The 288,358-nt window shown below is 45.2% G+C and overlaps 2 protein-coding genes across 3 annotated transcripts; both read right to left on the minus strand.

The window, feature by feature from the left end:
* Positions 1-2,461: 2,461 nt before the first annotated feature.
* Positions 2,462-37,054, minus strand: LOC147447828 (5'-3' exonuclease family protein). Of its 2 annotated transcripts, none has more exons than XM_086523555.1 (5): positions 36,631-37,054; positions 4,116-4,298; positions 3,804-4,038; positions 3,226-3,448; positions 2,462-3,114 (listed from the first exon to the last, which is right to left on the minus strand). In XM_086523555.1, exons 1-5 carry the CDS (start codon positions 36,973-36,975, stop codon positions 2,928-2,930), a joined length of 1,173 nt encoding a protein of 390 aa, XP_086379681.1. In that variant the 5' UTR covers positions 36,976-37,054; the 3' UTR covers positions 2,462-2,927. The 2 variants fall into 2 exon arrangements, with proteins under 2 accessions (XP_086379681.1, XP_086379682.1); XM_086523556.1 differs by having other exon boundaries at positions 4,116-4,306; positions 36,631-37,019.
* A 10,231-nt stretch (positions 37,055-47,285) lies between these two features.
* On the minus strand, positions 47,286-221,841 carry LOC147447829 (5'-3' exoribonuclease 4-like). Its single transcript, XM_086523576.1, has 23 exons — positions 221,402-221,841; positions 207,244-207,346; positions 207,050-207,126; positions 206,776-206,967; positions 206,575-206,694; positions 206,369-206,431; positions 173,931-174,080; positions 173,480-173,644; positions 173,323-173,400; positions 144,283-144,369; positions 142,967-143,056; positions 142,794-142,889; positions 111,911-111,981; positions 67,826-67,954; positions 67,665-67,741; positions 67,544-67,584; positions 67,185-67,259; positions 66,944-67,089; positions 48,813-48,917; positions 48,487-48,562; positions 48,341-48,414; positions 47,796-48,261; positions 47,286-47,697 (listed from the first exon to the last, which is right to left on the minus strand). Exons 1-23 carry the CDS (start codon positions 221,591-221,593, stop codon positions 47,659-47,661), a joined length of 2,712 nt encoding a protein of 903 aa, XP_086379702.1. The 5' UTR covers positions 221,594-221,841; the 3' UTR covers positions 47,286-47,658.
* Positions 221,842-288,358: the final 66,517 nt, after the last annotated feature.

Consider the following 288,358-nt stretch of genomic DNA (forward strand, 5'->3'; position numbering starts at 1 on the left):
TTTCAATGCATGGAGACTTACTTTAAATGTTTATTTCACTTTCATTTCATATCCTGACATGTCTTGATTTTTTTTGCATTCTATTGTTTTAGAATGTTAAAGTCAAACTTCACTTGCATAATTCTAGTAACTTCTATGGATACACACACACACACACACACACACACACACACATATATATATAATATATATATATATATATATATATATATATATGAGTTTTTTTCATTTCATAGCTCACATGGCTTGACTTTTCTTACATTCTATAACTTAATTCTAGTCGATATTTAGGAAAGTCTCTTTTATTAAGTGACCGTCAACTGAATTTCCTTCCTACAAAGAAGCGAACCGAAAATTCTAGCATAAATTTAAAATTGCAAGATTTTCAAATTATTTTCTCACATATTTCACCAGTGTTTCTTCCCTTTACCATGGTTTGCAACCAAGTAGTCTCCGTTTTCAACCGGCTCAAGGCTAAGTTGAAGCAATCCTTTTTTGAACACTAATTCTACTTAAACTCAACCTAATGATCTTATCACGTTCTAATTATTTTAGAAAGCCATCATGATTCTCTCACTTGTTTAATAGTACCCCATAAGCATCTTTGGCCTCATGTTGTAGGAATGATAAGAAGGAGCCAATTCCATAACTGGGGAGTCATCCTAGCAATAAAGGCGACGAGCTTTAAGCACGCCCACTATATTCAACCTCTGCGACATGTGGATCCAAGTGGCATGTGGGCACAATCCTGCAATCCCATAAAACTAGCTTTAAGGGCTTTTGGCTTCTTTTGCACTCATGTGACCTCGTATTAGAATTTTTACAGAACTTGGGCCAAAGCTTGCCCCCCTACAAAATAAGTAATAAAATTATATTTGCCTATCTACTCTCACTTTTATTCATTTCTTGCGAGATGCCTCCGAATCCCATACTCGGCTTCCAAGGACTACCCTACAATACTCCTGCCTTGCTTCGCACAGTACTTGCATGTCGCTCCTCTAAATCTTCGCGAGCATCTGAGTTATTTTACAATTAAACACCAGCTGGTACCCCATACCTCAAAGCTTTCTTAACTTTTACATGGATCAACAACACATTGAAACACATTTAACATTTTGAACATTCTTGAAAATGGACAACTTCATAGAACTGACAAAATAATATACTTTGTTAGCATGTGAACCATCTTTGTTAGCATGTGGCTGTACTTGCATGCTCTATGCTCCGTCTTGCTACTTATCTACTACTTTCCTATCCAAAACACAAGAAATTCCACAAATAAATTTAGCTGTAGCAAAAATCATCATGGTTCAAAGTAACATACCTAGTCACCCCATCCGAACACCATTCCTTACAAGTATAAAGGTGCCAGCCAATCAACTGCAGACAGCAATCCTCATTATCAGAGCAACAACATGCCATACTCTTCTTGCAAGTCAAATTATCCTTTTGAGGAATATGCCACTAACATTGAATTTAAACCTTTATGAACCATCTCTAGCACCTTAACCACTAGTATAATCACATTGGTCTTACATTAGCTGACCCAATGAGAGCTAAATATGCAGGCTATGCTGCTCAAAGTAAATTTCTCCCATTTTGAGCCCCACTTTGCTGCTTCACTGTAAGGTCTGCCAGCTTGCATGCCAGCCACTTCCATGTGGCAACGACTAAAAAGCGGCTTTTGTCATGAGGCTAAACAAATGACTTACCACTCCACAACTCTGTGCACAAACCGCTGTTACTTCGTCGCATGCTGCCAATAGTGGCATTCTAATCTCCTCCCATGCAGCTCCCGTAAGTAGAACTCCTTGTCTAAACTAATGGGACCCCTTACCAAGCATGCCGTACATGTGGCTCCTAGCCGGGCAAGCTCCTAGCCGGCCTTGCCCTTACAAGACCCTTGTCCTGACAATTGCAATGCATGGACATTTTTCCACGACGTGTACTGCTATGTCTTGCCTCCCATGCATGCTGATTCAGATGCCAACATGAACATCTGTACCAGACGTGACCGACGGACGAGTTATCAAATCATGGGCATGCACTGCCACAGAGGGTAGAAGAAGCCATGCAGTCTACCTCAAATCCTCGCATAAGATGGTGACCATTACAGGGAAAAAAAGGGGCACACGATAGGAACACTCTAGTCCACAATACTCGAGCGAGAGATGGGACTGGATTTTAGCTGTTTTGCTTTCCCTTTGAACAGCCATCTCTGCCTCCTCCACTCCACAAGGATCCACAATGACACACGTCAGGATCTCTATTGGCTTCGGTTACAGCAAGAACTCAATCAACCTCTGGCATCATTGCCAGTGACAAACTGATGAGCTTTTTTTCCACAACTATTGCATATTTGAACGCATTAAGCTGTTCCTTTCAGGTCTAGGTAAATATCGTAACCCGCACACAAAACGAGTATGTAGAATACACATGGCGATATGCCAAATAAAAAAACTGAGGCAAATAATCAGACTATCATTAAGAGCCACAATAGTACAAACAATCCAGGGTGTCTCAAAGAAACAAACAAAACCCAGCTTCAAAACCTTTGTTACCTTCTATCGAATTTGCACCTCCTCAAAAGATGCGAGTAAAAGCCCCATAAAAAGGGGAGTTTCCATATACCTACTCTCTGAAAGGAGAAAGAGAATCCCTACGCACCCCCCTTCCTGACAGAGGGGAAGGATCTGACCATCCCACTAAAGATCCAAAGGTAATTCATTGTCTAGCATAAAAAAGGTGATCTCCTATGTCTGGACCATATCAGAACAGGACCTTGAAGCTCCAGCCCAGCACCGAAGTGCGCAAGTTAAATCAAGGCAGGACAATTATTCCTGTGATACAAAAGAAGCCATTGACAATGCACTTGATACATATTGACTTTCCTTCATTCCCGAAGAAAACCAAACTGACTACCAACATCAATTAACTATCACTTGAGTCCGGACAACAAAACGTTTAGCAACGCTTCTTGTCCTCACTCCATCCTTCTGAGCACGTTGGACTTGTAGAGCCTTTAGATGCTTCTCCAACTCAGAGAAGGCCTTTTCATCATTTGTGCTCTTCCTTGCGACACACCAATCTTCAACGAGACGAACAGGAAGATCTCTGCAAATTAAATAAACATAAACCATGAGATTCAATGCCACAAAACAGACAATTGTGCACGTGCCTTGATGAACTGCTACGGCAATCCTTGAAATGCCCCATGCAACTGACCTTCGCAGACGTAAGACTTCAAGGTTTTTCCAAAGAACTGCTGCATGCTGAGTCAAGGCATCTTGCACTAAGGGTTTCCCAACTGTTCTTGATGAAGCCTCATGCAGCAGACGCTCTAAAGAGCCATGTTTCTTCAGTAGTTTCAAAGCAGTCTTCCTCCCAAAACCAGGGGCAAACTCTGCCAGCCCAGGGATGCAATCAACTTTGTCACCAAGCAGACAGCCTATTTACACAAGGAGAAGATAAGCTATTCAGCTTAGCAACTATCAAATAGGCCCATCAACAAAGACATCTTCATTCCATAATGTCAAGAGCAGTCTAATCTAGCACGTGCTTGCATTCAAAAACCTAAAAGCACCCCCAAGTCAATCACCCAAAACCAGGCAACGCAGAGTATTATGACCACTTCTCTGTGGCATGAGCTTGCATATTTAAAGAGTGCATGTGCTCCTGGTCATGCAACTTGCCAACAATCCCGAACAAGCACACTTGTGCACGCACTCCACTTGTGAGCGAAACTGAACAATGCACAACCACTCAACACAAAAATATTTCCATGCACTGGTAAAGAAACTCACGGAGACTAAGCTCAACTTCTGGATTACAGCCATGCTGTTCAACGTAGAGTTTTTCCGTATAGAACGACCACCGGTGAAGATCTGTAAGGGGAACCACTAATTGCACATTTTCACAAAGGAGCTGCTTGAAATCTTTATCGGGTGATGCAATGGTTACCCGGAAGCCCTTGTGAACTGCCTCTTCTGTTAAAGAGGCTACAACATCATCAGCTTCAGCATCTTTGAGGCTTACAACCTGCCCCAAGAATACATGAAACATTATTTTTGGATTGTCCAGAACCACCAGCTTTGTTATTTCATGAAGATACATACAGGAATGTCACAACTTTTCAGGAATGACTTGATGAGAGGGAATGCCTCACGCAGATCTGCATCATCTCCCTTCCAAGTTTCCCTGAGTTTCCACTTTGATAGAGGGACAAAAGTATTTCTATTGCTCTTGTAAGCAGGTAATAGTTGCTTTCTATAATCATTTCCCCGTTCACCATCCATAACCTGGTCAGCTGAAACAAACCAATGTTTCTATTTTGTACTTCCTGAACAAGTAAAACACTCTCTCTCTCTCTCTCTCTCTCTCTCTCTCTCTCTCTCTCTCTCTCTCTCTCTAAGCTCAGCTCATACTCACACCCACAGTACTCTCATTGACCGAGCTTTGGAGCTACGGAGATCGAGATGCCCACAATTGAGGAGAGGAGCTTCACAGCATCGACAGAGACTACAACAGAGGATTCGAGCCATACTATCTCAACATCCAGAGTACAGATGAGGATGGATTCATCATACTCTTCAGACAGGGGCTCCACAGTAGACTACAGATTGTTGCCCGAGACCCGCAGGCCCGCTACATGTGGATTCACCTCAAGCTCTCACGAGACAGGACCATCTACATTGCCCTATGCTACTTTGCACCCACAGGCTCCAGATTCGCCTCCACTGAGCAGGAGTCATCATCAGTAGAGGTCTCACCTTATACATGCCTCTCGGAGGAGATTATGGAGTACTCCACACTTGGTGAAGTCTTCTCATGGGAGACTTGAATGCTCGCACCCGCAGGGAGCAGTGTGAGGGATACGACCACGAGGACCCAGAGGCACTACACACTCGATATAAGGAGGCTACTATGAGAGAGACAGCAGACAGAGCTTCAGTCACGGCCTACGGACAACACCTACTTCGACTTGGCTCCCAGCATCGTCTCGTTATCTATAACGGGATGGCCCAATGGCCCACCTCAAGGGGCCTGACTTGTATGCCACATGGAGTTGCAGAGGGAGGGGGGAGTACAGTTAACTATATTCTAGGACCCAGAGAGGCCACTCATCTTATCACATCCCTCACCATTCCACCCATACCCATCGGAGCCAACCACACATATCTCTCCTTCTCTATTATTGGAGATACCATTCCACATAGCTCCACGGCACACACTCCACATACCACCATCCATTTCACACATGAGTTAGCTACTATCTACTCAGCCGAGGTTGAGCATGGTCTATGCCTCCTCGATCCATCCACACACTCCCAGTTCTCACATCACATATCTCTTCCATCCTCCACACCTCAGCCATTAGCTCTTTCCCACACACCACTCACACAAGACGTACCCCCCCTCCTGGGACTATGCCTCAGAACTGATGGTATGATGATGAGTGCACAGAGCTATACCGACGCCTCCGTGCTCGACGAGCTTTTGGAGAGATCACAGAGAGGGAGGCCAGACAACAGATGAAGGCAGTGACATGCCGCTTCGCATTTGAGGAGGCACAGGAGCTTGAGCTATATCGCCTTTTCATGAGCATGGATAGCGCGACGGTGAGACGAACGCAGGGAGTGGATCTCCCGGCTACACGGACCACCTACAGACGCGCGTCGGACAAACCACCCGACCATATCCACCGTCCGGCAGCTCCCCCGTGCTCGGGCCAACGTCCGAGGACGTAGGCGTGCACCTATAGACCGAGCGTCCCATACCACCCAGCCTCACCTCCTCGAGGTGACCTCGCGCACTCCTAGCTTCGCGGGCTACCCACTGGAACTGCCAATGGGGGTCGATAACTCCAAATGAGGCCTTGGCCTCACTTTTATAATAATGGCCAACCACACTGACCGTGTTCACACTATGTCCGCCCGGACACTGGATGCCCATCCCGACGGCGTCTGGGCTAGATCCCCTCTCCTAAGAGCGGGACATAACAGACGGCATGGCACACCCTCTGCGAGCCACGCCCCACTACACCTATTGAGGATTCACAGATATGGCATGACCATGCAGAGAGACTATATGAGGTGCCAGGGCAGCCCCCCATCCCAAAGCCACTTGAGCCACGACCCACGCGCTCCTCCTCCTTCACAGCAGCGATGGTAGAGAGGGCCATACACCGCATGCAGCACAGACGATCTGCTGACCATACTGGATTACAGAGTGAGCACATCATCTATGCGGCCTCCACTATAGCCCCGTTGATTGCACATGTCTTCAACAAGGCTATAGGGGAAGGCTGCCCAGAGGAGTGGATATAGCACACCATAGTGCCTATCCACAAATCTGGCGACACCTTGGACCCAAGGAACAACAGGACTATCATGATTGTCACACGATGGCCAAGCTATATGGAGCAGTACTTGAGGCAGAGCTCAGCTCATATGCTGAGAGCAAGAGTTAACGAGCCCCAGGTCAAGCAAGTTTGAGACGAGCCTTTTCCACCATTGATCACATCTTCGTTCTACGCTGCCTCATTGATGGGACAAAAGCGCGGAAGAAGAGGCTTTATTGCTGCTTTGTGGAATTCTGCAAGGCTTTTGATACAGTCCCAAGCGAGAGACTCTTCCAGCGCCTTCAGAGTCTTGGGGTACCAACACAGATGATTTGGGCCATATATGCTCTCTACGAGAGGGTGACAGGTCGAGTCCGATGCCCAGGTGGTCTATTAGAGACCATTGCTAGCACCATTGGTGTTAAGCAAGGATGCCCACTCTCCCCGACACTCTTCGGGGTCTACATCGATGAGATCTCCGACTACATACTGCGAGCAGGAGGAGAGGGGAGCGATTTGGCAGGTACTCTAGTCCACATCATGTTATATGCTAATGATATCGTGTTGATTTCAGAGTCACCCGAGGGCTTGCAACGCCATCTTGGGGCCCTGGACAATTTTTGCACACACAGGGGATTGACTGTGAACCTTGGCAAAACCAAGGTTATGATCTTTCACACATCTAGTGCAGTGAGGAGCGCTGCCACCTTCACAGCATCACGAGGACAGGTTGATGTGGTCACCTCACACGTATACCTTGGAGTCACATTTATGAGCTTACTAGGACCCTTCACTATGAGGCAGGCAGCTACCAACAGGCTCACCTGAGGATATGCAACCCTGGCCATGCTAGAGCGGAGATGCCACTAGGCACACTTTCAGGAGCCCCGCACGAAGGGGTGGCTCTTTGACACCCTAGTCACCCTGGCCTTGATGTACTCAGCGACAGTATGGGCACCTGGATTGACAGCTGACCAGTGGGCACAGACTGAGAGGCCACAGATATGTATGATCTCACGCTTGTTCCGCAGCAAGCGGACAGTGCCACATGACATTATTAGAGCAGAGCTCGCCACACGACCTATGGTAGTAGAGGCACTATTCCAGACAGCCTGCTTCATCCGGAAGATAAAAGAGCTACCCCAAGACAGACTTACCCGTCGAGCATTTGAGGCAGCTATACAGTTATCAGAGAGTGGACATGAGAGAGCAGGGTACTCATAAGTCAAAGCATGGTTTGAGGCAGACGGCCTTGACATGGAGCGCTTACAACCCTTCCAGTACGACCCTAACTCACCCTATGTTCACCTCTCTTGAAGCGAGATGAACTTGGTTTTGAGGCAAGACCTTTGCAGTTATACATCAGGCGAGTGTGGGAGTCATAGGACTTGGGGACGAGGATGTCAGACTACAGAGACCAGTTCCTCACTATACTGCCGGACGGTTTCATACAGAGACCACGCTACATGGACACATACATGCCACATAAGCTCAAGGGTGGCGATTCGTCAGCTGGAGGTGGCATCACACAGGCTAGAGATTGAGACCGGGAGACATACTGGTGTTCCTAGGAAGGAGCGAGTCTGCAGAGCATGTACAAAGGAGGTGGAGAGTGAGGAGCATTTTGTATGTCGATGCAAAGCATGAAAGCGTGAAGCAGAAGGTACCAGTAGGTGCACGTCGCGATGTAGTGCAGGATTGAAGCAAGAAGCAGGAGGCGGAGTGCAGCAGAGAAGAAGCGCTAGCAATCGAAAGCACAGAGAGAGAGAGAGAGAGAGAGAGAGAGAGAGAGAGAGAGAGAGCTTACGTTTTCTAGGAAAAACTCAATAAGTGAGTTTTGGGTTTTCCCACTTTTATTATAAGTGACTTTAAAAAAAATGTGTCCAGGTTCACAAAGTATAAAAATGTACAAAAAGAGGTTATTTAGGCCTTAAACCCAACAACCTCCCACTTAAAGGCATAAATGACGCCTTTAAGTTAACTAACTCCCACCAGTTGTATGCAATGCTCATGTTGAGCCTTAGCAAGACTCTTGGTGAGAACATCTGCAGGGTTATCCTGTGTATGGATCTTAGTCAAGGTGACTACACCATCCTCCAGTACCTGACGTATGAAGTGGTACTGCACATCTATGTGTTTGGTACGCGCATGAAACATGGCATTTTTGGCTAAATAGACAACACTTTGGCTATCACAACCCAACACGGGTGTATGAGCAGGCATGCCAAGTTCTTTTGCAAGTCTGCCCAACCAAATGGCCTCCTTTGAAGCCTCTGTGGCTGAAATATATTCAACCTCAGTAGTACTCAATGCCACAATTTTTTGCAACCTAGAACACCAAGAGACTGCACCACCAGCAATGGCAAATACATATCCACTGGTAGATTTCATGGTATCCATGTCACCTGCCATGTCTACATCACAATATCCCTGCAACTTTAAGTCACTTTTTCCATAACAAATACACTTTGATTGTGTATCTTTCAAATATCTCAAAATGCATTTGACAGCTTCCCAATGCGGTTTGCCAGGATTCGACATGTATTGACTAACAACTCCCACTGCATAAGCAATGTTGGGACGAGTGGCAACCATAGCATACATAAGAGAACCACAAGCTGATGCTTATGGGATTCCCTTCATTGCTTTCAATGCCACCTCATCCTTTGGGCAATCTGCTTTGCTAAGCTTAGTGTATGGAGGTAAAGGTACTCCAAGAGGCTTAGCATCAGCCATATTAAACCTGTCAAGTACTTTTGCAATGTACCTTTCTTGAGATAAAAACAACAATTTCAGCTTTCTATCTCTTTTTTAATACGCATGCCCAAAATATGCTCTGCATCACCCAAATCCTTCATAGCAAATGCTGAATTTAGCTTACGTTTCAGAGCATCAAGACTAGTTTTATGTTTCCCGGCAAGCAGCATGTCATCAACATAGAGAACAAGAATGATGGGACTAACATCTTCATCCCTTTTCGTATACAAACAATGATCTGCATGGCTGCATTTAAAGCCTTGAGACAGCATAAAAGTGTCAAACTTCTTATAGCACTGCCGTGATAATTGTCTCAAACCATACAGAGTCCTTTTCAGTTTGCATATAAGTTCCTCGCGTGTAGGAACTACCAAGGTAGTTTTCGTACGACGTACGTAACGTCTCGTTCCGTACTGCCGGTCACGTACCGTCCCGTTCGTTTAGTACGTTTTGTACGTTATTTATTTATTTATTTACATTACATGATCCAAAGAGAGATTAAATCTCTGCGGTTGCCTTCTCAAACGAGTTAACCTGCGTACCCAATGATCTACATTCTCATGCAACGATTCTACATCATAAGGCAACTCATTTTCAACTCTATCATGCTGCTGAAAATCATTTTCAGCCAATTCAAGTGGCTGTCCATCCTCATTAGGAGGATCAAAATCATGTCCTACCTCTTCTGGCTCAAGGTTAACCGGCTGATTATCAATTTCAGCTTGCGGTAATGCATCATGAGGCTCTTTTTCAACATCAATGGGTGGCACGGAAGGCTGAAATCTGACTGTTTTCTTGTCAGCATCAGATTTTGTAGCATTCTTAAGCAATTTTGCCTCATTGAACACTATATCTCGACTGCGTATTACCTTTCTAAACTATGGTAACCACACTTTATAGCCCATTTCACCGTCTTCTCCATAACCTAGGAATACTCCTTTAATGTACTTCATATCAAGCTTTGTTCTCAAGTCATTCAAATGATCATAAGAGGCAGGTTTGCTAGACCAAACCTCCTCTGGAGTGTCATTTTTCAACGTACTATTAGGAGAGCGATTGCAAATATGAATTGCAGTTTTCAATGCCTCCCTCCCAAAACTCTTGGAAAAGATTAGCGACGGACAACATGCAACACACCCTCTCGCATAAAGTACGATTATACCTCTCAGCCACACCATTAGAAGACGGATTATAAGGGGTTGTCAACTCCCTTTTAATCCCATTTTCATCACAAAAACGCTTAAATTCAGCAGATACATACTCTCCTCCATTATCAGACTTGAGACATTTAATCTTAGTACTCTTTTGCGTAGTGACAAAAGCATGAAACTTATGAAAAGCATTAAAAGTCTCACTTTTACTTTTCAACAAATGCACCCATCCTTTCCTAGTACAGTCATCAAGGAATGTAACAAAATACAATGCACCACCAAAAGACTTAACAGACATAGTGCATACATCGGAGTGAATAAGATCAAGAGGATTAGCTTTGCGAGAGACAACAGAGTAATAAGAAGATTTCTTTTGCTTTCCATAGAGACAATCGTTACAAAAATCCAGTTTTTGTCTTTTACATCAACCCTCTTCAGAGAGGAAAGCACATCAATACCCTTTTGGCTCATATGGCCAAGTCTCTTATGCAACAATTCCGTGTGTGAAGCAATTTCAAGCACCTGTACTCAACTTTTCACTCAATTTGTCGCGACAAACATCAATACATGTGATCCCACAACTTTGGTACACCTACGTATTGCTGTTTTGACCTGTAATTTACCTGTTTTGACCTAAAAACAGCTTGTTTTGGACTGTTTTGACAGTTTTGGTGACCTTTCCGACCCTGGAAGCAAGGGACTTCACGATGGAAGCGAAATTGCTGTCCAACAGACTGCACAGGGCTGTTTTGAAACCCTAGGGCTCTGATTCCAGTTGAAAGCGTGAAGGAGAAGGTACCGGTAGATGCGCCTCGCGATGTAGTGCAGAATTGGGGCAAGAAGTAGGAGGCGGAGTGCAGCAGAGAAGAAGCGCTAGCAATTGAAAGAAGATAGAGAGAGGGCTCACGTTTTTGGGAAAAAAACTCAATAAGTGAGTTTTGGGTTTTCCAACTTTTATTATAAGTGACTTTAAAGAAAATGTGTCCAGGTTCACATTGAACCTGGACAAAGTATAAAAATATACAAAAAGGGGTTATTTAGGCCTTTAACCCAACAGAGCATATACTGAGATCAAAGGCAGATATGAGGCCTTATTCAGAGGACAGCCCACTCTCCGAGAGATCATGGACTCTCGAGATCAAAGACAGTTAGAGCTCTTCTTATTAGAGATACAAAGCCACCGGGATACAATACACAGTCACACAGACAGAGGGGAAACAGTCGCAGCTCATAGACTTCTTTCAGAGGACAACAGGTCCCTCCCTCATCCGACACTCAGAGAGGAGTGACACTCCCACATGCATAGACGAGCCGAGCTAGACGGCGACCACGAGTCACAGGCCCCAAGGGTGTGAGCCTCCACCATCGATAGATCGAGGAGATTCAGGCCCGGGAGCACCGTGCCACTAAGGAGCGAGTGGCTCACATGAGGGCCGACCCTGCAGCTTTCATCCGGGCAGCCCTGGCACCAGAACCGCCCATGTACCACATATTACACCCCTCCATTAGTACAGGATGGAGCTAGATAGCTTGATGCACTCTCATGATTATACTACCCTGAGCATATACCCATGCATATACCCCTAGATAGAGCTCCATCCCTCCTTACCACGGATATATCACCACCACCATCTCTAGCACACCACTAGTTATTTTCAGTTCAATTCAGTTTGTATCAGTTTTATTTCATTTGTCTTTCCGATAGACGGATGACATACATACCATGTATATTTGATTTGTCTCATAGGCCGATTTCGGCTTGACATAGACTAAAAAAATCTCTCTCTCTCTCTCTCTCTCTCTCTCTCTCTCTCTCTCTCTCTTTGTGTATGTGTATGTGTGTGTGTGTGTGTGTGTGTGTGTGTGTGTGTGTGTGTGTGTGTGTGTGTGTGGTGCAACCAAAGTGTTCGATGGTGATAGCTCAGAAGAGTGCTCAGTACATACACAAGGTTCCTCTGTGTGTGTGTGTGTGTGTGTGTGTGTGTGTGTGTGTGTGTGTGTGTGTGGTGTGCAGACGAAGTGTTCGATGGTGATAGCTCAGAATGAGTGCTCAGAACATACACAAGGTTCCTCTGTGTGTGTGTGTGTGTGTGTGTGTGTGTGTGTGTGGTGCAGCTGAAGTGATCAATAGTGATAGCTCAGGATGAGTGCTTAGTACATACACAAGGTTCCTTTCACTTTAAATAAGAGAGATGAGCAATAGACAAGAGAGAGAGAAGAGAGAACGCTATTGTGAGTGAAGGTTCTGTGAGTGAGAGAGAGAGAGAAAGAAGACTTGACACCATATACGGTAAACCCCCTCCAAGGGCCCCCTCTCTATTGCTAGAGAGGTATTTGGTTTAGATTGCACAAATGTTGATACAATGGATCTAGATGCTCAGATGTTGATGAGACCTTGCGGCAAATGCTTTCATCTGAGAGGCTAAAGACTGACTGAAAACGAAAATGCTCGTGGATTGGGTCTGAATCTGCAACTTGATGAGGCTATGGGCTGCCCTGCTAATGCCAACGTCGAGGGTGCTGATGATGGGCTGAAATCTGAAAACGCTGGTGAGGATGATGGATCCAAGGGCTGAATTTGCTAGCGCTGGGTCTGACTTGGTACTGCGAGGCCGATCTGCTACTGTAGGGTGATACTGCTGAAAAATGCTGATGATTGTGGCTGGCTGAAAATGCAAATGGCTGATCTGCAGTTGCTTGGTGCTTGGTGGTAAAAAGGCCAGGATGTTGTGGGAGAAAACACTAGGGTGTTGGGTTTGCAGGGTACTGACTACCCCTGACCCAAGGGGCCTCCTTTATAGCTTGGCAAGGTGGGGTCAAGCAAATGCCAAATAAATCCCCATGACTTCTAATTACGCATGTCACTTATTGATAAATGTAGCATCATTAATAAGAGGTGATTCATATGCAAATAACTACCTAGGTCAGATACCAACGCTAGGGTCCTATAATGTGAACACTCCCCAATGCCTACACCTAGTAGACACTGGTGGTGCTCATGTGCAATCAAAGGGTATGCAACTAATCTAAGGTGCCTGGACATGCACGTCCTGCGAACATGCTCACAAAGGTGCGAGAACACTTCCTAGGCTGTCCTAAACCCTAAAAGTAGGAGCTACAACTTGTCCACATACACATATGATTAGAACTTAGATGTGCACGTGACATCCCCCCCTTCTCAAGGTGAGGTAAAATCGGCATCGGCTCCATGACTTCAGTTTCATCTGCGATCTTGAGTTCATCCCCTTCAAGAATCTCCTTTTGGGGATTTCCCTGAAATCACTCTAACCAAGAAACATAGAAAACGTTGTGCATTGACCATAAATTAGAAAACCGCAATTTCATAGTCACATCGTTTATCTTTTTAATGACTAGAAATGGACCATACATCCTAAACGACACTTCTTTCTTACTTGTTTAAGCAAAGGCTGAATGATTCTAAGATAGACCAATTGTGGATGAAATGCAGGTGAAAAATTTAACTTAGTGCCAAAATTTTCAAAGAGTGCTTGACAAAAATGTGACATAAACTAGGCATCTCTATCTAAAACAATCGACTTTGGCAAACCACAGAGGGAATACAATGCTTAATGAACAAATGTGTGACATCTTGTGCTTTGACTATGGCCTCCCAAGGAATGAGCATGCAAAACTTGTCAAAGGTGGCACCGAGAGAGAGAGAGAGAGAGAGAGAGAGAGAGAGAGAGAGAGAGAGAGAGATCTGGGGAAGGCTCTCCATGCTGATAACAATCTGCTCCTACAAGTGACCAAGGGTGGTCCGGCATAGATGTCACAAGACGGGCACCACGTGCCAATAGAAAAGAACAGACTGAACAGACTTTTAGCACTTCATTAACAATTGAACTGAGAGAGAGAGAGAGAGGGAGAGAGAGAGACGACACGTGACACGGAGTGGTGGAATTCCACCCCAAAGAGTATTGGCCCCAAACCTTGGCGCCCCTTTCGGTATTTCTTTATATTGCATCAAGCATCAACACAGTACAAGCCAGTACTCCAGACTCTGCACCTTCTCCAAGAAGCATGCCAAAGAATGAGCCCTAACCTCATATATAAAGGCCCTTGGCTTGAAAAGCACTTACAATGAAAAGCCTTCAAAACTCAAAATCCAAAAAGCAAAGCCAAAAGCTGCCAACGTAATTTACGAAAATCCGTACAGCCTGCCACGTCATCAGCCAGCGCAAAACGCGAAAATCTGTACAACCTGCCACGTCATCATGCCAACACAATTTTTTGAAATTTGCCACGTCATCAATTTTTTTCGTGTGTGTGTGGGTCCTGCTTTATTTTAATCCTTTATGTCACTTGGGGCCCCATCGGACGGGGTCCCCATAAGTTGGTAGGACTTCTTCTGTTACTTGTTCTCTTAGGGTTTAGGCCCTCGGCCAGCATTTGCAAGTTGGCTCCATTCTTTAGGCTTTGACACGTCAGCAGTTTGTGACATCTCCCCTTCTTGAACGAGAGTAATCGTCCACGATTACAGCATATCTGCAAAACAACTGAAGTTAGCTCAAAAATTTCCGAGGGACATTTCGAGGGACAATCAGTTTGCTCTTTTTGTTAAGGAGTTAGCTTCTCCTTTTGGCTGATTTGATCAAGGAGTTAGCTTCTCCTTTCTGCTCTTTTGATCAAGGAGTTAGCTTCTCCTCTCGTTTAGATCGGAACTATTGATATTCCGGCATAGTAAAATTAGCCATCACACCCATACTGTACTGATCTTCCACGGGTGTCTTGATGCACTAAAATTACAAACCTAGGCAATCTCATCCAATTAGGAATATTTAGTGGTTGATGAAACCGGACTGTTCAATCCAAAGAGGGCGGTAGACTTTACTTCAAACCTTGATTTAGCTTTCACCCATTATTAGTCGTCTATTTTACCTGTAATTTCAAGACACAACAAAGGGGAGAGGGATACAGGCTGCTAGATTGCACCTGTATGAGTAGACCGACACCAGATTGGCCCCTAACTTAGGCGCCCCTTTCGTTATTTCTTTATTGTTCAAAAGAGGGAATAAATGCTGTGGATCCCTACAAGCTGCCCCACACAAACTCGGCTGAATTTCCACTGTTCCAACCCGATTTCGGCAACATAACTATACTAGAACCCTTCACAGTCAGTATTCCCACGCATTGGCCGACTTTCCCGACGCATCCGGGCACTTTGCAAAACCTGGCGAGAATCTGCAGCACGCTGAATTCTCTGTTTTCAGCCCTGAAAATGCGCCAGATCGCCTGTACAGCGGCCCCCTTGCATCCCCGAACCTCCTGGAGGTATTAGGGTCCGTTTAGGGCCAAAACCCTAAACCTGCAAAAATACACAGCAGGCTGTAATTTACTGTTTCGGGCTCCGTTTCGCGTGCCGGTCGCATCCGTAGCAAGTCCTCGAGCTCCCGCACCTGTAGGGCTACTTGCCCTTTGAATCGGACGAGATTTCTGGCGTGAAACCTCTCCGAATTCACCTGTACCTGCGGGGGAATTAGCCGCTAACTAATCCAGTACCTGTGCAAGAGGCTCTTGCCTCGGCAATCGCGCATGAACCCACACAACTGTACATTGGTCAAATGAAAAGCCCACTAGAGGGGCATAACATACTGCCAAAGGGGAGAGAGAGGGCAGTGCGTAGCGTGCAGGGCATCACTCCTGGCACCGCACTGTGCATAAGAGGGAAAGCAAGCACTCCATAGCTCTTAACCTGTGACAAAAGCTGCAAATGAGCCTCTCCCAGCTTAAAATTCAGCGCCAACTCTCTCTTGCATTAGAAACTACACCAGAATGTGCCACTTGGCACATTTATAAGCATTTTCCCGTCTCGGGGTTGCCGTCTAAAAATATCCCAACCGGTTGCCCAGTTGACTTCACGGCAGAGTAAGAAAATGTTCCCTTTGTCATTCCGGAGATAATGACGTCAACACATTTTCAGGTCCCAAAATAGCAGTTCCCTAAATTTTAGGAGATGCTGCCATTGTATCTTTCTAGGTCATCCGACCCTCTTTGTACACTGCGGCCACATCCAGAACTGAAATGTAGCCTCTGTAACAAAGGATTCCACTTTGGATAGTCAATGACCCCACTTGGCTAACCATAGTCCTTGTCCAACCTTAGTGCTCTCTTGCCCTTAGGCCTGGACTCCCTCTGGACAGTTCCACACTAGCTATGCAATGCAGGGCAGTTAGATTTCCCGAGGGGTGTTTCCAAAAAGTGAAAGTAAATAGATAATAAGAAAGAAATCAACAAAAAGGATAGATAGTAGTCACACGCTGGTGACAGTTGACACATCACAATGGAACACAAATGCTCACATATGCATGTTACAAGACATAGAAACATAAAGCCGCCAATGAACACTCCTCCCGCATAACCTAACAAGGTCCGGGCCGGGAGATATTCAACGACTCCCTCATCATTCCTCCCGCATAACCTAAACAGGTCCGGGCCGGGAGATATAGAGGCCTTTTACAACCAAACGCCCCCCAGACCGCAGCCTGCATCGTTTGGAGGTGCTGAGAGTAACCACTGCTCAAACTTCTTAATACTCCTCCCGCATAACCATCCAGGTCCGAGCCAGGAGTTACAACAACAATACTCCCCCCGTAAATAACCACAAGGGTCCGGGCCCGGAGTAAAAACAACACTTTTCAATCAGTCAATACTCCCCCCGCAAATAACCACAAGGGTCCGGGCCATGAGTATGAACACGCATTCTCAAACATTATTTCTCACTACTCCACCCGGGAGTAAAATCACCAATCATTGAACCGGTATTAAAACCAGAGTCAAACAATTCAAATTGGCACCAAGACAGGTTCAAAACAGATACCATTCATTTCAAACAAATTCCAAACAGGATCACCAAACAAGTTTTCAAACAGATTTCAAACTTAAAAAGCAATCTCGACATCGATCGAGCTCGAAAAGTCGGTTGACTTTTCTTCCAGGAACCTGCACCAAAAATTAGGGTTAGATTTCTTCCATAAGGTCGTAGCCGAGCACAGCATGGTCCATCAGCTTTTGGACAAACAGTGTTTTCATTGGCGGCGATGGTAGTCCCAAGATAGCAATCGCACTGGATCTCCAAGGTCATCTGCTCGTGAAGAGACATCTACTAAGAGGTGTCGAGAAATTGCAAGTTATAATCTGCTCGGGTTTCCATGGCAAGCATTTCAGGATACCCCACTCTGCCAGAAGTTGCATTCCGAAGAAAGATGTCACAAACCATATAACTTCGGACAATTTTTTTCTTGAAAGCTTGCCAAGTCCTTGGAAGTGTGCGGCTTGGTAGCTATAGACATCTGCATGGTACTGTCTCTGAGAAAAACAGCTGCTCGAAACAAATCTTGAATCCTTCTCTTGCAAGTGATCTTAATGGCTTATGCCCTGTAATAGATGAGCGGTGAAGACGGGAGCGCGCTCGATGCGCGATGAAGTAAGGGTGAGAGTGGCTAGCAACGTCACCATGAAACTCGTTTCAACAGGTCGGGAGAGGCGAAACGTTTTGGCCTTGAAACATTTCGCTCTGCAAGTGAAACACAAGCCGTTTCACTAATAGCAAGTTACCGTAGGTTTAGTTTCAAAATCGCTAAACACACTTTTCAGTCTCACGTTTCACTATGCTCTAACTTTGGATTGAAACATTTCGTGGTGAAAAACCACGTTTCAAGGTGAAACGTTTCGGCCTTGAAACGTTTCGCGGATACGCTGGTGGCTAGTAAGTCCGGGTTGGAGGGCGAAGATCTCTCTCTCTCTCTCTCTCTCTCTCTCTCTCTCTCTCTCTCTCTCTCTCTCTCTCTCTCTCTCTCTTATTTATTTTATTACGAATTTTATTTAAGGTATCTTCGCCCTCCAGCTCGGACCTATTAGCCACCCTTACTTCATTGTGCATTGGGCGCGCTCCCGTCTTCACCGCAGTGTCTTACAGGGCATAAGCCAATTAAGAACCCAATACTTGGAATTCATGGATTCAGTAGAATATTTGCAGTTCCTCCTCAACGAACTCCATGACATTCTTTCGCGGCATCCTCAACAGAATCTTTCGATGCTGCAAAGTTTTCAACAATTTTTGAACTACATGTTACACCCTCTGATGCCCCAGGTGGTACCTCCTCCTCCGGCACCAGAAAGTACGAGAGCTTCCAACCGGCAACCTTCTCAGCCGTCTGTTCCAATTGAGGGAGTCTTCAGGAATATGGTGCAGCCATCTGACCCTGATCCAGTGCAACTTCCATTGCCCCCACCTCCACCACCACCGCCACCAAGGTATAATGGTTGGAGCCCATATGGATACCCTTATTATCCATACCCGAGATATGCGCCTAACCAATCCAAAGATTTCAAAGATGGCGGCACGACAGTCAAATTTTTCATTTTTTCCGAGGTGAAAGATCGCAAGAAAGCATTGCAGTTCCTACCGCAATTCGACAACATCTATGCTTTGGGGAACTATACAAAAGAATCCAAGATTTCTCGAGTAGCGGGATTTCTTAAAGATAATGCTATGCAATGGTGGAGTTCAATCGCGACACAACAACATGCTCCAAGGACCTGGCAAGCCTTCAAGACAGTTTTTGCACGTAGTTACATGACTTCGATGTTTGAAGTCCGGATTTTGGCAGAGTGGGGCAACTTGAAAATGCTTGCCACTGAAACCATGGACGAATATAACCAAAGGTTTCTCGACGTGTACCTTCCGGTGTCTTTTTTTAGATTTGTTCCCTTGGAGGCCCAGTGCGAGCGATACACCATTCGTCTACCATCACCATTGCAGGAATATTGTCTATCCAAGCAAGTCTATACCATGCAAGAACTTATGGACCATGTCGCGGTCGGCTACAAACTGATGAAGGGAAAGCTAGAGTTTACCACAGAAGAATCTCCGGCCACTAACCACAACTCTCGGCAATAACGAACAAATTCTCGAGAGTCTCGTGAAAGTCAACCACAAAGGCCTCATTTGACACCTCAACAACGAGACATCTTACTACAAGAAGGCCGATATTTTGGATGCTTTCAAACAAGACATAACTATTTTGGTTGTCCCCAACGCACTGACAGACCTGCGGAGCCGACTCCCGCGTCGATGGTTGACAGAAACCTAGGACCATCTCCAACCAAACGAGCTAAACCTGCCATTGGATTAGTACCTGACATCTATGGCATACGCCTTGAAAGTACAAATGAATTGTGTCGAGCATATGGCAAAGTCAACGGTTTGAAAGCCCTAATTTTCTTTGACCTAGGAGCTACAGAGAACTTCATCCATCCACAATTCTTGAAACAGATAGACTTTGATTATGATGCAGAGGGTGGAGAAATTGAAGCTGACCTAGCCACAGGGCAAACTCAGAAAGTGGTACCACTCATTGGTGCTCTTCCAGTGACTATCCATGATTATCATGGAAAAGCCGATTTCCACATTATGAAGTTGGGCAATTGTGACGTTCTATTAGGCATGCCTTGGCATGACAAGAACGATGCGACTCTCCAAGTTCGGAACCGAACCATCACCGTGATGCAGAAGGGCAAGCCAATCGTCCTCAAAGTTCGGTTGTCCGAACAAAACCCTGAATGAACTCTCTAGTTGTTCTATGTTAGATACTTTTGAGCTTTGTTTGAGAAAGTATTGTTTGAAGCTTTGTTTGAAATGGATGGTATCTGTTTTGAACCTGTCTTGGTGCTCATTTGAATTGTTTGACTTTGGTTTTAATATTGGTTGCAATGATTGGTGATTTTACTCCCGGGTGGAGTAGTGAGAAAAGATGTTTGAGAATGGTTGTTCAGACTCATGGCCCGGACCCTTGTGGTTATTTGCGGGGGGAGTATTGAATGATTGAAAAGTGTTGGTTTTACTCATGGCCCGGACCCTTGTGGTTATTTACGGGGGGAGTATTGTTGTTGTTACTCATGGCCCGGACCTGCATGGTTATTTACGGGGGGAGTATTAAGAAGTCTGAGCAGTGGTTACTCTCAGCACCTCCAAACGACGCAGGCTGTGGTCTGGGGGGCGTTTGGTTGTAAAAGGCCTCTATATCTCATGGCCCACACCTTTTTAGGTTATTTGTGGGAGGAGTGATCAAGGAGTCGTTGAACAGCTCATGGGCCGGACCTGGATGGTTATTTGCGGGGGGAGTGTTCATTGGCGGCTTTATGTTTCTATGCCTTGTAACATGCATATGTGAGCATTTGTGTTGCATTGTGATGTGCCAATTACTGAATATTCCTAATTGGATGAGATTGCCTGGGTATGTAATTTTTTAGTGCATCAAGACACCCGTGGAAGATCAGTACGGTTTGGGTGTGATGGCTAATTTTACTACGTCGGAATATCGAGAGTTCCGATCTGGACGAAAGGAGAAGCTAACTCCTTGATCAAAAGAGCAGAAAGGAGAAGCTAACTCCTTGATCAAAACAGCCGAAAGGAGAAGCTAACTCCTTGATTAAAAGAGCAGAAAGGAGAAGCTAACTCCTTAATAAAAAGAGCAAATTGATTGTCCCTCAGAATGACCATCTGGATTTTTTTTATTTTTATTTTTTTTGAGCTAACTTGAGTTGTTTTGCAAATATGCTGTAATCGCGGACGATTACTCTCTTTCAAGAAGGGGAGATGTAACAAACTGGCAACTGCTGACGTGGCAAAACCCTAAAGAATGGAGCCAACTTACATATGCCGGCCGAGGGGCCTAAACCCTAAGAAGAACAAGTAATAGAAGAAGAAGTCCTATTAACTTATGGGGACCCCGTCCGATGGGGCCCCAAGTGACAAAGGATTAAAATAAAGCAAGATCCAAACACGCGAAAACTGATGACGTGGCAATTTTTTGAAAATTGCACTGTCATGATGACGTGGCAGACTGTAGCATTTCCGCGTTTTGCGCTGGTTGATGACGTGGTAGGTTGTATGGATTTCCGTAAATTGCGCTAGCAGCTTTTGGTATTGCTTTTTGGACCAGAAGCTTTTGAGTTTTGAAAGCTTTTCACTGTAACTACTTTTCAGGCCAAGGGCCTTTAAATATTAGGCTAGGGCTCATTCTCTGGCATGCTTCTTGGCGAAGGTGCAGAGTCTGGAGTACCGGCTTGTACTGTGTTGATCCAATATAAAGAAATACCGAAAGGGCCGCCAAGGTTTGGGGCCAATATTCTCTGGGGTGAAATTCCGCCACTCCATGTCGCATGTCGGCTCTCTCTCTCTCTCTCTCTCTCTCTCTCTCTCTCTCTCTCTCTCTCTCTCTCTCTCTCTCTCTCTCTCTCTCTCTCTCTCTCTCTCTCTCAATTCAGTTATTGAAGTGCTAAAAGTCTGTCCAGTCTATTCTTTTCTATTGGCACGTGGTACCTGTCTTGTGACAGGGCCCCATCGGACGGGGTCCCCATAAGTTGGTAGGACTTCTTCTGTTACTTGTTCTCTTAGGGTTTAGGCCCCTCGGCCAGCATCTGCAAGTTGGCTCCATTCTTTAGGCTTTGACACGTCAACAGTTTGTGACAATAGATATGACATGCCAATTGGATAGACTCAAGGTACACACCATAGTAACAGGAAACGAATGGAATGGACCCTAAACGTTCTGAAACTGCATTCCAAACGGGTCCGGCTCCGAAATGGAGCCGGGGACGGAACGCTGTTCTGGAACAGGAACGTTGACCCGGAACAGGGGGAACGGGGCGGAACGGCACTCGGAACGGGAACCCGGAATGGTCAACCAAAAAAGTCAATGTTTATTAAACTAGCCATTTGGGGGCATGTTTAAGGCTGTTTGGGGGCAGATTTGGGGATGTTTGGGGGCTATTTGGAGGACTGATTTGGAGTTATTTGGAGGCTCGTCTCACCTCCTCCTCAAGCTCTCAACATCTCTATAGAGCTACTCTCCTTGCTAAAGCTTTAAGCGTGGACATGGAGCTCTAGCTTCTACTTGTTCTTTTTTGGTGGGCAGCACAACACCCTCAAAGAACAAATGTGGCTTCTCTCTCTCTCTCTCTCTCTCTCTCTCTCTCTCTCTCTCTCTCTCTCTCTCTCTCTCTCTCTCTCTCTCTCTCTCTCTCTCTCGTCAAACTCCATCCTTGTCTCGAGCTCCGTCATCGTAAAACATATCTAAATATGGCTCTAATTAGGATGGTCAAATTCAAAAGCTTAGCTTATAGTTTTTCATTTACATATGAGCCTATAATACATATAATATATATAGTTTCTTTGGTCTACCTTTTGGGCCCCCCTCCTCCCCCCCGTTCCCCTCCCATTCCGCACCCTCCCATTCTCGTTCCAAGTAACTATGGTACACACGACTGTGATTGCTACTGACATTGTCAACGCTCTTGCACACGAGACCACTGTCATGGTCTCCACATGGACTGGGCTCCCCAACACAGATCCACCTCCTTGCAAAGTAAGCACTAGAGAGAGAGAGAGAGAGAGAGAGAGAGAGAGAGAGAGAGAGAGAGAGAGAGAGAAGAAGAAGAAGAAGAAGATTGTTTTAACGTCGTAGGAAACTATCCCAAGAGACCTTAAAGATCTATTCGACGAAGAGAGAGAGAGAGAGGCCTCAAGGCTGTCGGTGTGGTTGCCCTCTAGAGAAAGTAGGGATCTCTACTCTCCTCGGTCTCTGATTGCAATTCCCACCGAATGGACTGCCCTGAGGAGAAATGTGGAAGGGAAGGTCTGTAGCCCATCACCCCCAACTTAGAAGCATCAACCATAGTAACAAGGAACGGACAGAACGGACCCTCAATGTTCCGAAGCGACGTTCCGGACAGGTCCGACTCCTGAAACGGAGTCGGGAACAGAACGCCGTTCCCGAAGGGGGTGTAACCAGAACGGTGACCCGAAACGGGGCGGAACGGGAATTCAAAACGGTCAAACCAAAAGTCAACTTTTTTTTACTATCCTTTTAGGGGCATGTTTGGAGGACTATTTGGGGACAGGTTTGGGGCTACTTGGAGGGCTGATTTGGGGCTATTTGGAGGGCTGATTTGCGGTTGTTTGAAGGCTCGTCTCACCTCCTCCTCAAGCTCTCAACATCTCTACTGAGCTACTCTCCTTGCTAAAGCTTTACGCTTGGACATAGAGTTGTAACTTCTACCTGTTCTGTTTTGGCGGAAAGCACAACACCCTCAAAGAACAAATGTGGCTTCTACCTCTCTTTCTCAAGCTCCATCCCTCCCTCTCGTGTCTCAAGCTCCATTCCTCTCTCTCTCTCTCTCTCTCTCTCTCTCTCTCTCTCTCTCTCTCTCTCTCTCTCTCTCTCTCTCTCTCTCTCTCTCTCTCTCTCTCTCTCTCTCTCTCGTCAAACTCCATCCTCGTCTCAAGCTCCGTCATCGTAAACATACCTAAATATGGCTCTAATTAGAATGCTCGAATTCAAAAGCTTAGCTTATAGTTTTTACTAACATATGAGCCTATAATACATAATATATATAGTTTCTTTGGTCTACCGTTCCGGCCCCCCTCCTCCCTCCCGTTCCCGTCCCGTTCCGCACCCTCTCATTCCCATTCCGGGTAACTATGGCATCAACATATGCTGCCCACCACTACCAGCAAGGCTCTCCTCGGCTAGCCTCCAAAAACGTTGGGAAGCTGCCTATAAAAACGCCAGGGTGTCACAAACTGTTGACGTGTCAACCCACTGAAGAACCCAGCAACTGTACGGATCTCCGCAATCTACACTGGTCTGATGACGTGGCAACTGTACCGAAAACCCGGATTTTGTGCTGACATGATGATGTGACAGACTATACGGATTTTCGCGTTTTGCGCTGACTGCTGACTGCTGATGTGGTAGTTGTACGGATTTTCGTGATTTACACTGACCGCTTTTGGACATCCTTTTCGACCAGATGCTTTTGAGTTTGAAGGCTTTTCATGTAAATTGCTTTTGGGCCTAGGGCCTTTAATTATGAGGCCATGGGCTCATTCTCTGGCGTGCTTCTAGATGAAGGTGTACAGTATGGAGTACTGACTTGTACCAAATCAACCCTTGCGTTAGCAGTTCGCAGATCCACACCAGCGTTTTTGCTACAGTTCTTCTGGCGTTTTCAATTGGAGACTTGACCTAGCCGACACAGTGTAAGAATTCAGCAGTTAGCAGATTTCAGATTTCAGCCCGTCCTCATCGTCGTCGTCGTCGTCGTCGACATTGTCGGCAAGTCCATTGCATCTAGACCATTGTACCAGATTTGTGCAATCAATAGCATAGACCTCTCTCACCATAGAGAGGGGGGCCCTTGGAGGAGGGTTTGAGAACCATCTGGTGTCGTATTCTTCTCTCTCTCTCTCTCTCTCTCTCTCTCTCTCTCTCTCAGCACCTTCATTCACAATGTCATTCACTTTGTTTGTGATCATTGCACTCTCTCACTAAAGGAACGGAAGGCTCTCCCTTCCGTAAGTAAAAGGAACCCTTGAGCACAGTTCGGAGCACTCATCTTGAGCAAAGTTCAACATTCACTTCCGCTGCACCTTACACTCCTCGTGCTAATTTGCAGTTTAGGTGCGAAACCCTAAACCTGCAGAGAAACACAACAGGCTGTAATTCTTTGTTTTGAATTGTCTTTAGCGAAGCGAACACGTCTACGCTTACCCCAAGGGCTCCTGCACGCAATGGGACACTTCCCATTCGAATCGGACGAGTTTTCACGCAAGAAAACTCTCCGTTTTCTCGAGAAAAGATCCTTCCATTACTTAATCAAACTACACATAGGGCTACAAACCCACCTCTACTATAGAGGGCTACATCAAGAAAATGGGGACTCTCTCCCAATGAGTAAACCAATATGTACAATGGGGGCTAAATCAAGAGATGGGAGGAGGAAAGAGCCATGGTAGTGCCATCTGGGTGCACCCTGGACCATGGTACAAAAAGGCCCTAGGTGCCAGAGTCGTAGGAAAGCCTCTCTGCGCTCTCGCATGCGATCGGAGTTGCCTTTGAATCTCTCGAATTGGCCCCTGAGAGTGTGAACCATCTCCAACCAAAAATCACCAACAATCTCTGCCGGAGGGATAGGGCAAGCCTCTAAGATTCGAAAACAGCGGGCCCGCCAAATGAACCAAAGGGTAAGGCCACAAACGAGCTCCGCTCCCAACACACCTCTCTAGCTGCACCACTCCTAGGGGTAAGCTCTGTGGCAAGCTTAAGTGTAGGTCAACCCCCCTGAATCACTATCATCCTGCCCGTGGAAGCCAACTCAAAATGAAGCGCAGGGCCCGTGAGGGTGGACCAGGCTGCAGCACCCCAAGTGTAATGTCTAGCTGGGGAAAGAGCAAACATTAGCCAAAGAACGCGAAGCCAAACCTGTTGTGCCATGGGGTAGTCCCACAGACAGTGTCGCTGACTCTCCAAAGGATGGCCACAAGCTGCACAGGCTGGCAAAAAACCACTCTGTACTAGCCAGCTCCCAACTGCTGTAGCTCTGTGTGCAACAAGCCACTGGAACAAAGTGACTCCTCGGTTGTCTAGAGTCCCACAACCGCTCCCAGAAACCTAATAAGAACTCAAGTGTGAGACCCTCCTCCTACCAATGAAGTGCTGCAGCAGAGGCGAGCCTCCCTCCGTGTTGCCAATATGTGACGCCCTAGTCAAACTGAGTACTGAAAGAATGGGATCCCAAGGTGATTGGCTGCAAAGAATGGGTCTCTCCAGAACCCCTGAAACCGGCCCGTAGGGCGGTAGGCGTTGGCTTTCACCCAAAATTCTTTACTTTAGACACACACACAGAGCACTTTGCAAAGGAGACCTGTTACGGGAATTAACACTTAATCACACACACGGCTCGGAAGCTAGAATGCTCCGAGCAAACGCCGACAACCTTTAGGCCCCAAAATTGGCGCCCCTTTTGGTATTTCTTTATTCAGTAGGAGGGTAAAGTACAAAGAAGAGTCCTGGGAATCCTTTGACTGTATCCCACTACATACCGCCTGTTTTGGACAAATTTCGGCAGCATAACAACCCCTAAACTTGCGCGAAACCAATTCCCCTGCTGGAACTCGCTTCTACTGGCGTATACCCTCTGATTCCTGCCCAAAAACAGTAAATTCAGCACACTGTATTTACTGGTTTTTGCCCTGTTTTCAGCCCCAAACAGTCCCCTAACTGTCCTCTGCCAGTGGGGCACGATTCCCAAAGGTTCTCGCGTCCGTATGGCTGAAAAACAGTAAAATTACAACGCATACACAGCGCTGATTTTGCACCTGTATGGTGAGGTTATGACCCTCACCAGTGCCTGCTTTGGAGTAGCAGCTAGCTACCCCTGTTCCTGCTCAAGGAGGCTCTTGCCTCAGCACAAAAGCATGAACCCACACAGCTGTACATCAGTCAAATGAGGAGCCCTCTTGTGGGGCATCACATAACTGCACGTAGGGGAGAGAGAGAGCAGTATTTTGTAGTGTGTAGGGCATCACTCCTAGCACCACACTGTACATGAGAGGGAAAGGAAGCACTCCATAGCTCTTAACCTGTGACAAATTGCAAATGAAGGCCTCTCCCAGCTTAAAAATCAGCACCCATTTTTCTGTAGGAGGAAAGTTCATGAAAATGTGACACTTGGCGCATTTACAAGCATTTCCCCGTTTCGGGTTCGCCGCTTAAAAATATCCTAACCGGTTACCCAGTTGACTTCGCGACAGAGTTGTAAAATGTTCCCCTAGTCATACCGGAGGTAATGACGCGAACACATTTCACGGCCCAAAATAGCAATTCCCTAAATTTTAGGAGATGCTTCCGTTGGGCTCCCACTGGTCGTCTGACCATCTATCCTCATTGGGACCGCATCTAAAAGTCCAATGTGGCCCAACTGTCGGATACTTTTTGTTGGTAGTCCCACCTTGACTTTACGCCTTAATTGAGTTCACTTCCTAGTATCCACCAACTTGCTAAGTGCGACGGGGGGACCTATATGATCTTGCTCTGAGCCTAGACATCCTCTTACCATACGAATTCCAGTGCCGACCACTACCCATCTGCGGGTGAAACTACCGTTCACATTGGCCATGCAATGTCCAACCGTTTGCTACTTCAAGAAGAGGGTCTCAAAAATAAAACAAAACCCCTTGGAAAGAAACCAACAACTAAAGTTAGCAGTTGCCACGTCCTCGTGACATAGTTAACAATTGCCACGTCCCCGTGACATACCCCCCTCTTGAAATTGCAAACGTCCTTGATTGCATACCAAAATACACGCCAGTGATGATCTTGTGCTATTAACACTCTCTTATCATCGCATGTATCCGCAAGAAAGGTCATAACATATAGATACAAATGACTTAATAAGGCCTTCATACTTTTGTCATTTCCATCTATTACATTGAACTCATATGTACATTTGATGTACTAGCTCTATCATTACCCCTCCTTTGCACACGTTGGGTTGGGGCATAAGTAGGCTGTAACCCAAAGGCTTCAAGGTAAAGCTGCAATACATTTGGTGACTCTGACTTCACCAAATAGCGTCTTGCAACTTGTCCTTTAACTTTTATGTTCTTATGTGCCAAAACTTGCTCAGGTACCAGGATCTCATCAAGTTCCTCAACTTCTGGCCGATCCTCATCTGGCATATCTTCTGGCACATCACCCACGAAGGGTCTTAGAAGACTCACATGAAACGCATTATGAATCTTCCATGCATCAGGCAATTTCAGCCTATAAGCCACATCACTGATCTTGTCAAGCACTTGAAAAGGCCCATAGTAACGCATGCTGAGCTTAGGAAACAGCCGTTCCTTGCCCTTCATCTTCTTTAACCTTGCTTTTTCGAACCTTAACAGAACCCAATCACCAGGTGATAGTAGCAATTCACGATGGTGACGATCAGCAGCCTTTTTCTGCTTTGCCTGAGTCTTCTCCAAGGCAACTTTAATCTTCTTATACATCTCATCCATGTTCTCAACATATCGATCTGCCTCAAAGATCTTATCCTTTGTATGCAAAATGAGAGGAACCTTTTTGCCGCCTTCAACAATCTCAAAAGGTGCTTTGCCAATAGACGAATGCACCGTATTATTGTATGCATACTCAAGCATAGGCAAATACTGTTCCCACTTGCCCTTATTATCTAACACATAGCATTTCAGCAGATCTAAGACAATAGAATTAGCCTCTTCTGACTGTCCATCAGTTTGTGGATGAAACGAAGACGAAAACTTGAGCGTAGTGCCCATGTTCTCAAACAATCCTCTCCAGAACAAACTGGTCATGCGAGGATCACGATCACTGATAATCGATTGTGGCATACCATGGTACTTAAACACATTGTACATGAACAAGCGTGCCATCTGATCAGATTTTATCTTCTTCCTGACAGGGATAAAATGGCCTTTGCTGAACCTGCAGATAATGGTCCATATACCATCATTCCCTGTTGGCGTCCTTGGAAGATCAAAGATAAAGTCCATAGCAATGCTTTCCCATGGCTTATCCGGAATCGGTAGTGATTGTAACAACCCTGGTGCCTTTTGCCTGTCAAACTTGACCTTTTGGCAAACTATGCATGCTCGCACAAAGGCATCCACATCTCTCCTCAAAGTAAGCCAATAGAAGAAAGTCTCTACTGCTTTAACTGTTGCATCAATGCCACGATGCCCTGCATACGGTGGGACATGACTCTCTTCCATGACCTTATGTCGCAATGGCCTAGTGACACAAAGTCTGCCATGCATCATCATAAAACCATCTTTGAGGAGGTAGTGCTCGTGATGTTGCCCCTCTTGTAATTGTTCAAAGATCCTTGCAAAATCTTCATCAGCAGTATATTGTTCCTTCATGTCATCTAACTCATGATGATAAGGAATTGACACAGTTGAAATTTGTAGCTTTCTTGATAACGCATCAGCCACAACATTCTTCTTGCCTTCCACATGCATAATATGGAAGGGGAACATGGAAAGAATGTTTGCCCATCGCATATGCTTTTCGGATAACTTTGACTGTGTCAAGAAGTATGGCAAGGTCTGATGATCTGTTTGGACAACAAAATCAGCACCTAAGAGGTAGTGCTTCCAGCTAGAAAGCGCATGAATCACGGCCAAGAGCTCTTTCTCATAGACTTACATAGTCCTCTTTGGCCTTTGCAAAATTCGGCTTTCATAAGCTACTACCCGTCCGTCTTGCATTAGCACTGCTCGGATGCTACTGCCCAAGCGTCACACTGGACCACAAATGACTTCCTGAGATTTGGCAAAACAATAAGTGGATCTGAAGTCAACTTTTCCTTTAAGAGACTAAAAGCTGAAATCTCTTTTTGGGTCCATCTGAAAGTGACCTCTTTCTTTTGCAAAGCGTGCAGAGGCGATGCTATCTCTGCAAAATTTCTGATAAACCTTCTATAGAAGGAACACAATCCCAAGAAGCTTCTGACATCGTGCACAGTCTTCAAGTCTGGCCATGTCTTGATAGCTTCGACCTTTGCGGGATCCATTCTAACACCATCCTTTGAGACTATGTGGCCCAGAAAGTGGATGTCTTCGAGGAAGAATTCACTTTTCTTAGGATTGACAAGTAACCTGTGACTGCGCAGCTCTTCAAACACAATGGTCAAGTGACGCCTATGCTCCTCTTCATTCTTCGAATACACTACCATGTCTTCTTCATTCTTCGAAGAAGGATGGCTTCTGCTTCCTTTTCTGTTTCTTTGCCTACGCTCCAGAAGTCCCGGCCGAATCCTTGTCTTTGGTGGCCTTTTCTGACCCCTGTGACACATCAGGAGCCGTTTTCACAAAGGGCTTCTTCGCTGAATTTTTCTTTTGCAGCCCTCCTTTGTCACTGCTCGGAAATCCACTGTCCTCTCCTTTCAACAAGGCAAGACCAGTGTTCGCAACTTCCATACGCTGAGTAAGAGTAGCCACTCTGTTCTTTGTATAGTAATCGCGAAGCCCTTTAGGCAGCCCACAACAGTACTTCTCTATCTGCTCTGTCAGTGGCACAAATCTGTAGGAGGTCACTGAGAGTAACGCTTTACAAAACCTCCTATTGTACTCCAGCAAGCTCTTGCACGAAGTTGAAGTAAGCTGGTGCCAATCTGTTAGGACGTTGGCTTCAAATTCATTTGATAGCCAAGCAGATGCAAACATTTGCTTGAAGTAAACCCAAGTGGCGGGTGCCTGTCCTTGCATTAACAATGTCGTCCACCATGTAAGCGCATTGTCCTCTAAGAAACTGGCAGCTTTCCTGACCTTCGAGGCCTCTCTAAAATTCCCTTCTGCATAAGCTGTATCAAACTGCTGGAGGAAAGCGAGGGCCTTTGTCTTATCCTTGAAACCACTGAAGGTACTGAACTTTACCGCTGCACCACTTTCTTTGTAAGCCTTCGGCTTCTCTAGTGCCCCCAAGTTGTCATACGGAATGGTCTGCAACATGGGCACTGTAGTAGGCATGATCGGCACGTGTTGGCCATTCACATTTTGCGTCAGAGGTGCGATATCTGGCTGCTGTCCAGAAAAACCAGCCATGCCAAAATGACCCTGTGGCGCCCCAAACTGGCCCTGGTTGCAGTGGAAACCTTGCTGCATGCCGATACTACCATACATGGGGTTTGACATGATGCCTTGCATACCCCCGAACACTGTTTCTGGCATGTACGGCTGACTTCCAAGCGCATAACCAGCCATACTTTGGAACACTGATCCACCCCCAAAATACCCAGGATGTACCATGGGTGGTGGAAAAACTGAGTGCATAGCCTGGTATCCAGCTCCCTGTCCATTCAAGACAGCATGCTGGCTCTGAAAGGTGGCGGGCTGAACTGGCATAACCTGTGGAATAGGCGTTCTAGCCACCTGTTCAAGCACGGGAGGAACCTGCTTTGAAGCCCCCGACTCCGCAACATGCGAGTGTTCCCTTTCCTCCCGCGCCACATGAAGTACCTGGGCTTGAGCATCAACAAGCTCCGTACGCGGCGTAGGTTGCCTATTTTGCTGATGCACTGGTGGCGCTTGCAAGAATTCCATAAACCTCGGATTCTGCACCAGCTGCAAAAAGACATTCACCGCGGAAACTAACTGAGTCTTGAACGCATCATCCTCAAGTTGCCTAGTCATAAAGCCCTGTACTAGTGGAGGGCCATTCACGTTGACAGGAGGTACAGACTGACGTGGCCGTGAGCTCTCGCCAATCTCAAAACCCATTGGAATCTCATGCCTGTCCTTTGAAGAGGAACCCTCTTCCATAATTCCCTTCCCCTTGTCGGCCATAGTGTAATCCCCACGTTCCTGCACTCTTGTGTCTTTATCCCAAAAGAATCCAGGCTCACTCTTTTAAGGAAAAAGTGATTGATGTCCCGGCGACGGAACCATGAAACCGGCCCGTAGGGCGGTAGGCGTTGGCTTTCACCCGAAATTCTTTACTTTAGACACACACACAGAGCACTTTGCAAAAGAGACCTGTAACGGGAATTAACACTTAATCACACACACGGCTCGGAAGCTAGAATGCTCCGAGCAGACGCCGACAACCTGTAGGCCCTAAAATTGGCGCCCCTTTGGGTATTTCTTTATTCTTTAGGAGGGTAAAGTACAAAGAAAAGTCCTGGGAATCCTTTGACTGTATCCCACTAGATACCACCTGTTTTGGCCAAATTTCGGCAACATAACAACCCCTAAACTTGCGCGAAACCAATTCCCCTGCTGGAACTCGCTTCTACTGGCGTATACCCTCTGATTCCTGCCCAAAAACAGTAAATTCAGCACGCTGTATTTACTGGTTTTTGCCCTGTTTTCAGCCCCAAACAGTCCCCTAACTGTCCTCTGCCAGTGGGGCACGATTCCCAAAGGTTCTCGCGTCCGTATGGCTGAAAAACAGTAAAATTACAACGCATACACAGCGCTGATTTTGCACCTGTATGGTGAGGTTATGACCCTCACCAGTGCCTGCTTTGGAGTAGCAGCTAGTTACCCCTGTTCCTGCTCAAGGAGGCTCTTGCTTCAGCACAAAAGCATGAACCCACACAGCTGTACATCAGTCAAATGAGGAGCCCTCTTGTGGGGCATCACATAACTGCACGTAGGGGGAAGAGAGAGCGGTGTGTAGTGTGCAGGGCATTCTTGCCTCAGCACAAAAGCATGAACCCACACAGCTGTACATCAGTCAAATGAGGAGCCCTCTTGTGGGGCATCACATAACTGCACGTAGGGGGGAGAGAGAGCGGTGTGTAGTGTGCAGGGCATCACTCCTAGCACCACACTGTACATGAGAGGGAAAGGAAGCACTCCATAGCTCTTAACCTGTGACAAATTGCAAATGAAGGCCTCTCCCAGCTTAAAAATCAGCACCCATTTTTCTGTAGGAGGAAAGTTCATGAAAATGTGACACTTGGCGCATTTACAAGCATTTTCCCGTTTCGGGTTCGCCGCTTAAAAATATCATGACCGGTTGCCCAGTTGACTTCGCGGCAGAGTTGTAAAATGTTCCCCTAGTCATAACGGAGGTAATGACGCGAACACATTTCACGGCCCAAAATAGCAGTTCCCTAAATTTTAAGGAGATGCTTCCGTTGGGCTCCCACTAGTCGTATGACCATCTATCCTCATTGAGACCGCATCTAAAAGTGCAATGTGGCCCAACTGTCGGATACTTTTTGTTGGTAGTCCCACCTTGACTTTACGCCTTAATTGAGTTCACTTCCTAGTATCCACCAACTTGCTAAGTGCGACGGGGGGACCTAAATGATCTTGCTTTGAGCCTAGACATCCTCTTACCATACGAATTCCAGTGCCGATCACTACCCATCTGCGGGTGAAACTACCGTTCACATTGGCCATGCAATGTCCAACCGTTTGCTACTTCAAGAAGAGGGTGTCAAAAATAAAACAAAACCCCTTGGCAAGAAACCAACAACTAAAGTTAGCAGCTGCCACGTCCTCATGACATAGTTAACAATTGCCACGTCCCCGTGACAACCCCACTCTCGAGGGTCCCATGAGCCACTGCACTGGAGCCAGAGGGCAACTCTCCCAAGCCCAAAGTCGCCAGTGTCGCGTCTCAAGATCTGCAAGGTCAGGATCTATGACATAGGTCCTCCCACACATGCCCAAAACTCATATCCTCTCATAGCAACACTCTGCAACCTGCGGAGCCTTTGCAAAGACTCTGTGAAGGGGACCCTCTCCCAGGATCTCAAAGAACATGTGGGGTACGGACTCAGAGCAAGCCCGAATTGCGATAAGGACCTCCAGTCTCATGAAGGCCCCAATCCATCTAGGAGCTACCCAGGTGAGCCACTCAGCTAGTAAAGCCTCTATAATGTCCTAGCACATGCTCTGCACACCTCTAATGCCTTGTAGCTAGATGCTCTCAGCCTCCTCGAACAAACCTAAAAACTAATCCAAACAAGGGGTTGTCTCAAGCGCTCCTCTGTCCAAGTGGGCTCATGATGCTCTAGGCCACTCCTCAACTGCTCCCAAAATCTAAGCAAGCTCGCAGCAAAACGGTCCTCCATCCTCCTGCTCAAACCAACTCTATGCATCTCTGTTAAAATCCACCTAATGGAAGGGCTCCAAGGACCACCTACCCACGGCACTCGAGCTCAAGTCAGTAATGCAAGAAATCCTTCCAAGGCTCCTCCCCTGGAAGCAGTCCTCTGACCACAAATTTCCCAAGAAGGGCTCTACTCTGCTTTGCTCGATCGATGATCCAGCCCCCCCGAGAACATGGTAAGGTGATGACCTGCCAGGCTACTTTGGCTAGTGCGAGCTGGGTGTCGCGTCCTGACCAAAGAAAGTTCCTGATCAGTCTCCCCAGCTGGCTGATATAGGAGCTCGAGAAGATCCAGCATATGATGTACCAAATAGTAGCCAACAGCATCTGGTTGGCCATTACAACTCTGCCTGCCTAAGAGAGCCGTGCCAAACTCCAATACAACTTCCTCCTAATGGACAGGAGGAGGGGAGCAATCTGCTGCTCAGGGGACAAGTCTAAGCCGAACTGACAACCCAAATATCGTACTGGAGTCCCTGGGGGGTCCACTTGAAGCTCTCACCTGGCGACCAATCAAGTGTAGGAGTACTGCCAACCGAGAAAGCCATTGTCTTCCTCCGATTGATCAGTGCGCCCGATGCACAACAAAACACCTCTAGAGTCTGCTCACACCTGTGTAGATTGGCCTCCTGGGCCTCCAAGTAGAAGGCTGAGTCATCGGTAAACTCAACGTGCAGAAATCTTCATCGACCCACACTGCCTTGTAGGTTCCATAAATCCCCACGATTTCTAATTATGCATGTGGACAAGTTGTAACTCTTACTTCTAATTTCTCTCTCTTCGTTATGTCATTTCCCTCTTGAATAACAAGTCTTGAGTTCAACTCTCCTCGTCAAATAGATCTTTAAGGTCTCTTGCGATAGTTTCCTACGACATTTAAATTCTCTTCTTCTCGGGTGTGTAGGTGCGCGCTAATAAAAAGAGGAAAACGGTATAACCTTTCTATCACCCAAGTGTGGTAGATTGGTTATGCCATTTCCCTCTTAAATAATAAGTCTTGAGTTCAACTCTCCTCGTCAGATTGATCTTTAAGGTCTCCTGGGATAGTTTCCTGCGACATTGGGGACGGGGGGGGGTGCGCTAATAAAAAGAGGAAAATGGTATAACCTTTCTATCACCCAAGTGTGGTAGATTAATTATGCCATTTCCCTCTTGAATAGCAAGTCTTGAGTTTAATTCTCCTCGTCGGATAGGTCTCTTGGGATGGGTCCCTACAACATTAAAATTCTCTTCTTCTCCAGTGTGTGTGGGTTGCGTGCACGCTAATAAAAAGAGAAACAAGGTATAACCTTTCTATCACCCAAGTGTGGTAGACTGGTTATGTCATTTCCCTCTTGAATAACAAGTCTTGAGTTCAACTCTCCTTGTCGGATAGATCTTTAAGGTCTCTTGGGATAGTTTCCTACAAGGTTAAAATTCTCTTCTTCTCCAGCATGTGTGTCGATGTGTGTGCGCGCTAATAAAAAGAGGAAAATAGTATAACCTTTCTATCACTCAAGTGTAGTAGATTGGTTATGCCATTTCCCTCTAACAAGTCTCGAGTTCAACTCTCCTAGTCGGATAGATCTTTAAGGTCTCTTAGGATAGTTTCCTACGTCGTTAAAATTCTCTTCTTCTCGGGTGTGTGTGCGCGGGTGGGTGGGTGTGTGTGTGTGTCTACGCTAATAAAAAGAGGAAAATGAAATAACCTTTCATTCACCTAAGTGTGGTAGATTGGTTATGACATTTCCCACTTGAACAAGTCTTGAGTTCAACTCTCCTCGTCGGATAGATCTTTAAGTTCTCTTGGGATGATTTCCTAAGACCTTAAAATTCTCTTCTTATGTGTGTGGGTGTATGTGTGCGCTAATAAAAAGAGGAAAACGATATAACCTTTCTATGGAATATTGGTTATGCCATTTTCCTCTTGAATAACAAGTCTTGAGTTCAACTCTCCTCGTCGGATACATCTTTAAGGTCTCTTGAGATAATTTCCTACGACGTTAAAATTCTCTTCTTCTCGGGGGTGTATGTGGGCTAATAAAAAGCGGAAAACGGTATAACTTTTCTATCACCCAAGTGTGGTAGATTGATTATGTCATTTCCCTCTTGAATAAGAAGTCTTGAGTTCAACTCTCCTCGTCGGATAAATCTTTAAGGTCCTTGGGATAGTTTCCTACGAAATTAAAATTCTCTTCTTCTCGGGGGGTGTATTTAGCATTACTCTATAAGGATAAACTGTTTGCGATTGGAGTGCAGGTGATCAAGATACCAAACAATCCATTATTGAATATGTGTTCACACTAGAAACACTAGCAATCTCTTGAGGCAGTAATAAGCAGCCTTACCATAGCTCTATCCTCTACAACTAAGTACCACTGTTACTCGTAGTGCTACCTAGAAGGGAATTTAGATTACTCTTGGAGATTGGATTCAACATCACATGACAATCATTTACTCAGACAACCAAAGTGACATAGCCATTGCAAGCAGTCCTCTTTTTTATGTAAGGATCAAGTACAAGTTACACATCATCATTTTCATCCCTCTCGCTAGCAGTTATCCAATGCTCTGAATTAGGAAGCACTGGTGCAGTCAGACTTGATTCTTTGGTAAAACTCTGCCGATACCTTTGTCAGCAAGCCAAAGATAACTTAATACATGTTTTTGCACACATGAAAGCTAGAAAATCATGGAAATATCTGTTTGGATTTGAAGCAATGCAAATGTATACATATATACACCCTGGAGAAAAAAAAAAGGGACTCCATCAAAGATACAATGGCTGTCTTTAAGGTATATGTTTTGCCACCTTTCTTGGACGAGCCAGGGGCCTCCTCTCCTTTTCCACTAGTGTCGGCCCACTCCCTAATCTTATCTTGCAAGCATCTATGGCAAAAGAAACTACATCGACAATAATGCACAATTTATGATGTAGGCGACTCACTGCGATAATGGGTTGAGTAGACGTGACGTCCAAGAACAGGAGCTTTAGCCAGCTGAGGAGAGCAGAAGGAGAAGGCCTCTTGCCATGGTAACAGAGGGGAGCAACATCTAGAAAGAACAAATTTTTGCGTGGCGATTGTCTCAATGTTGCTGCCGACGACGACAATGAAGATGACGAGGACTGTGAGGATGGTGACGACGGATTGTTGTCCTCTGTGACGCTTGCGCATGCAGAAACCCTTGTTTGTTGCTTCGGTTGGCCATGAGAGGCGGAGGAGGAGGAGAAAAGAGTGCAATCGTGGACGCGAAATGGGACGGACGATGCGTACATGGAGGAAGCTTGCATCTCCCGTCGGCGCTGCGCTCGCGTTAGAGCTGAGACAGAGTACACGTCCCGCCAAGGTCGTCTATAAGTTCGACTAGTCGCTTGGGCCTGCTATATAACATCTATCTATAGAATACAATAGGACATGCAAATTGACATTCTCTCTCTCTCTCTCTCTCTCTCTCTCTCTCTCTCTCTCTCTCTCTGTGTGTGTGTGTGTGTATTGTAAGCTGCTTCGGTCAGCAATTATGTCTTCTTGCCATAGAGACAGTATACTCAAGCTCGTCACCAACATCTGTAAAAGATCTACTGATTCCTTTGACAACGATCTCATTTCAAGAGCAACAGATTTGTTTTCTGTATTGAGCGTCTACTTTTGAACTTCTATGAATCCCATGCTTTGAGCATAAAACGAGCAAAAAAAAATTCTAAAGATTCATCGATTTTGGGCCTCCAATAACCACTTTTCGCGTGCAAGGGATGCAACAGCCATCCATTAGAAACTAATATCTCTAGTCAAAACATGCAACTTGAAGGCTCTCAAGGTACGATCCCTTCAAAAGATGCAGAAGTCAGTGCTTACGACCTAATACTTCTGTTAATGATGCAATTGAGGTGGTGGCATGAAGCTTGCCAGAATTTAGCCCTTTTTTGCATACAACCAGATTCCATATGTTCAGTCCAATCGATGTCGCCGCCACCACCCCATGCTGCTAACTCTCCTTCTCAAGCCCTGGCGGCCCTCCAATCCACAGTGGCCCTCCAAGCCAATGGCTCATCAAACCATGACTTGCACTAGTGGCAATATTCCCCAATGCCTTTCCCTCAACATTGAGCTGTCTGCCCCACTAATCCCCTCACACACTTTGCTAAAAGCGCAAGCAGATAGCACTGAAGCCTCTGACTTAATTACTTGTTGACGATAACCATCATAAGCTTTGGTGTGATTGATCCTGCTAAGCATTTCTGCCCTCATGTCCACTTTGACATTTGCTCGTTCCATTTCTTCTACCTCTGTCGTCTGCATCGCCAACAACCTGATAGCATCAGTAGAAAATATATGCTGAACGGACTTGGGAAGGCAATGAGTGTTGGTGATTCAACTCCAGATTAGGCCAACTGATCATTGATTGAAATCTGATATCTTCTGTTTCAGTAGCACTAGAAAAAACCTCTGCCATGGGTTGATCACATGAAATATTTGAGTGCTCATCACGTTCGCAAGCATCCGAAGTACCCTTCAGCTTGATGATCTGCGACTCCAATGCAGGCAATGCAGAGTGCTTTTTTTATTTTATTCACCTGTAGCTTTTCACGACGGAGTATGTTTTAGAGCTTTTCCTGGCAATGATGTTTTTTTATTAAAAAAATTATAATGCCACGTGGTGGCTTCTGCGTTGAGATAGTGGAAAGAGAGCCTTGGGCTCACCAAGTAAATAGGGGAGGTCAAGGGAGGATCAAGGATGTTGGATCATCGCACCAAGTTACTCTCTATAGGTCGCCATAGGGGAAACAGATAGAGTGGTTGCCTTGGGAGTGGGGGGGGGGGGGGGGGGGGGGGGGGGGGGGGGGGGGGGGGCTCTCATCAATCAGGTCGCCCCATGGATTGACGAAGAGCCATCGGTCCCTCAATCTGCATGTGTCACTTATGGTCGAGGGCTTGCAACGTGATGGACAACAAGCTGGTGTTTATAACACCCTTTTCAACCTGTTTAACACACATCTACCTATAAGAAGCTTTCATAGCCAACAGTCTAGGCTCTAAATCAGGCTTCATAAATTGTTGTCACCCCATCATCTTCTCCTACTTAGCAAAGTGTTGCAAGTATTGCATAAATGTGGAATTCTTGTAGAGGCTACATGAGAGCTCTTTTGTAGAGAGTGTAACCCTTGTAGCGTGAGTGTGTGTGTGTGTGTGTGTGCGCGCGCGTGCGCATGCGCGTGCGTGCGCGTACGCTCTCTCCCACAAAGATCTCCATAGCTATTATGCTCTACTATGGTTCAATTTGAGCTTCATGCATCTCTGGTATCACTTTCATGTTTTAATCATGTCTAGTAAGTTGATGTATCATGATTACTTTTCATGCAATTCATTGTTAGCATTAGCTAAGCACATTTTATCCTTCAACTCAAATTAACTTGATATCATGAATGTCTTTTGAGTGTTCCAAAAACACATGGTCTATGATACTAACATAATAAAATTTGGGAGAAAGACTGCGACCATAACTTGAACATAAGAGATTCATCAACCCCCTCATAAGCTTTTGTATTACATACGCTCACACTAAAACTAAATACAATCATGACAACTTGCCCATAAGGTGGCCTTTTCATCATGTGCTAATATAATAGCCTTCTCTAATCAAGCCAATGATTTTGGCCTTCTCTGATCAGTCCTCTCTTTGAAGAAGCGCCATCTTCTTCCTCTTTCAAGATCCCTTCTTCATCTTGTAGAAGCAGCACAAAAACATACCAAGCTTTAAAAAACATATGTATGCTTGTCTTTGTAAGAGTTTTACTTATGGATGACAAATAAATTCTACATTAGCTTCTTTGGGATTGGTGAGGATAATTGACGAGTAAAGATGCTACTATAAAAACTAGTAGACAAACATGAAAGTGAAACTGATACCATAGATGCGTAGAGCTCAAAGAGATCCATGGTGGAGCATATAGCTATAAAGATTTGTGTGTGTGTGTGTGTGTGTGTGTGTGTGTGTGAGAGAGAGAGAGAGAGAGCGAGAGAGAGGAGAGTGATCCTTTTGAGAAGGAAAAGCCTTGCTCTGTAGGTTGTGGGTAGCCTCCAATTCAACAATAATTTGTGTTTTTCATCCTCTATCGCTCCTTTGTTCAAAAGTGTTCGACACAAAAGTTGTAGATCTTCTTGTTTCTAGTCCAGGGTACGCACTATTTTTGGAGAATGGCTATCTATCGTGAGATATTTTGAAAATAGTGTCATTAGGTCTTCTTTTGATACATAAACCACGTCTAGATCTTTTATGTACTTTCTTGAGAAGTATCCACCACTCCTTCTTAAGAGAGGTGTGTGCATGGATAATTAAGGGTCCTCATCTCCCTTATACTGGCATTCTTGAACACGTTTGGAGGCATCCAAGACCTGTTTTTATATCATTTTATTTCCAAATTCATTTGCTCTAGCAATTAGAAGCTAAGAGCTTTTGCTCTCGAGCCCCTTCTCTAGTTTTCTCTGTGGGAATCTATCCTTAGCAATATTGTCTTTGGAAAAGGTTGGGACACCGACTTGCTTGTAGGTGCATAAAGCTCTTTAAGAGTACTTTCTCCACACATAAAGAATGCAAATAGTGGTGCAATTGGGTGAAATTAATTTGAGGAGCAACTATGCCAAAATTAGCACATATGTACAATAAATGAGAGAATGTGTGTGTGTGTGTGTGTTTGTGTGTGTGTGTGTGTGTGTGTGTGTGTGTGTGTGTGAGAGAGAGAGAGAGAGAGAGAGAGAGAGAGCTAGTTTTACATCAATCTAGCATCGGTGGGATTGCTTAACGGAAGACCTAATTGGAATGCAATTGAGACCTATAACCCTTCATGAAACTTGACCTAGCTATGGAAGGTAGTGTCTCGATGGACTTTCACCATGAACTTTCCCATACATAGCTTAATCAACTAATTGATTGGGGAAGAGAGAGAGAGAGAGAGAGAGAGCTTCCGATCAATCTAGCATTGGAGGGATTGCTTAGTGGAAGACCTAATTGGAATGCAATTGAAACCTACAACCCTTCATGAAAGTTGACCTAGATATGGAAGGTAGTGGCTTGATGGACTTTCACCATGAACTTTCCCACACATAGCTTATCAACAAATTGATTAAAGAGTAAAGAATGAATGGATCTAATGTGATTAGAAAGGTGCTAATCACGAGCAAGCTTTGATACCAATTGGTAGGGTTAGGGAGGTACAATTAGAGTAGAATTCATGATGAGAGATTAGAGTTAGCAATCACATGCTACGGAAAGTGTAAAATAAATAGAAATAACTTGATTATGAAATGAACTAGCAACACTCGTAGAATGTATATAAGATGTGGCCACTTATATAGAAGTAGCATGGCTAGTGCAACTGGTAGTACAATGGCTAGGTGTGCCTTTCAAGGGCCAAAAGGCACCTCCCAAAGGGCCAGGGCCAACCTCCCAATGTAGCCATTAAAGGATACTTTTTTGGCTCCTTGTGCAACTCACCTACACCCACATGCTATCACATGGTCACCTGTTGACTAATTGGAAATGATACACACCAATGTGTTGTGGCACATGCCAAAGGCCACATACCCAACATATACTCACCTTCTATTGTACACATTCTTAACCACCCATCTCTTCCCCTTTTATAGAGGTGATTGGAAATTTCCAAGTTTTTGCTTTAATGTATCTCATCCTCCCTTGGCTCATTCCCTATGGAAATGTCCTAATTTTCAAGTACTCAATAATGTATTTGCTCTGTTTGGGTGTTACTATGACTTGAAACATGGTTACAAAGTCTTGTGTTGGTTCCGCATTGCATTTCTCATGCTTTTTGGCAGATTTATGAACCGGTTTTTTCATATTAGGCCAATATACACCTAGTCTTGTCAACCCTTAATATGTTTGTTCTTTCCCATTGTGAAAACTAGTGCTTAGAATATGCGCTTGAACCAGGTAGATTTGTCTTTCTCTAGGTTTAATGCATAGTCTCAATATTTGGCGGACTCCTTGCTTATAGAGATTTCCAATCAAAAGAAAAAGAGAGAAGGATTTCTCAATTACCTTTGATTGTTACTCTATCTGAACACTACCCGAGGTGAGAAGAGGAATTACAGTCTCACTCCATTTAGGTATCATTTTTATATTGAACAAATATGAACAAGGCAATTCATTGTCCACTCCATTAGGTGTTTCTCCATGGATTATTGTGGATAGATTGTCAGCCCTTTGGTGAGTTATGCCTTTTGACTACCACTGTGAAGTAAAACTAGTAATATGATAAACCATATGACAATATGTTCTATATTGCAGGCCTTGTTCATCAAATACAGCAAGGCTTGATGATCTACAAAGAAGGTGAATTGGTTTGCCAGTAAGTAGTAGTATCTAAAATTTCTAACTACATAGATCATTCTTAACCCTTCTCTCTCATTAGTGGTATAGTTCTTTTCAGCAACGTTTAATTGCCTACTAGCATAACAAACAAGAAAATCCATGTTACCCTCACTTGGTTGATCTAGTCTGCATCCTATAGCATAAGCTGATGCATCAATGTGGGCATGAAAAATCTTTCTCTACTTAAGAGCATTCAAGATTGGACATGCCATAAGGTAGTTCTTTAGATGTTGAAAATCTATTTTTTAATCCTCTATCCAATTAGAATTCATGATCAATTAATAAAGAGGTTGCAGAACAATTGATATGCGTAAATAAGTTCATGATAATATCTACAATGACCCATAAAGGCTTGTATTCCTTTCACTGTCATGGGTTTGGACAAATCTATAATCACTTGAATCTTTTTTAAATTAGTGGATATGCCATTCTTCGATACAACATGGCTCAGAATTTTGCCTTGCCTCACAAATGAACACATTTTTTAGGGTTCAAGCAGATCTTATAGGTTCCACATTTATAAAACACTTTCTTTAGATGCTCAATGTTCTCTTCTTATGGCAATGAATGAACACATAACTCATCCATATACAATTCTAAGAATACCCATGTATATCATCTAAATGCATGACTCATCAATTGTTGGAAAGTAGTTGGAGCATTGGTTAAGACGAATGGCATAACTCGAGTGGAAAAAGATGTTTTATGTTGGTCCTTGTCCCTAAATTCTCAAAGAGATCCTTCCAAAACTTACTGGTCATTCTAGGTATCTCAAAGGTATGACGGGACAATAAAGTCAATGTCCCATTTGGCAAAAGGGCGTACCCCCATCATTGGCCTTAATGGAATTTCATCTCTCCGTAGGGGTGGTTTTGGGTGTTGACATTCATCACATTGTTTGACATAGGTCTCTGCATCCCTAAACAGGGTTGGCCACCATATGCCTCAGTATAGCACTTTTGTCATTTTATATGTCCCCCTGGCAGACCTGAATGTGCATAGTAGTGTTAATTACATGGATTAATTGTTAGTCAAGTATGGTAAAAAGTAGTAGAAAACTCATACCTCGATAGTTGGTTATAGCCTAAAAATCCATCTATAAAGTTATAAAGCCTCTTTGCCTGCCACTCTTTTTAACACATGATCTGTAATGGAAAGAGGATAATTATAGCAGATGGTAGCAACGTTTACTCTTTTGAGGTTAATGCACATTTTAAATTTTTATTTTTCTTGGAAACAACCACAATGGGTGAAACCCAATTTCATAGATGAAGTCTACTTCCTTCAATTTGTGTATTTCTTGTTTAATTTTTTGAGTGAAAATCTCTTTGTATGTTTATGGGCGTTGTATCCTTGCTTTGGCATCATTGTTAAGAGGAATGGTGTGTTGACAGATGTCAAGGTCCATTCCTTAAAGATCTTTGTATGAACAAGGAAACACATCTCTATACTCTTTTGAGTGTTGTAATCAAAATTTTCCCTTCTTCAGGGCGAGGTCATCTACAATGTATGCTTATTTAAGTTTGTTTTTAAGTTTTGCTAAGTCAATTCTCTTGACTTTCTCAGGTTCATCATAGGATTTTCCTGCTTCCTTCACCTCTCTCATGGGCTATTGTATTATGATACTTATATCATGGATAATGTACCTCATAATGGAATGGAACACTAATTTGATCCAACGTGTCGACTTTGCTTTTCATGTCCGTTGTCCATCCCTCCTTCAAGGATTGTTTTAACTCTTGATATTTCTTTTTGCCTCCACTTTGGTCATTTTTGGTTCAATGTCTTTGGATGGGTCGGGTTTGGGTTTGGTCTCCTTTTTCTTTGGCTCTCTTTGTTTGTTTGCAAAGGAGCTCTTATACCGCTTGGTGATTTTATCCTTAACATCTGTTGCTCCCACAAGCATCAAGTAATGAGTTTTTCCCTTTAGTGTTGGCATGGTGTTTTGTCTTATGATTTCCTTTCGTTTTTTTGCTTTGCTTTGCATTGTGCTTGTTATTTTGGTTTTAGGTCAACAAAGTCACAAAACTCTTCCTCTTTCTCATGATTAGGTCCTTAACCTCTGATACATTAGATTTCTCATCATTTACATCCTCTTGCAATGGTGTCTGTCCATTGGAATCATAGAAGGTTTCCTATGAATTTGAGAGGTCTCATACAAAAATCTCAATTTTCACTTGCCTATATGGTATTTCATTCTCTACACACTCTGTTTTGTTGTCACTTGGACTCTCTCAGATTATTCCAATCATCTAGAGGCCAATAATGTCATATATGTCCATCACAAAACTTGGTAGGGGTAATTTTGTTTATGCATACACAATGTGGCTAGTATTTGAGTCCACTCAAGACAAAAATATCATTGGGGAAAGGCTCTAGTATATAGGTATCATCTTTGATCAACCTCTCTAATTTACAACCCTCTTTTAAGAGACTATCACAATCAAATGCTCCACACATCCAATCATGGTCAAGTCAAACTCCTTAATGATGTCTTAATCACATCTTGATAGGGATGATCTTTCATGCTTACCTTCGTTGTAGTTGGCACGTTCTTTTCAAAGTCTACTAATGTGGATGTATGTCCTTACTAAATCACACAGAATGTGACTACTACTTGATTTAGCATCCCCATAGGCTTTTCAACATAGCCACCTACTAGCTTTACTTTCATTCGCATTTTTCTTGGGGTTGGGTTTTTCCATTTTTTCCCCATATTTCTTTTGTACCTATGGCTACACCCATACCACTGTCAAGAATAGCCAATGTCTTTAGAGTCTTTGTATTCTATTGGCAGGGTGGTGCTTCCCTCTTTCCACCTTGCTTACATGCACTAGCTTTGTGTTTTTTTGTGGTGCATTTCCCATTTTCTACTAGTTCTTTTTCACTTTGGCAATTTTGTTAGCATCATTACACACTGAATAGTGGACAATAACTCTTGTAGGCTCCTAGAATTGATTTCTATTGTAAGCATACAACTCACCTTTGATTTGGCTTCATATCCTCCCATGTATGAGTATAGGATTCTCAAAATGCATGGTAGGCTACCTTTGGATGCTACATGTCCAATGTCACCATAAACGACGTAAATCTCTTAAGTTATGGTTCTCATGCTTGAGATTTATCTTAAGGATTGGGACGGATTAGTAAGTTGTGGTTTCCTCTTTTACGTTTCTAATGGATTCCCATGATTTGTTCTCAAAAAATTTGGAATAGGTGCCATTTAAATGATCTACAATCACATGTGCTTGTATGTCAAATCTTTGATTCACTAGCAATTTATGGTGATGTTTTTTACTTCCACTTCCTTTTGTGGCTCTAATTCCACTTTCTACCATTTCATTTCAAGGTACGAAATGGTATAGAAAGGTTCCATTTATAGAAAGCTCTAGTTTATATCAACTTTTTGCACATTTTTCACCTTAGATCCTCCACTGCTGAGGAGGGATAGGTCATCCATCTTTGTTCAAAGGTGTGGTCATATTTTAGGTTGGCCTCGTATGCTTGCATTGCGTCATCTAATGGCTCCAAGAGTTTGTCTATCAACACCAATCCTCTTGAATTAATTGTTGAGGTTTTGTTTGATTCTACCATAAAAGTTTCTTTTTCCTGGTGTCATTTTAATTGTTCTCAAGTTTGAGAGAGCTCTATTGCCATGGTTATAACATCTATTTTCAATGGGTTTGTCTCACTTGGTCTCTCTTCGTCACTCTTTTCATTCATGGCTTTTTGAGCTAAAACTCTTGTTACCATGTTGATAGGAGTAATTTTCTTCAAATCTAAACCACTTGAACTTGGTAGAATGCCTGCTCTATGAAAAGTGTTTTGGACAATCAAGAAAGAGATGTTTTGCCATATTTCAAACAAAATGCATATCTCCTGACCATATCTCTCTCCTGTGGGAAACTCAGAGCTTCATGGTCACCCCACTCAATCCTATTTGTTGAGGTGGTGGTGAGCGCTACCCTTGTTTAAGTTGGCTATGAACATCGAAGTCTTCTCACCCATCAAGTAATGATTTATAGATGGTTTATTGCTTGGCTTAGTGGTTTGATGGAGAATAGAATTTTCCCCCATATGGAATGTTCTACCATAAACTTCACTACCCTGAGATCAAATGAGAACACATGGTTTGTTCTGCTAATGTCAAGAAATGTTAATAGATGTGAAATGTTTCACATGGTAATGATGACCTTATCACTCTTACCTCCCAATTGATATCATATGCCTATAAGCATGCATGAGGGAGGTATGTTTATTTAAAAACCATGGTGACCTTTGATCAATGAAGTCACATAAGAACTCCTTATTCTTCTCTAAATAGGATATCCTTTGAATCGCTTATTGGCTGATTAACTATGTCTTAACAAAGTAATAGTTGCACGAATAGGTGGGTCAATGACATCCCAATCGGCCTTGCATACTCCCCCATTGTATTTTCATGTCATGGAGTACAAATACCTAGCTTGATTACTTAAGAATGACAAGCATTGTAACCTCCTCTCCAATGCTAGCATGCTCCCCTATTTGGTGGAACTTGTATTTTCATGCCATGGAGTACATATACCTAGCCTGATTACTTAAGAATGACAAGCATTGTAACCTCCTCTCCATTGCTAGCATGCTCCTGCACTTGATGCTACTTGTATTTTCAGGCCATGGAGTACAATTACCTAGCCTGATTATTTCAACTTGATGAGCATTATAACCTCCTCTCCAATGCTAACATACTCCTTGCTATTATGATTACATCACTCCTAGACATTTTTTGACCTTCTCAAGACTTATTGATACACATGCTATTTATCTAAGCAAGAAGCTTCATGTCACACCCCTCACTTGTCAAAGATCAGGAACTGATGAAATAAAGGTGTCCCCATCACTGTGCTCAAATTTTTGTATTGTGGTGGTAACAAGCGATCTGGATAGAGAGGTAATCATAAGTATACTTGTCAGCCATATAGGCTGTTAATGCTTTTGAATGGTGGGCACTAGGTTTCTAATGGGAGCATAGTACTAACTTGTTTTTGCTTGCAAGATGGTTGCAAGTAAGAGTCCTAGAGCTTACAACACTTTCTCCCCAAACTCTTACGACTCTGTTGGTTGAATGTATCTGGCAAAGGTTTATGAATTTATAGCATTATTGTGGTTCTATATGTTTAATGGTTCATGTACCCTATTCATCCCACACACTAGTTTTATTTGAAAGAGAGGGAGGGCCAAATTTGAAGACAACAGGAAGACACCCTTTCATTTCCTTAACTGAAGGCACGGCATTACAAAAATGTAATTAATGACAGTGTGACTAGCTTTCTGGATCAATGACTCTGCATTTCCAAGGTGACAAACACGCTGAAGCTGCAGTGTCCTCTCTCCCCTTTTTGGGAAGTTTTTTATAGACAGAGAAAAGTTGCCACTATGGTAGGCAGAAACACCTGAGAACCTGTTGAAATGCTAAAACACTTGAATCACAATGTGACATGGAGCTCTTCACAGGTTCAATGTAGACAGAATCTGTCGATCTCTCCCTCTTTTTCCGCATATGAGAACACTTCCCACCATTTCATTATATTTGTCATCTTTAAACCTACCAGAATATCCTTCTACACCTTGCCAAAAATTTGACCTGGAAACACCAAGGACCATATTGAATGAACTACTTTCAGGAGAAAGAAATACCTCAAATGTATAAAGATGTGATAGAATACAACCAGCACAACCCACCTGTTGTCTTGAAACCTGCTGTGGCTGATGCATACAATGGGTGTAGCCTTTAGAAGCTTCTTTAAGACGTGGGCTCTCACAAAGCCCACTTCTTTGTGACAGCACTTGCATGAAGGGCAGCATAGAAGGCGAATACTGATATCTGGGGAAGGCTTTTGAGTAAGGAGTGGCCACTTGATTTTGCAGAGAATCTTGCTGGAAACTTCTGCTGCAGTCAGCAGAAGCTACCATTTGAGCTAGATTAAAACCATGCTCATACCCTGGAGGGCCTGCGGGAAAAGGTCGAGATTTCTTTGATGATTTTGCTTTCGACTTTTTGGTGGAAATCTTCTTGGCTTGCTTCTTCAATTCTTCTTTTGTCTTTTCTAAGGTGCTGGTCCGCTCTAGTATAGGACATGCTTTTACTATCAGTTTATGTACTGCCGCTTCTAAATCTGGACCCGACATGGCATTGGGAATGGGTGCCCTGTGTTGATTACAAAATTTAAGTGAGCAAAGAAACCGACGACATTGCAAAAGGAATTAAGTGTGTGCATAAGTATCACCTGTCCAGTGGTGATTTGTGTATACATTGCTCATGCCACAAGGGCTGTGATCTCAGATCTTGCTCTTTAATGGTCTAAAACAGCACGTAAAGTAGTTAATTGTGAACTTCACTCCACTAAATTAAACACTAATAATGTTTAGTTACCTTGCCCGGCAGTGCAACCCCATCAGCAAGCTTCGAAATATGCTTATGAAAGTTAGGCAGTCTGTACGATACTGACCTGCAAGAGCCAGCCAAAGGCTAAGAACACACACAAAGCAAATGCAAAGAGATCCTACCACCCATGTGCCATGCGTACATGTACATGGCGCGCGCGCGTGCACACACACACACACACACACACACTTGCTTGCACACTCATGCACTCATACTAGGCACCAACCATCCACACTTACATATACACACTGGCATGTTGTAGAAAGTACAAATATGAAGTGCTTATGCACTTCTGAACCAATTACCGTACTTACAATACCCTGTTTTCAATAATATCTGGCAATCCGCCTACTGGAGAGACTATTGTTTGCACACAAGTTTCGTAATCGCCGAGTCTTATAAACCCATTCATGCCTTCGCTGCACGGGCATATAAAACAGAATAGAGTGGGCTTTCATTTGATGCCAATCAATTCAGCCATAAACCAAATGAACGGTACTAAACACTACTAAAAACTCCACATTTCAATATTTCTTTCAAGTTGTCTCTTCTTAAATCTTCTGTAATTGAAGTTCATCCCAAGGTAAGCTAACAGTTGCCAAAAATTTGGAAAAAAATTGGCTTTCAAAATGCAAATTACGAGCGTCCATGAAGCTTGACAATTTTTCTATTGTAAAAATCCCTTCAAAAAGAAGAATGGATACTTCATAATGCAGATCTCATTCCATTAAGGACAAACTCTAAACCACTCAGAGAGCACATCATCTCTCTCTCTCTCTTTACACTAGATACTGTACACCCAGAAGAACAAACAGAGGAGCAGCCAACGGCAGTGGAGAGGTCTACCCGCACTACTGGCATTCTCATAGACCGAGCATTGGAGCTAGGGAGATCTAGACGACCCCGAGGGAGAAGAGGAGCTACACAGTTTCGAAGGAGGCTACGGGAAAGGATTCAAGCCATACTCTTTCGTCGTCCAGAGTGCAGATGAAGATGGATCTCTACTCCCCTCCCATATTTGTCTTCACATTGTACTGCTTAGTTTAGGATCCCGCAGTATTTATATTTTGTTATCCTAGTTTAATTTATTTTGTTAATCTGACTTTGTATCAGATACACCGCATTGTAACTTTCTGGTCTCATAGGTCACTGTGGCCTTTTGCAGACGTTAATATAACATTTCATTTCTCTCTCTCTCTCTCAGCAGGCTGGTTTCAGAAGGGGTTTCTCCACACTAGATCATGTCTTTACACTCAGAGCTATCATTGAGGAGGGTCGAGCACATGGTAGACGGATATACTGCAGCTTTGTGGATTTTCGCAAAGCGTTTGACACAGTGCCGAGGGCAAGATTGATGCACCGGCTTATGGAATTGGGGGTACCCACAGAGCTGATGTGGGGGATCATGGCATTGTACAGTTCAGTGATGGGTCATGTACGCACATCAGAGGGGATATCCGACATAGTTCACTCCACCATCGGAGTGAAACAGGGATGCCCACTGTCCTCTACTTTATTTGGTATGTATGTTGATGGGGTCTCTGATTATATTGACAGAGGAGGAGATAGAGGTGCTCAGCTTGCAGGGACATGGATCCCTCTTTTATTGTATGCTGACGATATCGTGTTGATATCAGAATCGCCAGAGGGTATGCAGAGACATTTGGACGCACTGCATAGTTTTGCAGAGGATAGTGGATTGTCTGTCAACCTTGGTAAAACCAAGGTCATGGTATTTAATACCACGCCACAGTGGGTTAGGAGATCAGCACCTACTTTCACATATGGACAGGACAGTATGGAGTACACTGATGCATACACATATCTTGGGGTGGTCTTTAGTGGACCGAGGTTCACACTGAAAGTGGCAGCAGACACTAGATTGACTCGTGCCTATGCAGCCCTAGGTGGTTTAGAGAGGATTTGTTCGCAGGTTCAGTTCCAGGAACCTCGAACAAAGCTCTGGCTTTTCGATACTTTGGTCGCTTCAGTTATGCACTACGCGGTTCAGGTTTGGGGACCATCTATTGACAGTGCTGGATGGACTAATATGGAGAGACCCCTGATATCTATGATTTCTAGGCTGATTAGAGCCAAGGCCTCAGTCCCACATGACATCATACGAGCGGAGCTGGCTGCCCCACCTATGGAGGTTGAGGCACTCACCAGATCAGTATCATTTGTACACAGCTTATGGGACACCACCAGGGACAGGTATGCCAGGCTTGCTCTCGAGTCATCCAGACAGCTGGCATTACAGGGAGATACATCATGTTGGTATGCACAGATGAGCTCATGGTTTCAGAGGCATGGTTTCAGCATGGACAGGCTGCCCCCTTTCCAGTATTCTCTTGATGCACCATCCTTGGCTCTTACACGGATGGAGACTACTAGACTCATTCGGCAGGATCTTATCCAGCTTGATAGCAAGAGGACATGGATAGAACCATCACGGGAGTTGGGTACGAAGAGGGTTTTCTATAGAGAACATCTTCTTCAACTCACGACAGACGGATTTGTCACACGGCCCAGTTACATGGACACACATCTATCTCATAGGTTACGATGTGCTATTGGCCAGATTCGCACATCTTCACACCAGCTTGGGATTGAGACAGGTAGATTCAGAGGCATACCAGCAGACAGTAGGATATGTCAGTTATGCCATGCAGAGCCAGAGACAGAGTTTCACTATATATGTCGCTACACAGTCTACTATGAGATACGGGGACGCTTTCATTGTCTATTCAGAGATGGTTTTGACTCGTTAGACAGAGTCATGAGATATCAGGATCAAAGATGTCTCGGATTATTCCTACTTGAGATTCAGAGACATAGAGACGCTCTATTGAATGGGCAAAGACAGAGACAGTCCTAGAGACGCATCTCAGATTTCTTCAGTCTGAGTACCACAGAGTCAGAGGGGACACCACCACCAGAGAGCTCGGTTCCCACCCATACACACATCAGCGGTACTCTCATTGATCGAGCTACAGAGTTAGGGAGATCGAGACGACCGCGACTGAGGAGGGGAGCCACGCAGCACCGGCGGAGATTGCGGCAGAGGATCCACAGGATTCTAGCAACGACACCCAGAATGTCGATCGGGATAGGCTTCATGCTACTGCTATATTGTATCATGGTGACACTTATCCCCACTTTGTACCTTTATGGTGATACCATTGCTCAGCCTACCAGCCACCCATAGGAGTCGGTAGCACTCCTATCAGTTCTTTGTTTGTAGTTTTCTTGTTTGTACCCAGACTTGGTACTAGACTCATCATTGTAATCAGTTGGTCTCATAGGTCATTTTGGCCTCTTGTAGACGTTAATATATCATTTCATTTCATTTCTCTCTCTCTCTCTCTCTCTCTCTCTCTCTCTCTCTCTCTGGATTATGTTATGGCTCCGCCAGGACTCTTTCTTCCTTTCAGGATTTCATGGTGGGAACTGGGCCGGTTTGGGTAGCAGTCGATCATGCTATCTTGTCTTTCACTCTATCGTTCAAATTCAACACAGCTCCATTGAGAGAGGCCTCCACACATACTCGGTATACCTTCGCAAGGGAGACGGATCACATGTACATTGATGAGATATATAGGCAGCTATGCACTCAGGAGCTAGGACGACCACTAGATGAGCTAACCCATATTCTGATAGAGACGCTACATGATGTAGCATGAGAGGCATATCCCCATAGCCAGCCTACACGCGGACGATCTGGGAGCATGCCTCAGAACAATTGGTATGATGAGGAGTGTAGAGAGATGAGGATCAGATTACAAAGAGAGGTGCTCATGGGTACTACTACACATAGACAGTCACGGATTATCTTCCGCAGCCTAGTGCGACGAAAGAAGAGGGCTGACCTATCTCAATTAGAGCGTGATCTGTATTAGTTGTTTATGAGTCAGGACTCTAGTGAGGCATGGAGGCTTTTCAATGAGCACTCTCCACCGCCAACCATCACTTCCACAGAGACCTGGGGGGAATATGCTACATCTCTCTATACAGCATCGGGGCAGCCACCTTTGCCTGACCTTCCAGAGGCATGCCCAGAAACATGTACTTTGTTTACTGCTGAGAGGGTAAGGAAATCCATCGACAAGATGAAGACAGGAAGAGCACATGATCATGACGGTCTGGTAGCAGAGCACTTTATCCATGCCAGAGATATGCTTGCAGAGCCTCTTGCTATGATGTTTAATAGAGCCATGTATGAGGGGTTCCTTGAGACTTGGAGTATGTCCACTATTGTGCCTATCTTCAAGTCGCGAGATCCTATGCTTCCCGGGAATTACCGAACCATCATGGTTGGCCACACTTTGGCTAGGCTATATGCATTAATTCTTGAGCATGAGTCGAGTGGATGGGCAGAGGGAGAGAGGGCATACGGTCAACAGAACAGGCAGGGTTCAGGAGAGGTTTCTCCACCCTTGACCAGATATTGACACTCAGAGCCATTATTGAGGAGGGTAGACGCCACGGCAGGAGGATATATTGTAGCTTTGTGGATTTCCGCAAAGCCTTTGATACAGTGCCACGAGCCAGACTCATACGTAGATTGCAAGACTTGGGGGTGCCCATAGAGCTGATATGGGGGATCTTAGCTTTATACAGGACAGTGGTAGGACAGGTACGCACTATTCAGGGCATGTCCGGCATGGTTCACTCCACCATTGGGGTGAAGCAAGGTTGTCCTCTATCTCTGACTCTCTTTGGGATATAAGCAGATGAGTTTTTAGATTATGTACATATAGAGGGTGATAGAGGTGCTCAGTTTGCAGGGACATGGATTCCATTGCCATCATATGATGCTGATGATATTGTGCTGATCTCTGACTCTCTAGAGGGAATGCAGCGTCATTTGGATGCATTCCCTGTATTTGCACGGCATAGTGGATTGTCTGTGAACCTTGGTAAGACCAAGGTAATGGTGTTTAACACCACGACGCAGTGGGTAAGGAGGTCCGCCCCCACTTTTACATATGGTCGAGAGAGTGTGGAGTATGCAGATACATACACTTATCTTGGGTGGTTTTCAATGGTCCAGTATTTTCCTGGAGGCGTGCAGCAGATATGTGATTGACCAGAGCCTTTTGTTTTATTTTGTTTTCAGAGTCGGGTAGGGCACGCTCGGCCGCTCCCCTTATACACCAAAAAAGTATACAAGAACAACAACCAGGACTATGCACCCAGAAACCGAAGGCAGACGCTTTTGTCACTAGTTTCCTCTGGACTAAGAGAATCCAACATTATCTACACTCTTAGGGCCATGACTAATCCCTTGAGAGACCCACTTCGCCACCTAGATTTGGGCGTGACAGCGACCAAGTACCTCTGTTCAAAGGCCCAGGTATTGCGGGACTTGCTTCGGTCTTCCCTTTGGAGTTGCCTGCTCCAGGTCACTTATCGCTCACCTCACTAAACTGCCTTTGAAACCCGACGGTTTTCCCCTAGGCAATGCCATACCCGCTTGGAAGGGCGTCGGTTCACAGGTGGCGTCCGCTGAGGTTGGTGGTGTCTTCCGTTTGCACCTCCCAACCCCTTTTAGGTGAAGTTGACCCCCCCCCGAGGGGAATGGCACTTGGGTGCTCTTGTAGCTCATCTGGCTTCGCTTGGAGAGAATTACGTCATTTCCCTCGGAAGGGACCGGATTCAAAATAAAATCATAGGAAGGGGAGCATTATCTCCCCATCCACCTATGCAGAGCACCCAAATACCGCGGTACAACTTCACCGAGGAACTTCGCCACAGGCACGTGCCCTACGGTTCCGTCCCTCGAGTGCGGATCACGGCGTACCCAGACGGGCATTCGCTTCTTACGAGCCGCCCCACCAAGGAGGATAACGGTCCTGTCTTCAGGGTCAAACGAAGGGTCCATTACATTGAAGGTGGAGTTCAATCGGTTTAGCCAGCGCCCCCTTCCTTCATCTACCGCCGAACAACTCATCAGCAAATGCGAAAGCGAACGACCCTCTAACTAGGAGCATAGCGTGCAAATGCTGTGTCCGCGCATGTAACTATCAGCCAGTTTGAGCCCCCCTACTCTCGCGAGAGCCAGCATTCTCTCCTCCTTCCTATTCACTATAGTGCTCCTATTGAGCTGCAGCAGGTATCCACGTGTTTGTTCAAAGCAGGCCTCCTTATAGGGCTCCAATGCCAGGCACAAATGCCTCTCGTCCCACTTGTCCCATGCGTGGTAGCGAACTGAGCTAAAGCCACCGCTGGGATATACTTATTCATCCAGTTCTGGGTTCTTGTCGTCCAAGTCGACTTCTTGAACGGTTGGTTCTTAGGCTTCTTGTTTACCAAGGAGCCTATCCAAGTAGATGAAACCGAGCGGTAGTTGTCAAAAGCCCTTGCTCGTTGTCCCCCACAAAAGGCAGGTACGGATGGTATGTTAAACTCGTGATGGAGAGTTGCCGTCCCTACATAGGTTGACCTTGCTCCCTTTCCGAGTAACATTCACATCCCGGTGGCGACGAGGTGCTGCAGAGAGTGAAGGACACGCTGGTCGTGGGCCCCCATAATTTTCGCGCCATAACAAATCACTGGATACACACACGCCTTAAAAATAGTCAGTCGAGACCATATAGGGATGGCTCGGTTTGCCAGTAGGTGCTGACATGCAAATAGACTTTTCCTCCCCTTGTCCGCTCGCTCTTTGACGAAGCGTTCAATGGAAAAGGTCGAGTCTACGTCGATGCCAAGGTACTTGTACGTTTCACCCACTACAACCATCTCGCCACCCAAAATAAAGATCCTCATAGAGAGATCTTGCAGGTCTCCGTGGAACACCGTGACCATGCATTTGTCAATTCCAAAGGTCATGCCCCAGGTCTTTGCCCATTCACTTACCTTGTCAAGGCTCGTTTGTAGGTTTTCAGGAGAGTCAGCAAGTAGAACCAAGTCGTCAGCAACAAGGAGTCCTTTTATTCTCTTGAGGAGGTTAGGTACTTCCAGGCCCCATGTTTCCCCATCTGCGTCTAAAATATCGTTGATGTATATATTGAATAGACAGGGCGATCCCGGGCATCCTTGGCGGACTTCCTGCTGCACCGGAATCGAATCCGACAGTTGTTCCATGTGTCGGAGTTTAGCAGAGGTGGACCTGTAGAGCGCTTGAAAGAATCTAAGTGCTCGACCTTGCAAGCCTGCCGCAGCGAGCTTTAGGAACAACGCCTCGTGCGGTACTATGTCGTATGCCTTCTTGAAATCAATGTAGGCCGCATAAGTTGGTTTCCCATCCTTGTGATGGAGTTTCACGATCTCTTTCAGACATGCGACTTGCCCTATGCATTCCTCATTAGTACGGAATCCTGCTTGGCCGAGATTGAAGAAATTCCTCTTCTCAAGTATCTTAGTGATCCGCCTAATCACAACCGTAGTGAGGACTTTTATGGCAACGGAGATTAACGCGATCCCGCGATAGTTATCAGTGTTGGTCAAATCGCCCTTCTTGGGGATTCACACGATCATTGCGTCGCTAGCGCCGACCGGGATGTCTTCGGTATCATTTATGCCCTCATTCATGTGGTAAGCCTTGCCCATCTCCAATCGTGGCTTACGCGGATCCGACCTAAGCCCCTTATCTTTCACAAGCAACTTAAAGAATTCGGGTGGTAAACCATCGCCACCCGCTGCCTTGTGTCTCTTTAACCGCCGATAGGTCTCCCGTACTTCGTACCAATTCAACGGGTCACATACTTTAAGCATACCAAGCCAGATGCGCGCGTGTTTGTCATACCATGCAAGAGGATCCTTGCTGGTACTGCCCGTATCGGCGAATACCTTGGAGTAGTGACCCTCCCATACTTGTAATTGCCTCTTTGGTTCCAATACTAGCTCCCCATTTGCGTTCAAAGGTTGATTGGCAATAGTTCCTTGCCCCTTCCCAACTATTTTCTTGAGGTGGGTAAAGAATTTCTTCATTTGACTCTCCCTCAGGAGCTCATTCCCTTTTTCCACGAAGCGCTCGAAGAATCTTTGGTTACTGTCACGGACAGCGGCCTTCGCACGAAGTGCTATTGCCTTGTACTCCCTAACCACTTGCCGGCCAGCCCTAGTGTTCGTAGCCTTGTTCCTCACCTTATTCCAGGCTTTCCGGCGCGCATTAATGAGTCTCCGAGCCCGAGGTTCGAGTCGACAACCTGACCTTGGCCTCGGCGGGGGCTTCGTGGAAAGAGCTCCTGCCTCTTTGGCAATTGATGTAGCAACGGAAACAAACTTGTCATAACATTGTTGGGTCGCACGTCCGTCCTCGTGCTCGAGGTGCAATAGAGTATTCCATTGATTGTCATCGAGGAACAGCCTGCAATTCACATCCATCTTACATGCATCCAATTTGGGTACGGAAGGCAAAGTAGCTTTGGCTGCTACTCCCAAATCCACAGAGTTATCAGTACGGGCCCCGGTCTCGGTACGGTCTCGACAGTCTACATCGCCATCTGCTGAAGCACTGTTCTGCAACTAGCTTACCTACGAGCGCTTCAGCTGCGCTAAGAGAGTGGGTATAGAGATCAAAGCGTACATTCCTACAGTTCATGCTGGTAACTTTGCTAACTTTGATCACACTAGCTCCCACTCTCGCAACCTCTAACTGCCTCCAAAAGCTGCGGACACTATGATTGTCCGCTCCCCAAACACATGCTAAACCGAATTCACCAAAGGCTACTCCACGTTTCAACGATGCCAGTGTCAGACGTGTCATGCACACTCTTTCCATTTGTCTGATGTCACTGGCTCGGGCCTCGCGGGGTGGTCTATCCACCTCAAGCGTGGGGGGTCCAATCCCCCCACTCGAAGCAGCCTCAACGGAGGCTAAGGTAAATTCCCCCACCCTATGCAGTGATTCGTTCCCCCTGCTTGAGGTGCTTCGCAAGGTAAATTCCCCCACCCCGCGGGGTGGTCTATCCACCCCGGCGGAGAGGGTCCAATCCCTCTGCTTGAGGTGCTTTGCAAGGTAAGAGCTGGCGCACCTGATTGTTCCCGAGGTTCGTGCCTCCCTGGTATATTCCTCCCAGTAGGCATTGTCCGTGTTTGCCGCTGGAGTTCGTTCCTTCCAGTAGAGGTGTGCAGTGTGCTCATAGAACTCATTGAACACAAGTTCGTCTCATCGCTTTAAGAGAATAGATAGCTTTGAGAATAGGAGAATTTGAAAGAATGAGCGCTAGAAAGCAAGAGCGTTCATATATATGGTTGTACTTTTCATTAGGGGCCCCTAAATACTCTCTCCTGTGGGGACTGGGAGAGAGACCACTTGGCTCCCATCCCCACGTGGTGCAAGGGTGGGCACCAATTATTTCCCCTCATCCCCTTGCTTGGCGGGCAAGGGGGAGGTTTACACAACATACCCCACTTCCGTACATCGAAAAGTGGAGTTTGGATCTCACCATAAGGTGAGTCCTACTTTTTTTGTTCACAACACACCCACCCTTTCGCACTCGATTCGGGTTACCGCTTGAGACTCATCCCTCCGTAGCTCAAGGGGAGCCACCACTCCTTTCTCCCCCTCCCGTGGCCCAATAGGGGGAGCGGAGCGCCTCTGACCCAAGTCTGGGGGGAGAAAGGCTTTTACACCTCCCTCCCAAGCACCCCGTGGGGTGGGCCCGAGATGTCCAACCCCCCCCCCCCCTTCATGGGGCTCTTCGCCAACTTCAGGAAGGTGAGTTACCCCACCCTCCTGAAGTCCTCAAGAGACTTACCTTTAGCCCAAGCACAAGGCGTAATGCGTTCAATACCCATAGGACAAACTTCGGGTGTAATGCGTTCAAATGCCACAAGGGGTGAGCTACCTTATCCACTTGGAAGCTAGACCTTCGCAGGTTGGGAATCACCCCATCCGGTGGAAGATCCCTACCTTTAGGCCAGGTATAAGGCGTAATGCGTTCAATACCCTTGGGAAAACACTTGGGTGTAGTGCGTTCAAAAACCCACAAGGGACGAGTTACCTCATCCACTTGGAAGCTAGATCTTCGCGGGTTGGGAATCACCCCATCCGCTAGAAGATCCCTAAGAGGCAATGGAGAGTTCTCAGTTAGAATACAGTCCCGCCGCGTGGAGGCGACTCTCCGTAGGGACCAGAGCCTATGCAACATTGGGGAGGCTTGAGACGATATGTTCGCACGTTCAGTTCCAAGAACCTCGAACAAAGCTTTGGCTCTTTGACACTTTGGTCACTTCGGCCATGCTGTACGGAGTGGAGATATGGGGCCCCTCCGTTGATCATCATAGGAGAGCTGGCAGTACCGATGGATGGAGATGTATGAAGAAGCCCTTGGTGTCTATGATTTCTCGGATGATTAGGGCCAAGGCCTCAGTACCACATGACATTGTTAGGGCCGAGCTCGCTACTCCTCCATTGGTAGTGGAGGCACTCACTCGATCAGTTTCATTTATGCATAGCACTTGGACTCTCCCTAGAGACAAATATGCTCGATTAGCACTAGAGTATTCGTGACAACTGGCATTGCAGGGAGATAGATCATGTTGGTATGTAGAGATGCCATCTTTGTTTCAGTTACATGGCTTTGGTATGGACCGGCTACTCCCATTTTAGTACTCTTTGGATGCACCCTCCATCTCCCTCACTAGGGCAGAGATTACCAAGCTCATCAGACAGGACTTGATTCAGTTGGATACAAAGAGGACATGGATATAACCTACACATGAGCTAGGTACGAAGATGACTTTCTATAGAGAGCATCTTCTCAACTCACAAAGGATGGTTTTGTGATCAGACCAGGATACATGGATACTCATCTATCCCACGAGATATGATGTGCTATTGGTCAGATACGCACATCCTCACATCAGCTAGAGATCGAAACGAGCAGATTTAGAGGAGTACCCGCTGAGTCCAGAATTTGTCAGGTGTGCCAAATAGAGCCAAAGATAGAGCTACATCACATATGTCACTGCCCAATATACTATGAGATACGAGGCAGCTTTCACTATCTATTCAGAGAGGGTTTTGGGCCACTTTGTAGAGTCACGAGATACTAGGATCACAGATGCTTCAGATTATACTTATTGGAGATTCGCAAACACAGAGAGGACCTCTTGAGGAGGGGCACAATGAGAGAGATCCAGCGACAATTGAAGATTACAGATTTTTGTCAGTCATAGACTGAGGAGTTCGAGCAGCCCCCATAGCATAGCAGAGTTGGGGCGGTCCGTCACACACGGATGAGGGGACCCTCTTGATATCAACGCAGACTGTGACAGAGTATCCATACCATATTGGCGCAACATAGGAGCCGTCCCACATGCTGATGTATATGTATATGATGCCTCGACTGTCAGAGAGCTCCATTGCATTATATCAGCCCACCCTTTGTACTTCCTATTTCCTTCGTATCAGCTTTCACCCCACCCCTACCGACTATTTTCTTTTCAATTCTTTGTACTTTTTGTACCCAGACCTGGTATTAGATTCACCACATGTAACCTTTTGGTCTCATAGGTCATTTTGGCATTTTGAAGACGTTAATAATACATTTCATTTCATCATCCATCTCTCTCTCTCTCCACACCACATTGTAACTTTCTAGTCTCATAGGTCACTTTGGCCTTTTGAAGACGTTAATATAACATTTCATTTCAGTTTCATTTCTCTCTCGTCAATCGTGTCATGTGTGAGGGTCTACCTCAGACTTGCACACTATCTACTATTGCGCCTATCTTCAAGGCAGGTGATCCTACGGAGCCTAGAAACTACCGTACTATTATGATTGGACACACATTGGCATGGTTGTATGCATCTATCCTTGAGCAGCAGTTGAGCAGATGGGAAGAAAGTGAAGGCATACGAGCAACGCGACAGGACGATTTTAGGAGAGGCTTCTCCACTCTTGACCATATTCTGACACCCACAGCCATCATTAAGGAGGGTAGGGCACATGGGAGACGGATTTATTGTAGCTTTGTGGATTTCTGCAAAGCATTTGACATGGTGCCCAGAGCCAAATTAATGCACAAACTACAAGAGATGGGAGTGCCCATTGAGTTGATTTGGGGGATCATGGCTCTATACAGATCAGTGGTGGGACATGTACGCACTCTAACGCGGATATCTAATTTAATTCACTCCATTATTGGAGTGAAACAAGGCTGTCCATTGTCTCCTCCTCTATTTGGTATGTATATAGATGAGGTTTCTGATTACATTGAACGAGAGGGTGACAGAGGTGCGGAGCTGGCAGGTACATGAATTCCATTGTTGTTATATGTTGATGATATTGTGTTAATCTCTAACTCACCGCCAGAGAGTATGCAACGACACTTGGATGCATTACATAGCTTTGTGGAGAATAGTGGATTGTGTGTAAACCTTGGTAAAACCAAGGTTATGGTGTTTACACATCGCAATGGATCAGGAGATCAACCCCTACATTCACTTATGGTTAGGAGACTGTGGACACAGATGCATATACTTATTTTGGGGTAGTCTTCACTGGGCCAAAGTTTTCTTTGGAGAGAGCAGCAGAGACTAGACTGACTAGAGCGTATGCGGCCTTGGGAGGATGTGTTCATGTGTTCTAGGAACCCCGAACAAAGATCTAGCTCTTTAATACCTTGGTAGCTTCAGCTATGCTCTATGGGGTTCAGGTTTGGGACCCTCTGTGGGTCAGGATCGGTGGAGAGGCCCTTGGTATCTATGATCTCTTGATTGATTAGAGCCAAGGCCTCCGTGCCCTCTGTGGGTCAGCATGGGTGGAGAGGCCCTTGGTATCTATGATCTCTCGACAGAGCCAAGGCCTCCGTGCCCCCCCCCCCCCCCCCCCCCATGGAGATAGAGGAGCTTGCCAGATCAATCTCCTTTATGCACAGCTTATGGGATATGCCAAATTGGTCCTTGAGGCCGAATACCAGCATACAAGCATGATGTGTCCCCTTGTAAAGCTAATTGACTGGAGGAATCAAGGGCCAATCTGGTATATCTGTCTCTAGTAGTATCCCATAAGCAGTGCATACGGGAGACTAATCTGGTAAGCGCCCCTATCTCCATAGGGGGGTGCTAACTCCCCTCTAATGATCTCATGTAGCAAGGAGGCCTTGGCTCTTATCAATCGAGAGATCATAGATACCAAGGACCTCTCCGTACCTCTCCACCATACCTCACCCACAAAGGATCCCCAAAACCTGAACCCCAAAGACCATAGTTGAAGCTACAAAGGTATCAAAGAGACAGAGCTTCGTTCGGGGTTCCTGGAACTGAACCTGCGAACACATCCTCTCCAATCCTCCCAAAGCCGCATACGCACTGGTTAGTCTAGTCTCTGCTACTCTCTTCAAAGAAAACTTTGGCCCAGTGAAGACTACCGCAAGATAAGTGTATGCATCTGTGTACCCCGCAGTCTCATGAGGTGTTGATCTCTTGATGAGAGATTTGATTTGATTTGGTATTAACGTCCGCAGGGGCTAGAAATGACCCATGGGACCTCAAAGTGATACATAGTCTCCCCTCACGGGGGTGTATGGTGTGGTGTGTGTTATTCTCTTTTTGTGTTCCTATGAGTGTCTTTTGATGCTCAAGTATGCAGGTGAGGTATGTTCCGAGAGCTATAGGGGAGGGGTCTGTCTTGGATAATAGGTCCGCAAAGGTAGAGCAACCGCTTAGAAGTGGTTGAAAATTAGCCCGGATGTGAGAGTACTCTGGGCATTCCAATGTCACATGTGCTTCATCTTCGGGAGCTTGCATTCTACATGATGTGCATTTCCGTTTAGAAGCATCAATTTTCAGCCAGCCCTCTGTTTCTATTTTGAGCATATGTGACCTTGTGCGCATCAAAGAGATGGCTCTTCGTGCCATGTGGGGCATGGGTGTTCGTATGTGGGCCTGGGCTTCCATTGGGTTTGTGCTATAGCCTTCCCAATACTTTGTGTTGACATGCTTGCAATAGTATTCAAATTTCGAGCGGTGTTGCGCTGTCTTCCACTTGGTGTGGAGGCTATTTAGTAATGCTATTTCAAAATTCAGCATATGTTCTCCCTCCTTGCCCTCCTCAATAGGCATGTCCACATATGCCTCTACATTCCATTTAGCGAACCATTTCTTAATGTCATGTATGAGGCTCGATGACAGAAATTTGCTTTTTTTTTTTGTCTTTTGCGGCGCACATCCCGTTTCCCATGCAATGCGGGGGATTCGAGTAGTAGGCATCACTTTGACCTTCATGATATACGTGTACATTTTTTGCAATGCTTTCATTTCTAGTGGTCTCTTGCCTGTCTCCAAGAGTAGCACAGAGTATGGTGTCGTCTTTTTGACCCCCATGTGTCGACATAGAAACTTTTTCTGAATTTTTTCAATTTCATTCCATGTGTGGGCTGAAATGCTTGCTCCCCACATTTCCACTCTGTAGAGGATGGCTTGCACTACGCATGTCTCAAAAATGGTCGCTTTTATCTCCCATCTTTTTATGCTCCTTTGTGTGCACATGTTTTCAAATTGATAGTACTTGGCATGGCCGATGTCAATTCTATTATGTGCGAGCATAGTTGCACGGGATGTCAATCCCCAAGTACTTGAAACTGTCGACTTTCTCAATTTGTTTCCCTTGATACATGAGGGGGGCGTGGATATCCATCTTACGTTTACAATCATGAACTTTGTTTTGTCTACATTGATTGATAGACCCACAAAGAGAGAGAGAGAGAGAGAGAGAGAGAGAGAGAGAGAGAGAGAGAGAGAGAGAGAGAGAGAGAGAGAGAGAGAGAGAGAGAGAGATGAACACCTATGAGAACAAAGAGTTAAATCATGGTGAATTTGATACAAGGTCTAGATAAAAAGAAAGAAACTAACTAAACAGAAACACTACTAGAGTTGTAAAAGGTGGGTATCAAGAGCCCGAGGGGTACATATACAAAAGGTGGGTGTGTCTCAGAGAATGTATGCAAAATGGTGGATATGTGTGTATCAAAATCCGGAGATGGTTGGCATTGATCCGTGGATGATACTGTCGATGTCCTCCATGGTAAGTCTCCATAGGGCATCTCCCATGTATGACCAATAGAGATCTGATCCTCTGCTGCAACCTCATCAGGCAATGGGAGCACCTCCTCATTCTAGGCCTCCGGCGATCTCCCTAGCTCTGCTACTCGATCACTCAATATACCTTTGCTAGTGATATGCCTTGTAATTCCTCCTCTTTCGCTGCTCTCGTCTCTTCTCAATCTCTGGACACTGAATCTCCAGTAGATAGTGTCAAAGAACAGGAACCAAGAACGGGGTCGGGACGACATAAGTTAGGGAATGTCGTCGATGCCCAAAACAACAAAAATAAAAATCATTTTTATTTTTTTGAGCTACACATATGTTCCATAGAGCTAATAACCAAGCCTCATGGCAATGAATTATGAGAGTAGAGAGGGATAGTGATCCTCAAACAATGAAGCTTGAGGAGGCCAAGCTCAAGGCCCTCTTTTTGTAAGCTATGGGGGCCTCCAAAAGTGGCTCTGAAGGAGCCCAAAAGCCATGGTGAAATTGGCCCTAAATATGTGATAAGATATTTTCTAAAAATCTGCCCAGTTTTTCAAAAAGAAAAATGTTGGCCATTCCTTGTCTCGTTCCGGACAACCGTCCATTCCGAACGCCATTTGGAACATGGTCCCCTGTGACCCCACCATTCAAGCATCCGGCCATCAATTCCCTTCCATTGCAATTTGGAACAGTTGTTCCCCATTCCAAAGCCTCCATTCCCCATTTCCTTGTTTCTATGGCTGGCACAGCTTGGCCTCACCTGAGATGCCTCGAAATCTTCCAATCTCGATCTCCAATTGATGTGATGATGTCCAAATCTATCCAATAGCACATCGTAAGCCGTGGAACAAGTGAATGTCTATATAGGCAGGCTTAGATAAGAAACCATCCTCTATAAATTCTCTTTGTATGTAGTCATCTTTGTGCCCAGCCCATGTATAGGCTGCCTCCATGTCCTCTAGGTATCCAACTAAAACAGATCTTGTCATATATAGGTATGGTGACCTCCCTTTGTGTCAAAGAGAGAGAAGGAGGTGCATGTAAAAAATATTGAAAGGGGGGGCGCTTGCCCATAGAGAAACCATGTAGCTCAAACCATGCTGCCATTTGTGCATACCAACATGATGTATCTCTCTGAGCTCTCAAGTGCTGTGAGGACTCCAAATCCAGCTAAGCATAACAATCTTGTGGGAGCTCCCATAAGCTGTGTATGAATGTCACTAATCTCGTAAGAGCCTCCACTACCAGAGGAGGGGCAACCAGCTTTGCTCGGATGATCACATGGGGAGCCAAGGCCTTAGCCTTGATCATCCTAGAGATCATGGAGATAAGTGGCCTCTCCATGTCTCGCCACCCATCTGTAAATCCATGCTAACGACTATGATGATCTACTGAGGGTCCCCATATCTCCACTCCAGCCTGTCGAGCTAGTGGTCACGAGGAACAACCTATAGCATAGCTGAGGCAACTAGTGTATCAGAAAGCCATAGCTTGGGGCGAGGCTCTTGGAACTCAACCTGTAAACACATCCTCTCCAAACCTCCCAAAGCTGCGTATGCTCTAGTAAGGCCTCTGCCGCTCTGCTCATGGAGAAAATCGGGCCACTAAAAACCACTCCAAGGTAACTGTACATATCAGCATACTCCACTCAGTCTTGTCCATAAGAAAAATTGGGTGCTGATCGCCTGCCCCATTGCACTGTAGTATTGAATACCATAACCTTGGTCTTTCCAAGGTTAACAAATATACCACTATCCTACACAAAGGTGTGTAAAGCATCAAGATGGTGCTGCATTCCAATATGAGATAAGCACAATATCATCCCCATACAACAATTGGGATATCCATGTCCCTGCTAACTACACTCCTCTGTCACCCTCCCTCTCTATGTCGTCTGAAGCCTCATCCACATAGATGCCAACAAGGGAATGTTCTCTTAGCATCCCCGGAGCTGTACAGGCACTCCCAGCTCCTGCAATCTGCACATCAATCTGCCCCTCAGAACTGTATCAAAAGCTTTGCGATAATCCCAAAAGCTACAATAAGTCCTACCATGAAATCTGGCCTCCTCATTGATAGCTCGTAGTGTGAGAATGTGATGTAGGGTAGCGAAACCCCTCCTGAAACCAACCCGGCTTGGCGCTCGGATGCCCTCTCTCTTTGCCCATCTGCTCAACTCATGCTCAATGATGGATGCATATAATCTGGCTAGTGTGTGTCTAATCATGATAGTGCGGTAATGCCCAGGCAAACTAGGGTCTCCAGATTTGGAAATAGGTACATTTATGGACATGCTCCAAGTATTAGGGAAACCTCACACATAGCTCTAAATACATGAATGCAAGAAGATCAGACAAAAGATCCTTCGCATTTATAAAATGCTCAGCTACCAAGCCATTAGGATCATATGCTCTCCTATCCTATCAATAGCCTTCTTTACCATCTCTGCAGTAAAGAAAGTGCCAGGGCATGCCTTGGTGGATCTGGCAATGACTGCCGGTTCGGGACCATGTAGAGATAAGTAGCATACTCACCCCATATGTCTGTACATGTAATAGCTGGTGCTGGGGAGTGCTCACGAAACAATATCCATACACCTGAGCTAGGTAAGCTCTCTTCCTTTGTTGCACAAGATGCCGAAAGGGTATCTGCAACTATCTGTGAGTGATGACACCCATGAACACCTCCCTTTTTAGTCTGACTCTCGTCCCTTTGCACTCCTCATCATACCATTTGTTCAGGGGCATCTTCCCAAGACAAGGTCTCTCTGAAGGGTGGCTATATGGGAAGGCATGTGTTGCTGCATCATGTAATGTCTCTGTCAGAACTTCAGTGAGTTCACAATAAGGGCACCTTGGTTCCTCCACGCAGAGGTGCATGTATATCTCATCAATATAGACAGAGTCTTTCTCCCTCGTAAACATATAGCTAGTGGGCCTGGGTGCCTGTGCCGGTGCAGCTACACTGTAAGAGAATATAAGCATAAAAGTCAGGACATTGAGAAGGGCCCATCACACCAAAAGCAGGGGCTGGATAATGTCATGATGTCTTATTAGCAGACAAAGTAACAACCTAAACACGGACATGTGACAACTTAGAAGAATGCTTCTCAAGCAGCAGATCGCTCAGGTTAATAAGCTATAATGGCTCAAAACTCATGATCAAAAGGCACACGTGTAGTTTGACTCTACTTAGGGTGACTCCTAGACATGGAGGTACACCTTAAGCTAGGCCTGCAGACAATCGATACAGGCTACTAAGGTTAATATACCATGACTTAAAAAACCTGGAAGGGCTCCCATTTAGGCAGCAATTACCCAGCCTGTACGCCCATGCCTGTCCTGGTTCTCAAGTGTGTTTGAGCTCAAATATGTTAAAACCCTGGGAACCCCGGATACTCAAACCTACTGTTAAGAGTTAAATACCAAAATAAAAAGACAACAAGAAATTGCATCGAACCTAATAAAAGGATTCAAAGGTTCTAGTTGTAGATTCTCTCTTTGCACAAGTTTATTTTGGAGAATACGAATGCATCCTCCAAGAGGATGACCACTTTCCACAGCAAGTATATCTGGTCTTTCACTGTTTCTGTAACGTTCGGTCTCCTGTCAATGATTGTACATCCAGTCAGCAACCAAAAACAACCTTCAATGATGGGCAAAGCAGCTATTAACTTTCTTACAGCAGCAGCAAAACTAACCGTCAAAGATCCTTCTAGCTTGCTCGTTTGCGCAAGAAGCCGGTCTTCCTCAATAAATGGTAATTTCGCAACCCCCTGTTTCAAAAGGAGACACACCTTCAGGATGTCATAAAGCCTCCCGTTATGAGTCCAAAGTTAGTGCGATTGTTCAACTGCACAAGCTATATATTTTATATTTTCTAAAAGTGAGGTTTGCAAAAATATAAGGGAAACAAAAGACCATTCACACCCAGTGAAGCTGTCAGGATAAAAGCCCTAAACCCTAAACACTACAGCAAAGGACTACATATGAGGTTAACTACTGATTGACCACAACAGCCTAAGGACTCACTCGATTTAAAACTTTTATAAAGCTATACCTGCCAAGAAAGTCGTTTCCCATTCATGTCAATTTCAAAGCCTGCATTGAGGGGGGGGAAATGCTCAATTTAGTCAAAAGAATAGTATACTAAAGCTCAAAAGTGCTGCTCAGTTTCTTACTTGTAGGATAAAAGTCAATAATAGGTGAGTCCGGATCAGTCATGAGTAACCTATATTTCTCTGGAAGGGCAGCTGCACTGTGATGAAAGTAAGAGATCCACTTTGAGTGTCCCACGACAGTTGAAAAACTTCAGCTGAATTTGAATGTTACTCTACTTCACCTTGCAGAAGGCAGAACTCCCATTAGTTGATCAAACGGCTTGAAAGGTTTTCCCAAAGAAAACTGAATACTCAATTGAGTCAGGTTCGTGAGGTCAGAAGCGAATGGGGCATAATGATAAGGAAAAAACCTGCAAAGGGCACATAATGAAACGGGAAAATCTCAATCTCTCTCTCTCTCTCTCTCTCTCTCTAGAGCAGACACTGGACACCCGGAGGAGTTACTACCATAGCAGAGCTCGCCGCCTCACGCCAGAGGCACACTGATCGATCGGGCGACCGAGCTGGGGAGATCCAGACGCCTGCGACTACGGAGGACTACACAACACCGACGGAGGCTGCATCAGAGGATTCGGATCACTTTGGCCCGACATGCACGACGCCCGGTCAGACTACTGACCATGGAGGAGATTGATGAGATCCGCCAGCGACCGATGCTGGATCTCTTGTGATTTTAGCTATCCCAGCTAGCTGATTAGTTCACACCTTGGAGTTTAGGATTCCATAGTAGTCATTTTGTCATATTGTCATTGTCATTTTCATTTCATTTTGTTACTTTTGTTACTCGGACTTTGTATCAGATCCATCACATTGTAACTTTTAGGTCTCATGGGTAACTTTGGCCTTTTGAAGACGTTAATATAACATTTCATTTCATTTCTCTCTCTCGTGCGCGTGCGGATGAGGGGGCCTGCTCGACATCGACGTAGATCGCGATAGAGGATCCATACCATACTGGCGCGACATAGGAGCCGTCCCAACAGAGTGCTTACCTTGGAGGACATTGAACCTCTATAGCCTTTTGGATATCGATGTATATGTATATGATGCCTCGAATGTCAGAGAGCTCCATCGTATCAGCTCACCCTTTGTATTCCCCTTGTATCAGCTTTCACCCCACCCCTACCCACTATTTCTTTTCAGTTCTTTGTACTTTTTGTACCCAGATCTGGTATTAAATTCACCACATGTAACCTTTTGGTCTCATAGCTCACTTTGGCCTTTTGAAGACGTTAATATTACATTTCATGTCATCATCTCTCTCTCTCTCTCTCTCTCTCTCTCTCTCTCTCTCTCTCTCTCTCTCTCTCCAACTCCTGGCGACGAGGGGTCCCTCAACCTCCAATTCTCCTCCGAAGAGGCAAGAACATCTTTCATTAGGAAACGATGATTCTACAAGAACTCACGGGTCCCCCATCTACCTAGAAGACGACGAATACGAGTAGAACATAAACACCCTTGCATGCCTAGGGTTCTTAAAGTACGTGAAGAAAGGAAGACGTGTCACGTGACACATCCAACCCTATGTGTCCGTGGAGAAGCTACAGCATGATCAGGGTTCAGTCAATCCAGTCAAGTCTAGATTAGAAGTGATCTGGCACTTTTGTGAGTCTATTCGAAGACCGTGCATGCCCAGTCACTTAGTGTAGATGCATATCCTCTGGTTGCACACAGCATGATCATCAGTATTCCCTTCAAAATCCATCAGATTCCATCGGGGAATTTTCCAATGCATTTAGCCTATTTTTGGTATTTTTCCCTTATTATTTTTAAGCGACTTTCCAGCAAAAGTTGGTAGGGCAATTTTGCTAAGTTAATATATAAGCAAACCCAAGTTAGCACTTTCTCGCAGAAGAGGCAGCAGAAGCTTCCCGCTCAACAGGAACCTTCTCAACAGGAACCTTCTCAACAGGAACCCCCAGCGTTTTTGGTCCTCTTCATCGCCAAGACCTCATTCAGCCTAGCGTTTTCAGTTTCCCCCATCAACCATAGCCCGGCGGTTGCAGATTTGCTTCATCGCCAATCTCCCCATGACCTTGGCGTTTTCAGCCTTGCAACATCGCCAACAATCCCAGATGGTCCAGCGTTTTCACTAACGCTAGCAATCAGCCCAGCGTTTTTGGTTTTCAGCCCTATTGTAGCAGATGAGCAGTGTTTTCAGTAGTTAAGATTAGCAGCAGATTCAGCCCTAGTTGGTTGCAAAAGATAGCCATTTTCAGCCCTCGAAAACGCAACCAAAACAGTCATTTTCAGCCACCCAAAACAGCCCAAAGATTAGCAGAAATTCAGCAGTTAGAAGACCACAGATTTCAGCCCTAAAGTTGTCGTCGTCATCCCCGTCGTCATCATCGGCATAGTCCCCACTTGCATCAGTCCATTGCATCGTCATTGTACCACTTTGTGCAATCATAAGTAGACTACTCTCGCCGACGAGAGTGGGGCCTTCGGAGAAGGGTTTTACAACGTCTCTGGTGTCGTATCTCTCTTCTCTCTTCTCTCTATCTCTCAGTCTCATACACTTGCACGCACAGTGTCCATTCACTTTGTTTGTGATCATAGCACTTTCCATTAAGAACGGAAGGCTCTCCCTTCCATAAGAACTAAAAGGAACCTTGAGCACAGTTCGGAGCACTCATCTTGAGCAAAGCGCAAACAATCATTCCGCTGCACCTAACATTGGTATCAGAGCTTTGGCAGTGTTGTGTATTACTCAAGGAAAGAACCACAAGAACCACACGAATTTTTTTTGCTTGTTGAGGTCGCACGAACCCAAGTTCGCTTGGGTGTGTCGATTCCTAATCGTGTTTTGTTGAAGAGTGACAGGAATCCCACGAAAGAAGGGCTTGTCCAGCCTCCCCTTGTGTCTCTTTTCACTCATTGAGAGCGGACCGTGCACTTAGTGGCCGGCCAATCGACGTGAGGTGGAAAAAAGCAACCTTGGTGTGAGCGCAAGGTTGCCAAGGGGTGCGCCCGCGGAAAGGAGTAGAACTCGGGTGAAGAAAAGATCCTTCTCAAACACGGTTTGCAAGCTAAAGAAAACCTCAAGAATCCCAAGATCCTCAAGAACCCAAGTTCCTCGTGAACTTAAGAACCAAAGATCATAGTGCATGGTCGTCACCCGAAGCGGAATGGATACTTCGCATACTGGTGATGAGCATGAGAGAGGCGGCGAAGATTTTTCCCCACTAGGAGTCTTTTTCGACCCTCCCCCTTTGCCATCTACGCCACCAAGTGTATTGCACCCTATGGAGGAAATGGTCAAGCAGATGATGGCCATGATGGACAAACAAGAAGCAAATCGCCTTGCTAAGGACCGCGAGCAAGAAGCAAATCGCCTTGCTTTAGAACGCGAGCGCAACGAACGCAAAGAAAGAAAACAACAAAGAAAGGCGGAAGAGGTAGCACAAAACGCGGTCTTCGAGGCCAAGCGTACAGCTCAAAGATTGGCTTTGGAGATCGAGCGTGAGGCTATACAAGCACTACGCACTCAAGAATTGCTTCGACAAGTACTTGCCTCGAAGACCGAACCACCCAAAGATTGTGGAAGTTCCTCAAGTGGTGCAAGCCACGATGCGGATTCCAACCATCCAGTCACAGAGAAGTCGACTTTCAGTACGTATGATGGTAAGATGGATGCTACGGTTATTCATTCTTGGTTGCATCAATTTAATGCTTATTTTGCAACAACTAAGAAGACAAGAAATAGCAAAGTTTTGACCGAAGCTATGTACCTTGCCGGTGATGCCATTAATTGGTACCACGCATGGCAAGAGGCACAGTTAACCGCGCACCTAGAGGCGCGGTTTATGCCACCTTAGTATCTCGCACGATTGAAGGACGATTGGCGTGCTCTCAAGGAAAATGGCATACCAGTCATGTCTTTTTCTAATCGTGTTTTGCAACTAGGCACTCAATTTCGAAATCGGATGATAAGCACAAAGAGGCTTTTCTCTTTGGATTGGATGAGTATATCAAGTACGATGTCGAGGTGCTCGATCCAATCGATCTCAACAAGGCGATAGCGATTGCTCTCGCACAAGAGATGAAACACAACAAGGGAAAGCCTAAGGAGAACAAGACGTCCACATGTACCTCGTAGACTTCTCAGAACCCTCAAAACGGTAAGATTGGTATGACTGGTAACTCTTATAACCAATCCTCCAACAGTCTCTTAGAAAAGAATTCTTCCAATGAATCTAAGGGTAAGCCTAACACAATTGCTAAACCTAAGCTTACTCCATATGAAAAGATAGCACAAGGAATTGTAGGAGGATACATCACGTCCGAAGAGCAAAGCACCTATTCTACGGAAGGTCGTTGTTTTCATTGTCACATTAAGGGTTACATAAAAAGAACATGTCCTAAGCTTGAATCGAATGAATCTAAAGAATCCACACAACCCACTTTCTCTGTCAATGCAATTAATGATAACACGAGTGTGTCCCAAGTTTCTCATGACCCTCCCATTGATGATTCTCTCATTAAATGTTATGGTCGTACGTCGGGGCAACGTTTTGTCATATTGTTTGACCCAGGTAGTATGCATGATGTGATCAGTCCCTCTCTTGTTGAGAGAGCCCGCCTCGAAGTTAGTCCAAGATCTCCTATGGAGGTCTCTGGTTTTCTTCCCGGTATGGACGCTCTCATCACAGAGGAATGCCTTGATGTGTTCTTTGCAATTCAAAAAGCTGCCTTCACTAGAAGATTTGTTGTTTCTCCTCTCTCAGGATGTGATATGATTTTGGGCATTCGATGGTTTCGTGAAAATAACCCTCTCATGGATTTTTCGGCTAACACAACTCTCAATGCCACAAGTGATTCTCCTACTGTCATTCATGGAGAGGACATTGTTCATTCTCCATCTCTCATTGCTAATATGCAGGACAAGATTGAACAGATTCATGCAACGGAGACTCTCTCAGTCTCTTTTTCTCCAAAGCATGACACACAGGATTTGCATGATTATGAGAAGCATGATGATTTGATTGATAATGACAAGCATGATGATTTGGATGACAAAGACAAGCATGATGATTTGCATGATCAAGATGTGATTTCTCACAAGCATGATGAATTGCATGAAGATGATGTGATTGTTCACATGGATGATGTGTTAGTGCATGCTTTTTCTAGCGAAGCTAACCTCGTTGCAGACTCGATCAATCACGAAGGATAGATCTTGGCTCTCGAGCCTAGATCCAAAGAACCCTCACAGCAAGTATTATGTGTTCGCATGATTGATACGCACACATTGTTCAAATTAGCTTTCGTGATCGTTTCCTGTATTTTTAGTCAGCATCCTTCTGTGAACCCTTTTCCTAGGCATGCCATATTGTATGTTGAGCACGTTTCTCTCATGGATGAGCACGAACATATGCGGATTTTTCATGAAAAGCTGAAAAGTATGTATGTAAGGAAGTCACATTCCATGTCTCTTCCTTGGCATGACACAGTTTCCAAACGAGCACAAGAAAGTATGAGCACCAAGCATGGGCATTTCTGTTGTGAATTGCCACAGTTGATTGCTTTAGATCAGAAGAGCAAGATTCGATCTCATTGTTTGCATGTGTGTGGTGAACGGTTTAGTACTCCGTCTCTTTGTTCATCTACATTGCATGCACAGTCTTTGAGGAAGACAAGATTTTTTCCAGTCGCTTTACATGAAATAGGTATGTTCATGGTTTTGTGTTAGAAATGGTTTTAGGAATTTTCAGCCATGGAGATTCTTGAAGAAGAAAGAAGCATGAGATGAAGTTGAAGCATCGAAGGAGCCACAGAAGACTTTGTGTCGCTTTCGGCGCGGCCCAGAGAAGCAAGCATTGCAGACCTTTATGAAGTTCAAGTACCGCACGACCCACAGAGTCCCTTCCAAGATTCCGAATGGTTTTGGCGATCTCCCTTCACGTCATACAGTTCGGTACCAGTACCTCACTTTGAAAAGGAAGGGATGTCACGTGACACATCCAACCCTATGTGTCCGTGGTCAAGCTATAGCGTGATCAGGGTTCAGTCAGCCCAGTCAAGTCTAGATTAGAAGTGATCTGGCACTTTTGTGAGTCTATTCGTAGACCGTGCATGCCCAGTCACTTAGTGTAGATGCATATCCTCTGGTTGCACACAACATGATCATTAGTATTCCCTTCAGAATCCATCAGATTCCATCAGGGGAATTTTCCAGTGCATTTAGCCTATTTTCCCTATTTTTGGTATTTTTCACTTATTATTTTTAAGTGACTTTCCAACAAAAGTAGGTAGGGCAATTTTGCTAAGTTAATACATAAGCAAACCCAAGTTAGCACTTTCTCACAGAAGAGGAAGCAGGAGCTTCCCGCTCAACATGCAGCTTCTCAACAGGAGCCCCCATTAGTACCCCCAGCGTTTTTGGTCCTCTTCGTCGCCAAGACCTCACTCAGCCTAGCGTTTTCAGTTTCCCCCATCAACCATAGCCCGGCGGTTGCAGATTTGCTTCATCGCCAATCTCCCCATAACCTTGGCGTTTTCAGCCTTGCAACATCGCCAACAATCCTAGATGGTCCAACGTTTTCACTAACGCTAGCAGTCAGCCCAGCGTTTTTGGTTTCAGCCCTTATCGCAACAGATGAGCAACGTTTCAGCAGTTAAGATTAGCAACAGATTCAGCCCTAGTTGGTTGCAAAAGATAGCCATTTTCAGCCCTCGAAAACGCAGCCAAAACAGTCATTTTCAGCCACCCAAAACAGCCCAAAGATTAGCAGAAATTCAACAATTAGAAAACCACAGATTTCAGCCCTAAAGTTGTCGTCGTCATCCCCGTCATCGTCATCGGCATAGTCCCCGGTTGCATCAGTCCATTGCATCGTCATTGTACCACTTTGTGCAATCATAAGTAGACCACTCTTGCCGACGAGAGTGGGGCCTTCGGAGGAGGGTTTTACAACGTGTCTCGTGTCGTATCTCTCTTCTCTCTATCTCTCAGTCTCATACACTTGCACACACAGTGTCCATTCACTTTGTTTGTGATCATAGCACTTTCCATTAAGAACGGAAGGCTCTCCCTTCCATAAGAACTAAAAGGAACCTTGAGCACAGTTTGGAGCACTCATCTTGAGCAAAGCGCAAACAATCATTCCGTTGCACCTAACAAGACGGCATCATACAACAATGGCCGGGTCTTCATTGATGGCTAGGTCATTGCATAGGGACTCGCAACCTATGGGACACAGCATGAGCAGATTAACCTTGCTCTTCAGAACTGCAATGTGAACTATGGACCTAGAGCGACTAGAGGAGGTGATGAATTTTCCAGTCATTGTCCAAGTCATTGAGACACACGAGACCCCATAGAGTGCCTACCAAAAGTCCATGGATTCCAATGGGAGTCTACCCATCGGAAGTGTACACGCCAGAACACTTCTCGAGGGGGAGTGGCCGTACTCTTCGGACAAGAGTGACAGAGCGGGATACGGATTGTAGTACAACATCCAGAGGTCCATTTCTTTTGAATCCGCTTAAGGATTACACAGGAGCAAATTATATACATTGCCCTATGTTACTTTGCACCCGCATGCTCCATATTTGCTACCACTAACCAAGGGGAGTGTGGTGGGGGGGAGTCACCATACACATGCTTGATGGAGGAGATCTACACACAAGGAAGTTTTCCTCATGGGAGACTTCAATGCCCAGAAATGCAGCCAGCGATAAGAGACCTATGCTTTGAAGCCTGGAGGACCAAAAAAACTGCATCTATAAAGGAGGAGGACCTCATTCGATTCTACTAGACACAACCCATCCCACTGCCTATGGATGCCATTTATTCAGATTGGGCTCCCAACACCGTCTCATTATATAAAAAAGGATAGCACTTTGGCCTACGTATGGAGGTCTGACATGCATGCCACATGGAGTCATAGACTGGGGAGGAGGGAGTACAGTGGACTATATTACAGCAGCACGGGAGGCTACACTTCTCATTAGCTCTTTCACCATCACACCCATCCCCATCAAAGCCGACCATGCCTACCCATCTCGAGCCACCATCTCCCACGCACTTGCTACACCACACTCTACCATCCACTTCAAATGGGAACTAGCCCTTGTATAGTCAGCAGAGGTTCATGCGGGCCTTTGTTGGCTCGACCCATTTGCATCATTGCTCACACGTGCCTCCCAGAGCGCATCCGTCTACACATATCAGCCCTCAACTCGTTTCCATCCACTACTGACGCTGATCTCATTAGCTCTTTCACAATCCCACCCATCCCCATAGGAGCCAACCATGCCTACCTCTCTTTTTCTTTCGTTAAAGCCACCATCTCCCACGCACCTGCTACACCTACTCCACACTCTACCATCCACTTAAAACGGGAACTAGCCCCTATATACTCAACAGAGATTCACATGGACCTTTGTTGGCTACGAGCACAGAGTACAGAGCAGGAGGCTAGAAGACACATGAAGACTATGACCTACCGCAAGCGGCGAGCCTTCGAGGAGGCAAAGTAGCTTGACCTTTCCACCTATGCATGAGCATTGAATAGTGCGACTGCACGGCCAAGACTTTAAGAGCCCCACCCAAACAATGATTATGCAAAGAGGTGGTATGACTGAAACCGGCCCGTAGGGCCGTAGACATAGGCTTTCACCCGAAACTTTAGTTCAGACTCTAGGACACAGAGAAACTTTGCAAATAAAAACCTGTAACGGGAATTGATACTTCAAATACACACAGCTTGGAAGCTAGAGCGCTACCAAGCAGATGCCGACACCTGTTGGCCCCAGAGACTGGCGCCCCTTTCGGTATTTCTTTATTATATTCAACGAGGGAATAAAACCTGTGATTTCTTACAAGCTGCCCCACATAATCCAGGCTGAAAATGACCTGTTCTGGCTCGATTTTGGTAGCATAACCGTACTAGGACACTTCACAGACAATATCTCCTTGCAAAAAGTGACTTTCCCGACGCATATGGACACTTTGCAAAACCTGGCGAGAATCTGCAGCACGCTGAATTCTCTGTTTTCTGCCTTGAAAATGCACTCGCACAACGGTCCACTCGGGTCCCCGGACCTCCTTGGGGTATTACGGACCGTTAAGGGCTGAAACCCTAAACCTGCAGAAATACACAGCATGCTGTATTTCCCTGTTTTGGGCTCCGTTTTGCGAGCCGGTCGCATCCGTAGCAAGTCCTCGAGCTCTGCATCTGCAAGGCTACTTGCCCTTTGGATCGGACAAGATTTCTCATGTGAAATCTCCCTGATATCAACTGTACCTGCGGGGGATTGCAACTAGCTAATCAAGTGCCTGTGCAAGAGGCTCTTGCCCCGACAATCGAGCATGAACCCACACAATTGTACAAAGGTCAAATGAAGAGCCCTCTCGTGGGGCATCACATAATTGTACGAAGGGGGGAGAGAGTGCAGTGAATTCTGTGCAAGGCTTCAATTCTTGCACGTCACTGTACATAGAGGGTAGGCAAGCACACAATAGCTTTCGTACCTGTAACAATCCATCATACGGCTAAAAATGCAGCCCCACGTAAAATTTCAACGCCTCTCTCTCTCAAGCTGGAAATTGCCCAAAAATTTGCCAAATGACACTCATGCATGGTTTTCCCATTTTGCACCTTCCGACTCATGAGGTCCTTGGGCAACCTCTAGTCCTAGAGCCACTCAAGCCACAGCCTACCATCTCCACCTTCTTTACCACATATATGTTAACATGAGCCATATGTCAACTATAGCACCGCAAATCCACTGACCACATTGGACTACAAAGTGAGCACCTCATTTACACAACAAACACGATAGCCCCGTTAAGCTACCTCATTGATGGGGCAAAAGCGTGGAAGAAGAGACTACACTGCTGCTTTGTGGATTTCTGCAAAGCATATGATATAGTTCCATGTGAGAGGCTCTTTTAGCGCCTCTAGAGGTTGGGTGTATCTTCATAGATGACCTGGGCTATATATGCTTTATCTGAGCATGTAGCAGGGAGATGCCCCAAAGCCTTATCATGCCCTATTACTAGCCTTGTAGGTGTGAAGCAAGGATGCCCGCTCTCTTAGATCCTCTTCGGAATCTACATTGATGAGATCTTAAATTACATAATGTGATCTGTTGGCGAGGGTGCAGACCTTGGAGGTATCCCAATACACATCATGCTTTATGTGACAACATTATTTTGATCTTTGAAGCACAGGAGGGCTTACATCGACACCTTGAAGCTCTTGACGACTTTTGTACACAGAGAATTGATAGTGAACCTTGGGAAAACGTGGGTCATGATCTTTTGGACTTCAAGGACAATCAAGAGTGCACCCGTTTTTACGGCAACATGTGGATATGTATACTTGCAAGCCACATTTGCGAGCCGACGCAAGCACTTCACCATGGCAAAGGCGGCTACGGACACTCTCACCAGAGGATCTGCAGCTTTGGCCACGCTAGAGAGGAGATGTCATCAGACACACTTTCAAGAGCCCCGCACCAAGGAGCAATATGAGCTCCATCGCATACAAATCTGGGAGATCTAGGCCTAAAGAGATTTGCTCATATGTATGCCTGCTAGATCTCCCCTCCCCCCTTACCACATGACCACATTTTGTTACTTTGTACTTTTGTGCTTTCTCAATAGATGGAGGACACAAACATGTATATTTGATTTGTCTCATAGGCCGACTTCAGCCTCTACGACAGGTGAAAAGATGTCTCTCTCTCTCTCTCAAGAGTTGAGCGAGTCCATCAGCATGATCAACTGCCACCTCCTAGGTACTATCAACATACTCGACGCGCGTGTGCAACACAGGAAAGCACGATACATACATTCGAGGATCGTGTGAAGGCCCAAGATGAGGAAATCGCACTACTCAAGAAAGAGCTTGCAGAGGTGCGATCGTAGAATGTCCTCGAAGAGGGAGAGCTTCAACCCTCAGTAATTGAAGAGCTTAACACGATTAAGAAACAAGTGCGGGCCATCAAAGAAAGTAGGGAGCAACATAAAGAAATAACGACCTCGTGGATAGATGTCATCACAAAGACCCAACAAAAAGCAGAAAAGGCCGAAAAATGGATCGCGATTGTCAAGAAAGGGAAAGGCAAGGAAATAACCCCCACCCCCACACCAACCATCATCAACTTGACACTAGCAGAGGAGCAAAGGACACGTGTGCGGGCCTTACACGTAAGGATATGTTGCCTCAAAGACCAAGATAATGTGGAGGCAGAGGTGAAAGAACTCATGACTCCGGTGGGGGTCAACGAGTAGACGCATAAGACGGCCTGGAGAGTGGGCACAAAGAAAAGCGGGAGCAACGGAGCAACCTCGAAGGAAAGGGCACTCATTCTCCGCTTCCCCTCCATGGAAGCGAAGAAGGACCCTAAAGAAGACCGGCATCTTTCTTGGAGATGACCTCACCCCCTCGCACATTGCGCATATGCAAGAAGTAATACCGGAAATTAGAGCAGCAAGGGAAAAGGGGAAGATTGCTTTTTACAGAGATGGAAAGGTGGTGATATTGGAGCGACGTCCCACATGACGGTGAGAGACCTATGGGACCACAAAAAAGATGGCAACCTGGAATTGTAACGGGTCACTTTGTCTTGATGTAGGGACCTTTGAGGATAGCTTCACAGGGGGAGAGATCATCTTCTACTCTGAGACGCATTAAGTCCCTGGGCAATCCATGCCACAGGTGAGCGGGTATATATGGGAGACAGCCTACAGATAAGAGACCAGATCGAAGAACCGAGGACGACGCTCAAGGGGAGTGGCGGTTCTATTCAGGGAGGAGTTGCAACCATTGATATATATAGCGCGCAAGGATGAGCATGCTAGGTACATGTGGGTGAGGCTCAGGGCAGAGACGGGTAGATACCTCTACATTGCTATCTGTTACTTTCCTCCTAGTACGTCAGTATATGCATCCCTTTGCTATTTTGGATAATGACATATGGGAGTTTTCTAAGGATGGTGACATTATCATCCTAGAGGATTTCAATGCTAGGACTGCCCACCACCAGACAATATTTTATGATACTTTCGAGGAAATGCTTAGGGTGTTGGATGTTACAGGTTGGGTCTATCCAGATTATCACAAGATGAGGAATACATAGAATATGGTAGACACTTGAGAACCGCACATAGATTGGCCATTTTGAATGGCCTACAAAGATTTTCGACAGCTGGAGGTTTTACTTGCTTTCCACACCGACATGGTGCCAGCACACTGGATTATGTTATGGCCCAGCGAGGTCTCATTCCATTCTTTCAAGATTTCATGGTGGGCACTAGGCCAGTTGGAGTGGCAGTTGACATGCTATCTTGTCCTTCACCCTAACGTTTCAGTTCAGCACAGCTCCATTGGGAGACGTCCCTACACACATCCGGTAAACGTTCATGAGGGAGACGGACTCTGTGTATATGGATGAGATATACAGGAAGCTATGGACCGAGGAGCCAAGACGACCACTAGATGAACTCACTCAGATACTGACAGAGATGCTCCATGATGCAGAATCAGAAGCATACCCCCACAACCAGACTACACGGAGACGATCTGGAAAAATGCCCGAGAACAATTGGTATGATGAGGAGTGTATAGAGATGAGGATCAAGTTACTGAGGGAAGTGCTCATGGGTATTACCAAACATAGACAGTCACCGATTATCTTTCGCCACCTAGTGCAACGAAAGAAAGGGGCTTATTTATCCCTGCTAGAGCAAGATCTGTATCAGTTATTTATAAGTCAGGACTCAGGCGAAGCATGGAGGCTATTCCACGAACATTCACCACCACCAACGGTCACCTCCACTGAGACATGGGGGGAATATGCCACATCTCTCCACACAGTATCAGAACAACCACCTCTGCCAGACCCACTAGAGACATGCCCGGAGACATGTTCTTTCTTTACTGTCGAGAGGATAAGGAAAGCTATTGACAAGATGAAGACAAGGAGAGCACAAGATCATGATGGTCTGGTAGCAGAGCACTTCATCCATGCCAGAGATATGCTTGCAGAGCTCCTGGCTATGATGTTTAATCGAGCCATGTATGAAGGCTTCCCCGAGACTTGGAGTATGTCCACGATTGTGCCTATTTTTGAGTCAGGAGATCCCCTGATTCCCGAAAATTATCGCACCATCATGGTTGGTGACACATTAGCTAGGCTATATGCATCCATTCTTGAACAGGAGCTGAGTAGATGGGCAAAGCGAGAGGGCATAAGAGCACCAGGGCAAGCAGGTTTCAGGAGAGGTTTCTCCACTCTTGACCAGATTCTGACACTCAGAGCTATTATTGAGGGTAGACACCATGGCAAGAGGATCTATTGTAGCTTTGTGGATGTCCGCAAAGCTTTCGACATAGTGCCGAGAGCCAGACTTATACGCAGATTACAAGACATGGGTGTGCCTACAGAGCTGATTTGGGGGATTCTGGCTCTATACAGGACAGTGATGGGGCGGGTACGCACCCCCGAGGGAATGTCTCACATGGTCCTCTCCACTATTGGAGTAAAGCAGGGATGTCCTCTATCCCCGACTCTTTTTGCGATGTGTGTGGATGATTTTCCGGACTATGTAGAGCGTCAGGGGGACAGGGGGGGCTCAGCTAGCAGGGACATGGATTCCGCTGTTACTATATGCTGATGATATTGTCATTTGGATGCTCTGCATACATTTGCTCGTGACAGTGGATTGTCTGTCAATCTGGGGAAAACCAAGGTTATGGTGTTCAAAACCACACCACAGTGGGTTAGGAGGTCAGCACCCACATTTATGTATGGCCAGGAGACTCTGGAGTACACAGATGCATATACTTATCTTGGGGTAGTCTTCGGTGGACCGGTGTTTTCACTAAGGAGAGCATCAGAGACTAGAATGACGAGACCATATGCAGCTTTGGGAGGACTGGAGAGGATGTGTTCGCAGGTTCAGTTTCGAACAAAGCTTTGGCTCTTTAACACTCTAGTGTCTCCAGCTATGCTCTATGGAGTTCAGGTATCGGGACCCTCAGTAGACCACCATGGGAGATCTCGCAACACAAATGGATGGAGATGTATGGAGAGGCCTCTGGTCTCTATGATCGCTCGGATGATTCGGGCTAAGGCCTCAGTACCACATGAGATTATCAGAGCCGAGCTAGCCGCCCCCTCCCTCGTGGTGGAGGCATTGACGAGATCAGTTTCCTTTATGCACGGTCTATGGGATCTCTTCAAGGACAGATACGCTCGGCTTGCCCTCGAGTCATCTCGACAACTAGCTCTACAATGCGATACAACATGTTGGTATGGACAGATGACAGCATGGTTTCAGTCGCATCGTCTCAACATGGATAGATTACCTCCGCTTCAATACTCCCTCGATGCACCCTCCCTGTCTCTCACACGGACAGAGATCCCTCCCTGTCTCTCACACGGACAGAGATCACCAGACTCATACGTCAGGATCTGATTCAGCTAAATACCAGGAGCACATGGATACAACCGACACAGGAGTTAGGCACGAAGATGGCCTTCTACAGAGAGCATCTTCTCCAACTCACGGAGGACGGCTTTGTGACTAGGCCTGCATACATGGACACACACTTATCTCATGGGATAAGATGCGCTATTGGACAGATACGCACATCCTCACATCAGCTCCAAATCGAGACTAGCCGATTTCGAGGGGTGCCGACAAGAGCTAGGATATGTCACCTATGTAACTTAGAGCCAGTGACAAAGCTGCACTACACATGTCACTGCCCGGCATACTATGAGATATCCGGCCGCTTCCACTGTCTGTTCAAAGCAGGGTTCTGATCTTTTTCTAGAGTCATGAGATACAAGGATCAGAGGTGTCTCGGATTGTTCCCACTACTGACGAAGGCAACAACAGAAGATACAAATCACTCTAGCTCGAATGCAAGACGCCCAACTAGAGTACTAACCATGAACGAGGTCGATGAGATCTGATAGCGACCGATGAGAGATTTCATCTGAACCCAGAAACACCCCCCCCCCCCCCCCCCCCCCCCCCCCCCCCTATTTCCTTTCTCCTTGGTGTTTTATAGTGCTAGTTCTTTGTAACTTTGTAATTTCCGTACTCAGACATGGTATCAGATTCACCAATTGTAACTTTTTGGTCTCATAGGTCATTTTGGCCTTTTGAAGACGTTAATATAACATTTCATTTCATTTCTCTCTCTCTCTCTCTCTCTCTCTCTCTCTCTCTCTCTCTCTCTCTCTCTCTCTCTCTCTCTCTCTCTCTCTCTCTCGCTCGTTATCCTTCTATAAATAATCGAACTCTCTATCCTATTTACCATAATGAAACCCTCGGGTATACTTTAACCCTTGGCAATTATTGACTTTCAAAATCTACCAACTGTATGTAGTATACCTTGCTCTCCTAATAAAAATTGCTATCTACTGTATGCTCCACCACATGGGTTACATGCATGAACTGCTACTTAGATAAAAGAGCCTTGTGGTTACTTTTTTCATAATTGGTTTGTACAAAAGAATATAACCAATATTATGTGACTTTGGTCGACATGAGTGCCTTGATTATTCTGACGATCTGGACGTGGGTGGATGCATTTTCTTTTCCCCCCTTTCTGACGCGCTCTATTTTGGGATGGTGGAAGCATGGACGCCACTCTGTACTTGGGGGAATCGGTGGTGATTAAAGACACTGCTGCTGCCGTGTGATCCTTTCCCGGCTATAGGCCTGGCTAAGCAGGATTCGAGGAGATTGTAGTGCTATATTAGGTGAGCTACAAGCTCACTTGGTTTTCATTCTGTAAGTGTGCGTGTGTTCTCTCATTGTGTGTATACTCTATATTGGTTTGATCATCGTACAAAGCTACACTTGAGGTTCTACAAAGCATGGCCCCTAGCAAGAAAAACGTGGTGTATACTACTGAGGTAAGCAGGAATTTTTTTTTTTGCTTCAAACATTTTTTAAACTGTTTCGGGTAAGGCATGATATGTTCCCCAAGGGGAGGGAATTTGGACTTATTGCTACAACAAGTGCTGGTGGTATTGAAAATGAATTTAATGAAGCTTCTAAGTTTAGGAATTGAGTGGGTTATTCTGGTACTACTGCTCTTTGGGTTCTTTTCTGATAAAAAGTGTTGCATGAATTCGTTTGGTTGGGGTTTTGGCTTGCCAACCGATCTGATACCAACTACTGTTTGCATAGCTAACTGGCTATTGCTTTATGCAGCCCTATGTAGGGAAGATACTAAGAGTTAGTATCCGCTAGCTTGCATACTATGTATACGGGTGTTATGATTGCCTTTAGTATCCGCTAGCTTGTATACTATATATACAGGTGTTATGATTGTTATGCATACAGGTGTTATGATTGCATACTATGTATCCACGTAGTTCTAGATGTATTAAGACATCTAGTAATGGTAGTAATGATCGGCAACAGCTTCTCTTACTGCTCCTGTTTTTGAGGTTTTAGTTAAGGCTTGACTTGCTGGTCAACGCATTGACAAATGACGATTGAAACTCTTAATAATTCTCTTCTGGTACTGGTCTTCTTAGACATTTGAAGGTAAGTATTCTAGTTGGTCTCTGGCGGCAGCTAGCTTGCATAATATGATTATTATTTTTGAACCATTTGGCTTGCCTGTATCTTGATGGGATAGTCTCCCCCACCTTCTTTGCTGGGAAGATGGAAACATAATACTATACCTGCTCTCGAGGAGATTTTATGAACTGGAGTATTGGGGTAAGGCCTTTTTTGCCTAGCTATGGATATATAGGATACATGTTTCATATGTGAACAAGTACTCGTTCTGGTCTTTTTCGGCCATTGGAAGGTAAGTGTATTTGCTGGTCTCGGGTGGCAGCTAGCTTTCAGAATTGGAGTATTTTTTTCGAATCGGATTGCTTGCATATCTCTTGATATGGTGGTGTTGTTCCCCCACCTTCTTTGCTGGGATGAGTAAACATGATACTATACCTGCTCATAAGTGCATTCTACAAGCGAGAATATTGGGGGTATATTTTCTTGGCCCGGCTATAGATAGATTAGCTAGATGTTTCAGATAAACACATGTTTGCATTTCAAAACATTGGTTCCAAATGGTGGCACCAATTATTGACCCGGATCAAGGTGGATTTTTGGTATGAATATAGGGCAATGAAATATGGGAAACTGTTTGTACGTGATGGTTTCTTACAGTTGCTGTTGTTTTTACCAGAATCAAACATTTTTAGCTGTAGCTTCATTTGAAAATAATGTTGCATCTGGGACTGTGATATAGTATTCGGCCTGAATTTTGGTCAGGTTCGACCATATAACCAGTCATTTTGGGAGGCTATTAATCGCCTATGTGCAGTCTCTTCTCCTCTTTATGGTATATAGGAGCTGTTGTTATTGATTCTGCTTCACACTTACTTCTCCTTTATATGGTATATATAATGTAATTGTTCGCGAGTGGGAGTTGTTTATTGCAGTTACTCTTACCTATTGCTTGGTTTACCAGCAACTAAACTATCCAGCTGGTGCTTCATATGTGGGTGATGCTACAGCTCGGACTATTGTATTATATTCATCTCGGTCTTAGGTATGGTTACTAGAGATAGAATTTCTACTTTTTTGTTGAGAAAAATAGTTATGATGCATGTATACATTTGGTCGAGGCTTGCCTTGCCGTTGCTAGATACCAGCGGGAATCTCTTACTGATGCTCCTCTAGTTCTGGCTTTTTCGGTCATGCAGAGTTTGACTACAAACTGGAGTATTTGGGAAAATACGTCTGGCTTGGAGGTGAGTATTACAGTTTCTCTTACATGTTACTCGGTTTACCAGCAGCAATTATGTAGAGCTGGGATTTATTTTGTCAATGATGCTCTATCTGGGACTGATATACAGTTTTCAGGCCCCGAATTTGTTTGGGTGTGACCATATATACGGTCATTATGTGTTAGTATAAACCACCTATGGGCTTTCTCTTATCCTCTGTATGGTATATACGAATATTGTAAAGTATTCGGCCCAGGATATAGTGTGGGTTGACCTTATATATAGTCTTTTTTGCTGGTATTAACTGGCTTTCCACTTCTCCTCTGTATAGTTTGTATAAACCTTTTATCTACTTGGATATGGTTGGGAAGCTGATGGGCTTTCCACTGGTTTATCTGGCATGGAATAATGAGTGATTGGTTCTAATGGTGTTTGCAGAACAGGTGGGTAATGGGCTCACACTATTGATCGGAAAAGTATCTCTTCTAGTGCTTGTCCTTGAAATATTCTCTAAATTCCGTTTGCTTTTATGTTCGCTCTTCATCTGGGTTGTATGGGCTCCTTTATCGGCCTAGACTTGGATCTCACATAAATTTAACCCAATTGGCTATTCGGTGGTAATTACATGGAGGAAGATATAACTAAAAAACTCTTTTATTCTGCAAAACAATGAAAGGTTTACATAGAAGTTTAGAACTTTGACTTCAATAAATACATTGTGTTAATTTTCTAAAGAAAGTCTTCTGGAAACTGATGGAGTTCAGGAAGTATGAGCTTCTTTTAGCTGATTATGTATGTCAATTAAGGAAATTTTCAAGCTCTATTTCACATTTGAATTTTGGTATTAAAATTTGAATTGGAAGGAATACTGTACATTTCGAAAAATTTAACCTAACACTTTGATAATTTGTTTCTAGAAATCACGGCCTTTAAGAAGGCTATTACACATCATTTTCATTTAAACAACATAGTTTTTTTCTTAAGTTAATACCAAGGTGACATGGATGACAACTAGGTCACCCCAGTTACGTGTTATGCAGTTTGAAAACTAACGAATAGTTTGATTTTTTACTGTGGATGCAGGTAAGGGTGTCCTTTCCTTGGCTACTGTTTGAGAAGTTGGAATGCTGTTCACTTATACTGTCACACTAATCAGGACCTTCTTACCCTATTATGGCCTGATACTGAGATGTATTTGTTTGGATTTTCAGTCGAAAGGAATACATGATGTGATACTTTGAACCGTAGACCTTGGTCTTTGTAGTTTTTCCCATGTGTTATGTATATTGATAATAGTTTAAACTCTCTCTCTCTCTCTCTCTCTCTCTCTCTCTCTCTCTCTCTCTCTCTCTCTCTCTCTCTCTCTCTCTCTCTCTCTCTCTGTTGTTTGAATTGATCAAACCAAGGTGAGAAAAAGAAAGCTATTTTACCGCTTTGTGGATTTCCACAAAGCCTTTCACATAGTGCCACGAAAAAGGCTTTTCCAATGCCAACAGCCAGTTGATTTACCATCAGATATGACATGGGGCATTTATGCATAATATGAGCAGGTATTTGACAAAGTTCGATGCCCAGGAGGTATGTCACAGACCATTGGTAGCACTATTGGCATATAGCAAGGACGCCCACTCTCTCCCACATTTTTCGGATTATACATAGATGAGACAACCAACTTCATTACCCACGGGGAGACCATGGAGTCAACACAGCAGGTACTCCAGTCCATATTATGTAGTATGCTGATACTATATTGATTTCTCAGTCTCTAGGAGGATTACAGCAGAACCTCAATGCATTAGCTGGCTTTTGTACATAGGGAGGCCTAATGAAAACCTTGGAAAGACCAAAGTCATGATCTTTCACACCTTGAGACAGGGTATAGGCCAAGCTACATTCCCTCTTGCAGCCAATGAGAATCATGAATACCCAGTCTAATCAGCAAACAACAAACCGCCCTCCACATTGGCTGAGCATTTGCACAAACCCAGATATGCTGCAAAGTCCATCTCTAGCAAGTGGGATCATGACCAGTAATCGCAACCCAAGTGCCAACAGGAAATCCTGCATGCACAACCATCCACATGAAATAGCATATCCTGCAATTACATGACCCAAACTATCGCCAAAAAGCTGGAGAATGCAATGATCCTGGGCATTGTTTCCTCAAGATAATCCTCCTCCGAGTGGATACAGTATACTTGGAAAATGAACGAGGGGCCCCATCAGCCTCTAAAGGAGGCCACTGCCACTCACTTGGATCCTAGTCCAACTCCACCAGTGGTGGTCCATGCCATATCCACCTCTAAAGTGGTGTCTTCTTCGTAGTGAAAGTAGTATCAGCACGAGCGCCTCCCCATAGGGTCCACCACTCAAACAGGCTGCCAATGAGCATCCAGCCGTTGATCAAGAGCCACCTCACCCTGAGAAACCAATCTGATGTGATAGCCATGATGGCCAGTCTATGCAATGCCAAACACTAGAGTCAATTGCTGCATAGCATTTGGATCTCTAGAGTTAGGGTCAAAAAACACCCACCAATCCTGATGAGAAGGTAAAACGATTTGTATCCCAATGTAGCCATCCTAGTCAGCAAGAATAGCCTTATCAATCTCTCTCATATGGGCAGCAATCCCTCTGCAGATCCCATAGGTAGCAGCGATGACCACACCAACCAAGGAAGCATCCTACCAGTGATGTAAAGATGCCGCCAGATCATCATCCGTCTAGCCCAATGAATGTGCGTCCTCTCGCCTAGCTGACGGCCCTCTGAATCTCTCACATATGCATTCAAAACAAGTGGCCAAGTGGCTGCCTCTCTACCTTTTCCACACAAGAAGGTGGATGCCGAATCAAAGAGGTGCAAACCCATCCAAATCCTCAACAAGCTGCACATGAAGGGTGACAAATGAGACATATCCAAAGGAGCATCTATAAAGATGAATCTGATGAGGACGAGCGCCAAGCTTTGTCAGTACCCATAGATCAAAACCGAGGAGAGGCCCGTGACAAAGCATGGTAAAGAAATTGCTTCTAACGCTCAGCTGCAAGAAACAAACCACGTACTATGAACTTGGCAAGCAATGCGTTGCTCTGCATATCTCAATCAATAATACCCAAGCCTCTCTCCTCTCTAGGCAAGATAACTCTGTGCCAATGAACTCGTGGCCGTGTGTCAAAAGATCCATCTGAACCACTCCACAGAACGTTAAGCACTAGGCGACACAGATGTACTATTACTCCAGAGAGAAGAGTGAATGTAGTAAACCAGCAACAAGCACCTGATTCACAACAAGGGCTCTGCCGACCAATGACAAATGCAAGGAAGATCAATAGAAAATCTTCCTCCTGATGGACTATAAGCTGCCTCAAATTGTTGCTCATAAGACACATCAATGCCAACATGGTATCTGCAAGTGTGTCCCCTAAGCAACCTTATTGGCGTGACAGAGGATCCATACCATATTGGCACGACATAGGAGCCGTCCCGGATACTGATGTATATGTATATGATGCCTCGACTGTCAAAGAGCTCCATTGCATTGTATCAGCCCACCTTTTGTACTTCCTATTTCCTTTGTATCAGCTTTCACCCCACCCCTACCCACTATTTTCTTTTCAGTTCTTTGTACTTTTTGTACCCAGACCTGGTATTAGATTCACCACATGTAACCTTTTGGTCTCATACGTCATTTTGGCCTTTTGAGGACGTTAATATTACATTTCGTTTCATTTCATCCTCTCTCTCTCTCTCTCTCTCTCTCTCTCTCTCTCTCTCTCTCTCTCTCTCTCTCTCTCTCTCTCTCTCTGGGTGTGTGTGTGGGTGCTAAAAAAAAGAGGAAAATGGTATAACCTTTCTATCACCCAAGTGTGGTAGATTGGTTATGCCATTTCCCTCTTGAATAACAAGTCTTGCGTTCAACTCTCCTCGTCGGATATATCTTTGAGGTCTCTTGGGATGGTTTCCTATGACGTTAAAACAGTAGCAGAGAATCACGAGGAGCAGCAAAATTGTTTAGGGAGGAGATACAACCTATCATCTAAGTGGTTCACAAAGTGAGTGCACTATATGTGGGTTAGAGTTAGAGCAGAGGAGGGCAGAGCTCTCTACATTGCCATGTGTTACTTCCCTTCGAGCACATCTCATTATGCTTCGCCTAAAAGACAATCACCTGTAAGAGTTATGGCATCTCTCTAGATTTGTGTAGTCGGTGCTGATATCTCCAAGGGAGAGGTGACAAGGAATGAGGGCTGTTTTGTGGCTGTGCCCAGCCGGAGTAAGGTAGTTTTCTCATGTCAAGATGGGGAGCACTTACTGGCATTTTTCAATAGCATCTCCTAGCATTTCTCATGCAGCCCAGAGTTTTTCTTCACCAGCAACACGGCAAAACCGACCACACATGTGATAGGCAGCAAGTGATCTCCCTTGCATTTTTAATTCTCAAGGAAAATTCATGCACGCACTATGATCATGCAGATGCACAGCACCTTCATCTTGTGCACGCATAAGGGAGGAGATCCATGATCGCATGGGGGCAACCACACCATGGGAGGCCCTGATCCAGTTTTTTCTCCCTCTAGATCAGTGCTCTTGCCGGAGAAGTCCAACCATAGCCTTGCTTGCATAGGAGGCTAGGGTAGGCCATGTTGAGGCTGTGTCAGTGGTTTCGTGTGAAGGAACAGTTGGCAGTAGCAATTATGTGTACCTCTGGTCTCTCCATTGAGGCATGTCAGATCTATGCCAGAAACCCCCCCCCCCCCCCCCCCCCCCCCCCCCCCCCCCCCTCTCTCTCTCTCTCTCTCTCTCTCTCTCTCTCTCTCTCTCTCTCTCTCTCTCTCTCTCTCTCAGACTAACCTTAGGAGCAAAGCACCTACACATAGAGGATCCATACAGAGCCAAATCACTACTTTTAACAGAGGGACTACGCACAACAGGTTACCCAATCGCACCCTCATCGTGGCATTCTTCTTTATCGAGCCATCCAGCTTGGCCGCGAGAGAGAGAGAGAGAGAGAGGGGGGGGGGGGGGGGGGCTGATTTTTCAAAAGCATCATTCCACACACACTCACACAAGCTCATGTGTGAAGCAAGAAGACTCTCTCTCTCCTTCTCAAGCTTTAATGGAAAGCTCATCATCTACTCCAAGCTTGTGAGAAGGGAGGCCTACACCAACAACTCTTGGCTTTGTGATGCAAATCCAACCAAGAGCCAAGCTTCAATGCATGCTCATCTCCTCTACCTTGCTAATTACTAAGCTATGCTATGCTAATATGAGTGATTATGTGAGGATGTACTTCTTTCTCATAAGACTACTCCTTCCTGTCAATCTACTCTCATACCCCGCTAGCTCTCACCATCTTCAAAGGTGCGTGAGGTCTTGGGTCTGAGACCATGAGGGAATCGATGTTGTGTTTTATAAGCAGTATTCGGGTCTCCCGAAGCACTGGTAGCCTCTCCTGTAGACCTCCTCTACGGTGTTTAAGGCATTAACAAGGCATTAACACACACAATCTCATGTGTGAAGCAAAGAAGACTCTCTCTCCTTCTCAAGCTTTAATGCAAAGCTTACCACCTACTCCAAGCTTGTGAGAAGGGAGGCCTACACCAACAACTCTTGGCTTTGTGATGCAAATCCAACCAAGAGCCAAGCTTCAATGCATGATCATCTCCTCTACCATGCTAATTACTAAGCTAAGCTATGCTAATATGAGTGATTATGTGAGGAGATGTACATCTTTCTCGTAAGAATACTCCTTCCTCTATATCTACTCTCATACCCCGCTAGCTCTCACCATCTTCAAAGGTGTGTGAGGTCTTGGGCCTGAGACCGTGGGGGTATTGATGTTGTGTTTGATAAGTGTTTTGCTTAGTGCATGAAGTTTCCATCTTCATTGCACTAGCTAGTATTGAAGGAACACACAGAATTGTATTGTAAAATGTCTCTCTCTTGATGGGAGAAACCATAATACAAAGCCTTTTGGAGGGGGGACCGGCTCCATGCAAATCCAGTCCTCAACTGTTGTCAATTACTTAATTGCTCTCTCTTTCAAGTATTGTTCATGCTATCTAACTAGGTGTTATACTTTTTCTTGCTCTCTCCACCCCAGCACTCTTGATATTCTCATTAGGAAGCTATTCTAATGAAATGCTCACTATGTTCATGCTATTTTCCGCTACACACAACTTAATAGACCATTAAATGTTACAGTGTTGATTAGGAAAGACTTACACCCTATCATCCAGGTGGTTTGTAGAGACCAGAGTCCCTACTTAGTGCTATATGTGGGTTAGAGTTAGAGCGGAGAAGGCCAGGGCTCTCTACATCGCCATATGTTACTTCCATCCTGGCACATCTCATTACCCTAAGGGGAAGTCACGATCCATGATGCTAGATTAGGATATTTGGGAGTTCTCGAGGGATGGAGATGTAATCCTACTTGGGGATTTCAATGCTACGACAACATGTCATGTTAGGTGCAACGGAAGTGTGTAAGAATTTAGCTCGGATCTAGTACTCCACACAAACACGAGGTTACTTTACTTCACTTGAAAAGAGAAACTTAACTGAACACAATGAACGAGAGACACATAGAGAGAGAAAAGAGACGACACGGCATGTCGGGTCCCAACCACCATCAAGGGCCCCCTTGCTTTGTTGCCAGAGCAAGTACTTGCTTTATTACTTACACAAATGTTGAAACAATGACTAAATACTGAGATGCTAATGGGAACTTGATGCCACCGATGCTCGATACTGATGAGGTACTGAAGGGTACTGCGGTAAATACTCACAGATACTTCAGTACTGCTGGTGAAACCGGCCCGTGGGGCGGTAGGCTTTGGCTTTCACCCGAAATTCTTTACTTTAGACACACACACAGAGCACTTTGGAAAGGTAACATGCGATGGGTCGGAAGCTAGAATGCTCCGGGCAGACGCCGACAACCTAGAGGCCCCAAAATTGGCGCCCCTTTCCGTATTTCTTTATTCTTTAAGAGGGTAACTTACAAGAAGAGTCCTGGAAATTCTTTACCTGTATCCAGCTAGATACCACCTGTTTTGGCAAAATTTCGACAGCATTACGCCAAAACTTGCCCGAAACCAATTCCCCTGCTAGAACTCACTTCCACTCACATAAACCCTCTGATTCTGCCCAAAAACAGTAAATTCAGCACGCTGTTTTTACTGGTTTTTGCCCTGTTTGCAGCCCTAAACAATCCCTGAACTGTCCTCTAACAATGGGGCACTGTTCCCAATGGTTTTGGCATTTGTATGGCTGACAAACAGTCCTAATTTAGCGCATAACCAGCGCTGAAAACGCACCTGTACGGTGGGGTTATCACCCTCACCGGTGCTTGCTTTTGGAGCAACATTTCGCTAGTCATGTTTCTGCTCAAAGAGACTGTTGCCTCAGCAAAAACGCATAAGACCTCACAGCTGTACATGAGTCAAATGAAGAGCCCTCTTGTGGGGCATCACATTACTGCACGTACGAAAGAGAGAGAGAGAGAAAGAGCAGTGTGAGGTGTGCAGAACATGACTTCTTGCACCACACTGTACATGAGACGGAAAGCTTGCAATCAATAGCTCTTAACCTATGACAACTTGCAAATGAAGCCCCCCTCAGCTAGAAATGGAGCGCCCCTTGTTCTGCATGAGGAAAGTGAACCAGAAGGTGCCACTTGGCACATTTACAAGCATCTTCCCCTCTCGGGGTTGCCGCTTAAAAATCTCCTGACTGGTTGCCCAGTTGACTTTGTAGCAGAGTTCTAAAATGTTCTCCTTGTCATTCCGGAGGTAATGACGCGAAGATTTCATGGCCCAAAATAGCAGTTCCCTAATTTTTAGGAGATGCTTCCGTTGGGCTCCCACTGATCTTCTGACCATCTATCCCCATTGGGACCGCATCCAAAAATGCAATGTGACCCAACTATTGGATACTTTCCTTTGGTGACCCCACCTTGGCTTTGTGCCTTTATTGAGTACACTTCCTAGTATCCACCAACTTGCTAAGTGCGATAGGGCGGACCTACATGATCTTAAGCTGAGCCTAGACATCCTCTTACTATACAAATTCCAATGCTGACCCACTTCCCGTCTACGACTGAAACTACCGTTCACATTGGCCATACAATGTCCGATCATTTGAACCTTCAAAAAGAGGGTCTCAAAAATAAAACAAAAATCATTGGAAGGAAACCAACAACTAAGGTTAGTAGTTGCTACAGACTCGTGACATAAATAACCGTTGCCACATCCTCGTGACAACTGCTACCTGGTACTTGGTACTGCAGGGTACTTTGGGTACTGAAGGTACTTGGGTGCTAAGGACACGGAGGTCCTAATCATCCCTACACAAAGCTAGGCAGCAGCCAAGCGTCAAGACAAAACGCAAGGGGAACTACATGTTGGGGGTCTGCGTTGACGACGACGATGAGGGGTGCTTGTGTTATGGTGCTAATGAGTATTGCTGGAGATGCTTGGTACTGCAATGACAACGACGATGATGGCAACGATGAGGTTGTGGGCTGATCTGCTATCGCCGGGGACGAGGATGGGGTGAAAACTCAAACGCTGGTGATGACAGCTGGAATCTGAAGACGCTGGTCTTTAGGGCTGAAATCCATCAACGCTTGGCTGATCTGGATGCTGAAAGGTGGAAACGCTAATCCTTGAAATCGCTAGAGGTAATAGACACTCTGAGCGGCCAGGACATGCCAACCCTACCTCTACTATGTACCCAATCTCTTCAGCTCGAATGCCCAGCTTCGTAGCTAACTTTGGTGAGATAAAGTTTGCTTTGGCACCCGAATCAAAGAATGTCTGATCTGTTAACTTTACCCCATGCTTTGCATAACTCGCTGGCATCTATATTGGGCCTGTCACCCACCATATTTGGCTTCTTGCCTTTCTGATCCTCTTTATTATCTCCCGCAACAATACTTCTCTATCCACAACAATATTGGAGGTCACCGAGAGTAACGCTTTACAGAACCTCCAATTGTACTCCAACAAGCTTGTATATAGCCGAAGTAAGCTAGTGCCAATTTGTCATGACGTCGGCTTGAAATTCATTTGACAGCCAAGCAAATGTAAATATTTGCTTGAAGTAGACCCAAGTGGCGGGTGCATGTCCTTGCATTAAATGTCGTCCACCATGTAAGCGCATTGTCCTTCAAGAAAGTGGCAGCTTTCCTGACCTTAGAGGCCTCTGTAAATTTCCTCTTGCATAAGCTATATCAAACTGTTGGAGGAAAGTAAGAGCCTTTGCCTTATCCTCGAAGCCACTGAAAGTGTTGAACTTTACAGCTGCACCACCTTCTTTGTAATGTTTCGGCTCTTCCACTACCCCCAAATTGTCATAAGGAATAGTCTCCAACATGGGCACTGGAGTAGGCATCATCGGCACATCTTAGCCGTTAACATTTTGCATTAGAAGTGCCATATCTGGCTGTTGTCCAGAAAAACCAAGCATGCCAAAAGAGTCTGTGGCACCCCAAACTGGCCCTCGTTGCTCTGAAAACCTTGCTGCATGCCGATGCTACCATACATGGGTCATGCCTTACATACCCCCAAACACTATTCCTCGCATGTACAGCAGACTTCCAGGTGCATAACCAGCCATACTCTAGAACACAGATCCACCCCCGAAATACCCAGCATGTACTTTAGGTGGTGGAAAAACTGGGTGCATTGCCTGATAACCAGTTCCCTGTCCATTCAAGACAACATGCGGGCTTTGAAAGGTGAGGGGCGGAACTGGCATAACCTGTGGGATAGGTGTCCTAACCACCTGTTCATGGACGGGAGGAACCTGTTTTGGAGCCCCTCACTCCGCAACATGCGAGTGTTCCCTATCCTGCTGAGACGCATGAAGTACTTGGGCTTGAGCCTTAACAAGCTCTGTTCGCGGTGTAGGTTGCCTATTTTGCTCTGGCACTAGTGGCGCTTGCAAGAACTCCATAAACATTGGGTTCTGCACCAGTTGCGAAAACACATTCACCGCGGAAACTAACTGAGCCCTGAACGCATCATCCTCGAGTTCCCTAGTCATAAAGCCCTCTATTGGAGGGACATTCACATCAACAGGAGGTACAGACTGACGTGGCCGTAAGCTCTCGCCAATCTCGAACACCAAATGAATTTCCTATCTGTCCTTCGAAGAGGAGCCCTCTTCCATAATGCCCTTCCGTTTGTCGGCCATAGTGTAATCCCGCGTTCATGTACTGTGTGTCTTTACCCAAAACAACCAAGGCTCACTTCTTGAGGAAAAAGTGATTGATATCCCGGCAATGGAACCTTGAAACCGGCCCATGGGGCGGTATGCTTTGGCTTTCACCCAAAATTCTTTACTTTACACACACATAGAGAGCACTCTGCAAAGATAACCTGCGACGCGAAAGAACACTTTAAGTACACACACGGCTCGGAAGCTAGAATTCTCCATGCCGACGTCGACAACCTGTTTTGAAGCCCCTTTCGGTATTTCTTTATTCTTTAAGAGGGTATTTACAAAGAAGAGCCCTGGGAATTCTATGTCTGTATCCACCTAGATACCACCTGTTCTCGCAAATTCTCGGTAACATATTAGCCCCCAAACTTTCCCGAAACCAATTCCACTGCTCGAACTCACTTCCACTGGTATAAACACTCTGATTTCTGCCCAAAAACAGTAAATTCAGCTTACTGTATTTACTGGTTTTTGCCCTATTTTCAGCCCTAAACAGTCCCCGAACTGTCCTCTATCAATGGGGCATTGTTCCCAATGGTTCTGGCGTCCATATGGCTGAAAAACAGTCCAAATTCAGCGCCTAACCAGTGCTGAAATCGCACCTGTACGGTGAAGTTATCACCCTCACCGATGCCTGCTTTTGGAGTAGCAGTTAGGTACTCCTGTTCCTATTTAGAGAAGCTCTTGCCTCAGCAAAAACACATGTAACCTCACAGCTATACATGAGTCAAATGAAGAGCCCTCTTGTGGGGCATCACATTACTACACGTAGAGAAGAGAGAGCAGTGTGAGGTGTGCAAGACATGACTTCTTGCACCACACTCTGCATGAGAGGGAAATCTTGCAGTCAATAGCTCTTAACCTGTGGTGGCAGGCTGCAAATGAAGTCTCTCCCAGCTAGAAAATGAGCGCCCCCTCTTCTGCATGAGGCAAGTCCACCAAAGAGTGCTACTTGACACATTCACAAGGCATTTCCTGTTTCGTGCTTGCTGCTTAAAAATCTTCCGGCTGGTTGCGCAGTTGACTTTGCAGCAGAGTTCTAAAATGTTTCCCTTGTCATTCCGAAGGTAATGTTGCCAACAGATAGCGCAGAGACTGGACACCACGAGCTCGCTGCTGCTAGCGCTCATCCACCCGCCATCGCATCCCCTCCCCCCGTGCAGCTCGCGAGGCCTTGCTCTAACCCCTGCGCGTTGCCCAGTGCCCAGTGCTCCAACCCCTGCGCGTTGCCCAGTGCCCCTATCTTTTCAGCAGCAGACACATAATGCCGGCCTCTGCTCCACCTCAGAGGGACTCCACAGAAGCCCCCTCGCTTGACACCGCGGAGCTGACCCTTCGACTTGCTCTTTCGCCAGAAGAGCAAGCGAGCTTGATGGCCGAAGTGGAGCGCTTGCAAGCCACTTCGGTTATCTGTAAAATCATTGGCACTCGACCCAATCAGGGCGAAGTTCGGGATATACTGGAGGCCCGTCTTCTCTCCGATGTGGGCAAGATTACAGATGTCCAAATCCTCGGGAGACGGTACTACCAGGTCGAGATCGAGTCTGCACATATGGCGACCAAAGTAATTTTGATGAGCCCGCTCGACATCAGAGCAGCTTGAGCTTACTTCCGAAGTTGGCAGCACGGTTTCGACCCTACTACAGATGTGCTCGAGGAGGAGGCAAACTAGCCGATTTCGGTTTGCTTTCCAAGCCTGAGGCAAAAGCACCATCCCCTCCTACCCAGGATTGGTTCCAAGTTCACGACAGTTTTGGAGTCTCCACGCATGACAGCTTCAGTTGTGGCCAAGGCTGCAAGTCTACCTACAGTTCGGGACACACACTCCCTCCCCAAGGTGGTACTGCTGACAAGGGTGAGTGGGGGATGGATTAGACACAGTGTGGAGTATTCGGGTCTCCCGAAGCAGTGTTTCATTTGCAGAGAGATTGGCCATATGGCAAAGGCCTGTCCTTGCAGGAGACCTCGACCCATAGCGCATGCGCAACCGCCCACGGCTGAGCATGCCAACAGCCAGGTACACAGGATACACATGCTGGTACTTCGACAGAGACTAGTGACCAGCCAGCTGATGGTTGGCAGCAGGTGCTTGGCCGCCGTCAAGGGAGAGCTCACCCCACTGCTCCTCCTGGTGGCCGACCTGCTGCTGCAGCTCAGCAGCACTGGGTTCCGACACGGAACGGTTTCGACCCCCTTCAGCAGGACCTGCCTGAGGAGGCTTCGTCCACTTCTGTTCCTCCACCACCGCCTCCTCCCTCAGCCGCTGCCGCCCCGCATCCCTCCCCCTCCCCCACCTTCACCTTCGCCCCCCGCTCCTCCCCTCACATCAATGGGACCCACAACCTTGTCTCCGGACCCCTCCGCCACTCCTCCTCAGACACAGGGTACTGGCCACGCTTCTGCCGCGAGGCGTTCTCTTGGTAGTGCTTTCGCTACGAGCCGTGTGGCTCGTGAGGGACAACCCCACTTGAGGCCGCCTTTTCTGGTGCTCACTTCTTCCTTTGCAGCGATCCCCAGAGTTCTGACCAGCTTCGACATTCGCAGACGTTGGGGATTTCTTCGATTACAGCTTCACTCGGTTTTCGGGTGATTCCTCTTCCGACTTGGAGGAGGCTAGCTTCTTGCATTTAGAGGAATGGAGGCCCAGGACACAGCGGTGGGTTTCTCCTTTCAGTTGTGTGGTAGGGATACCACGGAGTGGACCTAGCACACAGTCCTGGACTGGCTCCAGACAAGGGCTATTGAGTTCTCACATCACACACGGGACATAGCAATGATAGATCTGGTGCAGACACTTTGGCCTCTTGCCAAGTTCAGCGTGACACCTCCAGATGCAGTAGGTTGCAGGCACATTGTGATACACTTGTTTGCATTAGGATTCTTGGACAGAGGATGTAGCCCTTCGGGCTGCACGCTCGGCTTGGGCCTCGGCGGGACAGTCACTTCTTACGCGCTTGTCCAGAGGTCAGAGATCCGGATTTTTTTTTTCGGAGAAAAAGATCCTTCTATTAGTTAATGAAAACTGCCCATACGGCTACAACCACCTCTGCAAGAGAGGGCTACAACAAGCATCATGGGGAGATTCTCCCAATGAAAAAACAGCATATATACAATAAGGCTAAATCAAGAGATGGGAGGAGGGAAGAGCCACACAGGTAGACTATAGTGTAGAAAGGCCCAGGGCGCCAGAGTCGAAGGAAAGCCTCGCGGCGCCCCCGCATGCGGTCGGAGCTGCCCTGTAGTCCCTTAAGCTGTCCTCTAAGAGTATGGATCAGCTCTAGCCAAAAGTCACGAACAGTCTCAGCTGGTGGCACAAGGCGAGCCTCAAAGATGCGGAAACAACGGGCCCGCCAGATGAACCAAAGTGTCAGGCCACTGATGAGCTCCCAACACTCCTCTCTCTCACTGTACCACTCCTGTGGAGTAAGCTCTGTAGCAGGCTCGAGTGTAGGTCGCCCCCCCCTGCATCACTATCATCTTGCTGGTGGAAGATAGCTCAAACTGAAGTGCCGGGCCTGTGAGGGTGGACCAAGCGACTGTCCCCCAAGTGTACAGTCGAGCCGTGGAGAGAGCAGGCATCAGCCAAAGAACTCGTAGCCACACCTGCTAGGCCGAGGGACAGTCCCAAAGACAATGACGCTGACTCTCCACCAACTGGTCACAGGCTACACATGCGACCGAGAGACCACTATGCACAAGCCAGCTCCCTACTGTTGTGGCTCTGTATGCAACCAGCCACTGAAACAGAGTGACGCGCCATGGCTGTCTGTAGTCCCACAGCCTCTGCCAAAAGGCTGCCAAGAACTCGACTGTGAGGCCCTCCTCCTGCCATGACGTGCTGCAGCGGGGCGGGCCTCTCTCTGTGCTGTAAGTATATGACATCCAAGCCAAACAGTGTACTGAAAGAAGGGGACTCCTGGGTGGTCTGCCACTCACCAGGATCCCACTGTACTCGCGCCAGTAGACAACACTCCCAAGCCCATAGCCTCCAGTGTCCAGTCTCAAGAGCTGCCAGGTCAGGGTCTTTGACGCAAATCCTCCCACAGATGCCCACACCTCGGATCCTCTGGAAACAGCACTCTGCTACCTGCGGGGCCTCTACTGCAACTCGCTGTAATCGTCTCCCACCCTCAAGCTCGAAGAACAGGGCTAGAACAGTCTCTGAGCAGGCCCTGACTGAAATGAGAACCTCCAGTCGTGTGAAGGCTCCCATCCACAGGGGTGCTACTGGCTCGAGAGGCGTGAGCCACTCAGCTGGAACTGACTCTGAGATGTACTGACACATGCTTTGAACCCCTCTCATGCCCTAAGGCTGGAAACCTTGCAACTCCTCTGACAAGCCTGAAAACTCTAACCAGTCACCTAGAGAGCGCGTTGGACCTGCTGCCATGGGACCCCAAGAAACATGAGGTCGACTCCCAACCAAGTGGCCTCTCTGAGTGCTAACCATGGGGTTCCAGACGAGGGGCTTCCGTAGGCGCTCCTCCGTGCACGTCGACTATCTTTGCTCTAGGCCACGCCGTAAGAGCTCCCAAGATCGAAGCAAACTCACAGCGAAGCGGTCCTCCAGTCTCCTACTCAAACCAACTCGGCGAAGCTCTGTAAAGATCCATATGGTCGAAGGTTGCCAAGGGCCTCCTGACTGAGGCACCCTGGCACGAAGCCTCTGCAGCAAGAACTCCTTCCAGGGCTCCTCCCCTGGAAGAAGTCCTCTGACTACGAACTTCCTAAGAAGGGCTCTGCTCTGCTGTGCTGGATCAATGATCCCAAGCCCTCCCTGAGAACAAGGAAGTGTGATGACCGACCAAGCCACCTTGGCTCGGGCAATCTGAGTGTCACGACCTGACCAAAGGAAGTTCCTGATCAGCCTCTCTACCTGGCTGATACAAGAACTCGAGAAGATCTAGCAAGAAGTGATGTACCACATAGTCGCCAACAACACGTGGTTGGCAACTAGTACTCTACCAGCCAGTGAAAGTCGTGCTGAGCTCCAATGTAACAGCTTTCTCCTGATGGACACGAGAAGAGGAGCAATCTGCTGCTCGGGGGACAAGTCCAAACCAACCTGACAACCCAAGTACCGAACTGCAATCCCTGGGGTAATCCACCTGAAACCCTCTCTTGGCATCCAATCTGGCAGAGGAGCACTGCCAACCGAGAAAGCCATTGTCTTTCTCCAGTTGATCAGTGTGCCCGATGCATAACAGAAGGTCTCTAAAGCCTGCTGACATCTCTGTAGATTGGCCTCCTGGCCCTCTAAGTACAAGGCTGAGTCATCGGCAAACTCAGCGTCCAGTAGCTCATCTCCCCGAATAGGGAGTGCTAAGCCCCTCAGACCAACCTGCTGTGACACCAAAAATCTGCTCATCGCCTCCGCATAGAACAGAAAGAGAAAGGGGGCAAGAGGACAACCCTGTCTGACCGAACATGTGAGCATGAAGCGCTCACCTCTACCTCCTGCCAAAAGCACCTGACTGTGAGCCTGTCTGTACAAAGCTGACACCCCTCTGATCCAAGCATCTGAGAAGCCCATCCTGCGTAGAGTGCCCTCTAGAAGGTCCCAGTCAACTCTGTCGTATGCCTTCTCAAAATCGAGAAGAAGAATCACAAGGTCCTCCCCACGGAGCCATGCCAGGGCAGAAGCCTCCCAGAAAGTGAAGATGTTGTCAAGGATACTGCGTTCCTTGACAAAACCTGTCTGAGTCCCATGTATAAGGCTCTCCGAAAGTGGCTGACTCCTCAAACTCAGAGCCTTGGCAAGAATTTTGTAGGTTGAGTTGAGGATGGTGATGGGGCGCCACTGTCGAATCTCATCCAAGGAGCCACCCTCCTTTGGAATGAGGTAAATCAGGCCCTCACTCATGCTATCCGGCATCACTCCTATGAGCAAAATGTACTGAAAGGCACTACAAATATCTGGGCCAAGCAGGTCCCAGTACTCCAAGAAGAAGCTGGGAGTCAGCCCATCCTCACCTAGACAACTACCACGAGGGACGGCCCTAAGAGCCGTGTGCAGCTCCTCAAGCTGCAGTGGCATCTCGAGCCTCTGGCGCATCTCCTCAGTCACAAGACAAGGCATCTGTGCCCAAACCTGCTCCCTGCATGCATCCTGCCGCTCTTACTGGGGCTCAGTCGGCAGTAACTCACGGTAAAAGTCAGTAGCAACTGCACGCATATCCTCGAGCTCACAAACAACTGACCCATCGGGTCTCCTCAACTGATTGACCTTGGCATGCGAGTGCCAAGGTCCCACTGTCTCAAAAAAAGCACCTGTCACTCTGTCACCCACCTGAGTCCACTGAGATGCCTGTCGGTCAAAGGCGAACTCATGACGCCTCTCCTCTGTGCTAGCAAGCTCCTGTCGAGCCTGCTATAACTGCTCCTCCAACCATGGACTGTCTGGATGCTGCTCCTGCATCCTCTGTAGTGAAGCAATGCCTCGTCTGAGACGCTGCTCCTCCTCTCTCGCAGTAGCCCGGCGAGCCAGAGACTCCCCATCCAAACCGGCCTCAAAGATAGCGAGGTTGGCTGCTGTTGCAACATCTGTTTTCTCTCATTGACTCCATGAGGATCATCTCATGGAATGTGCAGGGATTAGGAGGACCCCAGTTTCAGTGACAGAGGGGTCGGCTGCGTCAAGAGCTGGAGGGATGCTTTGTGGGTGGTGAGATTGACATTCTTATGCTGCAGGAGCATCGTCATTGTGAAAGCCGCATTCGGCGTGTGGTCAGATTTTGCATGGTCGCTATGAGACTTTTTAGTCAACTGGTTTTGGACATGGAGGCATCCAGGGTGGGGTATGTATGACTATTGCGGAGTCTCTACAGCAGGCCATTGTGGGCAGAGGGATTATTGTGCCAGGCAGGGTTCAGTGGATCACTATGCAGGTTCAGGGTTGCCTTGTGGGCTTCCTAAACATATATGTGCCCAATGTGGCGAGTGCACGAGCAGAATTTTGGTCAGAGATTGTTGAGTCTCTGCCGCAAGCAAAGCAGTGGTGCATTGGGGGTGACTTCAACATGTTGGAGGACCCTTCTGACAGGATTGGTGGTAGCCACACTATTGAGCAGGGAGTTGAGCTGGCAGCTTGGGAGAGGTTTTGTATGACTGAGGGTTTCGGATGTGTCGCAGCACTCTAGTTTTGTGAGGCCTCCAGACAGCCTGGCCTTCTCTCGTTCAGAACGCAGAGTGGGAGGAGTGAATCTATCGTGGATAGATCGCTTCTACACTAGTGACGTTTTCAGTGACTTGGGGGGGACAGTTGGCATCCTGGTAGGGACTTCCTTCTCGGACCATGCACCAGTGATCCTCACAGTGACAGATAGGCAGAGGCGGGGGAGCACGATGCTACGCATTCCTGAGAGGGTCTTGCTGGACTCTGCACTCAGAGAGCGAGTAGAGGCTCTTTGGACAGAGAGCTTGGACATGCAGGATTCTCCTGCTGACAGAGTCGCCTCATGACTAGCTTAGCTTAAAATTTCTTTCTCTAGGAGTCCTTGACTCGCCTGACTGCAGCAAGAGAGGAGGAGCAGGGTCTCAGACGGGGCGTTGCTTCCTTGCAGAGGATGCAGGAGCAACATCCAGACAGTCCTTGGTTGGACGAGCAGTTACAGCAGGCTCACCAGGAGCTTGGTAGCATAGAGGAGCGGCGCCATGAGTTTGCTTTTCACCGACAGGCATCTTAGTGGACGCAGGTGGGTGACAGAGTGATTGGTGCTTTCTTCGAGGCAATGGGACCTCGCCATACGTATGCCAAGGTCAGCCAGTTGAGGAGGCCCAACGAGTCAGTTGCTTCTGAGCTAGAGGACATGTGTGCAGTTGCTCTGACTTTTACCGTGAGTTACTATCTGCAGAGTCTCAGTGAGAGAGTCAGGATGTATGCAGGGAGCAGGTGTGGGCACAGATGCCTTGCCTTGTGACTGAGGAGATGCGCCAGAGACTTGAGTTTCCATTTCAGCTTGAGGAGTTGCACACGGCTCTTAGTGCACTCCCCGGTGGTAGCTGTCCAAGTGAGGATGGCTTGACTCCTAGTTTTTTCTTGGAGTACTGGGACTTGCTTGGCCCTGATCTCTGTAGTGCTTTCTAGTACATCTTGCACACTGGAGAGATGCCTGACAGCATGAGTGAGGGTCTCGTCTACCTCATTCCCAAGGAGGGTGGCTCCTTGGATGGGATTCGACAGTGGCACCGCATCACCATCCTCAACTCAGCCTACAAAACTCTTGCCAAGGCTCTGAGTTTGAGGATCCAACCACTTCTAGAGAGCCTTATACATGGCACCCAAACTGGTTTTGTCAAGGAGCATAGTATCCTTGACAACATATTTACTTTTTGGGAGGCTTCTGCCCTAGCGAGGCTTCGTGGTGAGGATCTGGTGATTCTTCTTCTTGATTTTGAGAAGGCCTACGACAGAGTTGATTGGGACTTTCTACAGGGCACTCTACGCAGGATGGGCTTCTCAGATGCTTGGATCAGAGGGGTGTTAGCTTTGTACAGACGAGCACAAAGCTGACAGTCAGGTACTTTTGTCATGAGGTAGAGGCGATCGTTTCATGCTCACACATTCGGTCAGACAGGGCTGCCCTCTTGCCCCCTGCCTCTTTCTTTTCTATGCTAAGGCGATGAGCAGGTTCTTAGTGTCGTAGCAGGCTGGTTTGCGGGGCTTAGCACTTCCTATACGGAGAGATGAGCTACTGGAGGCTGAGTTTGCTGACGACTCAGCCTTGTACTTGGATGGCCAGGAGGCCAACCTTCAGAGGTGTGAGCACGCTCTTGAGATCTTTTGTTGTGCATCTGGCGCACTGATCAACTCGCGAAAGACAGTGGCTTTCTCGGTTGGTAATGCTCATGTGCCCGATTGGATGCCAGGTGAGGGTTTTAGGTGGATTCCCCCAGGGACTGCAATTCGGTACTTGGGCTGTCAAGTTGGTCTGGACTTGTCTCCTGAGCAGCAGATTGCTCCCCTCCTCATGTCTATCAGGAGAAAGTTGTTACACTGGAGCTCAGCACGACTTTCTTTGGCTGGCAGAGTAGTAGTGGCCAACCACGTGTTGTTGGCGACTACGTGGTATATCACTTCTTGTTGGATCTTCTCGAGTTCTTGTAGAGAGGCTGATCAACAACTTCCTTTGGTCAGGACGTGACACTCAGATAGCCCGAGGCAAAGTGTCTTGGCAAGTCATCATTCTTCCTTGTTCACAGGGAGGGCTTGGGTTTATTGACCCAGCACAGCAGAGCAGAGCCCTTCTTGAGAAGTTCATAGTCAGAGGACTTCTTCCAGGTGAGGAGCTCTGGAAGGAGTTCTTGCTACAGCGGCTTTGTGCTAGGGTGCCTCAGGCTGGAGGCCCCTGGCGACCTTCGACCAGATGGATCTTCACAGAGATGCGCAGAGTTGGTTTGAGCAGGAGACTGGAGGACCGCTTCGTTGTGAGTTTGCTTCGATCTTGGGAGCACTTGCGGCGAGGCCTGGAGCAGCGACAGCCTACTTGCATGGAGGAGCGCCTACGGTAGTCCCTTGTTTGGAACCCCATGGTTAGCACTCAGAGAGGCCACTTGATTGGTAGTCGGCCTCATGTTTCCTGGGGTCCCATGGCAGCGGGTCCAGCGCGCTCTTTAGGTGACTGGTTAGAGTTTTCAGGCTTGTCAGAGGAGTTGCAAGGTTTCCAGCTACACGGCATGAGAGGGGTGCAGAGCATGTGCCAGAACATCTCAGAGGTAGTTCCAGCTGAGTGGCTCACACCTCTCGAGCCACTAGCACCCAAGTGGATGGGAGCCTTCACACGACTTGAGGTTCTCATCTCAGTCCAGGCCTGCTCAGAGACTGTTCCATCCCTTTTTTTCGAGTTACAGGTTGAGGAACACTTACAGCGAGTTGCAGTAGAGGCCCTGCAGGTGGCAAAGTGCTCTTTTCAGAGGATCCGAGTGGTGGGCATCTGCGGGAGGACTTGTGTCATCGACTTTCCTTTGGTGACCCCACCTTGGCTTTGTGCCTTTATTGAGTTCACTTCCTAGTATCCACCAACTTGCTAAGTGCGACAGGGGGGACCTACATGATCTTAAGCTGAGCCTAGACATCCTCTTACTAAACGAATTCCAGTGCCGACCCACTTCCCGTCTACAGGTGAAACTACCGTTCACATTGGCCATACAATGTCCGATCATTCGCAACTTCAAAAAGAGGGTCTCAAAAATAAGACAAAAATCATTGGAAAGAAACCAACAACTAAGGTTAGCAGTTGCTACTTTCTCGTGACATAGTTGACAATTGCCACGTCCTCGTGACATGGAGTATATATAGAAGATCTATATTGTCACGTACAAACTGCAGATGTGCCACATGGACAAGTTTCTGCTACAGTTCTAGGTCAATCTTAGCTTAGGGATCTTGCTTGGCACTATGTGAGCCTCTACCAAGACCTACATGTTCAAGCCGATCGTAGTTGCATACCCTCTCTTGCACAGTACAGTCATTTCAGCATATAAGCGTGTGAGCACTCTCTTAAGTTATTAATAAGTGACACTTTAAGCATAATTTGTGAAGGTCGTGGAGACTCTCATTTATGGTCGCTCCGGCCAGCTTTTCCTTGCTATATAGGTGACCGTGGGGGGTCACACTTGAAGGAAAGAACACGTACAGCACAAGTACCCGCAGCTCTGCAGTTTAAGGACTCAATATCCAGCGTTTTCAGCAGCACCCAGCGTTTCCATCATCAGCCATCCAGCGTTTTGGTAAGCCTCATCATTGCCAGCGTTTTCATCCCTACAAGATCAGTGCTTTTCAGCATCAGTACCATCGATTTCAGCCATCATCGCCATCACTTTGCAGATTTCAGCCCTATGAACAATCGACGTTTTTAGCATTCAACCTTAGCCTCGCAGAACCAATCATCTCTATCAAGCACTCCTTAGCATCTCACAACCTAGGATCGTTGTAACAACGTTGTACACTGGCGACAGAGCAAGAGGGCCCTTGAGGGTGGTTGGGACGTGACATGCAGTGTCGTCTCTCTCTCTCTCTCTCTCTCTCTCTCTCTCTCTCTCTCTCTCTCTCTCTCTCTCTCTCTCTCTCTCTCTCTCTCTCTCTCACACACACACACACACACACACACACACACACACACACACACACACACACACACCACACACCACACCACACCACACCACACCACAGTGGATCAAGAGATCAGCACCTACTTTCACACATGGTCAGGAGATTGTGGAGTATACAAGTGCATACAATTACCTCGGGGTAGTCTTTACTTCGCCGAGATTTTCTTTGAGAAGAGCAGCAAAGACTAGACTGACTAGAGCTTATGCGGATTTGGGAGGATTGGAAAGGATGTGTTCGCAGGTTCAGTTCCAGGAACCTAGGACAAAGTTATGGCTCTTTGATACTTTGGTTTCCTCTACTATGCTATATGGGGCGCAGGTTTGGGGACCTTGTGTAGGCCAGGATGGTTGGAGACGTATCGAGAGGCCCTTGGTATCTATCATCTCTCGGCTCATTAGAGGCAAGGCCTCCGTACCGCATGATATCATTCGAGCGGAGTTAGCTACCTCCCCTATGGAGATTGAGGCGCTTACCATTTCAGTCTCCTTTGTACATAGCCTATGGGATACTACCAGAGACAGATATGCCAGGTTGGCCCTAGAGTCCTCCAGACAGTTAGCTCTACAAGGGGATACATCATGCGGGTATGCACAGATGACATCATGGTTTCAGGCACATGGCTTCACCATGGACAGGCTACCTCCTTTTCAGTACTCTCTACAAGCACCCTTGATGTCTCTGGCACAGGTGGCGAATACTAGACTCATTGGTCACGATCTAATCCAGCTGGACATGAGGAGGACATGGATAGAGCCAGTACACGAGTTGGGCACGAAGATGGTTTTCTATAGAGAGCATCTTCTCAACATCACAAGGAATGGGTTTGTGATTCGTTTCATTGTCTATTCAGAGAGGGTTTTGGGCCTCTATCTAGGGTCATGAGTTATGAGGATCAGAGATGTCTTGGATTGTATCTACTTGAGTTACACAGGCATAGAGACACTTTAGTGAGGAGAGCTGGAGACCCCCCTAGGACGTAAATACATTATCATCATCATCTCTCTCTCTCTCTCTCTCTCTCTCTCTCTCTCTCTCTCTCTCTCTCTCTCTCTCTCTCTCTCTCTCTCTCTCTCTCTCTCTCTCTCTCTCTCTCTCTCTCTCTCTCTCTCTCTCAGCAAGAGAGAAGGAAATAAGAATGGAGAAACGAAGTGGAAGAGTGGAGAAAGGAGAGGAGCACTATTCTTCAAAGATGGACCGAAGAAAGAGATGGCATGCGTAAGAAAATCACTTCACTCCAAGGGAAAGTGGTCATCCAAGATTCCATCATCCGAAATCTACAAGCAAAAAGTGGGCAGCTCGAAGGACAAATTCAGTCATCCATGATGGAAGAATTGAATACCATGAGAGAAGAAACGGGTTATCAAGGAAGGTGAGGAGAAGAAGTCATGGGCCGCGGTCATCTCCGCAACACAAAAGAAAGTAGAGGAGGCCAAAAAAATGGAATGAGGTTGCCAAGAAAGGGAAAGGTAAGGAAGCTCCTTGTACACCCACTCTTATTTACACGACCCTCGAAGAGGAACAAAGGAGGAGGATGCGGGCTCTACATGCGAGGGTAACCGCCCTCAAGGACATAAACAATGTGGAAAAAGAGGTCACAAGCCTCACATCTATGGTGGGGTTGGACAAGCCTTCGCACACAAAGGCATGGAGAGTAGGCAAGAAGAGTGACCCCGGGAGAATCTTTAAAAGTGAGAGCTCTCATACTACACTTCCCCTCCTTGGAAGAGAAGAAGGAATTCTTGAGAAAGAGACCTACTTTGAAGAAGACAGGTATTTTCCTTCGTGATGATATCACTCTCTCACAGCTTGCACACATGAGAGAGGTAATGCCACAGATAACGGCGGCAAGGGAGACGGGAAAGATGGCCTTTTACAGGGATGGTTGGGTGGTGATTGTAGAGCGGTGCTCTACATGATGATGTGAGACCTATGGGACCACACAGAAGATGGCTACTTGATATTGTAATGGATTTATGAGGTTGGACGTTGGTGCCTTTGAGTACGGTTTCAGAGACGGGGACATTGCTTTCCTTCTCCAAGACTCATAAGGCCCCTAGACAGCTTATGCCACATGTGGTGGGATACAAATGGGAGACAGCCCACAAGAAAATCGCAAGATCTGAGCATGGGAGTAGAGCTTTCTTCTCCAAGACTCATCAGGCCCCTGGACAGCTTATGCCACATGTAGTAGGATACAGATCGCAGATAGCCCACAAGACAATCGCAAGATTTGAGCATGGGGGTAGAGGTTCAGGAGTAGTAGTAGTGCTAATTAGGGAGGAGTTACAGCCACTACTACATATTGTACAGAGAGATAATCATGCTAGATACATGTGGGTGAGGCTAAGAGCTGACACAAGCCGATTTCTATACATTGCCATATGTTACTTCCCCCGTGTACGTCAGTATATGCTGCATCTAGAGAACAGTCGCCTTTCTCTATACAAGATGATGATATATGGGAGTTTTCTAGGGGTGATGATATCATCCTCCTAGGGGACTTCAATGCCCGGGTGGGCAACTCCAGACAGTCTTCTACAACACTTCAAATGAGATGCTTAGAGAGCTGGATGTGGGTGAGTTGGGGCTTGACAGATACTCACATGACAGACAACAGACGGAGTATGGGAGATACCTCTCTTAGATGATGACTTAACATGGGTTAGCCATACTTAATGGCTTACAACGATTTCCTAGAGCAACCGGTTTCACATGCTTTCCACACAGACACGAGGTTAGTACACTAGACTACGTTATGGCACAACCGAGCTTTCTTCCTTGTATTCAGGATTTCATAATGGGAGCCAGACAAGTGGGTGTAGAAGTGGATCATGCTCTTTTGACATTGTCTGTTTCATTTCAGTATAGTACAGCCCAGACATCAGGAGGCAGGTCACATACCCGTTATACATTTACACTAGAGACTGACTCGGTTTATACAGAGGAGACGTCTATGCACAACTCGTCCTATCCTCTCAGTGGAGGAGTGTACCACTTTACTGACTGAGACAGTGCATGGTGCAGCATCAAAGGCATACCCACAAACTCAGCCGGATCGGAGGCGACATTCTTGGAGCATGCCTTAGAATAGTTGGTATGATGAGGAGTGCAGAGAGATGAGAGCCCAGCTTCAGAGAGATCTGCTTTTAGGAATCATCACTTACAGACATTCTCGGATTGCTTCTCGGTGCCTTGTGCGACAGAGGAAACGAGCTTACTTGGCCCACATGGAGCGAGACTTGTATCAACTGTTCTTGAGTAGAGGCATAGCGATTCTTTCATGAGCACTCCCCTCCCCCAGTCATTACTTCTCCTCATATGTGGGGCCAGTATGCCTCATCGTTATGAACGGTTCTTGTACAGGACCGCCTTCCAAATCCTACAGAGCCATGCCCACCTACCAACACCTTCTTTACCACTGAGATGGTAAAGAGAGCCATTGATAGGATGAGGACCAGCAGGACATATGATCATGATGGTCTAGTAGCAGAGCACTTTATACATGCTAGAGATATGTTGGTAGAGGTTCTTGCAATGTTGTTCGATCGTGCCATGTGTGAGGGATTACTTGTGACTTGGAGGTTGTCAACTATTGTGCCTATCTTCAAAGCAGGTGACCCATAGAGCATGGGGATTATTGCACTATTATGGTTGGGCACACATTGGCACGGTTGTATGCATCCATTCTTGAGCAGCAGTTGAGTAACTGGGTAGAGGTTGAGGGTGTACGAGAAAAGAGTCAAGCCAGTTTCAGAGCGGTTTCTCCACTCTTCATCATATTCTGACACTCAGAGCCATCATTAAGGAGGGCAGGTCACATGGGAGACGGATTTATTGTAGCTTTGTGGATTTCCGAAAAGCATTTGACATGGTACCAAGAGCTCGATTGATGCGCAAACTGTAGGAGATGGGGGTGCCCATAGTGTTGATTTGGGGGATTATGGCTCTATATAGATCAGTGATGGGACATGTACGCACTCCAGAGGGGATATCTGATTTAGTTCCCTCCACCATTAGGGTGAAACAGGGTTGCCCATTGTCTCCTACTCTATATGGTATGTATGTTGATGAGGTGTCTGATCACATTGACAGAGAGGGTGATAGAGGTGCCCAGCTAGCAGGGACGTGGATCCCATTGTTGTTATATGCTGATGATATTGTGTTGATCTCAGACTCACCAGAGAGTACGCAGCGAGAGGATAGTGGATTGTCTGTAAACCTTGGTGAAAGCAAGGTTATGGTGTTTAAAACCACACCACAGTGGATCAGGCGATCGGCACCGACTTTCACATATGGTCAGAAGATTGTAGAGTATACAAATGCATACACTTACCTTGGGGTTGTCTTCCCTAGGCCAAGGTTTTCCTTGGGGAGAGCAGCAGAGACTAGACTGACTAGAGCTTTTGCGGTCTTAGGAGGCTTGGAGAGGATGTGTTTGCAGGTTCACTTCCAGGAACCTCGGACAAAGTTATGGCTCTTTGATACTTTAGTAGCCTCAACCATGTTGCATCATACGGGGACCTTCTATAGGCCAGGATGGTTGGAGACGTATGGAGAGGCCCTTGGTATCTATGATCTCTCGACTGATCAGAGCGAGGGCCTCCGTACCCCACGCTATCATTCGAGCAGAGCTAGCTGCCCCTCGTATGGAGATTGAGGCGCTTACCAAACCAGTCTCCTTTGTGCACAGCTTGTGGGATACTACTAGAGACAGATATGCTAGACTGGCCCTTGGGACACTTCATGCTGGTATGCACAGATGACATCATGGTTTCAGACCATGATATTAGATTCATCATTTTGTAACAGATTGGTCTCATAGGTCATTTTGTTACTTTTGTTACTCTGACTTTGTATCAGATCCACCACATTGTAACTTTCTGGTCTCATAGGTCACTTTGGCCTTTTGAAGACGTTAATATATAACAACGTTTCTCTCTCTCTCTCAGGATAGTTTCCTACAACGTTAACACTCTCTCAGGATAGTTTCCTACAACGTTGTAACTGATTGGTCTCATAGGTCATTTTGGCCTTTTGAAGACGTTAATATAACATTTCATTTCATTTCATTTCTCTCTCTCTCTCTCTCTCTCTCTCTCTCTCTCTCTCTCTCTCTCTCTCTCTCTCTCTCTCTCTCTCTCTCTCTCTCTCTCTCTCTCTCTCTCTCTCTCTCTCTCTCTCTCTCTCTCTCTCTCTCTAACAGGTACTATATGAAGATGGTGTTGAAAGAAACTAACAGTTTACCACTGCCATGAGCACACGCCTTGATAGTAGTAATGCAAAACCCAATTGAGCCCCTCAGTGTACTTGAGAACCTGCAACAAAATGTGAGGTCATTTCTGCTGTAGTCCTTTCTAATGTCACAATTGAAAAAAAAAAAATAGCATAACTTAACTTCCTATTCCAGCATGACACAGACAGACATTTCAAAAGGAAAATGCACCCACCAAAGTGAGTTCCATCTTAAGACCCCTCTACAACCCAGCAGTTCTATCACCCTGGTTTGTGACCTGCTGATCAGGCATTTATAGCTTGATAAAACTTCTTGCACCAAAGGGTCAAAGCTGAGCCACAGTAACCTCAGAAAACATTCTATAACCAAACCAATCATGTGCATCTTGTTAGCAGAAAATGGTAACTACAAAACAGAAACCTTTGCACCGTTGTGGACAAAAACTTAGCCCAAGTGACCTCATAAACACATACTATAACCAAACCAAAAAGTTGGCATCACCAAAAGGGAAATTTTCCATGCTGCAAGAAAGAAAGGGAAACACAGAATAGAATATCTTAAAAAGAGCACAGATCTCTAGACGCAGTCAGACCAGGCCCACCTATTGTGTTATTCTGCTTGAATGTGGAGTTGACAGTTCAATTCTTGCCTATTTCATCACAGGTGTCTCTACCTCACTGACTCTCCACGCCTCCAGGATTGTGCTTCAGACACAAGTTTCCTGAGTGCCTGGAACTAGAGGCGGGCCGAGAGTACTCTCAGAGGATGGCAGTTACCGGCCAACCGGAACAATGTCTCAAATGCCACGCTTTTGGCCACTTGGCTTGTAAATGTCCCACCCAGCCTCAGCACAATCAGACCCCCCATGTTTTTGCCCAAGCCCACCGGAGCCCCCCAACAACCCCTCAAGGAACTATTAATGGTTGGCAGCCAGCTCCATGACACCATGCTCCTTATAGAAAGCAAATAAATTTCTGATTCACATGGTCACCATGAAACGCATTTCGGCGGGGTCTGGACAGGTGAAATGTTTCGCTGATCAAGTGAAACACGTGCCGTTTTGTTAACCACGTACTATAATTTCAGGTTTTAGGACCTTTCAACAACCCTCTATGCACGTTTCGGTCCCACTTATCGTTCGACTGAAATGTTTCGTGGTAAAACACCACGTTTCAAGGGTAAAATGTTTGGCCCCTGAAAAGTTTCAAGGTGATGCTTGTCAGCTATGCACCACTGCTGAAGGGACAAGGTCCTATTTCGGTTCACATTGCCAAGCACAAACTCTGAGACTTGCACAAAGGAGTTGGCCATCGCATTTGTTTATCAACACACATCCCTGTAGCAGGGAAAGTGTGCCGTGCTCTCTACAATGGGTGCTCATCAGTGCAATATGCATGAAATCTCACTCCAACAGAAAGAAAACACAGCACAACAATGAACCAGCAACTCATAAGACATAGCAAATAGACTCACAACATCATGGAACCCGACTAGCTCATAGAACCATACAAGACTCTGTCTTAGACTCTCGCAATATCTCCTCAAAGAGCCAAAATAGTGAGGTACAGTCTGCCACCGCTGAAGATCCTGCAGAGATGTCTGGTGGTATAGGACTCGCAAGTGGTAGTGTCAGGGAGCTGGTAGCATGCATAGTGGGTGTAGTTGAGATAGGTGTAGTGGTGGTAGCTGGGATAGGTACAGGGAAAGAGGTAATTGTAGGTGGGGTGTGGGAGATACTCACTACGGTAGGGACGAAGTTGCTCTGCTTGGAGAGCGTAGGAAGCTAATCTGCGGCTCTCTTCCAACATGGAGAGATGAGACAGGTTGGTAGAGGCAATCTCAGCTATGACACAAAGGCTGCCCACCCTATAGGATCCAGAGTTACATTCAAAAGGAGCAATTGCTTCGAAGCTAAAAGCCAATTGAAAGGGAGTGTGGTTGGTGGTTGCTTTGAACGCATGGGACTGGACACACATCTGCAACTAGACGATCTCTTGGTAGGGCTTTCACTACGCGTCGCATGGCTCAATAGGAACAGCCCTACCTGAGGCCGCCACTTCTGGTTCAGACCTCTCCTTTGGCAACAGTCCCTAGGTGTTTGACCAGCTTTGACATTCGTAGACGATGGGACTTCTTCGATTACAGCTTCACACGCTTCCTAGGTGATTCTTCTCCCAACCTGGAGGATGCTTGCTTTTGAGACCACATTCTCTTTCTAGTAGCCCATGGCACTGAGGCTCTGGATACAACGGTAGGTTTCTCCTTTCCGCTGGGCGGCAGGAATCCTACAGTGTGGACCCTGTACACACTTATTGACTGGCTCTAGGTCGAGGCCACAGGTTCTCACACCACAAAGGGGACGTAGGGGTGACAAATCTGGTACAAACAGTTTGGCCTTTAGCCAAGTTCAATGTGACACCGCCGGATGCAACAGGTTGCAAGCACATTGTGGTGCATTTGTTTGCTTACACTCAGAGCTCCCCTTGCTATGTATTTGTACATAAGGATTCTTGGACAGAGGATGTAACCATACGAGCTGCACACTCGACCTAAGCCTGGGTGGCGCATCCAAACCAACCTCAAAGATAGCGAGGTCGGTTGCTGCTGGAGCATCTGTTTTTTCTCACCAACTCCATGAGGATCGTCTCAAGGATGGGCCTAAGTTTCAGCGTCACAAGGGTCGGTTGCATCAGGAGCTTCAGCGATACCTTGCGGGCGTGAGATTGATATTCTTATGCTACATGAGCATCATCTGTGTGAGAGCTGCATTAGACGATGTGGTCAGATTTTGTGTGGTCGCTATGAAACATTTTGGTCAGCTGCATTTGGACTTGGAGGTATCCAGGGAGGGGTATGTATGACTATTGCACATTCTTAACAGCAGGCCATTGTAGGCAGAGGTATTATCGTGTCAGGTAGAGCTCAGTGGATTACTATGCACGTTCAAGGTTGCCTCATGGGTATCCTCAACATATATGCGCCCATTGTGGCAAGTGCACGAAGTTTTGGTCTCATGTTGTTGAGTCTTTGCCGCATGTAGAGTAGTGGTGTGTTGGGGGGGGACTTCAACATGTTGGAGGACCCCTCTGATAGGATTGGAGGTGGCCATGCTACCGTGCACGGGGCTGAGTTGGCAGCTTGGAAGCGGCTATGTATGACTATGAGGGTTTCTGATGTTTGGCAACACTCCTGCTTTGTGAAATCCCCAAATAGCCCGTCTTTCTCTCGCTCAAACTGTAGGGTAGGAGGAGTGAATCTATCTCGGATGGATTGCTTCTACGCCAGTGACCAAATCTGTGACATGGGGCAGATCTCTTTGCATCCTGGCAGGGACTACTTTTTCTAACAACACGCCAGTGATTCGCACTAAGACAGATAGGCAGAGGGAGGGAGAAGGGGGGGGGGGGGGGGGGGGGGGGGGATGCTACGCATCCTCGAGAGGATCATGCTGGATCTCGAGCTTAGAGAGCGAGTGGAGACACTTTGGACAGAGAGTCTGGACATGCAAGACACCCTTGTTGGTAGAATGGCCAATGGATTGGCAGAGCTTAGTCGCTTCTTCCTTGAAGAGTCTGCAACTCGCTTGGCTGCAGCGAGGGAGGAGGAGAAGCGTCTTCGATGAAGCATTGCTTTCTTGTAGAGGATGTAGGAGCAGCATCCAGACAGTCCTTGGTTGGAGGAGCAATTGCAGCAAACTAGGAAGGAGTTGACTAGCATTGCGGAGCGGCGTCATGAGTTTGCGTTCCATCGACACGGATCTCAGTGGACCCAGGTGGGTGACAATGTTACTCGGGAGTTTTTTTAAAACAGTGGGGCCACGCCATGCAAACACCAATGTTAGTCAGTTGAGAAGACCTCACGGATTAGTTGTTTCATAGTCTGAGAATATGCGTGCCGTAACTACTGTCTTCTACCACGATCTATTGTCAGCTAATGAAACCGGCCCGTAGGGCGGTAGACTTTAGCTTTCACCGGATTCTTTACTCGACAAACTTTACTTGACTTTACGATACAAAGGAAAACTTCACGAATAAACTTGTGACTGGAATTAACACTTCAAACAAAGCACGACTTGGGAGCTACAGTGCTTCCTAGCAGACCGTAACACCCTGTAGGCCCCAAAGACCGGCGCCCCTTTCGATATTTTTTTATTCCAGTATACAACACGATTGAATTGCCACATACTCACAACCCGGAGAGGCTCAAACTGCTGCAACGATTCACTGGCAGGAGGAGGGTCTCACGTCCGAGTTCTTGGCACGGTTTTGAGAGCGCTTGTGGGACAACAGACAGTCAAGAAGAGTCGCCATGTTCTAGTGGTTGGTTACAAATCGAGCTACTACAATTGGGAGTTGGTTTGTGTACAACGGCCTCTAGGAAGTCTGTGTTGCCTATAACCACCCTGTCACGTGACACATCCAACCCTCTATGTCCGTGGACAAGCTACAGCATGATCAAGGTTCAGTCAGTCCATTCAGTCTAGATTTAGTAGTGATCTTGCACTTTTGTGAGTCTATTCGTAGACCGTGCATGCCCAGTCACTTCGTGTAGATGCATATCCTCTGGTTGCACACAGCATGATCATCAGTATTCCCATCAGAGTCCATAAGAATCAATTAGGGGATTTTTCCAATGCATTTAGCCTATTTTCCCTATTTCACTTATTATTTTTCAGTGACTTTCCAACAAAAGTAGGTAGGGCAATTTTGCTAAGTTTGTATATAAGCAAACCCAAGTTAGCACTAAATGGCAGAAGACACAGCACGAGCACATGCTCAACAGGCACCTTCTCAACAAAACCCCAGAAGAACCCCCGAAGTGACCTAGCGTTTTTGCTCCAACTGTATCAGCCTAGTGTTTTTGGACCAGATCAGCCAACAATTTGCACTTGCAGATTCCAGCGACAGCAGGACCTCAGATCAGCCCTAAAGTTTTGCATTTGCAAAGCCACGGCGATAGAAACACAGATTTTCAGCCCTAGCGTTTTTGCATCTGCCAGCAACCTCAACGTTTTGCATATCTATCGCCACAAAATCAGCCCTAGGATCAGCGTTTTCAGTTATCAGCAGTCAGACATCGTAGATCAAGTCTCGAACATCGCAAATCTCACCTTCCTGCAACTGTTCCTTGCTGCACGGTCAGTTTCCACAAGGTTTACAGTTTCAGCCCGGAAAACGCAGATTTCAGCATCTGCGTCTTCAACGCGTCGTCATCGACATCGTCACCGACATAGAGTCAGAATTCAGCAGACAGAAGATTTGCAGATTTCAGCCCATAGCGTTTTTGGACAGCAGTAGAAAGATTGCAGATTTCAGCCCTTAGGTCGACTTCGTCATCACCGTCGTCATCGTCGACATAGCCTAGATTTGCATCGGTCACTTGCATTCATTTGTACCAGATTGTGCAATCAATAAGTAGACCACTCTCGCCGACGAGAATGGGGCCTTCGGAGGAGGGTTTTACGTCTCTGGTGTCGTATCTCTCTTCTCTCTATCTCTCAGTCTCATACACTTGCACGCACAGTGTCCATTCACTTTGTTTGTGATCATAGCACTTTCCATTAAGAACGGAAGGCTCTCACTTCCATAAGAACTAAAAGGAACCTTGAGCACAGTTCGGAGCACTCATCTTGAGCAAAGTGCAAACAATCATTTTGCTGCACCTAACATTGGTATCAGAGCTTTGGCAGTGTTCTCTATCACTCAAGGAAAGAACCACAAGAATCACAAGAATTTTTTTTGCTTGTTGCGGTCGCACGAACCCAAGTTCTCTTGGGCGTATCGATTCCTAATCGTGTTTTTGAAGAGTGACAGGAATCCCAAGAAAGAAGGGCTTGTCCAACCTCCCCTTGTGTCTCTTTTCACTCATTGAGAGCGGCACGTGCACTTAGCGGCCGGCCAATCGACGTGAGGTGGGAAAAAGGAACCTTGGTGTGAACGCAAGGACGCCAAGGGGCGTGCCCGCAGAAAAGAGTAGAACTCATGCGAAGAGAAGATCCTTCTCAAACGCGGTTTGCAACGAAAAGAAAACCTCAAGAACCTCAAGACCCTCAAGAACCCAAGTTCCTTGTGAACTTAAGAACCCAAGAGACCAAGAACCCACGACTTCAGAATGGTCATCACTCGAAGCAGAATGGATACTTCGCTTGGAGGTGATGAGCATGAGAGAGGCGAAGAAGAATTTTCCCCACCAGGAGGTTTTTCCGACCCTCGCCCTTCCCCATCTGCGTCAAGGATTGCACTAACTCCTATGGAGGAGTTGAAGCAGTTGTTTAAGGAAAGACTGTTAGAACACGAAGAAAGAAAAGCAGAAAGAGAAGCAGAAAGAAAGGCTGACGAAGAACGAAGGGCAGCCATAGAGCATGAGCACGAGCAAGCACGCTTGGAAGCCAAAGAAATACAAGCCAAATTTGATCGCAAGAACAAAGCCCTCAAAGAAAAGAGCAACCAACACATGAAAGAATTCTTGCGACTCTTTTCTCAAGTTCAGGCATAGACGCAAGAGATTCGGGAAAAGGAGACTTTCTCAGTCTCTTCTTCTGCAACGCATGATACACAGGATTTGCATGATTATGTGAAGCATGATGATTATTTGATTGACAATGATAAGCAAAATGATTTGCATGATGATAAGCATGATGATTCAGATGACAAGCATGATGATCTGGATGCCAATGAGAAGCATGATGATTTGCATGATCAAGATGTGATTTCTCACAAGCATGATGAGTTGCATGAAGATGATGTGATTGTTCACAAGGATGATGTGTTAGTGGATGCTTTTTCTAGCGAAGCTAACCTCGTTGTAGATTCGATCAATCACGAAGAAGCGATCTTGGCTCTCGAGCCTTGGTCCAAAGAACCCTCACAAGAAGTATTATGTGTTCGCAGGATTGATACGCACGAATTGTTCGAATGTTTCATTCGTGATCGTTGCCTGTATTTTAGTCAGCATCTTTATGTGATCCCTTTTCCTAGGCATGACATATTGTATGTTGAGCACGTTTCTCTCATGGATGAGCATGAATGAGCATGCGGATGAGCATGCGGATTTTTCATGAAAAGCTGAAAAGTATGTATGTAAGGAAGTCACATTCCATGTCTCCTCCTTGGCATGACACAGTTTCCGAACGAGCACATGAGAGTATGAGCACCAAGCATGGGCATTTTCATTGTGTTTTGCCACATTTAATTGCTCTAGATCATAAAAAGAAAGATTCGATCTCATTGTTTGCGTGTATGTGGTGACCGATTTGGCATTCCGTCTATTGGGTCATTTACATTGCATGCACAGTCTTTAGAGAAGACAAGATTTTTTCCACACACTTTACATGGAATAGGTATGTTCATGGTTTTGTGTTGGAAATGGTTTCAAGAATTTTCAGCCATGGAGATTCTTGAAGAAGAAGGCAGCATGACTAAAGACGAAGTTGAAGCATCGAAGGAGCCACAGAAGACTTTATGTCGCTTTCGGCGCGGCCCATAGAAGCAAGCGTTGCAAACCTTTATGAAGTTCAAGTACCGCACGACCCACACATCAGCGTGAGCCGGCGAAGAGTCTCTTCCAGGATTCCGGATGCTACTGGCGATCTCCCTCGACGCCATAAATTCGGTACCAGTACCTCACTTTGAAAAGGAGGGGATGTCACGTGACACATCCAATCCTATGTGTCCGTGGACAAGCTACAGCATGATCAAGGTTCAGTCAGTTCATTCAGTCTATAGATTTAGAAGTGATCTTGCACTTTTGTGAGTTGTGAGTCTATTCGTAGACCGTGCATGCCCAGTCACTTAGTGTAGATGCATATCCTCTGGTTGCACACAGCATGATCATCAGTATTCCCATCAAAATCCATTAGAATCAGTTAGGGGATTTTTCCAATGCATTTAGCCTATTTTCCCTATTTTTGACATTTTTCACTTATTATTTTTAAGTGACTTCCCAACAAAAGTAGGTAGGGCAATTTTGCTAAGTTTGTATATAAGCAAACCCAAGTTAGCACTAAATGGCAGAAGAGGCAGCAGGAGCACATGCTCAACAGGCACTTTCTCAGCAGAACCCCAGTAGAACCCCCCAAGTGACCTAGCGTTTTTGCTCCAACTGCAACAGCCTAGCGTTTTTGGACCAGATCAGCCAACGATTTGCACTTACAGATTCCGACGACAACTAAACCTCAGATCAGCCCTAGCGTTTTGCATTTGCAGAGCCACGGCGACAGAAACACAGATTTTCAGCCCTAGCGTTTTTGCATCTGCCAGCAACCTCAGCGTTTTGCAGATCTATCGCGACAAAATCAGCCCTAGGATCAACGTTTTCAGTTTTCAGCAGTCAGACATCGCAGATCAAGTCCCGAACCTCGCAGATCTCACCTTCCCGCAGTAGTTCCTCGCCACACGGTCAGTTTCCGCAAGGTTTACAATTTCAGCCTGGAAAACGCAGATTTTCAGCATCTGCGTTTTCAGCGCATCGTCGTCGTCGCATCGTGATTGACATAGAGTCAGAATTCAACAGATAGAAGATTTGCAGATTTCAGTCCATAGCGTTTTTGGACAGCAGTAGAAAGATTACAGATTTCAGCCGTTAGGTCGACTTCGTCGTCATCGTCGACATAGCCTAGATTTGCATCAATCACTTGCATTCATTTGTACTAGATTGTGCAATCAATAAGTAGACTACTCTCGCCGACAAGACCGGGGCCTTCGGAGGAGGCTTTTACAACGTCTCTGGTGTCGTATCTCTCTTCTCTCTATCTCTCAGTCTCATACACTTGCACGCACAATGTCCATTCACTTTGTTTGTGATCATAGCACTTTCCATTAAGAACGGAAGGCTCTCCCTTCCATAAGAACTAAAAGGAACCTTGAGCACAGTTCGGAGCACTCATCTTGAGCAAAGCGCAAACAATCATTCCGTTGCACCTAACACACCCACTTGAGACCCAGCTTCACTGTTCAAGGGACTGCCCCGTCCATGGCACAACAGATTTGACTTCGGACTATTTGGCTGTTGCTTGCACTTCCCACAGCCAGCCAATACACTTAGGGTGTTGCAGCTTGGTCCAAGCTCACAGGCCCAACACCTTGTCTTCGAATGGCTTCAGTCAGTAGGATGATTGTGATACACGAGGGCCGGCCTGCACTCCAGCCCTCGTCCCTCAAGAGTGGAGTAGCGATAGAGAGTGGTGTTGGAAGCTCATTTGCAACCTGACACTATGGTTCATCTCGCGAGCCCACTGATTTCGTATCTTCGAGGCTCGACTTGTCCCACCAGCAAAGGCTATACGCGACATTTGGCTAGAGCTGATCCATACACTTAGGAGCCAGTTTGAGAGACTTTAGGGCAGCTCCGACAACACGCGGGAGCGCGGCGAGGCCTTCTTGCGACATTGGCGCCCAAGGCCTTTCTTCACCATCGGTCATGTTGCGCCTAGATGGCAGTACCGTCCGCCAGTGTGGTTGTTTCCTCCTCCTATCTCCAGATTTAGCCATCATTCTACATATTCTTTTATTTTCACTAGGAGAGTCTTCCCACATTTTGATGTAGCCCTCTCTAGCAGGCGCCGTTTGTAGCCTATGGTAGTTTTCGTAACTAGCGAAAGGATCTTTTGCTTGCAAAAAAAAAAAAAAAACATTCGGAGACGTCTAGGATAGTTTCTGGGGATGCTTTTCTCGGTGACTAAGAGGTGAAGGCTAGAGCATCCTTGACCCATCCCAACAAGAGAAATCTGGGTTCACCTATCACATTGCAATTTCGACTTGGATTGCCGAAACAAACGGGAAATGTGCTTCCTATGGTGATTGTGGAAATTGTCACATGTTATTGATGCCTTCACGTTGACCAAGATGCGTGATTCCTTATGTGGCATTGGCAATGCCACTTGTCTAGGAGGGGATGGATTAAATTGTAAGTTCTTCTTTGAGTATTCGAATTTCATAGGTATGTTGCTATTGCAAGGCCTCCAACACACCTTTTTGATACCATTGAGATTTCTACATCTATGTCGTCTAGGCTGATTTCTCGTGTACCAAAGGGCGGTAACACCTCCATCCTTTGTCAATGGAGACAGATACTAAAACCAGCCAGTACACAATAGAGAGCAGCACTAATTCAATTACATGTTGATTTCACACAGAGGTTGAGAAGAAGAGAGTATAAACATGCGTCCAACGACTAGAATGTCATTCGCGCACACTAAGACCGACACCATGTAGGCCCCATAGACTGGCACATCTTTTGTTATTTCTTTATTCAATTGGAAACAGTCTGAACACTTACACCAAACTGTCACCAAGGTGTCCAAACCTGTCAATGGCAGAAATTACAGGTTTTCCACCCCATTTCGGCAACATAACAGCGCCAAAATCTCTGTAGGTCAAAAGTTTGAGCCTAGGACGCATTCCATTGCACTTTACAAACTTCCCAATGAGGTGTAAGTAAATTTGAGCATGCTGTAATTCCCTGTTTTGGTCACTGATAGGTGCCCAAACTCTTGTATAACCACCCGGAGGCTTCCTTGGTGTTATCTTCTTGCAGTTTAGGTGAGAAACCCTAAACTTGCATATAAACGCAGCACACTATAATTCTCTAAGTTGGATCGTTTTGAGCAGAGCAAACACGTCTATGAGTGTTTCAAGAGATCTCGCACACAACGGGACACTTCCCCTTTGATTTGGACGAGTTTTCACGCGAGAGAACTCTCCTATTTCACAATCTCTCGTGATGGAATTGTGCGTACTTGTGGGGGATTAGCAATTAACTAATCCGTGTTCAAAAGGCTCTGGCCTTGGCAAACGCGCATAAAACCCACAAGAATGTGCAGTCATATGAGGATCCCAAATTAGTGGGGCATTACCATATGTGTAAAGGGCGGGGGGGGGGGGGGGGGGGGGGGGGGGGGGGGGGGGGGGGGGGGGGGGGGGGGTTAGGGGGGGAGATGCATGAGATCCGAATCATCACGCTCCATGAGAGAAGGGAGAAGGCAAGCTTTCTGTTACAGCTGTGAACCTGAAAATCCACTCACAAAACTGGAAATCAGCCTCCACTCTCATATTTGGGCGCTCCCAACTGGGAATAGACCTTCTGGAGGTGTGTGTTGACCAGCAGGTAGCTCTCCTACTGACATGTGTCCACTATGCATATAATGTTGTCAGTGACTTACTGAGTGGCCCAAATTCATCAGAATTCAATACTAACTAGCTCGACCAGTCCCCGATAGACCGACCTAGATTCCCGCTCTGAGAAACCAGATTGGTTGCACCCATTTCACACAAGCCATGCAATGTCCACTTGCACCTTTTCAAGGGTTTCGGGAGAACAAGAAAAAAATAAAATAAATGAAAATATGTAGAGCATATTTAAAGAAGGCAACAGGAAAAATACACCTCCTGGTGACAGATACTCTCATGATTGCTACCTGGTCACACTCCTCCTAGTGAGATCTCATTCATACATCGCAATCAGGTTTTTTCTAGTACTGCTGTATCTTGAACATCATCTTTCCGTTTACGGTGTTGTTGATTGGGTGAGGCAGTCTGACCAGCCACTTGCTATTAACATACTCTCTCTCTCTCTCTCTCTCTCTCTCTCTCTCTCTCTCTCTCTCTCTCTCTCTCTCTATGGGTCTTCGTATGTCAATTATCAAGGAGCTTGGCAGGAATGAACTTCTAGATGAAGGAAATAAAGATGACACATATGCACATGATCTTGACAATTTGTGTTCGACACTTTCGGTTTTTTGTTGGCTAGTCGTAGAGCCCCCAATTGGCACAAGTCATAGTTGGCACAGAAATCCAAAAATGGGCGTCCCATGTTACTATGCCATTGGTGGATACATAGGCTGTCATTTTGGCTAATCCAGATCGGTGGGAAAGATATGTCTCTCTCTCTCTCTCTCTCTCTCTCTCTCTCTCTCTCTCTCTCTCTCTCTCTCTCTCTCTCTCTCTCTCTCCTGTGCACTGAGGAGCCAAGGCGACCTCTGGAGGAGCTTACTACTATACTGACAAAGACACTACATGATGCAACAGCAGAGGCATACCCACACACCCAGCCTGAGCAGAGACGCCGTTCACGGAGCATGCCCCAGAACAGTTGGTATGATGAGGAATGCCGGGACACTAGAGCTAGACTTCAAAGGGAGGTGCTTTTGGGGAACATCACTCATAGGCAGTCACAAATTGACTTCCGACGCCTAGTGTGGCGGAAGACGAGGGCATTTTTGGCTCGCCTAGAACATGATCTATACCAGCTATTCTTGAGTCAGGACTCACGTGAGGCATGCAGGCTCTTTCATGAGCACTCCCCCCCCCCCTCGGCCATCACTTCTACAGAGGCCTGGAGCCAGTATGCATCATCTTTGTACACAGTTCCTGAGCATCCCCCCCTTCCAGACCCCCCGATCCATGCCCGCACACATGTGGTTTTTTCACCGCTGAGATGGTGAGGAAGGCCATTGACAGGATGAAGACTGGGAAAGCATATGATCATGATGGCTTCGTAGCTGAGCATTTCATGCATGCCAGAGATTTTTTAGCAGAGCTTCCAACAGTTATGTTTAATCGTGCCATGTGCGAGGGCTTGCCTGATACGTGGAGCCTATCTACTATTGTACCTATCTTCAAGTCGGGAGACCCTATGGAGCCTAGGAACTATCGGACTATCATGATTGGACACACATTCGCACGGTTGTACCAATCTATTCTTGAGCAGCAGCTGAGTAGATGGGCAGAGAGAGAAGGGATGCGCGCAGCCGGGCAGGCAGGTTTCAGGAGGGGTTTTTCTACTCTTGACCATATCTTGACACTCAGAGCCATCATTCAGGAGGGCAGATCGCGTGGGAGATGGATCTATAGCAGCTTTGTAAATTTCCGTAAAGCTTTTGACACAGTGCCTAGAGCGAGATTGATGCGCAGATTACAGCAGAAGGGAGTACCCACAGAGACCATTTGGGGGGTCATGGCATTATACAGGTAAGTAGTGGGGCATGTATGCACCCCAGAGGGTCTATCCACACCGGTTTACTCCACGATTGGGGTGAAGCAGGGCCGTCCGCTCTCTCCTACTCTATTTGGTATGTATGTAGATGAGGTTTCTGGCTACATTGAGAGAGATGGTGATAGAGGTGCACAGCTAGCGAGGACATGGATTCCACTATTATTATATGCTCATAATACTGTTTTGATTTCTGACTCTCCGGAGGGGATGCAACGTCAACTGGATGCTTTGCATAGGTTCGCCCAAGAAAGTGGTTTGTTGGTCAACCTTGGTAAAACCAAGGTCATGGTTTTTCATAGCACCCCACAGTGGATCAGGAGCTCAACGCCCGCCTTCACATACGGACAGGAGAAGGTGGAGTATACAGATGCTTACACTTACCTTGGAGTGGTTTTCAATGGACCAGCATTTTCATTGAGGAGGGCAGCAGAGACTATATTGACCAGAGCCCATGCAGCATTGGGTAAATTGGAAAGGATGTGTTCACAGGTTCAGTTTCAGGAGCCTCGGACGAAGCTCTGGCTCTTTGACACTTTGGTGGCCTCTGTATTGCTCTATGGAGCTAAGATTTGGGGACCTTCACTGGACCATCACGGGAGGTCTGGCCGCAGTGATGGATGGGAGGACATGGAGAAGCCTCTGGTCTCTATGATCTCGCGGCTCATTAAGGCCAAGACTTCAGTACCACGTGCTATTAAACGAGCAGAGCTAGCTGCCTCCCCACTGGTGGTCGAGGCGCTCACCAGATCTGTCTCCTTCATACACCGCATGTGGGAACTTCCCAGAGACAGATATGCATGCCTTGCACTTGAGTCCTCTCGACAGTTAGCCGTGCAGGGAGATACAGCATGCTGGTATGGGGAGATGACGTGATGATTTCAGGCGCGTGGGTTCAGCATAGACAGATTGCCTCCTTTCTAGTACTCACTGGATGCGCCCTCTGTGACTCTTACACAATCCAAGATCACCAGGCTCATTCGCCAGGACTTGACTCAGCTAGACACCAAGAGGACATGGATACAACGAGTACAGGAGCTAGGCACGAAGATGGCTTTCTACAGAGAGCAGTTCCTCCAGCTTACGGAGGATGGTTTTGTGACGAGGCCCAGATACATGGCGACTCACCTGTCTCTTGGGATACGATGTGCTATTGGCCAGATACGCACATCTTTACACCAGCTGCGGATTGAAATTGGGAGATACAGCGGAATACCAGCAGAGGCCAGGACATGCCCCCTGTGTGACATCGAGCCTGAGACAGAGTTGCACTACACATGCCACTGCCCCGTCTACTACGAGATACGAGGCCGCTTCCATTGCTTGTTCAGAGAGGGCTTTGGACCATTCTCCAGAGTCATGCAGTACGAGGATCAGAGATGCTTGGGCTTGTTTTTGCTCGAGCTACGCAGACACAGAGAGAGCGTGATGAGAGGAGAGGCTAGCCAGTCCCAGAGAGTCATGCAGTATGAGGATCAGAGATGCCTGGGTTTGTTTTTGCTCAAACTACACAGACACAGAGAGAGCTTGATGAGAGGAAAGACTAGCCAATCTCAGAGACAGATCACAAACTTCTTTAGAGCTGCCATTGGACACCCGGAGGAGTTACTACCACAGCAGAGCTCGTCGCTTTACACGAGAGGCATACTAATCGACCAAGCGACTGAGCTGGGGAGATCAAGACGCCCACGACTGCGGAGGACTACACAACATCGACAGAGGCTGCAGCAGACGATCCGGGTCACTTTGGCTTGACGTGCACGATGCCCGGTCAGACTACTGACCATGGAGGAGATTGATGAGATCCACCAATGACCGATGCTTGATCTCCTGTGATCTAGTTATCCGAGCTAGCTGTTTTAGCGGCTTAGTCCACACTTAGCAGTCTAAGATTCCATAGTATTTTATTTTATTTTGTCATTTTGTCATCTCGTTACTCTTACTTTGTATCAGATCCACCACATTGTAACTTTCTGGTCTCATAGGTCACTTTGGCCTTTTGAAGACGTTAATATAACATTTCATTTCATTTCTCTCTCTCTCTCTCTCTCTCTCTCTCTCTCTCTCTCTCTCTCTCTCTCTCTCTCTCTCTCTCTCTCTCTCTCTCTCTCTCTCTCTCTCTCTCTCTCTCTCTCTCTCTCTCTCTCTCTCTCTCTCTCTCTCTCTCTGACGCGCAGTGTTTGCTGCTGACACGCAGCCACTACTACTGACGACCTGCGCCACCAAATTGCTGCTGCCTGCGCGCCAACTGCTGCTATTAACCTGCGCCACCTATTTGCTGCGGCCTGCGCGCCAACTGTTTGCTGCTGCCTGCTGCCTACGCGCCACCTGGGCTGCTGCCTGCTGTTCAGCTGGACAGCGCCCTCCCCCCCTGTTGTGACAGTGCGCCGCAACCCCAACCCCCCACCACACGGGATTACTATCATCTGAACTACACCCCACGCGCCCCACCCCCCCCCCCCCCCCCACCCCCAAAACCCGCAGGTGCATTACAGTGCAAACATTGTCAGATTTCCAGATTTCCTGCAGGGAAAGCTCAGAATCTCAGGATTTAAATAATTTGCAGCATTGACAGGAAATTGCAGGAAATTGCAAAAATTACAGAAAATGAAAAATATATGATTGATATGAGGAACACTTATGTATGCATCAAGCGGGACAAGGATGTATGTGTGATGTGGACATAGGGGGTTTGACTTGGCAGAAGTGCAAATTGTACTGTTGATTTTTAATGGACGTAATGACTACTTCGCCGGTATGTAAGCCCCATCCGAAGGCAACTTTTGTGCTCACAAACAAGCGGATTACACAAATGGAGAGGGAGATGAAAGACTGGAAAGCAGATATGGAGGGATGGTGGAAAGAGAAGGCCAACCTTCTTCAAATGTTTCTCAACGAAGGCGCGCAGTGGAAGAAAGAGAAAGAGGACCTACACGCAGAGCTACTAGCTAAGGTTTCTGACTACATTGAGAGAGATGGTGATAGAGGTGCACAGCTGGCAGGGACATGGATTCCATTATTGTTATATGCTGATGATATTGTGTTGATTTCCGACTCTCCGGAGGGGATGCAACGTCACTTGGATGGTTTGAATAGATTTGCTTAAGAAAGTGGTTAATCCGTCAACCTTGGTAAAACCAAGGTCATGGTATTTAATACCACCCCGCAGTGGATCAGGAGGTCAGCACCAGCATTCACATACAGCCAGGCGACTGTGGAGTATACAGATGCGTACACTTACCTCGGAGTGGTTTTTAGTGGGCCAACATTTTCATTGAGGAGGGCAGCAGAGACTAGACTGACCAGAACCCATGCAGCATTGGGTAGATTGGAAAGGATGTGTTCACAGGTTCAGTTTCAGGAGCCTAGGACGAAGCTCTGGCTCTTTGACACTCTGGTGGCTTCTGCATTACTTTATGGAGCAGAGATCTGGGGACCTTCATTAGATCATCACGGGAGGACAGGCCGCAGTTATGGATGGGGGGACATGGAGAAGCCTCTAGTCTCTATGATCTCGCGGCTCATTAGAGCCAAGGCCTCAGTACCACGTGCTATTGTTCGAGCAGGGCTAGTTGCCCCCCCACTAGTGGTGGAGGTGCTCACCAGATCGGTCTCCTTCATACACCGCATGTGGGAACTTCCCAGAGACAGATATGCTCGCCTTGCACTTGAGTCCTCTCAACAGTTAGCCATGCAGGGAGATACAGCATGCTGGTATGGGGAGATGACATCATGGTTTCAGGCGCATGGGTTCAGCATAGACAGATTGCCTCCCTTCCAGTACTCACTGGATGCACCCTCTCTGACTCTTACACAGTCCGAGATCACCAGGCTCATCCGCCAGGACTTGACTCAGCTAGACACCAGGAGGACATGGATACAGGCAGCACAGGAGCTGGGCACGAAGATGGCTTTCTACAGAGAGCAGTTCCTCCAGCTTACGGTTGATGGCTTTGTGACGAGGCCGAGATACATGGACACCCACTTGTCTCATGGGATACGATGTGCTATCGGCCAGATACGTACATCTTCACACCAGTTGCGGATCAAGACTGGGAGATACAGCAGAGTACCAGCAGAGGCCAGGACATGCCCCCTCTGTGACATCGAGCCTGAGACAGAGTTGCACTACACATGCCACTGCCCCGTCTATTATGAGATAAGAGGCCGCTTCCATTGCTTGTTCAGAGAGGGCTTTGGACCATTCTCCAGAGTCATGCAGTACGAGGATCAGAGATGCTTGGGCTTGTTTTTGCTCGAGCTACGCAGACACAGAGAGATCCTGATGAGAGAAGACGCTAGCCAATCCCAGAGACAGATCACAGATTTCTTTAGAGCTGTCACTGGACACCCGGAGGAGTCACTACCACAGCAGAGCTTGTCGTCTCACACCAGAGGCACACTGATCGACCGAGCGACTGAGCTTGGAAGATCCAGACGCCCACGACTGCGGAGGACTACACAGCATTGACGGAGGCTGCATCAGAGGATTCGGATCACGTTGGCCCGACATGCACGACGCCATGGAGCAGATTGATGAGATCCGCCAGTGACCGATGCTGGATCTCTTGTGATCTAGATATCCCAACTAGCTGTTGTTCACACCTAGTAGTTAAGGATTCCATAGTATAGTAGTATAGTATTTTATTGTGGCATTTGTCATTTCATTTTTGTCATTGTTGTCATCTTGTTACTTTGACTCTGACTTTGTATCAGATCCACCACATTGTAACTTTTTGGTGTCATAGGTCACTTTGGCCTTTTGAACACGTTAATATAACATTTCATTTCATTTCATTTCCCTCTCTTTTTTGGAAAAAGTCAAGGCTGTATATTACCGAGTACAATATAATCCCCAACAGATGCCAAAATAGCCTATCACGTGGGGTGTACAAGCTGAATGTAAGGAGGAGAGCCACTATAGTGACAACTCGACTAAAACAATGTCATGGTGGTCGGTGTGAAGAGTGGAGGAGAAACCACCGAGGAGGGGCATAATGCCACGTAATCTGGCCACCTGTAAGTGTGAAGAAGAGTGGGGATCGTGCCCAACGCCGAAGGAAGGAAATCGGCGAGCCTTGGCTGCTCGAGATGCACCTGAGGAAGAATCCCACTGCCAAATCAGGGTGTGAATGATGTCCATCCAAATGGCAATGAGGGTATCCTGAAGGAGCTTTGGAGCCGCACTTAGAATGTGGAGACAACGAGCTCTCCAAACATTCCATAGTGTAATACTAGTGATGACTGAAAAAACCTCATCACGTGTCTGAGAATCCCCCTGCCAAGCAATCTGTGGTAGCATAGCCAAAGTCCCTCGCCGATAACCAACAGAGGTAAGCATAAAGGCTGGATCTATGTCTGAGCCCTCGTAAAAAAGATGGGGGCCGGGCATCGATATCAACCATGAGACAGATCCCCAAGTAAGAAATCCATGTTGAACACCTGCTCTGCTAAGTAGAAAGCAAACTGCAAGCCACACTACATGGGAAGCTGAGCATGACCAATGAGCATGACCAAAGACAGTGTGCAGGTGACTCAAGGAGTCGCAAAGGACAGCGAGTACATAATGGATCATGACCCATAGTAGCTAGCCAAGTCCCAACTTGAAGTCCCGCATGTGCAATCATCCACGTGAAAAAAGAAATACGACGAACCGCATGTAAATCCCAGATGGCGGACCAAAACTGTTGCAGATAGGCATGAGAGAGGCCTGAATGTAACCAGAAACGCATACGAGTGGGCTGCTCTGGCTGTTGTCTTATCAATGCTAACCGTCCAATCTTGACAGTGTACTCAAAGAAGGATACAGGTGCACAGGTGGGGTAAGAGTGAGGCCAATGCCACTCTCCTGGGTCCCAATAAAGCTGAGATAGGGCACGACCCTCCCACACCCAAAGCCTCCAAAGTGCAACATCAGCGGAAGTGAAATGGGGGTCAACACAACGACGCTTCCCGCGGGAGCCAACTACTCTGATGGCGTCCCATCAAGCTCCGGGAAGGACAGGGTGCGGAGAGGTGGCACCATATGTCAATTTAGCATGAATCCCCTCAAACTAGTCAGCATCAACTGTGAATAGCATGGTGTCTAAACGAACTAATAAGAGAGTGCTCTGAGCAAAGAGGCCTTCCCAGCCACAATGGGAAGGCATCTGAACCGTGCCTCTCATGACTGCATCCCACAATGAAGTAACGGCGAAATCAATCTCAAGCAATCTGTCTGTCACCCCGCGACCAATGTCATAATGTTCAGCCACAAAATCAGCATCCAGCATCCGTGTCTCATGAAACAACCGCATAGAGGCAACAGGGCCAGCGTCCCAAGCAGCCCAATCAATGTGAGTCCTCTCTCCAAGCTGACGGGGTGGATCAACCAAAGAATCAAGAACTGCAGCATTCCAAATGAGAGGCTGGCGCTCAATCTCCTCACGACATGAGGGAGGTGAGCGTAAGATAGCCCGTCGCATGGAAACTAAAATCTGAAGGAGTGATCGGATGAAGGGGGAGAGGGAGGTGGTGGACAAGGGGGCATCAATAAAGAGAAAACGATACCATGTCTGCCAAGTATGACCATCTCTAGTGCCGAGTCGTGGAGTCACTGCGCAAAGAGCGGCCTGAAGAAGCATCTTCCAAGGTTCTTGTCCGGGAAAAAGACCCCGAACAATAAGCTTGGTAAGAAGGGCGCGGCTCTGTAACTCTGGATCAATAATGCCAAGGCCTCCCTCTGACCTAGGACGAATAATCGTGGACCAACGAACTCGAGCACGGGTATCAGTAGTCTCATCTGTGCCACTATATAAAAAGTTCCGCACTAGGCGGCGGAGCGGAGCTATCACACCAGAATGTAACATCCAACAAGAATCCGTATACCATATTGTAGCCAGAATGACCTGGTTGGCGACCAATGCACGGCCAGCCAACGACAGATGACTTGAAGACCAATGGCATAGCTTCCTACGAATAGACTGTAGTACGGGTGCAAACTGCTGCTGTGAGGTAACATCTAATCCAACTTGAAAGCCCAGATATCTGCATGTCTGACCCAATCGCAGCCATGTGAAACCATCAGCTACCCCCCAAGTAGGTATGTCATCACTGCCAACCAGTAACCCATAGGATTTATGCCAGTTAATGCGTGCACCACTGGCAATGCAAAAAACCACCTCCCGCATGGCATCAAGAGCAGCTAGCAAATAGCGTAACATGAGCATAGTATCATCAGCAAACTCCTGATCGATAAGGTCTGGAGCTGTAGGTACTGGCATGATCAAGCCACAAAATGCATGACTCTGAGCACAAAGAAAGTCGGACATAGTCTCTCCTACAAACAGATACAGATATGCCGCTAGAGACATCCCTGACGGACAGATCGAGAAAGCTCAAAATTGCAACTGACACGACCACCAATAGTAATAGCACTGCTGGCAGTCCTGAAGAGAGCGGAAATGCATGAGCTCTATCTTGAAGGGAAACCCATATGGCTAAAGTTCCTTCGAGAAAGTCCCACTCAACACGATCGTATGCTTTCTCGAAGTCAAGGATGAAAAAAGCGAGAGGCTCAGAAGATGATCTGGCCCACTCCATTGCCTCATAAAAAGTGAAGATATTATCCAGGATGCATCGATCCATGACAAAGCCTGTCTGAGAAGTATGAATAATATCAGGTAAAAACGGCCGCAAGCGATGGCTGGTCATTAACGCTAATATCTTATAGACCGAAGGGAGTAGGGTAATAGGTCTCCACTGTCGAAGCTGAGTGGTGTCACCCCCCTTCGGAATAAGAGATATGAGACCTGAACAAAGATCCGGATGCATATATCATGATGCAAAGATATCCTAACAACCGCGAAGCAATGGTAAATGCAATACATCCCAATATGTCAAAAAGAAAGCTCTAGTGAGGCCATCCTCTCCCGGACACGAGCATGGATCAAGACTCTCTATAGCAGCATGGAGCTCTGCAAGTGTGAAGGGTGCCAACAAGATCTGCGCCATAGTGTATGTACAACGGTGTCGCGTGTGATGCCAGATCTGCTCACGTGCAAGTAAAACCTCAATAGTGCATACATCAGCAGTAAACAATGTCTCAAAATAATCTGCAGGCATATCAAGTATAACATCAAGATGCATATGTAGTGTCCCCTGAGCATCGCACAAAGTCCGAAGGGTGGTGCCAGGAGGGCACTCTTTATGCGCAACGAAGAAGTCTTTATTCATTCGATCAGCTTTAGCTATCCAATGAGATACTAAAGCATGATGAGTGAACTCAGACTTAGCCTCCTGTACGCGACGAATCTCCTCTGTGAGCTCTCTCTGTCTAGCAGCGAGATAAGCATCCTGAGGCCACTCCTTCAAGCAAGCGCTGAGTGGAACCAAGAGGGATGTGAAGATCAGACTCGCGTACCCTCAACTGACGATGAATAATAGCGGTCTGATCACGGCAGTAAATACTAGACTGAGTAATGCAATGAGAAAGAAACTCTCCAGGGGGTCCACAATAAAAAGCATCCGTGGACCATAAGCCACAAATCTGCGGCTGCAATACTGGGGTGGTGAGAACACTGTCAGGGATGCGGCAACCTCGCCTCTGTGAAGAGGATCTAGTGAAGGAGATAAACAATGAGATGGGTAAATGATCTGAGAGGCTGGTCCCTCTCCATATGAATCCACCTAGAGCTGCTGCCCAAGGGCCAATGTAAAAACGATCAAGTCGCTCTAATAATCTCCCCCGCTGTCTCTGAAACCCCCAAGAGTAATGAAGTGTAGCAGGGTGGTGACCAAAAGAGGGTATGTGCCAAGCGTCAACACCCTGAATGGCTAGAAGAAATCGATCCCAAGCTAGCTGCTCATCGGGAGAGATGGATGATAGAACTGGAGGTGTGATGGCTCGCCAATCAGAGTCGCTCTCAACGTTGTTGAAGCCACCTCCAACAACCCAAGAGTCTACAGCAGGTAGAACAACAGCCAAAGAGGACCAAAATGTAGCCCTCTCCCGAGGAGTAGTAGGTGCATAGACTGACATAAAACCAATGATAGATTCCTGAATCCGAATAGAAACATAAACTGCTCTACCAACGACAAGGGTGCCATGCTGCTGAACTGAGGCCAAGTAACGTGGTCCCACTGAGATGCATACACAACTCTGACCATGAAGGCCCAGAGCAGGCTCCCAAAAAGTGCGGGCGCCCGAGGGCATGAGATTGCCAAAGGGAGTGGCAATCTTATGCTCCTGTACTAGCAATATATCCACAGTGCCCAGTACATGAGAGTGTAAATCTCTGCAAAGTAAAAGCTTACGGGAACCTTTTACCCGAGAAGTCTGTAAACCATTAGCATTCCAAGAAACTACGTGTAAATCCATAGACTGCATGAAAGAGTTTGAATAGCATCTAACTAACTGCGCATCTTCTTGGAGGCAACTGGGTCATCCAAGGGGTGAGCTTCAAGTGGTAGGAAAGCTACCCGCAAGCCCTCTCTAAGACATGGTGTCTCATTGCACCAAATGCGGACCTCAGCTTGTTTACATTGCATTACTGATGCTGCAGCTTTGACACCCCAAATTCGCACAGACATAGGAAGCACCACATCTGAGGATACATGAATGACCATAGGCAATGAATAGCAAGCATAAACATCACTCCACTCCATAGCACCAATACATGAAGGGTAGTGAGGAGACAAAACATCAGGAGCGGAAGTATACAACCATAAATGAAGCTGAGCCATAGTCTGTGCGTGCACAAAATGTAGAACCTGATCCTTAGACCATTCCTGAGCAGCGTGGTTGAGAGCGATTGCCTATTAAAGAGGGAACACAACCTGTCTTGTGATGCATAAGATAGAGCTGCACCCGCAATGGCCCTTCTGAGTCACCGCACATCTCAGCCCGATGAGTGCCCCAGGAAAGAGGGCAAGAGCTGAGAAAACTGCGTGAGACGTAAGTATGAGCTACTGAGGGAGGGGGAGGACCAGAAGGCGGAGGGGGGAGAGTAAGGGCGAGAGGAAGAGGAGGAAAAGGGAGAGGTTAGTAGCGGTGAATGATCCATCTGCATGGGAACAGGAACCTCGGGAAGAAGGGAACGAGCGGGCGGGAGAATTGCAGGTAAAGGAGGAGCTGGTAGCAGAGGTAAGTGATCCTGTCGCGAAGAAGAAGAATGGCGAGGAGATGCAGGGGGTAAGGGGGTGGTGGAAACCTGAGAGGGAGCAGGAGAGGTAACACTGGGAGCTGGCCGCGTTGTTGGTTGCTAATGAGGACAGAAGGAATGATTACGACCTACTGTCTGCCATGCTGCCTCAGTGTGAGTTGAAGCGGAGGGAGGAACATGGAGGGCTGGAGCTCGAGGAGTGCCTGTAGGCTCCTGAGGTGCTTGAGTAGTAGATGGGTGAGAAGGAGGAACCGGCTGTTGACGCTGACCACGTGGCTGAGCATGACTGCCGCGGGCCGGCTGTTGTTGCCGCCGATGTCGTGGCAGGGTGGGGCAATCTCGCGCCAAGTGTCCCATCTCGTGACAGCATAAGCACTGTCCTGGGCGGCCTGTGACTACCATACGGAGAGAGTAGTCTCGATCGTGCACAGCCCCCACAGTAACTCTATCTGGTAATGAAGTATCCCCAAACACCAAGACCTGAATGCAAGCTGGGCTAGATGAGAAGATGCAGGATCCTGGAACTACCATGCCAAAATGAGCAGCAATCATCTGGAGGAGATGTTCATTGACAAAATGGAGAGGCATATCCGAGAAGGAGAGCGTCAGAGGGAATCTGGGAATAAGGTGTCAATTGTCAAACTCCTCAGTGGAAAACTCGGGATACCACCTCGTCAAGTATATCATCCTGCAATCAGAGAGTATCGGAGAGCGAACCAGGAGAGCTCAGGCGGTGGCGGGATCTGAAAGACGTACCATGAATATGCCTCTGCCAAGGAGTGTAAGCTCCGAGATCCGTCCCTGAGTAGTGCCCAATGCAGTCTGACACCAATCACATATAGAAGATCGGGGTGGAGATTGTCCAATCATGCGGCCAACTAAGCCATGCTGAGCCAAGTGTTGTACTTTGGAGTCAATGCGTGACAATAGGTCGCCAGTGTAGTCCACGCGACAGGCAAGTGGTGATGGAGCGCCGTGAGGAGCACTCGAGACCAACAAAGCCGCCATGAAGAATGAGCCAGACTGGCAAATGGTAAAAGCAAGACCCAAAGTGTAGCTTGGACTCTCTCTCTCTCTCTCTCTCTCTCTCTCTCTCTCTCTCTCTCTCTCTCTCTCTCTCTCTCTCTCTCTCTCTCTCTCTCTCTCTCTCTCTCTCTCTCTCTCTCTCTCTCACCAGCGCGCGTACCTCCTGCTGCACCAGCGCGCGTACCTGCTGCTGTGCTGCTCCAAGCACATTACTGCTGTACTGCGCGCTGCTGTGTCACCCCAGCTGCTCAGCACGCCCACCCCACCTGCACAGCACCCCCAGTACCCGCATGTTGCTGCCGTTGTTATACCAACCTGCTACTGCTGCTGAACTGCCTCTCCTTGCTACACACGTACTCCCTCTCTTCCCCTCGCGCAGCCCCCCTCCAGCCTCCCCCTCATGCAGCCCCTCCTTGCTCCCCATCACGCAGCCATCTCTCTCTCTCTCTCTCTCTCTCTCTCTCTCTCTCTCTCTCTCTCTCTCTCTCTCTCTCTCTCTCTCTCTCTCTCTCTCTCTCTCTCTCACTCACACACACACACACACACGGATACATACCCACACACACACTACACACATACACGCATACACACACGTACTCCCTCTCTTCCCCTTCTCCCCTCTTCTTCACAATATGAAGAGAGGGTAGCTTCGAAGACAACCATGTCTTCCCCCATCATCAAGACGCCGACATCGAAAATGAAGACAACCTTCATGCTCACGAACAAGAGGCTTGCACAATTGGAGAAGGACATGAAAGATTGGTGGATGGAGAGAGAGATATGGAGGGAGGAGAAAGCCACCTTCATCAAGCTATGGAACGAAGAGAAGGAGGACATGAGAGCGGAAATCCAAAACCTCAAAGAGGAGAAGGAGAGAAGGGAACGGGAGAACGAGAAGGAGAGGGAGAGATGGAGGAAAGAGCAAGAAGAGATGAAGGCACAAATCGATCTCCTTCATGCTTCCATCACATCCCTCACCCCCGAGGAAGGAGAGATTAAAGAGGAGGCTAAAGAAGCCCTCAAGGAGGAGATCACCAAAGCCCTCACCGCAAGCATTGAGGACAAATTAGAGGCCACCAAAGAAGGATGGGTCGAAGTGGTCAAAAAGAATATCAAGAAGGTAGCAAGAGAGGAAGCCCAAAAAGATGAGGTACTCATCGTACACACAACCATCGAGGAGGAGAAGATGCGACAAGCTCGCCGTCTCAATGTGCGAGTGACCGGCATCAAAGAAGAAGAAGGGTCTACACCCGAGAGCGATGGGAAAGCTTTATGCAAGAAAGTGGGATACAAGGAAGAAGAGATCCCTTTCTCCAAAGTTTGGAGAGCCGGCAAAGATCCAAAGAAGAGAGCTCTCATCCTCCAATTCGCCTCCGAGGAGTCTCGAACTTCTTTCCTCCGAAAGAGGGTCATCTTGAGAGGGCTAGAAGGCCCCCCCGATTTATCTTGATGAGGACCTCACAAAGATGCAACAAGATCACCGTCGCGCGTGCATGCCTTGAGTCCACCAAGCCCGCAAAGAAGGGAAGAAGGAAGTATATCGAGATGGTAGGGTTATCATTGATGGCAAGACCATCGCATAGGGACTCGCGGCCTGTGGGACACACGAGGAGATTCATGTCACGGTTTGGAATTGCAATGGAGACCTATGGACACACCCAGAGAGACTTGAGGAGGTGATGAGAGGTCGAGACATCATTCTACTTACAGAGACACACGAGAGCCCAGAGAGAGGGTTACCACGGATACATGGATTCCAGTGGGAGTCTCTACATCGGGGATGTATGCGCCAGCACACCACTCGCGGATCAGGAGGAGTGGCCATACTCTTTAGACAGGGGCTTCACAGCGAACTACAGATTGTTGCCCGGGACCCACAAGCCCGCTACATGTGGATTCGCCTCGAGCTCTCACGAGACAGGATCGTCTACATTGCCCTTTGCTACTTTGCTCCCACAGGCTTCAGATTCGCCCCTATTGAGCAGGAGTCACCGTACGCATGCCTCACGGAGGAGATTATGGAGTACTCCACACTGGGTGAAGTCTTCCTTATGCGAGACTTCAATGCTCGTACGCACAGTGAGCAGTGTGAGGCATATGACCACGAGGAGCCAGAGGCACTACACACTCTAGATGAGGAGGCTACTATGAGAGATACAACAGACAGAGCTCCAGTCACAACCTACGGACGACATCTACTTCGACTTGGCTCCCAGCACCGTCTCGTTATTTATAACGGGATGGCCCAGTGGCCCACCTCAGGGGGCCTGACTTGTATGCCACATGGAGTTACAGAGGGAGGGGGGAGTACAGTCGACTATATTCTGGGACCCAGGGAGGCTACACACCTTATCACATCCTTCACCATTCCACCCATACCCATCGGAGACGACCACACATACCTCTCTTTCTCCATCACCGGAGATACCATCCCACACAGCTCCACAGCACACACTCCACACACCACCATCCATTTCACACATGAGCTAGCCTCTCTTTACTCGGCCGAGGTCGAGCATGGCCTATGCCTCCTCCACCCATCCACACCACTCTCAGTTCTCACATCACATATCTCTTCCGTTCTCCACACTTCAGCTATTAGCTCTTTTCCACACACCACTCACACAGGACGCACTTCCCCCCGCCGGGACTATGCCTCAGAACCGTTGGTATGATGATGAGTGCAGAGAGCTATACCAACGCCTCCGTGCACGGCGAGCCTTAGGAGAGATCACAGAGAGAGAGGCCAGACGGCATATGAAGACGCTGACACGCCAAAAGCGGCGAGCATTCGAAGAGGCACAGGAGCTTGAGCTATACCGCCTATTCATGAGCATGGATAGCGCGACGGCATGGCGCACCCTACGCGAGCCACGTCCGACTACAGCTATTGAGGATCCACAGATATGGCATGATTATGCAGAGCGACTTTATGAGGTGCCAGGGCAGCCTCCTATCCCACAGCCACACGGGCCACGCCCCACGTGCTCCTCCTTCTTTACAGTAGAGATGGTAGAGAGGGCCATACGCCGCATGCAACACAGACGATCAGCTGACCATACTGGATTACAGAGTGAGCACATCATTTATGCGGCCTCCACTATAGCCCCGTTGATTACACATGTCTTCAACCGGGCTATAGGGGAGGGCTTCCCAGAGGAGTGGACACAGCACACCATAGTGCCTATCCACAAATCTGGCGACACCCTGGACCCAGGGAACTACAGGACTATCATGATTGGCCACACGATGGCCAAGCTATATGGAGCAGTACTTGAGGCACAGCTCAGCTGCTACGCAGAGACCGAGGGTTTACGAGCTCCAGGCCAAGCAGGTTTCAGACGAGCTTTCTCCACCACTGATCACATCTTCGTTCTGCGCTGCCTCATTGATGGGGCAAAGGCGCGGAAGAAGAGGCTTTACTGCTGCTTTGTGGATTTCCGCAAGGCCTTTGACACAGTCCCACGTGAGAGACTCTTCCAGCGCCTTCACAGCATTGGGGTACCAACAGAGATGATTTGGGCCATATATACTCTCTACGAGAGGGTGACGGGTCGAGTTCGTTGCCCAGGCGGTTTTTCAGAGACCATTGCTAGCACCATTGCTGTTAAGCAAGGATGCCCACTCTCCCCGACACTCTTTGGGCTCTACATCGACGAGATCTCCGACTACATACTGCGAGCAGGGGGAGAGGGGAGCGACTTGGCAGGTACTCCGGTCCACATCATGTTATATGCTGACGATATTGTGTTGATTTCAGAGTCACCCGAGGGCTTGCAACGCCATCTTGAGGCCTTGGACGAATTCAGCACACACAGGGGGTTGACTGTGAACCTTGGCAAAACCAAGGTCATGATCTTTCACACATCCAGTGCAGTGAGGAGCGCTGCCACCTTCACAGCAGCAAGAGGACAGGTTGATGTAGTCACCTCCTATGTCTACCTTGGCATCACATTCACCAGCCTACCAGGACCCTTCACTATGAGGCAGGCTGCTGCTGACAGGCTCACCCGAGGATATGCAGCTCTGACCATGCTAGAGCGGAGATGCCACCAGGCACACTTTCAGGAGCCCCGCACGAAGGGGTGGCTTTTCGACACCTTAGTCACCCCGGCCCTTATGTACTCGGCGGCAGTATGGGCACCAGGATTGACAGCTGACCAGTGGACACAGCTTGAGAGGCCACAGGTATGTATGATCTCACGCTTGCTCCGCAGCAAGAAGACAGTGCCACATGACATTATTAGAGCCGAGCTCGCCACACCACCCATGGTGGTAGAGGCACTATTCCAGACAGTCTGCTTCATCCAGAGGATGAGAGAGCTACCTCCTGACAGACTTACTCGTAGAGCATTTGAGGCAGCTATACAGCTATCAGAGAGTGGGCATGAGAGAGCATGGTACTCACAGGTCAGAGCATGGTTTGAGGGACACGGTCTTGACATGGAGAGCCTACCACCATTCCAGTACGACCCCCACTCACCATATGTTCACCTCTCTCGCAGTGAGAGGAACTTGGTATTGAGACAGGATCTGTGGCAGCTATACACTAGGAGAGTCTGGGAGTCACCTGGCTTGGGGACAAGGATGTCAGATTACAGAGACCAGTTTCTCACCATATTGTCTGGGGGGTTCATACAGAGACCACGCTATATGGACACATATATGCCACATAGCTCACGGGTGGCGATTGGTCAGCTGAGAGTGGCTTCACACAGGTTAGAGATTGAGATCGGGAGACATACTGGTGTTCCCAGGGAGGAGCGAGTCTGCAAAGCTTGCACAGAGGAGGTGGAGAGTGAGGAGCACTTTGTATGTAGATGCAGAGCATACACTGAGATCAGAGGCAGGTATGAGGCCTTATTCAGAGGACAGCCCACTCTCCGAGAGATCATGGACTCTCGAGATCAGAGACAGCTCGGACGTTTCTTACTAGAGATACAGAGCCATCGGGACACACTACTACAGCCACACACAGCTACACAGACAGAGGGGAGACAGTCGCAGCTCACAGACTTCTTTCAGAGGATTGCCGCCCCTCCCTCACCAGACACTCAGAGGGGAGTGACACTCCCACAGGCGGAGGTGAGCCGAGCTAGACGACGACCACGAGTCACAGGCTACAGGGGCGCGAGCTCCCACCACCGACAGATCGAGGAGATCCGAGCCCGGGAGCGCCGTGCCACTGAGGAGCGAGTAGCTCAGATGAGGGCCGACCCGACAACTTTCATCCGGGTAGCCTTGGCACCAGCCCCGCCCATGTACCACATCTTACATCCCCCCATTAGTACAGGATGGAGCTAGATAGCTTGATGCATTCTCATGATTGTACTACCTTGAGCATATAGACATGCATATACCCCTAGAGATAGAGCTCCATCCCTCCTCAGATACTCCACTACCTACATTCAGTTCAGTTTTGTATCAGTTTTGTTTCATTTGTCTTTCCGATAGACGGATGACATACACACCATGTACATTTGATTTGTCTCATAGGCCGATTTCGGCCTGACATAGACGTTAAAAATCTTTCTTTCTTTTCTTTCTTTCTTTCTCTCTCTCTCTCTCACTCAGGCAGTAGGCAAATTCGCGCAGGCCACAGTTAGGGTTTCGCACAGGGAACAGATTTCGCGCAGGCAGCAGGTTCGCAGAGGCAGGAGCAGGTTCGCGCGCAGTAGCAGATTCGCGCAAGGCCACAGTTAGGGTTCGAGCGCAGGCAGCAAGCAGATTCGCGCGCAGCAGGGGCCAGAGTTAGGGTTCGCGCGCAGCAGCAGATTCCTCTCTCTCTCTCTCTCTCTCTCTCTCTCTCTCTCTCTCTCTCTCTCTCTCTCTCTCTCTCTCTCTCTCTCTCTCTCTCTCTCTCTCTCTCTCTCTCTCTCTCTCTCTCTCTCTCTCTCTCTGAGGCTCCGTCTCTCTACCTATGGGGTAGGTAGGTCTCCACCGCTAGTCTTCGCATGCCAGTTATTGAGGAGCTTGGTGGGATTGAACTTTTGAATTAAAATGAAGACGACACATTGCTTTTCTGGCATTATGATGCACATCATCTTGACACTCTGTTTTCAACACTTTCAGTTTGGTCTGTAGCTAGTGGTAGTGCCATCGATTGGCCTAGGGGCATTGTCTTTGTTGTAATATGCAGCATTACTTGGTGGATTATTTGGAAGGCTAGATGCACACATGTTCTGAGTACAGCTCCATCCTGGACGTCTTGACACATTGGTTAAGGTACAGTCAGAGTTGCTGCACATTTTGCGCACGTAGTGGGATACAGCAGCTGACATCATAATTCCATTTTGATGTGTAGATAGCTTGTGCACATTAGCTATTAAAGTATTGTACTTTCTCTGGGTAACAACCTCACGCAAGCATCCCTCGAGGTCTACTTGTACTCAATATATAACTATTTCCCACCCACCGAGAATCCCCCCCGCCCCTCCCCAAAAAAAAAAGGAAAAAGAAAAAGAAGCTAGTGGGAAGGTTAGTTTGGCTAGAATCTTTTATCTCTACATATATCCTACTAGTTTACGTTCTAGAGAATGAGTGGCAGCCTCCTTCAACAGTTTCACTTTAACTGATAACGAGGCCTGCATCCTACTTTGGTGTGGGACATGTACAGGTTATATTTTGAACGAGGTCTCACTCCCCGAAGACAGTAAACACCCTGCACTGCATCACCCTTCCCTGGCCTTGCAGTTAAAAAGAAACCGACTAGGTAACCATAGTGGACACCGAAACTCACCAGGTCGTTCTTTATTTTCTCCTGTTCTTGTTGTGTTTTAACCTGAAATTTCTCTTTGTAGTACCTTTCTTTCCACCCTGCTTCACCTAATTTCACCTGTGACAATGACAATCCCCTACTGTAATCTATAAGTATTATTGTGAACTAATTAACTTTAACGGAAAGATAATCACCTTATCCAGAGCCCATGAATAGGACTCAGTATTGACAATTTGACCTTTGCCCTCCTTCGAGGTTCCTTTGTCAAACTCCCTTTCAAAGGCCTGGAATAATCTGACAGTTTAAAAATCTGAACAGAATAATTACTAACAAAATAATGTCATCTTGCAGGGGTACAATTGCAGACCGATAGTACAGCTACTCTAGTGAGCCCTACGTGCAGAAAGCTTTACTTCTAACTCCTGGTGACAGGCTGCTTGTGAGCAGTCACAAAAATTAGTCTAGCTGTTTGTGGTAAGAACAATCCAGAAACAATTTTCCTCGACAGAGCATTTGCTCTGTAAATCTCCAACAGAGCATGTACTTTTAAAACCTCCAGAGTCTGAATGCCTTTACCTTACAATTAATCAAAAGGCAACCTCTCATAACAAAATGCATACCTTGTAGCTCAAACAAGCGTTTCCTGTTTAAAAACCTTCACAATTCATATGCATTTCTCTTCAATATATGTCTAAGCCCACATCGTAGAATCAAAATTTAAACTTCTATTCTAGGCACACTTACAAAACAAACCACACATTTTATATTATGAAACTTGAATGACCCAGCCAGTGCATAGAGATCATTTATTCGAAAGAAATAAAAAGGGACCCTTCATTTTCTTTTCCATAATGGCGAGCCTGTACCCTTGGTATTACATAAACCCCGATCACAAAACACGGCGGAGTGAAAAGCAAGATACAACCAATGGTGAAAAAAGGGACCCTTCTATCTTACTAAATCAAAGCTCCATTAGAGAAGTCTGTTTCATTAAGTACAGGGAAATTTTCCAAAATGTCCCTGAAATTTGTGGAAATTCCCCAAATACTCCTCATATTTGGCAAATGTTGTCAAATATTCCCAAAAGTTCCTTTTAAGTAACCGAAATTTGCAAAATATACATTTTCAATCTTACGAACATCTCTATTGGCAGTTTTGGCAACTTGTTGTAAGAAGGCGTTCTCCCTCAATGAAAGATAAAATAACTAGGATATTGGACTCCTCGAATGAAACAAATCACTATTTGCAGACACAAATGAAACTATTTGTGGGCATTGGTAGAATTTTCTTTGTCTAATGCATTAAAGATAGTTCTATGTTATCGAGAAAGGTAAACAATGTGAAAATTGAAGCAATCCGTCCAAAACTGGTACTAGGGTATTTTGTGAATTTTTAAAACTTCAGGGGTGTTCTGGGCATCTCCATAAAATACAGGGGTATTTTGGTAATATTCCCTTAACTAAAAGAACATGTCTGATAGGCAAAGAGGGAGAGAAATTTGCAAATGTACCTGCTGTATGCGAGCACGCTTCTGAAAAATTCGATCTTCATGAGCACCAACGGCATGAATAAATTTGTCAACATGATCCAAAACAACCTGAAAACCAACAATGCAAGCTTTCAGAACCAACACTGGGTAGAAATAACCATCCCTGCACCATATATACTATAGATTATCTCACAACCCTCCCTACTGTCTACACAAAGCCCTGGTCAGAAGATCAAACGGTTCTGCTTTGCATACAATTACTTTACACAGTTCCCTTTTGATGCAGTTTAATGGTTCATTTTTTAATGAAATGACTTCACCTTGCTAATCCTGCACCTACAAGATCCCATATTTAGAGGTCATCACTGCTTACTCAAGTTCCGATTAATTCTAAGGCTCAGTTAAACTAGCAGCTTGTAGCAAGAGTTGAACTCCACATATTAAACAGCATAGCATGCTTAATGCTAATACTCAAATAAAGATCATCCTTTTCATAATGGAAACTTGTAAATACTCTTTGAGTTTCAAGTCCCCCCCCCCCCCCCCCCCCCCCCCCCCCCCCCCCCCCCCCCCCCCCCCCTCATAGTCATTCTGGATCAGTCACGAGACATGTTTCGTCATTTTCAGGCAATTCGTTTAGTGAGTGCCAAGAGGAAATACTAGGCGAAACATAAGTTACAGGAAACATGATACCTGGGCACTAGCAGCCCACCTTACAGACATGGGAATAAAGATGAGGAAATATTAAAAAGAGGTCAATACTCAACCATATGGATAGTCCAAGCCTTCAATATTTCCAAAACAATGCAATGTCACCAGTTTTTGGAAAAATATGAAGTTTCTCCCAGAGCATTTCACCTTAGACGAAACCCCTAAGCCACGCCTCAAAAATCATCCCCATCCTAATGATGTACCCCAAAAAAGGATGCAGATCTAAAAGCACAACCATATTGTAAGAGAGGCACCCACTCGCCGTCCACCTCAAAAGCCAAGGGAAGGTACCAAGATGCACATCTCTCCGACCAAACCAATTTCCACTAAACGGACTCTCAAACAAAGCTACAAACTGTCTAATATCCATAAAGAAGTTGGCCTCAACCATTTTCTGCTCCAATATGGTATCATGCACAGCCTCCTCATCCAAAAGGAGTCTTCATGTAAAGCCTCCACTTTGAATCTGATCATGGGAGCTCTCTCTGGACCGAGCAAAATGTGACGTGTTCCTGACAACTGCGTGAAAAACATGTGGACACATAGTGGCCCACTCCTCAAGGAGACGTCTTGAAACCTCCATGGACCAAGCACAAAAGTCTGTGCAGGTAAGATCTTAGATAATGGGGCATCTGCTTGTGATGCAAAACCTTCGGAATAGTCAAACTCCTCTGCAAACTGATCTCCTCCTCCCCCTCAATAGTGCCTACTGTAACAGGCACCTGGAGGCCTATCCTTGGGCAGCTCACGCAGCACCAAAACTGTTATCAATTGCTGGTCCTCATGCCTATCTCTTTGTCCAGCTCCTCTGGGACATCCTTTTGATCCTCATCTGGTAACCTCTCCTCAAGAGGCCTGTTTGGGGGCTGCTCCGCCTCTGCCAATATCTGTCTTACTGCCCGTCTGTAAACAAGAATAGATTGTGCCTATCTCTGTCTATCTCTGTTGCTGACTCTAACCCCTTTGATCTCCATCATGCTGTCATGCAAGGTCCTGCTGCTGAGCAATAGTCTGCTAGCTTTGTTGTGACTGTGAGGGATGTCTCCTGCTGCCACCAGTCTGTTCTATTGGCATCCTCGAGGGAAATCCCTCACTAGATGCCCCATCTCATGACATCTAAGGCACCAATTCCGTCTTCCCATAATTACAATCCTTTGCGAGTGTAACACCCCTTTCCACTCATAAGTGATGGCATTTAGAAAGACTCCGGAAGGGGTGGTAGGCACCTTTATAGTGTTAAAGTTATCGCATCATCTCAATTGAACTGCCCAATGTGAGCCCCTTATTTATTTTGGCTTGTAGGTATTTATTTTACTTATTTGTCAAAGTTTGGGTAGGGTGTAGCGCGGATAATGTGTCGTGCTCTCTACAGTGTGGGTGCCCCTCAGTGCAATGTGCGTGACAATCTCACTCAAACAAATGGGAACTCTCTCAAACAGAAAGAAACACAGAAACAATGGATGACAACAGAGACACAATAGTGGACCAGAACATGTGGACTCGACTAGCTCAAAGAACCATGTACAGACTCTGGCGTGGCAGCACACTCAGCTCCAGCCCAGGACTCACAGGTACAAATGGGGTGTCGAGGCTCAGATGTGCACGGACGGTGAAGCAGTGCTCTGTGTAAGACTCGCTACCTAGACGATGAACCGATCATCCATATAAGATAATGATAATGACCCAACGGCTACTACTCATAGATACAATCATAAAGAGCCACCAACGGCCCATAAATGTCAGCCAGCTAAGTGTGACCTAGCCACATGTCCACTAGGCCACCATCCGTATCCCTGCCACGTGTCACTGCCCAGAATGTCCGTCCAGTGTGAGCAGACCAGACCAACTGTACTAACTGTAAATGTGTCCTGTGAAAGTGACACTATAGCCTGCTACAGTTTGCCCGCCACAAGACTGGTCACTGTCTCGATGAGCCAAAACTGAATGAACTGCAAAAGTAACTATATGTACAATGAAAGGTGGGGTAAGAGCACAGTCCTGTCACCCAAGGGAAAGTGTCGTCGCCACTGCTGCTCCAGGAGTATCCGGATCGGGAGGAGCCATCAGATCGATTGTGTAACTATGCGGTTGTTGCACTGTGCTCTGCATAACCTCGTTTCCTGTGGTTGTAGCAGCCATCTGCTGCACAGCGGATGGAAGCACCTACCCTGAAGTGAACTCCGGACACCTAGTAACACATCCATGGCGGTCTGCACCAGCAACACCGTCACAGCAAGGAACACTCTGGCTCTGCATGTGTGGTATCTGGACCTGAGACCCCTGCTGAGTGAAGTACTGGAACTGGGGATGTGGGTAGTGTCCCATGAACTGCTGAGAGGGCTGAGAGGGACCTGCTGGGTAGTGTCCCATGAACTGCTAAGAGGGCTGAGAGGGACCTGTTGGGGCTGCAAAGCCTGCTGGATTCTGGACCTGTATCCCTGGCCCAGTCCATCCATATCCCACAGGAGCCTGGGTAGGCCTGTTATCATACATAAGCATTTCTTGAAATCCCTGCACGTGTGCTTTTAGGTCATCAATAATCCTCGACTTTATCTTCAATGCCTGCTGTAGTGCAAAAATCGTTGCATCTCGATCTGCGATGGCACTCTCGACAACTCGCAGAGATCCCTCCATTGCTGCGTATGTGGCGGAGTGATGTTGGTGGGTTGCAGCTAGCTGCTCCACGCCTAGCTCGATGGTGGCTGTAACCGGCCTGTTCAATCCGAAAAGGGCGGTAGACTTTACTTCAAACCTTGATTTAGCTTTCACCCATTATTAGTCGTCTATTTTACCTGCGCTATAGTGACACAAGAGAGGGGAATGGGATACAGATGCTAGAATGCACCTGTATGAGAAGACCGACACCAGATTGGCCCCTAACTTAGGCGCCCCTTTCGGTATTTCTTTATTGTTCAAAAGAGGGAATAAACGCTGTGGTTCCCTACAAGCTGCCCCGCACAAACTCGGCTGAATTTCCACTGTTCCAGCCCGATTTCGGCAGCATAACTCTACTAGAACCCTTCACAGTCAGTATTCCCACGCATTGACTGACTTTCCCGACGCATACGGGCACTTTGCAAAACCTGGCGAGAATCTGCAGCACGCTGAATTCTCTGTTTTCAGCCCTGAAAATGCGCCAGATCACCTGTACAGCGGTCCCCTTGCGTCCCCGAACCTCCTGGGGGTATTAGGGTCCGTTTAGGGCCAAAACCCTAAACCTGCAAAAATACACAGCAGGCTGTAATTTACTGTTTCGGGCTCCGTTTCACGTGCCGGTCGCATCCGTAGCAAGTCCTCGAGCTCCCGCACCTGTAGGGCTACTTGCCCTTTGAATCGGACGAGATTTCTGGCGTGAAACCTCTCCGAATTCACCTGTACCTGCGGGGGGATTAACCGCTAGCTAATCCAGTACCTGTACAAGAGGCTCTTGCCTCGGCAATCGCGCATGAACCCACACAACTGTACATTGGTCAAATGAAAAGCTCACTAGAGGGGCATAACATACTGCCAAAGGGGAGAGAGAGGGCAGTGCGTAGCGTGCAGGGCATCACTCCTGGCACCGCACTGTGCATAAGAGGGAAAGCAAGCACTCCATAGCTCTTAACCTGTGACAGGCTGAAAATGAGCCTCTTTTCTCTTCAAATTCAGCGCCCCCTTCTCTTGCATGAGGAAAGTGCACCAGAAGGTGCCACTTGGCACATTTATAAGCATTTTTTCGTTTCGGGGTTGCCGTCTAAAAATATCCCAACAGGTTGCCCAGTTGACTTCACGGCAGACTAAGAAAATGTTCCCCTTGTCATTCCGAAGATAATGACATCAACACATTTTCAGGTCCCAAAATAGCAGTTCCCTAAATTTTAGGAGATGCTGCCATTGTATCTTTCTAGGTCATCCGACCCTCTTTGTACACTGCGGCCACATCCAGAACTGAAATGTAGCCTCTGTAGCAAAGGATTCCACTTTGGCTAGTCAATGACCCCACTTGGCTAACCATAGTCCTTGTCCAACTTTAGTGCTCTCTTGCCCTCAGGCCTGGACTTCCTCTGGACAGTTCCACACTACTTATGCAATGCAGGGCAGTTAGATTTCCCGAGGGGTGTTTCCAAAAAGTGAAAGTAAATAGATAATAAGAAAGAAATCAACAAAAAGGATAGATAGTAGTCACACGCTGGTGACATACCCCCCTCTTGAAATCTCAAACGTCCTCGTTTGCATCTATGTCGTTCATGCTCCTAGTCAACACTGATGTATTCAACACCTGTCGACACATGTACGACACATACATGCTCATTGTCAACCCTGGTGTATTCAACACCTCGTCGACTCATGTATTGCCTGCGTGTGAACCCTGTCCCAATGACATAGTGATAGCTTCGCACTCTGCCATTGCTTTGAGTCACTAACTTTCCAATGACAAAATGGTAGCTGTACATTTTGCCACTGTCTTATAGTACACGTTGGATCCGGTAACACTTTCGAGCATACCCAAACCGACAGTTTAAGAATGCAGTTACACATGTACTCTTCAATAGAAGCAATCACTGTATCCTTGACAAACTGACAAGAAATACTCACTTCTATAGCACTAAGCAAACTTTTGGACATTCCATAAGAGCAATTGCCAAACTGACAATCTGTACAGCTCTAACATTCATGTAACAGGTATTTGATTTGAGCTCACTTTAAATACCATGTACATCATTTGTTTCAGAAGCCATTGTCACACTGACAATCCATTTAGCTTTGAAACTCAAGGGGTCAAGGTAGGTTGCAAATCGAAGGCTTCAAGGTAAAGTGATAACACAGTTGGTGACTCTGCAAGTTCACCTTCTTCCATCCACTTAGCATCCATTGGTAGATAGTTTCTGAACTTTACCAAGTAACGCCTAGCAACCTTGCCTTTCACTTTCCTTTCTTTGTGTGCCAAAATCTGTTCAGGGACCAAGATCTCGTCAAGTTCCTCGACTTCCAGCTGATCTTCAACTGGCATATCTTCTGGCACATCACCCACATAGGGTCTGAGAAGACTCACATGAAACGCATTGTGAATCTTCCAACTGTCAGGCAATTTCAGCCTATATGCAACATCACTAATTATGTCGCATACTTGAAAAGGCCCATAGTAACGCATGCTGAGCTTTGGAAACAGTCTTTCCTTGCCCTTCATCTTCTTTAACCTTGCCTTTTCAAAGCGTAAAAGCACCCAATCACCAAGTGAATATACCACTTCACGACGGTGACGATCAACTGCTTTCTTTTGTTTTGCCTGAGTCCTTTCTAAGGCCACTTTGACCTTCTTGTACATTTCATCCATGTCTTGAACATACTTATCTGCTTCAAATATCTTGTCCTTTGTATGCAGTATGGGAGGAACTTTCTTGCCACCTTCAACTATCTCAAAGGGTGCCTTGCCATTTGATGAATGCACTGTATTATTGTATGCATACTCCACCAATGGCAAATACTGCTCCCACTTTCCTTTATGCTCTGACACATAGCACTTCAGCAGATCTAGGACAGTAGAATTTGACTCTTCTGACTGCCCATCTGTTTGAGGATGAAATGACGAAGAGAATTTGAGCGTGGTGCCCATATTCTCAAACAAGCCTCTCCAGAACAAACTTGTCATGCGTGGATCACGGTCGCTAACAATCGACTGTGGCATGCCATGATACTTGAAAATATTGCTCATAAACAAGCGTGCCATCTGATCTGGCTTTATCTTCTTCCTGACAGGAATAAAATGAGCCTGTTTGCTGAATCTACAAATAATGGTCCAAATACCATCGTTTCTTGTCTGCGTTCTCGGAAGATCAAAGATAAAATCCATAGCAATACTTTCCCATGGTTTATCTGGAATAGGTAGTGGTTGCAATAACCCTGGTGCCTTTTGCCTGTCAAACTTGACCTTTTGGCATATTAGGCATTCTCGCACAAAGGCATCCACATCCCTTCTCAATGTAGGCCAATAGAAGAATGTCTCAACCGCTTTAACTGTAGCATCGATACCACGATGCCCTGCATACGGTGGGACATGACTCTCTTCCATAACTTTGCGTCGCAATGGCTTTGTGACACACAATCTTCCATGCATCATCATGAACCCGTCTTTAAGAAGATAGTGTTCATGACGTTGTCCATCCATTAGTTGCTCGAAGACCCTTGCAAAATCTTCATCATTTGCATACTGCTCTCTCATATCATCAAGTTCATGATGATAAGGAATCGACACAGCTGAAATTTGTGGCTTCCTTGACAAGGCATCAGCCACAACGTTCTTCTTGCCTTCCACATGCACAATCTGAAAATGGAACATGGACAAAATATTTGCCCATCGCATATGCTTCTCAGATAACTTTGTCTGTGTCAAGAAGTATCGCAAGGTCTGATGGTCTGTTTGGACAACGAAATCTGCACCTAGCAGGTAGTGTTTCCAACTTAAGAGTGCATGAATCACAGCCAGTAGCTCTTTCTCATAGACCTGCATGGTCATCTCTGGCCCTTGCAAAATTCTGCTCTCATAGGCTACTACCCTGCCGCTGGCATCACACTGGACCACAAATGACTTCCTAAGATCTGGCAACACAATGACTGGATCTGAAGTCATCTTTTCCTTTAAGAGATTAAAAGCTGAAATCTCTTTTTGTGTCCATCTGAAGGTGACTGCCTTCTTTTGAAGAGCATGTAAAGGTGAAGCAATCTCAGCAAAATTTCGGATAAACCTTCTGTAATGGGAGCATAGTCCCAAAAAGCTTCGGACATTATGCATCGTCTTCAAATTTGGCCATGACCTGATCGCTTAGACTTTTGCAGGATCCATTCTGACACCATCTTTTGAGACAATGTGTCCCAGAAAGTGAATCTCTTTCAGAAAAAACTCACTTTTCTTTGCATTGATGAGCAACCTATGACTGCGTAGCTCTTTGAACACAATGGCCAAGTGATGTCTATGCTCCTCTTCATTCTTTGAGTAGACTATCATGTCATCAAAGAATGTACCAACAAACTGCTGGTGTGGACGGAAAATTCTGTCCATCATCCTATTGAACGTAGCAGAAGCATTTGTGAGACCAAAGGGCATCACTAAAAATTCGTAAAGGCCAAACGTCGTTCTAAGAGCAGTCTTGTGCACATCCTCTGATCTAATGCGAATCTGATGGTACCCACTCTTTAGATCTATCCTGCTAAACATAGCTTCTCCTTCTAATTTGTCCATAATATCATCAATTCTAGGTATAGGGAACCTATTCTTGATGGTATTCTTGTTCAGTGCACGGTAGTCGATGCACATACGCCATGAGCCATCCTTTTTCTGCACCAACAACACTGGAGAACAGAATGGAGATGAACTGGGCTGAATCAGCCCCTTTTCTAACAGCTCTTGTACTTGGCCCATTATCTCTTTCTGCTGAGCCGCACTAACCCTGTACGGAGGCTTATTTGGTGGGCTACTGCCTGGCACCAAATCTATCGCATGGTCCTCGGGTCTCTCTGGCGGTAATTGAGACGGTAATGAATCGGAAAAACAGTCACTATACTGTCGTAAAAACATTGACCTTTCTTTATCTAGCACAGATAAATTTGATTCATCACAATCTGACACTTCACGTGCAAAAACCAAGTACGCAGAAAGATGCTTTTTCATTACAGAAGTAATAGCAAAAGCTGATACAGTAGGAATAGACTCCCCTTTAAGCTTTACATCCAGAATATGAGTCTTTCCCCTGCTCTGTACAGTGATCTTTTTGTTGTAGGCATCCATGATTCCCTGTACACGAAACAACCAAGGAATACCTAACAACACATCACATCCGTCCAGTGGCATGATGTAAAATTCTTCAGCATCTACATAGGACTGGATATGTAGACGCAACTTTCCAATGATGGGTGTCACAGCCGCTGTATGGCCAGGACATGCCAAACCTGCCTCTGCTGTATACCCCATCTCTTCAGGTCTGATTCCCAACTTTGAAGCCAATTCTGGGGAAATGAAGTTGGCTTTGGCACCTGGATCAAAGAAGATAAGCATTGTTTGATCCCTGACCTTTCCCCATGCTCTGCAAAGCTCACTTGCATCTGAATTTGGCTTGTCGCCCACCATATCTGGCACTAGACCAACCATGGGCTTCTTTCCTTTCTTGTCTTCCTTGTCATCAGAATCAGCTGGCCTTTTCTTTGTAGGACAATTGTAAGCAATGTGGCCAGGCTGCTCACATATAAAGCATTTGTTCTTTGTCCTCGGGACCTTCTTTTGCTCTTCTGACTTGCGAGGAAAACGTCTTTTCCATTTCTTTGCTGGTCCTTTTTCTGATTCAGTCGTAGCTTTATCTTTCAATGCGTTGGCTGACTCCTGAGTCCCTTTAGGAGCCTCATTGGGAACATGCTTCTTGGCTGAATTTTTCTTGCCTGATCCTGCCTTGACGCCAGTGTTAAATTCACAATCTTCTCCCTTGAGCAAACCATTCCTAGTGTTTGCTACCTCGATGAGCTGCGTCAAAGTAGTGACTTTTGTCTTCGTGCAGTATTTTCTCAATCCTTTAGGTAGGCCACAACAGTATTTTTCAATCTGTTCTGTCAATGGCACAAACCTATAGGAAGTTACTGGAAGTAGAGCTTTCCAAAACTTCCGATTGTAATCATCGAGATTTCTGCAAGTGGCAGCATTTAGCTGGTGGCATTCTGCCATGACATCTGCTTCAAAGTCATCAAATAACCATGCTGCTGCAAAAATCTGCTTGAAGTAAATCCATGTGGACGGAGCTTGCCCTTGAAGCAATAAAGTTGTCCACCATTGTCCCGCATTCCCTGTCAAGAAAGTGGCTGCCTTTCGGACCTTTGAAGCCTCTGTAAAATTTCCCCCTGCATAGGCCTTGTCAAACTGCTGGAGGAATGAGAGAGCCTTCTTCCTGTCATCAAACCCTGTAAAGGTTGTGAAAGACACATCTTTGCCACCTTCTTTGTACGGAGTTGGCCTCTCCAGTGGCGTTAAATTGTCATATGGAAGTGACTGAAACATGGGAACACTATTAGGGTTCATCTGTGTTCCTTGGCCGCTATTAACTTGACCTGGAAATGCCATATTTGGCTGCTGATTTGTAATTCCAGCCATACCAAAATTTGCCTGGGGCATCCCAAATTGGCCCTGAGTGCTCTGAAACCCTGGTAGCATGCCCGTGACACCATACATGGGGTTAGGCATGATCGTTTGAGCACCCCCAAACACTGTTCCTAACGTATAAAACTGATTTCCAGGTGCATGACCAGCCATGCTCTGGGATACAGATCCACCTCCAAAATAGCCAGGGTGTACTGAAGGTGGTGGGAAGACCTGTTGCATAGCCTGTAGGTTGCTTCCCTACCCATTAGAACCAGCTATAGGCTGCTCAAAGGTGGCGGGCTGAACTGGTACAGCTTGAAAGACTGGCATCTCAACCACCTGTTTTTGCACCTTAGGCATAGGTTGTGGAGACTGCATGTTCTCCGTCAAGTGTACAGGTGTTTCCATTGACTGTGCGATATGAATCACCTGTGCTCGAGCCTTAACAGGCTTTTGAATATGATCCAGTGACCCAACTTGCTGAGACGGAACAGGAGGTTGCAGAAAGGCTAAAAACCTTGGGTTCTGCATTACTTGTGTGAACATAGCCACAGCAGTAGCCAACTCCGTCCTGAATATATCGTCATCTGTCTGTGGTGGTCTTGAGGACTCACCCACTTCATGTGTCTGTTGACCCTGTGAAGAGGAAACCTCTTCAGTCACATCATCTGGTCTGTCAGCCATAATTGCAATTCCCTGTGTCTGGTCTATGATCCCCTGTGTCTTCAAGCCCAAAACTGACCAAGGCTCACTTCTATGGGAAAAAGTGATTTAATCCCGTCGATGGAACCATGTAACCGGCCTGTTCAATCCGAAAAGGGCGGTAGACTTTACTTCAAACCTTGATTTAGCTTTCACCCATTATTAGTCGTCTATTTTACCTGCGCTATAGTGACACAAGAGAGGGGAATGGGATACAGATGCTAGAATGCACCTGTATGAGAAGACCGACACCAGATTGGCCCCTAACTTAGGCGCCCCTTTCGGTATTTCTTTATTGTTCAAAAGAGGGAATAAACGTTGTGGTTCCCTACAAGCTGCCCCGCACAAACTTGGCTGAATTTCCACTGTTCCAGCCCGATTTCGGCAGCATAACTCTACTAGAACCCTTCACAGTCAGTATTCCCACGCATTGACTGACTTTCCCGACGCATACGGGCACTTTGCAAAACCTGGCGAGAATCTGCAGCACGCTGAATTCTCTGTTTTCAGCCCTGAAAATGCGCCAGATCACCTGTACAGCGGTCCCCTTGCGTCCCCGAACCTCCTGGGGGTATTAGGGTCCGTTTAGGGCCAAAACCCTAAACCTGCAAAAATACACAGCAGGCTGTAATTTACTGTTTCGGGCTCCGTTTCACGTGCCGGTCGCATCCGTAGCAAGTCCTCGAGCTCCCGCACCTGTAGGGCTACTTGCCCTTTGAATCGGACGAGATTTCTGGCGTGAAACCTCTCCGAATTCACCTGTTCCTGCGGGGGGATTAGCCGCTAGCTGATCCAGTACCTGTACAAGAGGCTCTTGCCTCGGCAATCTCGCATGAACCCACACAACTGTACATTGGTCAAATGAAAAGCCCACTAGAGGGGCATAACATACTGCCAAAGGGGAGAGAGAGGGCAGTGCGTAGCGTGCAGGGCATCACTCCTGGCACCGCACTGTGCATAAGAGGGAAAGCAAGCACTCCATAGCTCTTAACCTGTGACAGGCTGAAAATGAGCCTCTTTTCTCTTCAAATTCAGCGCCCCCTTCTCTTGCATGAGGAAAGTGCACCAGAAGGTGCCACTTGGCACATTTATAAGCATTTTCCCGTTTCGGGGTTGCCGTCTAAAAATATCCCAACCGGTTGCCCAGTTGACTTCATGGCAGAGTAAGAAAATGTTCCCCTTGTCATTCCGAAGATAATGACATCAACACATTTTCAGGTCCCAAAATAGCAGTTCCCTAAATTTTAGGAGATGCTGCCATTGTATCTTTCTAGGTCATCCGACCCTCTTTGTACACTGCGGCCACATCCAGAACTGAAATGTAGCCTCTGTAGCAAAGGATTCCACTTTGGCTAGTCAATGACCCCACTTGGCTAACCATAGTCCTTGTCCAACTTTAGTGCTCTCTTGCCCTCAGGCGTGGACTTCCTCTGGACAGTTCCACACTAGCTATGCAATGCAGGGCCGTTAGATTTCCCGAGGGGTGTTTCCAAAAAGTGAAAGTAAATAGATAATAAGAAAGAAATCAACAAAAAGGATAGATAGTAGTCACACGCTGGTGACAGTGGCAATAGCAGCTCTGGAGTCCTGAAGTAACTTCTCTGAAAGCTGAAACAGAGAAGTGGAGTCGGTCCTACCTGAAGATCCCTCAGATGGATGTGATGCTGGAGAGCGTCCATGTGGCACAGCCGGCGAGCTAGAAGTAGGTACAGTTGGTGTAGTAGGTGTCTCGGAGATTGTTGCTGTAGGTGGAGCGAGAGCATGTTGACCGGTGTATGAGTGAAGATGGGAGAAGAAGGAAGAGGATCCTGTATGGGTGAAGTGACCATCCTATCCTAAGGAGCAGCAGTAGACACTGGTGTCTGCACAGCCGAACCAGGTGTAGAAGTATACGTATGACGCTGAAAATGTACCCTAGTTTGCTGCCTCTCAGAAACTGGCAAGGAGAGTAGAGACTTCGTTGTATCCTTCATCAATTTCGCCTTGATCTTCTTTTTCTTGGTGACTGTGGGGTCAACCTGCATGGTCATGGTTTTCCTTTTCCCTTTCGAGGTTCCGTGTTCCTCATCCACTTCCTTTATGTTAATAGGTATATTTATGACCCATGCCAAGAGAGGTGCCGCAAAACATTTAAAACTTAACTGCACAGACTGCACTTGGGCCCGAAATCTTTTAGCCCTAGATTGCAAAGATCTGAAGAGAATTTGGTGGAATCCACATGGGATAGTGTGGATTAAACAGTATAGCCCGTCGCAGTGGGAGAATGTAGTGAGAAGATCTATTTTTACCTTGTCTTCGTCGGCATCCCGAGCCAGAAAGTAATACGTGAAGATTACGAGAAGCCGTCTGTTTCGCTCATAATTTGGGTGATCCGAGCTCAATAGCTCTTGACATGCTTGAGTTGTCGCATCCTTGGACAACAAAGAGAAAGTGCGAGTAGTAGACTTCACAGCTGGAAAGTTGGTCATACCCATGGCATGGCCAAGCCTTGTAGCTGTTAGCCTGTGGCCCCGGACCTTTGGAAAGTCTTTTAACAGTTGATGTATCAGTTCTGCTGGAACCGTATCAGGTAAATTTGCATCAGCCAATGCTGTGAGGCTCAGAGTCCGTAGCTGAGCCGTCGAAAGCACCTCACTGAGAGATGGTCAAGGTTGCTGCATATGAAAATTTAATTGGAATGCTGTGCGATTTTTTGAAGAAGCAGCCCTCTTGATTTCATGAGTGATGATTTGCTGCTTTTCTTTTTTCTTAACCACTTTTGAATGTTCCTCCTGATCACTGGAAGCACCTGACTCGGAATTTACAACTGAATCATCAGATGCTGCTGAGTCTTCTTTGTAGCTCTCATCACTTCAGTCACTGGAGGTAAAGTCATCTATGTCATGGCTGCTGCTGCTTGCAGATACTTCCTCTGGTTCACTCTCTGATTCTGCAACCAGAGGTTTCCTCCTCTTCAACTCTACCTTTTTCTATCTACTTCCTTCTGGTTGTTTCTCCTGCTTGCTACCTCCTGCCATGGTGAGGTCGGATGGATGACAAACAGAGCAATTGAGTAGATAAGTGATGGAAAAGTACTCAAGTCAGATGCAGACCAAGTTGGATTCTCTGCAAAACGATTTAGGCTGGGGCGAGTTCGAACAAAATTAGGGCAAGGGCAAAGTTGGGTGTGTAGAGGGTAGGGCGAGAAGAACAAAAATAGGGCAAAGGCGAAATTGGGTGGGTAGAGGGTAGGGGCGAGAGGGGTGCTGAGAGGGTAGAGGCGAGGGTTAGAGGGTAGGGGCGAGAGGGGGTGCTGGGAGAGGGGGTAGGGGCGAGAGTTAGAAGGTAGGGGCGAGAGGGGTTGCTGGGAGAGGGTAGGGGCGAGATTAGAGGGTAGGGGCGAGGGTATAGGTAAGGGGCGAGAGGGGTGCTGGAAGAGGGTAGGGGCGAGAGTGGTAGGGTAGGGGCGAGGGGTATAGGGTAGGGGCGAGAGGGGTGTTGGGGAGGGTAGGGGCGAGGTTAGAGGGTAGGGGCGAGAGGGGGTGCTGGCAGAGGATAGGGGCGAGGGTATAGGTAAGGGGCGAGAGTGGTGTTGGGAGAGGGTAGGGGCAAGAGTGGGAGGGTAGGGGCGAGGGGTGCTGAGAGGGTAGGGGCGAGGGTTAGAGGGTAGGGGGGGCGAGAGTAGTGCAACTGGGAAAAATTTGGAAAAATTTAATAGGGGCTAATTTATTAAGGATAGGCGACTTTTACAAGGGCTGAGGCCTAGGGGCGAATCCAGGCAGAGGAGTGCAAATTTCACAGGCCCAACTATTTGCAGCCGGCAGCTATGAAGAGGGACGAATTGGGAGGGAAGGGAGCCGAAGTTGGAGAGAGCAGAAGTTGGAGAGAGCAGAGGGAACAATGCTCAGCCATTTTCGAAGAAGGTCAAGCAAGGCCAAGATTAAGAACTTACTTACCAAATTTTTACTGACAAGCTACTTATATGCGGCAGACCTTGAGAGGAGTTAGTATCCTTAAAGAAAAGATCACCAAAGAGGGCTAGGAGCTTCACTGGATAAAACTGATGATAGAACAATTAGAGAAAGAGTGACTGAATTGTAAGAAGTGGAAGACAATATCCAATTACCGAGACTGAGTGGGAAATGATACTTCAGACTGAAAGATGGAAACTTCTACAAACCTAGCAGAGATTGCAACATAACAGAACCTTCCGTTCTGGTGGTGGAAAGGGAGTTGGGATGACAGAGATGGGATATGTGAACCAACATATGGCGAAATGCTGCCGATTGCTTACTCAGAGTAATAGCACTTGATTCTGGAGCCATTTACCAGAGGCAGTGGGACACCTGCTAGAGTGACTAACCGGACTGCCCCCTGTGGTAAAATCTCTTCCACCACGAATGGCCCTTGCCAAGCTAGAACCAGCTTTTTTGCTTTTTTCAAATATTTTGCTTGATAGAGTAGCACCAATGTGCCTTGCGTTATTTTCGGCTTTCTAAGGTGGCGATCATGCCACGCTTTGCGACGAAGTTGCTCCGCTTGCAGAGCATGAGAAGCTAAACGGCGGCTTTCCTCCAATAAGGTAAGACGGGCTATAGAAGCAGCTTCCATGCCCCAACTTGCACGCAGACTCCCCACCCTAGGGGATCCGGAGTTGAACTCAAATGGAGCTATGGCTTCCAAACCGAAAGCGAGTTGAAAAGGTGTGTGATTCGTTGTTGCTTTGAAAGATGTGCGGTATGCCCAAAGAGTGCCGTGCACAACCTAAGCCCACGATGCTGGATGGAGATGACATGCTTTCCTCAGGAGTGCGATCAGAACCTTGTTGGTACTCTCGGCCTGCCCATTGGCTCTAGGGTAATAAGAGCACGACTTGCGATGAAAAATCTTGTAATTGGCCAGCAAAGTTGAGATCATGTCATTGACAAAATGACTGCCCCTATCATTGGTGATCTCTAAGGGACATCCAAATCTGCATAAAATATTTTCATATAAAAATTTGGCTACTGTATTGCCAGTGCAATCGACTATCGCCAGTACCTCTACCCACTTTGTTGCATAGTCTGTAGCCACTAGCAGATATTTGCGATTACCTGGTTGAGCCGGGGGATATATTGAACCCACAAAGTCCAAGCCCCATCTCTCAAAAGATAGCCACGCCATCGAAACCTGAAGAGGACGGTTGGATTGCTTACTTGGCTTCGGCCCACAGCGCTGGCACACATCACAAACCTTAGAATATGCTATTGCATCCTTAAAAACGTAGGGCCACCATAGACCACTCTGTAGAATCTTCTGGGCAGTGATGTGACCAGGGTAATGGCCACCAGTGGGACCATTGTGGGCATCCTCCAGAATATGCTCCACCTCATGAGGCGAGACACAACGCTTCAGAACACCATCTGGTCCCGATTTGTAGAGCTGGCCCCCAATCAGAGTGAAAGGCTTGGACTTCAACAGCGATCTCCTCTTCTGCAGTGGAGATGCTTTCTCTGGGTACAGCCCAATAGATAGAAAATATAAGACCTCGCCATACCATTCCGGTGTTGTATCGATTTTAAAAAGACTGCTATCTGGAAAGTCATCCGCAATCCCGGTAGCTTCTTCACCTATGTGAATGCGAGAGAGGTGGTCAGCCATTACATGATGCTTACCAAGACGGAGTACCACTTCAAAATCAAACTCTTGGAACAAGAGGAGCCATCGCCATACTCGACCTGCGACCTGTGGCTTATTAAGCAGATAGCGCAAGGCATGGTGATCAGTAATAATTGTGAAGTGGACCCCTAGCAAATAGTGACGAAATTTTTGTAGAGCATACACTATAGCCAAACCTTCCCTCTCTGTGGTGCTGTAGTTGCGCTCTGCTTTGGTGAGCAGACGACTTGCATAATGGACAGGGCGATCCAAGTTGAACTCTTTGCTAGGCTGAGTCAGCACAGCACCCACAGCCAGCACACTGGCATCTGTATGCACATGAAAAGGTAGGGCCCAATCCGGGGCAACAAGAATAGGCGCTTCAGTGAGGCGTTTTTTGAGGTATGCAAATGCTTCGGCCTCAGGTGTTGACCACGGGAAGGGAACAGCAGCACTGGTGAGCCGGGTCAATGGTTGAGCCACCTGTGCATACATACGTATAAACCTGCGATGATAGCCGGTGTGGCCCACAAAGCTCTGAACACCTTTGGGATTTATGGGAGGAGGTAACTTCAAGATGGCCACTATCTTCTTTGGGTCAGGTGCTAAACCTTGAGCAGAGACTACATGGCCTAACAGTGTGCCCTCTGTGACCAAAAAATGACACTTGTTCGGATTGAGCTTCAACCGGGCCTCTCTGCACCTGAGGAAGACTGCAGAGAGCTGAGCAAGATGCTCCTTTAGATTTTCTACTAGGGTCGAACATTGAGCACCCGAGAAGGTGGAAAAGTCGTCCATGAATATGCGAAGGTGATCAGTAAGCAGAGGACAAAAGATGAGATATATTATGCGATTGAAAGAAGGCGGTGCATTTTTAAGCCCAAAAGACATTCTAGTGTAGATGAAAAAACCCCAGGGAGTCACAAAAGCTGTTTTGATTTGGTCGTCAGGATGTATTCCTAACTGATTGTAGCCGTTGAACCCGTCTATAAAACTATAGAGTACATGGCCAGCGACATCTTCGAGAACTCTCTCAGTGAAAGGTGTCGGAAATCCATCAGGGATTGTGACCTTATTCAAAGCCCGGTAGTCGACGCAAACTCGAATTTTGTTGGACTGCTTCTTTGGGGCAATAACCATAGGGGACAACCATTCTAAGTGCTCTACTGGTACAATAATACCTGCTTCTTGCATTTTTTTCAACTCGATTTTGACTGCTTCTATATACTTGGGATTCAGTTTGTAAGCCCGTCCTCTGACCGGCTTAGCCCCCTCAACCAGAGGAATTGTGTGGACTCCTAGCTCTGCTGGGATTCCTTCCAAATCATGGTAAGACCAGGCAAACACATCCTTGAAAGAGCGCACGAAAGAGATTACCAGGTCGAGTAGAGCGACGTGATCCCATAACCAAGTGGCTAACAAGATGGGCTGATGGTTGTCAGGGCCGCCTAGGTTGACCTCTCTGACTGGGTCATGCCGTCCAGTGGGCGAGGCTGCGTCAGGGAGAGAAGACCTTGCCGCCTCTGTTAGCTTCTGGACATTATGAGCTGGCGTCTGATCAATGTTGAAATCAGCATACTCTTCCTGCAACCATCCTGATGGAAGCTCTGCAAATGGTAAATCCTCAGATACTTCAAAGTGCTCCGGCATGGGTGGAGAGTCACATGGGGTAGAGGCTAAGGAAGGAGCTGGGGTGTTGGCCAACTCTTGCAAGGGAGACTTTTTCCCCCTTCTATGGTGGGTTATAGGCTCACCCAGTGCGATGGTTTCCCTTAAGGGACCCTCTGAAGGATGGGCACCAGAGACCGGTCCACTTGGTTCTGGCTCACTTGGCTGATTGGGATTACTGGCTTCAGGTGTAGCTTCAGGTTTAGCTTCAGGTGTAGGATCAGGGGGAGAGGGTGAATCTGTGGGGCAAAGTGTCCGTATCCGTCGGGAAAGTCATCTATTGCATGGGGATACTGTCTGTGAAGCGTCCTAGTACAGTTATGCTGTCGGAATCGGGCCAGAAGAGGTCATTTTAAGCCCGGATTATGCGGGACAGCTCGTAGGAAATCACAGGTTTTATTCCCTCTTTGAATACAATAAAGAAATATCAAAAGGGGCGCCGGTCAATGGGGCCAACAGGTGTCGGTGTTTGCTTGGTAGCGCTCTAGCGTACAAGCCATGTGTGTTTGAAGTATCACTTCCCATTACAAGTTTTCTTTTGCAAAGTTTCTCTGTGTCCTAAAGTCGAATGTAAAGTTTCGGGTGAAAGCCTACGTCTACCACCCTATGGGTGTAGCAAGCTACAGTGTCACTTTCACAGGGGACACAGTTAGTACAGTTGGTCTGGTCTAGTTCACACTGCACGGACTCTCTGGGCTGGGCAGTGACACGTGGCAGGATACGGATGGTGGTGGTTTAGTGGACATCGTGGCCAGGTCACCACCACCACTCAGTTTGGAGATTGGTTTAGGTGGCTGACATTTATAAACCGTTGGTGGATCATCTTCTACATATATGGTCCAGCGTCGTCGTCTAGAGTAACGAGTCTATACACACAACACCGCTTCACCATCCCTGCACATCTGAGCCTCGACACCCCATTATACCTGTGAGTCCTGGGCTGGAGCTGAGAGTGCTCCCATGCCAGAGTCTGTAACAGTTCTTTGAGATAGTTGAGTCATATGTTGTGGTCTGTTGTTGTGTCTCTGTGAGCTCAGTTGTTGTCTATTTGTTCCTTTGTTTTCAGTCTGTTTTGAGTGAGATTGCCACGCACATTGCACTGAGGAGTACCCACTGTAGAGAGCACGACACACTATCTACGGTACAGGTGCTCTCATTTTGGCGATCACGGTGGGACCTCATCTGAAGTCTCACTCTCTGTTGAGAATACAAACAGTGAAGCTAGTGGTTTTTACCTAGCTTCGCCTACCTTGCCTTGCACTGTGTGGTCTGCTGGTCTGGTCTCCTCTCGCCCTAGTCCAACTGGTCTAGTCCTCTCTCGTCCTAGTCCAACAAGCCCTCGTCCCTGGTCTAGTCCTCCTCGACCCTGCTCTAGTCCTCCTCGTCCCTGGTCCAGCATGGTTCTGGTCACTTACCTGGTCTAGTAGAGTCTAGACCTGTCTTCAACCAGTTAAAGGTTTTCTTGCCCAAAGCTTGGGTCGATTGGTGGTCGCTGCATGACACATACAAGGTGGTCAGTCGAGTGTCAAAGCGCACTACTAAGTCCTCTGAAGTACTACAACAGAAGACGACCGTTGGTATCTAGTAGAAGTCCATCACCCATACCTCCATATACGACAACACTCATTCCTCCATCCGGTTCCACATCTTCCATATCACATTCCCCAACAAAGCTCTCTCCTATTCTGTTACAGCAGGCTAGTGAGCAACAGGCTCCTGAGCAAGGGGCCATGGAGGCGTTGGCTAGTGTTTTGGCCAAGGTAAACATCAAGTTCCCTACCTTCAAAGGACTCTCTTCAGAAGATGCTGACGACCATGCAAGGAGGTTTGTATCTCTTTGTAGGGGTCATGGTCTTAATAGAGAAGATGCTTATTTGGTACTCTTTCCATCACCTTGGATGGCTTAGCAGACAAATGGTACAGCCAGTTTGCAGAGAACCATTTTGCAACTTGGGCAGCCTTAAGACAACAGTTTTGTGCAGCATTCAGGCCAGGTGACTACCAGGAGAAGGTTTTGGATGAGTTGGCCAACATGGTGCTCCAGCCAGAGGAGACTTTTGCAGAACTTATGACTAAAACCAACTCTCTGGTTGCCAAGCTTCCCCAGCAACCCAATGAATTTATGGTTAAGAAGTGGGTGGAGAAGGCTCTTCCCAAAACTTCGCAGTAAAAACTCCGAGAGTCTCCGACCTGACGCCACTCTGGAGGAGTTTGTCGCGGCTGCTACTAGGATAGAGGGAGCTAGGAAGCTGTTCACCAACTCTCCTCAGGTAGAGACCCCCTCAGTGTTTTTGGAAAGTCCTTCTGATCCTTCAACTTCTTTACGCAGGGAACTGGAAGCCCTAAAGTTACAGCGAGCTCTTCAAGAGGAAAGGTCCTTCTCTCTTAGACAAGAGAAGCCTCCACATCTCGAGGCATTGGAACAGATCAAGCGCGAGCTAGAAGAGCTCAAGTCTCAGTAGGAGACTAAGGCTATGGTTTGGTGTAGCTCATGCGCTCTCCAGGGCACCCTTCACAGGAATGCCCCCTTCGGGTTTACTGCCACTTTTGTGAGAAGTCTCGACATGAGAAATAGGACTGCTACTACCTCAAGCGACTAATACAGCAAAGTCTTGGGCCTACTCTTCAGCAAGGGCCAGCACCTGCATCCAACATGGTTTTCCCTGTGGCCACAAACACCATATGCCACCTTTGTTGACAGCCCCTCCTATGCAAGATATGCAGAGTACTTTTCCCTCTCAGAGCTTTTATCATACCCATGCTCCCTCATCACCTCAAAGATTCTATGCTTCCATCTCCAACTCCATGCACAAAGAGCAAGAACAACCTCGCCCTTCGACTCGCCCATTGAATCGGCCCATTTTGTGCTACAGATGCGGGGAATATGGTCATTACCAAAGGAAATGCCATCTGCCCAAAGGGTCCACTCGCTGTCGTCATTGCCCTGAAATGAAGGATCGCTATACTAAAGATTGCCCTAAACTTCGTGCATCCACGGCTGCGAACCCAAGTCAAAGCCAAAATGAGTTTACCTTTCCCAAGCTCAATTTGATAACAGTTAGCACCACTCCTCAACCACCCCATTCTGCCCATGTGGTGTCACGTGACAAGAGAGAGAAGCTAATGAAATCCAAATCAATGTGAGAGGGAGAGGTAGAGAGACGAGCTAATGGAATCCAAAGCAATGCTCAAGGCATGTGGGAGGTGAGGGGGGGGATCCTAGGAGGGATCCTATGCCAGAAAGTCACGTAAAATCCTCACAAACAAAAGCGCAGTCAACGGTTTTAAAACCGGTCAAACGAACTTAAAATGGGCCAGACGAAACGGACGCCACTGCCGGACGGGACGAAACTGGACGGGACGGGACGGGACATTACGTCCGACGGACAAGAACAACACTACTAGTCAGAGGTATCAACTTTTTTGATTCTCACCTTTACCGCATCATAACCTCAATGTTTTCAGCCCCTCTGTAAGCAGAAGCATCAGTGTTTTGGTATTCAACCACCAGTAGCAGAGATCAGGATTAGCGTTTTTGGCAAGACAGATCCAGCCAGTGTTTTTAATTCTCAGCCCGAACCAGCATCAGACCACAGCGTTTTCAGCCTTATGCACAGTAGGAGAACCACCCCAAGACGGTTGCAGATGTTCCCCCATTTTAAGCCATAAAAACGCAGCCAAAACAGTCATTTTCAGCCACCGAAACAGTCCCAAAATTCAGCAAATAGAAGAACTCAGATTTCAACTATGATGGCTTTAGGCCTGCAGCCTACTTAACCTGCCCCTTTCACAATAACATTGGCGGACCAGAGGACAATATACCCTGTGGGCATAGTAGAAAAGGTGCCTCTGCAGGTACAAGATTTCACTTTTAGTTTGGATTTTGTTGTGGTTCGTCTTCCATAGGTAGACGGAGGATTTCCCTTGCTCATCGGCATACCATGGCTACGACACACTAAAGCACTTCATGATTGGGGAAACGATGCCATGTGGATACATACTCCTAGCTCCTTGATGCAACCAATTCGCCTAGAAGGAGGCATGGATCCCATCGTGCAACAGAGTTCTTTGTCCCTAGCAACCAGCTTCCAATTGAAACAACCTACTCCGCCTGACAGGTCAAATGACGATCTGTTGGAGTTGTTGAATGCTACCAAATCTATGCCTTGTTATGGAGTCTCTATTCACTCTTTGCTTGAAGTTACACCCTCTTCCAATGTTTCCACAGTAACTAAACCTAATGAGCCACCTGAGCCAACTCAAAGGTTGCAGGTCACAGAGAATACTCATGATGCGCCCTTGGTGGAAGCCTTTGAATTTGGTGAGCCTATGAAGAATCATAGAAGCGGAAAGAAATCCCCTCTATAGGAGTTCACCCCCCTTCACCATCAGCCCCATCAGCCCCTGTGCTTGCTTCTCCGACCGGAACAAAGCTCTCCTCTATGTCTAGCTTCCTCAAGACGGGATACAACCAAAAGGATGTCGCTTTCAAATTTTATGAATTCCCTGCTCATGATAGCTGTTTTGCTCATGATACCTCCTCATGCTCTCCATCAACTGATGCGCTCTGTAGCATCTCCTCTTTCAGCCAGCGGACCACGGAATTCATCTACAGTGGAACACGAACTCTTCCGGCTATACCTTGCATTGAAGATGAATGTTTGTTGTCTCCTATCCCCTCTTTTCTGGCTATACCTTGCATTGAATGTTGTCTCCTATCCCCTCGACCCTACCCTCCCCTTCACACTCACTCGCCCTCTGCCCACTCATCGTCGCCCCCTATCCTGCCGTCCCCCCTACCCACCCCTCGCCCCTACCTACCTAGCCCTCGCCCCTATCCTTTTCCACCTCGCCCCTACCCAACCCCTACCTACCTAGGCCTCGCCCCTACCCCCTACTCACCCCTCGCCCCTACCCAAACCCTCCCTTGCCCTCACCCCTACCCTTCCCCTCACACCCCCTCGACCCTACCCACTTACCCCTCGCCCCTACCCCTACTCACCCTCGCCCCTACCCACCCCTCTCTTGCCCTCGCCCCCTGCCCTCCCTTTACCTGCCCCTACCCACCCCCTCACATACTCTCGCCACTACCCACCCCCTACTCGTCCCTACCCACCCCCTCTCCTGCCCTCGCCCCTACCCACCCCCTCTCTTGCCCTCTCCCCTACCCACCCCCTCTCTGCCCTTGGCACTTGCCCCTACCTAGTCTCCCCTCCCCCCCAACCTCACTCCTACCTAGTGAGCATATCTCGTTGCTGTGGAGCCTCATTCTGTTGTGCCAATTAGGATTCTTGGACTATGCAATCATACTAGGTTCCCGCCTATTCAAAGGCTTTAAGCATCTGCAAGCAGTGCAGTGTTTTTAACCCCACTTTTGGCTTCCCGCCTATTCAAAGGCTTAAGGCATTTGCAAGCAGTGCAGTGTTTTTAACCCCACTTTTGAGGCATGTAAGGTCATGGCTGGGCCTCACACCTGCTTCACAAAAGATGTATGGATGCGGTGCCTAGTGGTTTTCTACCACAATTTTTCAGTATCCCTCTCACCGAGAGGTGGTTTTCTTTCACAGTTTTTCAGTATCCCTCTCACCGAGACGGTGAGCGGTCTTGTGGCGGGCAACCTGTAGCAGGCTACAGTGTCACTTTCACAGGACACATAGTACAGTTGGTCTGGTCTGGTTCACACTGGACGGACTCTCTAGGCTGTGCAGTGACACGTGGCAGGATACGGATGGTGGTGGTTTAGTGGACATCGTGGCCAGGTCACCACCACCACTCAGTTTGGAGATTGGTTTAGGTGGCTGACATTTATGAGCCATTGGTGGATCATCTTCTAGATATATGGTCCAGCGTTGTCGTCTAGAGTAGCGAGTCTATACACACAACACTGCTTCACCATCCCTGCACATCTGAGCCTCGACACCCCATTGTACCTGTGAGTCCTGGGTTGGAGCTGAGTGTGCTGCCATGCCAGAATCTGTATCAATTCTTTGAGATAGTCGAGTCATATGTTGTGGTCTGCTGTTGTGTCTCTGTGAGCTAAGTTGTTGTCTATTTGTTCCTTTGTTTTCAGTCTGTTTTGAGTGAGATTGTCACGCACATTGCACTGAGAAGCACCCACTGTAGAGAGCACGACACACTATCCGTGCTACAATGGGCCAGTTTCATGGTTCCGTTGCAAGGACAGAATCACTTTTTTCTGAAGAAGTGAGCCTCGGTTGGTTTGGTGAAGGCACAGAGTACAGGAACCGAGATTACACTATGGCCAACAAAGGGAAGGGTATAATGGCAGAGGATTTCACACACAAGAAATTCCTACAATGCTCAAGGTTGGTGAGAGTTCACGACCACGTCTGTCTATACCTCCTGTTGATGTGAATGTTCCCCAGTGCAAGGCTTTATGACTGGGCAACTTGAAGATGATGCGTTCAAGATTCAATTAGTTGCCGATGTAAACGTGTCTTCTTGACTGGTGCAAAACCCAATGCTTCTGAAGTTTTTGCAAAGCGCCATGAGTGCCATAGCAACTCACACATCCCAGTGGAGCCTTTTGAGGCTCAAGCCCAAGTACTTCATGCATCTCAGCAAGATAGAGAGTACTCGCATGTTGCCGAGTCAGGGGCTCCAAAACAGGTTCCTTCCGTCCTTCAACAGGTGGTTAGGACGCCTATTCTACGAGCTTTGCCAGTTCAGCCCGCCACCTTCCCAAGCCCGCATGTTGTGTTACATGTTGTGTTACAGGGACAGGGAACCAGTTTCCAGGCAATGCATCAAGTTTTTCCACCACCCACGATACATCCTAGGTATTTCGGAGGTGGATCTGTGTTCCAAAGTATGGCTGATTATGCGCCTGGAAACCAGCAATATATGCCAGGAGCAGTGTTTGGGGGTACGCAAGGCATGATGCCAAACCCCATGTATGGTAGCATCGGCATGCAGCAAGGCTTTCAGAGCAACCAGGGCCAATTTGGGGCGCCACATGGTAATTTTGGCATGGCTAGTTTTTCTGGACACCAACCAGATATGGCACCTATGACGCAAAATGTCAATGGCCAAGACACGCCGATGATTCCTACTACAGTGCCCAGGTTGCGCATACAATTCCTTATGACAAATTGGGTGCACTGGAAAAGCCGAAAGCTTACAAAGAAGGTGGTGCAAAGTGTAGCACTTTCAGCGGCTTTGAGGATAAGGCAAAGGCTCTTACTTTCCTCCAACAGTTTGATACAACAGGAGGGAATTTTACAGAGGCCTCTAAGATCAAGTAAGTTGCCACTTTCTTGAAAGACAATGCGCTTACATGGTCTGCGGTATGAAGCTATATAACGACTACCTCATCACTCCCCTTGCAAATAAAATAAAACATTCAAGCCATGAGTTTAGAGAATTGATACAACCAAACACTCCCCAAACCACAGCATGCATCGCTTGGAGGTTCAAGCATACAGCCAAACGCTCCCTAGACATCCCGTCTGCGTCGTTCGGAGATTTTCCAGTATATATCAAAACGCTCCTCAAACATCCCTTCTGGGTCGTTCCAAGGTTTTCAAGCACACAACGAAACGCTCTCTAGGCATTCAGCCTGCGTCGTTCAAAGGTTCAAACAAAACCAAAACAACATTTCTCACTACTCCACCCGATAGTAAATCGCCAAGCATTGAAACCATTATTAAAACTAGAGTCAAACAGTTCAAATCGCCACCAAGACAGGTTTAAAACAAATACCATCCATTTCAAACGAATTCCAAACAAGATCACCAAACAAGTTCTCAAACAGAACTCAAAAAACTGCGAAATCAAACTGAAAAAGCATTGTCGAGCTTGAAAGTCGACTTGCTTTCCATCCTGAAACCTGCACCAAAAATTAAGGTTAGGTTTGATCCAAAAATTTATAGATAACCGCATCATGGTCCATAAGCTCTTACATAGTCGAAACAGGCCTTACATAGTCGAAACAGGCCTCGACAGACCTGGTGGTGGTAGCCCCAAGACATAGCAATCGCACTAGGCCTCCAAGGTTATCGGTTCAAGAAGAGATACTTGCTGAACTGCTAGGGTTTCTAAGGCGAGCATTTCGGGATACCTCACTCAGCCACAAGGAACACTCCGAAGGAAGATGTCTAAAGGAATGTAACTTCAGGCCAAAATTTTCTTGAAAGCTTGCCAAGTCCTTGGAGTGTGCGGCTTGGAAGCTATAGACATCCACCACTTCACAACAATGCCTTTGAGAAAAATGTTGGCTCGAAAAAAAGTTTTGATCCTTCCTTATGGCTTATGCCCTGTAAGAGCCATGAAGAAGGGAGCGCGCCCGATGCGCGATGGAGTAAGAGTGGGAGTGGTTAATAAGTCAGGGGTCGAGACACAAAGCTTCTTTGAAAAAAGGTCAAGACACAAAGATTCTTTGAAAAAATTATGACAGCTTGTAAGCACCATCTTGCTATGTTTGCTCTTTGATAGATAGGTATGCTTTCAGAAAAGCACACGCCTGAAGCTTGGATACCGCTGTCACACGACGGGCACCACATGCCAATGGAAAAGAACACACTAAACAACTTTAAGCATCTTAAAAACAACAGAACAAAGAGAGATGCACGACAAATGAGACAAGGAGTGACAGAGTTTCACCCCAAGAGAGCACTAGCCCCAAACCTTGGCGCCCATTTCGTATTTTTCATATTGTTTGAACTCGGTACATCGCCAATACTCTATCCTCTCCTCTACGCGGGAGCGTGTCAGAGAATGAGCCCTTGTCTCATATTGGCAGCACAAATCACGGAAATCGGTATAGGTGTCAAATCAGTCAGCACAATCAGCGTAAAACGTGGATTTTCATACAGTCTGCGATGTCAACACGAACGAATGGCAAGCTGTCGGTATAGCTGCTGCCATGTCATCGGTTCTCCACGCAAGTCTTCAAGATGCTTTATTTTAATGCCTTTAGTCCCATCGGACGGGGTCCCATAGGTTGGTGGTAACTCTTCTTTAGAAATAGGCCTCTAGCCAAGACTTCACAAGTTGGTAAAATTTCTTATGTCGCTTCTCCTTCTTCTGTTGCTTCTTCTTAGGGTTTAGGCCCCTCGGCCGGGATCTGCAAGTTGGCTCCGTTCTTGAGTGGCTTGACACGTCACCAGCAGTTTGTGACACCAAATGCTCCACCAATCTAGCTGCCCCTCTAAATCCCCATGAATGAGTAGCAAAAAGATCCCTTAAGGTGGCCAAACGTTGGAATGTGCCAAGCATCCACAGAGTGCGTCGCTAATAGAAACCGCTCCCATGTCGGCTACTCCAAAGGTGAAATTGATGACAAAACTAGCATGCGTGTAGAACACCAATCTGCATCAAACTCAATGTTGTAAAAATCACCACCAGTAACCCAAGTATCAAGAGAAGGCAGAGAAGCAGTCAAAGCTGTCCCAAAACGAGCGCGATCATGCGGCCTATTGGGAGCATAGACCGAATGAAGTCCCACCAAAGTCTCATTAAAATGAATCTCACCCTCATGGAAATCTATAATCTCACTGTACCATGTGCGTAGCATGACCTGTTTGCAAGATAGTACACGACAAAACCTCTGTTTGCTCCAATACTCAAAAGGATGGAGGCAAAGGTGAACCAGTAGGAATGTAGAGCACCATTGGTAGATGGTAACAATCCTCGCTATCAACCCACTCCAATGGACCTGAGCATGAAGAAAACTGTCTCAAGAAAAGATGATCCACTAACCCATCAAATCACTCTGTCAACCTCTGTGATGTGTGATGATGGACAAATTGTAAAACAGCCACCTATGTCCACCCTTCCTCCTCTGTGAAAGGAAGGTAAAAGGACAAAAAGGTGGCTGACTTGCCCCCGCGCCCCCCTCCCCTCTCTCTCTCTCTCTCTCTCTCTCTCTCTCTCTCTATATATATATATATATATATATATATATATATATATATATATATATATATATATATATATATATATATATATACATATGTATACACACACACACACATATTTATTTATTTATTTGTTTGTTTTTTTTTTTTTTTCGCGATCTCTCATCTGGTGGTTTATGGTGCCATGTCATCACTTTTGTGACAGCTCAGGTATTCAAAGGATCCAAAATACGTAAAGTATCCACTTGCAGTTGACGCTTGACATCTGCTCTTGTCGAGAATTTCTACAGCTTGCTTGTTCTGATCACCTTCTCAATTCAGAAGATACCTTGCTGTTGTTGGGATTCTCATCTTCCTCCTGCAAAACCATAGGACGACTTTGTTCCTCTCTCTCGGATTCACTGCATGAACCTATGTGCCATTGTTGGGATTCTCATCTTCCTCCTGCAAAACCATAGGAGGACTTTGTTCCTCTTTGTCGGATGCACTGCTTGAACCTATGTGCGCTATAAAAAGTTCGGCCCAATCCTCCATAGAAGAAGAATATACTTAAGCTGTGATACCACTGAAACCGGCTTGGAAACCCAAGACGAGAATCTTCAATGACACACAAACAACACTGAAAGAACTTGAACACTTGAACTGCAAAACACTAGAGTAGTCAACATGAAGCAATGGAGTTCCATTTCCAGATGCACTAGCCCAAAAGTCTTAACGCCCCTTTCGGTACATCTTTTTGTAATAATATTCACAGAGCACAAATACTGGTGGAGGAGTTTGCTTTGCGATGTGTAACCAAGTCCACAAGGCACACTTATAAAGGCACTGGGTCCAAAAGCATCAGATTCAAAAGCTAGCACCCATCCAAAAGCCCTGCTAAAGATATAACGCCAAAAGCTTTGCAAATTTAACGTAGAATCTGCCACGTCGCCATCCAGGTTCATGCCACAATTTACGGATGTAACCTCAGCAAGTTTTACAGCAGGCCACGTCACCATCTACAATCTCTCAACTGGTGGTCTATTGTGCCACATCATCACCTTTGTGACAGCTAGCCTATGTCCCATAGACCCCAAATTGCTAATCCATGGACACGGTCATCTATGTAGAGTAACCTATTCCCTCCTTCCTTGCTTGCAACACCCTCGTCAAAAAAGGGAAAAGTGCGGAGGGCGGGGGGGGGGGGGGGGGGGGGGGTGGCCGCAAAAATAGCCATTATTTTGGTTTTGAAGTATTTGAGATTACATAATCTTTCAAAACAAAGAGGTAGCAAATGGTACAAAGGATAGCACATGAGCAATACGAGAAGTACTGGGCACAAAAGTAGGGGTTTTGATGATAGTGCTGGTTTTCTTTTCAGGGAAGATGAGGGTTATTAGAATCCACTACCTCACCATTGTCTGTAAGATAGCCGCCCACACTCCTGAAATGTCTCTTGTAGATGCTCATGAGAAGGTTTATTGCTCCCTACACATAAAAGAGCTCAACATCAGCAAACTTGCAACTGAAAGTCTAGGTCAAAAGCATCATACACAGTACTACTCACCTCACGAATATCGAGGGTTGGCATGTGAGGCAGAAAATCATTTCCAACAAAGAAGCACAAAAACACAAAATCGTCCACTAAACGCTCAAAATTAACCTCAAACGGAGGGTTGTGGACCTGGAAGTCAAGTGCAAGGTACTCTCGTAGCTTCCAGACATTAAGAAACTGCAACATCGGGAGAGCCACAAATTTGTCCAAAAATAAAAGACAAACCGTCAAAATTAACAACAGTTCAAAAAGTTCAAATTAAATTAACGAAGCTTCAAGCTGAACGTTCAAAACTTTCAAAACTAGATGTGTTGTAAGAATTTCAATGGCAATAGTAGAAACAACAACAGCTTTAAACAAGCAGAACTATAAAATTTAAATTCTTAATAATAAAATTCTTAGTTTCTTAGACAGACTGGAGAGTTCCGAATTTGATTGAGAATGATCCAAAGAAAAATGATACCTGAAAAGGCAGCTTTGTGGCTACAGGGTTCCCAGTTTGAGCTTGGGTAGACTCTTTTCGTTTCAGGTCAAGCTCAGGACAGTCAGGTGCCAAATGAGACATGTGCCCACAAAAAAAGCATTTTGTTTGTTGACCAGGTTGTTGTACAACCTGCAATTGACCAAAGTCAGAATTACCTACAATTACAATGAAAATTATTAAAGCAGAGATGGTAAAAGAGGAATGGCCAGACGACACAGCAACACCAGCGTCCATGCACATGTGCGCTCACACACACACAACATACATCAAAAAGAGAGCTCATCTGAGTTCATGTGCATGCACATCTTTCTTTTGAGTGGAGGTAAACAATTTGCAAAGGCCCAAGCTAGAGCTAGAGCAGGTCTGCAGACAACAAATGCTGTGTAGTGAAACAGTGTTGTTGCTCCCTTTGAAACAAAACACCATGGTTTAATGATTGGATTGGTCATATAAGCATTAGTGAATCTATCATCATCTAATTTAAGATGCCGTCAAGCTCAGTTTATACAGCATCCGAGTTTCCTCCCCTGTACATCTCTTCTACTTTTGTGTTGCTTATTTATAAATTTGCATATACTTAAGATGAGCTCTATATGTTGGGGCAAGGGTAAAACCAATGACAAAAGCATCCTCCTTAAGAGTCAAGGTCTGAGTGATTAGAATTGGATTTCGGGATCGATCCAATCTGAGATAAACTAATAACCAACAGTGAGTTACGAACTATGTACCATCATATGCCTACCACACACACACGCGCGCACACAAACCGGCTGGCCCAACTTGGCAAGTGGAGAAGTACTGCTAAGACTTGCAAACATAGAGATTGAAACTACAAAACTTGAAAATGACTTCTAAAGAAAGACACAAATCATCTGCATAGAGGGGTGGAGTTCCCCTCTAGCGAGTAATGGCCCGTAGGGTAGGGACCCAACGGTGTTTCTTTTTGTATTTACTCAAATAGTAGTGCTTGGTTACAACAAGTGCTCCCAACACATGCAAGGATCAAGTTCAATTCTGTGACTTACAAATTGAGCACAAGGCTCCCACTTATTCTCCTGAGGTTGCTTAAAGCAACTATACAAAAAGGATCTGTGGCATAATAATAGAACTGATAAACGCTATTAACGTAGGGAAAACCCTGGTGTATGGCTGATGGGGAGATTATGGCGCAAAACTGCCATGTCATCATCCACTCCAACGTCTACAAAGAAAAAGCCATAATCAGAGAATTCCACACTATAAAACCCAAGGAATGAAGATCTCCCTTTCTGCTCATGTAATGTAATGTAATGGATGTCAATTATCGTAATTGAACCTCTTGTGAGTCACAAGAGCCTTTCAAAGCCACGTTTACATAGTTAGCTTTTTAGTAGTTTCTTTAATATGCCCATGCAGCATGCTGCATAGAACTGTAAACAAAGGATATTGTTCATAGTATAGCATAAAAGGATACATCAATGGTTAAAAAACCCTTCAAGATCTATGGGAGATTGATGCTAAGCTGCAACAATTAATGCAAGAGTCCATGAAATCTCTAATCCTCATCATTTTTGCCCCCCCCCCCCCCCCCCCACCCCCCAAAAAAAAAAGAACCCTCTCCCTATTAATGTGTCCTCCTCATTGCCATACCCCCGTTTATAACATGAGATTGTATCCTACTTGCCTACCGGCTTTGTTACCTTCCTTCTCAGATTGTTTTCCCTTGATGCTTTATCTCAGATAATTGTCTCACATCTGATACGGCTCCAACGGTTTGGACTTATCTCTCTCCCTGTTATTAGGATTTCGTCACCACTTCTTTGCTGTTTTTAGGGTTTCGAAACTACTTTTTGGCACCACAAGCACTTTAATGAACCAATCTGAATCTTCACATGTTTCTGACACACATATTAATGAGTCTTTCTTTAGGGGTTGTGATCATGTGAAGGGTCATCGTTTTGTCATATTGTTTGATTCAGGCAGTATGCATGATGTGATTAGTGCCTCTCTTGTAGAGAGAGCCCGCCTAGAGGTTAGTCAGACATCTCCTCTCGAGGTGTCAGGCTTCGCTCCCGATATGGACTCTCTCATTACGCAAGAGTGTCTTGATGTGTTGTTTACAGTTCAACAAGTTGCCTTCAGTAGAAAATTTGTCGTGTCTCCTCTCTCAGGATGTTATATGCTTTTGGGCATAAGATGGTTTCTTGAGCATAACCCTCTCATTAATTGGGCAGACAATACTCTCACTCTAAATGCCAAAAGTGACTCTCCCATGATCATTCGTGGTGAGGAGGGTCTGCATTCTTTGCCTCTCATTTCTTATGTGCAGGCAAAGCGTGAATTACGACGAGGAGCACAAGCGGCATTCATCTATGCCTCTCCAGTTACCCAGAGCATTCACGCTCCAGACAGGTATTCAGCTTTGTTTACCAAGTTTAAGCATCTCTTTTTGCAGGATGATCTTCCACCCCGTCTCCCGTCCGAGCGGCCGGAGGACCATCGCATCGAACTCACAGGGGGGGCACAGCCTGTCAGTAAGGCTCCCTACCGTTTGAACAAGACTCAGGAAGAAGAATTAGAGCAGCAACTCACAGAGTTGGTGGCCAGAGGATTCATACGTCCTAGTGTAAGTCCTTTTGCTGCTCCTATTTTGTTTGTCCGCAAGAAAGATGGTTCGTCTCGTTTGTGTGTTGATTACAGGGCATTGAACAAGATGACCGTCAAGAACAAGTTTCTGATGCCTCACATTGAGTATATCCTCGATAGGCTCAATGGGGCAAAGGTTTTCAATAAGGTCGATCTAAAAAGTGGATACCATGATCCATTAGGTAAGGGTATTCAAAGGCGACATCTACAAGACCGGTAGGCCATTTTGGCGATATGGTCGGTGTATGTGTGTTCATCTTTCTTGATGATATTCTCATTTTTTCTGCGTCATGGAAACATGAAAAGGATGTAGAAAGCATATTAACCAGTTTGGATGAGTGTCAGTTGTATATTATAGCTAAAATTTTCTCACTAAGGTTACTTATCTGGGTTATATCATTTTTACAGAAGGCGTCAAGCTAGATCCCAAGAAGGTGGAACAGGTACGTAATTGGGATTTGCCCAAAACTCCATATGATGTGCGTTCTTTTCTTGGTTTATATCAAGCATATAGTTCGCACATAGAGAATTTTGCACGCATTGCCGCACCCATGACAAATGTTTTGAAAGGGGCAAAGACTCGCTGACAACGCGTGTATTTGCTTGAGGCAACCATTGAGGCTTTTGTAACTCTCAAGGTTGCGGTGACAGAAGCGTCGTGTCTTATCCTTGCCACTTGGGATGACCCCTTTGAGGTATGGACGGATGCGAGCAATGTCGCCATAGGCGCTGTGCTTCAGCGGCATGGCCGTCCAGTTGCATTCCTTAGTCGGAAGCTCAATAGTGCAAAAAAGAACTATTCAGTTTATGATAACGAACTTTTCTCTGTCATTCATTCTCTTAAGCATTGGAAGCATTTTCTCTATGGTAGAGAGTTCACAGTCCGAACAGATCACCAAGCCCTCAAGTGGCTCCAGTCTATGCCTAGTGCACATTGGAGTGATCGCCAAGCACGGTGGTCACAATTTTCTGAGCAATTTGGAGGTTTGATTGAGTATGTGCTTGGAAAAGCTAACCCTGTTGCAAATGCGTTAAGTCGCAAAGGACAGATCCTGGTTTCCACAGTTTCTCTTGAGGGTGTGTCTGTCGACAGCATGAAGAACCAGTACGCAGATTCCAAGTTTGGTAAGCAATGGTTGCAGGCTCTTGCTTCCCAAGGGCCTAGCAACTATCTCATTCATGATGGTTTGTTATATTTTCGTCACCGTCTATGTGTGTTGCCCTCTCTCAGGACAACCGTATTGCACGATGCACATGACTCTCTCACCGGTGGGCACAGGGGAATGAACACCGCTTGGAAAAAATAGAAAGATTCTTTTATTGGCCTAAAATGCGAAAGGATGTGTTTCGTTATGTCACACACTGCACTATTTGTCGAAAGGTAAAAGCCCCTCAGGTAAGCAGCAAGGTGTCTTGCTTCCGCTGCCTATTCCCGATGGACCTTTCAAGGCGGGCCTCCGCGTGCCCACTGACTAAGGAGAGAAGCTTCACAGCATCGACGGAGACTACAACAGAGGATTCGAGTCATACTTTCTCGACATCCAGAGTACAGATGAGGATGGATCCATCACCAATATCTTTCTCTTGTATTGGGCACCCATTGTATGAGTGATCACACATACCCCACACAGTTCCAACTAGTAGCACTTCCAGATTGATTTTAGTCTCTTTTTCTCACAGGATGGGGAACATACTGAGTATGAACGACAATTGATTGGATTGGTCATCTTGAATAGCCTACAGAGACTTTCCGCTGCGGGGGGTTTTACATGCTTTCCACACAGACATGGAGCCAGCACAGTGGATTATGTCATGGCACAGCCGAGTCTCATCTCTAGTATCCACGATCTCACGGTTGGACCCAGACCTGTTGGTGTGGCAGTGGATCATGCTCTTGTGTCGTTGACCATCTCTTTCCAGTTTAGTGTAGCACACAGGCCACAGGCCGCAGCCCCTACTCGTTACACCTTCACGCGGGAGACGGACTCTATATACATAGATGGGATCTCCAGACGCCTGTGTACAGAGGAGCCAGGGCGACCTCTAGAGGAGCTTACTACAATATTGACACAGGCATTTACATAATACAGCGGCAGAGGCATACCCACACACCCAGCCTGAGCAGAGACGCCGTTCTGGGAGCATGCCCCAGAACTACTGGTATGATGAGGAATGCCGCGAGACTAGAGCTAGACTTCAGCGGGATGTGCTTTTGGGGGACCACTCACAGACAGTCACAGACTGACTTCCGACGCCTAGTGCGGCGGAAGAAGAGGGCATTTTTGGCTCGCCTAGAGCAGGATCTATACCAGCTATTCTTCAGTCAGGACTCACGTGAGGCATGGCGGCTTGGGGCCAATACGCGTCATCTCTGTACACAATTCTTGCACAGCCACCCCTTTTCGACCCCACCGATCCATGCCCCCACACATGTGCTTTTTTCACGCTGAGATGGTGAGGAAGACCATTGACAGGATGAGGACTCGAAGAGGATATGATCATAATGGCTTAGTGGCTGAGCACTTCATGCATGCCAGAGATCTACTAGCAGAGCTTCTAGCAATTATGTTTAATCATGCCATGTGTGAGGGCTTGCTTGATACTTGGAGCCTATCTACTATTGTAGATATCTTCAAGTCATGAGACCCTATGGAGCCTGGGAATTATCGCACTATCATGATTGGACATACATTGGCACGGTTGTACGCATCCATTCTTGAGCAGCAGCTGAGTAGATATGCAGAGAGGGAGGCGATACACGCACCCGAGCAAGCAGGGTTCAGGAGAGGTTTTTCTACTTTTGACCATACCTTGACACTTTGAGCCATCATTGAGGAGGGCCGATCACATGGGAGACGGATCTATTGTAGCTTTGTGGACTTCCGCAAAGCATTTGACACTGTATCCAGAGCTAGATTGATGCGCAGATTACAAGAGATGGGAGAATCCACAAAGCTCATTTGGCGGATCATGGCATTATACAGGTCAGTAGTGGGGCGTGTACGCACCTCAGAGGGTCTATCTACATCGGTTCGCTCCACTATTGCGGTGAAGCAGGGTTGCCCGCTCTCTCCTACTCTATTTGGTATGTATCTGGATAAGGTTTCTGACTACATTGAGAGAGATGGTGATAGAGGTGCACAACTAGCAGGGACATGGATTCCACTATTGTTATACGTTGATAATATTGTGCTGATCTCCGACTCTCCGGAGGGGATGCAACGTCACTTGGATGCTTTGCATACGTTTGTCCATGAAGGTGGTTTGTCTATCAACCTTGGTAAAACCAAGGTCATGGCATTTAATACCACCCCACAGTGGATCAGGAGGTCAGCGCCCATTCACATACGGCCATGAGACAGTGGAGTATACAAATGCTTACACTTACCTTGGAGTGGTTTTTAGTGGACCACCGTTTTCATTGAGGAGAGCAGCAAAGACTAGATTGACCAGAGCCCATGTAGCATTGTGTAGATTGGAGAGGATGTGTTCACAGATTAAGTTTCACGAGCCTCGGACGAAGCTCTGGCTGTTTGATACTTTGGTGGCTTCTTCATTGCTCTATGGAGCTGAGATTTGGGGACCTTCATTGGATCATCACGGGAGGACAAATCGCACTGATGGATGGGGGGACATGGAGAAGCCACTAGTCTCTATGATCTCGCGGCTCATTAGAGCCAAGGCTTCAGTACCACGTGCCATTATCCGAGCAGAGCTAGCTATCCCACCACTAGTGGTTGAGGCACTCACCACATCTGTCTCCTTCATACACCGCATGTGGGAACTTCCCAGATACAGATATGCCCGCCTTGCACTTGAGTCCTCTTGACAGTTAGCCATGCAAGGAGATACAGCATGCTGGTATGGGGAGATGACATCATGGTTTCAGGCACATGGGTTCAGCATAGACAGATTGCCCCCCTTCCAGTACTCATTGGATGCTCCCGCTCTAACTCTTACACAGTCCGAGATCACCAGGCATGGATACAGCCCGCATAGGAGTTGGGCACATACATGGCTTTCTACAGAGAGCATCTTCTACAGCTTACGGAGGATGGTTTTGTGACGAGGCCCAGATATATGGACACCCACTTGTCTCATGGGATACGATGCGCAATTGGCCAGATATGCACAACTTCACACCAGCTGCGGATCGAGACTAGGAGATACAGCGGAGTACCAGCAGAGGCAAGGACATGCCTCCTGTGTGACATGGAGCTTGAGACACAGTTGCACTACACATGCCACTGCCCCGTCTACTACAAGATACGACGCCGCTTCCACTGCTTGTTCAAAGAGGGCTTTGGACCACTCTCCAAAGTCTTGTTTTTGCTCGAGCTACGCAGACACACAGAGAGCCTAATGAGGGGAGAGGCTACCTAGTCTCAGAGACGGAACACAGACTTCTTTAGAGCAGACACTAGACACCCAGAGGAGCTACTACCACAGGAAAGCTCGTCGCCACACACCAGAGGCACACTAATCGACCAAGCGATCGAGCTGGGGAGATCCAGACGCCCACGACTGCGGAGGACCACACAGCATCGACGGAAACTGCATCAGAGGATTCGGATCACTTTGGCCCGACATGCATGACGGTCGGTCAGACTATTGACCATGGAGGAGATTGATGAGATCCGCCAACGACCGATGCTGGATCTCCTGTGATTTAGCTATCCCAGCTAACTGCTTAGTTCACACCTAGCAGTTTGGGATTCCATAGTATTTATTTTGTCATTTGTCATTTTTGTTACTCTGCCTTTGTATCAGATCCACCACATTGTAACTTTCTGGTCTCATAGGTCACTTTGGCATTTTGAAGACGTTAATATACCATTTTATTCCTCTCTCTCTCTCTCTCTCTCTCTCTCTCTCTCTCTCTCTCTCTCTCTCTCTCTCTCTCTCTCATCTGCCGCAGTTAGGGTTTTGCCTGGTTTTTTAGGGTTTTGCTGCTGCAGTAGTTCAGGGTTTTGCTGCTCCTGCTCTCTCTCTCAGCGTGCCCACCAGCCTGCTGCCACGAGCTCCCTCTCAGCCCCCGCCACAGCTCTGTCCATCGCCATCTACAGCCCATGGCCCAGCGCTGCTATACCTCCATTCAGCTCCTGCATTACACATGGCTGCAAATCGCTGAATAGTGGTAAAACAGCCCACTGTGTAGCAAACCAGCCAGCCCCTCGCCACTGTATGGCCACATAGCTCTCTCTCTATCTCCCCCATTGACTATGGTGACCCCCCCTCCATCCGCAACAAAAGTTGGCAGGGGGCTCATGACAACCCCCCTCGCCCGGTGCCGCCGCCGTAACAAAGTCTCAGAGGAGCTACTTGCCTCAATCCGCCGGGAAATGGAAGGGACGCTCCAAGCGGAGATTCTGCAGACCACCAGAGTGATGCACCAATACATCACCGATTTGCGAAAGGAGAATGAAGCTCTTAGGATTGAGCTTGGGGAGACCAAGAAGGAGATAGAGCTTCTACGAGCCTCGATCATTGTGGCCCAGGAAGATGGAGAGATCTCACACGTGGAGACTATTAAAGAAGACTTGAAGAAGGAGCTACACACCGAGATGGAGGCTACCCAAGGGAAATGGGTGGAGGTGGTCCGCAAGACCATCAAGCAGGAGGTCAAGGAGGATGCCGTACGTGAGGAGCACATCAGAGTCCAAGACACCCTGGACGAGGAGAGGTTGAGTCAGGCTCGACGCCTCAACATCCGTGTGACCGGCCTAGCAGAGGGACCTTCACCAGAGAGAGATGCCGAGGAGCTGTGCAAACGGCTTGGCTTTGGAGAGACCATGCCCTTCACTCGTGCATGGAGAGCAGGACGGGACTCCTCAAGAGCACGCGCTTTGGTGCTGCAAATGCGGTCCCCGAAGGAGAGAGTTGCTTTCGACTCTCTTTCTTTCGAAAGCGAGTCCTGATCCGCACGCTTCCAAGCAGCCCCATCTACATCGACGAGGATCTGACGAGGATGCAGGTCGAGCACCGCCGTACCTGCATGCCTCAGATATTACAGGCGAGGAGAGAGGGCCGAAAGGCCTTCTACAGAGATGGTCGTATTTTTGTGGATGGGCGCCCCATGAAATAGGGGCACGCGGCCTATGGGACGCCGCTGCGACCGAAGATACTTCTCATAGGAGCAGTGTGGAACTGCAATGGGTCATTGTGGACTCGCCCCGACAGACTGGAGGAGCTTATAGAGGACCACGACTTCATTTGCATCACTGAGACCCATGAGAGCCCTGAACGGGGCTACCAGCCATTGCAGGCTTCAGATGGGAGTCAGTCTTTCGAGCTACCACTCGCCGCGGCACTTCACGAGGATCCGGTGGGGTGGCCATATTATTTCGCCGTTCCATCAGCAGTCATATACATATTGTGAGCCGAGATGAGGAGGCGCGTTTTCTATGGGTACGCCTGGAGATAGACCGCGAGCATTGGGTCTATATCGCCATTTGCTACTTTCCACCACGAGGCTCCTCATATGCGAGCATTGATGGGCACGCACGGGAGGGGGATTCCCCTTATACACCACTCTCAGATGACATACTCCGCTACTCAGCACTCGGAGAGGTCTTCCTTATGGGAGACTTCAACGGGCGCACCCAGACCAAGCAGTGCAAGCTCTATGATATGGACCACCCAGAGATCATGAGCAGTTTAGACCCAGAGGAGATGGGGATTAGCAGACTGTCAGCAGACTCAGGGCAGGATACCACCGGGTACGGCAGTCACCTATTGGAGCTTGGTAGTCGACATCATCTCGTTATTTATAACGGGATGCAGAGGTGGCCAGATTCGAGCGGGCTCACTTGCTTCCCTCACGGGGGGGGAGAGAGTACTGTCGACTACATTCTTGGGAGTCTTCTGGGAGCCCAGCTTCTCCGATCTTTCAGTGTCGGGAGACGTCCTATCGGCGCAGACCACACTTTCCTCACTTTCACACTCACCTCCCATTTATCACACACACCCACCCCACTCACACAGCCACATACCACTATTCATTAAGCCAAAGGGTTAACAAAACCAATATGGGAGGAGATGTCTTTCTTCCTCATATTGAAGAATTTGAGGCGGGACCTCAAGCAGATCTAGAGATGCACTCGTATTGGGGAGAGAAGGGATCCATAAGATCTTGGGATAGCCAACCTATAAGAACTTTGCCCTCTTATTTTACACACGAGCTCTCTCATGTCCATGCACACCATCTCCGCACACATCTCCTATCTCTCGACCCACATGCCCCCCTAGAATCACTCACATCAGATCTTACCTCCATGATTCACACATCTGCCATTCAGAGCTTCCCTCACCACACACGCACACATGCACCCCACACAAGTTCCATGCCACGGAACAACTGGTATGACGATGATTGCAGAGCATTCCGACGTCAGCTCAGAGAGGATGAGGACCGCGGGGTACTATCACCAGCGTACAAAGGGGGTCAGATGACCTAGAAAGATACAATGGCAGCATCTCCTAAAATTTAGGGAACTGCTATTTTGGGACTTGAAAATGTGTTTGCGTCATTACCTCCGGAATGACAAGGAGAACATTTTCTTACTCTGCCGTGAAGTCAATTGGGCAACCTTTTAGGAGATTTTTAGGCGGCAACCTCGAAACGGGAAAATGCTTGTAAATGTGCCAAGTGGCACAATTTTGTGCACTTTCCTCATGCAAGAGAAGGGGGCGCTGATTTTAGAGAGGAGAAGGGCTCATTTGCAGATTTTTGTCACAGGTTAAGAGCTATGGAGTGCTTGCTTTCCCTCGTGCGGTGCCAAGAGTGATGCCCTGCACGCTACGCACTGCCCTCTCTCTCCCCTATGGCAGTATGTTATGCCCCTCTAGTGAGCTTTTCATTTAACCAATGTACAGTTGTGTGGGTTCATGCGCGATTGCCGAGGCAAGAGCCTCTTGCACAGGTACTGGATTAGCTAGCGGCTAATCCCCCGCAGGTACAGGTGAATTCAGAGAGGTTTCACGCCAGAAATCTCGCCCGATTCAAAGGGCAAGTAGCCCTACAGGTGCGGGAGCTCGAGGACTTGCTACGGATGCGACCGGCACGCGAAACGGAGCCCGAAACAGTAATTACAGCCTGCTGTGTATTTTTGCAGGTTTAGGGTTTTGGCCCTAAACGGTCCCTAATAACCCCAAGATGTTCGGGGACGCGAGGGGACCGTTGTACAGGTGATCTGGCGCATTTTCGGGGCTGAAAACAGAGAATTCAGCGTGCTGCAGATTCTCGCCAGGTTTTGCAAAGTGCCTGTATGTCGGTAAGGTCATTCAATGAGTGGGAATACTGACTGTGAAGGGTCCTAGTACAGTTATGCTGCCGAAATCGGGCCGGAATAGTTGAAATTCAGCCAAGTTTGTGCGGGGCAGCCTGTAGGGAACCACAGCGTTTATTCCCTCTTTTAAACAATAAAGAAATACCGAAAGGGGCGCCTAAGTTAGGGGCCAATCTGGTGTTGGTCTACTCATACAGGTGCAATCTAGCAGCATGTATCCCTCTCCCCTTTGTTGTGTCTTGAAAGTACAGGTAGAATAGACGACTAATAATGGGTGAAAGCTAAATCAAGGTTTGAAGTAAAGTCTACCACCTTTTTTGGATTGAACAGGCCGGTTTCAGGTACTCACACACCGCCAGGCTCAATGCCAGATGCAGTCTCTCACCCGCCGTAAAAAGCGGGAATGGGAGGAGCAACAGTACTGGGACTTATATCACTTGCTCATGAGCCAAGATAGTGCATAGGCATGGCGCCGCATCCGCGAGCGCAGGCCACCGACATCGATCGAGGACCCGGACACATGGTACCGCTATGCAGAGGACCTTTACCAGATACCAGGACAGCCACCGATACCCCTGCCACGAGGACCACGCCCCACCACTTCGTCCTTCTTCACATCAGAGATTGTAGCTCGAGCCATCCGGCATCTACAGCATGGTAGAGCTCGAGACCAGACCGAGCTACAGGCCGAGTATCTGATTTATGGGAGAGAGAGACCTTGGCACCTTTCATAGCTCATCTCTTTAACTGCGCACTTGTGGAGGGATTTCCAGACTCGTGGACACAGCACATCATTGTACCTATACACAAGTCTGGAGACACCATGGATCCCAACACATACAGGACTATTATGATTGGCCACATGTTGGCCAAGCTCCATGGCGCGGTTTTAGAGGAGGAGCTTAGCACCAGAGCAGAGGCAGCAGGCATCCGAGCTGCAGGACAGGCTGGGTTCTGCCGCACATACTCTACCATCGATCATATCTTCACGCTACGCTGCTTGATCGACCAGGCACGAGTGAGGAAGAGGAGGCTTTACTGTTGCTTTGTGGACTTTCGCAAAGCATTTGATACGGTGCCACGTGAGCGACTCTTCAGGCGACTACTCTCACTTGGGCTTGAGGAGGACATGAATGGGGCATATATACACTTTATGAGCAGGTACGTGGGCGAGTACGATGTCCAGGAGGCACTACAAAGACCTTGTTTAGCACCATTGGTGTAAAACAAGGATGTCCACTCTCCCCTACACTCTTTGGGCTCTACATTGATGAGATAGTGGATTTTATTCAGCATAGAGCAGGTGATGAGGTGGAGATGGGTGGCACCACAGTCCATATACTATTATATGCCGATGATATTGTACTCATATCAAAGTTAGCAGAGGGGCTGCGTCAGCATCTACTTGGGCTTGATGACTTTTGTGTGCAACGAGGGCTCTCAGTGAACCTTGGGAAAACCAAGGTTCTCATCTTTCATACATCAGCACGAATCAGACGAGAGAGCTCTTTCACAGCAACAGGGGGCAGTATCGAGGTTGTAGGCTCATATGTCTACTTTTACCACGACACCAGGGGTCTTTTCCATGACACAGGCAGCCAGAGACAAACTGATCAGGGGGTACTCCGCACTCGCACAGATGGAGAGACAGTGCCACCAGGCACACTTTCAGGAGCCTCGTACGAAGGGGTGGTTTTTTGACACTTTGGTTACACCGGCTCTTATGTATGGGGCAGCCATATGGGGACCTGGCTTGGCAGACTCGATCTGGCCTTTGATAGAGCGCCCACAGGTACTGATGATCTCCAGGATGATCCGTAGCAAGATGTCCGTTCCACATGATATAGTCAGAGCAGAGCTAGCAGTCCCACCTATGCTAGTAGAGGCACTGTTTCAGACGGTTTGCTTGTTACATAGATTACAGAGTATGGATAGGGACCGCATTGCCTATCGAGCACTACAGGCATCACAATCTATGGCATTGGCGGGAGATGCCTCTTCTATGCACAGACCAGCAAGTGGTTCACTAGACATGGGCTTGATATAGATCGACTACCACCCCTCCAGTATGACATCCATGCACCTACTTATACTCTCACTCATCAGGAGAGGAATAGGATCATCAAGCAAGAGATTTCACATATTTACATTGAGAGGACATGGATCAGCCCCAGGTAGCCACTACCGACGAAAATGCTCCACTACCATGAGCATTTTCTCCAGATATCAGATCGGGGCTTCATAAGACACCCCTCAGTATATGCAGCATTACATGCCACATCACCTACGGGTAGCCATCGGCCAGCTCCGAGTCTCATCACACCAGCTTGAGATTGAGCGGGGCAGAGCCAGAGGCATACCACGAGAGAACCGGACTTGCCCAATGTGTCAGACAGAGGTGGAGACGGAGGAGCACTTCATGCTACGATGCCCAGCTTACTCAAAGCTTAGACAGAGATTTGGGATTGAGGGCACTCTCCAGACATGCATGAGGAGGAGAGACCAGACTCATGTGGGCCATTTCATCACAGGAGCACTCCACATACGTGAGGAGTCTACACAACCACGACCACATGACACTGGAGGTGTTCACTAGACGATCACTCAGTTTTTCCAGAGAATGACTTCAGGGGATCCCACACCGCCGACAACGACTGGGCTGACACTCGAGCAGGCAGAGGCACAGCAAGCACGACGCCGACCCCGGGAGTCAGGATACCAACGGCCCCGTCTATACCAGCAGGATATACTGAGGATCCGTACACTTCATGAGCAGCAGCTGGAGAGGACCCGCTCCACCACACATTGGAGCACCCACTTACATCGGGTTTTTCAGCCCCTCCCCCCCATGTACCACTTTTTATACCCATCACCCATTACACACTACTAGCCAGCTCTGATACGGGTATGCCTACACACTTTTACTTTCACTCAGCACGAGGTAGTCATTTTCTGCTGTGACAGAGCTACATCCACAGCCATATATTCATATGGTCAGTATCTGCGGTGCCAGAGCCATATATACCCATATCACCACACATTACCATCATACCACCACACTGCACATCCCGGTTCTAGATTAGCTTTCATTTCAGCATTTTATTTTCAGTATTTTCTTTTCCGGACACCCGGACTACCACTAGATGTACATTGATTTGTCTCATAGGCCGACTTCGGCCTTTAGAAGACGTAAATAAAGCTCTCTCTCTCTCTCTCTCTCTCTCTCTCTCTCTCTCTCTCTCTCTCTCTCTCTCTCTCTCTCTCTCTCTCTCTCTCTCTCTCTCTCTCTCTCTCTCTCTCTCTCTCTCTCTCATATATTGAACCTTGATCGAATTGCTTGGCAGGAGCAACAACTGACGCCCATGAAGGAGTAGCATATAAAGCGGAAACATTGTGGCTGCTGCGCCCAGAAAACCAGGCACGAGCAGGCCAGGCTTTCAGTCTGCGCAAACTGAACCAGGGGCAGACAGGTGTATTGGAGCAGTGCGCAGGCCAGCAGAACACGGGCAGGCAACAGAAGGGGCGTGCAAGAGGGTACAGACGATTGCGGGACGTAAAGGGTGGAGTAGGTCAAACTCTCTCCCTACTGGTCAACGCGCAAACCTGTTGGTCCGCCCATGGCCCACCATCGCCCTCTCTCTTCCCTGCGGGTGCAGCGCACTTCGGTCCCCAACAATTGGAGTCGGCTGCTACTGTTCAGCACAGTCACCTAAGGTAATGGGCTGACCCGCCCCTCCTTTTTGCACTGTACCAGGGTCAACAATAGAAACCACACCAACTTGCAAGTCTTCCCCACCAGTCACGAAGGCAACTTTCAGGATTGGACACACATTGGCACGGTTGTATGCATCTATCTTTGAGCAGCAGTTGAGCAGATGGGCAGCGAGAGAGGGCATACGAGCATCGGGACAGGCCCGTTTTAGGAGAGGCTTCTCCACTCTTGACCATATTCTGACACTCAGATCCATCATTGAGGAGGGTAGGGCACATCAGAGATGGATTTATCGTAGCTTTGTGGATTTCCGCAAAGCTTTTGATATGGTGCCCAGAGCCAGATTGATGCGCAGACTACAAGAGATGGGAGTGCCCATTGAGTTGATTTAGGGGATCATTGCTCTATACAGATCAGTAATGGGACATGTACGCACTCCAGACGGGATATTTGATTTAGTTCACTCCACCATTGGAGTGAAACAAGGTTGTCAATTGTCTCGTACTCTATTTGGTATGTATATAGATGAGATTTCTGATTAGATTGACAGAGAGTGTGACAGCTGGCAGGGACATGGATTCCATTGTTGTTATATGCTAATGATAATGTGTTGACCTCTGACTCACCGGAGGGTATGCAACGACATATGGATGCATTACATAGCTTTGCGGAGGATAGTGGATTGTTTGTACACCTTGGTAAAACCAAGGTTATGGTGTTTAACACCACACCGCAGTGGATCAGGAGATCTGCACCTACGTTCACTTATGGTCAGGAGACTGTGGAGTACACAGATGCATACACTTATCTTGGGGTTGTCTTCATTGGGCCAAAGTTTTCTTTGAAGAGAGCAGCAGAGACTAGACTGACCAGAGGGTATGCGGCCCTGGGAGGATTGGAGAGGATGTGTTCGCAGGTTCAGTTCAAGGAACCCCAAACAATGTGGAGGGTTTTGGACCCCTAGATAGAGTCATGAGGTATCAGGATCAGAGATGCCTTGGCTTATATCTACTCGAGCTACACCGACATAGAGATAGTCTGCTGAGGAGACATGGAGTACGACAGTCACAGAGACAGATCGCAGACTTTTTTGGATCGAGGGAGCCAGGAGACCAACCACCAGCACAGGGTTGTACCCACATTCATACCAGAGGCACCCTCATTGACAGGGCGACTGAGCTCGGGAGATAGAGACGACCACGACCGAGACATGGGAGCACACTCCATCGACGGAGACTCCATCAGAGGATCAGAGGCATTCTAGTACGACACCCAGAGTGTCATTAAGGGCCTATTCTACATTTTCAAATTTCACATTTCACATTTCACACTTCATTTTCAGTTTTCATTTTTACATTCAGTACTTTTTGTACTTGTACTTCAGACATTGTATTAGATTCAACACTTTGTATCTGATGGTCTCATAGGCCATTTTGGCCTTTTGAAGACGTTAATATATCATTTCATTTCATTTCATCTCTCTCTCTCTCTCTCTCTCTCTCTCTCTCTCTCTCTCTCTCTCTCTCACAGGGGGTTGACTGTGAACCTTGGCAAAACCAAGGTTATGATCTTTCACACATCCAGTGCACTGAGGAGCGCTGCCACCTTCACAGCAGCAGGAGGAAAGGTTGATGTAGTCACCTCCTACGTCTACCTTGGCATCACATTCACCAGCCTACCAGGACCCTTCACTATGAGGCAGGCTGCTGCTGACAGGCTCACCCGAGGATATGCAGCTCTGGCCATACTAGAGCGGAGATGCAACCAGGCACACTTTCAGGAACCCCGCACGAAGGGGTGGCTTTTCGACACCTTAGTCACCCCGGCCTTGATGTACTCGGCGGCAGTATGGGCACCAGGATTGACAGCTGACCAGTGGACACAGCTTGAGAGGCCACAGGTATGTATGATCTCACGCTTGCTCCGCAGCAAGAAGACAGTGCCACATGACATTATTAGAGCCGAGCTCGCCACACCACCCATGGTGGTAGAGGCACTATTCCAGACAGTCTGCTTCATCCAGAGGATGAGAGAGCTACCTCCTGACAGACTTACTCGTAGAGCATTTGAGGCAGCTATACAGCTATCAGAGAGTGGGCATGAGAGAGCATGGTACTCACAGGTCAGAGCATGGTTTGAGGGACACGGTCTTGACATGGAGAGACTACCACCATTCCAGTACGACCCCCACTCACCATATGTTCACCTCTCTCGCAGTGAGAGGAACTTGGTATTGAGACAGGATCTGTGGCAGCTATACACTAGGAGAGTCTGGGAGTCACCTGGCTTGGGGACATGGATGTCAGATTACAGAGACCAGTTTCTCACCATATTGTCCGGGGGGTTCATACAGAGACCACGCTACATGGACACATATATGCCACATAGCTCACGGGTGGCGATTGGTCAGCTGAGAGTGGCTTCACACAGGTTAGAGATTGAGATCGGGAGACATACTGGTGTTCCCAGGGAGGAGCGCGTCTGCAGAGCCTGCACAGAGGAGGTGGAGAGTGAGGAGCACTTTGTATGTAGATGCAGAGCATACACTGAGATCAGAGGCAGGTATGAGGCCCTATTCAGAGGACAGCCCACTCTCCGAGAGATCATGGACTCTCGAGATCAGAGACAGCTCGGACGGTTCTTACTAGAGATACAGAGCCATCAGGACACACTACTACAGCCACACACAGCTACACAGACAGAGGGGAGACAGTCGCAGCTCACAGACTTCTTTCAGAGGATTACCGCCCCTCCCCCACCAGACACTCAGAGGGGAGTGACACTCCCACAGGCGGAGGTGAGCCGAACTAGACGACGACCACAAGTCACAGGCTACAGGGGCGCGAGCTCCCACAACCGACACATCGAGGAGATCCGAGCCCGGGAGCGCCGTGCCACTGAGGAGCGAGTGGCTCGGATGAGGGCCGACCCGACAGCTTTCATCCGGGCAGCCTTGGCACCAGACCCGCCCATGTACCACATCTTACATCCCCCCATTAGTACAGGATGGAGCTAGATAGCTTGATGCATTCTCATGATTGTACTACCTTGAGCATATAGACATGCATATACCCCTAGAGATAGAGCTCCATCCCTCCTCAGATACCCCACTACCTACACTCAGTTCAGTTTTGTATCAGTTTTTGTTTCATTTGTCTTTCCGATAGACGGATGACATACACACCATGTACATTTGATTTGTCTCATAGGCCGATTTCGGCCTGACATAGACGTTAAAAATCTTTCTTTCTTTCTTTCTTTCTCTGTGTGTGTGTGTGTGTGTGTGTGTGTGTGTGTGTGTGTGTGTGTGTGTGTGTGTGTGTGTGTGTTATGTCCCGCTCACAGGAAAGGGGATCCAGCCTAGATGCCGTCGGGATGGGCGTCTAGTGTCCGAGCAGATGTAGTGTGAACACGGCCAGTGTGGCCGGCCATTATTATAAAAGGGAGGCCAAGGCCTCATTTTCAATTATGGACCACCCCCACTGGCAAAGTGCCAATGGTTAGCCCGCGAGGCTAGGAGTGCGCGAGGTCACCTCGAGGAGGTGAGGCCGGGTGGTATGGGACGCTCGGTCTTATAGGTGCACGCCTACGTCCTCGGACGCTGGCCTCAGCACGAGGGAGCTGCCGGATGGTGGCTATGGTCGGGTGGTTCGTCCGACGTGTATCTGTAGGCAGTCTGTGTAGCCGGGAGATCCATTCTCCTCGTTCGTTTCATGGTATCAGAGCCGGCTTGGCTACGGAATGGATTGTGTGCACACCTACAGACTGGTTTAAGTCGGATAGTCTTTATTTCATGCAATTTTTTATGATATAATTGTTTAATCAATTATTTTTTTCTCATGAGCATGTTTGCAAGTGAAAATTAAAGTTTGGTCACTGATTTTTTATAAAAATCAGCACATCAGGAGGTGAAAATGCTGAAAATCACAGTTCCTTCACTAGTTTTGCTGATTTTTTATGAAAATCAGTAAATTCTTTATTAAGTGACTGACTTTAGATTAAAATTCAGCATGCATCCTCTTTAAGCTTTCTCTGTAATCTCCTTCTCTGTGCGAAGCATAGAGAGAAATGAAATGAAATGAAATGAAATGTTATATTAACGTCTTCAAAAGGCCATAATGACCTATGAGACCCGAAAGCTACAAAGTGGTGGATCTGATACAAAGTCAGAGTAACAAAATAACCTAACAACAGTACAAAACAAAGATATATACTATGGGGTCCTAAGTTGATCGATATGAACCAAGCAAAAGACCAAGCAAAAAATGGGCGGCTTGTTGGGATAGCTGAATCACAAGAGATCTAGCATCGGTCGTTGGCGAATCTCATCAATTTCCTCCATGGTTAGTAATCTGACCGGGCGTCGTGCATGCCTGGCCAGCGTGCTTCGATTTTCTGTCGTAGCCTCCGTCGATGCTGTGTAGTTCTTCGCAGTCGTGGGCGCCTGGTTTTCCCCAGTTCAATCGCTTGGTCAATCAGTGTGCCTCTGGTATGAGACGAGGGGGAGCTCTGCTGTGGGAGTGGCTCTTGCGGCTGTCCCCTGTCTGCTCTGAAGAAGTCTGTGATCCGTCTTTGAGACTGGCTAGCCTCGCCATTCATCAGGCTATCTCTGTGTCTGCGCAGCTCGAGCAGGAACAAACCCAGACATCTCTGATCTTCGTATCCCATGACTCTTGAGAGTGGTCCAAAACCTTCTCTGAACAAGCAATGGAAGCGGCCTCGTATCTCGTAGTAGACGGGGCAACGACATGTATAGTGTAGCTCTGTCTCAGGTTCCATGTTACACAAGGGGCATGTCCTGTCCTCTGCTGGTACTCCGCTGTATCTCCCCGTCTCAATCCGCAACTGGTGAGAAGATGTGCGTAACTGGCCAATAGCACATCGTATCCCATGAGACAAGTGGGTATCCATGTATCTGGGTCTCGCCACAAAACCATCTTCCGTAAGCTGGAGAAGGTGGTCTTTGTAAAAAGCCATCTTCGTGCCCAATTCCTGTGCTGGTTGTATCCATGTCCTTCTGGTGTCTAGCTGGGTCAGGTCTTGGCGTATGAGCTTGGTGATCTCTGACTGTGTAAGGGTGAGAGATGGTGCATCCAATGAGTAATGGAATGGTGGCAGCCGGTCTATGCTGAACCAATGTGCCTGAAACCATGATGTCATCTCCCCATACCAGCATGTTGTATCTCCTTGTATGGCTAACTGTCGAGAGGCTTCAAGTGCTATGCGAGCATATCTCTACCTCTCTCTTTGCTTGGGGGTGACCAACTGCAGAACGAAGAGCCAAGGCTACGTTAATTCTCCAACGTGGAGGAGTTTGTATGCGCTGGCTCCAGGGTGGAGCTCATGACGTGTGTTGGGCACGGAAGGCCACGCACTCGGTAGTTGCTTCACCCTTTGCGCCTCTCTCTCCACGCGTCCGTATATAGAAGCAACCCGCTGATTTTTTTTAACGCAAAGCCATTGCGCTGGTCTTCTCACGCTACCAAGTTTTTTTTTAATCAATTGACCCCTTTTTATTAAGGGTGCCCAGGACACTTTGTTTTTTTTTTTTTTTAGGTTTGAAACATGTACTTCATTAAAAAACTCACTTACAGCCATTTGCAAAGCCTACAGAGAACTTATTTCTCAAGTCTTCTGCTTCTCTCTCGCGCTTCCTCTCTCTCACCTGCTCGCGCTCTCGTGCTCCCGCGCTCCCGCTATCACCTGCTCGCCTTCAGACGCTCACGCCGACGCGACGAGCTCCTCGAAGTTCAACTTTTCGCGACCGAAAAGTGTAGAAAAGGCCCAATTTCGTGTGAAAATTCCAGTTTTTCACGCACTTCGCCATGGATTCCTCCAGCTCAGATGTGCAGCGTGACGACGTGCCAGGTAACATCCAAATTCCATTCACGCATGCTCTCTACACATGGATTACAAGTACTTTCCAGGGTTTCGACCAGCGTGTTACCGCTCTGGAAAAAGCGAACGTTCAGACGAACCTTCGCTTGGCCTCTCTCGAAGGGGTCGTGCAGGGGCTCAGTTCCCGACTCTCTACTCTCGAAAATATGGCTCAGTCGACGACTGCGCGTATTTCCGAGGGCGAAACCCATCTCCAGCAATTGCGGATGCAGATTGCTGCTTTTGGGCGTTCACAAGGTGGTCCAACTACCACCATTCCGTACAAAACTACAAATTTCTCAGGTGAAGAGAAGAAGTGTACGGATAACCGGTTGCACCAGTGGACCACATATTTTGATCTCCATGGGGAGCATGATGAACGGAGGATTTAGACGATTCCTCTCTATCTACGCAGTAAGGCGCTTACCTGGTGGCGCGACATGACAGAGAAGCCTATGACATGGGCTGACTTTTGTGTGAAATTCAAGAGGGATTTCGCCAAAATGGACCCTTTGAAAGCTTATGCCAAATTGCAGAGTCTTTCGATGAAAACTCTGTCTTTTGATAAATATACGACAGCTTTCAAAGAGACGCTCACCTTCTGCAAGGTGGATTCTACGCACGCTGTGAACATGTATCTGTTGGGGACAAGGGTTTTGTTCGACCAAGTAAGTCCTCGTGGGGAGCGCCAATGTTACTTTCTCGAAAGAAGGATAACACTATGCGCTTCTGCGTGGATTACAAGGGGTTGAATAAGCTCACTATCAAGAAAAAGTATCCGCTCCCGCGCATGGACGATCTGATAGACCGGCTCCATGGAGCATTGTATTTTACGAAGATAAACCTGTGATCAGGCTATCATCAGATACGGATCAAACTGGAAGATATTCCTAAGACAGGCTTCCATACACGTTATGGTCACTACGAGTTTTTGGTCTTGCCTTTTGGTTTGACCAATGTTCCAGCTACGTTCCAGCAGATGATGAATGATCTGCTGAGACCATTTTTAGGCAACTTCGTTGTTGTATTTCTCGATGATATCTTGATCTACAGCCGAAGTTTGTCTGAGAACCTAGTGCATTTACGCACTGTTCTCGAAGTACTGAGAACTGAGAAGCTTTACGCCAAGGCTTCCAAGTGTGAATTCTTTAAGAAAGAGCTTCTGTACTTGGGTCACGTCATTACTCGCGATGGAATTCGCGTCGACTCTGAAAAATTGGATAAAGTGCGAAATTGGCCCATTCTGAAGAATGTACGCCAAGTAAAGTCCTTTTTAGGCTTTACTGGATTCTTTCGCAAGTTTATCAAGGATTACTCTAAGGTTGCTGCTCCGCTTACGCAACTTTTAAAAGGAGGGGTGAAAGGGCCGAAGACTTCGGGTCCTCATCGTAAAGGTAATCCCCCTGTTGTCTACAATGAGCGTCTCGACGAGAGCTTCACTAAAGCACTTAGTGACTACTGCGCCAATATTGCACATTGTGGATCCTAGCAAACTGTTTGTGGTTGAAACGGATGCTAGTGATTATGCTATTGGTGTGACATCATACCAGGATGGATGTCCTGTTGCGTTTGAAAGTAAGAAACTTTCTGATGCCGAGATGCGTTATCCAACGTATGAGAAGCTTTACGCCGTAGTCCACGCCTCGAGGAAATGGCCGCACTACTTGTATGGCTCTATGTTTGTTGCATGGACAGATCATCATTCCTTGCGCTATATCTGTGATCAGGGTGATCTCAGAGGTCGGAAGGCTAGATGGGTTGAACTTGTGTAAGAGTTTGACTTTGAGATCCGTTATAGAAAAGGATCCAGCAATCGAGTTGCCGATGCGCTCAGCAGGATTCCTGAGGTTAATGCCTTATCTATGGCTGAAATCTCGACGGATTTCTATCTCTCTCTCTCCGAGGGCTATGTCGTTCTGATGGCCATTTTGGCAAGATATGGAACGAGGTCAAAGCGGGACATGACTCGCATACAGGCTTGGGTGATCCAGAGACCCAAGTGAGACATGCTGGAGAGATGAGACAGCGACAATATTCCATTAGAGTGGACTATTGTTCAAAAATGGTAAAGTCTACGTGCCGGAAATCGATGAGATTCGACAAAGGATTTTGTGCGAATGCCACGATGTTCCTAGCGCTGGGCACCCAAGCATTCAGAGAACTTCGGCTTTGGTTAAGCGATATTTCTATTGGCCAAGGATGCGCTCTTACATAGAGAGCTATGTGAAGAGATGCGCTCAATGTCAGGTCAATAAGGCAGAGCGCCTTAGAAAAGCTGGCCTGCTACACCCATTGGAAATCCAAGATGCCAAGTGGCAAAGTATTTCCATGGACTTCATCGTTGGTTTGCCAAATACTAGTCGGGGCAACGACACTATTTGGTTTGTGATCGATAGACTCACAAAAATGGCGAAGTTTATACCAACGAAGTTGACAGTAAAAAGCCATGAGTTGGCAGTTTTATTTGTCGATCAGCTTTATAAGCTGTATGGTCTGCCAGAAGATATCATCAGTGATCGAGATACTAAGTTCACTGGCCGATTTTGGTGAGATGTGTTTGCTCATCTTCAGACAAAGTTGAGTATGTCGTCTTCTGACCATCCTGAGTCCGACGGACAAACTGAGAGGATGAATCAGACATTGGAGGACATGTTGAGAGCTTATGTCTCTCACAGGCAGTCTGATTGGGAAAGGTATCTTCCATAGTTAGAGTTTGACTATAATAGTAGCAAGCATTCTGCTACTGGATTTAGCCCATTCATGCTGATGTATGGATTCGAGCCTAAATCCCCGATTCCTATTGGCTTAGAGAAAGTCAAGGAACGCCACGCTCGTGATTTCCTGTATGACATGCAAGAAATGCTCGAATTGGCTAAGGATAGTATAAGAACGGCTCGTGATCGAGTCACTACTTATGCTAATCAAAAGAGGTCTCCAAGGACTCTAGATGTGGGACAATGGGTCTATCTGAAGATACCCAAGGATTCCAAGACTATGCGAACGGTTTGTGATCGAGTCACTACTTATGCTAATCAAAAGAGGTCTCCAAGGACTCTAGATGTGGGACAATGGGTCTATCTGAAGATACCCAAGGATTCCAAGACTATGCGAGCGGGAAAGCATTATAAGCTTTTAGCTAGATATTGTGGTCCGTTCTTGATCACAAAGAAAATTGGCCAGGTTGCCTACAAACTCGCTCTTCCTTCGGATGTTAGTGTACATCCAGTGTTTCATGTCAACTGCCTTAAAATGAAATTGGGCGAAGCTGACGTTGTTGTGCCTATCGAGGAAAATGTATGGCAAGATATGCAAATTGAGTATATTCCTCGAGAACTAGAAGCAGTCTTAGATCATCGTACCCGTCATTCGCGCCAAAAGGGTTATGACGAGAACTTAATTAAATGGAAGGGTCAATCTGAAAGGGTTGCTACTTGGGAACCTGTTAGAGCTTTGAAGGCTCAGTATCCCCACTTCATTGATGAGGACATCAATGGTTCTTAAGAGGGGAAGTATGTTATGTCCCGCTCACAGGAGAGGGGATCTAGCCCAGATGCCGTTGGGATGGGCGTCCAGTGTCCGAGCGGACATAGTGTGAACACGGCCAGTGTGGCCGGCCATTATTATAAAAGGGAGGCCAAGGCCTCATTTTCAGTTATCGACCCCCACTGGCAGAGTGCCAGTGGTTAGCCCGCGAGGCTAGGAGTGCGCGAGGTCACCTCGAGGAGGTGAGGCCGGGTGGTATGGGACGCTCGGTCTTACACGTGCACGCCTACGTCCTCGGACGTTGGCCTCAACACGGGGGAGCTGCCGGATGGTGGCTATGGTCGGGTGGTTCGTCCGACATGTATCTGTAGGCGGTCTGTGTAGCCGAGAGATCCATTCTCCTCGTTCGTCATACTCTCTCTCTCTCTCTCTCTCTCTCTCTCTCTCTCTCTCTCTCTCTCTCTCTCTCTCTCTCTCAACCCCTGCAAGTCTCCCTTGGGCGAGGGCACCCCTGTGGGGGGCATTAATGCCCAAGCTCTACCCATGCCCAAGACCTACTCGTCAACAACGCCGCGTTTTTTATCTGCTGCGACATACTCGTCAACAATGACCTACTCGCCTGCGCGTTTTTCTTCTGCGACACTCTTGTCTACTACTGTGGCGTCTACTGCTGTGGCGATTGCTCAACTGCTCAACTGCTGTGGCGTCTACTTATCAACTCCTCTGGTTAACTCCTCACCTTCTGCGACTACCACCGCCCCAAAGCCTTCTCAGCCCGTCGAACTGAATCCCCACCCTCTGGCTTGTCGAACCGAATCTCCACCCACTGCTCGTCGATGCCAGAGCTTGCCTTCATGCCTCCAAAAAATTTAAATCAACATAAGCCCTCGATCCCACACACCACTGAGTGCCCAACAGAAATTCCCGACTTGATGTCATCCTATGGCACCCCTACAATGCGCAAGAGCTTTCTTGCGGTGGCAGCGGCACCAAGGAAGGACCCCGGGGCCCGCCACAGTCGTTGAGGCTCATATTCAAGAGCTCGTCAAGGAGAATGAAAGACACAAAGAACATCTACGCAAGCTTGAAGATGCGAAGGAAGCAGAGAGCCAAGCTCTGCTTGAAAAAGCACATGCAGTCGAAGCCTCACTTACCGAAACTGTCATGGCAGTGCAAAAAGAATCACATGAAGCAACACATAAGAAGATTGACACCAAGATACAGGCAGCCCTACAAGAATGCCGGCTACAAGAATCTCTTGGCCTCAGGGTCGGGATTGGGGGGCTACACTCACCGTGGTGTACCACGGAGGACACCCTCGAGGAAGCAATCATCAAGCTCAATGACATTCTTCAACATGTCTACACCAAGCCCGAAACTGTTGCTTGGATCAACGATACACATAGACATGTGCCATCCGAGCATTGCATACTCACTTTCAAGGACAAAGCTGAGCGTCTGAACGTGCTATGTCAATCTCGACTTCTCAAGGGAAAAAAGCTTTGGATTGGTGAAGAATTAACCACGAATCAACTCAAGAGCAAAGCAAGCGAGCTCAAGAAGATGCATGAAGCACGTAAGCAAGGCAAATGGGCAGTCTACCGGGGTGGCAAAACGATCATCCAGGAGGTTCGAAACCCCAAACCATCCCTCCCCTCAGCCGACCCTCCTTAGGTTTTCGTTTTCTCTTTTTCTCTACTGTACCCTCTTGATGGACCCTCAGTCCTAAACTGATATGTATCATCCCGCACTGAGAAGGAATTGTTGCAATGTGTTTTTGGTCCCATGGGTCATTACACTACATATGACATTGCACCGTATACTATGAGATACGTGGGCATTTCCATTGCTTATTTAAAGAAGGCTTTGGACCCCTAAATAGAGTCATGCAATACCAAGATCAAAGGTGCTTAGGCTTGTACCTACTGGAACTACATCGGCACAGGAATAATCTAATGAGAAGACAAAGAGCACTACAGCCTCAGAGGCAGATCACAGATTTCTTCGGATCGAGAGAAGCAGGAATGGAAGGAGAAGCAAGAAGCCAGCAGCGAGCACAAAGGAGTACCCACATTCATACCAAAGGCACCCTCATTGACAGGGCGATCGAGCTTAGGAAATCGAGACGACCACGACCGAGATGCAGAAGCACACTTCACCGGAGGAGACTACAACAAAGGATTAGAAGCATTCTAGCCGGACACCCAGAATGCTCCTAAGAAGTTTATCTAATACTTTGTATTTAGTTTTTCGCATTTATTTTCACACTTTCACACTTTTCAGACATTGTAACAGATTCACCACTTTTGTATCAGTTTGGTCTCATAGGTCACTCTGGCCTTTTGAAGACACTAATACAACATTTCATTTCATTCTCTCTCTCTCTCTCTCTCTCTCTCTCTCTCTCTCTCTCTCTCTCTCTCTCTCTCTCTCTCTCTCTCTCTCTCTCTCTCTCTCCGAGCGCACAGGTGCCGGCTACACTGAGTGTACTCTCTCTCTCTCTCCGAAGGCAACCTTTGTGCTTACAAACAAGCGGATTACACAAATGGAGAGGGAGATGAAAGACTGGAAAGCAGATATGGAGGGATGGTGGAAAGAGAAGGCCAACCTTCTTCAAATGTTTCTCAACGAAGGCGCGCAGTGGAAGAAAGAGAAAGAGGACCTACACGCAGAGCTACAAGCACTTCAGGCGGACTCCAAAGCACTTGAAGAAGAGGTCTCAGCTCTCAAGCGAGAACTTGCTGATAAAGCGAGCAATGGACTAGAGGAGGGGGAATTCCAGCCTTCGGTAGTAGAGGAAATCAAGGTCATCAAAGAGCAGGTACGGATGATCAAAGAGGAGGAGAAACAAAAGATGGTAAAGACGTCTTCGTGGATGGATGTGATCACGAAGACGCAAAAGAAGGCGGATGAGGCCGAGAAGTGGATAGAAGTCACTAAGAAAGGCAAAGGGAAAGAAATCACATCTCTCCCGACTCCTACAATCATCAACATGACTCTAGACGAAGAACAACGAAGGAAAACTAGAGCTTTGCATATAAGAGTAACCGGTCTAAGAGACCGAGATGATGTGGAAGGGGAAGTTGAAGAACTTCTCCGCATGATGGGTAGTGAGGCTACTCATACAAAGGCATGGAGGGTGGGGAAGAAGACACAAGGCAATGGTGAGACTTCAAAGGGGAGAGCTCTAATCATCCGTTTCCCATCCATGGAGGCAAAGAAGGACTTCTTGAAGAAGCGTCCTACACTAAAGAAAACGGCATATTCCTTGGAGATGACCTCACTCTCACACAGCTTGCGCATATGAGAGAGGTAATGCCAGAGATTCAAGCGGCAAGGGAGAAGGGAAAGACGGCCTTCTACAGAGATGGCCGGGTTGTGATTGTAGAGCGACGCTCCACATGACGGTGCGAGACCCATGGGACCACCCTCAAAGTTGCCACGTGGAATTGTAATGGATCTATGCGACTTGATGTGCGCGCCTTTGAGGATAGTTTCAGGGGAAGAGACATCGTCTTCTACTCTGAGACACATCAGCCTGCATAGTTACCCGGAACGGGAAATCGGAACGGGGAACGGCAACATGCATGAAATGCCATTCCCTGTTTCGGATACTCACGTTTGAAACACGGAACGGGGATTCAAAACAGGAAATTGGGATGGAAACGGGGAACGGGGACTTGAAAATGGCCATTCCCTGTTACTATGACATCAGGCCCCTGGGCAGTCTATGCCTCACATTAGTGGATATAGATGGGAGACTGCCTATAGACAGGAAACAAGATCAGAGCGCAGAGGGCGGGGATCAGGAGGAGTGGCAGTGTTATTCAGGGAGGAGTTGCAACCATTGATACATATAGCCCGCAGAGATGAGCAAGCTAGGTACATGTGGGTGAGACTGAGAGAAGAGACAGACAAATATCTTTACATTGCTATTTGCTACTTTCCCCCGCGCACGTCAGTGTATGCACCACCGAGAGGACAGTCCCCTTTCTCTATTTTGGATGATGACATATGGGAGTTCTCTAGAGATGGTGACATCATCATTCTAGGGGACTTCAATGCTAGGACTGCCCATCATCAGACAGTATTTTATGATACTTCAGAGGAGATGCTGAGAGAGCTGGATGCTGCACAGACAGGCCTATCCAGACTATCACAAGATGGAGAACACACTGAGTATGGACGACACTTGATAGACATGGGGACTGCACATGGATTGGCCATCTTGAATGGCCTACAGAGATTTCCCGCTTCAGGGGGTTTTACATGCTTTCCACACAGACATGGAGCCAGCACAGTGGATTATGTCATGGCACAGCCGAGCCTCATCTCTAGTATCGAGGATCTCACGGTTGGACCCAGACCTGTTGGTGTGGCAGTGGATCATGCTCTTGTGTCAATGACCATCTCTTTTCAGTTTAGTGTAGCACACAGGCTACGGACAGCAGCCCCTACTCGCTACACCTTCACGCGGGAGACAGACTCTGTATACATAGATGGGATCTACAGACGCCTATGCACAGAGGAGCCAGGGTGACCTTTGGAGGAGCTTACTACAATATTGACACAGACACTACATGATGCAACAGCAGAGGCATACCCACATACCCAACCTGAGCAGAGGCGCCGTTCGGGGAGCATGCCCCAGAACAGTTGGTATGATGAGGAATGCCGGGACACTAGAGCTAGACTTCAGAGGGAGGTGCTTTTAGGGGACATCACTCACAGACAGTCACAGATTGACTTCCAACGCCTAGTGCGGCGGAAGAAGAGGGCATTTTTGGCTCGACTAGAGCAGGATCTACATCAACTTTTCTTGAGTCAGGACTCACGTGAGGCATGGCGGCTCTTTCAAGAGCACTCTCCCCCCCCCCCCCCCCCCGCCATCACTTCTATAGAGGACTGGGGCCAGTACGCATCATCTCTGTACACAGTTCCTGAGCAGCCCCCCCTTCCCGACCCTCCTGACCCATGCCCACACACATGTGCTTTTTTCACCGCGGAGATGGTGAGGAAGGCCATTGAGAGGATGAGGATTACGATCAGAATGGTTTAGTGGCTGAGCATTTCACGCATGCCAGAGATCTACTAGCAAAGCTTCTAGCAGTTATGTTTAACCGTGCCATGTGTGACGGCTTGCCTGATACTTGGAGCCTATCTACTATTGTACCTATCTTCAAGTCGGGAGACCCTATGGAGCCTGGGAATTATCGCACTATCATGATTGGACACACATTGGCACGGTTGTACGCATCTATTCTTGAGCAGGAGCTGAGTAGATGGGCAGAAAGGGAGGGGATACGCGCAGCCGGGTAGGCAGGGTTCAAGAGGGGATTTTCTACTCTTGACCATATCTTGACACTCAGAGCCATCATTGACGAGGGTAGATCGCGTCGGAGACGGATCTATTGTAGCTTTGTGGATTTCCGCAAAGCATTTGACACAGTGCCTAGAGCTAGATTGATGCGCAGATTACAACAGCTGGGAGTACCCACAGAGCTCATTTGGGGGGTCATGGCATTATACAGGTCAGTAGTGGGGCAGGTACGCACCTCAGAGGGTCTATCCACACCGATTCACTCCACTATAGGGGTGAAGCAGGGCTGCCCACTCTCTCCTACTCTATTTGGTATGTATGTGGATGAGGTTTCTGACTACATTGAGAGAGATGGTGATAGAGGTGCACAGCTGGCAGAGACATGGATTCCATTATTGTTATATGCTGATGATATTGTGTTGATCTCCGACTCTCCGGAGGGGATGCATCGTCATTTGGATGCTTTGAATAGGTTTGCTCAAGAAAGTGGTTTGTCCGTCAACCTTGGTAAAACCAAGGTCATGGTATTTAATACCACCGCACAGTGGATCAGGAGGTCAGCGCCAACATTCACATACGGCCAGGAGACTGTGGAGTATACAGATGTGTACACTTACCTCGGAGTGGTTTTAGTGGACCAGCATTTTCATTGAGGAGGGCAGCAGAGACTAGACTAACCAAAGCCCATGCAATATTGGGTAGATTGGAAAGGATGTGTTCACAGGTTCAGTTTCAGGAGCCTCGAACGAAGCTCTGGCTCTTTGACACTCTAGTGGCTTCTGCATTGCTTTATGGAGCTGAGATTTGGGGACATCATTAGATCATCACCGGAGGACAGGCCGCAGTGATGGATGGGGGGACATGGAGAAGCCTCTAGTCTCTATGATCTCACGGCTCATTAGAGCCAAGGCCTCAGTGCCACGTGCTATTGTGCGAGCAGAGCTAGCTGCCCCACCACTAGTGGTTGAGGCGCTCACCAGATCGGTCTCCTTCATACACCGCATGTGGGAACTTCCCAAAGACAGATATGCCCGCCTTGCACTCGAGTCCTCTCGACAGTTAGCCATGCAGGGAGATACAGCATGCTGGTACGGGGAGATGACATCATGGTTTCAGGCGCATGGGTTCAGCATAGACAGATTGCCTCCCTTCCATTACTCACTGGATGCACCCTCTCTGACTCTTACACAGTCCGAGATCACCAGGCTCATCCGCCAGGACTTGACTCAGCTAGACACCAGGAGGACATGGATACAGCCAGCACAGGAGCTGGGCACGAAGATGGCTTTCTATAGAGAGCATCTCCTCCAGCTTACGGTTGATGGTTTTGTGACGAGGCCCAGATACATGTACAGCCACTTGTCTCATGGGATACGATGTGCTATCGGCCAGATACGTACATCTTCACACCAGCTGCGGATCCAGACTGGGAGATACAGCGGAGTACCAGCAGAGGCCAGGACATGCCCCCTGTGTGACATCGAGCCTGAGACAGAGTTGCACTACACATGCCACTGCCCCGTCTACTACGAGATACGAGGCCGCTTCCATTGCTTGTTCAGAGAGGGCTTTGGACCATTCTCCAGAGTCATGCAGTACGAGGATCAGAGATGCTTGGGCTTGTTTTTGCTCGAGCTACGCAGACACAGAGAGAGCGTGATGAGAGGAGAGGCTAGCCAGTCCCAGAGACAGATCACAGATTTCTTTAGAGCTGTCACTGGACACCCGGAGGAGTTACCACCACAGCAGAGCTCGTCGTCTCACACCAGAGGCACACTGATCGACCGAGCGACTGAGCTGGGAAGATCCAGACGCCCACGACTGCGGAGGACTACACAGCATCGACGGAGGCTGCATCAGAGGATTCGGATCACTTTGGCTCGGCATGCACGACGCCCGGTCAGACTACTGACCATGGAGGAGATTGATGAGATCCGCCAGCGACCGATGTTGGATCTCTTGTGATCTAGCTATCCTAGCTAACTGCTGTTCACACCTAGTAGTTTAGGATTCCATAGTATTTTTATTGCGACATTTGTCATTTCATTTTTGTCATTGTTGTCATCTTGTTACTCTGAATCGGACTTTGTATCAGATCCACCACATTGTAACTTTCTGGTCTCATAGGTCACTTTGACCTTTTGAAGACGTTAATATAACATTTCATTTCCCCCCCCCCCTCTCTCTCTCTCTCTCTCTCTCTCTCTCTCTCTCTCTCTCTCTCTCTCTCTCTCTCTCTCTCTCTCTCTCGACCGATGCTGGATCTCTTGTGATCTAGCTATCCTAGCTAACTGCTGTTCACACCTAGTAGTTTAGGATTCCATAGTATTTTTATTGCGACATTTGTCATTTCATTTTTGTCATTGTTGTCATCTTGTTACTCTGAATCTGACTTTGTATCAGATCCACCACATTGCAACTTTCTGGTCTCATAGGTCACTTTGGCCTTTTGAAGACGTTAATATAACATTTCATCTCTCTCTCTCTCTCTCTCTCTCTCTCTCTCTCTCTCTCTCTCTCTCTCTCTCTCTCTCTCTCTCTCTCTCTCTCTCTCTCTCTCTCTCTCTCTCTCTCTCTCTCTCTACCGATGCTGGATCTCTTGTGATCTAGCTATCCCAGCTAACTGCTGTTCACACCTAGTAGTTTAGGAATCCATAGTATTTTTATTGCGACATTTGTCATTTCATTTTTGTCATTGTTGTCATCTTGTTACTCTGTATCTGACTTTGTATCAAATCCACCACATTGTAACTTTCTGGTCTCATAGGTCACTTTGGCCTTTTGAAGACGTTAATATAACATTTCATCTCTCTCTCTCTCTCTCTCTCTCTCTCTCTCTCTCTCTCTCTCTCTCTCTCTCTCTCTCTCTCTCTCTCTCTCTCTGTGTGCGTACGCCTCTGCATCGTCGACTCTGACAAACGCATCAGTAAAGATGAAACAAAGTAACACAATATCACCCGCAATTAAGACAACAACTTCACATAGTGTAATATGCACGTTTCTTAATACCACCATACACCTAAATGCATCAAGGAAAGATAATCATATTATCTTACCTAAAAGACAAGGACTACATGTAGAAGGCTAGGTGAACTGTGGTATATATGCATACCTCCCGTAATATGGAAAAGTGTGCTTCGTGGGTTGCAAGGGCCAGCATAATTAGATCAGCATCCTGCAATACTTTGCAGATGTTATCACAACAAGAGATAGTAATCATGTATTGAAACATTGGTAGTAATCGTGTATTAAAACATTGGGCAAGCTTTAAAGCATCAAAATATTAAGGCTGAAGCTGCTTATCAGAATCGAACTTACCAGTCCATACAAGCAGTGTCGGGTATTCGGATTGTAACCAGGAAGATTTCTTTGTAGTCGAATATAAGCCATAATCTTGTGCTCTCCTTCACCAGGAGAATTGGCATCAGAAAGTATTACCTAATAGGTATCACCAAATTCTGATGATTATCACCAAACTCTGTGCTTTAAGATAATTTGAAAAATATTTGCGTGCTTTACTTTTATGTTGCGCCATCCTGGATCATGATTGAGACGCAGATGGGTGTAATATCGAAGCGCTACTGCCAAACTCTCCATAAAATCTGTTCCTGGTGTAATCACGTTTGAATCAGAAACTTCTGTTTCCTGTTTTGGGGGCACAACACGACCTGCTGCCTCAAGTTCTTTGCGCAGCCTCTCTTCCTCGGCAGCCTGCAGTCATTTCAAGAATTACCCTACTACCTTCAAATAGTTTTTTGCCAGCTAGGATAATAGTTCTAAAATTGATTATTACAGCAACAGAGGCATCTTGTGCGGCACGAAAACGCCTTGATCTTTGTTGATTCATTTTTGCCCTAGGTGCCACCCCATCTACAGATCAAACCAGATAGATAAATATGACATAAGGTTGCACAATCACGTACCAAATAGAAAATTTAGACCAGCAAGACTGATAGATGACTTGAACATTAAAATTATGATCCATACCAATTGCCATGTACAATAATTTCCTGGGCCGGACCATAGCAAAGAGGCGATCTATGTAACTGAACACGCTCTTGAACACTTCATCATATGTTTTGGGTGTGGGCTGTAAAGGCACAAGAAACAAGGCACACGTTTATGTCAGTTTGAAAAGACAGAGAGAAACAGCTGAAAAGCTAACAACAAATTTTCTAGCACAAGATTGTCGCTGCAAATTGGTTTTGACTTAACCAGTTTGTTTTAGTCTTCAACAACAATGTATGAAAGGCACACTAATGACAAAATGGTAAAAAAGGCCATGAGTTATTTGATACCTAACCTATCATCGTCGATAAACGCTCTTCATGTTGGAGCTATATATGCACCATGCCTCAATATCTATCCCTAGGAAGACCAAGGTATATGTAAGTCTTTTGGGACCAATCTTCGCAATATGCTCGTCTCTAGGTAAGCTGACACGATGGTATTTGGTAGAGTTCAAGAATTATCCAACTCTGGATGCCAAGTGGATGGAGGAGGAGGACTTAGCAGATACTCCTCAGCTACTAGAGCTTTACTTTTGGGTCCTTTGGTTTAGCACCGACTATCCAAAAGCTACCGATCAATCAACAGGTTGAATATGGTGCAGTGCGGGCTGCACAAGAGAGGAGTCACTCCGTTCCTTTGTCAAAAGTTGGCTCGATGGAAATAAGGTCAATGATTTCTTTTGAGATTTCAAGGATACCGACAATATTCTGTTGAATGACTTTATGTAAAGATGTACATCTAAAATGGAATTCCTAAAATGAATATGTTACATGTGTTGTCTTATGTGTGCATTGTTTGAGTACGTGTTGCAACGATGTTTGCAGGCGTAATCAAGGGCAATTACAATTCTTTCAAGAGGGGGGTATGTCACACTCTCCGAGCTATCAGAAGGTGAAGATGAACTAGGGTCATCCGAAAAGCGTACACGCTTCTTGGATTCGTTAGCTGCCTCGAAAGTAGATTTTCGACCTAATAGTTGGGAAAGTCCGCCACACAGCTCTTCTTCCGAGAGTTGTTCATATTCTTCATTACTTCTTTGACCTCTTGCTCTACAACTGTGTCAAATTAATCTTGTGAGTATAGTTTTTGCTTATCTGCACTCGGCTTTCCTTTTCGTTTCATGGCCGACTTGAGAGGCGAGTCGCAAGTGAATCTGGTCAAGTGGATGATTCTTCAAAAACTTTGCAAACTGTGGATCTTTGGCGTACTTGAGCATTTGAAATTCCATCTTGTCAAGGTCTGTTGGCGGAACTAGGCATACTCTACTCTAGATTCCTTGGTATTTATTTATTATTACGACTCAAAACACTGGCTTGAGCTGCGATGCAAAAAAATTGATGATATGAGGGTGGGCACCCCCACTCCCCATATAGAAACCTAGCAAAGTTTCATGACCTCCCCTAACCCCACGACCAAGAAAAGAGGGGCAAAAACTAGAAAAAAACTGGAATTGGCCCATAGATGGAAAACTAGTGGTACAAGGCTCTGGGAAAAAATGCCCTAGACCTAAGGCCACCAAGAAGCAAACAAAATGACACCGCTAGCAATACAAGGTTCGCAAAACAATGGCTGAAACAAACCGAAGATAGAAAACTACCTCACATAGGCTGGGCACAGCCATAAAACAGACCTCACTCCCTTTGAATCAACTCTCACTCCCTATGAGCAGTTCTGCCAGGACCAACACGAGGGGTGATAAACTCTTAACACAGTTGACCCTACAAGATGGTGATATTCACATATTACGCTGTATAGGAGTCTTGTCGTTTGATGCCTGTCAAACTTGACCTTTTGCACACCAAGTGCAGTGGATGACATTAGTGTCTATGGTTCAAAGGAGGACCTGGTGAGGTGAAGGCTAAACTCATGTTTTCCTTCAGACATTGGTTTGCTGCATTATTTCCTTGGTTTGGAAGTAGCGCAGTCACCTAATGGCATTTGCATCTATCAAAAAAAGTATGTTCAAATTTTGTAGCAAAAGTACGGCACAGAAAATTCCTCTCTCGTCTCTTTTCCTACGAATCCATATTAATGCGTATCCAACAATGATGATACCTCTTTGGTGGATGTTGTGGAGCACATGCAACTTATTTATCTGGAGTCAATTTTCTAGTCAACCTCAAGGAAAGAGCTCATTATGGACACAAATATATTCGTGGCACCATTGACTATGATATTGGGCATTGGCGATCGTGACGGCGATATTCTTCTTGGATACAATGTTCTCGTTGGGCAGGTTGTGTTGACACATGGATATCCACTACTGATTGTTGCTTCCTCTTTGGTAATGCTCTCATACCATGGAAACATTGAAGCAAAACACCGAATACCTCTTCTTCCACTAAAGCTGAGTATTTGGCTTATCTTGACACAACCACTAAAGCTTTTATGGCTTCAACAAATTTTAGACCATCTTGCCATTGCACCTACATCTCCTACCACCATTTATTTAGATTCTCAGAGTGCACTTGCTCTAGCACATATCTCGTTGTTCGTGAACGGACTAAGCACATAGATATCCATACCACTTTGTTCAAGATTACATTTAGGATAAATTACATCAGCTTTTACAATTGTCCCCACATTGACGACAGTTTTGTGCATTTTTTACAAATTAGGCCTTGAAGATGGACATGCAAACACAACTTTTGTCCTTGCTTTATTTTCTTACTATGTTTTATTGATTGTGCATTGGGGATATTTCCCTCTCTACAAGACTAGTGTTAAGCATTTTCTTTTGTCACGTGCACATGGCTCTATGTGCCACGTGGACATGCTTCATCGACTGCTAGAGCCAATTTTCCAGTTTTGGAACCCTCTTGCATAAATGGTTACATAACACTACGGTGGGCATTTGACATGACGTGCATGCACTTCTAGGTTACAAGAATCCAATGAGCCATTCCCCCCATCGATCGGATTCCCGGGTGGGCAGATGTGCGACAGTTTCACCCAAAAACTTTACCAAAGTCAAGTTTATTTGATAAATAATTTTATGATTTATTTTTTGAATTGTCTTCTAGTTTTGCTCTACCTCAACCCAAAGGATCGAGATGTACAACATACTAATCAAGCATATCTTCAAGGTTTTGATGATGTATCGCCAGGATTGCTAATATTTGTGACGTACAAGACAACGCATCTGCCACCAAATTCTTTTTTCTCGTAACATGAACAATCTAGTAATGGAAATGAGACAAAATGTTCGCCCACCTCGTTTGCGTATCCGAAAGTTTCCTTTGGGACAAGAAGTATCTAAAACTCTGACGAGTTGTAAATGTCCGGAAATCTACTCGAAGTGTAACGGGGCTACACCACATGCCAACTAAAAAGAACAGACTGAACAGACTTTTAAGCACTTCAAAACAATTGAACTAAAAGAGAGAGAAAATCCACCCGAGACATGGAGCGGCAAAGTTCCACTCCAAGAGTGTAATGGCTAGAAATTGTGGCGCCCCTTTCGGTATTTCTTTGTATCGCTTCAACAAGGTACAACTCTATGGCTCTGCTCTGCATCTCCCACAGGACCGTGGGTAGAATGCCAAAGAGTATTTAAAGGCCCTTGGCCTCACCCAAAAGCAGTTAAATGAAAAGCACTACTTCTAAAAGCAGTAGGTCCAAAAGCGTGCGCCCAGAGGACTCTCCGTATAGCATGCCACATCAGTTGAAGGTTCCACAAAACACGAGTTATCCATATAGCATGCCACATCAGCTTTCTTTATGTAACTTGTCTGTGTGAGTGTTGTCCTACTTTATTTTAATGTTTAGGCCCTCTCGGCCAAGCTTCTATAAGTTGGTCGGGTGAGGATTTTAATCCTAACCCCTTTTTATCTTTAGGCTACTCTGTCGGGATCTGTAAGTTGGAAAGTCTTCTTCTTTTCTTCTTCTTCTCCTTCTTCTTCTTCTTCTTATGCTTCTCCTGTTAGGCTTTAGGCCCCAAACTTGGGATTTGCAAGTTGGTCCGCTTCTTAAGGGATTTCACGTCATCAATTTGTGGCATAACTCCCTTCTTCTTCTTCTCTTGTTAGGGTTTAGGCCTCTCAGTCGAGATCTGCAAGTTGGCCCGCTTCTCGAGGATTTTCCACATCATCAATTTTTGATATACCCTCCTCTTAAGAGAAGTAATTGTCCACAATTATATCTGCAAAACACAATCAGGTTAGCTCAAAGATATCTGAGGGTCAATCCTGAGGGTTTTCAGTTTTCTCATTCCATATTGGAGCTCTTGATATCATGGCATAGCAAGGAGCTCTTGATATTATGGCATCGCAAGGTTAGCCATCACACCGAGACCACGCTGATCTTTAAACGGATGTCTCGATACACTAAAGTCACATACCCAGGCAATCTCACCGAATTTGGAAATAATCAATGGTTGACACATCTTGATGCAACACATATTCTTACAGATGCATATTACAGGAGATAAAACAAACAGTCGCTGATGAACACCCCCCACAAATAACCTAAAAAGGTCCGAGCCATGAGATATAGAACCCCTTACAACCAAAGCTCTCAAGACCGCAACCTGTAACGATCAGAGATTCCAACAATATAACTAAACGCTCCCCATACTACAACGTTCAGATGTTCCAACAATACAACTAAACGCTCCCCATACCACATCCTGTAACGTTTGGAGGTTCCAACAACTAACTTGAATACTCCTCCCAGGAAAGCCCAAGCCAGAAGATACACACATTATCAAGCACACTTTTCTCTCCTCCCAAGAAAGCCCAAGCAATGAGTAAATCACAAATCATGAAACCAACATCGAAACCAAAATCAAGCAATCTCAACAGGCATCAAAACAAGCTCAAAACAAATAAAATCCATTTCAAACAAATTCCAAACAATCTCAAGCAAATGATTCTCCTCCTTGCAAAAAAGTGAGTGTCTAGCTCCATGCTCCCAAATGCTTCCCTATTACCTATTGTCTACAAAAAGCATCCAAAACATAATCTTGACCTATGCTACCAAAACTCTAATTTATTGTTGAAAACCCTAATTTTTCAAAATTGTCAGAATCAAATTGTGCTCGCGTCAATGCGTAGGGCTCGTCGAGAGGATCAACTTTGACTTCTATTGCATGTCCAAATTCTCAACCATTGAAGAGATTTTCAAAGGCCTCTGCAACACAAAAAAGCATCCAAAAGCATGTTTTTTGTGCTTTTAGGGCAAAAACGGACTTGTCAAGTGCAATGGACACAAAGCGCTGATACCAATGTCAGGTGCAACAGACACAGAGCTGCTCTGATACCAATGTCAAGTGGAGCGAACGCAAACATTGGGGGGGTGGAGCGGACATAGACATGACATTGGTATCAGAGCAACTCTGTGTCCGCTATACCTGGCATTGGTATCAAAGCTCTGTGTCCGCTGCGGAAAAATGGTTCATGCAGTAAAAATGGTTCATGCAATAAAAATGCTTATGCTGGGTTGTGCAATAAGAGAGTATGCAACTATGACCGGCCTGGACATGCGCGTCCTGCTAGAGGCTCACAATGGTGCAAGGCTAGGTCCTAAGCTAAGTCTCATGCTAGACTGTAGCAGAAGCATGTCCACATAGTGACATCCCCCCTTGTTGAAGGTGAGGCACAACTGCTATCTTTGGATTCTTTCTGTACTTTTGATGTTGAATGCTTCTAATGCTTGTGGATTCATTTCCGATGAAGATTCGTAAAGATTCCCCCAAACAGTTGGATACTGCGGATGTAGATCGGTTGCGATGTAATCACCGACCACACGAGTTACTAGGTAGCCTTACTACTGCCGCAAAATACCAGCCTTGGTGTTGACTTTGCCTTGCGAGCAAGTACTATCACTTGAATAGTGCTGTCATGAAAACATTGCGGGTGAAGCTAAAAGGTAAGGGTGCTCAGAGGTATTTCCAAGGGTTGCTTGTTGACGGAAGTGGATGCACGCTACATGCGAATGCAAATGTAGAAGAGGGTTAGGGGTCTTGTCTGCAACTCCTTCCATATCCGAATACGAGGCAAGTAGATCTTGGTACTCAAGGTCTAGGTTGTGTATCTGATGCCAATCTTCGTTCAAAGACATAGCGATGAAGATGGGAGCTAGTACTGGATGCTTGATACTGAGGGTGCTGAGAGACTAATAAGTCCAAGGTAGGGACGTGAAGCTTCTCTAAGGAAAAAAAAAACTAAGAGAGGTTCTTTTGGGTTCTTGGTTCTGCTTGGATTCTTGGTGGTTCTTCCCTTGAGTTCAGGAAGCCGAAGCACGCTCAGAGTTTTGATACGAATGTCCATTGAGTCTTCTAATCTAAAATATAAGACTTCAATAAATCCAGTACGACTAAATTTGCAATCTCAGATTGCCCATCTGTTTGCGTGTGGAAAGATGACAAGAACTGCAACCAATGTTCTTCCAAATAGCCTTCCAAAACAAACTCGTGAATCAGGGATCTCTGTCAAAGACTATTGTCTCGGGCATGCCATGTAATCTGAAAATCTGTGAAATGAACAGTCGCGCTAAATGATCCGGCTTGATTGTTTTCTTCACTAGAACGAAGTGAGCTTGCTTGCTAAATCTATCGATGACACTCCAATGCCATCATGCCCACTCTGTGTCTTCGGGAGATCAAAAATGAAATCCATAGCAATACTTTCCAAAGGGCGGGTGGGAATGGGTAAAGGCTGTAACAATCCCTGTGCTTTATGGATGTCAAACTTGACCTTCTAGCATACCAAGCAACTGCGTACAAAATCGCCCACATCCTTCTTGAGTCTTGGCCAAAAGAAGTAATGCACCACACCTTTCAAGGTGGTGTCAATGCCGCGGTGACCCGTAAAAGGTGGACAATGACATTCAGTTAAAACCTTTTCCCTCAACGGCTGTGTAACGCACATCATTTTCTTCATCAAGTAGCCATCCCGTATGGAATATCCCGCTACTACCTCCCCGTTCTGTATTCGAGTGAATACATCAGAAAAATCTAGATCTGTGGCGTACTGATCGACCATGTCCTCAAAGATTCTATCATGAATCGCGAAAATAGCCAAGACTAACGGCTTCCGGGACAAAGCATCTGCCACCTAGTTTTTGTCCCTGTACATGGACAATTTGGAAGTGAAACTGTGAAGATATTAGCCCACCACGTCTGCTTTTCCGAAAGCAGCTTCTGTGACAAGTAGCGTAAACTCTTATGATCAGTGAAGACCGTAAAATCGGCTCCGAGTAGGTAATGTCGCCACTGAGTAAGAGCATGGATAACCACCAAAAGCTCTTTCTCATAAATCTGTGTTGTCAATTCCGGCCTTGAAAACATTCGGCTCTCATAGGCAATGACATGGCCTTCTTGCATTAAGATCGCACCCAGACTACGACCACAAGCATCCCAATATACTACGAATGACTTTTTTCCGGCAAAGTCAAAACTGGTCCCGTAGTCAATTTCTCTTTCAATGTTTGAAAGACAGTCACCTCTGTGAATCCCCACGAGAAAGGGACTCCTTTCTATGTCAAAATGTGCAAAGGGGAAGCGACCTCTGCAAACTTTCGAATAAACCGCCAGTAGTAAGAATATAAGCTTAAGAAGCTTCTAACTTCATGAACATTCTTCAAATCGGGCCAATCACGTATAGTCTCAATCTTGGCAGGGTCCATCTGTACTCCTGCTGCTGAGACGATGTGTCCAGAAAGTGTATCTCCGGCAAGAAAAATTCACTCTTCTAGGCATTGATTATTAACTTGTGATCTCGCAATGCCTGAAAGACCTGTAGCAAATGGTGTCTATGTTTTGTCTCATCCTTCGAGAAGACTATAATGTCATTAGAGAAAGTGCCAAGAAATGATCTGTACTCTCTGAAAATCCTATCCATCATTCGGTTGAAAGTCGTTGGAGCATTGGTAAGGCCAAAAGGCATCACCAAAAATCGAAAAGCTGTCTTGTAGACATCTTCCGGCGCAATTCGAATCTGATGATATCCACCTTTCAAATCAATCCTGCTAAAACAAGAAGATCCTTGTAATCCGTCAAGAATATCATCAATCCTCGGAATCGAAAATCTATTCTTGATGGTGATTTTATTGAGAGCTCTATAATCAATGCACATTCTCCAAGATCCGTCTCTCTTTAAAACCAACACCACCAGAGAGCAGTAGGGTCAGGTATTGGACTGGATAAGACCCTTTTCCAAAAGGTCTTTCAATTGGTTCATAATCTCTTCATTCTGGGCTCGGCTCACACGATAAGGTGGCCGGTTCGGTGGTGTGCTTCCAGGTATCAGATCAATAGTATGATCCTCGGGACGAGATGGTGACAACTCCTCAAAAAAGCAATCGGCATGAGTGTGGAGAAAATCTTGGCGTTCTTTATCAAGTTCGACATATTTGTTCTGTGTTCATCATTTAACTCTTTCGAATAGATCGAGTAAACAAACAGACTGGATTTCATTAATTTGGAAACGGCCAAAGCCGATACAATAGGGACAGACTCGCCCTTCAGTTTCACATCAAGTACAATTTTTCGACCCTTTTCATTTGTCAAAGTCGCTTTCTTCGCCCGATAATCGACCACGGTGTTGTTCTTATGGTACCAAGGACTCCGAGGAGGACGTCACAACCTTCCAAGGACATTATGTAAAAGTCATCGTGCCCCAAATACCCCTAACAATGCAACCAAAGTTTGCCAATGACAAGTGTAATGGCTATGTCCCGTCCGGGCATAGCAGCTACCGTACGGGACAAGACGTTTTATATGCAGTGTACAATACGCGTACTAGATGTATTTTTGAGAATCGTATTTTTGAGAATCAAAAATAAAATACGTCCATTTTTTTTAGATATGATACTTTAATAAGGACAAATGACGCGGTTCATGGACCTCCTTAATATGACTTCAATATTTAACCATAGCATACATAAACAAGCACCATGAAGCTCTAAAACACAATTGATCAACTAGGAAAAGACATACGTTTTGAGCAAAAAAACGTTAAAATAGAAAACGTTATGAGACGTATTGTACGTTTCAATACGGGACGTCGTGTATTCTAAATAAAATACACATATTTTAGTTGCTATGCGTCCGAGTGCCGCTAGAACTGCCTTTGCTGGTGGTCCCATCCGATTGGGTGTAATCTCGAGCCGCACCGCCAATTTAGGTGAAATGAAGTTGGCCTTGGCTCCTCCATCAAAGAAAATCAGAGCTTCTTGATCTTTCACTTTGCCCCAAGCTCGGCAAAGTTCTGTACTTTCATCAATCATGCTTGGGTCAATATCCATGCAATCTAAAACCAATCCTGCTTTCATCTTGCCTTTTTTGCCATGTTCCTCAATTGCTCTCAAACTCTCTAGCATGTCTTCATGTTGTTCATGTTGTGCCTTTTTAGGGCACTTCGTGGAGACGTGCCCATGTTCCCCGCATCCAAAACACTTCCCTTCTTTGATGTAACTAGACCTCTCTCGAAGAGTGAGCCGGGGTCGTATATCCTTGTCTTTCTTTTTCTACTTTCATTTTGGAAGTCTGTTGGGTTCTCTGAGTCAAGATCTCATCAATGGGGTAAGTCAAATTTCCCGAATGTATCGCAAAACCCTGTTTCGCATGACCCATCAATTCTTGAATAGAATTAGACTTTTGTTCCAGGCAGTAGTCTTGGATCTCTGTAGGAAGTCCGCAACAAAACCACTCAATTTGTTCCTTAAACAAGACCTTAAATGAAGAGATTGGTAGAAAAGAGTTCCAAAATCTCTCGCAATAGGCGTCTAGAGAATCTCCCTTGCTCATCCGAAGATGATTCCAAGCGGATTGTATATCTCGTTCGTACTCCTGAGTCAACCAAGAAGACATAAAGAGCCTTTTGAATTTCAACCAATTAACTGGAGCTTCCTGCCTCAGAAGAAGAGTGGACCACCATGTTCAACATTTCCCTTGAAGAAAGATGTAGCCCTCCTAATCTTGGAGTGCTCTGAGTAATGCCCTCCAAAGAAAGCTATGTCAAACTGCTGAATGAAGGCCAAAGCCCTCAGAGCATCTTGGAATCCAGAAAAAGAGTCAAACTCAATCGACTGTCCACCTTTGAATTCTTTTACTTTCTTGTTTTTATCTTCGAGGAAGTCATACTGGTTGGCTCTGTAAAAAATGCTTCTTGTTTGCATAAAACATATGATCGTCGGAGTCCGAACTGTCTCAGGATGACTCCTTTGTAGAACTGTCAAAAACTCGGTGAAAATCTAGGATTCTTTGCCTTTTTCTTGCCCTTTCCAAAGCTTTGCTTTTTGCTTCGCTTTTTGCCTTTTTTGTCTTCTTCGCTCGAGTCAAAAGAGCTAGAAGAACTATTAGAAGAAGAAGAAGAAGAAGAACTGGGTAGTCCTTCAAATCATACACGCTTCTTCTGCTTTCTTGCCGATGCAAAAGAAGATTGACGACCCAAATAACCCCGGAAGTCAATCCCTTTCTTGTGCTTTTTCTCTCGCTTTTTCGATTTGTTGTTTGAGTCCAAACGCCGATTGATCTGTGTATGAACCACCTCTTGTAATTCTTGCTCTGTAAACATCCTCAGAGAAGGAGGTTTCTTGATTGCTGGTTTGATGGGTGGTTCCGTGGCTTTCTGTCACTGGGTGTGCACTTCTGCGATGGATTGCTGAGACAAATTTTGTAAAATTCGGATCTTTCGCAATTTTAATCATCTGCTTTGTTGCCTCGTCAACTAGCTGTCGACGTTCCATCTCTTCAATCTCGAATTGAGTAGGCCGAGGTAGGCCGTACTCTTCCTCTGTTTGATCATGAGAATCTTCTTCGTGGTCTCCTCCCGCATTCACAGATGCAGAAGAAGTCAATTTTTTCTTGTTGGAATCCATAAGTGCCGCGAGAAAAGGATCTGATTTCCCGGTAGAAGAGGAATCGGTTACGCTCTGATATCACTGTAACAAACTTGGACACCCCAAGTCAAGATTCTACCACGACACAACAATGATTCACTTCAAAACAGTTCACAAAGACACGGCCCGGCGTAGTTCCGTGCCCACAGGTATTGGCCCCAAAGACTGGTGCCCCTTTCGGTATTTCTTTTTATATTAATCTGTGTTCAAAGTACAAAGAGGGTCCGCGGATCTCACTCTCAGACTCTGCGTCCAGATGCTCTGAGAAGTGAGGGCCCATGGACCTATTTATTGTGATGCCTCAAAAAGCAGAGCCCCAAAAGCATTAATTAAAAAGCTTCTCACTCAAAAGCAGAGAGCTCAAAAGCAGAGAGCTCAAAAGCAGCCATCGCTCTTGGCGGAAGTCGGTACAGCCTGGTCAACGCTTTTTGCGCCGCAAATTGCGGAGGTTCCGTACGACAACCACATCAACAACGTGAATTGCAGATATCCGTACGGCAGCCAGTCTTTTGCTTTATTTCTCTTATTTCCTTGTGTCCACGGGGTCCCCTCGTCACTGGCCATAAGTTGGGACAACTTCTAGGGTTGCCATGTCACCACTTTGTGACACCCTCGACATATTCAATAAGTTGGAAGGGTTAGGGTTAGGTTATTAAAAACCCTAAACCTCTGTGCCATGTCAAGAACTTGTGAAGGGGGACAAGGGGCGAGGGGGGGGGGGGGGGGGGGTGCCTTTTTCACATAGAAAGCAATCTTGGCACCCATCTAATAAACATGCCATCCATATGTGCAAGTACAATCACAAGATGTATAGTAGTCAATCGTGTAGTGGGAGCAAAAGTTACTTTTGATCATGGCCTTTTGAGCAACAAGCAAAACCTTGTACTCTGTCTAAAGAACCATCAGAATGAAGCTCGATTTTGAGAAACCACTGCCCATCAATTACCTTCCTTCTAAATGGACAAGGAAGTTGAGGAACAAGCTCCTATGTATCTTTGCCCTAAATAGAAGACATCTCAACTATCATAGCTTCATGCCAATGAGTGAGGCATAGCCTCCTCTACAAGGTCTTGCACACAACCTATAACATCACAACAAATACCTATAACATCAAAGCATTTGTTGTGAACTACAAGTAACTCGACGAGAAGTCCTAGAAACCTGCTCATGAAGAGTAGAATCCAATAACCCATTATCCAATCAGAGTGCACGCCCATCTTGAAAAAACTGTAGGCTTCATATGTGTAATAGAGAATAGGGAGTAGAACTTCCGAAATCAATTGAAATAGAGGGTATAAGAGAAGCCAAAGTAGAAGGAGCCACTCAAATTCCAGGAGAGGATGGACAAGAACCAATAATAGTAGAAGGGATACCAATCGTAACAGGTTAGTAGAGGTAACACGGGGTGGAGGGGCTGCCAGAGGCTCAGCAATATCCATCTCCACATAGGGTAAAACCCCCAACTTAAGGCCACCTGAGAGAGGGAGCCTAGATCTCCGATCTCCGAGCTCAATTATACCCAATCAATAGCTCATTTGATTCGCTTCGTCGAAAGCTTTACGAAAAAATTGATCTCAACTTTTTTGATGATCGGAGCCGAAAGTTATAAATCCATTTATGCATTCCTGTGTAACAAAAATGGGTGTGAAAAAGAAGACACACCAACCCCAAAAGAAAGACATGGGTGCCAACAAGGGTTAAAGTCATCCATTGCCCAATGAAAAGGTTGCATTTCAAAAAAGATGAACGTTGAGCATTCTTTTGAATTGCACAAAGTTGGTTCAGCTTTGTCTTATTATTGGGGGTGTCATTGTCCTTTCTTTGGGGGGTGGTTTTTTATTGGCCCCTTTACCCTATAAGACTCAATCAATACCATCATAAGATGGGGAGTCATCAATAAAGTCACGACCAAAACAAGTCGAACATCGGGGGAGTAAACAATATCACCTAAAGAAGAATCCCGAAACGAAATCTTTCAGAGCCAGAGAGATAAGCATAAAAGTTCATCTCCTTGGACTTAACAATCAAGAGTCCTGCTCTTCTGTTAAGGCACATAAAGAAGAGAAACACAACCAAAAAATGAACATGAGAGATGGTAGGCTTACAATCTGTAAATACCTCCTCTCGAGTAAGACCATCCACCTCTTTAGTGATAGGAGAGGTTGAACAAACAGACCGATGTAGCCATAGCTTCAGCCCAAAATGAGGGCGGAAGAGAGGCATGATAAAAGAGTGTGTGTAATCTCCATTTCTATCATGCCCTTTAGAACTACCAAGAGAATCCACCTCCATATGTCCAACGAAATCAACGTGGACCGATAACCTTTTTCTTTTAGAAATAACCCTTTCCTTATAAACAAGGTGTCAACAGGTATGACCAAAGTGATCATGCCATAGAATACTCTCATCATCTGTGATAAGTGCCTAGGTTGTAGAAACTAACAAATGCAAATGTGAACCCTATGCGTGTAATTTAAAAGAGAAAGACTATATGCAATATAAGCCACTCTTTTTTTTTGGGCTTAGGGCATTGGGGGGGGGGGGGGGGGGGGGGGGGGGGGGGGGGGTTGGAATGGTGACGCCATATGTGTCACACATAATCTAATAATCTAATAATGGTCTGAAGTGGACCAAATTTTGCCCAACAGACTTGGAATCCTGAAGTTGCTGTCGTAACAAGTCAATTGTAAGCGTCCGGTGATCCAATTCGTTAACATACCAGCTAACCATTTCTTGTTTACATAATGGTATTGAGATCTCAGTACAATGGATACTAATAAATCAATTACTTGATACTTTGTACCCACTATCAGGAACTCCTCATATTCTATTTCATAGCTTCATACGATATGCTAAAAATGATCCCTTGACAAACCATAACAAAAACTTCTCTACTTGCTCCACTACAAGCAACAAAGAACATCATCATATATTCTATGAATAATCAAATCAGCTTCATCTCAACCTTGGTGATTGCGGCACTTGCTTAAGATGATCTCAAAAGTCATCAAGCTCATCACATGGAAAGCACTTCAATCTCTCACGAGGAAAAAGAATCAGGATAGTTAATAATGTGTCTACAAAAGGAGGATATATGCTCCTTTTATTATTCAAGCGACTTGATCATAAATGCCGGCAATGTTACTTCGATTTCAACCTCAAAATGAGAAGATAGGTTGTAAGCTTACTCAGAAATTAAAGTGTCACCTACAAAGGTCTCAACTGTGGCTCAATTACAGAAATTAAAGACACAGTCATGAGAAGAAGCTCAAAAGTTAAGAAGGTGTCATACCCCATTGTCAGGATGGAAACAAGGATGGATGATGCCATTCATGTCAAGGTAAAGGTTGTCAAATTCCACGCCATTAGGGTTGGGCTTGGTTGTATCGACTGAGACTCCTGGCAACGAATGCTCTTCAATCACGTCCACCACTATGAGAGGGTACTTGGCAGCCAGCCATTTGTAAAATGCTGGAACTCCCATGTTTCTGCCCCTCTCACAAAGCCTTCCTCTTCACAGAGCTATGAGCTAGAAGAACTGCATTCATGAGGGACAATTAAACGCAAGGAAAAAGAAGCTGTATTTTTGCGTGCGAAAGAATCCTCATAATTGTAGCTGTTTTGAACTTAACAAGACGTTTCTACTGCTGCCAAAGCAAAATGAGGAAAGCTTCTGCAGTCAAGCGTGTGCGCGGGGCGGGGCGGGGGGGGGGGGGGGGGGGGGAGACCGCCAAGATTTTGTAAAACCCACGCAAAACCCTTGTGAGCACAGCTAATGGCACCCCTATAAAACCAATGTCATCCTAAGGCAAGGCCTAGGTCAAATTGGCGTTACTCAAAAAATGGAAGTCCCTCATGTCACACGGCCACCCTCACCTATGTCTCACATGGGCAAGGAGTACATGGAATCGATGGTGGATGATTGAGCATTGTAGATCTCGGGGTACCAGAGTTTACTCCCCCCCTTTCCCACCTTGGAGGATCAAACCCACAACCTATGTAGTGAGAGCCATGTGCCATAACCTCATCGCCCGCACACGTCACTTGTGAAATGTACACGAGCAAATGTATTGAATCGGGCGAAAATATTATGCACGATTAATGTCGAGCCTTAAATAGATTGAGAACTTAGATCCCATCTCCCCATGCCCCCGTTAGATATAGGTAAGGCATGGCCACCCCTATGGAGGCCAACAAAGAGGCGAGCGTTCCCTCCTAGAGAGGAAGAGGTCTTGCCTAACAAAGGCTTCCAATAGAAGGCCAAGAATAAGGGTGGGTTCAGACAAGGGCACCGATGGCCCTCATCGAATTCTTATGCCTCCACCCTCTTAGTTCAGAAGGGGTGGCAGCTCTCTGCACCACCTCAACCTACAGTGAATCATGAAATACCTTACTAGGCGTGCGATAGGTTGTGATGGGCCTTGTCAAAGCTCAAGTTATGTCTCCATCATTCCCACTAAATAGTGATCGGAAGTCCTCATCTTCTGAGGGGAGGTGTCGCCCATTTTCCTGGTGGGGCTAGAGAACTCTCCATTTAGTTCATCCAATACTCGCGTGCTACCTCGCAACGACGCTCCTGTGTGTTGTTGCATCGCCGCCCTGTCTGAACCCACCCTAATGCTTTTTGTGCCAAGGGTAAGACTCCCTTTTGTTGGCACTAGCTTTCAACAAAAAGGGAGATGTATGTCGAGACTTGTTTCCACTAAAGAGGTTAATCGATTATCATGCCAGATTCCTTACGTCGTTGGTAATCTGGCGTCGATATATGCATTGGTATAACTGGAGGGAGTCTCAAATTGAATGAAATTCAATTTGGCGAACATCGGTATATGCATTAGTAAAACTGGAGGGAGACTCAAATTGAATAAAAATCAAATTTTAAAATACCATCGCCTATATCGACACTGATTTTGACGTGTATTTCAGTGTTTATATAGATGCCCTTCTGTAAAACAAAACCCGCAAGCTCATTTTTGTGTTTTGCACTCATTATTCTGCTCTTGTCCTCTTTGCTTCCCCATACTTGCAGATCTGTTCAGTTTGGATTCATCCAACCTTATATTAACACTCACATACCCTCTTGAAGAACAAAGGCATGGATTTTATTTTTTTTAATGTTAGATTGAAGGTATGTTTGTGTGTGTGCGTAACAAATTGGTGTGTTATTTTTTTACAAGTTTTGCTCCAATCTTAAAGGCTTTTTGTGCTCACATTGTTCAAATGTGAGTGCTTTTTAGTTTTGCCTGCATACACACACACACACACACAAACATTTACACATAAAATGATACAATCAATAATATAATTTTAAATTAAATTCGTCATTTGTTAAGTTTGACATAATTGCTTATTTAAACAAAGTAATTGAAACTTGTTTAGCATGAATATTTAGTTAAAAAAGAAAAAATTGTTGATTTGTTTATGTTTAGATTCATTTAAGAAAAAGTATTGTAGGTTTATCTTGAAGATTTGTGGTCACCAAATGTAAACTTAACTTGAAGGTTGGCCATTTGTTTTAGTCGGCTTAGAGCTAGCCGCTTAGGGTTGGCAGCTTATAGTTTAGTCTCTAAGATATGGTCGTATAAAGTTGCTTAAGGTTGCCTGCTCTAAATTGGCTTATGGCCGCATTGGTTTGGCTGTTTCAATCCGTTGAGGGCTAGCCGCTTAGGGTTATCTGCTTTTGGTTTGGTCGTTAATAGTTGTTCGTGTTTGGCCGTTTAGGGTTGGCTGTGTAAAGCCGCTTAAGTTTGGCCACTCTAAATCGGGTTAGGGTGTTGTTTGGCCATTTTAATCTGCTTAGGGCTAACTTCTTAGGGTTGAAGGCTTTTGGTTTGGCCGCTACAAAATTTAGGTTAAAGTATTAGGGTTAAAGTATTAGGGTTAAAGTATTAGGGTTTGTCCATCTAACTAGCTCGCTTAGAACTTGTTGCTTAGGGTTTGGCCAGTTGTTTCAATTGGCTTAAAGATAGATGCTTATAGTTTTAGTTCTTTTTGGTTTGGCTATTTCAATCGTCTTAGAGCTAGCCACTTAGGGTTAGCGGCTTATAATTTGGCTGCTACGAGTTGCCCGTGTAAAGTTGCTTAAGGTTGCTCGTTGTAAAGCCGCTTAGTGTTACGGTAGAGATGCAATTTTTGGCATTTTGGTTAGTTTAGGCTTACGGTAGGGTCACAATTTAGAAATAACAGAAGGCAAAGAGGTTTTGCTCACTACATGCATTGTCATGTCGACGTGGATGTGCATGTATGACGCACCCATGAATATAGGCATTGACCAATAAAGACAAGACTATAACCCAGTGTACCTGATCTTCGTGCACCTCTACACCGAGGTGTGCGAGAATTGGGTATGGCTAGGGAATGTGAGGTAGTTTACATTGTGCCAATGTAGAAGCTCTAAAAAGGACCTTTATGCTTTAAACCAGCTTAGGGTTGGCCATGTAATGTCGCTTAGGTTTGGCTGCTCTAAATCGGGTTAGGGTGGCATTGGTTTGGCCATTTCAATATGCTTAGTGTTAGCCACTTAGGGCTAGCTGCATAGGGTGAGCGGATTTTGGTTTGGCCGCTAGGAGTTGGTCGTGTAAAGGTGCTTAGGATTGGCTACGTAAAGGCGCTTGGGATTGGTGGCTTTTGGTTTGGACATTTCAATCTGCTTAGGGCTAGCCGCTTAGGGTTGGCAGCTTTTGGTTTGGCCACTAGGAGAGTGGCTGTGTAAAGAGGCTTAGGTTTGGTTGTTCTTAATTGGGTTAGGGTGGCGTTGGTTTGGCCATTTCAATCCGCTTAGGGCTAGCCACTAGGAGTTGTTGGCCACTAGGAGCTGGCCGTGTAAAGGCGCTTAGGGTTGGGCGTGTAAAGGCACTTAGGGTTGACTGTTTAAAGCTGCTTAAGGTTAGCGGCACTGGTTTGGCAATTTCAATCCGCTTAGGGTTAGCAGCTTATGGTTTGACCATTTCAATCCGCTTTTAGGGCTAGTCGTTTGTTCATTGAAATGTGTTAAATGTTATATATTGTAATAACAAACCACACTCATTATTACTTGTTGATTTGTTCTATAATCTCTATATTAATTATGAATGATAGGATGGCATGTCCTTGTGTGCTATGTAAGCATCAAATCTTTCAAAAATGAAAGATCTGTGATTAGCATATACGCAAAAACGATTCTTTTCTCGTAGAGCAGCTATAAGTTATGCGTTATCTATTTCGTGGTCAAGAGACATTAGGTCGACCCCCACTCTTAGATATTTCTCCAATCTCATTATGAACGCAACAGAGGAGGAAAATATCAAATGAACCACCACCGATGGGAGTCTACGCCACCACTCGATGCCACATTCTAGGAAGTTGAGATGGAACAAATGTTGGATGTCTTCTTTGACATGGACCCCATCACTAAATGCCACGATGGAGAAATCATTCAAGACAACACTACCTCTCAACCTCAATCATCCCATCCACATCAACGGCATGAGAATGACAATGAATAAGGAGAGATAATGCAAACTCTTGCTTGCATGTCGCTATACAATGGTGCAAAAATATATGTTCTTCATAGAGCTTTGGCAATGCTTAACTTACTATCTATTTAAGGATGGTTTGATACAAGTGTCTATGAGATTTTCAAGCAAATATATGATATATTAAGTTAGCTCAACACAAATTTATTGTTTGAATTGTTTGAATGGTATTGACAGATTGCTCAACAAGAAAATTTTGCCAGAAAGCAATCACATGCCCTCTACCCGACCTGCCGCTAAATAGCTTCTTACAAACTTGGGGATATAATAAAATCCATGCATTTCCTAATGATTGTGTACTCTTTTGAAACGAGTGTGAGCATTTGGAATAGTGTCCCAAATGTGGATCAAATATGTAAAGAGAGGACACACAATAAAAAATTATCCCTGCAAAGATTCTACGACAAGAATAAAGATGATGTTCATGTGCACGTCTATAACAACTTTGATGATCATAAATATGGAGCATTGTGGTAACATGGATGACACTTTAGAGTGCAACAAATAGACGAACAAAGGGTCACCTTCAATAGTGGTGTTAGGGCAAGTTTTGTCCAAGAAAGTCGAAGTAGTGCTAGGGATGACAACACACATATCGCCTAGCTTGAATAATGTGGCTACATCCAAGACATCTTGAAAGTTAGCTTTAGAAAGTTTGGTATTTTTATTTTTTATGTGACATGGTTCAAGGTTGTTACCAATGGTCCCAATGCAACTGTGTAGAAAGATAAGAGTGGACTAACTCAAGCGAACTCTAGGCGGGTGTGGATGGATGATCGAGATACATTTGTACTTCCGCAACATTGTGAACAGTTTGTGTTTATCACATATCCTTTATGGAATGAAGAAGATACAGATAATCTAACTAAACCGTGTTGGCTCTTTGTTGTCCAAGTTGCTCCACGGAGCAAACAAGTGTGTGAAGGATTGGAGGTTGAGGACGAAGAGACACGTGAGCGGCGTGCATGGATTGCAGATGATGTGGATGAGGATATCAAGCTTGAAGTTAGTGCTCTTGGTGAGAAAATTCCTGAACCCAAAGTTGAGCGATCAAATACTGAGATAGATGCAGAGATGGATGTAGAAGTGGAGTTTGATGACAAAGACGCAGAAATTCAGATTGAGATAGGTGTCTTTGGTGCATCAGCTCTCATAGAAGATGAGAGATTGACTAATGATTTTTGCTAAGAACTCTTTTGTAATGTCTAATTATGATTAATGGATCTTGATTATTATCCAACTGTGAATACATAGTGATTTTTGTTGCATATTCTTTCGATAGTTATTTGCATCGCTTAAGTTGCTCATTTATGGTTAAGTGAATTAACGTATTGTATATGTGTTTTCAAATTAATTTTTACAGTCGTGGCCGATGACAAGGAGCTATACTCTTCGAGCTTCAGTTTTCCAATTACTCCGGTTGGCATATCACCTGAGCAGATGTGTACATTTTTCTCACAATTTTCACATAAGCAGTATGCATATGCATAGAGTTTTTGGAGCAGTGCTCCTTCCAGACCAGACACAGTCGATCCTACATCTATGATGAGTGTGCCAATTACACCGACACATGGTGCCACGCCTACAACTAGTGTGCCAGTTACATCAACTGGTCATGCTACACCGAAGATCACGCTCTCTCTTTCTTCTTTGAGACGTAGTAGGACTCGTTCACATGGGAGTTCATATGGCGATGGTTGTTGTGGTAGCGGTGCTACCAATGCATACACACCACCGAAAGAGCCTCCAACTCTCTCTTCAGTAGAGAATATACCACTTGGCACACCATGTACACCTTGGGGATCACATGAGCATGATCCTAGCAAGGTGTACAAGACCAAGGATGGGGCTATTGTTATGGATATGGCTGGAAAGGCCATGCGATAGAGGGTTTGTCAGCTCTGTACCGTGCAGTTTGGTCACTCTATGATGGAGCATTGGGATACTCAAGATTAGGAGAGAAAGATTTGCATTATTAAGGCCATTCATTGAGAGTACATGCCGATAGATGGGTACGATCCATCTCCAATGATTGGATCCTGAGTGTGGTCATTGCGATGATGTCACACCGTCGATCAGAGGCAAGAGACATGTACAAGAATAATGAACCAAAGCTGGCATGGTTGGACATAGAGGAGTGGGTGGGGATCGTGTCAGAGACACAAGACCATCCTAACGGGTTCTAGCAGCAGCGAGATGCAGCTAGAGTACGTGTGGAGTCTATCGGATCATCACATCTTGGGAGTGGAGACTATGATACTCTTTGGCATGAGTTTGTAAGTGTCATACACTATTTGAAGGGGAGGATTTGGGAGCACAACGAAAGAGGAATACGCACACACACACACACACTCACCACCATAGCCACACACACACATGCTGAAGGGGGAGAGCCATCACGTATTGTGTGCCCCCTTTCTTTCTTCTCTATCTTATGCACTAAGGCACAATACACATTGTACTTAGTGTTAGTGGCTCACACAAGTGTATAGTTGTATACTTAGGGTTAGTAGCGGTTAGTGATGGGAAATCGGCCACATGGTCATTAAACCTAACATTCTCCCACTTGATGGCCAATGTGGGAGACCATAAGAATGGAAGAAAACCACTCTTCAACCAATCCCCATCAACTCACGAAAGTTTTGAAACTGATGGATGGAGAGACTTTTAGTGAGTGCATCCGTTGTGTTCTCTAATGTAGGATTCTTCACCAAATCAAGGCTCTTGTTTGCCAGGCATTCACGACTAAAGTGATAACACACATCAATGTGTTTTGTTTTGGAATGAAACACTAGATTGTTAGCCAAGGCAATAGCACTCTGACTGTCACAATGAAGAACTGGTGTACACTGCTCCAATCCAAGATCTCTCACTAGGTGAGCAAGCCAAATAGCTTCTTTGCATGCCTCGCTCAATGCAACATACTCTGCCTCTGTGGTAGAAATGGATGTACAGTCTTGAGAACGGATCTCCAAGAAATAGCACAACCAGCAAATGTGTAAATCCAACGACCATAGCATAACTGTCTGTCTGCAGTGCCACTAAAGTATCTGAGAATCGACTTGGCAGCATCCCAATGCTTTTTACCAGGGTTAGACATAAATCTGCTCACAACTCTCACTGCATGTGAAATGTCTTTCTTGTAGCCACCATGCCATACATGAGACTACCACAAGTTGAAGCATAAGGAACCTTAGCCATCGCAGCTTTTTCCTCAGCAGATTTGGGACAATTGTTCTTGCTAAGTTTCAAATATGCATGGAATGGAGTAGTCAAAGCCTTCCCCTTCTTCTGCATGTTGAAACGATCAAGAACCTTGTGCACATACTCTTTTTGAGAAAGGTACAACAACCTCTTCTTACGGTCACGAGTAATGCGCATGCCCAAAATGTGATTGGCTTGACCCAAATCTTTCATGTCAAATTGACTTTTTAGCTTGGTTTTCAAGTCAACGATGTCCTTCTTGGAATGACTAGCAATAAGCATGTCATCTACATAAAGGGTAAGCATAATAAGCTGTCCATTGGGTTGTCTTTTCATGTAAAGACATGGATCCTCATTACTGCGCTTATAGCCTAGGGAACACATAAATGCATCAAACTTTCGATACCATTGTCTGAATGATTGCTTCAAGCCATAGAGACTTTTCAAAAGCTTACAGACTAAATGTTCCTTGTCCTTTAGCACAAACCCTTCAGGTTGCTGTATATAAATCTTTTCCTCGATATCACCATGTAAGAAAGCTGTAATGACATCCATTTGATCACACTCCATATCTTCAGTGGCAACCAAAGCAAGCAACATTCTCAGTGTGGTCATCTTGACCATTGGAGAAAAGATTTCCTGGAAATCGACACCATATTCTTGCTTGAAACCTTTGGCCACTAAATGAGCTTTGTAATTGTCAATCTTCTTCTCATAAACCCATTTACAAGGCAATGCTTTCCTACCTTTTGGCAATGGAACAAGTTCCCATGTTTTATTCTTTGCAATACTGGACATCTCCCTCTTCATAGCATGTTCCCATTGAACCTTATCATTGGCTAGCATAGCCTCTTTGTAACAAGAAAGCTCACCACTATCTGTCAGCAAAACAAAATCCAGGCCTGGAACAAAATGTTATGGCGGATGTTTAGACTCTCTGAGACCTCCGCGGCTGATCAGAACTCGTATTAGCCTATGTAGTAAGTGGCTTGGGAGCTGTTTGGACAGGAGGTGATACATCGAAAAATGTCACTTTTCGAAATTCAACCTCTCTCACTGGCTGTCTATGCATCTTAGTCTCATTAAGGACAGCATCACTGCTATAGATCACTGATCTACTTTCTGGATCCCATAAATAATAGCCAAATTGACCATCTACACCATAGCCAATGAAGATGCATTTCTTGAACTTAGGATCTAGCTTAGCATGTAACTCCTTGGGTACATGTGCATAAGCTTCACAACCAAATGTGCAGAGTTTTTCATAAGACAATTTATATCCTGACCATAACTCCAAAGGTACACGAAACTGTAAGGAAGCATGTGGTGATCTATTGATCAAGTACATGGCTATGTATAATGCTTCAGTCCAAAACACTTGTGGTAAATTAGCTTGTGATAGCATAGACATAATCCGCTCTTGGATAGTCCTATTTATTCGTTCTGCAACACCATTTTGTGCAGGGGTATAAGGAGCTGTAAACTCACGCTTAATTTCCCTACTTGAACAGGAGTCTGTAAACTCTTTGGAGGCATATTCTCCACCATTGTCTGAGCGCAAAGCTTTCAACTTATGTTTAGACTGAGTTTCAACACTAGATAAGAACTTCTCGAAGCAAGAAAGGTCTCATCTTTAGACTTCATGGCGTAGATCCAAACATGTCGTGTTGCATCGTCAATGAATGTAACATAATAAGACGCACCACCATGGGATTTAAAAGGCATAGGCCCACATAAATCACTGTGCACAAGCTCTAAGGGTTTTCTTTCTTTGTCAAAAGAATGTGTATGACGTGTCCGTGTTTGCTTTCCATATTGCCAGTGCTCACAAAAGGGAAAATAAAAAAATGACAAAGACAGTAAGTAGCCCAAACGAGAGAGTGTCTCCATTCCCTTCTTTGACATATGTCCTAACCGGCTATGCCACAAAGCAACGGTCGGTTACAGAAAGAACACTATTTTTATCAGATACATAAAGAGGATAAAGTGAACCAACTTTAGAACCATGGGCTATAATAAGATGATCGTTCGCAACACACCAAGATTGCTGATGAAAAGTGACTTTGTAACCCAAGTCATCAAGACGTCCAACCGAAATTAGATTGCGTGTCAAGGCTGGAACATGACGCACGTTATGAATGGTAAACTTCACCCCATTTGCCATAACAATGGCAATATCACCTACGCCAACAATGTCACAAGAGTAATTGTCACCAGAGCCAATGGTTTCCTCGTATGTAGTAAACCAATGCCTATGAGGTGTGACATGCAATGAAGCACCCAAATCAAGGATCCATGTATGGGATACTTCACCACTAACAAGGAGTTCAACTGGCATAGAACTCTGCAAAGATAGAGATTCCTGTGCATCATAAAAGACATCATTATTTTTAGTCAACATATTAATGTCTGGCGCATCACTGTCATCCTGAACTATATTCAGTTCTTCAATCTTAACCAAACTCTTTGGTCTCTCCTCATTATTATCATGATCGTTATTATCATCCTCTCTTTGTCACGCTTCCAAGCAGAACAATCCTTCTTTATGTGACCAAACTTATCACAATAATGGCATTGAACATTGCAGCGACCATGAGACTTTGATCTATCCTTTGATGCATCTCTATTGCCCTCTTTCTTGGACTCAAGTTGCGAAGAACGGCACTTATGTTACTTATCATCCCTTTGCACATAATGAGCTTCGCCATAATGCGAGCTACTCATGGTCTTCTGACGCATCTCCTCTGACAAAATTGCACTAGTAACATCATTGTACTTTAGCGTATCATTAGGAGCAGAGTTGCTAACAACTGTGCAAAAGATATCCCAAGAGGGTCGAAATGAACAAAGCAAAAATATTGCTTTCATCTCATCATCAACGGTCATGCGTTGTGCATGAATCTGGGCAAAAAGAGAATCAAAATCATTGATATGATTGGCAACACTAGCTGACTCCTTTATACGAAAGCTGAAAAGTTTTCGCATAAGGAAAACCTTATTTTGCTAGCCAAATCCTTTTTGTAAGTATCGCATAATTTCTCCCAGAAAGCATGAGCAGTCTCGCATTCTAAAACTAAAAAGTACACCGACTTACCAAGGTGCAGTCTAATTGTAGACCTGCATAGCTCGTCAATCTCCTCCCACTGAAACTGTGTCATGTGCATATCTTCAGTTCTAGCCGCATAGGCAATAGGCAACTTTTGCTTCTTTTGGACAAGCGCATCATGCATTTGGTTCTTCCAAAGCTGAAAATTAGTGCCATTAAACTTCTCTATGTCATAAATGTCACGGTCTTTGCTAGTAGACATGGTGACAAAAGTACCAAAAGATTCTGGGAAAATTTTGGCAGAGTCTCCTTTGTATTTGGGACTATGTCAACCAAAATGACCAAGTGTGTCACTCACAAAGCATAAAAGAGGGCAATACATCTCAAAAGCACACTATATAGAGACCAATTGAGACGCATAGACTGTCAAACTGACCATAGACCGCCAACTCGACGTCAAAAGCACCTATACCACTCTATACATGTCCTACATGGCGAGGCCTCGTAAGGGATGCTCCAGCTATCCGTATCACCGAAGGTATCTCCACATTTGATAATACCCCAGCTCAATGAAAACCTCACGCTATCGACCCTCAATAACGTAGGTTATGTAGCAAAACATATAGCCAAGTCTCAGAAATGGCTATCTTTCGGACCAAGTCTTAGAAATGGTCGCGATTGTACTAGCCAAAAGATGGCTCCACAAAAGCGTACAATGGTAGTATCCACAAAGATGTACAAGTCGGTCAGGACGCTCAAACATGCATCAAAAGCATGTGCATGCAAGTAAACATCCCTGTGGGTAGTCAAACCGCTCTCAAAAGAGCTCAAACACTGTCAAAAGTGTCAACATATGCATGTACGCATAAACAACTGCTCCCGCTGGAACCGGAGTATCGCAAGCACTGAAACCTGTAGCTTGTGAGTTGATATCGATGCCGTAGCTGAGCCAAGATCAAGACCGAGAAGCACAGAGAAAACTAACCAAGCCGCTCTATGTATTTGTACCTGTACCTGTACCTGTACCTGTACCGGTATTTGTAGTCGAAGAAGACAATGTTGTCAAACTCCCACTCTATGTGTGTGTATGAGGCCACTCCAAAAGAGGCTACACACTCCCGAATGAGCCATGGGCTCTCATAGATGGAAGAGACTGCAACAATGGTACATGTAATTGGCTATGGAAGCTTTGTAGCACAAACTACCAAAAGAGGCACGGAAATTTCAGCTCCTAAACCGTAGCTCGAATGGGGTTTCTGATGGCTCGAATGGCTTCGAAAGGGGGGTAAAACTAGGACACTTCCCATGACACCTGATGAAATCGCTCTTGGAAAGCTGAATTGGCCAATGCCAAAATCGGAATCCTGTCTGCACTCTTGAAAGTGCGCACGTGCGGAAATGATTTTGGAAATGAAAACGCTCTGATACTAGATGAAGGGGAGGAGCTGGGAGCATAGCGGAAGAGGAATACGTGCACACACACTCACACACTCACCACCATAGCCACACACATAGGTTGAAGAGGGAGAGCCATCACGTACTGTGTGCCCCCTTTCTTTCTTCTCTATCTTATGCACTAAGGCACGATACACATTGTACTTAGCGTTAGTGGCTCACACAAGTGTATAGCTGTACACTTATGGTTAGTTGCAGTTAGTGATGGGTGGTCGACCACATGGCCATTAAACCTAACACTATTTAAACAGCGTATATGCATATGTTTTTATAATATTTATCTTATTATTAAGTGTTTATCTTATAGAAACTTGCCATGAGGCATCCTTCGATATGTCAAGAAGAAAAGTCTGGATCCAAGCATGGATTGTCAAGTCTTCAGTGCCAGCTTCAGGATGAGGGACATGCCATTGACTAGGAGGCACTACCTTGACGAGTATGGCTCATGTATATGGTTTCATTCGGTATGGCTCATGTATAGTTAGTTATGGTTATGCTTTTGGTTCATGTACACTTAGTTATGGTTATGGTTATGGTTTTTGTTCATGAATATGTTTTTATTAAGTAAGGTTCATGTATACTCAATTTTGGTTTTGGTTATGATTATGATCATTGTTATGTTTATGATTATGGTTTTGATCGTGGTCATGGTTATGGAATTGCTCTTTGGTACGGTTTTGGAATTTTGTTATGGTTATAGTTATGGCCTCGGAATCTTGTGATGATTATGGTTATGATTTTGGAATCATGTTATGGTTATGGTTATGGTTTGAAAATCTTGATATGGTTATGGTTTAGGAATCTTGTTATGATTTTGGATTCTTGTCATGGTTATGGTTTGGGAATCTTGTTATGGTTATGGCTATGGTTTTGATCATAGTTATGGTTTTGGAATCTTGTTATGGTTATGGCTATGGTTTTGAAATCTTGTCATGATTATGGTTATGGTTTTGGAATCTTGTCATGGTTATGGTTATGGCTTCAAAATCTTGTTACGGTTACGGTTATGGTTTTGGAATCTTGTGATGGTTATGATTATGGCTTTGGAATCATGTTATGGTTATGGTTATGGTTATGGTTATGGTTATGGTTGGAGAATCTTGATATGGTTATGGTTAAGGTTTGAGAATCTTGTTATGGTTATGGTTTTGGAATCTTGTTATGGTCATAGTTTGTGAATCATGTTATGGTTCTGGTTTGGGAATCATGTTATGGTTATGGTTACAATGTCGATTTGTACTCAATCTACTACCCAATTTTCAGCCAACATGTCGATGGAGTGCGATTACTTAGGCACTCTTCCTTTTGACCAGAGAGGATTGGTTTTTGGTGTTGCAGTATATGGAGCACCAATTGCCAATCCAGTCTGCTCAAAAAAAAATTACATGATTTGATGTCGGTATGGACGTCAGTACACGCGCTCGTACAACGCTTATCACAGCGTTTATTCCAACGCATATACCAAAACTAAAAATACCAATGCGTATATTGATGATACAATTTCAACATCCATATCGACGTCTTCAAATTTAAAACCTATTTATTTGCGTCGGTATAAACATCGGTTTTTACGTGACGTGTTGTAGTGTTCGGCCCGTGTACAACAAAAAATTTCCTTTTTCATGGGTGCACCGAAATAGCAAGAGTATGGTCTCCTCCACAAACTCATGTGTACTCAACAAGAGGCTATATCGAAAGGAGCAGTAGGAGGCCCTTGCATTTTAGTGACCCTTGTGATGGCAAATTTCAACCATTTAGACTTTGTTCCACTAATTGCAATAGAGTTGAAGACACTATAGAGAAGCATGCACGTATTAGCAAGTCTGTACTTGCAAAGATTACTCGATATCTAAAGGAAAAATGAACGAGGAATTTTCCAATCGGAGTCTCACCATTTCATTTGTGCTTTAGTGTTGTGTCTTGGGTTTTCTTATCTTATTCATAAAATTTTGATACTACATCGATCTCTTCATGTATGCAAAACTATGTCAAAGGCAAGGACCATTGAAATTCTCTTAGTAGGAGGGTAGTCTTCCTTCTCTTTAGTCAATGCAACCTTCTTATCGTAGGGGGGATTGTTACTACAATTGGTGAGCCATTCAGTTAAGGCTTAAGCTCTTGTTCTCCTTTTCGTTGACAAACATTGTATCCTACATTGGCCTTATGATGTTGAACTTTGCATCTTATTACAAGCTAATCGACAAGTTGAGCTCAATGCATGATGCTTTGGTAATCCCATTTCCAATTCACATGCATTCTATCAATAGTTTTCATGTCTTACATTGCATTTCCTTCACATGCATTTTGCTAGCAGTTTTAATATATCTCATATTGAGCTCAAGAAGCCATACTCTTGGCATAATTTTGACAGTTTCTTGGCTTACACGTGAAGTCAATTCATAGTTAGAATGGGAAACACATCTAGCCGGATTAGGGTTTCCAATATCAACACATAATCTTTTTGGTTGACTTTTTTGTTTAGTAGATTATGGTACCGTACAATGTTGTATCTTACATTAGCCTTATGGTGTTGTATGTTGTGTATCTTGTTTACAATTAATTAACTAGCTAAGGTCAACCCATGAATGATCATTGATCATGTGTTCTTGTATTCATATGATGGTATTTAGATCTCACGTTGGCCAAAAATTGATTCCAAGCTCACACTTTTGCAAGAACTGAGTGGTTTCTTCGTCCATAATGAACATTCATCTTGGCCATAATGGTGAGAGATTTGGGAGCTAATGGATTTTATTTATAATCCACCTCGAGGTATTCCAATAGTGAGAAATTTGATTTAATATGTAATTGTTGTCCAATGAGAAGATGTACATGCGAGGACTTATTCCCTTTCGAAGAACTTCTAATTCTACAATGAAGAGAAAAAGTCTATTCAGCTCTCATTTATCTGTTAGTTTGTAGGAAAACCCTCTTAGACCATGCAAAACTCTATTTTAAATAAATGAGTCTACTTTTTAAATAGATGTAGTAACTCTATTTTAAATAAAGGAGTCTACTTTTTACCATGGATGTAGCAAAAAGAGAAGTCTTGATGATAGTAGCGTGTTAGTGCCCCCCCCCCCCCCCTCAATCTAGCCCAAGTGTATGGGGTGCCCTTGCAAGCCCATAAGCCTCGCGACCAAGGCCACACTCAAAGGTACCAAAGACTAGTATTGGCACCATGTGCATCCCAAAAAACTTACAACAAAGGGGGCTTTGAACTAAGCACATCAAAGTAAACCACCAAGTGTTAAACCACTTGACTATTAACATTTTTTGGTTTTCTATTGCCAAAGGAAGCTTTGATAAGTTGAAAGTAAAAGAGTCAATTGCCTAAACAAAGCCTTTCCTCTTACATATGCTACATAGTTTTTAAACTACAAGCTTCTTTCTATCAAAAGCCATTTTCCATCACCCTCAACACTATACCATGGAAGATCCAAAAAACAACACTTGGGGTGATATCAACCCAGATTCTCATGAAAAAATATCACAATCACCACTTTCAAATCCACCCATTGGCAATTAGCCTTAAGATCATGATGATGAAGATCAAAGGCTTACAACAATTCTACTCACAAACTTTGAGAGTCAACAAACTATCAAAGAATTGAAGATCAATCATCACTCTTTTACATTCAAAAAATATGATGATAAGAAAAATGGTGAGAATGTTCTTGCTTGAATTAGTCAATTTGATGATTATTTCCCTAGGGAAAGAATTTTCAAACATTAAAAAATTATATGTACAATTAATCACATGATTGCGAAATATTCTTTATGGTGGAATAAGCATCAAAGCGTCACACATTGGAACAAATTTCAAAGCTCAAGTTAAGGCATAGTTTCATTTTAAAGCTCATTGTACTTGGAGTAATTTTTTTGGATTCCACGTGACACTATTTCTCGGTACATAGAGAGATTCTAATTTTTTTTGTTGAATATGCAAGTCCTTGAAAATGTTTTTTAAAATATGTTTCAACAAAAATACAAAGACGGAATCCAAAAAGGCATTTAAGATGAGTTAAATATGCTTTAACCTTTGTTTTTATATAAGGAAATTTCTTTTCCTCATGATGCTAAAAAGAAGATCCCATCTCTTGCAAAACAATTGCAAGCCTCTATAAGTCCATCTTTTTCTACCTTGGCCACCTATCCAACAACAACCCTTGGCGTTTCAATTCTTTCAACAATAGGTATAGAAATATGCAATCCAATGCACCACATGCACTCACTTGTCCCTTTGATAATGTACCTCATGCAAATTAAATGTCTACCTCTCTCGATGTAGATTTTGACCTAAACTCAATCTAGACATAATAGCACACAATCACGTCCACAAGACACCCATATTATTTGATTTAAGTGCAAGCATTGTAGACACATTACTTCCGATTGCCATTTTAAACCTCAGGTGAAGAAGCTCTCTACCAACACCATAAATCCTGTTAATTTGGTGAACTACACACAAGAAACTGTAGATACACATGAACACAGGATTCGACTGAAGATGCTCTCGTGAATGACATCAGCATTGATACACCATGTAATTCTAAAACTTGAAACTTTTTATTGCATATAACTGGTTTGATCAATAACCATAAGCTTACCATTTTATATGATGATGAAGTTCTCATGATTTTTTTCTCAACTACTTGATAAAGGATAAATCTGAGTACTTCTCCATCTGTATATAAAGTGAAAGCTGCATTTACGGCCACAACATATAACGGAACACAAGAAGTAAGAATTTCAAAATTTGACCATAGTCTTGGTAGTCAACCTCCTCATAAAGCACCTCAAAAGAAATTTAGAAACATTTGACTACTTTAGAAAGGCTAGATACACCCCTCTAGTTCCCCTTTTGGAGCCCTTGTTTGCCAAAAAGAAAAAGAAAAACTATAGGACGTGCATATACTATCGCGCTTTAAACAAAGAGACTATCAAGAACAGGTACCCCATTACCTATATTGATGATGCTTGATAAATTCAAGTGAGCCACTGTTTTTAGTAAGATTGACTTAAAATCTAAGGTTCATCAAATAAGAATGCATGCATTTGATATTTGTAAGACTCCATTTTGCACTCAATGTGGTCATTGTGAATTTCTTGCTATGCTTACACCTGCTACTTTTAGTCACAAGATGAATAGAATCTTCACTTGAAATGTTTATGAAGTTTAATCCTTCTTAGTTCTTGCTGGTTTTCAATGTAAATTTGTAAGAAAATTCTCGTTGGTGACACTTCCTCTGAAAATTCTTTCGAAAAAAACAATTACATTTCTTCGAGGTTAAAGTCAACAAAAGGATTTTGACAAACTTAAAATACATCCTTACACATGCACTTGTCTTTCAATTACATAATTTTTAATGGCCCTTCTTTTTAATTGCTACTAAAAAGAGTGGATTGAGAATAAGTGTTGTTTTAATGCAAGATGATCATCCAACCATTTAATTTTGAGAGTCATAAAACGAAACCAAATTGACAAAAGTATAGTACTTATGAAAAGAAGTTGCTCATCGTTGTTCATGCTCTTGGTCTGCAAAAACATTATCTTATGGTTTGATTTTTTAATCAAAATTGATCAATTGAGTATACAACACTTCTTGACACAACCCTTCATCTTAAATAGACACATCAAATGAGCTACTTTTGTTTAATCTTATCAACCTTTGATCTAGGATCAACTTGGTCATGAAATATTTTGACAGATACACTTAGTTGGCATCCTTTAGTCAAAATATTTGAGTCACTAACATCAGTTATTTTGACCTTATGCGTGACTCTTATCTTGATTTTGCTTCTATTTGGATTGAAATGCTGCTAAAAAATTGGATGCCAGCTAATGGCTAGTTAGATTTTTATGTTTTTCTCATTTACCATGGTAAGTTGTGTTTGATTGCACTATTTTGACATTGGTTTTATTGAAAATGCATATGTAGCCATATATGGGTCACATAGGTATTTCAACCACACTTGTGGCATGCTGGAGACAATCATATCGGCCTAACATGAAACATGATGTGCGTCATTTTGTGTCTTCTTGCATCATATATGAACGTACTCATCATGCATTGATAGTTCTCTGGGATACTACCCTAGGCTAGTTCCCTATGCCTAACACAATTGATTACGCCACGGTACACTAATAAAGTCGATGATTCTACTTGCATCTCATTGTGACTATAAAAGCCACCTCTCTTGTACATTCTGTAGTTGCCTTGGTTCACTCTCATTGAAGTCTGCTACATCTCTTGTCTTGTGCAAGTCTTCTCTCTCTTTCTCTCTTTCCCCATTCAAACACGATATCAAGGAGATAGATCATTATCTAAAGCCTTGAATATATTTGTATTTTTCTATGCTCCAATATTCTTATTGGAATTAGAGATTATCTATCTTATCTATTTCCACTTTTTCTCAAAAAGTAATGGATTATGGTTAGCTAATTCACGAGGTCATCAAAGGTTTCAAATCAAAGTCTTTTTGAAGCCATTGAAAAAAACAATGGTGTTATCTTTTTCTCTCTTCTCTATACCATATACCATCTCTCTAGAGCTCTCAAGCTCACACCACATCCTCAAGGGGGACACTACCCTCTCAAGTCTTCATCTTGCACCATCCTTGGACTCCCATAGCATTCATAACATTGCCACCTCACTATCGGCCGCCACCCCACTCTCCCCATGGCTGGCTGCTCTTAGTGATGCCTTTAGCTACCATAGATCACTGCTTACAAGCTCTCTCTTAATGGATCAAACCCAATTTTCTTGGTCTCAAATGCAAAATTTTGCTATAGTTCTTAATTTTGGCACTCACTCTTAACTTTTTGGACTATTTTGATGCTCAAGCTACCTAACTGAGCCTCTTTGTGTTAGGGCTCAGGCCAACTGGTTGGACACCCATCTTACTGATTATACTAACTTATCTCTATTCGTTGGTAATAAAGATTAATAAGGAGTAGTGAGGCACTCTTATCCTCACTAAGAGCTCCACCCAAAACTCAGTGTGTTCTTCTTCCTTGCACATCATGTTGAGCACACATGCATTTGCACACACACTCTTCCCAAGTGATATAAAAGTGGATTGGTTGCTAGCAAGCACTATTTGGAGCTAATTTTCAACCATTCTTAAGTGTTTACGGAGGAGAGTATTCAACAAAAGTGTTGTCCTTTGATTGCACACACATTGGAGTGCATTGGTGTGTGCTTACAACGTGATTTGAAGCAAGAAATTTGTAGCCATGTATGGGATTGTGGAGCTGAGATCTTCAACTTGTGTTTAGCTCATTTAGGAGCTCATCTTGTTGAGATTTGGGGACATTATGCTGTTGTTATTCAACCAACAGTGTGGCAGATTAGCAAAAAACGTTTTTGCAAGTGTATTTTTTGGCCCGATTTTTTTTTTTTTGGGTCATAATTTTCCTCATACAAATGTAGATTTGCACAACCCAAGAGTCATTTCGAGGGGTTTTACACGTAGTAAATGCAATGGTGGTGTCTATTTGACCTAATTTTGATCATATTTTTTACAAAAATGCACGACATTAATATTCTCACTTATACACACTTTGGTTTTTGGCTTCGATGACTCCAACATCTTTGAGTAGGTGAGACACTTTCGTCCAGCTGAGGTGAACGTTGGCATCAACACACCGTCATGACATCAACATCAACATTGACACATCATTTTTTCACGGCATCATCAGAGAGAGCAGTATTGACAATCATTGCTTGGCTTTTTAGTGCTCTGTTTTGCACATTTCTTGGATGTTAGTTTGCTGGACTCACAGGTCTACAAAGCTACACGTTTACATGTTTTCTTGGCAAGCTTCCCACTACGAGTCTCTTGTTTTTACACTTGAAATGTATTAGATACCATCTATGGTTCGATTTTGTAACCTAGTTGGCTACAATTGAGAGGTTTTGTTAGTGACATATTCCAAGTTTAGTGGGAGAATTCTTACTAGTGATTGCTTCTCTTCAAGAGTTTTATGCGTATGGATATTCATGATAAGCACCTTGTGCATACTTGGGCTTTGTTAAGAGCAAGTTTTTACTCCCTGAAGGGAGCTCACTTCGATCCATAATTTTTTTGCATCTCATTGGCGCTTGTTTGAGCACGTGTCTTGTGGTCTTGCAGTGACAATTTTACATTTTGGATATACGTTGTGCTATGGATACTTCCATTGTACCTCCTTATGGAGTCAATTTTGGCTTGTTTTGGCATTATTGACTGTTTCTGAGATTCAATACGGAAGAGCCCTTTCTAAGACTGTGGCTGGCTATGTGCTGGAGATCCCCATTCATGGCCTTGTCATAGGACATGTATAGATGAGTATAGGTGCTTTGACACCAAGTTGGTAGTCGTTTGATAATTTCTTTGACTAGCGTATGCTAGTTGATGCCTTGTCAGCACTCTCTGTTCAAGGTTTATGCATTGTTTTTTTCTTAGTTTTGCTTTAGATTTGATATTTGTGAGACTCTACCAAATTTTTCTCGCGAGTCCTCTAGTTTGCTTACAACACTCGTTTGCATTGATATTGTAGTAATTTTGCTCAATTTTCTACTTTATATTTTGATCTCTGAGTAGAGGAGACCCTGTTAAAATTTTGTACAAAAGTTATCATAAGTTCTTAGCGCTACTACATTAGGAAATTTATTGGCACAAATTTCACGATATGGAATTAGAGAATGCTTACTGTCCTAAACAACAAAGAACTTGTATCACCTTTGGAAGAGCACAACGAGGGTTCATACACTGATGATTAGTGGGAGGAGCTTGATGCTCATGCCATGGAAACTATTAGGTTGCATCTTGGTGAGTACATATTCTTCATGATTATGGACAAGATCAATGCTAAAGAACTGCGAGAGCCTTTATGCTTAGCATGGGATGGTAAGAGTGCATCGATGAGCAAAGTGTTTTTGATGAAGAAGCTTATGCGTCTGAACATGAAAGAAGGTAGCAGTATGAGTTCAAACTCGAAGAAGTTTAACAATCTATTTACTCAATTGACATCAAAGGGGCTTAATTTTGATGATGAATGAAAGCCATTTTTGCACTATGTTCTTTGTCTGCCATTAGTAGCTCCGCCCCTAAGGGCAAGCTTGTTTTGAGTGATGATACTAGTGCTTTACTCACGAAAGAGATTCAACGTAGGATCTTGACACTAGTGGGCATGGTGACCCATTTGAGGATATGTATTTAGAAGTCATCGTGACAAGCTTTGATATTGATTGCAGGATATGTTGGATAGATCCAGGGTTATAAAGCATGAAGTTTTTTCAAGGAATATGGAGAAATTTTACTTTCCAAAGGAGTCTCTTGGAGTGTACTTATAGAGGATATGTAGAGAAAGAGTTGGTAGCCAACAAAGCTCTAGATTATTTTCAATTCCAATCTTTACTGCTTCTTTGTATTTGTCGTTGATGTGAATTTGTAAGGCTTAGGCGTTTAGCAACTTTTGTTAACTTACATCGGCTTAATTAACAACACATTGAGGTGTTCACTATAGAGGTTTTAGAGGAAAAGTGCATCTAGCTTGTCAAGGTACATACTGATGATAACCTTGTTGACATACTCAACAAGTCCTTAGTCTCATAACTATTTGCACACTACGGATCATTGATGGGTATGGCATGCTATACTTTAGCCACTTTAAAGGCACACTACCTTTAGTGGAATATTGTTGGGTTTAGTGGAATATTGTTGGGTTAAAGGCCAATGTGTGTGACCACCCATGCATACAACCATTCTTTTATCCATATGAATAATTATACTTACACATTAGTACATTCTGTGTGTGTGAGTATTGCCTCACCTAATCTATTTATCATCTCCTTCCTCATATGCTTATTGTGTGTGCCTATTGCTTGCCATTGCTTCCATTGCCTCATTTCAAAAGAGGATCAACATGGACATTGACACTCTGATGGAAAACAAATTTCATTTAAAGGGCTTTCACAACCTCAAAATTACTCGCTTCAAGGAAAGGACGAGCCAAAAAAGCATGGAAACTATGAATGCATAATTGGAGCTATTGGAAGAAGACTCCCTCCGGCATCTTCACCCAGAAAAATTAAAAATTTTAAACTTAGGTATGCATTTTAATTAATAAATTCCAAGCCTTTTTCAACCTTGCGGTTTTCTACTTTGGTCTGTAAAAACTTCAGTAGTGTTTGTATTTCTAGGGTTATACATTGCCCATGTTATTTAGCATGTCGATAAGACCTTCTTGTACACACAACCTCTAAACCTCACACTTTTTGGTATACTTGATGCCCACCTCTCTCAGTTGTGCCACCACAATATATGCTACACAATTTGTAAGGTCTCCATATGAGGAGAAGCCAGGGTGCACATATATTCGGTGGATTTTGGCTTTGCACGTTGATGAGATCTTTATTTGTGATCGTGGATGGTATGGAGAAAATTCTAGACCAAATTTGGGCCAAAATATTCCTTTTCGTCAAAATATATTGGCCGGATGGCGGCTGGAAGACAATCGAAAAATGGCTCCATTTGGTGGCCGATGGCCGAGTTCTAGGTGGACTAGTCTACCTAAAAACAGCTACATATGGACGCATGGGAGAGTTCTACTGGGACTTGGCTATCTAAGGGCGGCTACACATGGGCGTTTAGAGGCTCCCTTACATTTATAAAAGGAGGCCTTCTCTATGAATATTTTCAACACTACACATTAGAGGTGTGCACATTAGATGCACACACACACATCCTTGTTGAAGGATTTTAGCCCTTTGTATTTCCTACTTGCTCTAATTGTCTAAATCGCCATCTAAGCTCTACCTTGAGAGCGCATGGGTGGATGGCACCATCACTTTGTAATAGTGTGTTAATATCAACTTTTTTATTTTCCACTAATCTATTTTGCATCATATCTCTCTTTACTCTCCTTGTTACTAGATCCTTATTGTATTCTGTATTTCTTACAACATTGTTATTGGAATTAAATAGTGTGCACCATACACTTATGCTAGGGCTCAACTTACACATGAGTATTGTTAAAGTATATGCATCTCAAGTGACTTCCCAATGTGAACTCATTTTTTTTTCTTATTTTACTTATTTGACATGCTATTGGTTGGGAAGAATCTTGACCCGGGGGGGGGGCTATGGATTGAGTTGGATTGCTTAAAAGCTATTCGAGAGTTGGTCTTAGAGTAATTGAATCAATGCAAATGACCAGATGACTAGATGAAAGACTTCAGATGAACAACTGGATTGAAATGAAATGGAAAATTTAGATTATAAGACACTTAATGACAACAACTTAGAGAGTAGTTCACATTCAGATTCAGATTGAGAATACAACTCGCTACAATTGGAATTAGATTTTGTATTACAGTATTCAGATGCTACAACTAATCAATATTGAATGGTGGTGAACTCTCTTAAGCTCTAGAATACAAGATACAAGAGTCAAGAAGACTAACAGTCAAGAGAGAAGAGCCAGAGAGACCAAAATAAAATTAATGGGCCCTATTTATAGGTATCAACATTGGGTTCCAACTGGTCGAAATAGTTTGACAGTGTGGAACTACCACCTCCATGTGTTATCTAGCCACTGTCAATAATTCTAGAAGCCTCAACATGTAGAATTAATCCCACCAGTGGTAGTAATTGCAAATATCCTCAACATATAGGGAGTTAGTGCCACCAATGGTAGTAGCTCTGGAAGCCTCAACCTGTAGGGAGCTAGTCCCACCAGTTCTAGAAAGCCTCAACTTATAGGGAGCTGGTCCCACCAATGGTAGTAGTTCTGGAAAGCCTCAACCTATAGGGAACTGGTCCCACAATCTACATTCCTCCTCCCCTTTCTTAAATTTTTTCATATATAAAATTTCAGACATAAAGGCTTCATTTCTTCCATTTGCGCTTTGGCTTGTCTAGAGCCTTCTTTTCTTCTAGTAGTTAAACGATCAAAGCTGGTGGTTCATCATATATGGTCACCATCCGGTTTTGGGAGTGTTGGAGGTTGCATTCTCCTTCATGATGATTCTATAGATAGCCTCCTACTCCAGTTGCTCCCTTCTTTCGATCAACATCTTGACTTGGTAGGGTGTCATCTGATGCTATTTCTTCATGTTTGGATAATGGAGAGTCTTCCGATCCCTTTATCAAACGTGCTTTGACTAGCTTGTGGACACATGGATGCAGTTGTAATCCACCCAACTGGATATGGTTGATTAACTTTAACTTTATCTTTGAACAATATTTCATGCATCTCCTTGAACTGTGGCTCATGAATGGATTGGATAACGAGTTCTTTCTCTGGGATCTTTGAGCCTCTATCAACAACTAAAGAAGATCATTTATGTATTTTATCAATTGTTCGGCCTGGTCTTTCCACTGGATTATCGCCCCTCTTAAGTTGAGCAGATCATCCTTTAGTTCTGTCATGGGACTCCTAGTACCATATCTTCATTCACGTGCTTGTCTAAAATACATTTAAATGTGTGTGGGCAAGAAAATCCATGTACAAAAAGATGTTGAGGTTGATCATGCCCAAGGTTAGAGTCAACTCTTTATGGCACACCTTCACTTTGGCTCTGCAATACTCCAAAGGTTGAGTTGTTACCTTATGCATGTGGAATATCTCACTGCGTTTATTATGGCACCTGTATTTGCTAATGCCTTGACCTTGAATGCATTCTTCAAAGTTATCATTATTCTCATGTCAAGACCATCCAACCATTCATCATCTATCTCTACCCCACCTTTTGCTAAGGCCTGACTGAAATGTAGAGCTTGCACTTGAAGCGTATTGATTGGCATGATTTTTGGGACCGATCGCATTGCCACTTTTCTCATTAGAGTTTGAATTCAAGCTTCCTCATGAGCTTCTTCAATGGCTTGTTGGCATTTGATCTTGCGTTCTTTTAATACATGCATACTTTCTAGAATATCATTGGTCTGTGCAATACTATATTTACGTAATTGACAAGCCACTTATCCAATTTTCCATGACCTTTTGTAATAGAAATTTTACCCTTACATTCTCTTTTTTGGAATTTGACTCTTCTGTGGTCATTGTTTTCTTTTCTAGCTTATTCGTAGCATCATAGCAATGCTAAGGAAAACTTTGTTGATCATCAAGCATGACACAATGGTTATTGTTTGGATAGGAACAATGTTGTAGCCTTCTTTGTCATAGAACATGGTAGGCATAGACTCATTGACACAAACGTCATGGTAGCCAAAATTTGAGTCCACTCAAACGGCTCAAACAAGTGTTCAAGAAAAGGTTCAGATACAAAATCGTCATTGTTTACTTTCGGACCTACTTCCGGACCCAAGATGCAATCTTTTTATCTTAAACTACCATTATCCAAAGCTCCACATATCCAAATAGGAGTGTCTTTGTTCAACCATGATGATACTTTAGTTTCAATTAATGTTTCTAAGTCAAACTCTTGGATAGGTGTCTTTAGGAGATCCTTGTAAGGGTGATCTTTCACGTTTACTCGTGTAATTGATCCAACTTGTTTCAAGTGTAGATAATCATTTTTCTAGTCTTGCATCAATTGTCTTTGTCTCATGAAGGGTTGCTTTAAAACTATCTCATAGTTCAATTTCTTTTTCAAAACCACAATGGAAAATGTATATTGGTAGTCAGTTCCATACGTGTTGACTATCACATTTTCTAACAATCCCATTGGTCTTTCAATGTGCCCATCTGCCAATTTCAATTTCGTTCTTGTTTGCATAATTACTAGTGTTCCCTAGGCTTTCCAGATTGCTTTTGTTGCTATGGAAATTCTTGCCACACTGTCTAGTACAACCATGGTGTTCACACTGTTATATTCCATTGGAAGAGTTGTGTTTCCTTCATTGCCTTCATAGTAATCTCCTACTTTGTTTATAGGAATGGATTTGATAAGTTTACTTTGAGATTCTTCTAGGTGCAACTCTTTGGCTTTCTCTTTTGTTAATCGTATTATCCCCACTTTTTCTAAGGTACTTTATAGATCTCTCCATAGATGTGGTATGGTCTTCAACAACTCACCTAATGTTACGGTGCATTAAATAGGTGCTGACATGATTGATTATAGGTTATCCACATCTAAAGTCTTCTTTGCCCGATTTAGTTTTGTGGTCTTGAAAACCTATGATGTTTCTTCATTATCTCCCAAATATCAGGATAAGGTTTTGAGTTGTTGGGCTTTTGAAAAGCTTGACTGCTTTGATCCCCAATCTCCATATAGAGATTTCCCATCCAATTCCATGGGTGGTTGGTCTAGCCAAACTTCTTCAATTGAAGTTGATTTCAAATTCAAGCTCACATCATTCACCTCTCTCACTCTTTTCCACAAGTGATTTAGCTAGTCCTCCTCCACGAAGGAGATTCTTTCTAGCCCATCGTCACTGTCTAGTACTATGATTTCAGGTTAGTCATTTTTAACTAAACTATCTCTCAATTCTTTAGTGTCATTTACTTCCACTAGTTTTGGTGTTGTTTCATCCTTTGCTAGATTGCCAATGGTTTTTATTTTAGGTTTTTGCACTTCCAGCGCTTTGCTTTAAGTTTTTGTAAGCTTCTAGCAGTTGTTGCTTCCATGTCAGATGTTGAGTAGTTTTTGGGTTTTGTTCTAATTGTTTGACCCACTTTCAAGCCCGCTTGGAAAGCTTCCAAGGCTGCATTAATGGGTTCATAAATCTTGTCTACCAACATGGATTCTCTTGATTTGGATTTGGTTTCTTGAACTCCATCAACATTGACTTCGTTCTTTCCTCGAACAATTTTTGAGCTTTCTCTTCAATCTCTCTCCATTGTTGCCATCTCCTAAGCCCCCATATTTGTTTCTCTTTTTTAGATTCTTTCAAAGACTTCTTATTGCTATCAAACTCACTAGCACCATTTTGTTTGTTTTTCTATACATATGCCCTCGTCACTACTTTGATTGGGACCGTAGGTTCACTCTCTGAGGAGCTAACTGACATAACATGTACTATGTTTATGGGCGTTTTTCCTTTGTTTGTAGGATTCTTGGAAAGTGTCCACCTTTTTGCCACATTGCATGAAGTAGGCCTCAATTGGCTAAGAATTCTTATCAAATTCTAGACAATTAGTTTTCCAATGATCATCAGATCCATAGTTATGGCATTTTCTTGCTCCTAGTTTTGGCATTTGCTTCACCATGAGTGGCCTATCTCCCTAGTTTGCAATGAATAAAAAAAGTTGTACCTCTGGAGGTGCCTAATAGACTAGTTCTACTATAGTAGTTTGCGGTTAAGTATGCCATTCTTCCTCTACTACCACAATCGATGAGCTAGCCTCATTATAGGGCATGATCAATACTATGGGATGCTCTTCCACTTCTTTTTTAGGATGCATGTACTCAAGTGGTACTGCAGTGTTCCCTGGCAGGGTGGTTGTTAACCTAGCATTGGCTATGGTCTCTCCATATCCATGGGTTGTTTCTACATTTGTCCCATGTTAGGTGGATATCTATACATGAGTTGTTCTTGCTATCTCAAAGGTACATATTGGGCATATCCATCGTATTTTGGTTGATAATAACACTCATTGGTCACATGGTTTGTCTATTTCCTTCAATGGCACACCACTTAGATGGACTAGCTAGTCTCATGGGTTGCCCTTGTGATGGATCTTGTCTTGGGTCTTTCTGTGTGTGTGTGTGTGTGTGTGTGTGTGTGGTGGACCTTGTCCTAGCTCTTGCATGAGCATCCTTTGCATATTGCTCATTATGTCATTCATGAACTTGAGAATATCTTCTATGGAATTCAATGGAGCTTACACAATGGATCCTACTTGTACTAACACAATAGATGTGGTTCCTTGCTTTGTATATCCTTAACAATGCTTTCTTTATAGAAGATTTTGTAGGTGTCCCCCAAGTCTATAACATTTAAAATGCATGCTTCCAAGGTGGTGTGTTTCTTGCTCTACAATATGGCATGCAACTCTTTTTTGAGTAAGCCTTCTAGAAATGATGAGACAAGTCTCTCCTGAGCAAGGAATTCCAACTCTGGACATCTGTCAATGTATTGTCTCATTCTACTTACGCAGTCTCTGACAGACTCTCCTTGTTTTTGTGTAAAGCTATAGACTTGTGCTATTGTACAATGCTTGATTCCCATCTTTGAACAAGCAATAAAAAATCTTTTAGCCAATGTATAGTCCAAGAGGTATAGTCTAAAACCATGTCAAAACCTTACCTTCTAGGGTCATTCCAAATCCCTCAAATTGAGTATGGAAGTCCGATACTATTTCTTCTCTCAACACTTAGCTGAAGGTTGCTAGGTGGCCATATGGATCCCCTGATCCACTGTATTTTTTTGACCCATTTTTGGAAATTAGCTAGTCTAATTCTACAATTACGCTTGGCACCTACCCTTCTAGCTGATGGTCCTCCATCTAGGCCTTCAAACCAATTGCTTGGTAATGGTGACTTGCTTGGCCCTCTTTTGGTCTTGGTGTCACCCATTCTTCCTCGATTTGTGGTGACTTTTGCACCTCTCACCCAATTCTTATAATTGAGGTGGATCCTTGGGCTGCATTGCCCCTTTGATTGGTCATTCTACCAAAAGATCTTTTAGGTGGTTCAAGTTTTTGATTCATATGTGAAGTCCCATATCCATGATCATATCTTTGATTGAATAGCCATGATATTTGGTTTGTTTGAGCACTTTTAGGGTCATCATAATGAAATTATTGTTATAGCGATCCCTGAAGAGGTGTACAAGAAGGTCTGCTGCATTTTTTCCCCTTATCTTGAAGATATATGTGATTTTGAAGGGTGCTAATTGCCTTGGTTTTGCAAGAGGTACCCACCTCAAATCTGCTGTGTTATTGTCCTCTCAACATTAAACTCCAAGTCTTAGGTAATTAGTTGGTATGTGTTTTAGAGATTTGACATCTACTTGATCATACCCTTCTAGGTCTAACACTAGTGGTCCTTTTGTGGCGATCAAATTTGGAATCTTGGTATCAACTTCCAAACCTTATTTGTACATAATGTCACGATGTCCAATTTTTAGATATTACACTGCGTTTTGATCCATGTGAAAGATTTTCTATTTATTGGTGCTAAACTCCTCCTTGAATTCAATAATGTGGCGATCGACTCTAATCACATACTCCTCACTAGGGTCTCGATAAATCCGAGCCCCATACTTGTTGTCTTATAAAAGGTCAATAGATGTTTAAATCTCAGTTGGGTTCTGGTACATGAGTGAGTAGAAAAGAAAGATATTACTAAAATAGAGTCGGAGTGAGTGTATGACACTTCTTCACTATGGTCTCTAGTAGTCCCCCTTGGTTTATACTCTCCTCAGTACACACCCTGCTCTTGATTTCTCTATTGAACCCTTGACTTTCTAATACACCGCTTGATCTAAGGTACAAAAAGACCCAAAATGCTCAATAAAATTGAATACCTGGCCTTTAGAACCAATACGAACCCGTTTTAGTTGTCGCAACTCCAAACTGGCTATCACTCAAGATTGATCTCAATCACTCCTATACAAACAAAAGTAGACAAGTCAGCCTATTAATCTCAAATACGTACAAGGATTCTTCATCAAAATTTCCAGTCTCGAATTGGCAAAAATAGCCAAAGGACCAATTTGCAACCTTCAATTTCTGAAAACCTAAATTCTAGTAGCAAATTGTGTCCACATGACTCCAAAATTTTTAAGCTATGTCTATGATAGGTCCACTAACCATGGTAACCAAAAATGCCAAAAATGACCTCTCTCGATAGTAGGAGACAATAAGCTATTGGATAAAAAATGCATTGTTTTTCACTTGTTGATTCCCACTCGTTAAGTGTATGTCCAATGAGCTCTGAATGAGTTTTCACAAATTTTGGGCAAGTTTAAATAAATTTCCTAGTAGTTTTTGTGTCTGGCAGTTTCTAATGCAATTCAAGTGACTCTATAAGTCAAAACTTTTCCAGATCACTTGAAACTTCACACAAGCACTCTATTAATATCCTAGATCCAAGCCCCTTTGATTTTTTTTCAAAAATATGAATTTTTAGGGTAGGAGATAATAAGCACGCTTGTTATCTCTCAAGTCAAAAGGAATTTTTTTTCCCAATTTTTGACTTGTATTGGATGTTCACACGATAAACAAGTCACTTGTCAAGTTTTATGAAGTTTGGTTTAGTTTTCAAGTTTCTAAGCCAAATTTTGTGTTTGAAGTTGTGGACCTCAGTGAAATCTAGGCCTAACTGACAACTTACAACTTCAAATGACTCCAAACTTGAATCAAGGTCTTAATACACCATGTTCTAACTTGTGGTAATGCCAAATGATGAAAATTTTACACTTCCAGATCCTGAGATAATAAGGACGCTCATTATCTAGTGCCCAAATTTGCAACTTTTTTCAACTTTTCAAACTCTTTTAATTAAAACAAGGTATTTTAAGACTCGTCAAGAGGTTTCATCAAATTTTGCTCAATTTTGAGTATACTTATCTTCAATTATGTATTGGTCAACGATAGAAGTTGTTTTGGCTTGATTGTTGCACTCGAATGACTTTAAAACTATTAAAGCCTATACATTAGTGCTAGGACAACCATAAGTAACTTGGTTCCTGCATATGAGTTGACTCTGAGTTTACAAGCACTAATGTGAGTCTAGTCTTCTCACATGAGAGACTAATCAAAAAATTAATGCAGGTAGCAAGTCTTCTAGTGCAATGGTTGCTAGAGGTAGGACTATGGAGAAACATAAGTCTAACAGAGGTAAATCTAGAAGCAAGTCCCGTGTAGACACAAGTAAAAAGGATGTGGAATGCTTTCATTGTGGTAAAAAAGGTCATTATAAAAAGGATTTTTATAAGTGGAAAAGAGAACATGGGGATGGTAAGAAGACATACAAAGATGATGCTAAAGACAAACCAAGATCCAATGTCAAGATTCAGGAGTTGAATACAACACAAGCAGAGAGTAGCTTTCATGATGATCATGTATGTGCTCTGACTAGTGCTATTAGTGAAGAGCTTGGTGATGTGTTTCTTGCTTCGTCTTTTGAAGATGCTTTTCTTCTCACTCATGAGAGGAGTATGCCTATGGACTGGGTCATTGATGGTGGTGCTTCATTCCATGTTACGCCTCATAGATCATGGTTTCATGACTATGATGCTTCTCCAGGATTGTGGGTGGTCATTCTATGTAGATTCATGGCATTATTTAGCCATGCCAAGTTCTACTACATTTGTCTTACATCATGTGAGTCATGTGCCGGCTCTTGCCAAGAGCTTGATTAAAATGGGTCACTTGGATTCACTTGGCTTCAACGTATGGGGATCATTGAGCAACCTCCTGTCTTTTTATGGCATCAACTCTTGGGGCAAATGTCAACAAAAGGAATGAAGTTGTTTGCACGTGCGAATTACATTACCGTTTTAGATTTTATTGGCTTTGAGTTTTGTGAGCATTTCCTTTATGGTCGTATGCTTGGTCTTCTCATAAGAAAAATGTTCCACGCATGTTATGGGAAAATCTAGCATTAGTGCATAGTGATGTATGTGGACCAATGCTCAATGCTTCTCTTGGTGGTGCTATGTACTTTGTTGTGCTCATTGATGATGCTAGCAGGAAGGTATGAGCATACCCCATTCATAAAAAGGATATGATGTTTGATATATTCAAACGATGGGTTGCTCTTGTTGAGACCCAAACAAGTTGTGAGTTGAGGTGCTTACATACGGGCAATGGGAGTGAGTTTATGTCTCATGCTTTCACTACTTTATGTGTTGAGAAGGGTATACAACATGAGCTTAGTTGTACGCTTTGCCGTACATGTCAAAGGTTGGGAACTTGCCTGTGCACCATGTGCAAGCCTTGAAAGGTTGCAAACACACAACTAGAGAGTCCTAGCAAGCTCAAAGAACAATGGTGTGTCACTCACCTCTCAATGCTTCCATTGTGAAGGAACTTGTGCTACGAAGAAGAAGGAGTTGCCGCTGATGCCGCGCTCTACCGCCTTACCGCCGTCGACGTCGCTGCAATGCTCGATCACACTCTCTCTCTCTCTCTCTCTCTCTCTCTCTCTAGCATACACACACACATACACGAAGGACAAGGAGACAGAGATGGAGCAAGAGCACTTCTTAGCTTACACCTCAGAGAATGAGGATTTTTAGGTCAAATGGACCCTTTATAAGAGTTTGGCCTATTCACACATGGGCCCCCAGTTTGGCCGGTCGTTGCAAAACTACTTGTTAGTGGGTTGCCGCGACGGACGTCTGCAACATAACTTTTTGGTACTAACATAATGTCAATACTCAGGGAAAGTGACTCGGATGGGCCACGAAGACTCTTTGAGACCGTCAATCTCAAGAAGTGAACCTTAATAAGCAAACACAACTCTACAAGCAAACCAACACTCAATGATCAGGGAAATCTGCCTATGTCCTTTCTCGCAGCTCTAGGTCATCACACCATTTCAGCACTCGAACGGATTTGAAATGCAACGAAACTTTAAAGGAGGTCTAGGACACTTAGGGACACTATCCTAGCAAGTGTGGTTGCAATCTGACAAGGTACCAAAATCACGATCCATCATGAAAAAGGTCCTAAAAACTACAACAGAACATGCCAAAAATGTCGTCCTTGTTAAGTATGGAGCCTGATTTACCCTTGTAATTTTCTGTGGTAAAAGCGCACATTTGTAAGGCCCCCATTATGAGGAGAAGCCATCGTGCGTGAAGGAAAATCACTCACCGGAAACCAAAATTTTCACGGACAAGAATCAGGGGCAACTTTAAAGGCCTCGGGGGCGGAGGCCCCCGAGACTTTTTTTCGCCGGAATATTCCTTTTCGCCGGAATATTATGGCCGGACGGCGGTCGGAAAGTGGTCGGAAAACAACCGGTCGGTTGGCCGGTGGCCGGTAGTCAATGGCCAATGGCCGGTGGTCGGAAGTCAATGGCCGGTGGCCGGTGGCCGAATTCAATGGCCGGTGGCCGAATTCAAAAGCGGACTTGTCTTCTCAAGGGCGGCCACACATGGGCGGATTGGAGGGTCCGATTTGGACTTATTCGCACAAGGGCGGCTACACATGGCTGTCTCTCATAAGAGAGGGCAGCCCTTTTGGCCTATAAAAGGAGGCCATTTCTACACACATTTCATAGTGTGAAGTTGATGCAACAACGTGAGTGTGAGGTGGTGAGAGTGAAGCAAGGCGGGAGCTCCATTAAGGGTATAATCCCTTTGTAAACTACTTCTTGTTTTGAAGTACCAAAGCCATTGAGTGGCTGCTTTCCCGTGGACGTAGCCCACATTGGGTGAACCACGTATATCGTGTGTACTCTCTCTCTCTCTCTCTACACTATAATCTCGTGTATATAAATTTGTCTCTCTCCATTAAGTAATCTACTCAATTATCTATTTAGCTACGTCTTATTTCCTAACAGTCCTATGGTGTAAGAACACTCTCCTATGGTCAAAACGACTAAAAATAGTGATTTAAGCACTCAAATATGCAATTGTAGCTCACAGACGCGTAGTCGCAAACCACAACAAAACTTATAATGCTTACACTTAATTGAAAGAGCAAAGAGAGAGGAACGCAATGCAAGTTTTGGATTTGAAAACTAATTACCGATTCATTAGTTGCGTCTATTACAAATTGGAGCAGCTTGTAGCTTGAGCGTACGTTTTTTGAGATCCTTCTTTTTCTAAAGATAAGCCCCCTTTCCCATTAAAGTTATTGACCTTTATACCTAGGGCATTCTAAATGGCCAGTGGCTGGCTCACGACGTTTACAAATATCATTACACCATTAGAAGTCAAGGGATTGATCCACTACTCTATAATCAGGATTTACATAGAGTATCAGTACACTAGCTCAGACAATCAATAGAGTACAAATCTGGTGTTCGGCTACGTGTCCGGCCAGGTGGACGCCCGTTTGATCTGTCCTCAAACACTATCGTAAAAATAAGATAAGTGGTGCACCTCTCATCGATGATCACCTACACACTTATTGGACCGACAAGCCCGGTCCATGACACAATCAAATAAATAATATGCGTCCGTTGAAGGTGATAGGGTGTCCGTGAGGATTAACTTGCCCCCCTTCTTGATGTAGATTCCATCCTCAAAAGCTATTGAGATGAAGCCCGTTCGTTGAGGTGGAAGAGCATCCAAGATTGAATGTCCTTTGCCTTCTTCAATCACTGCAAAATCAACCAAATTTGGCACAGTAACTGCATTCTCATATACAATTAAAAAGCATATGCAGTTGTAGGCAGACCAATTGATTGGTAACAGAATATTAAACAATTTGTCAGCAATAAACATCAAACTGTAATATAATCAAACACATAAATAGTTGTAAAGGTCAAAAGCTAAACACGTCTAAGGTCGTTAATTTAACAATAGAAAGGCACTAGAGGTCAACTATTAATACCATGGGCAAGCTTCTCAATTTTCTCTGGTCAATTAAGCTGTTTAATTGCGAGAGCCAAGTATCTCATGTCCGAGGGCTGACTAGAGGTTATACCTAGAAGACCTTGTAGTTAAGCTACGATAAAAGGAATTGCTCATGAAATCATCGCCTGATTTATTTCCTTTTCTTTGACCCCCCAAAGTTTTTTCATGTTGATTCAATTTTGATGTGTGTGCTTATTTTGTATGCCTTGGGTTTTTTGCTTTTCAAGGAAAAGCGCCCACACTGGGAACCTCTAGGGCTCTAGTACCATAGGCGATACATGTTAGTGAAGTACCATATCAAGCTGGGATTTCTCTTCCAGCTTAAGATTTTACAGTGTGGCACTTTTGAGTTTTCTTTGTTTGTTTGTTTTAGCATTTTAATTTTGTAACTTTGGGGGGTCATATAACACTGTTACCCTTCCCAAGCTCATCACACTAGTAAACTCCCTTTATAATACTTAAGCTTAATGTCAATAGGGACTAAGCCCACTAGAAAGCCCTAGTACTTTGCACACAATGCTGCCTAAATCGGATTAAGAACCTAAAGTAAGCATTGATTATTAGGAAGGCATTCCCCATGGTATTAAGAGAAGATCTTTAACTCCTAACTTGGTCAACTAGCTTAGTTAGACTGCTTGATTCTGAAACCTAAACAAGGGACTATGACAAAAAATTATATAGAATCTAATGTTTAATCTAAGCAAATGTGCGGAATATTGTGCTACCAATCACATTCAAATCAGACAATCATGGATGCAAAAACAAAGACAAGGGGCAATGCTAATGGTCAAGAAACACTTGTTTGTGTTGATGATCGTGCTTGATTTGAAGAGTGAACGAGAGAAAGATTCCATGAAGGTCCAAATCCTAACAACAACAACACGTTCATGTACATACTAGAAAACACAAAGAATACCTCTAGGAGGCACATCAGTGGGAAGAGGCATATCCTCTTCATCATCAACACGAAAAACGAAGCCATCATCCGTGAGACCATTTGTGCCATCCGTTTAATCATGTAACTCTTCCTCATCATTAGAGGCACAAATGCTCACTAAGAACATCACTAGACGTCTATAGTCATCTTGGTCAAGAGGGTAATTTTGTGCAATCGGAGAGACGTCCTCTACTAAGTATGGATCAGTCGTGGTCAAGAGACGTATCATCCATTCTAACTCCTCGAAATTCCTCTCACAAGCTAGCGTATCTACCAAATCCCATTCACATGCAAGCACCTGGTAGACTATGTGAAACACTTGTGCAAAGTAAAGAGGGTACCTCTCACCCAAGGTAGGAATGGATGACTCTATCATGCTAGCCATATCTGTACACACAGACATATGATGGTTAGAGTGAAAATATTATAAGGGTCGTGTCCTTGTGCATAATGTGTTTTTATGATTTTGGATCATGTACTAGAACTCTTAGGTTTCTAGATTTTGGTTTGGTGGCTCTTTCTCTTTTACTTTTTTATTTTTGGTTTTTGTGAGTATAAGGCTTTATATATACATTCCCTAAGATTGGGAGATTGAGAGGTCAGGGAGGAAGGTTGAGAGGGAGTGAGTGAATGATGAATGTCACCAAACACTCATACCTTCCTTGGGTAGATTATAACTTTTGGAATGATGTCATCACCTTTTGAAACCAATTGTTTCAAGTTGTCTTGGGTGAAGACTTTGACCAATAGTTTTTGACCGCCCCAGGCATTTCATCTAGTTGCAAGGGTGGTAAGGTATTCTTCCATGATTTTATTTGCAACGACAACGGAAGGTGCAAACTCTTTCTTGTTTGTATGGATATGTACAATGGTAGGTGTCGGTTGTGTTTAAGCTTCTATTTCCGTATAGGAACTACATGAAGAGCAAGAAGCTTTCGTTGTTTCTATGGTTGAGCTGAGCGAAACAAGCCTTTCGCGCTTGGGAACTCATACTAGCTCCAGATCTGGTGTATAGTGCTCTGTGATTTTTCCTTTCCCACGATCTTCCATCGGCCTTGTCGTCATAGGATTTGACTCACATGGGTTAGGTGATAGGTAAGAACACAATTTACGTTTTGACACCCAGATTTGATCATTTCCTTGATAGTAGCCTTGGGCTTTCAATAGTCGTTTAGGAATCGTACTTGGAGAAATCCATAACAATGAAGGAATTTCTTATTTTGTGTCCAAAGACCTTGATCTTGACATCTTCTAGCATCCCAATAGGTTTAACAATAGACCCATTGGTCATCTTTACTACTATGGTTGTGGTCCCAAGGTGAGGTCTTCCCATAGTTTCCCAACAACTTTTAGTCACAATGCTAACCCCATTGCCACCATTAAGGATTCTCTTCACAATTAATCCCTTGGTAGTGATTGGTATGGTGGCATTGGACACATCGCCCTCAAAGTATTGTCCCAACTTGTTAACATGTATTTCTACAACAGAGTTCTCATCTAGGTTGGGTTGTGGATCTAAGTGTTCGTCCTCTATTGGCATCTCCCTAGCTCCATCCATCTGTGCAAATAGGGGTAGCCCGACTTTCAGTTCTCCATTGAGGAAAGCTTGAAGAGCTAAGAATAGCTCGGGGTCTCCATATAGTTTGGGCATGATGGTGGTTCTAATTTCCGAGGCCATGAAATCCATCAATTTGGCAATATTTAACGGAACCTTTTGGGCTTCAGTCCCTTGACGTGGGGAAGATGGTATCTCCATTTCTTTAATAGGGTCAAGTAGTCCCTCGGTAAACATTCTTTCCAACAAGAAGTGAGTACGTCCACTTTCCCATGACTTTAAGTCACTTTCTTCTTGGATGACACTAGGTATGGCTAGGGGTCTATGGACATTGTGAGATTGTTGTTGCATAGGAAACACTGTGTCTGTATTCTGGATCTGCCTAGGTGCTAGGTCTAGTTCCCTTTGGGTATCTTCTACCAAACTCCTTAATTGCTTGACTCGCTCGATCTCCTCTGTAAGGTTTGGGTAAGTTCCTATCTTCTTCTTGGGTCTTGGCCATTGTGGCTCATGAAGACCTCCCTTGTTGGTTTCTTTCCTAGTGGTCGTTTTGGTCTCCATGGTCTCACATGAATCAGAATCCTCTTCAGTGTCGTTCATATATACGCGGTCGTCACCAGTCCTTATGTTGGTCTTTGAACTGGGGTCTGACTTCGCTGCTTTTTGCGCTCTCTTCCTTTGTGTTTTCTTCTTCTTCTGAGATTGGGAAATTGATGCAGTGTCTCTTTCCTCAAGAATATAATTTTGTTTTTGGAGCATCGATCGTGTGAGTACATTTACTAATACCACAGGTGTACTTTGTGATGGCTCCTCAGTAACCTCAATCAAGTTTAATGGCATGATCTTTGGCGCATTTGGATTATTTGGACATTGGGCAATCAAATGATCTATGCCACATCAATTACACATGAGTATTGGCATTGTAGACATGCTCACTTGATTGCTTTGCATTAGTGTAGCATTCTTTTGTAGCCTAATAGGACACTCGGCTACACTATGTGGACCTCTACACTCATAGCATTGAAGAGGTGGTCTCTTGGCAGTGTAATTGATATTTTGGCCTCTTGCAGCAAGAGCAGCTACTTGATAGACAAGTTTGACATGTCCCCAATAGTCCTCCATGTAGTATTGTGGACTTTCTTCAAGCGCATCAATCCCATAGGCAATATTAGGGTCTATATCTTCCTCACAACATTCCAAACAAGCAATAGATGACTCACAATTCACTTGATTCATAGAAGTGATTCTCTAATGTGGTGGTTGCAGTCCTAGCACTGGAGGTGGTAAGGGTGTTATTTGAACAACATTTTGGGCCCTAGGGAGCATGTGTTGTGATGTTTGTTCAAGAGTGGGGCCGGCATCAATGCAGACACTCGAGGTGTGTCCCTCCATGCTAAGGTTGGTCTATTGGCCATCACGTGCTTGAATACTATGCAATCCTTAGCTTGATGACCATACCTCCCACAGGCATTGCAATTCCCATTGAATTTTACTCTAAAAGTAGGGCATTCACTGGTACTATGAACGCTCCATCTAGGATTGAGGTGCTAGGGGTGTCCTTTGAACTAGAAGCAATATGGCTCTCTATGGGTTGACCCTTAGTGGTCGCTAATTCAGGAGCACTTGATTACTTGCCTGGCATGGATGTTGACATAGGGGCTTGTAACATTTAATGGTCTAAAAACTTATGTGTAGCGGAAATTAGCATGAACATAGTGGGCATTTCATTAGAATAGATTCCTAATGAGAATTACAAGAGTGCTTGGGTGGAGAGAGCAACAAAAAGCATAACACCTAGTTAGATAGCATCAACAATACTTTCAAAAGAGAGAGAAATTAAGCTATTGACAATAGTTGAGGACCGGATTTGTATGGAGCCGTCCCCCCTCCAAAAGGCTTTGTATTATGGTTTCTCCCATCAAGAGAGACATTGTACAATACAATTCTTTGTGTTCCTTCAAGACTAGCTAGTGCAATGAAGATGAAAGCTTCATGCACTAAGAAAAACACTTAGTAAACACAAATTTAATTATCCCCGTTCTCAGACCCAAGACCTCACACACCTTCGAAGATGGTGAGAGCTAGCAGGGTATGAGAGTAGATTGAGAGGAAGAAGGAGTATCTTACGAGAAAGATGTACATCTCCTCACATAATCACTCATATTAGCATAGCTTAGCTTAGTGATTAGCTTGGTAGAGGAGATGAGCATGCATTGAAGCTTGGCTCTTGGTTGGATTTGCATCCACATGCCAAGAGTGTGTTGATGTAAGCTTCTATCTCACAAGCTTGGAGTAGGTGATGAGCTCTCCATCAAAGCTTGGGAAGAGATAGTCTTCTCTTTCTTCACACATGAGATTGTGTGAGTGTGTGTGTGATAATGCCTTGCAAAAATCAGCCCCCTCTCTCTCTTGGGCGAGCCCTCTTGCTATTTGCTCTTGCAAGCTCCCCATTGGACCTCCCCAAGTCAAGCCAATGGCTATTAAGCAGCATAAGTGATATCCTTCTGACATGTGTCCCCCTTTCCCCTTTTGTGAGAGCTTTAGGTAATTTAATAATTAAACTAAACTCTCATTGGACCCCTTTGCCTCCTGGCCAATAGGAATCAGGCAAGCCATTGGGCTCCCGAATGCTCATTGGACCCCTTGGGAGACTGTCCAATAGTCTTCTAGGAGACTTAATTCTCATTGGTTCTTTTATTAAGTGTTTTTAAATTAATTAAACTAGATTTACTCTAGCCTAATTCTCATTGGTCCACCTCTAAGGCCATCCAATAGGAATTGGGTACACCTTGTGGGCATCTGGGCTAGGGAGCTGACATGTGTCCTTAATTCCCTTTGTGTAAAGGGAGCTTGTGTGTGTGTGTGTGTGTGTGTGTGTGTGACTTTCTCTCTCATCCCCTAGAAGAAGGGCTCGCCCCCTCCCATTTAGGGATATGCAAAGACTTTTTAGTTACACACAAAGCATCCAATTTCCCCTAGGGTTGACCTTCAATGGACACAACCATTGAATTTTGGAATCTTAGCATTTTGGAAGTCTTAATGGGCTGAACCTTAGGGTCTTTTTAGCCCATTGTTGCACATGGCTCTTTTGCAGATGCCCCCCCCTTTGGATCCCTATTTTCCCTCCTTTGGATCCCTACTGTGGCCGCTCTACTAGCTTAACCAATATTCTAGCTTTTTCTCCCCTGGAACTTCCCCACATTAAATGATCAGTTTAATATGAGAAAATCATTTAGGAGAATTAGATATTGATAATTATGACAGGGATTCAATTTTAACTCTCTCCTTTGCTGTGCCTTACGTAAGCTCTCGATTTCCTTTTCCCTAGCCGCAATTATATACCGCTCAACCTCTTGCACTTTGGCAAGGCTTCTACCATCAGGTAAGATAATCTCGGAGGGGAATAGCTCTGAAGAGTCAGGGGGTGCAGTGAATGGAGTATTCACGTGCACACTCTCCAGGAGCAATGTGTCTACATTCGTCATGAATGGCGAAGTTACTAACCCACCCCCCTCATTTACATCGTTAGCTCCATGTTCATAGTGAGTGGCTCTACTAAAGGTTTCCTTCAAGCGGCTAAGCACGCTCAGTCCGAACCGTGGGCCCATGGCATGCATGTCTTGGCTTGAGCTATTGGGATTAGGCATTGGGTAACCCTCCATGACATCGTAGTCAGAGGAAGAGTCACCAGACGTAATATGCGGGTCCTGAGTGGTACTGCTTAGGATTCCCGCTGAGGGCCTAGAGCCTAAGGTAGAGGAATAATGAGTGCCCACGTAAATGGAGACACTCTCGATGTGATCGTCCTCTAGCACATGATCAAAGCGTAGGTGCATGTGACCTGAACACTCTAGAAGTGTTGGTGAGTGCCCGTAAAGGCTGCTCACCTAGTTTTTAAGGTGTTTACAACGCAAATTTTTTGTATTTTTGATCCCTTTTTTCAACCGAGCTGTGGAATATGGCATGCGATAGCTCAAAACGAGCGTTTTGGCTAGGGGCACGTGCCATGCTTTACAGCCCCCGATTCGGTTACATATAGCCCTCGAAATCCTAAAACTAATCTTTTTCTAGGTGGGGAGAGGGCTAGACTCATTAGTGTGTGTAGCGCGGATAATGTGTCGTGCTCTCTACAGTGGGTGCTCCTCAGTGCAATGTGCGTGACAATCTCACTTAAACAAACTGAAAACAAATTACACCATATCAGTGAATTTGGGAATTTCCCAATTCCCACTTTTGAAACAAACTTAAGATTTGACCACATGGACAAATCTTAGCCAAAGTTTTGAAAGCATGGCTTAGAAGTTCATTTCAAGTACTACATTGTGGAAGGCCTTGATCATAAAAAAACAGTTTGAGATTTGTCCATATGGCCAAATCTTCAAGACATTGGTGATTTCCATATTGGCTCTAAAGTCTCAAACTCTCTAATATGGTGTAGACAACAACTGAGCTCACAGAGACACAACAGCAAACCAGAACATATGACTCGACTACCTCAAGAACTAATATAGACTCTGGCGAGGCAGCACACTCAGATCTAGCCCAGGACTCACAGGTACAATGGGGGTTTTGAGGCTCAGATGTGCTGGGATGGTGAAGACATGCTCTGTGTATAGACTCACTCTAAACGACTACGTAAAGATGCCGATGACCAAACCGCTACTACTCATATATACAACCATAAAGAGCCACCAACGACTCATAAATGACAACACCTAAGTCTATCTCCACTGAGTGGTGGTGGTGACCTGGCCACGATGTCCACTAGACCACCGTATCCCTGCCACGTGTCACTGCCCAGCGAGTCCGTCCAGTGTGAGCCGACCAACCAAAGACCAATTGTAAAGTCCAAACTGTACTAACTGTCCTGTGAAAGTGACACTGTAGCCTGCTACAGTAAGTCCAAAGGGTGAGTGTGAAGGGGATGGTGGAGGACTTGAGGAACTTGTCCCACAAGCCCTCCCTTCACTTGAGATCCTAGTTTTTATATATAAGGTAGTGTGAGTAGTATATCATAAGACTGAGGACTGAGGCCTGGGCCTGGGCTTGAGCTCGAAGGTTGGGGGAATGATATTGATCCTTCCTTTTAGGATAAGTTTTTTAAATTTTAATTTTTGAATTTCTTTTTGGTCTCAATATTCTCGAGCGTTTTTTAATTTTTTTATTTTTTTCCATTTTTTTTTCAAAAAAACTTTTTCTGAGGATAATGTGGCTGTGTGGACGCCAAGCTCCCACGCGCACACAACAACTCCTAGGAGCTCTGTCTAACTTCCTTGAAGCTAATTAACTACTAATTAACTGCCTAACATAGAATTGCACACTCACAGACAGTCAACTCTACCGCTCACTGTCCACTCTACTTCTCACTGTCTACACCTACACATTACAGCTCATTGTCTACTCTACTTCTCACTGTCTACACCTACACATTACAGATCTTGCAAAACTAACAAAAACAAGTACAACGTAGCACTAACAAAGCTTACAGCCACTAACAGAATCTGGAAAAAACCTGTTAAAAATGTGCATTACAGTCACTTAACAGAATCATAAAACTCAGCAAAAAACAAAAAATAGATGGAAGAAAAGCTTCCAGAGGTAGCACTGAGTGCTCCTCAAGCTTAATGCAAGACTGTCCCCGACAGTGGCACCAAAAATTTACGCTTTGCCGTACGTGTCGAAGGCTGGGAACTTGTGTGTGCATTGTGTGCGAGCCTCGAAAGGCTGCAAGCACACAACTAGAGAGTCCTAGCAAGCTCAAAGAACAATGGTGTGTCACTCACCTCTCAATGTTTCCGCCATGAAGGATCCTGTGCTACAAAGAAGAAGGAGCTGCCGTCGATGCCGCACTCTACCGCCTCGTCGCCGCAACGCTCGATCACACACACACTCTCTCTCTCTCTCTCTCTCTCTCTCTCTCTCTCTCTCTAGCATACACACACACATACACGAAGGAGAAGGAGAGAGAGATGGATCAAGAGCACTTCTTAACTTACACCTCATAGAATCATGATTTTTAGGTCAAATGGACCTTTTATAAGAGTTTGGCCCATTCACACATGGGTGCCCATAGTGGCCGATCGTTGCAAAACTACTGTAAAAATAAGATAAGTGGTGCGCCTCTCATTGACGATCACCTACACACCTATTGGAGCGACAAGACCGATCCTTGAATCAATCAAATAAATAATATGCGTCTGTCAAAGGTGATAGGGTGTGTGTGAGGGTTAACATTAGTGCTCCCTATATACCTCCTCAAAATGGTGTGGCAAAGCACATGAACATGAATTTACATGAGAAAATGTGTAGTATGATTTCTATGACTGGATTGTCAGATGCATTTTGGGCCAAAGCGGTTGTAACTACTGTGCATTTGATAAATCGTTCACCTAGTATTCCTTTGGTCTTTAAGGTGCCCAAAGAGGTATGGACATGATTTCCAGCTTCATATGGTCCTTCCTGTGTTTGGCTGTGAAGCATATGTACATGTGCCTAAGGAAAAATGTAGCAAATTGGATCCAAAGAGCAAGAGATAGCCATGATGTTGTTTTTCATGAGGACTCTATGTATAGAGCATGACAGTGGACATTTGAGGTTTGATGTGTGATATTGCATTGGTATGATGGTCCCATGGTTTCTTGTAGGTAGCCCGTTGACACTCAAGTGGAAGATCAGCCTTGTTGGGAGATCACAGAGATGTGGGATAGACAGATGCGCCTCCTCCACAGGTTTTGAGATGGTCAAAGTGGAATGCTAGACTACCAAAATGCTATGTGCCTTCTATGGATTATGTCATGTTGACTGATTGCGAGGAACCATCATGTTATGACGAGTCCATGTCTAGTGTTGACAAGCTCAAGTGGGAGCAGGCTATGCAATCAAACATGGATTCTTTGATTCAAAATGATACTTGGGAGCTTATCAAAGGGTAAGAAGGCACTGCCATGCAAGTGAGTTTACAAGATTAGGTTGTCTTCACCAGATGCAAAGCCTAAGTACAAGGCAAGGCTTGTGGCTAAGGGATTCAAGCAACAAAAAGGCATTGATTTTGATGAGATCTTCTCCCTAGTGGTGAAGATGACTACACTACGTAAATTGCTTGCCTTGTGGTGGCTATAAAGGACTTAGAGTTGAAGAAGATGGATGTACATACATCTTTCTTACATGGGGACTTGCATGAGGATTTGTACATGGAGCAACTAGCTGGCTTTATTGCTTGTGGTAGAGAGAGCTTGGTATCTCGGCTTCATAAGATCTTGTATGGGCTGAAACAAGCGCCTCGTGAATGGTACCAAAAGTTTGATGCATTCATGAGATCAAAGGGCTATATGCGTAGTCATGAGGACCCATGTCTCTACACTACATAGCTACAGATGGTAGTCTTATTGTGTTGGTCCTATATGTGGATGACATGCTGATAGCATGGAAGTCAGTTACGGATGTGGATGCCTTGAAACATAGGCTACATGAGACCTTTTCCATGAAGGATCTTGGGGATGCTAGTCACATTTTGGGTATGCCGATCACTCGTGATCGTTCTTGGAGGTTACTCTTTCTCAGTTAGAAAGAGTAGATTGATAGGGTTATTGAGCGTTTTCATGGGGGGGGGGGGGGGGGGCAAGGCCATTAATACCCATGGCCTCCATATGCAAAACTTAGCCATGCTGACTGTCCTGAGACATATGTGGAGATTGTAGAGATGTCTTAGATTCCCTATGCATCAGTTGTTGGTTCCTTGATGTATGCCATGGTGGCTACGCATCCAGATCTTGCCCATGCAGTTGGTGTGGTTGGCAGGTACATGTCTAACCTGGGCAGGTGACATTGGGATGTAGTGAAAGGTATTCTCATGTACTTGAGAGGGACTTTAGAGTTGTTTGTATGCTGCAGCGACTCAAGGATATGTATATGCGTGGGTATGCAAATTCATATTGCAGGGTCAATAGACTCAAGGAAGTCGACTAGTGGCTATGTGTTCATAGTTGTAGGGTGACCAGTTTCTTGGGCATCACACTTATAGCCATGCATTGCTTTGAGCACTACACAGGCTGAGTACATGGCTGCCTCTGAGGCCACCAAGGAGACCTTATGGATCTCACGGCTATTGGGAGATCTGGGTATGGCTGTTGATGCTCCTATGCTACATTTTGATATCCAGAGTGCCATAGCGTTGGCTCAAAATCATGTCTTCCATGCAAAGACAAAGCACATTGAGATGAGGTATCACTTCGTATGAGAGGTGCTAGAGGACAAGCCCATCAGCTTCTCAAGGTACATACTGACAATAACCGTGTTGACCTACTCAATAAGTCTTTAGCCTCACAATGGTTTGCACACTGTAGATCGTTGATGGGTATGTTTTGACTTGTTTGGTGTACTTTGGCCACTTTAAAGGCACATTGCCTTTTGTGGGAGATTTTTGGGTTAAAGGCCAGTGTGCCCAACTGCCCATGTCTAGCTTCCCATGTGTACATCCTATTCTTTATCCATTTATAACAATCATATTCACTACTGCACATTGTAGTGTGAGTACCACTCCACCATACAAAATTTGTTCTCCTTCTTCACGCTTGCTCTCTATGTATGTGCTCTCTGATCCATCATTAAATTCATAAATTATTGCAAGATACATTCAATTAATAGATTTGAAAGAGTTTGGGGAGCACAAGAATGTGTTGTTACCTATTGCAAACTCTTGCAAGATACATTCAATCAACACAATTGTAAGAGTTTGAGGAGCAGAAGAATGTGCTGTTACATCCAAGAATGCAACCATAATGCCACCCATTCATGTCAGTAGACAAGAGGTGTTACACACAAGCATATGCTAAAGCTCATAACCTTAACAAACCTCCCCTTGGGGTTTAGACTATGAAAACTAACATCTTTGACACACTCCAATCCATGAGCAAAAGAACCTCTTCAATCTAGGAGACCATCCCCAATCTAGGAGACAAACCATCTCCATTGAGAAGAGAATGGGGTCTAAGAGGGCCTCTTTATATGCGATGAGATTATGAAGGTGATTAACATTTTGACAAATAGATGCATGCCATGTGTACAAGAATGGTGGGTGTGTGAAAGGGTGTAAGAGTGGTCAAAGGATCCACTTTATTCCCAAAAAAAGGGGGTGGGCAACTTTATGATTTTTGGCCATTGATAACTCCTACATATGATCTCCAATTTGAGCAGAGATTATAGATCTGTAATCTACATGCCAAGCTCTTTCCGTAGATATGCTAGATGATATGGTTTTTCACACTAGGTTTTAAATTTTTTTATTTTTTTTTGGGGGGGGGATTTAAATTCAAATAAACTGGCCGTTTTGCCTATTTGAATTCAAAAGCTATTTGAATTCAAAAGCTATCCTTGAATGCTTTCTTAGTACTAGATTTGTATGACTCCCTTAAATTGCCAAATAAAGAGGCCCTCGTAGACCCCATGCTCTTTCTAATACTGATCCAATAGACACAACACATTTCTCTACAAACAGATATATAAAGACTGAGACCAAGCTAATCCAAGTTATCTCCAACCAAATACATTAAGAGATAAATGAAAATCCAAGATCTATAGAATGTCATCATAGTCGTGTTGCAAGAAACTAGAAGGTTGTTTTTGTCTTCTTCTTCATCTTCATTTTTGTCTTCTTTTGCAAGACAACTGAGCTTGTGGGATTTGGACTGATGCTAGTGCATCCTCTATCTTTCTTGAAGCACTTGGAAAGAGGATGGCCCTTCTTCCGACATATGCTACAAGTCTTTGATGCTAGGCAATCTTTGGCTATGTGCCTTTCTTTAGTAAAAGACAAATACAATGTGATTATAATTCCAAAATCAAATAATAAACAATACATGTTTATTAGAGTAAATGAAATTTTTTGATGGGATGTAATTACATAATCTTTCACATATTGAATCAAACACATTTCAAAGTGGTTTCCTCCCTTACATGTAAAGTCAAGGGAGGGATAGAGGTGGTGGTGAGGTTTTTAAAGGGCTACCCCTAGGGATGATGGTGTTGGGGTTAAAGGAGGATGTGCCTTTGCCACGGGCCAGACATCCAATGTTCAACTATCCAGTGACTTCACTAACCCTTATTCTTTATACACAATAATTAAGGAGGTAGAGTTGGTTGCTCTACTCTTCACCCACACAGAGTGCTCATGCTTCTCTCTCTTTCTTGCACACACATACATGCATCATGCACTCCACAAGTGGTATTAGAGTTGATGGTTTTCTTGCTCCGTTTAGCGTGTGCATGGGCTTTATGGAGAAACTAAGGTTTGCAAAGATTAACATCTTTTTGGAGCAAACAGATAGTCAACAGTAGACTATGTAGCAAGTGAAGTAAAGCTTGGAGTACAATAGCTTTGTGTAGAGAGTTTTCAAGCAGGAATAGAAGAACACTTAAAGTAGGTGAGAGAGAGAGAGAACTAAAATTTGCATCCGTGTGTACACAATTTTAGGTTGGGGTTGTTGCTACAACTTCTTAATTGTGTCGATTTCCACCAGGCGTCTTGTGGTTTTACCCCCCTTTTGAAGTCATTTATGCGCTCAAAATCTCCATTTGAGTAGCACCGTAGAAGGTAGGCTTTAGCCAACGTTCTTGGCATCAGATTTGACTTGATGATTCTCTGGCATTCAAAATTGGCTTTGGCAATAGAGGGAAATTACGTGCTTCTTCTCTAGCATCGAAGAAAGAGAAACAAAGTGTGTGCTTTTTGACACGCACACACTCATGTCATCAGCAACTCCGACATCTTTGAGCAAGCAAGACATGTCCATTTGAGGACAAAAGTTGGCATCTTCTTCTCGGCTTTGACATAGTAGGAGATTGATCTAGAGAGAGCAGCATCGGCGAGGCATCCACTCTCCTCTAGTACAATTTGTAGTGGCTTAGCTCTATTTTTCTTTGATGACACACATCTTTGAGCAAGCGAGACATGTCCATTTGAGGAAAAAAGTTGGGATCTTCTTCTCGGCTTTGACATAGCAGGAGATTGATCTAGGGAGAGCAGCATCGGCGAGGCATCCACTCTCCTCTAGTACAATTTGGAGCGGCTTAGCTCTATTTTTCTTTGATGACACACATCAACACATAGTAGCTTCGACAGATCATTCAGAAGCAGTTGCTCCCGATGAGTACACCTCTAGGTGGTTGATTTTTCTATGTGTTTGATTTTTGGTCAATAAGATTTTCAACCAACAGGGTAGTGTGTCAAATTTCATGCAATTTGCTCCTAGGTTGCGCTTTTTCAAGTGTGAATTATGTGACATAGCCATTGTGCTCATGTATGATAGCGTGGGTCACCTCAGAGGTTATTTCTAATACGATTTTTTGCAATTTGGCTATTTATGCACATACAAATAGAGAGTGAGCTAGTTACAGCTCGTCGAAAATTCATAGGTTTACAGGGATTTTGGATAGGTGCAATTTTCCATAGAGCCACTCGTTCAAGAGTGATCTAGATTGCGCGGCTTTTGGTAATCTATGTATCACATGCATGGATTTGCTAGTGAGACACTGAGTGTCTGTAATGGCCTATGCAGTTTTGGTGAGATTTTGCTTAAATTTTAGGGGAAGCTCTATTTGTTTTTCCCTAGATACTCGCCATGCTTTCTACATATTTGAAACTTACTCTCTTATGCTTTTGTGGTCAAGGCTTGCTTCCACTTTGACATTGATCGAGTTTTGACTCTCACTTTGATAGGTTTTGTCAGTTTTGCGAACACAAATTTAGTGTTCTTGTATCCACTCTAGTAGGAGTGAGATTTATGATATGCTCGTAGTGGCTACAAGTAGATTTATGGTATGCACTATTTTTGATCGATGGACATTCTGATTGTGAGTTTACTGCATATAGTTTATAGGTTGTCACCGGTTACAGGTTCTATATGCTTACATTTATGTAGTTGTTGGATTCATAGCACTATTTGTGGGATGCATCTTTGAGCAAAGTGTATGCTCACAATTTTCATGTATGGTTATGTGCTTTATGCTCAGTTGAGAGTCATTTATTTGAGCAAAGTGTATGCATCTTTGAGCAAAGTGTATGCTCACAATTTTCATGTATGGTTATGTGCTTTATGCTCAATTGAGAGTCATTTATTCCACTCTTGAGTTGATACTCTTTGTGCTTGCATTATTACTTAGCGCTTGTTTATGCACAAATTCTCCTTGGTTTAGAGTCGACATTGGACACTACTTGTGTACATCCTATGGTAGAGCTTACTCAAGCCCCGGATTTCTAGATGAGTATGCAACATTTTGCATCACATCATGTTGTGAGTGTTTTAGCACTTTTGCCAGTGGGAGCCTTGGTTGTGTGCATCTAGCTAATGGATCAACATATGACATAGAGGGTGTAGGAGATGTATGCTTGTCAATGTTACCTAGTGGTGCATCTTCTATGCTACAATATGTGCATTATGTTCCTAAGATTAGGTAGAGCTTAATCTTAGTGAGATGTTTGAGAGACAGTGGTTGTCATGTATTGCTTTGAGAGTAGTCTTTCCACATGTAGTTGGGCCACATAGTCATTGCACAAGGAGATAGGTCCTACATCGTCTAATCACTGCGCAAGTTTCTTAGGTGTAAGATGGCATAGTCTCTGTGAGGGCCATACCCAGACTCGACCCTACTCACCTCCCTCAGTCCTCCAGACCGTTCCAGGGAATGACGTAGATCTATCTGCAGGTATCCCTCCCACTTGGGACCGACATTTGAAGGAGTACGAGCGGAACTGTGACGCGAGAGAGAGTGTGAGAAGAAGAGCACGACGATATGGTAAACTCGCTCTACTGTAATGTGTAGAGCATAGTGAGTTCTTATTAGGTTTTAACAAAAGAATATGTGTACATACCTGGTGGCCCACCCACTTACCTGGGCGACCACATTGGGCTTTATACCCCAAAAACCTCCCACTTAAAGTCCAATGTGGTACTTTAAGTGTGAGAGAAGCTACTATACAAGCTAATATACAAGAGATGTAGAGAAGTGATGTACTACCCTACACCTAACTGTTTGCGAAAATGCGCAAAGCTCTCTGAGGGAAGTCCTTTTGTAAGTAGATCAGCAGGATTTTCTATGGTGTGAACTTTGACAAGCTGAAGTTGCTTATCCTCAAACATTTCCCTGATGAAATGATACTTCACATCCACATGCTTTGTTTTTGAGTGATAAACTGGATTGCGAGCCATTGTATAGCACTTTGACTATCACAATATAACACAGGCATCTCTTCTTTGATTCCCAAATCTGTTACTAGTCGATTAAGACAAATTGATTCTTTGCATGCCTCTGATGTTGCAGCATATTCAGCCTTTGTAGTAGACTGAGTAACACAATCTTGTAATCTAGAACGTCATGATACTGCTCCACCAGCCAATGTAAAGACATACCCTGACGTAGACCTTCAGTTGTCTAAGTCACCTGCATAATCCGAGTCTGTAAAACCCTTTACACTTAGCTCTTGACTCCCATAGCATATACGCATACTGTTTGTAGCTTTCAGGTATCTCAATATTCCTTTCACTGCCTCCCAATGTTTCTTGCTTGGGTTTTACATGTATCGACTTACTACTCCCATTGCAAATGCAATGTTTGGGCGAGTAGAAATCATTGCATACATCAAACTACCCACTGCAGACGCATATGGAATCTTATCCATTTCAGCCTGTTCTTCCTCAGACACAGGACAATCTTGTTTGCTAAGTTTCACATATGGTGGCAATGGAACACTCAATGCCTTTCCCTTCTCCATATTGTAACGTTGCAAAACCTTGTCAATATACTCTGTTTGAGATAACCAAATTAACTTCTTTGATCTGTCCCTCTCAATGCGCAAACCAAGTATATGACATGCCTCACCCATGTCTTTCATGTCAAATGATTTTGCCGTCTTTGACTTCAAAGCTGAAATTTCTTCCAAGTGCTTGCCAGCAATCAACATGTCATCCACATACAAAATAAGGATCAGCCAACTGCCATCCTTAGCCTTCTTTGTATATAGAGAGTGATCGAAATCACTACGTTTGTAGCCTTGAGAAAGCATAAACTTGTGGAACTTATGGTACCATGCCCTCGGTGATTGTTTTAAGCCATAAAGACTCTTTAACAACTGGCATACCAAATCTTCCTTGCCTTTCTCAACAAACCCTTCTGGCTGCTGCATGTAAATTTCCACATCTAAATCACCATGCAAGAACGCTGTCTTGACATCCATTTGGTGCAACACCAAATCTAATATGGCAACCAATGCAAGAAAGCATCTCAATGTAGTCATCTTGATCACCGGAGAGAAGACTTCATCAAAGTCAATGCCTTGTTCTTGCTTAAAGCCCTTCGCAACAAGCCTTGCTTTGTACTTTGGCTGACTATCATGAGCAGTGATCTTATACCTGTAAACCCATTTACAAGGTAGAGCCTTTTTGCCCTGTGGTAATTTAACTAGCTTCCATGTCTGGTTTTTATTCAGAGCTATCATCTCTGAATGCATGGCCAATTTCCAATTCCCGGAGTCCTTTATTTGCACTGCTTCCTTGTAACATGAAGGTTCATTGCAATCAGTCAACATGACATAGTTCATAGATGGAACAAACCTATCAGGAGGTCGCGTGATACGTCTAGATCTACGCAAAATAGGTGGCTCAGGCTCAGCCACAACCTGTGGTTCCACTCTATCCTGTTCTTGCTCCTCTTGAGCCCTGACATTTTGTCTTGCACATGTAGGTCCATCTTCTTGGAAGACAACTCTTCTAATATCCTCAACCCTCTCTAGTTTAGAATGATATTTGGCTTCATTAAAGTGAACATCATTGCTGCGGATAACCTTTCTGGATTCGGGATCCCAAAGTCTGTACCCCATCTCACCAGAATTACCATAGCCTAGAAAGATGCACTTTCTGCTCTTTGGCTCAAGTTTGTTCCTAAATTCCTTTGGAACATGAGTATATGCCTCACAGCCAAAGACTCTGAGATGCTTGTATGAGGGAACTTTGCCTGACCATACCATCTCTGCCACTGAATCCTTCTGCAAAACCTTGCTAGGAGATCTATTTATAAGATGAACAGCTGTTGATACAGCTTCAGCCCAAAACCCATTTGGCAGCTGTGCATTAGACAACATACTTCTGACCTTCTCTTGTATGGTCCTATTCATCCTCTCAGCAACACCATTTTGAGGAGGATTGTAAGGAGCAGTAAGTTCACGTTTTATACCTTTTGACTCACAAAAATCTGAAAGGCCTTCAAAACATACTCTCCACCATTGTCAGTGCGTAAGCATTTAAGCTTCTTGCCACTCTGATTCTCCACAAGTGTCACAAATGTTTTGAAAACACTAAACGCTTCATCCTTGTGCTTGAGAAAGTAAACCCATACTTTCCTCGAGTAATCATCTATAAATGTCATAAAGTAAGAAGCTCCCCCTAGAGATAGGTTAGGCATAGGTCCACACAAATCACTATGAAAAAGTGCCAATTGTGTATCTCTTCTACTGCTTCTATGCTTATGTGGCTGCTTTGTTTGCTTACCATATAGACAATGTTCATAGAATTCAAAATCATTAAATGAAAAGCCAGGAAAATAACCAGAACGAGACAAGATTTCCATTCCCTTCTTGGACATATGTCCTAACCGGCTATGCCACAAAGAAACGTTCGGCTGCTCGGTTACATTGATTACATTTTTAGAGACATTTGATACATAAATCATGTAAAGTCCTCCAGACTTTACTCCATGTGCTACTGTCATAGAACCCTTGGATATCTTCCACATGTTCTGTTTAAAAGTGGTGACGTAGCCATCATCATCAAGTAAACCTGTGCTGATCAAGCTCTTTGTAATTGCGGGAACATGTCTCACATTTTTCAGCGTGAAAGAAGAACCATTCTGAAACTTCAATTGAACATATCCAACACCTAAGATCTCACATGTCTGCCCATTGCCTAGCCGAACATGATCTTTAGTGGTCACATAAGAGGTAAACCACTCCTTGTTTGGAGACACATGAAGTGATGCCCCTGAGTCTATAATCCAGTCACTCAGTGCATTTCCATCAGATGCTGTAAGAAGAGCTGAGTCCATTGTATTCTTCAAGAAGTAGATGTCTCCTGACACTAGACTGTCATCCTCTGCAACAGTGTTTGTCACATTTATTTCTTGAATCTTCACTGAGGACTTGTTCTTCTCACCATGGTCTTCAGCTTTTGCTTTGCCTTTTTCTGCTTTCCATTCTCTGCAGTCTCTTTTCATGTGACCCTTCTTGCCACAATGGTAGCATTCTATGTCACTCTTGTCTTTAGCACTGCGGGACTTGCTACAAGACTGATTCCTCTTTCCATTTTTGTACTTTTCTTTGGTCCTTCCCCTGACAACTAAGGCTATTCCTTTGCCTTTGTCCATTGTCTTTCTGTTGGTTTCTTCAGTAAGCAGACTGCCTTCTACACCTGCTATGGTCAAACCATCTGAAGGTGCAGAATTACTCAAAGTTGTGCGAAAAGTGTCCCAACTTTCTGGTAATGTGATCAACAGGAACATAGCTCTAACAGGTTCATCAAACTTGACACCTTGAGCTGACAACTGAATGTAGATGGTGTTGAATTCATTCAGATGATTGGACATAGGTGTCCCTTCTTTCATCTTCAAGTCAACAAGCTTCTTAAGCCAGTATACCTGTGAAGCCTCACTCTGCTTCTCATAAAGATCACTCAGCTTTTTCCATGCTTCATAAGCCGACATCTCGTCTGCTACATTGAAGTAAACGCTTTCTGCCAAAGTCAGCATAATGGTAGAAAGTGCCAATTCATCCATTTCGCTCCATTCATCTTCGTCCATATCTTGTGGTTTTATCCCCTTGAGCTTTATAGGTTTTATCTGCTTCTTTTGTACCAACACGTGCCAAATCTGCTTCTTCCACAATGGAAAATTGGTTCCATCCAGCTTCTTGATATTGTAAAGAGCAGTGTCCTATGATCCAGCCATAGCTACGCTTCACAGTAGTTTACTTTCCTGGGGAAAAATTCGGCAGAGTTTCCCCTGTAAACTGACCTTTGAACCAATATCAACCTGTCAAATGAACCAAGAAAGCTTCAGATTCTGCAAAAATTTGGGCAGAGTCTCCTTTGTAAAATGGCTCTGGTGTACTAAAAAACAGACCAAAAACAGCTCAAAAAACATTATCTCTCTAACACTATAAGCTGCGGGTAAACCTGTCCTGCACCTGTACTGTCTCTCACTGTCCTGTCAAATTGTCCTGTAAGCATAGACTGCGACAATGCCTCAACGGCAGTAAAGCAAAGATGCAATCCCAACTGTCTAACTCACAATCAATACATCCTAGTTGCCTATCTAAGGGTGCTCGAGGGATCGCTCCAAGACCCGTATCACCGAAAGGATCTCAACATTTGAGAATCCCCCAGCTCAATAAAACCTAACTCGACCCTCAACAAAGGCTGCAATAAATTTGACAATACATAGACTTCCCACAAAGTCATACATCCACAATTTTCCCACTATATGCTGTAACCGCTGTGGCGGTTGTTTGCTGCGTGACTCACAGCCAGCAAACCCTCAACAGACATACATCATCTCTGACAATACATCCCATGTGGAAGTACCTGCAATGTCAGGATGAAATCTGGAATATCAAGCAGCAAACACAAGCTACCTGATGAACTAGTGGATGTCGCCTACAGTCTGTGTGTAGATGCGCCCGTGTCATATGTGACACGCCTCCAAGAACTGTGAGCCGTCCTTCGTTGTGTAGACAGCCACAAATCAGCACTCTGGAAGTGCAGATATCCTCAGCCTTTGCAATCGTAGGCCGAAACCCCAAATTTGCAAAGTCGGATCTGCACCCGCCGAGACCACGTAGTCGAAAATGGCCTGCGCAGAACTTTGTTGAAGCCGAACGGTGGCCGAGATGACCTCAGAATGAAATTTTGAGAACACCAAGTCCTTCAGGTTTTCCCACAGGATTTGGGGCCGTGTCTTCGCCTGTCGAATCTCACTCCAATCTGAGCAGGTGACTCTGGCTACCTGCAAATGCTGCCAAGCCTCGATCTGAGCTCTGATACTAGTTGAAGGAGTACGAGCGGAAGTGCGACGCGAGAGAGAGTGCGAGAAGAAGAGCACGACGATATGGTGAACTCGCTTTACTGTAATGTGTAGAGCATAGTGAGTTCTTATTAGGTTTTAACAAAAGAATATGTGTACATACCTGGCGGCCCGCCCACTTACCTGGGCGACCACATTGGGCTTTATACCCCAACAACATTCAGACATGACTCTGGCCTATCTCGAATGCCAACCCAAGGGGGTACATCTCTTCATTCAATGATTCTATCTGCTTCTCATAATCAATTTGTCCTTGATAACTTTTCGCACCCAAAATCATGGTCCTTAGTCTTGATTCTCTAGATCTTTAACTTGAGGATCTGCTCTTGCTTTCTTGTTCTCCCTTGGTTCATGGCGATAACCCCTTTTTCTTGACAAGCGAGCACGACAGTTATCACTTTCCACTAAGAAGAGGGATCTTGCAATCCTACCTGGTCTCGCTCGTCCCCGATTACCCATTTTTATCCCACGTAGTCTTAGCGTTTAACGTAAAAATTTTAAATCAACATCCGGCCATCTGACCCTCTGGATCTGCCCACCCACCGAACCATTTCATGCAAACCCCTTCTCGAGGTAGTACTTAACTACTACAAAATCAGGAAGACAGCAGTCTATCATAGATCATCAAACAACAAGCACCATGCAATATGTTGCATACCCTGGTTCAGGGAAATTCATCTGGTTGTTCCCACCAGATCTTTAATTAGAAACTTTTAATTCATTTCCTTTTCTTTATCTGCTATAATTAGCTTGTAATTAGTTTCCTAACTAATCATGCAACACATTTAGTTTCAACCAATTCATCTTGCCTTCCCATTCACGCCAAGATAATCGGTTACAAGAAATCAAAATGGCAACACCTTCACAATATTTCCCAGAATTAAGTGTTTGGGAAAGGTTCATCAAGTAATTTAATCATTCCTTCCTAAGTATTTTATTTCGAGAGGTATAGCACCATCTGGTGACAGATGCACATGATAACTCCTATATTCCTAGCCTTTCTAGTTTCTTGTTTAAGCAACCAAATCAAACAAATTTTCTTAATTAAATTCACATCATCCTCCCTGAGTATGACCTTCTCATCCAACTATTGGCATCAGGCCATACCCGGATTATGGCCAGGTCCTTCACCCGACCGAGCAAAAATAAAACAAACCCATTCATCCCTTATCCGTCGGGCATGACTGACCTAGGTATAACAACTTGCCAGTTACGTTGCCCTAGACGAAAAGGACCAATCTCTGTCAAATTTCCCAAGAGAATCCTCTCAATGAGCCGGCCTTTCAATCAAATTGACCCCAAGAAGATCCATCTTGTTTCCGGTCATTTCTAGACAATATTCAAAACTCCTAGTTAAATCTATGTTTTGCAATGGGCTATCCTTTAATGCTTAGCTTAAGAGTGCAAATCTACCTTTGAAACTTAACTTAATGATGCATAGATACTCTTAGCACTTAATCCTAATCGCGAGGTTTCCATTAAAGCTTAAACCTAAATACAAGGTAGTCACTAAAGCTTACACCTAATTGCAAAGTTACCATTAAAGCTTAGTTTAAGAGTGCAAGTCTACCTTGGAAGCTTAGCTTAATGATGCATAGATACTCTTAGCACTTAACCCTAATTGCGAGGTTTCCATTAAAGCTTAAACCTAAAATACAAGGTAGTCACTAAAGCTTACATCTAAGTGCGAAGTTACCATTAAAGCTTAGTTTATAAGAGCAAATCTACCTTTGAAGCTTAACTTTATGATGCATAGATACTCTTATCACTTGACCCTAATTGCGAGGTTTCCATTAAAGCTTAAACCTAAAATGCAAGGTAGTCACTAAAGCTTACATCTAAGTGTAAAGTTACCATGAAAGCTTAGCTTACGAGTGCAAATATATCTTTAAAGCTTAACTTAATGATGCATAACTACCATTAATACTTAGCCCTAATTCCAAGGTTACCATTAAAGCTTAAACCTAAAATGATGAACATAAACCTTCCTAGTATTAAAACACATGGATTAATTAATCCTACTAGACATGAAGATTACCTCCTCTAAACAAGAGGGAAGTGGGGTTGAAGTCCTTCTTGAAGAGACGTGAAGCTCAAGGAGGAAGGAAAGGGATTTAGGATGAAGAGGAAGGAGAGAGGAGCTTCTTCACAAAACCCTCAAAGGTTTGGCTTTCAAGAGAGTGAGAGAGCAAGAGCAAGGTTTAATGGAAACCTTGATTTACTTAAGCATAATCTTGAGCATGGCAAGTATGCAAGTAACTTAGCAATATGTGTGTGTGTAAAATTACAAAGGAGAGGGGGTGCTTATATAGGAAATGGTGGGTATTCTTTTCTCAATTCCTATTGGACCCCAATTCTCTTCTCAATTGCTATTGGACCCCATTTCTCTTCTCAAATGCTATTGGACCCCAATTCTCTTCTCAAATGCTATTGAACCCCAATTCTCTTCCTAATTCTTATCTCTTACTTTTATCTTTCAATCAAGTTAGTCCCCTTTTCTCCTAGTTCTCGATTTAGGTCAGTTTCCACGCGGTTTTTGACGAAGAAGTATAGAAATAATCTTAACCTTTTTGGAAAAATATAGGGATGACGTAATTTCTTATCCGAAATATCCTTGTCTTTTCATTATGGAGTAAAGTCTTGTTGTTCGCATGACTTCTTTGTTGGTCTTGCTTTTTCTAGATTATTTTCTAAGTTGAAAAAGTTCTGAATGGCTCTAGGGTTTAGGGAGGGACCTTACAAACTCCCCAACAAAAAGAAAGAGCTGTCCTCAGCTCGGGACATGCTTTAGAGAGTAGTCAGACTCAATCTTTGGTCAACTTATGATTGAAGATGGTCAGTAAATTTAGGGTATTTAGATTAAAGGACAGTAGCTGGTATGGACCTTGAATAATACATTTCTCTTCCATTTTTAGCGCTGACTCAAAAGTCTTAATCATAAAGAATTCTTAATGACTCAGGGTTACTTTAAATACTGAGTGTGATCTTACTCAACAAGGTATTTTTCCTTTGGTTAGACCGGGCTGTGTTTCTCTTGTGAGGTCTGAAGATCATTTCTTCACTTTGCTCTCTGTTTAGCCTTAATATGCTTTGTAAAAATCTTACCATTCTTACCTAGACTTTAACTTTTTTCTGTTTTGAGCGTTGACTCATTTCTCTATTGATATCATCCAAATTATACCATGTTCTTGACAATTGAGGATTTCATACTGATCTTTCAATTAAATCTTGCAATATCTCCTCCCTTGTGTACCCAATTTATTTCCTCCATCCTTATTTCTCTTATCTCTATAGCTTACTGCCTCATCTTTCACTTGGTAATCAGATATTTCGCGTATCATAACAATTAGACTTGTAAAACACCATAGACAATTTGAATCTCAAAAGAGTTGACTGACTAGAGATGCTTGAATTCCATTAAAAAAATTACATCAAGAGTACCATCGATATCTTGAAGAATAATTATAAGTTGTTCCGAAGAACCAACCAAAAATATGATCAAGGGTTTGGACAAAAAAGAGAGATATTCATTTGATTCCAAAAGTTCCACAATATCTGAATGCAACCTTATGGAATTTCCCTAGCTTTAAGGAGCTGAGTTTGGGTTTGACTCTGAGGAAAACTTGTTCGCCTTCGCTAAAGACTCTAGTGGAGTGGTGAAGATCAGCGTAGCTTTTCTGCCTATCACTAGCCCTCTTTAGGTTGTCTCTAATGACTAGAAGTTTATGATCTATCTCTTCTAGGATAGACTTAGCGGCAGGAACATGAAGAGTTGGGTCGGTTAATCGAAGAGGGACTAAACATTCCTGACCATACAAGGCTTTAAAGGGTGACATTTCGAGGTTGCGATAAGCAAACTCAAATAGGGAAAGAAACTTGATCCATCGATGGGGTTGTGGGGTGCAGTATGCTTGAAGCAGATCTTCAATAACTTGATTCAATCGCTCAGTTTGACCATCAGTCTCCGGATGATATGCTGAGCTGAGATTCAGTTGGGTACCTAGAGATTGAAACACGGCTTGCCAAAACTTAGAAGTGAATTTGACATCCCGATCATTGATGATTCTTGCAGGGATTCCATGTAATCGTACTACCTCTTTGACAAATACTTGGGCTATGTCGATGGTGGCATTTGTCTGCTTGACTAGAATTAGATGAGCCACCTTAGTGAGCTTATCTATTATGACAAAAATAGAATCATAGTTTCCAGTTGTCTTTTGAAGACTAGTGGCAAAGTCCATACTCACACATTCCCACTTCATCTGAGGAATATCTAGGGGCTGAAGCTTTTCAGGTAGTAAAGAAGACCATCTGCTAAGGTATAGTTAGTTAAGTGTTCCCTCGGGCTCTGAGCTTGAATCTCTTGCAGAAGAGGTCTAAAATAGGGGTCTACCTGAATTTCTTGTTGAACTTCCTCGGGTAAAGAAGAGCTAAGGAGTGAATTAGTCAGGGTTGATGAGGATAGGACTGCTGGTCAAGAGGTCTTTGAGTCTATTGAAGGCAGCATCTCTACCCAAAAAATAAAAAAGAAAAAGAAAGAGCTATCCTCAACTCAAATAAAATATGTAATTGATGAAGCTTCTTGGATATGTCTTGCGACTTAACTTCTTGTTAACACTTTCAACTTGACTTCTCTCTTACACTTCTTTATTCCTAAAAATCTGTTAATATAACATTGGAGTCATGGAAAATCTTTCTTAATAAGCTGTCTTCTTGAATAAATCATCGCGTTTGTGGCTTCTTCGATACGCTACTTCCTCTTTATAAGCTACTGCTAATCCCTTCTTTATCAGCACTTGTTATCCTCTTATTTTTGCGATCTTCACTCTCTTGTAACTTAGTCATTTTCTTATCTGATGGCATCTTGGCAAGAAGATTTGGTTCTTCCTGTATGCATCTCTCAATTGCAGAGTGCAAATGAGGCAGTTAAAAGACAGTTTTTAGAACGATACAAAGATCTCCTCTTCCCTCAGCCAAATTCTTGTGTCGGCCAGACGATATGGAAGACATGGCGACATCTCACAAGAGTGACTCTGGGATAGAGACCCATTTCCGCAACAATATCCGACTTGCTATGGTTACAGAGGCTCTGGGACTTGGCCCTCGATACTACTGCGTCAAAAGGACACAAGATCCTGGGTTTTCCGCAAGGTTGTTCTTGCTTGTGCAGTTTATCCCCCATTCCAAGATTTGCCTCAATACCATCTGGAGTCCTCCTCTTAGAGGTCCTTTTCTCTTCTCCGCTCATACTCGAGAAATTGCTCAAGCTGTTTTGGGTAGAATCATTCCAGAGGGTGAGCATCCTAAGATGTGTGGCGCTTGTGATACTTGGTTATGTGACCATATATTAGAGGATCTTCATGAGTTGTAAACTTTCTTGCCTCTCTTTGTAATTACTTCCTGTCTCCCTTATAATCCTTTTTGGCTTTAATTGAAGAAATAACCCTTTTTGAAAAAATTGAGTATTGTCAGTATTTCCTTTTCTTCAAATGTTAGTCTCTCCTCTTTAATTAAATTCTTAAGGAAATCTCAACAAAGGGTCTTCTGTCTATGATAGTCTTGAGTAAAGATTCCAACTTTGAGTTCTTGGCTGACTCATAAGTTTGTTTTCTTATTCTCCTTGGAAGTTTAAATGTCTGCAATATTTACAAGCTTATCTATTGCACTTTCCTATCTTGATTCCTTGTGAGTTTTTAAAAATTTGAAAATAAGATTGGACCATACCATATCTCTTTGGTCCCAATCCCAACTTTCTCTCATCATTGCAATCCAAAAATTATTCAATAGTTGTATTCGTCCGCATAGGGTTAAATGTGTAACTCAATTTGATCCACATGTTCTCCATTTCTTAGTAGAAATGACACTTTCCTTAGGAGAGAAAAGTTTGATAAGGTGTCTCAACATGACTAACATGTTCTCTGGTCCGACTATCCCCATTCTTTCAGGACTATCCTATAAACTTCTTCTTCTTGAATATTCCAAGCCATCAGTAATTTCAAAACGAGTCTTGCTATGTATACTTATAGCTTTATCTGTGGCTAATCACAAGAACTTCTTGGATTTTTTCATTATTACTCAAAATTATCTTCCAATCAATGTCCCAAAAATTAATTTTTCATGTGGTAGCTACCTTACTCAATCTTGCTCCTTATTACTAAGCTTAAGGAAGAATGACAAGTAAAGCTCAATAAAAGTTTCATCCATGCCACTTTCTTGTGTCTTCACACAAGTGCACGTGTCTTCATTCTTTCACAAATTTCTATATTGTTCATTTCCAACTTTACTCACATTTCCCACTTGCTTAGATCCCAGGGACAAGTATAGGTTCTTGGAAATAAGAGCTCCCTAAAATGCTCCAGCATAGCGAGCCTTTACTTTAGCGTAGCAGTTTTCATCCTCTCATAGATAAGCCACTGAAAATCGTCTGGCAGATCCCAAGCCATCTTGAAATTTTTTGAATAATTTATTGGAACATCAAGACTTCATTTTGTAATATAATTGAATTTGGATGCTACACTAAGTTGTTTTTCTCTCATGCACTAATCTTAAATCCAAAATTCTAAATTCCAGATTCAAAATTAGGCTCTGATACCACTTGTGAGGGCCATACCCAGACTCGACCCTACTCACCTCCCTCAGTCCTCCAGACCGTTCTAGAAAATGACGTAGATCTATCTGCAGATATCCCTCCCACTTGGGACCGACACTCAGACAGGACTCCAGTCTATCTCGAATGCTCTGATACCACTTGTGAGGGCCATACCTAGACTTGACCCTACTCACCTCCCTCAGTCCTCTAGACCGTTCCAGGGAATGACGTAGATCTATCTGCAGGTATCCCTCCTACTTGGGACAGACACTCAGACAGGACTCCGGTCTATCTCGAATGCCAACCCAAGGGGGTACATCCCTTCATTCAAACAATTCTATCCGCTTCTCATAATCAATCTGTCCTTGACAACTTTCCGCACCCAAAGTCGTGGTCCTTAGTTTTGATTCTCTTGATCTTTAACTTGAGGATCTGCTCTTGCTTTCTTGTTCTCCCTTGGTTCATGGCAATAACCCCTTTTTCCTGACAAGCAGGCATGGCAGTTATCACTTTCCCCTAAGAAGAGGGACCTTGCAAACCTACCTGGTCTCGCTCGTCCCTGATTACCCATTTTCATCCCACGTAGTCTTAGCGTTTAACATAAAATTTTTAAATCAACATCCGGCCATCTGACCCTCCGGATCCGCCCACCCACCGAACCATTTCATGCAAATCCCTTCCCGAGGTAATACTTAACTACTACAAAATCAGGAAGACATCAGTCTATCAGACATCATCAAACAACAAGCAACATGCAATCTGTTGCATACCCTCATTCAAGAAAATTCATCTGGTTGTTCCCACCAGATCTTTAATTAGAAACTTTTAATTCATTTCCTTTTCTTTATCTGCTATAATTAGCTTGTAACTAGTTTCCTAACTAATCATGCAACACATTTAGTTTCAACCAATTCATCTTGCCTCCCCATTCAGGCCAAGATAATCCGTTACAAGCCATCAAAATGGCAACACCTTCACATTATTTCCCATAATTAAGTGTTTGAGAAAGGCTCATCAAGTAATTTAATCATTTCTTCCTAAGTATTTTATTTCGCGAGGTATAGCACCATTTGGTGACAAACGCACATGATAGCTCCTATATTCCTAGCCTTTCCAATTCCTTTTTTAAGCAACCAAGTCAAACAAATTTCCTTAATTAAATTCACATCATCCTCCCTAAGTATGACCTTCTCGTCAAACTATTGGCATCAGGCCATACCCGGATTATGACCGATTTCCAATAAGATACTGCGGGTACTTCACCCGGCCGGGCAAGAATAAAACAAACCCATTCATCCCTTATCCCTCGGGCATGAATGACCTAGGTATAACAACTTGCCCGTTACACTGCTCTAGATGAAAAGGGCCAATCTCCGTCAAGTTCCCCATGAGAATCCTCTCAATGGGCCGGCCTTTCAATCAAATTGACCCCAAGAAGATCCATCTTGGTTTCCGGTCATTTCCAGTCAAAGAAAACACTATATCCTCATGATCAATAAACTGTTGAGATTACAACCACATAAAAGTTGTCCAGAGTGACTGTCCTATTCCCAGATGATGGTAGTCTGAGTTGAACTTGCAAGAGAGCCATAACATGTCAAGCATCACCACATAGTACTACGACTCGACTAAGCAAATTGCAGCCCAATGGTGTTAGGTAATTGAGAGGGAACCCCAATCCTAAGACATGACACTCGAGGCAGTCAACATGAAGTGTGAAAGATGTCCAGGATAACCAGCACCTTTATAATAGAAAAACCAGCATTCAGCCGTTCTTTGATCCGATTTTCCACAAGTCCATCATTTGTTACATAAGACAATGTATGCTCATGCAAGCCAATAACATATAACTATCAAGTCAATAACTTATATCCAATGAGAATTTAACTATAGCAACAAAAAATCATGCTAAATGTCTGATGCGATGTATATGGACTACAGGATCGATAAGTATATTACCTCACATGTAATTTTAAGAAACTTCAATAACTTATCAGATTTTTATTTTAGATTAGAATTTACTTTCAAGCAGAACACCCTGCCAGCCATGTTTTGCATATTGAGTAAGTGCAGGGGCACTTACATGTTACGTTGATGCTGATAGCATAACTGATTGTAATGTGGATATTGATCATCTTCCAGTTTGCTAGTCACAATTCTGCCTAGCATGATGCGATCAAAATATGGCCCGAAGATACTCCACATCACCTATTTCAAGGGAGACCATCGTGCTTGCCAATTTCATGTATGTACTGAGACACAAAAGAAGTTGAGAAGGCTGCAAGAACAAATCGAGCCAAAGAGCCATCATGTTTGCCACAGTATGTCCGCCACATTGCTAATTGATTGTGTTCATGTGCGGTCTGTCCATGATCCTGCGAGAACTGTCCATCATATGCAAGCAGGGCACCAGGGTATGGCAAATAGGAAAAGACATACACACGCTATCGTGTATGTGTGTGTGTGTGTGTGTGTGTGTTGGAGGAGGCATAGGGATAGGGGACTGCTCCAATCCCTGTGTGTGGATCCTGATAGAGCCTATCCTTGTGTGTGTGTGTGTGTGTGTGTATGTGAGTGTGTGTGTACACGATAGACAAAGAGAGATATAGAGCTTGCGCGCTCGTGTGTGTGTGTATGAGCCAAGAAAGATAGGTCGCTATCTGCGAGAACCAATCAGCGAGGGCACTACAGTTATGCACGCTCAATTGCATATGCGTGTGTGTGTGTGTGTGTGTGTGTGTGTGTTGACCTACCATGTAAAGTGGTTAGAATTGTAATGCAACTAAAGTGGTTAGAATTGTACTACTATCCACTTGGTGGATGATCACTGTAATGCCAAATGGGTTTTTAGTTAAAAATAGACCATGCAAGCTATAACACTAGCTTAGGATGTAATCACTAGATTATGAGTGAGGTAATGAGGTAGGTTGCAGGTTGTGCAGGCAGAACCTGCAAGGAGGGATTATGTTTGTAGTGAGCCACGACAACGGGCACATGGGTCGATTAGAATCCGAGTCAAGTGTGAGCAAAAATAGTAACCAAAATGCATCTGGTAGAGATTTGGTACCATGAGCAATTACATGTGGTCTTCATTAAAAGAGAGCATGCCTACCAACCAGAAAATGCATCTGGGAGAGATTTGGTACCATGAGCAATTACATGTGGCCTTCATTAAAAGAGAGCATGCCTACCAACCAGAAAATATTTTAAGTGGTCATTTATTGAGAGTGGCCGATGTCACATATGATGTCACATAGTTTTCCAATCATGCCCAAGACTAAGTGTTCCCTGCTATTCTTGTATTTTTCTTTAGATAGGGATCAAAATACGTTATTGATTAGTATAAAGCCTTGTGTATATACAAGGTAGGCATAAATTTGTAAATAGGAATCCACATAGATTTATTGAATGAACCAAACTCCAATAATCGTCCAGTCACAAACTCCAATATCCGCCCAGTCGAACGATGTGGCAAGGTTAGGGTCTATGTATGCCAATTGGGATGCATGCTTGTATGTGAGGGCATTAATGTAACTTTGAGTCAGCCAGTGGGGACTCAGCTAACCCTATTAATGAAAGAGAATCTCCTTCGGATAATCGCTAGTGGTCAAACCAAGACCTTGACATAGAACATTATGATACTCTCTATGTGTGTTAAGGATACTGTGAGCCAGAGCAGCTAGGTAAACGCCAAGTCCAAGGTTGCACAGAATAGTGCAGCAAGTCAGTAAGTATGAGAGAATGGGACATTATCTTCTGCCCATGTAGATAAGTGTGTGTGTGTGTGTGTGTGTGACACTCACATATTGGATATACATGCTCTATCTGATCATATACATATGGATATACATCTACTCTCTCCAGCCTTGTGGGTGGGTGTTAGGCCCAAGATTTTGCCCTAAACACCCTAGCCAATCTGCTTTGCCTCGATGCTTTGCTTTGCTTTGCTTCGGATGCTCCTGTCCTGCGTCATTGCCCACAGTCTCGATCTATTCTTTAGAGGTTCCAGTGCGTCAATGCTCCATTCACTTGATTATCAAGCTTCAGGTTGCCCATCCCCAATCTTTTTGGTGAATGGAAAGTTGCCTAAGGTTGGGTTCCCACTTCACCTAAGAATCAAATCCACAGAATCCATTGCAGAGGCTTTTTGGTTCACTCAGAAATGCCAAGTAATACTCCTCCAAAAACTCCTGCTACAACACAACCAAGTTTTGCTATCGTGCTTGCCGATCCCAACAAAATTGATCGTATTTCCCAGCTCCAAGCGGCTCTCGGTCGTGTCATGGAAGAAAATCACGACCTCAAAACTCATCTTAGCAAGTTAGAGGCATGATTTGACTCTGTGGTCGACCTTGCCATGCCAACAAGGTATAAGAAGTCGAAGCCAAAGTCACTCAGACTCATTTGACAGCAGCTGTTGCCAAAGTGCACACTTGTGTGACAAATCAGCTTTGCAAATAAAGGCTACAGGAAGAGAATGCTCTTAAGGTCCGCATTGGTGGGCTTCCCTCACCATGGTGCACTACAGAAGACACTCTCAAGGAAGCAATTATCAAACTCAATGACATTCTTCAACCAGTCAATATCAACTCAAAAACCATCCCTTGGATCAACAACACACATCGACATGTGCCATCTCAGCAAGGTCTTCTCACTTTCAAGGATAAGGAGGAGCGGATGAAGCTGTTGCAACAGTCCCGCCTCCTCAATGGAACAAATGATTAAATCACCAAGGAGCTAACCACAAATCAACTCAATCTAAAAAAACGAGCTCAAGAAAATGTACGACGCCCGTAAGCAAGTTAAATTGGTAGTCTATCGAGGCGGTAAAGCCATCATTTAGGAGTTTCGCACTCCTAAAGGGGCCCTCCCGTTACCTGACCACCCTTAGGTTTTGTTTTAATTTCTTTTTCCATCTTGATGGACTTTCAATCCTTAACTGACATGTATCGAACGTTCTCACTTAGAGGAACCCGTTGTTATGTTTTGTCTTTGGTCCCATGGGTCATATCTGACCTTTACGAATGATAATTCATCTATTTCTCTCTCTCTCTCTCTCTCTCTCTCTCTCTCTCTCTCTCTCTCTCTCTCTCTCTCTTACAACTCAAGTGGGTGCTTAGCGTCCACTTGAGCTGAGAGTGTGGGTGTCTCGCCAGCGGCCAAGCGTGATGTAGAAGTGAGGGAGGAGAAGCCTCCCCCTTAAGGAGAGCATGCATGTGTGTGTGCTCTACATCGTGTACAAGCAGAAGTGGCGATGGCACATGCACACCAGAGAGAGAGAGAGAGAGAGAGAGAGAGAGAGAGAGAGAGAGAGAGAGAGAGAGAGAGAGAGAGAGAGAGAGAGAGAGAGAGAGAGAGAGAGAGAGAGAGAGAGAGAGAGAGAGAGAGAGAGAGAGGT

This window comes from Adiantum capillus-veneris, chromosome 11 (genome assembly GCF_014529385.1).
Source record: "Adiantum capillus-veneris isolate H3 chromosome 11, ASM1452938v2, whole genome shotgun sequence".
Taxonomy (NCBI): Eukaryota; Viridiplantae; Streptophyta; class Polypodiopsida; order Polypodiales; family Pteridaceae; genus Adiantum; species Adiantum capillus-veneris.

Coding starts and splice junctions, on each gene's coding strand:
- LOC147447828 (XM_086523555.1), bottom strand. CDS start 36,975: ATGCAAGCTTCCTCCATGTACGCATCGTCCGTCCCATTTCGCGTCCAC. Junction 3,449..3,803: donor AGAAGTTGAGCTTAGTCTCC/GTGAGTTTCTTT, acceptor TTGTGTAAATAG/GCTGTCTGCTTGGTGACAAA. Junction 3,115..3,225: donor GAAGTCTTACGTCTGCGAAG/GTCAGTTGCATG, acceptor TTTAATTTGCAG/AGATCTTCCTGTTCGTCTCG.
- LOC147447829 (XM_086523576.1), bottom strand. CDS start 221,593: ATGGGAGTTCCAGCATTTTACAAATGGCTGGCTGCCAAGTACCCTCTC. Junction 206,695..206,775: donor CAGGATGGCGCAACATAAAA/GTAAAGCACGCA, acceptor GATACCTATTAG/GTAATACTTTCTGATGCCAA. Junction 67,260..67,543: donor GGAAACGACTTTCTTGGCAG/GTATAGCTTTAT, acceptor CTTTTGAAACAG/GGGGTTGCGAAATTACCATT.